The sequence below is a fragment of the Pteropus medius genome, unplaced genomic scaffold (genome assembly GCF_902729225.1).
Source record: "Pteropus medius unplaced genomic scaffold, Ma_sr-lr_union100, whole genome shotgun sequence".
In the NCBI taxonomy this organism is placed as follows: Eukaryota; Metazoa; Chordata; class Mammalia; order Chiroptera; family Pteropodidae; genus Pteropus; species Pteropus medius.
The window spans coordinates 16,833,107-17,063,816 of NW_024346062.1; the positions used below are offsets into that span (position 1 = coordinate 16,833,107).

At 33.1% G+C, this 230,710-nt stretch overlaps 1 protein-coding gene, 1 long non-coding RNA gene and 1 pseudogene across 4 annotated transcripts; 1 reads left to right on the forward strand and 2 right to left on the reverse strand.

The window, feature by feature from the left end:
- Nucleotides 1–79,216: 79,216 nt before the first annotated feature.
- LOC120612581 (uncharacterized) lies at nucleotides 79,217–187,967 on the reverse strand. Of its 2 annotated transcripts, XR_005655499.1 has the most exons (5): nucleotides 187,840–187,967; nucleotides 149,136–149,302; nucleotides 147,418–147,470; nucleotides 142,708–142,830; nucleotides 79,217–79,268 (listed from the first exon to the last, which is right to left on the reverse strand). It is a non-coding gene; the product is annotated as an uncharacterized LOC120612581 (long non-coding RNA). The 2 variants fall into 2 exon arrangements; XR_005655500.1 differs by lacking the exon at nucleotides 147,418–147,470.
- Nucleotides 183,139–183,256, reverse strand: LOC120612631 (uncharacterized; annotated as a pseudogene).
- Nucleotides 187,968–188,013: 46 nt separating the features above from the next.
- On the forward strand, nucleotides 188,014–212,570 carry FAM174A (family with sequence similarity 174 member A). 2 transcript variants are annotated; one of them, XM_039875178.1, is made up of 3 exons: nucleotides 188,020–188,610; nucleotides 201,237–201,371; nucleotides 212,027–212,570. In XM_039875178.1, the coding sequence occupies exons 1-3, from the start codon at nucleotides 188,171–188,173 to the stop codon at nucleotides 212,028–212,030; spliced, it is 579 nt and encodes a 192-aa protein (XP_039731112.1). In that variant the 5' UTR covers nucleotides 188,020–188,170; the 3' UTR covers nucleotides 212,031–212,570. The 2 variants fall into 2 exon arrangements, with proteins under 2 accessions (XP_039731113.1, XP_039731112.1); XM_039875179.1 differs by lacking the exon at nucleotides 212,027–212,570 and having other exon boundaries at nucleotides 188,014–188,610; nucleotides 201,237–201,375.
- Nucleotides 212,571–230,710: the final 18,140 nt, after the last annotated feature.

A 230,710-nucleotide genomic window follows, 5' to 3' on the forward strand; every position in this document is an offset into this window, starting at 1 on the left:
TATATATATATATATATATACCTGAAACTTACTGGATTCTGTTAACCGATGTCACCATAATAAAAATTAATAAAAAAAAGAAAAGAAAATAATAGAAGAAGCACAAAAGCTTTAGCACATTGATCTCCCCTACTAAAAGTATTACTCTTATCAATGCCTTGGACTCAGGCAATTTGATTAGCAGTTTCTCCTCTCTATAGAAAGTGCTTGGGGGAGGTGGAAAGAAAAAACAGAACACTGTTCTATGCCTTCTTTTTGCCCCTCTCCCCTCACATGGCATGTTTCTATTCATTTTATAAGTTCTGTTTATGTCTTAATTGATAAAATCAACTTCCATCGAATAATCAGCACACAGACAATTTGTATACAGGTTTATAGGTTTAAATATATATCCTCTGAGAATGTACTGTTTCTAAAGAAAAAACATTTCAGAAAAAGTCCCTTAGATACAAAATGTTAGCATTTTGCCATCTCATTTTGAGATGGATTTTTAAGACTTCATGAATTTTAAATTATTCCTCTGATTTGCAGACAAAGCAAAGTTCAGCGAGGCAGTATTCTTCATTAAGAAACATTTAACTCAGTAATGGTCTGGGCCAACTGGAGAATGAAGAAAAGCAATTTAAAAGAGCACAGGATTTGTTTTAAGAATAATCATTTGTTCACCATATAAAATGAATAATTTAGATGGCCGTTAGCCACAATTATTAAAAGTAGCAAAGGCAAATGGAAAATTATAATTTCATGAATGCTAATTGCATTTTGGTTGAGGAAGAGAAATTCATGCACTTGCTGAATTGAACTGTAATATTAAGATGAAACAACTATTTGGTTGGTTGTGAACTCATCAGAATTTTAAAATGCATATTGATCTTTTTTTCTAACTTTTAACATTTTATTATGAAAAATTATATGAATATACCACACATCCAGCTTCAACAATTAATAAGTCATAGCTGATACTGTTTCACCTAAATCCCCACCCAATTTCTCTTACCCAGATTATTTTGATATATTTATGCATCTTGTCCTTTAATTTGTAAATTTTATAATGATTTATCATTATGTTCAGTTTTCAGGTCAATTTGAGTTCTTCCCATTGTTTTCCCACATGACTGAAGCAAAGGAAGTGAGCCATATTCATCAACATATATCACCATTCTGCTTGTCTTTTATGAATACAGTTATTGTAGCTGTTATAATGGCTGATCGATGAGATAAAAGGTATTGAACATATTTTGGGTTGCTGCAAGTGCTTATAATCATTATCTCTGTATATTACTTATAAAAGGCTCATTGAATACTTGTTCAATGAGTTCAAGAATTTACATTTTATGACCAATTACTCTCATAAAATTCATGTCCACATCACATATGAACAAACATTCATAAAAGCTATAATAGTACCTATGACATATTGTCAGAATAAAATGTGACAATGTATGTAGAGCCCTTAGCACAAGTTCTGGTTCGTGATATATTATTAAATATTTTTACTTCATATTAGTGTTGTTATTATTGAAAGTGATTTTGTAATACTAACTACAAGGTATGAAAATCTACACACTTTTCTGGGGCAGACTTGCCTGCCTGATCATTTGTGGAAAGAAAACTCTAAATTTAAAGTCAAAAATTCTTAAGAGCTTGAATATATTTCTTCTGTATTCACTGGTATCAAAAGTAGCCTTTTACCAATTATACTTAAACCACAGTGATAGAATCATAGTTTTGCTTTCTCAGTGCAAGACCTCCAAATACTCTGGGTATCAACTATGTAGATATTTTAAGGGTGATTATCAATAGCTATTGATCTCTTCCCCATGAAAATTTGCCTAAAATTAATTACTGAGTCAGTATGCTCTTGCTCCCTAGAGTTCTAATCTTTGTTGAGTTAGGAGAGAAACTGCAATAAAGAAATTTATTGAGTAAACCAATCAATAAAGAAAATTATTAAGATAAAATAGAATTGAAACTTTTGTTAAATATTTCAGTAGCATAAATCATTTGCTCTCCTGCAAGACACTTGCAACCTAGTTAGGTAATGGACTCCAACATGAAACAATTTGACAGCAATGTAACAATTCCCACCTTAGTTAAAATATAACTGTTGTATTAAAGTTCATAATTAAAACTTAACTAAATCTATAGAAAATATATATAATAAATCTATACGATAATATATATAAGAAAGTAAGATTATAAATGGATCCACAATAAAAAAATGAGTGGTCTTTAACTAAAGTATGGTCAGAATTCATCCCCAAATATTGTGATTATGTAACTCCAAATTAGATTCTCAAAAATTTATCTTTTTAAAAAGCTCTAGAAGAAATTTTTATATACACTCCCTGTTGAGTGACACTATTATAGACTATGATGTGAGCTGCATATATATGTAAAATATAGAATGCAACATGTCTAGAAAAAAATGATATCTTGTAGAGGTGAGATGTCACCTTATGCCTTCGTGGTTTCCCCAACTGACCCCTCAAAATTATTAAGTGACTAATATATATCAGGCACTCAGTTGATGGTTGATTAATTTTTACTTATATATTTTGATTAATTAACCTTTTATTTGTAAAACAATGAAAGAGAAATTAGATTTTAATGAGTCCAACAAGTAGAACATCGGTAAGAAAATTGACCAAAAATCAATATTCATAGCATATTAAAGGAAAAAAATTCATTGAGCAAATGAGAGAACAAAAATGTTTAAATTTAACGATATTAAAGTTTATTGCATGAGATATAATGAGTTTAGGTGAAATCTAGAATGCGGAGACTTGAGGTAGGTCCAAAATAGACACAAAAATGTTTTCCTTCTATGTATGTATATTAAGATACCTTTCTGGAAACATTATTAAAAATTAATCTAAAAAGTGACTTTTGCTACTCAGATTGGAATAAAATGTTCATCGAACATTTAGAAACTCAAGATTTGTCTCAAACTATTATGAAAATTGCATTATTTTAGAAGTTTCCAACATAAATCAGAGTAAAAATTAATGTCTTAACCAACTATATAAAAATAGCATCTTATTAAGAGATTTTCTCCCAATATATTTTTCATATACATGTTTAATTTGTCTGCCCTTTTTATTCATAGTGTTTGCAATAAATGTCAGTATAGTACCTAACTGTGTTACCTACCACCGAAACCAAAATATACTAACCTTATCATATAACATTTTCATCTAATACCTGAAATACATAAAAAATTTGAAATTATAATGAAATTGGATAATTTACATTTTGCATCAATGTTACAATTGGTATTTCTTGCAATATCAAATTTTGCTGTGTCCTAAGAGTTCCATTTTATACTGAAATGGAAACACAACAGAAAATCAGTCTTATAGTTGTCAGAAATGTCCCAGCTACTGTATGTTCAGTTTTTGCCTAATAATCTAAGAGACAACATTTACTTCCTGATCAGGGACCTCTTTCAAATATGGAGATGGATGGCAAGCATCAATCCAATACCAGGCACATATTTGATCATATTCTGAATCATGTTTAGTTAAAATGATTTCATTCCACCCTCTCGTTGAGTTGCTTTCATGCCTTTGTGAAGTTGGGCATGGTGAGGTTAGGGCCGATTTTTTTAGAGAAATGTACAAATGTATATAACGATCTTTATTTTCTGTGTTAGTAAACAGATAATAGCCAGTGGCAATCCTGAACAAACTTAGTAATTATAGTAAAGCCTGTTTTGTTATTTCTTCTAATGAATTAGTGAAGAAAACTCAATAAATGTTCAGAGTTTATCCATGTTCTTTCAGTTATTTGTCTCTAATGCCTTAGGCAAAACCAAATCACATTTAAATAAATTTTTTAAAAAGCTATTCTGGATATTGCTATGTCCTGAAATGCTTTTCTGTTTCTAAAATGCTCCAGGTGTTCCTATCTTAAAAATTGTGTGAACCATTCTTTGACAGAAAGTTTCATTTAGAGAGAAAACAGCATAGGGTAGAGTGGCAATTTTTTTCCACCCAGGATTCAGTGAAAAGTGAAAATTCACTTAAGTAAAATTGAATCTGACATCTTCAAAGATTTTTTGAGATAGAAATACTAATAAGATATCAAAGAAATCAATTTGCTGATGATTTATGAGTGATTATTTCACATATTTAAATTAAACATTTATTAAACACCTGCTGGTAATGAAGCACTGTACTCAGTACTTTTTACCTGCCCCCAAAAGATTATATTCTAGCGAGAAAACAGAAATATGAGAGCATAGAAGAGAGACTCTTAGCATACTCTGGAAGGTTTCAGAATGATTTTTATATAAACTTTTCTCATCAATAAAACCTATGTTAAGTTTAAATGTATAATTACTTGTATGAATTTATTATTTCTGGATTGTAAGTTTCATAAGGGCAGAAAAAAAGTCTATTTTTGACAGCTTTACCTCCAGAGTCTAGGCACAGAGTTTAACAAACTGTTTGTTAACAAGTAGCAAGTTATATGAGTTCTGCCTACATTGTGATCAAAAGGTAAATTGAATTATCTGGGAAAAGTGTTCTGGGAAGGGCAAGGTTGATGTGAAAGGAGAAGAAGGTATGACATTTGTGACAAAGCTATCTTAGACTGAACGAAGGTCACAAGCCAAGGTATGAAGCAGGATAGGTGGGGGATGCTGCAGGATAGAGTTCCAAACATGGCACTCCTGGAGATGAAGCTGGAAAGTTGGAAAGGGTCTACACCAAAACGTGATGGCTATGTGTCCCTTGGTAAGGACATAAAAATCCATGTCTGAAGGACAAAGATAGCATATACTTGCACTCATAGTATCACCACTTCTCAAATAAACTATACAGCCTTTGTTATTTAGTCACTAATCGAAGCGCACTTTCACACTGAGTCAAGATGGTCTCTGAAAATATAATGAATTTGACCCAAGAACGGAAACCTTTTTCCCATGCCTATTCAGGACAAGATGAAAATTTACAAACTTTTCACTGGGGAAGTAACAGCATTAAATGTGTGATTTACCTATTTTTGTGGTAGGAGGTTGACAAGAGATAATGAAAGTAGTGTGATAATTTATGTAGCAAATCTAATAATTTACATAAAATATAAATATTCTATATGAAAGAAAAAATGCCACATTTGTCTTGTTTTGTGTTTGTCGGTTTTTTATTCATTGCCATTTTAATTTAGTCTTAATTTTCTAATTTCAGTTTATATTTCTCATTTTTACTCCCTTCTAGAAGGACTTATAGTTTAGTCCGTAAGAAATTGTTTTCACTATTTGTATATTCAGTAGGATTTACAGGCATTGGCTTACCTTCTAGAAATTGGGTTTAATATTTTAATATCTACATGTTTATATATATATGACATTCCTTCAAGTCTATTGATAGGCCATTCAAGGAAAATAAAATAAAATATTGATATATTTTCTACATTACAAAGTTGCATTGCAGTTAACACCAAAAGCAAAATCAAACCACAACTGAAAATGGGAGAAAATAATTAGAATGTTAACCACAAAGTCTTGATATCTCTAATATATAAAAAAGTCCTCACAGACATAGGAACAAAATCTAAAAAGAAACATGGGAAAAAAAGACATAAACAAGAAATTCAGATAAATGCACAAAAAAAGATGTAGAAATGGTCCTTGCACAAAAAATCTCAAACTCTTTCACCTTCAGATTGGTAAAAATAGCTTAAAACTCCTTTTGCTACATCAGTGTTAAGAGAAACTCACTCATGATTATTGTCGTACCTGTATGGTTTATTTTTTTTTACCTTTATCTCTAATCCATTTGTAATGTAGCCTTTCTGTGGTATGACATATGAATCACGCACAGTTTATTAAACAGAATTTTTTCTGCTCTAATGATTTTGATATTTTGCCCATATGACTACAAAATTTTTATATTTTTGGTCTATTTCTGGTCTTTTTATTTAAATACAATAATTTATTTTCTTTCTATGTATCACCACTTAACTTTCAATTATATGACTTTATAGTATGTTTTAATATGCAGTAGATTTAGTTCCTTCTCATAGTTTTTCTTTTTGAATATTCTCCTTTCTACTTATTCATGCTTGTTTTCTAATATGAAATGTATTATCAAATTGTCCAACTCCTTAAAAATTTTTGGTATGTTTTTCAGGATTGCATTAAATTTACAGTGTAATTTGGGAAGAACATATCTTTTCAATATTGACTTATCTATGAATATATACAAAGTTTTATTGTGACAAAAAGCAAAGAAATGGAGTGATACCTAGATCATTGATATCAAAGGGAAATTTTAAAGATTTTATATATAAAAAATCTATCTCAAGTCACTTTCAGAACTTTCTAAGCATTTGTTAACTGTTGTTGGTGTTTTGTTTTTTCCTTGTTAATAGAGTTAAAGCAATACATAAAATGCTTACTATCTAATGTTTATAAATAATGTAAAGTATTTGCCTACAAATAATGTATGGTTCAATCAATTTTCCAGCTGAAACAAATTATCCTATACTAGCATTTGATTGGTTTAGGGTTTTCTAAATTGCTAGCTTAAATTTTAATGTACTCTAGAAATAAAATAGGAGTTTAGAAATAAACAAAAAGAGGATAGATTTAAACTGTATGTTTTTCCTTATTCTTTTGTCCTTTAGTTTTCTGTGACTACCATCTGCTCAGTTTCATATTACCTTTATTTGCTTTCTCTTTTAATCTGACTCATAATTCAATTATTATCTCACCTTGATTAAAATAGAAAATTTTATTAATATTATCATTAATACTAAATGATGATTTCTTTGGTGCATATATATTTCATTTGCAAATGAACAAAGATACTTTAAGTAGTTGCTCTTTATAAAAATATATTTACAAAGAAAAATTATCAGAATGTACTGAATCCTATCTAAGACTCTGCACTAATGACTACTGGTTGAATTTAAATTGTTTTCTATGGCAGATGCAGGCCATATAGATGCTTATTTATTTTATATACACTACCTGTTTGTTGTGGGATACATTCAGGGTAACCAACCATCCAGGTTTTCCTAGGACTGTACAGTTTGAGCACTACAAGTCAAGTCCAGGAAACCTCTCGGTCTCAGGCAAAGTGGCATAGCTGTACAACATTTTATTTTAAAGAGAAAATAGAAATTGCTTAAAAAATTGTAAATACTGTATTTAAACATTATTAATCTATTCAGTATAATACAGCATTCTTACATTTGAGAAAAACAGGGTCTATGATATCTATATTAAGAATTATTTCAAAGCTCTTTTAGAACGTGCACTGGTTCAGAGAAAGAACTTATTGCATTATAATGAAGATCTACAATGCAATCATATGAATTTTATTTTTCTAAGCTACTCTTTGTAAGTCTATGCTGAATCAATACTTCTCGATTTGCTTTCAACTTTAAGGCTTTTGCAACTAATGCAACACAAGAGTGCAAACTACAGAGAAACTTCTGAAGTTTTTAAATATGGAGTTTAGTGAAAGGATATATCCTATAATCATTGCTCCAAAGAAACAAGAAACTATTATACCACCAACGAAGCAGAAAATTTCACAGTGGTTGCTGAATATGTTACTTACATCTTTCTTCAACTGTATTTTTTCGATTCTAATGAGATTATAACTATCTGAGAATTTGCCAACACACAACATTATCTTCTTGAGTCTCACTTCTGACAAAGATCACCTTTCAAAATATAGTGAATTTCAATAAAACCCTAAGACACGTCTTGGGAGAGTTTCAAGAAGACAGGAAAAAATGATGATAAGCAAAAAGCTTAAATGTAACCTTTTTCTTAAATTTAGAAGGTGGGAAATAGTACCAAGATAAATAACCTGTACTTGGAGATATCACCAGACTGAAAATTATTAAAGAAAAGAAAAATCTTAGTACCGCAACAATTGGAAATTTGTTTCTCTTGTCTTTCAGGGCAAAGCACATTACTGTAAGCCCAGATAAAAACCTAAGATTGTCAGGATAAATATAATCATTACATTCAAATTTTAATTTATCTAAAACAATCAAGTAAGCTGCAAAACCGAAGCACTCTACATACTCATCCTTCTTTAACAAATCACAGCATGTTATATTCTGTCTCTGTGGCACTGTCCATCTTATATTCCTGTTAATAACATCTTCCACATTCTTCTCCTACTATATCAATCCCATCTGCCCTTCAGTCTAGACAGTCTTCCTCCAGAGTCTACAAACCACTCAACACCTCTCTCACTCTTGTGCTAAGTGAAATGTTCTGAACTTTTAGTTTAAACCATCTTATAATTTTACTATATATTCTCTGCAATTACATATATGCATATCATCACCTTACAATAATAATAATAACAGCTAACTTTTATTGACTTTTTTTTTCACTTTTTACATTGCAGGAAACGCACCAAATATATTTATTACTTTATTTAAAACAATATATCAAGTTAGTTTTTATTTTATGTTCTATTTTGCAGATGAGGAAACCAGAGACATAGAGGGGCGAAGTTACTTGCCTCATTCAGACAACTAAAAATGATGGATTGGAAGCTGTAAATCAGAGTTTACCATGATATATATTTACATATACATATATATATATGTATATGTATATATATCATAATATGTATATATATCATATATATATATCATATGTATATATATACATATATATGTATATGTGTGTATATATATATATATTTTATTTTTTACTTTCTTACCCAAAGATAACGCTCAGTACAAGTTTCTATGGCTGATTTTTAAAGATCTACTATCAGAAAATTAGAAAGTGTAGTGTGAACAGAAAACAAGTCTATATACTTTCCAGATCTCTAAACAAAAGTTTATCTACTTTGTGGAGAAACACTACAGAAAAAGTTGTAAATCAGAGTAGGATCTCATTCACAAGGTGGCTTCAGGGACCCCAGAAAATTCCCAAATTTTATCTTTAAATTCCTTACAGAAAGAGTTTAAAAGCCTCTTAGCCTGCCCAAGAACAAACTGAATTTTAAAATAATAAATAAATATCTAGGTATGTATATGTATTGTGTACATATGTACAGAATTAGAAAATATATTTAGAAAAATGACAGGTAGAATTAGAATTTGAAAATGACAGGTAGATAAATAGATACTTATATAGATGGATAGGCAGATAGAAAGTGGAGCACCATAAAAAATGTGGCAGTGATTGTGCTGGTACATGGGGTGGGTAAATCGGTCACTGTAAAACAAACAAACAAACAAACAAACCAACGGAGAGGAGAAGAGAAATCCAAATCACAGGAGAAGAAAAATTACAGTGTGCATCAGGAAGCTCTAAAAATTAACTCTACTAAAAGTATACTTACAGTACTGGTTCCTTTTACTCTTTAACCTTGACCAAGAACACCAATTTAATTTCAGTTTTATTCAGTAAGGCAATCAGTTGAAGATAAAACTTAATGTATAATATACTTTCTTATATGAAAATAATAGCCATGGGAAGAGTATATGTTTCTTTGAAGTCTGCCTTCTCATTACCCCTGAGTGTTTCCAAGTAGCTTATATTTTGCTGTATTGACACTACAGTTATTTATTTTTCTGTCAAATTTCAGTTACTCTCACACTATTACCCTTGTAACAAAGTACACGTGATTCTAGATCTCATATATTTCATCACCATTTATTGTTTTGTATACATGCTCAACAGTTACTTATTTCTCCAATCTATTTCCTTTTGCAGTTATAGCCAGATATACAAGTATTATTCTCCTTCAGATTGGTGGTGCTGCATTTGCTTTTTGTTTTAGTATGCACACTTTCATAATATTCCTTCTTAATGGTTTTTCATATACACCACTTTGTCATTTTCATTCTCTTTGTGTGCTTGTTCCCCTGCCAGCATTCTTCCTTGTACTTTACACTCTTTTCCTCTATGGGCTAGTTTTTCTTTAAGGACATTTATTTCCTATCTGTCTAAAATCCATCTATCCTAAAGCAATTTCTAATTCCTTACAAAACTGAAATTCATTCCATTTGTGCCTCAAGCTAAGTTTTTAGTTTTATGTTCCTCCATGCCTGGGCCTAAATGAGGCACAAGCAACATAATGAACTCTGACCAAATTTCAAGGATGGCTTATGCGGCAAAGCAAGAATTGTGCTTCCAATTCACTAGATGACAGTAGACAGGAGACTGTTCACTAACAGATATAAAGCAAGTGGTGAGAGAGTCACTGGTATCAAGCACTGCTCATAAACGATGAATAGAACTCTGCTTGAGGTTGTTTCTCCTCTCTGGAAAACTATGCCAATTACAAAGCATCATAAACTAATTTAAAAATCTATTCTCAGAGATGCAAAGACTCCAAAACCACCTCTCAAAGGGAAATAGCGATGTGGTTATCACAACTTATTTTCTTTTATTTATCCTTTTTGTTTTCAATTTGATAACTTACATTTTAATCTTGCTCCGTATATCACAGAGATATATGGAGCAAGATTAGAAACACAATTACAAAGATAGTCATCAGACTTACTCTTTCTCGTATTCTTTCTGAAACATGCCCACAAATAAAAACTGTACTGGACAAGCATATAAATAGTGAATCACTACCACATTCTATCTCAGTCTCTAGAGTAAACGTTGATAACTGGACACTGTGAGGATTACCAGAAATAGTTAATCTTCTTAGAGTAAAAATTGCATAAAACACATTAAAGTAATTACAGATATAAGGTGTTAGTATTATTATAGTATGTTAAGAGCTTGTTATCACTTAGTATTGACTGTGTGAAAATTAATGCAAATTTATAAATAATATTGAAGACTATTTTAGATATTTCCTCCTGAACCCACAAGAATCTCATACTTCATGTTAACTATTATGTTATGTAGTCTGAGATAGCAAAAATTTTAAAGAATTCACTATAAATTGTAGAAAAAAATTAAAAGATGCTCAAAGCATTTGTATTTTCTAATTTCTTTTAACCCATATTCCCATAGCCTTATTTGAATTAATTTAGCTCATCAACCTAGCCTTTTGCATCACACTGCACACTGATAGGGACTAAAATATTGTAATAAAGGACCTCATATAGCACAGTGGGAGGTAATCTATTCTACATGATTTATTTAGGAAGTATGAGTGACTCCTTTGTCAGGTTTCTCTATCATTGCTCCCATTTAGAACAAGATTTTTGCTTCTAATCAGTATTTACTTCCCTCCTACTGGTGTCTTTCATGTGTGGTGCAGTGTAATACTCATGCCCTTCGGAAAGACAAGCAAGGCATTAAAGGAGAACTGTCCATGTTGTGGCCTTAGGACAGAAAGACTTCTCTGATGGCAGTCCTAATAACTATTTCCTGGCAGCAAGTTCAGTTTGGAAAAAGAGATGCTTTGTTATATAATTACAGAACCATGAAGCTATATAAAATAATCTGGCCTTTCTGAAATAACAGCAGTGATTTTTGGCCCTGTCAGAGTAGGGTCAGATTCAAAAATTGCAGTCTGAATATTTATCAGTAAAAATTATTACTAACATAAACAGGTTACAGTTTGAAAACAGGAAATTATGTATCCAACTGTTTCACAATTTTGAAATTCTACTTATTTAAACATTTCTGGTTTTGCTTTTTTGAAGTTTGGATAAAGAAACAGTAAACTATGCATTCAAAAGTCCTTTAAACCCACTAAACACACACTTTTCTGAATAGCATATAGAAAATAGAAGGCTGTTTTCTCTAATTAGCCATAAATATTGGGCTTATATGTTAATTATTGGACCAAATTATGTGAATTATGACTAATTTAAAAGATTAGAATTACATCACATTTATTATTCTGAAATTTCAAATAATTAATACAATCTTCTAAGTATTAAACCCACCAAAAATAGACTCAGTTACCCAGAGTGATGAAACCTCATTATGATGAGTTTTCAAAATGTCCACACCTTTTTAATCACCTGTGTTTACTTAGTAGTTGTTCTCTGTCTCTTGTTTTCTGTCCCAGTTTTCTAAAAATATTGTCAGTCAATGACAGGTTCATGAAAAATGATTCTGTGAATAAATAGCATCTTTTCTTGAATATGACAACATTCTTATTTTAAAAACACATGTGTTAACTATTCATTTATTATTTTTATACAAACTATTCCTGCCTTCTCATTTTATAACTGAAGATTAAATACACAAATTTAAATGTATTTTTAAAATACATTAAACCATTTTTGCTAATGTGCTATTCTTCCTTTAACTTCTTCTTGAGTACTCTTTGAGATTAAGATATAAGCAGATAATGGAGGAAATAGAATATAAAATAGTTATTATGCCTCCAAAAGCAAACAAACATATTTTTAAAGTGCACTGATATATGCATTTATTTTCCTTTCTCCACCAATATTTTATTTCTCATTTCATGATTGATAAATCCTTAAAAGGAGATTTTTTCTCAGAAAGATGCATGCAGAAATGTTCTACATATTAGAATAGGACCTTAAATCAGCTATAAAAATCTGGACATGAATCAGATCTCAGCTATCTCAACATCATGTGCTTTATTTAATCAACTGAGCCAATGACTTATGAGATTCTCTAAAGGAGAATAATGAAAGAACAAGATACAGTATTATAAAAATAAATTATTCTGTAATTTCTATGACAAGAACTGCTTGTCTCATCTTTCTTTCACAACACACAAAATCAGCTTTCTCTTTTAGAAAATATAGCTTCCTGGATTATAAGCTGAAATGTTCATATTTCTTTCTATAGTTGAGTCTAACTAAAACAATGATTTGGTAGAGAGTTACTGAGAAGTTAATTTTCAAAAGAGCTTGTCTTCATGGTTTAATTCTTCCTTAAATAATATTATTGCTGTATGAGGTGACTTGACTATAAAATTGTTTGAAATTAATTATGTAAATAATTGCTTGAAATAATTGTCTATTGACATGTCTCCTGAGAAAATCTGAAATACTCTGTTGGATTTGAAGTGTAACATTTTTCCAAAAGTTCGCTTCTTTTTTCCAATATTCTGAAATAAAACGGGGCATCATGATTTTTACTAAGTGCTACATCTAAGGAATGATATGAGATGTAAAAGACAACACGAGTTATTTAAAATCATCCTTAGGGGATTCATTTGAAAATTGCCATGCCACTGAACAATTACAAAATATCCTGAAGCATAGTTTAAAAAAATTAATATAATCAAACATGGCTGCATATAATTATAACTGCAATGCTTGTAAATAGAGAACTCCTACTATTACTCTGTAATCTCTATATGTAATGAAGAAAAAAAAATGATTAAAATGAATTTAACATGTACATTTTTGGGGGAAAAAACCCTACACCAAGGTTCATTTAGATATGGGGGCACACTTATAGTATGACAAATGTAATCAACACTTGGATCTCTTCTGGCTCAGAAGTACCCAATTTTTTCCCAGTTGGGTATGTTTTATTTGAATCCAAAGTATCTTCTACACAACATCTTCTATTAGATAAGATTCTTTATTAATAACAATGACAAAAAATGCTACAATAGATGATTGGCTAAAGAAGCTGTGCTACATATACACAATGGAATATTACTCAGCCATAAGAAGAGATGAAATATTGCCATTTGCAACAACATGAATGGACCTTGAAATAATCATACTAAGTGAAATAAGCTAGACAGAAAAGGTTGAAAATCACATGATATCACTTGCATGTGTGATATAAACCTAAAAACAACAAACGAACAGGACAAACAGAGACTCATGGACATGGACAATGGACTAGTGGTTACCAGAGGGGACAAGGAAAAATAAAAAAATAAAATGTTAGAAAATAACAATAAAAAAATAAAAATAAAATGCTAAAAAAATGGACTACAAAACATTAGCAAAAGGAAGTTATAGATATAGGGTCATTGAAGGAAAAGGTAAAGGGCCTGTCTTTTCATAAAAGTACAAAAACTAGAGAGGCAGTAAGTAATGGACAGTGTCCCAAAGAGTTGTCTTCGAGAGAATGAATCCTTACGGTCTTCAGCTTTTGTGTTACCCTGCAGTGAGTATTCGGGGTGAATGTGAAGGACTAATCAAAGTGGCAAGTTGGTCCCTAGCATTCCTTGACAAGACTGAGCATTTTAATTCCTAGCATCTCCATGGGGCAGATGTTCTCCCAAAGCAAAACTTGGGCTTACACTACCAGAAGAATGGCTCTCAAGTAGATAAAACAATAGATGCCTAGAAATCCTACCACCCCTCCAGTTATTTCCTTTCTAGATCAGCATATTAAAAAATAATATTTTAAATACAGGTTGAAAATACTGTAAGACAAGATCCACACCAAATTTTCACCTGAAATATATATATTACCTCTGTTTTAAAGATTTTTCTATCTATCTCTATGTAGGAACGCCACACACACGCTCTAGTACAAATAAATTTCTATTTAAATACAACTGCATATCTAGCTACTTCAAAAGGATGAACCATTTCATCTCAGAAAAAAATTATTTTACTCTTTAAGTCAACTCTCTATACATGGCATTCTAAAAATATTTGTTACTAAATATGTTAATAGGGCCAATTTGAATAAATACAATATCTTTATAGTGATAAGTTATATGCACTGCAAACTAAAATTTATTAAACCTCCAAATAAATAGTAAACTGTATAACCAGAATTCTACATGTATTTATGCTTAAATTACCACCTGTTGATAAATAACTAAATGGTCACAATTTTAGAGAAATACATTAGCACTATTGTGTAAAAAAATATCAAAACAGACTAAGAATCCATTCAATAATTCAAATCTTATGTAATTCTTAATGAAGAGAAATGATCAGAATTTTAGATGTGGAAGAGGACTATATTAAATAGCAGAACTGAATTTGATAGAACTCTTAATTTCTTCTAAATTAAATAAAAAGTGCAATATAACTATATGATTATACAATTTACCAAAGGATGTTACTCAGAATATTCCCATTTATACTCATTAAATGCTTTCCTAAAACATTTGCTTGTAACCTAAATGTAGGCATAATATACAGGGCTATTTCCTATCTTTAATAATAAAAATAATTACCTTATTTCTGATTATATAAATAATATACGCTCATTGTAAAGCAAAATAAAATTTTAGATTATATAGAAAAGCTTAGGGGAGACTGTAACAATTATCTAAAAAACAAGTAAAATCTCACTACCCCAAATCAATTATCAATGACATTGTATGGCCCACTCTTTCATGTATTTTTTATCTAATTACATGTGCATCTATACGCACTGCTACCAAAGCTGGATCATATAATTTAAGCTTTTTTTTTTTTTTAATTGTGGGCAGCTGTGATAGGCAGAATACCACTGCCCTCATGATCCCTGTTGCACACACCTTCTACAATTCCCTACCTGTGAGTGTGCACAGGACCAGTGAGTATGACAGGTATCACTTCTGAGAATAAGATAGTAAAGCAAAAGAGAGAGAATCTGGGTGGGCTTAGCCTAATAAACTGAACTCTTTAGAAAGAAAGTGAGCATCAGAGAGATGTCCTTCTGGCCCCAAAGAAGGATCAAACATTCACCACGTTGTGAATTGACTATGGGGACACTTGGCAAGGGAATATGAGCAACAGCGAGGACCTGAGAGAGTCCCCCAGCTGAGAGTCAGCAAAATAAACAAAACCAAATAAGTAAGTAGTAAATAAATAAATAGGGACCTTAGTCCTATAACTACAGGCCTTGAATTCTGTCAATAACCATGCCACACAGCCTTGAAAAAGGACCCTTAGCACCAGAAGGCAGCATAGCACCAGGCAAAAACCTTGATTGTAGCCTGGTGAGACTCAAAGCAGAGGACCTAGCTAACCTATACCCAAACCACTGAACTACAGAATCTGTGAGATAATACAATTATAATATTTTAAACCATTAAGTTTGTGGTGATTTGTTGTGCAGCAACAGAAAACTAATACAATAGATATTGGCATGAATTTTTTTCTTATTTTGTTGCTTACAGGTTCAATCTGCCCACAATACCCACAAACTAAGTATAAGATAATTTAAATATGTATATTTTAACTATGCATTTAGTAGAAATGTATTATTAGTTATTTTATAAAAACTGTCCATTTTATCCACAATTCTCTGCATCTGTTTTCACACACTCAACAAATACATCATTGCAACACTTCTGAGAAAATATGAGAATACTCTAATTCATTTCCTTTGGCTATAAAGTATTCCATGGTATGGCACACTATATTCTATTATTCCTTTGTTTAAATTGTTTCCAGTTTCTTTTCACTAGAAACAACCCTGTAATAAATGTCTGTTCCTGCAATATTACATATTGATAGCTTAATTTGCACAGGACAGACTCTTATGGAGTGTGATTTCTGCGTCAGAGAGCTTATACATCTTTTGATTTAATGGATAATGTCTAATGGTATTCCAAAAGATCTGTACCTGCTTGCATTTCCATCCAGAATGCATTAGAGCCCTACAGCTCTAAGTATTTTCACACTTAAATTGTAAAAATTATAAGAAGTAAAAAAGAAATCTTACTTTACAATGAATTTCCCTACTACCATTGTATGTGATTTTATGACTATTGATCATTTATATATGCTGTTCTTTGAATACTTATCTGAGTTTATTTTGTTTCAATCAAATATCTTGTGTTTATTTTTTGTTTAATTTCAAAGATTTATACATTACAAACTATTTATTTGATCTAAAATTGTAATATTTTTTCTATCAATCTATCTTTTACTTCGCTTTGTTTAATGATATACTTTCTATAAAAATATTTTTTCATAGATTAAGCTTTTTTAATTTTTACTTTAATGTAGATATAACTTCCCCTCCAGTTTCCTCTAAGTTTCCTTTAACTGAAGTCTTTTACCCATTAAAATTTATTTTTCAATATGTCCGACTTAATGGTCAAACTGTATTTTCTTCCAGATTAGTAACTTGTGTCAGCAACTTTTACTAAGTAATTCATTTATCCACTAAATTAAAATGCCACCTAGACTTGCATTTTTTTTAGTAATACTACTAAAAGAGCAGAAGAATCTCTCATCAAAACTACAGAGATTTAAAGTTTTTAACAAGTATTGTATAATTTTAAATTGTCTACAATGACTGAAAATAGTTAAACAATAAATATGAGAGACTTGCTTAAAATATCACTCATTAATAATTTATGATTACCATAATTAAAATATTACATGTTGATAGATTCTTAATGAGGTGGAGAGCATTACTGTTTAGCATATTAATTTGCCTAAATAATTCTGCCTTTGATTATTGTATTCACATGTGAACTCTTTGACAAGTCTAAGGTTAGTAACATGCAAATTAATTGTACTAATTTTCTATGAAGCAAGAATCACTAGAAAGTAAACTGGCGATGACAAAATATTTGTGGCAGAGGTGTTATAAATCATTGAGGGGTTCTTTTTCCATGAGGCAATTTAGAGATCTGTGCTCTTTTCAAATGGTGTCCTACCATACCCTGGGGGCTTGTCATTATCTGCACCAAGTTGAAAGGGTGGGGGGAAAAAATGCACAGGAGAGGTTTTTGAAATGGTATTAAATTTTCATTGCCTTTGAGAAGTCTAATTGTTACAGTAGTAACTCTACTTTAATAAAAGTGATGATTTCTTTTTGCTAGATACTATAATCTATTCTAATAGATACTTTAGAAATATCAATTCACATTGCAATCACAAAAACTAAGTCAAATGGTCATACTTCATAACTACAAAGGAAGTTAAGAAATGTTGGCTGTGTCCAAATGAGAAAATTTATTTTGCCATAATGCTTACATTGTTAATTTAGTTTGAAATTCAGTTCCAAGGTCGATTGTTAATTAATCTACAGAAGCTAAACTAGACCACCAAATTTAGGGATTGAGGCATGGACAAATGCTATCATGAATACTTTATTAGGATGTAAACAATTTAACATTAATATAGATGGGAGTGTTTGGACAAATTTATTATTTTATTTTTCACTTGCATAGTGTTTTCATCTGTTATTTTGAGTCTTGTTTTGAATTCTCCCCTGCCAAACATTTAGAACTCTTACTAACAACTTCTTTAGCTTCTTGCCTTTAAATTAAATAATTTTTGCTCCATGTAGACACACCTGCAAGTAGAGACCATATACCTGTAATATAAATTATCAAATGATGTTGTGTCATATAATGTGTTAAGATAGGTAAAAAGAACAAGACAAACAAAAACTCGTAGACTCAGACAAGAGTTTAGTGGTTACCAGAGGGAGCGGGGAGGTAGCTAGGGTAAAAGGGGTCAAATATATGGTAATGGAAGGAGACTTGACTTTGGGTGGTGAACACACAATGCAATATACAGATGATGTATTATTGAATTGTCACTTAAAATCTTTACAATTTTATTATCCAATGTCACCTCAATATATTTAATTAAAAAATAAATAAAACTAAAAAAAGATAGGTAAAAAAAGAGCTACACCAGTCAATACATTGATTTTTAAAAAAAAGGCAAAGAAAATCTAATTCTCCTAACAATAATTTATTTTACAGCTCTAAATATGAAGTACTTTTGCTTCAACCTCATCATTAAAGGTTACTGATGCATCCACATACCTAAATTCTTTAAGACTAAATAAAAATCCCAAAGACAGTTAACAGAAAAATGTTTTAATGATACTAAAAAAATGAATGAATGTTTCTATTATTATAAAAACAATGTTTAACAGAATGTGTGTTACTTTTCTGGAAATCAGAATTATATAATTTACAAAGTCTTACAAAGTATTACCCTTTAAGGTCTCCTCTCACAAATGTCATAAAAGAAAGCAAAATATAGCATTTAATTTTTAAAGAAAAAATTAAATTAGGCCATCATACTTTTCTTGGGTATGCCTAGTAGTCAATTTTGGAAATATTGTTAATATTTATTAATGATGCATGTATGAACTGAGGAGCAATATTAAGGCTTGTGGGTCTAATGAGCATAGAGGCACAGAAAGAAATTATTTCAAATGTTTCCTTTGAAGAAGTAGAAAAATCTTCCTCTTTGTTCTCCAATAAACAATTAAATGCCATGCTAGCAAGTCATCCCCTATCCAGAACATTCTCAGCAGGGAAATACAGCACTGAAAATGATTGACAAATTTCATCTTAAACTTAATAGGCCTGCCTTCAAGGCCAATTGCAAAGACACGTGAGTTCAGTGTTCCGAAACATATAGTTATCTGACATCAGTATATAAACTGGAGAAAACTTCTATCCATGCTTAACAATATGATCTTGTTAAGAACTGTACTCCTCTAGATAAACACTTGTTACCATTCTATTTTTGTCCCTTTATCTTTAAAAGCTAAAAATATATAGTATTTTTACTGTAGTTTTCTCTTTTTCTATGTTTGAAGGGACTTTGAAAATTAGCAATTATAGTAAGAGAAAACAGAAAATGTGACCTCTCTATGACAACTTTCTTAAGTGTAGCCAATATATACTTTCCATAAAACGAAATCCAATTACAATGAAAAAACATTTGCGATAAGAAAAGTTTTGCATGGCAAGGAAAACATAACTGCTAAAATTTAAAAAAAAGAAAAAATGGTAGAGGATGTGAATAGTAAAATATATTAATGAAATACAAGGTAAATTAGAGTACTACAAATAGAAGGCAGAGGAAAAAGAAATGGTATGACTTAGGAAGAAAGGGCAAGAAGAGAGGGAGCAAAAATAAAAAGATAAGTCAAATAATTCCAGAATGTCCAATATATGTGTGTGTCACCTAGCATTCTATATATTGAAAAGAGTAGAAACCTACTCTAATCAATCAAAAAGTAAACATATTATTATTCCTATTTGAGCAGAGGTTTTATTTTATTCCTGCACTTAGAACTATACCTGAGACACGGCAGATTTCAACAAATATTCTTGGAGAGATGGATGAATAAATGGATGAATAGATGGATGAATGGATAATAGATGGACAAATGGATGGATCCTTTCAAAAAGGAAATTTTACATGTTCTGATTTTACTCTTTGGAAACATACGTTTTCAGATTTTGCCTCGCTAATTTCACTAAAGAATGACAAAATTTTGTTCTCTGAATGAAATCATATTTTTGAAAATGCTACTTTATTAATAATTTTGTTTTACATCCGAAGATAAAACGTATTTCTGAGTGCTGACAGATGGTTCAGTATACTTACATGACAAAATTTATTTTAGGATAATCACAATTATAGTGTAAGTAGTTATTTATTCTGATGGTAAATATTTAATATATATCCTCCTGGAAACAAGAGAGCAACTAGAGTTGTTTAGTAGTGAGTACTTAAGAGCACTAATGTATTTTTAAATAATATTATTCAGGCATGCACATAATAGCTTAAAAAACAAAACACAAATGGAAAGAATGAAGACTCAGGAGGTCGATTTATAATGGGATGGATGTTAAGCTCTTTAACTCGAGGTCATCAGTTCAGATCTAATCTAAGTCATCAGTCAGTGACATATTTACCCTTTTTGTGGAAATAATTTATTCCCACCAATGCAGTTATATTAAAAACCAGGATGGATCGGGGCTTATATGAGAGACTCATACAGTTATGATTATTAAAATGATAAAGAATACTTATTGAGTGTCTATGAGCCCAACACTCTTCACCACAAATATATCTATGTGAAACTCTATTCTGTTCATTGACTAGAGATTTTCATGTTTATATGTTGCCAGATATTAATTTACCAGTAAACACACTTTTTAATACAAATACATAAAATATATAGGGCATTGAAAGAGTCACTCTTCTGTTTAACTATAAAATAATAATTTAAGTGATTACTCTAGTGTATTGGTAATAGAGACATAAAATAATTGGAATATACCTAAAATAGCTAGTGTAGATAATATAAGTAGTGATCAATGCTCTTTACAGTGATCAATGCTCTTCTTTGGAGTCTAAATCTTTGCCCACGGTGGTGCCCAATAGTGCTGGTAGCTGAAATTTAAGGCTTAGAACCCATGTCTTATGAATTCTAGTCTACTGCTTTTTACATCTGTGAGGCATTAGTACATCAAGAATTATGACTATAAGTGAAAAAAAATGAAAGTTGAATGGAAAATGCTCTATATGATTCCTCTATTTGGATTTTATTTAATCTAATCATTCTTAAGATTTAAAAAATTATTTCTTTTGCTTTTTTTAATTTCCTATCATTTTCATAAGGTTAAAGTTACATCCCTCCAGCAGCATGGAACCTTTACAGACATTTTGTGTGGACTATGATGTACAGTTCTAGAGTATAATCTGCTATGCCTTTATACATACAGACAGGACTCCCACTTCGATGTATATGAAACAGCATTTGACAGTAAAGATGAAATCTTAGAGGAAGAAGTATTTGTATCCAGATGAAAAACACATACATTTTCTCTTTGGAGTTAACAAACTTCAGGTAATTTATTTTTTAAATATTCAATGCCCTCTTATTTTAGTAACCTTTAAACAGGCATTAAAGAAGCTGCTATGAAAGAAGATTAAAAATCATTACAGAAGCTACAGTGTTTGGCACAGAATAGGCATAAAATACATTTTATAGTTAAATTACTTTTGGATCTTTTTTATAGGTAAATATATTTTATTTTAAAAGTGTTTGAAATACAAAATACTATGACATAAATAAAGCTTAAGTAAAATAATGAAAATTATTCCATAAAATGTAGACCCTTTCTTACATGCTTAGTGTCTGAGGATTGTATGAGTTATATCAATAACTGTTTGCACCAATTATACCTATTTTTAAATATATTGAATAGCATACAGGATCTATTAATTATGGAATTATTTTGTTATAATATTCTGTCAGATTTGAATAAATTACAAACTGTGCAAACATGAATAAGGCCCATTCTGTCTTATAATTTATAAGATTGTACTTTGCACTTTCTGTTGCTATTTTTCCCAGTATAATTATAATCTCTTATTGTCACTTATGGTTTAGCCAAGTTCTAAATAAATATTAATAAATTTGTCATATCCTTTGAAGTACAGTCCTTCATACCAGAAAACAATGTAAAATATTTTATGGTAAAAGTTATTTCTCACAAGCATCATGTAAATACTATATAGCACAGTCATGCATAGCTTAATAATAAAGGGATGTTCTGAGAAATGTGTCATTAGGCGATTTTATCCTTGTGTAAACATCATAGGGTGCACTTACACAAACCTAGATCGTATAGCCTACTGCTCATAAACTACAAACCTGTACATGATATTACTGTACTGAATGCTATACACGACTATAACACCATAGTAAGTATTTATATATCTAAACATATAAACATTAAAAAGGTATGGTAAAAATACAATATAAAAGATAACAGATAGTACATCTGTATAGGGCGCTTAACCATGAATGGAGCTCGCAGGACTGTAAGTTTTCTGGGTGAATCAGTGAGTGAGTGGTCAGTGAATATGAAGAACGAGGACATTACTGGACACTGCTGTAGGCTTTACAAACACAAATCTTCCCCTAGCTTCCTTCTGACAGGGTCAAATATAGAACACTGAAGCTGTTAATGCTATTTCATGAATAGGGACATGGCTAGAAATATCAAGGAGAAACTGGCTGTGTTAAGGCCTAGATCACTGTAATAGTTACTGTCAGGAGGGAGTGAAAAGTGGCCTAAGGATAAAGAGGAATAAGAAATCAAGATGAAGCAATAAAGAAACTTATCAAATTGTCATGGCAATATGGTTTTGGCTGTTGCATAGTGGAGGAGTGGTCAGATGAAGCAACTTTGTGTTACTGGTTACAAAAAAAAAAAGACTTTGTTATGGAAAGAGTGCAGAATTGAGGACTCAATATTTTGTCTTTGGGAATTTGTGTTTGGCTCCATGGACCCTATCGGGCACAAAGGGCTCTCTCTGAGTTGATGGAAGAAATACAACTCTAAGCTTTACATCATTACAACCTGCAAATATTTCCAAAGTAAAAGGACAGGCTGGCTCCATACTACCACAGAAAGCTTTTACTAAAGTGGCAATGGCACTTAATACTTGTTAAAGTAGCTCTTGTGGTCCTGTGTCCTTTTGCAGGATCTTAGGTCCTCAACAAAGAATTCACAGCAATGTACTCTGTACACTGACCAACAAGCTAGATCTGGAAGGATTGCAGCATCTTCTGAAAGTGCAGCGCAAGGGGACAGGTTCCTCCACACTGCAACAGCTCAGGGACTGGTTGGGATGTATTTTGTGCACTCAAAAATGAGGTGCTGTGAGTGAGAATGAATCTACTGCCAAGCTCCACATACATTGCCCAGTTAGGAAAAAAAAATCCTCCTGAACCACACATTCTGCCATTTCTTCCAGGGAATTGAGTGCCATTACAATCTTATGAGACCACTGTCACATGTGTGGTCCTTCTTTGTCTGAAACATTGTTATGCGGTGCATGACTTTATCAATAGAGCATTTATCTTGTTTGGACAATGGCAGAAAGATCTGGAAAGTGTCTGATCTATAGTCATAAGAATGTAAGTGGCAATTGCTCTTTTGAGAACTCAAAGTTGGCAGTAAGATATTGTGACTTCTGGAAAGTCACAATTATTTATAAACAAGCAAATTCTTCAGAATAAGACATGGCTAGTCTTCAAGACTAGATGACCTGCAGCATCTCAGTGAACTATTGTTATTTGTGCCACATAAGTATTAATTTCCCATACTTTCTTCACATACTCTTTCTCTCGTGTTCTTTTCTTCTACACTATTTTCTCAAATATTCTATTTCTCCAAACTTGTTTCTTTGACCTCCTCTTAATATAGTATCTACATATGTTTCCCTGGTGCTAAGCTAAACAAAATGCATACTAACGTGTATAATTATATGCCTCTAATAGATCAATCAACAATGCAAAATATATGCATAAAATATAACATACATTATTTAACACCTACATTTTAATGTCTAATGCACGTGACATACAAATGTATACATATATATGTATATATATGTATATATTATACATTCATTTCCACCAGAGGGAGGTGGTGGGAAATTTATCTTCATTCCTAATACAGAGAGCCAAGTCCCTTGGGATGGTTCACGGATCATTAAGAACTAAGTATATTTATTTTTCTACAACTTCTATTTACTTTATTTCTGTTGACCATTTACTTTTGTTCCAAATATAGTAAAAAAAAAAAAAGTAAATATATGAAAAGCAATAAAAAAGAACTTTTAAAAAATATCCTTTAAAATATTTTATATTTAAAATTATCTGCAAGTGATCTAACTAAATGTAAATTGTAGGTGAATTGATTACTTATACAATTATGACCCAACCGTTTCAATAAATTGTGCTGTAGTTCTCTGGAGAATTAGCGTTAAATGTACTATATAATATCTGTTATTTTACCAGTCTGCAAATTGTATATGGGATGTAATTTCAATCAAGTAAAATAGCCTAAGTGTAGAGAGAAAATATACCAATTTATTTGTAAGAAAAGATATCAATTTATTTTAATAAAGTCAAAATTAAAATGCACTTCATTTTACTAGCCTCTGATAGTTGCTCAACTAGTATACAAGCGTTTTAAACAAAACTACAAAGAACCTCTCCTGTGAACATGCTTAAGAATAAACAATTTAACTGTTTCTTTTACTTTGTAGTCTAGTTTTTTCCACTGTGTGCCACAAACATCATTCTACCTGAAGAATTCTTATGAATTAATAACCATCAATATTCAACCCCTAGGAAGAAATAACCTCAAATAGGATCACATTTGTTTTCATGTAATAATTAATATTTTAAAACTTAGAATATTTATGAAAGTATATCAAATATCTTATTTGGACAAACACAACACTATATATTCATTTGAGGCTTTATTTTTAACCATATTTTAGGTCCAAGCTGCAGCTGAATCTCGTGTGAAAATGAGATATATTCTATTTACAATTATAATTATTTATCTTTCATCTAAAATGTTTCCATTGAAATAATCCAAATTAAACATGTCTTCAGTGGTTCTCAACCTTGGATGCAGAGTAGAATAACCTGGAAAGCTTGTACATATCCTGATGCCCAGATCAATACCAAAGATCAATCAAATTAAATCCCAGCTCGTCAGGTGATTCCAATATACAATTAAAATTCATAAGTATTACTTAACAATGCACCTTTTTTGTTGTTTTTGAGGTTTACCTTGCATAAAATATAATGAGCAAACCACTATTCCTGCATTTCACATGTTGCAGTTCCCCACACTTCCTGACCACATATATAATGTCTTAAGGTAACAGCCATAAAAGTCACTGAGATTTTGCATATTCAGTAAGAAGAAAATATATATTTCTGATGGTTTCTTCTGTTAGTGATTATTTCCTGCACCAAAGAGTGTCTGTCCCTTCCTTAGAAGGAGACGGCTAAAATTAATGTATTAAAGTTGAACTCTGTTAGACAAAAAAAAAAAAAAAAAGCTACTAGAATGCAAATATTTCATTTTATAGAATTTTAAGAGTTTGAAACTCTCTAATGTGTTGTTTTTTTTAATTTTGAAAGAATTGTTAAAGCATTTGACATTCTTCTTGGCCAGATAAATCATTCATACACTTTTCACTTCCATGAAATTTATAATCATCCTGTTCAGAGTAGTTTAAAATAAAAAAGTTCAGTATAATTTACAGTGGGAAATTTTTATTGTTTTTTTAGTAAAGTTAAAAGTGCCAAGATTGCATTTTATCCTTCAACAAAAAAAAATATTATATTTTTCCCTTTCAGTAGGAATTTCAGTCTTGATTGGAATTGTATAAACAATAATTGTACTTTATCCAAGTTAGAAATAATTGTGCAGAAGGAAGGGACTGATGGGACATTAATAATAGGAAAACTCTTCAGACAAATTTATGTTAAAAATCAAGTCCACATTATATGAAACTATATGTGTAAAGGTAATAACATTTCTAAATACTTCCAAATGAGTGTGTGTGTGTGTGTGTGTGTGTGTTTAAATCAGTAAAGCTGATTTCTCTCCCCACATTGTTGACCAAGGAGTACTGCCTCAGAAAATGAAGAGGATCTATCAAAGGTAAATCCTTTCTACAGAGGAAAAGATAGCTGAAAGTCTATCCTTTATGACAAGGGAAATTTGAAAAGACAAAGGTAAATGTGTGAAGGGGAGATGTCAAGGGTGAGAGGCCTTGACAATTAGAAAGAATGGCAGGACTTAGCATCAGCAGCAACAGATGTCGTGCATGCTTGAAGGCTAGTAGGACCAGTTTTATCGTGGCAGTTATATCAAGAAGAATGAGGACAACAACAACAACAAAAAAGGACAAGGAGGAGGTAAGATGGTGGCAGGAGGAGGGATAGGAAGGGAGGGAGGAGGAGGAGCAGGGGGCTCTAGAAACAGCCAGATTTCAGGTGAAAAGGATATTAAATTGGCTTGCTGCCTCTACTCCATTCAAAGGCTTGATCTCTTATCCTCTTTTTTTCTCCCTGCCTTTGCCATCTTTCTCTCTCCCTCCTCCTTCCCTCTTTCATTTCATGTAGGATTTGTCTCAATATTCATATTCTAGATAACCACATCTAAAGAGCCCTCATCCCCACCTATCCCTCAAACCTCTTCCATGATTCTATTTCACTTGTAACTTTCTAACATTTATAGATTTATGTTTATTGTCTATCTTTCCTTCTACAATATAAGCTCAATAAGGTAGGAACTTTGTTTTCAACTCAGCTACATCCACAATTTCTAAAATAAAATCTGGCACAAAATAAGTGCCCCAAACATGCTTAGAATGAATAAATTGATAAGTGAAGAGATAAGGAACTAGTACAGGAATATTTAAAATCCACCTCTACTCATGCATCCAAGCTACCCAGTGCAGTAAAATCTCATGAGAAAAATTAGTTTACAAACAATAAATTAACAAGTTCTTTATAACCATAAAGCATATTACGAAAATTTGTTACTCACATGACTACGAACACATTCAGACTCTGTGTGTGTGTGTGTGTGTGTATGTGATTACATTCCAATAAACCCATAGTAAGTTGAAAATGTCATAGGTTGAAATACATTCAAGACACTTAACATACCAAACATCATAGCTTAGCTTAGCCTATCTTAAACATGCTCAGCACGTTTACATTAGCCTATAGTTGGGCAAAATCTACTCACTGTTACTGACCAGTATCACTAGAAAGTTTACATGTATGTGTGTGTATGTGTGTGTGTGTGTGTGTGTATGTTTAAATGCATATATGTATGTATACATGTATATATGTATATATATATATGATTTATTATGAGGACTTGGCTTATGCAATGATAGAGACTTATAGGTCCTACAACCTGCTGTTTGCAAGACACAGAAAGGCCTGTGGTACAGGTCTAGGATCCTGGTTATTTTGGCAGAAGCACTGTGTGCAGAAAGGAAAATCTGTATCCAGAGTAAATCTGTATTCCAGTAAGTGCTTTCCATGATAGAAATAGTCCAATGTAATCAACCTGCCACCAGGTAGCTGGCTAATTACCCAGGAGAATTGTGCCATACTGAGGACTCAGTGTTGGTCTCTGCTGCTGGCAGATTGAACACTCATGGTGAGTGGAAATCCATGTTGTTGAGCCCAGGCATCGCCTCTGTTCCTGACACCCTGGCTAGCTACTTTCTTAACAATCTCATTGGGCATTGATAGGAACAGCTGAGGAAAGAGGCTGACTGATATTCGCAGAATGGGTAATCTTGTCCACTTGATTAGTAAAATCCTCCTTTGCTGAGGTCACCCTTCGGTGAGCAGTATATAATAACACTTCTGGCCATTTCTCTTTCCAAAATGAACAATTAGACAGGCTGCTTGAAGTAACTGCTTCATGGAGGGCTTTCCTTTCACCACTGTCTTCAGAGATATCCCATAAAGGGGCTGCACTGCTGCAGCTTTCCACTTTTTGGTGGTGTCAGCATATGCAAAATCATTGTCAACCTGGCCCAAGTCTTCTCTTCCTCTGTCCACTGATTACAGGGAACTCCCCACAAGGTCATAGGTACAGGCTGGAAGACAGAATGCAATGTAGCAGGAGTGAGGATCACAGGCATTTGGGCTTCCTGTTACTTACTTCCTGTTACTTACTTGTTCCTTCGGAGTCAGCTCAGGTCCAATGACCTACATACCACTTTCATTTTATGATGATTTGATGCTGTTCCTGCCCAACTTTGTGGCTTCATGGGTCTAAAAACACTCAGTTCATGATGGGCAGATCAAGTCACATAGTAACTTGGTGGCCATAGTTACATGTTAAGTCTCTACTGAGTCCCAATAGCAGGCCAAGAAATATGTTTCTCAAAAGGGGAGTAGTTATATGCACAAGATGCCAGGAATCTGCTCCAATACTGTAAAGATCTGCAATGTGGTTGTCCTTTAGGGGCCTGTCAAAGGCTCCGATCATCACTCTTATCTGCCACTAACACTTCAAGCACCACAGATCTACTTGATTATCTAGTCAAAGCAGCAGAGCATTTTGCACAGTAGCCTGTTATAGAAGTTTCTCCTGGTCTGGGCCTGCTTAAAACTAACAGCTTTTCATGTCATTGGGTAAATGGGCCAGAGTAACACACCCAAATGAGGAATATATTCCCTCCAAAATCCAAAGAGATACGTGAGGTATTGTGCCTCCTTTTTGGTTGTAGGAGGGACCAGATACAACAACTCATTCTTCACCTTAGAAGAGATATCTTGACATGCCTCATAGCACTGGATTCCTAGAAATTACTGAAGCAGAGGCCCCTGAATTTATTTTCCACCTTCTGGCATGCAAATATCTTACCAATAAGTCTACAGTAGTTGCTACTTCTTGCTCATTAAGTCTAATTAGCATATGTCATCAATGTGATGGATCAGTGTTATATCTTGCAGAAAGGAAAATGATCAAGACCCCTGCAGTCCAAATTATGACATAAGGCTAAAGAGTTGATATATCCCTGAGGTAGGACAGTGAAAGTATATTGCTATCTGAAAGCAAACTGCTTCTAGTGTGACAGAGATGGACAAAAAAGGCATTTTCCAAATCAACAGCTGCATACCAGGTACCAGGGTATGTGTTAATTTGCTCAAGCAATGAAACCACATTTGGTATAGCAGCTGCAATTGGGAGTCACCACCTGGTAAAGTTTATGATAATCTACTGTCAGCTCCAAGATCTGCTTTCTGCACAGACCAAAGAGAAGAAATGAATGGAGATGCAGTGGAAATCACCACCCATGTATCATTAAAGTGCTTGTTGGTGGCACTAATCTCCTCAATCCTTCCAGCAATGTAGTACTGCTTTTGATTTTCTACTTTCTTATGTAGAGGCAGTTATAGTGGCTTCCATTTGGCCTTTCCCACAAGGCGTATATCAATTGTGAGGATTATACCAGCTTATAGGTATATCCATTCCAACTATACATTCTGAAAGTGAAGAAATAACCACTGGATGAGTTTGGGGACTCTCCAGGCCTATTGCGAGATGAACCTGAGCTAAAATTCCATTGATCACTTGACCTATACAAGCCCATAATGTGACCAGTGACATTTTGGATATCTTCTGGAATCAGTGTCAGTTCAGAGCTGGTGTCCAGTAGTCCCCAAAGGGTCTGATTATTTAATTTTCCCTAATGCACAGTTAATGCTGGGAAAAGGTCATAGGTCTCTGTAGAGAAGGCTAAGAAAAGGATTAATAGTACAAATTTTTGGTGTTTTACCAGGGTCCATCCTCATGGGGACCAGTCTCCCCTTCATTCAAGGGATTCTGGGTCTATAATCTTGCCCAAGTCTGGGAATTAATTGAGGGGCCAAGACTCTGATTTTATGGTCCAGGTTAGACTTTTGTTCACTTTACCTCTAATTTTTCCACTTATACAGATTAAGAATTTAGCAGATCTCCTAACTATTTCATTTCTAAGGACACCATGATCAATTAGCCACCACTGTAAGCTTGCATGAGTCGGACTACTCTGGTTGCAGCTTTGACTCTGCTATCCATTATGCTAACCACGCCTACTTTGTCTTTAGTGACAGTATCTCCTTTTGGGCCCTGCCATCCAGGAATCCAATCACTCCCATTGCATTTAGGATTCCCAATTCAGTGACAGCAGTTTCCACGGTGAAGTCTAGCCTACAAAGAGTGATCACAGAGTTTTTCAAGGATACCAGAGTTATCCTCACAAATTTATTTTTCACAGTATTGGGAAAAGATATGTTTTTTGGACCTTCTTAGTGTGGGTGAGTAGGTCTTAAATGACAAATTCATTCTAACATTAAATGCCCCTAAACTTCTGAATTCTTTCCTTTACATTAAACCAAGACAGAGTCCACATTTCCAATAAACTCATTGTTGGCCACCTATTGGCCCATGTTTCAGCCGACCAGCCAACCAAACTGATAGAGCCCTTTCTAACTCTCCAAACTGTAATATTAAATGCAGAATCTCTGCTTAGTGAGCCTATATTAATAAATTCAAACTGATATAATTTTATATTCTTCCACCATTATCTCACACCCTAGTATGAATTTCCATACATAGTCCCTGGATTATAAATTAGAAATAGTTCTTTTGCAGTGCAGTGCACCCCCTTCCTCATGAGTCACATCTGAGCACCTTTAGAGACTTGCGAAGACTTGAGCCTAGTTATACATCTAGAAATAAAAAAGAGTAGTGGGGACAGGTCCTGAGGATAATCAGTATGGTCTTTCTTGGCAACTGCCTCTGAAAAGGTCATTACAGTATTTCTTCAGAATACACAGAATTCCCACAGACCTCAAACAACAGGGATGGAAAGGCTGATATCACTGATGGTGGGGAGGCCACTTCTATTGAGGATGGGGAAGCTGTTTCCATTGGAGATATGGAGGTCCATTGGCAAATAAAATTCTTCAGAATCATAGGCTCTACATCTTTAACTTTATCAAATGCTTCCTATACATCCCCAACCCTGCTCAGGAGATCCCATTCTTTCCTAATCAATGCCCTCCCTTTAACAGGAGGCATCCTGTGAGACTGTGAGTTCAACTTGTATTGTAATTCAGCCAGCACATGATGAGATTCTGCATTTGATTTTATCAATCTGTCCTGAGGCTATAGGAGGTAAGGGTCTCCTTCAGAGAACACACAGAAGCTTTTAGGTCATTTAGAGTCTCTCACTCACTGGTAACAATCGCTCTTCCAAACGAGAGTTTGCTTACCTCTCTAAGTCTCAGTTTTCTTAACTGCCAAAAGAAGATATCATTATATGACTCACATGAGACATAATCTAGGGAAAAGACTTGGCCCGTGCCAAGGATTTGATAAACTGCAGATATTTTTCCCTACAAGTTGAGAGGATTTTCAAGACACCTAAGATCACACCAATGAGCAGTTGCCATCCCTTTGTATCAAAATACTTCCCCTAAGAAGGCTTCCCCTTTCACTGCCATAGTGGCTGGAACAGCAACATTAACCATTTCTCTGAAAAAAAAAAAAAAATTCTTCTTTGAAAAAAAGACTCTTTCAAAATATACCTGAAATAATGCAAAGGGTCAGACTGTCACACCGTATCATAAGAATCAGATATCTTTTCTGGTATCAAACTTGACTAAAAATATAAAGAGTATGAGAAAAGATGAAGCCCAGGCAACACATGTAGAAATCTGGGACTATCAAGATCCTTCCTTGGAGCATAAAGATAGGCTTGGGCCCAGATTTAGTATTTGAGGACTCTAAGTAATGCGTACAGGGCACAAATTCCACAAAGAGAGCTATTTCAGTCATGAAATATTTTAATCCTGTACTTAAACAATTATGAAATAGATACTAACACTTTTCAGTAGGCCATGTTCCATAAATCCATTAATTCCAAATGTATTTACTATGAGCAACTTAGACATATTTCACTAAAAGAACTCTAAGTATAAAGTAATAGTTCTGCTAATATTATCTGAAGTCCTGATTAATATGCTTACAATATTTGACCTCATGATTTCTCTCTGACTTGGACATCTCCAGAATAGAGGTAAGTTACATGTCAATTGCTATGCCTTTCTTAAATAAAATTAGATAAAAACAATATATAATTTTATTCATGTATATTAAAATTGCATTTACACCACTTTCCTGTTCTGATACCAGTTAGTATGTAGTGGTAGTGGTGGTATGTGTGTCTGTGTATATAGTGCAGATATGAAAGAGTTTTATTAGATTAAAACAGACAGTAAAGAACCATATAGTGTATATCCAGGAAATCTATCATACTGTGCAAAATATAACCCACATACATCATGGTCAATGTTCCAGTGGAGAAGAATCCTGTCCCCATATTGTTTTACATATTTATAGGAACAAGGTGGAGGGAAATCTATGTGAAATGTGAAAACGAAAGTTTCCTTGTCAAACAGGTGGCCTGGTTAGAATGGGTCAGCCTCTAAATACAGCTGCTGGTATCAGCCTATTCTCCTCTTGCAGTAACTCAGAGCTATTAAGCATATTCTTAACTAAATTCTCAAAATAAGAAAGGAAATGAGCCCCCAAGGCCATTCAGATCTTTCCTCTACCCACATCCCAGAATTTAAGGATTACTAAATATTATTTACATCAGTTCTGTTGACACTAGGTTGCAGGAATTTCCAAAATCAATAAGGAGCGATCAATAGATTTCGAGTCACAAAAATGAAAATGTGGGGTGCTAACTAATTATATGATTATTATTCAGATGAAGGTATAATTAGGTTTTTGTTTCCTTTTAAATAACTTCTGATTCTTGCCAATACATATTCCCTTAAGAAACCCAGATTTAGTTCAATATAATGTGTCAGAATAATTCTCAACACAACATTAAGTCAATCCAGGTTTCTTTGGCATGGTTCTGTTGTTAAAATTTATATTTAAAAGGCAAAAACATTTCAATTACTGGTGATAAAATGTAACTACTTTTTAAGGAAAATAAATCTTAAAGTTTAACATTTGGCAAAAAAAATTCTTTTTGGCTCTGCCACTGAGTCATCATCACTCTTGTAAGGCAAGTCATGTTAACACAACCTATGAGTCAAATTTCAAAATGTAAAATCAGTTTAAAATACACAGAACCTGAAAATATACTTTTATCCATTTTTATATAAGTTAAGACATTCCTAGGGAAGTTTTACTTTATTCTTCCATCTCATAATTATAATAACAATAAAAAGGAAGAGCACAATAGAGATGTGTAGGAAGAGGTCTGAGGGTAAATATCTTGTATCACAAAAAATAAGCATGGAATTATTAAACTACATGTGATAAACAATAATTTAAATAAATAAATCAAAGAAAAAATATACTAACTTTATTAGAATATGGGATTATACACCAAGCTATCACTTTTAACTTTAAATATTTTGAATGTTTAAGAACAGGGGAAAGTATTATGTGTTTAAGTTATGATCTTAAAATAGTTTTATAAAATTTAGCTAACAGTTTATTTTCACAAATCTGCATTCAAGTACATTGCAATAAAAAATCAGTAAGTAATAACAAGAAAGTGATTTATATTTTTGCCATATCTTTTTGTCAATGGAACAAACATTTGAATCACAACTACCAGGTCATTTATTGGACTTTAGAACCAAATAACTTTAGATTCTGAAATCAAGTTTCACTTCATCAATGTTTAATAGACAAAAGGAAATTTTTTTTACTGTCTTCTATAGAGAAATAATAGAGAAAAAAGAGATTAAAATGACACAATGTAAAGATCTTGGCTTTAATATAATCTATATTTTGTCTTTGACTTTATGGCTTGGAGCAGAGTTTCTGAAATATAAATATGTAAAGATTTCTTTATAAAATTTTCTTGAGTTTTCTCTGTTAATTTAGATTATTAAAATACAATAGTACTTACATATAAAAATATGTAAGTTCACAGTTCATACAAGTTTAAAAAACAAGAAAATTACCAATAGAATATGATAATTTAAAAATTAATAAAATTTAAATCAATAACATTGATTTAAGGTATTAGATAATATAGATTTGCCAAAATGTGTATGCCTCTCTTACCATGGATATGAAAAAATTAATTCTTCCAGTTTTTCCTAATTAAACTACTGAAAAACTTGGCTTTATCTTATTATGAATTCAATATGTAATTATCATCTTCCTTTTTCATTTTTTATCATTCTGAACAATTAAGATATATATCATGGTGCCAATGTGATTATAAATGCAAATAATAAATATCAGCACTGACACAACAAGGGTATATGCATTTTTAGTCACTTTCTACATAATCATAAAATTTATTAACTATTCTTAATAAAGCAAAAATGACAAAATTTAATAATTACCCATGGATTAAGTGTTTACAGAATATATTTTAATCATCACCTCAGAAAATAAGTCACTTAGCTTCTCTGAACCTCAGATTCTTCATGTGTTAAGTGGATGAAAAGTGTAGACTGGATGATTGATTAGGCTTTTATTTGTTTTTCTTTTGCCACCCATAATTCAATAAAACACATTTAACATACAACTACTGAGTTCCTAATGTCAATTGATGTGCAGGGTCTGAGATTTTACTCTACTTGAATGTTAATAAGCTGGCCTGCTCTAGTTTCCTGGATGCTTTCATAAAAGATAAAATTCCTAGGACAGAGTCAAAGGGCTTCCTTACTCATGTGCACAGAGAACTTCATGAACTTTATATCTGTGTCATTTTTTTCTTCAACCCTAAGTCCCATGGGGCTACATGAAGTAGTTCAGATAGAAACTGTGTAAGTAGTGGGTTTCACAGCTGAGGAACCCTGGGTTTAGGGAGTCAAATCCTTTGCCTAGGAGGGAGACATTATCTTTATTATCCTGGACAGTGTAAATAAATATGCCCTTGCTCTGGAAATAGACACTAGCTCTGTTTTCCAATGCTATTTACTATATAAAAATAAAAACATCTTTGAGAAGGCAATCTGGAGGAAAAAAAAAAGCACTGCACTAGGCAGTGAGCGGACAGATAAGAATACATAGTCCTTATTCTTAAGGAGCTAACTGACTAGTGACGGAGACCGATACTTAAATAATTTTACTACAATAAAATGTGTTAAAAATAGAGCACTATAAATTAAGAGATTTATCCTGATGTGGAAAGACAAGGAGGATTTTGGATAGTCAGGCACTTGGGGCTGGGGGTTAGGAATAAAGCACAAGTAATTAATAAGGAACAAGGGGGCCAAGATGACACAACAGAAAAAGTTTGACTTCAATATACCTTGGATTTTGTCATTAACTAGCTCTATGGCTTGTAGCAACCTGAAATTTAAGTTAATATGCATAGTCATCTTAAAAACACTTTTTTAAAAGTAAACTTTCCCTGTTAGTTTATTGTATTACAATGTAATTCACAAAGGAAAGCTTGACTTAGACACTTCAAGATCTCATTCCTGACTACCTCATCACCAAACATTTTCGATATCACATTGTAGTGGTCAATGTTACAGACTAAATGCTTGTGTTCCCACAAAATCTATATGTTGAAGCCCTAACCCCCCAAAGTGGTAGTATTTGGAGATGGGATTAGGTTTATATTAAGTCGTCAAAGTGGGAATCTCATGACAGGATTCGTATCCTTACAAGAGGAAGACAGAGCTCTCTCTGTCTCCATTTGAAAGCACTGAGGAAAGGCCATATGAGCACACAGCAAGAAGGTGGCTCCCTGTAAGCTAGGGGAAAGGCCCTCACAAAGAAATGACTCTGTCAGCACCTTGTTCTTGGACTTCGCAGCCTCCAGAACTGTGAGAAACGCATATGTGTTATTTAAGCCACAGATCAATCTATGGTATTTTGTTATAGTAGCCAGAACTAAGACAGTCAATCACTCTGCATAATAAGGGTACTGAAATATATTTGAATCCTAAACAGCATTCTGAATTTAAAATGGTTTATCTAATGCAGTGGTTTTCATATTTGGTTTAACATTAATTCATAAAATATATTTACTACTTTTCTTTAATTATTTTTATCTTGGTCATTTTAACTTGATTTGATTTTGAAAAATAAATTATACACTTCATTTCATATATGAGACCAGTTTGCAATGTACTGTAAGTACTTTTAAATATCTAGTGAGTTCTACCACAAGGTGAGGCACTTAATCTGTAAAATATCTTTTGATATTTGACATTAAAGATACTAGATAAGATTAAGGTACTATTCTTGATATTAATATTTAAGCTATGATACTAAGTTGGATAAAGGAGGAGAAAATATTTAAAAATTTCAATGTAAGCCTGCTATCACTGAGATTCAGAATGATACTTCAAAATAATAATTCAAGGCTTATTTTTGTCTGTAAATGCAAAATTTGAAAGTCAAGTCTAATTAGAAAATAGCATCATCATTCTTACAAATAATCCATAACCCGAGTTGTGATTCTTTCTTCCTTTCTTTACAGTTCTCTTCTGTAATAGTTTTATTTCTCTTATGACATTTTAATTCCACCTGTGGATCTTTCCTCTGAAAAGAAGTGTCAGTCCTAATCAGGTCTAAATTCTCCTTGGTAACATATTTTGTGTTAAATTTGAAGTGGACAGAAGAGGAAGAATCTCATTTCTAACAGAATAGACACCTGCCAGTCGGTTACCTAAATATAGCTATCATGTGGCTTTAAGCCATGGAGAAATCCTTCTGCATACTTTAGGTATTAAAAAAAAATTTAAGGAAAAAAGGGGAAAGGGGGAGGTATGTAAGGATAAAGGGGGTCAATATATATGGTGATGAAAGAAGATTTGACTTTGGACGGTGAACACATAATGCAATATACAGAAGATGTATTACTGTACACTTGAAACCTATATAATTTTATTAACCAATGTCACTTCAATAAATTTAATAACAAAATGATAATTTTCCAATAATTCTTTTGGCAATAGCATAATTAAATCACTTTATTTTTTATTTTTATTTACTTTTATCAAAATTATTGGGGTGACATTGGTTAATAAAATCAAATAGGTTTCAAGTGTATAATTAAATAATATGTCATAAGTATATTGCATTGTGCGTTTACCACTCAAACTTAAATTTCTTTCTATCACCAAATATTTGACCCCCTTTACTCCTATCTACCTCCCCTTCCCCTCTTTCCCTCTGATAATCATTGTGCCTGTCCATGAGTCTCTCTTTGTCATGTCTGTTTGTTGCTTTCAGTTATATATCCCACTCTCACCTTCTTCTGTCTGATTTATTTCACTTAGCATGATAATTTCAAGTTCTACCCATGTAGTCACAAATGGCAGTATTTCATCTTTTCTTAATATTCATATTTCTTAATATGAGTAATATTCCATTGTATATACTTATTTAAATGACACATTTACACTGAAAGTTTTTTTTTCTTTTTTGGGGGGATGGTAAATTTCTGGTGCTAATGCTATTCCCTGGACAAAATTTTATTTTATATATTTTGTAAAAGGTTTATGGAAATAGAGATTGCATTATGTTCTCCTCTTTCTGTTAGGGAAAAGCATCTGTGTTTTTAAAAATTTTTAATTGTTCTATCACCCTCTTTTCAACTAAACACATTCAATATATATCAGTTTGAAAGTAAAAAAGGTTTTGACTACATGAGATGCAGTATGGCAATTTACAGTTAATATGGGTTTTAACTTAGCTTCATTATATAGAAAATGACACTCTAGGCCTGATATTCAATTCAGGAACAGCTAGTAAGACAATTATTAGATCTCATTCTTGCACTATGCTGAGCAGATATATAAACTCTATGTTAACATAAGCAATCTATTATAATACTGAACATATGACTAATGATATTTTAGCAATCATCAATTTTTTTTTCTTCTTACTTGAAGAGGAAGGAATTGTTTCTTTCTTATATCAAACGCAAAGTGAAGGCAAAGGATATTTATGCATAATTAGAGGAAACGTTGTTGTCATTTATAAGAAAATTACTAGACTCTCTTTATAACTTTAATTTTTGAAATAATAATAGAGTCACAAGAAGCTATAAAGCTAGTACACACAGGCCCCATGTACCCTTTACCCTGTTTTCCCAATGGTTATATCTTCCATAATTATAACAGAATATCAAACCAGAAAATTGATATTGGCACAATGAATGTTTAAAGTTTTATGTTATTTTTAATAAATGTTAGTCATGTAACCCTCAATATAATCAAGATACAGCTCTATTCCATCAGTGCAAAGATTCCCTTCCTGCTATTCCTTTATAAGTCACTTTCAACTTCCTCCTCCTCACCATCTATAGTGGGTCGAATATCATCTCTCAAAAATTCATTTTACCCAGAACCTCAGAATGTGATGTTATTTGGATATAGGGCCTTTTCAGACAGAGTTAAGGATCTCGAGATAAAATCATCTTATATTTTGGGTGGAACCTAAATGACTGTTGTCCTTGAATTAAGAAGAGAAGAGGACACATAAAAACACAGAGAACAAGGTTATGTGAAGAGACAGACCTTGGAATATACAGCCACAAGCCAAAGAATGCCAAGGATCATTGGCAGCCACCAGAAGAAAGGAGAAGGATGGAAAAATTTATTTTTCAGAATCTCCAGTGGGAACAATGCCAACAACTTGATTTTAGACTTCAAGCCCCAAGAATTGTGAAAATAAATTTCTGTTGTTTTAAGCTACCTGGTTTGTGGCACTTTGTTACAGTAGCTTTAGGAAACTAAACAGACCATCCTTAAATTCTGCTTACTATTAATATGTTCTCTATTTCTATAATTCCAACATTATAGAATGTTATGTGAATAGAATCAAATAGCAAATGACCTTTTGAAATAGGCTTATTCACTCAGAATAATACCGTTGAGATCTATCCCTTTTGCTGCATGTATCAATGGTTAATTCCCTTTCATTACAGAGTAGTATTCCATAGTGAGCTTTAGCCGTGATTGTTTAATCATTCATCTATCTACAAACATTCTGATTGCATCTAGGTTTTGGCTATTACAAATATAATTGTTATAAACATTCATTGACAGGTTTTCATGTGCTTTAATTTTTCAGAAATAAATTTCCAAGCGTATGATTGCTGTGTCATATGGCAAGTGTATGTTTAGTATTTTTTTTTTTAAAGAAACTGCCAAATTATTTTTCAAACTGACTATAGCATTTTACTATCTGACCAGCAATGCATTAGAGATGCAGTTTCTCTGCATCCTTGCCAGCATTTAGTATTGTCACTATGTTTATTTTAGTAGATGTAATAGATATATAATGCTATCTCTTCCTGGTCTTAATTTGCATTTCCCTGATGGCTAGTGATATTGAACATCTTTTCATGTGCTTATTTTCCATTTGTATATCTTCTCCAGTAAAATGTCTCTTCGTGTCCTGTACCCATTATCGAACTGATTTTCTTTTTTTTGTTGTTCCTATTTTGGGGGTTTTCAGTTTGTTTGTTTTTCTTTAAAAGCTGTAAGACAAAGGTGGAATAAAAAGGGTTTCTCATGAGAACTACTGAGGCCAGAAAGTGGTACATTTTTCAAGTTCTGAGAAAAAAAAACCCGTCAAACGGTTATTCTATATCAAGTGACAATATACATCAGAAATAAAGGAGTCAAACAGTATGGAGGTTCCTCAAAAAAATTAAAAATAGAACACCATATTATTCAGTAATCCCACTTCTTGGTAGACAGCCAAAGGAAATGAAATCAGGATCTCATAGTAGTACTTCCATGTTCTTTGCAGCATTATTCACAATAGCCAAGATATGGAAACAATGTTGTGTCCATCAATGAAGAAATGAATAAAAAAGAATATTATTTAGCCATGAGGAAGAAGGAAATCCTGACATTTGCAAAAACATGGATGGACCTTGAGAATATTATGCTGAATGAGTGAAATAAATCAGACAATGAAATCTAAAAAACCTGAACTTATGGTAACAGAGACTAGAATGTTAGTTACCAGGGGATGGGGGTGGGGAAAAAGGAGAAGTTGGTAAGGCTCTAAATGAACCAAAAATGAAAGAAAGTGGTACCTTAAGACATTCTCAGGTAAAGAAAATCTAAGAAAAAAATTTGCCAGTAGACCTATCCTAACAGAATATGCAAAACAACAACAAAAATTCTCTAAACAGGAAAAAAAAAAAAAAAAACACAGTAAAAGTAGGCAACATGGAACAACAGAAAAGAAAGAAAAAGGAAAAGAGCAAAATATGGTTAAATAAAATAGACATTTCTCCTCTCTGAGTTGTCTAAATTACATTTGATGATTGAAGCAAAAGTTATAATACTCTCTAATATATATCTTAATATATGTTAAGAAAACTTTGAAGGCAATTAGATTGTAGATGGAGGAGGATAAAAGGACATAAGGAAGGTAACACTTATATACTTCATTTGAATTTTTAAATGTTGACTCCAGTAGGCCGTGATATGTTTTGTATATGTAATATAATGCTAAGAGCAACTAATGAAATATACATATAAGGAGAGATATACATAAAACATTATAGATCAAAATAAAAAATCAAAATGGAATTCTAAAAAAAATGTTCCACCACAGGGATGTAGAAAAACATAAGCAAAGAAAAACAAAGAACAGAGAGAACAAGCAGAAAATAAAATAAAATGGTAGATTTTAGCCCAGTCTTATTAAAAATTTCATTAAAATAAATCGGGTAAAAACACAATTTAAAAGGCAAAAATTAGCAAAATTGATTTAAAAATATGATCCAATTACATGTCTATAATAAATTCTCTTCAAATATAATGATAGAGGGAGGCTGAAAATAAAAGGATGAAAAAAGCTATACCACACAAACATTAATCCAATAAAGCAAGAGTGGGTATATTTTTTTATCAGACAAAGATTTCCAAAAAAGAAAATTACTGAGACATAATTATATAATGGTAAAAGGGTTAATCTACATATAACAATTCTTAATGCACCAAACCACAGTATTGAAAAATTTATGAAGCAAAAACTGACAGAACTCAAAGGAGAAATAAACAATTCCACAGTTATATTTGGAGACTTCAAAACCCTTCTCTCAACAATGGATAGGACAACAACTGGACAGAAAATCAGCAAGGTAATGGAATAAGTCAACAATACCACCAACCAATAGGATCTAATCATATTTATAGAACATTCAAATCAATAGCACCTGGATACATATTATTTGCAAGAACATAAGAAAAAAATAGCAAGATACATCATATACTGGGCCATAAAAAAAAAAAATTAAGAATTAAAATAATATAGTGTTCTCTGATTACTATGGAATAAAACTAGAAATCAATAACATAAGGAATAAAACTAGAAATCAATAACATAAAGATAACAGGAAAATTTTCAATCACTTGGAAACTAGCTAACATGCATCTAAATAATCCAAGAGTCAAAGTCTAAAGAAAAAAAAAATTTAAATACATGAAACTAAATGAAAATGAAAATATAACATATCAATATTTGCTAGACTCAGCTAAAGTAATTCTGAGAGAAGAATGTAGTGTGAAATGCTTACATTAGAATAAAGAAAACTCTCAAAAATTTAAGCGATTCAATAAACTACAAAAAGAACAAGTTAAAAATACAAGGCAAGCAAAAAGAAAGAAAATAATAACGTTAACAGAAAGCAATAGAATTGAAAAAATAGGCAATAAAGAAATCAATGAAACAGAAGATAACACTACAGATACACACAAAACCACAATAAGGTAAAACTACAATTACATTTGACTACTTAAACATAATGGAACAATTCCTGTGAAAGTACAAACTACCACAATGGACTTAATTTGAAACAAATAATTTGAATAACATTGTAACTATTCAGGAAATTGAAATTTTAATTCAAAAACTCTCAAAAAAAAAAAAAAATCTCCAGGCCTAGATGGTTTCACTTGCAAATTCTCTCAGACATTTAAAGAATTAACATCTATTCTACACAATCTTTTCTAAAAAGAAAAGAAAACACTTTCCTACTCATCTGACGAAACCAGTATTATTTAGTACAACCAGAAAAATACATAAAAAGAAAAATACGGACCATATCCCTCATATATCTAGATGTAAAAATTAACAAAATATTAGCAAATATAATTTAGTAATATAAAAAAAAATTATACATTGAGCCCCAGTGGTGTTTAATCCAAGTATAAAAAGCTAGTTCAAATTGGAAAATTAATTAATGGAATGCATTATATCAACAGGCTAAAGAAGAAAATTAAATGATAATATCAATTGATGCAAACAAAGCATTTGGGAAAAATCAACACCCATTCATGATAGAAACTCTCAGGAAAATAGCAGCATAGAGGGACTTCCGCAAACTTATAAAGAATATCTACAAAAAATCATAGCAAATATCACACTTACTTATGAAAGACTGAAGTGTTTCCACCAAAGCTCAGGAACAAGGTAAGGAGGGTACCCACAGTCATCACTGCCCTTCAAGGTAGTTCTGGAAATTCTATTAGCACAATAAGGCAAGAAAAGGAAACAAAAGGCATCAAATGAGAGAAGATGAAATAAACCCCTTCCTGCTTACAGATATATCTACACAGAAAATTCTGAAGAATCTATAAACAAATTCCTAAAACTAAAGTTAATTCAGCAAAGTCACAGTATACAAGATCAATATACAAAAATCTATTGAATTCTAGATCCTAGAAAGAATATTTGGAAATTCAAATCAAAAATACAATACCTTCGTGGCTGAGGCACGAGGCAAGGCTGGAGCAGACTGACACACAACGAATGTCCCAGAAAAGGGCTGCCAGAAAACGGCAGTAAGCACCAGCCAGACGCTCTCAAACCCTCCGGGAGCTCGGGCACCTGACCACGAAGCGCTTCTCTGCACCTGCACAGCAAGAGTCTTCTTGTGGCTGATCAGGAGACTCCAATAGCCCAGACCCATGAAGCCTCACCTGCTCAGCCAGGTGGACCCAGTAAGCGTGCAGCTGTGTGGATTTAGAAAGTGCTGGGCACGCCTTCCCCTGCTAGCACCTCTGCTCTCCTTCTGGGCTGAGCCAGTGGAAGGAGAACATGGCATCCACGACTTAAAAACAAACAAATAAAAAATAATACCAATTATAGTAACAAAAAATATAAAATACTTTTGTGTAAATTTAACAAAACACATATTTGCGTATTGAAAATTACAAAATACTAATGAAACAAGAGCTAAACAAATTGAGAGAAACGACATTTAAATGGATTAAAAGGAAACGTAGAAAAAGTCAAGTATCCTCAAATTGATATAGTTTTAATGCAATTCTTATATAAATTCCATCAAGTTTTCTTGTAGATATAGACAAGATCACACTAAATTCATACAAAAATGTAAGGGAACTAGAATATCAAAATAATTTTTTCAAAGAATAAATTAGAAAGATTATTCTACCTGATCTCAAGATTTATATAGCCATAATAATCAAGTCCATGGTAATGGCAGAGGGATAAAGGCAAAAAAAAAAACAACGGACCAGAAATAGTGCCACATAAGTAGAGCCAGCTAATTTTTGACAAGGGTGCAAAAGCACTTTAATGAAAAAATATAATCTTTTCAACAAATGGTGCTGGAGCCTTTAGATATCCATAAGAAAAAAAAAGTGTGCCTCAAAATGCATCATACATTAAAGTGTATAACATAAAACTTTAAAACTTTTAGAAGATAGGAGAAAATCTCCTGTATCTAGGGCTTGGTGGGTAGATCCTAGACAGTGCATTAAAGAAATGATCCATAAAAGAAAAAAATCAATAAATTGGACTTCAAGATAAGCTGCAGACTTGGAAAAAATACTTGCAAACCTTATATCTGGCAAAAGACTCATAGCTCAAATATGTAAATGAATTTTAGACTCCTGTTTAGATGTTTTTACAGTGTTCTATGTTTAAATCTTTGTTGATACTAATCAGTTATTTAGATCATGGCTAATACAAATGTACAATTTTTTGAAATTTTTAAAATAATTTTTTTGTATTTTAGTTATAGTTGGCATACGATACTATATTAGTTTCAGGTGTACAACATAGTGTACAGCCATTGGGTGTGTAGGCCAGGGCCTCCTGGGAGGGGCCCCACCACAGGCTAAGTTCAGTTGCAGCTGTGCCCTGCCCAAGGCCACCTGGCATGGGCCACCAAGCAATCCACAGATGGCTGCCACCTATGCTGGGCTTCAATGTGCCTCTAGAGGCCAAGCCAGAAACTGAGGTCGGTGCTGCTGTTGCCAGGTTTGAGGCTCCTTAACAAGAGATACAGGGCATGTTGAAGCCAAATACTGCTTGTTTATGTTTTGTGAACCTCTAAGAGATTTTAGGAAAGTTCGAATCATGAACCAACACAGGCCATTTGTATGGAAAACTCACAGGAAGCAGCGTGGGTAGGCCTGCAAGTTGAGTGGAGCAAGGTCTCAGGGAATCACCAAGGTTGTGTAGGCAGGTTGAAGGAGACTCAGATATGGTGCTCACCTGCGTCTACATGCCAGGAGGGAGAGGGCTCAACAAAGGAACAATGCCCTCTGCCAACACTTCTGTCTGGGAGAAAGCTGCCCCTCCAGGCCTAGCCCTGACACCAGACAGCTCAGTTCCAACATATGTCCCTGGCGCTTTTTAAGCCACTGTTCCAGCACTGGAGCTCAGAGTGAATGAGTTTGTCAGAGAGTAAGTTCCCTGCACAGGCCATTTAAAAGGAATTCCAGCTACCCTCTGTCTCACTCAGCAACGATTACCATTGGTTTTCAAAGCCAGAAGTTGTGGGGACTTCTCTTCTCCACACTGCAACTCTGGGCTAGGGAGCCCAGTGTGAGAAGTCCTCCGCAGGGACCTCTGCAACAAAGATATCCCTCCTGGTTCTCAGCTACCACATGCATGCATGGGACAAGCCTGTTCTGCATCTCCACTCCTCTTACAGGTCCCGAGGTGGCCTCTTCTGTGTGTCTTCAGTTATAGGACTTCTGTTGAGCTAGACTTCAGGCCACTCCCAATGATGACTGTTCTGTAGTTTAGTCGTAATTTCGATGTGGTTGTGAGGGGAGGCAAGCACAGATTTTATCTACTCCTCCGTATTGACTGGAACCTTTAAATGCACTGTTTTTATATAAGTGCAATGGGCGGTGACATTTCAGGAAGAAGGCCAGAAAATGGATATTTTTAATCTTCTGTGAGTAGCAAGGAGGCAAAAGAATCATTTATTTAACTGAAATGTTAAAAAGTATTTTATGCTCAGTAGTTTGGCCATATTCCTGAATGTCATCATGTATAAAAGATACACATTTACTATTCATTCTCTGACAAAGCCTAGACTAATAAAACCTGTGTTCTGTACCATTCATTTTCCTCACGCCACTCTCAAGTCTTTGAGACAATAACTTGCTACACATTTAATGATTTATTTTGATTAAGAGTTTCACTAGCTTCTATCATACGAAGTTTTAGTATACGCAGAAATAATCTATGGTTCTATAGACGCCAGATCTTTTGAAATTCAGGAGCAGAGTTTGGGAAGGATTGATTGTAAAGTGCAGTGCAGGAATTTTTTGAGATGACTTATATGTTAGTTATAGTGGTGGTTACATGACTGTATGAATTTGTCAACGTTTATCAAATGTTTAAAGTTGATGCTCTATCAAGTTTTGGGCTTTCATAGTAATTCTGAAGACCCTTCCACCCACCTTCAAAACCGGGAAACATGCACCAGCAGTTCTTTTCATCTTGGATAATTCATCATAGATATGGAGACATTTATATTTCTTCCCTCATCTATTGGTCATTTGATACAACACCATCCAGACTTTTTTTTACTGAGATCTCACTATTTACTCCAAAAAATTCTGAGAGCAAAAAACTCCCTCTTATTTTGCCATCAGAGCCTGGGACTCTAGACACAACCTCTGGCCTTCCAATTCTTCAAATGTGAATCAGACGTGATTCCATCACGTCTTCCAAACTGAAGAAGACAAGCTCTCCAAGAAGTCCCACAGAAACTCTCCTCAAATTACTTGAAGTTGGAGAAGACACCTCCCATACCCCCAAAACATTTACAATAGTCTTTAAAGAAATCCTTTTTCTAATATAGAACTCCTCTATTTTCTAGAGATGGGTTATAAAACTAGTTCTTAGCTATCTCTGTTGCAAGTCTTATTTATGTGGTCTAACACCCCATTTTGGAATATACGAGAATTTGTTCTCTTTTTCTTAGCATTTAGTCAAAACTAATATCATAAAATTTCCCATTTTAACATTATTATATTCTTAAAAAATAAAGTGAAAATTCAAATATTAAAAATATACACAAAAAATGTTTTTGTCTCATCCCATACCCTTAAATCTTCTTCCCCATATGTAACCACTCTTAACATTTTTTTGTGTTATATATATACAGGTACACACAAACGAGTAAAATACAAATAATGATATATGTTATGTGTCATATATTATTTTGCAACATGCTTTCTTTACTCAAGAACATATGTAGCCATTTTTAAAATGTAAGTTTGTAGAGTTTTATCTTAATATTTAGTGGCTGCATGGTATTTCCATGTGTGAATATAATCAATCCCCTATTACAGGTTATTTAATATTCTCTTGATTCTTTAATATTATAAACACTGCAGCAATGGAGAATTTTTTTATATATTTTCAAGGACATATAGGTTTATTTTATATGATAAAAACTATAATCAAAATTGCTAGGTAAAATGTTATCGTGATTATATATTTTGTTAGACATTGCCAAGTTGCTCACCAAACTTGTCAGACCAATTTACATTTACAGCAATGCGAGCGAACAGTTTTCCTACATATTTGGAACAATGTGTGACCAAACAATATGATAGAAGAAAAGTAATAGCTTACCTTTATTTTAATACAAATCATGTTCTTTTTATATTATCTATCGAGGTGTTAGTTTTTGTTTTTTTTCTCTTTGTGATTTGTTCAAACTCTTGTTATATTAAGTCTATGCTTTATACTAAAATTTCTCCTCCATTTTATATTTATATTTCTTTTGCATCATTTCATGGTATTTTTGCTTTGCAGTAATTTTTATGTCTTGTTTTTAATACTTTTTTCACAGATTCTTGGAATTGCATCTTGCTTATAAATATTATTTCCACTACAAAATACTTTTGGTTTTAATGTTTATGCATAAATATTTAATTTTATAAATCACTGTAGTGTTATCTTAAGAAGTACTAAAACTGTACCAGAAGACATTCCTGCTCCATTCATTACATATATACCTAACAAATACCTGCAAGAAAACAACTTTGGAAGAGCCTGAATTTATGGGTAAAATAAAGGTCTTTCTCTAAGTTATAGACTACTGAATCAATTCTCTTTAAATTTTAAGCAACTAGAGAAAAGTGTAATGATAATTGTACTTTTGTGCCCAGTAATATTTTGTACATTGAAAATTACGTAAACATGCATTACCTAAATTAGTCTTGATAACAAGTATATGACAAATTAAAAATCCAATATAACTATCCTTATTATTAAATTATTTTTAATTTTGAGATAATTGTAGATTCACATGTAATTGTAAGAAATAATACAGAGATATAATATGTATCCTTTACCCAGTTTCCCCCATAGTAACATCTTGCAATAATGTTTTTTGACAAAGCTACGGGGAAACAAGAATTATCATATTAGGGAAACAAGAATTATCATATTTCTCTGCTGGGGATTCAAAATAGTATAACTCTTAAGAAGAAAACTATACAATGTAAAAAATAAAAAGCTTATTTGCCCTCTGATCCAATAATCTCATTTTCAGAAAACTTTATCAAACTGCAAAAATACAAAATGGCCTATCCACAAAGATATTCTTTGCAGCAATTATTTTAAATAATTAAAGGTTGAAAACAACATATATTGACCCTTAACAGAGAAAGGATGAACAAAATAAGTTACATCAACAATAAAGTACTCTGCCGTTGTAATTTTAAAACAAAATTAGAATATCAACAGAACTCCCTAAAAAAATACATAGCCTTTAATTCTAGTTATTGTAAAGTGGTAGAAGTACTCTTACTAAGTTCTATTATGTATTTCCAAAGTTTCTTTTTATCAAAAGAACATTTTTAATAGATTTTTTAAAAATCATGTTATCTCTATTTCTATTTCTTAAGAAAATTATTAGGAGTAAAATAACTGGATGAAAACTATAGTTTTTGATGTACATATCACAATTTTCCTCAAGAAAAGTTATGCCTTTTCAGTCTCCTCAACACTTCGTGGAAATGCCAATTTTGTAGCACTTTTGTACAAACTCATGCAGTTACTGAGTGAATCTTTCCAACATAATAGAATTTAAAAAAAACTTGTTATTTTATAGTTCTCATTTGAATTTTTTGTTGTCTAATAAAATGATGTAATTTTTCAAAAATCTCTTTGAGTGAAAATTTATTTTTTGATTTCCCATCTGTGATCTTGACCTATCAATGCAAATATGCAAATTGTTCCCATTTCAATTCCTATAAATATTTTTAATATTCCAAATATTAATCTGTCAAACATGTTGCAAATTTACTCCAGTGTGTTATTTTCATTTGTCAGCTGCTCCTTTTTAAGTTATATTTTGTGATAACAAATTATACAATGTGAACATTTCAAAAAATCATAGTATAAGTAGGTAAACACAATATAGAATCCAAAACAGACAAAAAACACAAAATATGAAGCATAAAGGAATGATCAGTATAGATTGTAACTTAAATTTCGTATGATTGTTTTGTTTCTGGGTTGGATTTATAAATGGAAAATATTACCTTTCTTCAAGAATTTAAAACTACTCTGGATATATTAACCACTAGAACACGTAAGCATCAACTTGGGAATCTATGAACCAATGTCTTCATGGAGCATGCACTTGTAAGTTTTCTGTGCATAGAAATGTGATGTTTTACCTTCCAGAATCCATCCAATTTTAGCTTACATTCTCAGTTTTAAGTATCTAAAAATATTGACTAATACAGTATGTCTTTCAATTATAGACAATCTAATTTATAAAGCTTTGTCTTATTTTTGACTCCTCCAAATGTTGCCTCTTTTTGAAAAAATTCAAATATACCTTAAAAAATGGACCATCTTTAAAAGACTAGTTATTCTACATATGCTGAAATAAAAAGCAACATTTGTAGGTAATTTGAATTGCATTAATTTTTTAAATCAGATTAAACAAGATAGTTCAATGAATCTGACATATTTTTGTTAGATAGAAATTGTCTACCTGTTGACATTATAGTGTTTAAGGAAGATTTATTAATTATATTTGAATTTGAATTTCCAATCAATCACTGCTCTAGCATGTGCCAGTTATTATACAGCAGTCAAATGAAATGCCAAATTTAAAACTCCAGAGAAATTCAGCTACCAGAAGAACAGAGAACCATTGAGATATTAAAATTTATCTGCAGTATATCAGCATTAAATTAGAAATGCTGAAACAATTCCTACAAAATTTACATTAGAATCTGAAGCTGCCTTTCAATATGTATACATAGTAAAGAAATACAGACTTTTTCATATTATCTATTCATTTACAGCCTTTTAGATTTAATAAACCAAAGTGGAAACTTAGTCTTCATTTTATTATTTCTATTTCCAAGATAACATTTTAGAACTTTATATATCCTAAGCCACATTAATGTACTTAGATCTTGATTGTAATTTTGATGTCTGTCTCGCTTCGGTTTTGCACTTAACTTTCTACAGATTTAACGTTTATTCTCACCATCAAGTCAAATCCTTCCTGTGTTTTTCAAAGTTATCACTTTGGAAATTTTTAACATGTTTTGGATCCAATTTTTGTTGTTAAAATTAAAAAGTAGAATTCAATGTATTTGGTATATAAATATTGTTTTTTTCTACATTGTAATTCTAGGCACAAGCATTTCAATGGTAATTTGAAAGATGGATTAGAGAATGGAGCTGTTCGTATCTGATTCTCTTATTAGCAGGGTAGATAGCTGGCTATTGAATTTTTTTTTTCTTCCAGCTGTGCATAACAAGATATGCACCTGCTATGAGTATGATGACTGTTACATTTTAAGAGCAACTTCATTGTTAAGCAGCTTCAAAAGCAACCATCTCAGAATAAGTCTAGCCCCTTCTTGCTGCCTTTGCTGCTTTGACGCAGCCTCTCAAGCCTGGTTTATTAGCCAGAACACTCAAGTCAATAAGCAGCTCTTGGGCAACTAGAGGCAAGGCTACAACTTGCATTGTCATTTTGTTTATAACATCTTTTGACATAAAGAAACACTAAATTCTTTTTTATCAATCTCTACTGCTTATTTCCTTGCTTTTATGCTTAGAGATGATTTTCCCATTCAAAGGTAAGAATTGTTCAGCTATATTCTAATTATTTTATGATTCTTTTGTTTTAATATTAAATTCATCTAGAATACATTTTATATAAATTGAAGAGAATTTTAGCATTTTAAAAAATCAATCATTGCTGCTCCATGTACAGAATAATCTATTTTTTTCTCTAGAGGATATTAATACGAATCTTACTAAAATTTATCTTGCGTGCTATTAACATTTTGGTTAAACTTATGTCAGTATTTCTAGATCTCTTATTTTGTTGTTTAAAAATTTCAGAATATTTAAAGTATTAATGTTAAGACTCCCTTTTTATTGTGGAGTTTAATGGGGATGCTTTTAGTTTTCAAAAATAAGTCATCTTTATTATTTTATATACATGATACTTTCTATGTAATAGTTATTCTTTATTATTAATTTACTGTGAGCTTTTATTATTCTATTTTTATTTTTCTAAACTTAGGAAATAGTTTTTGAAACTTCTATAAAAAACAAGATGACATTTGTAACAGATTTCTTTACATTGGCCCATTCTAGCATTCTATTCCACCACTGTAAATTAATCTCAACATTTCTGCTGCAATGCATGTGATTATTTTTAAGGCATGTGAAGTAATAAAATAAATCAACATTTTTCTTTTACGTGTTTTCTTTTTCAGATTTGGTTCGAAGTTATTCAAGTGTCATGGAAAGACCTAAAAGTATTCTCACTTTTTTCTGTGCTCTAGCAGAGAATTTGTGACAGGGAAATGTGTTGCCTTAAAGTTAAAAAATAAAAACTCTTAGACTATCTTAGCAAAGAATCTTTGCTCAAGCTATAAAGGTTCAGTAGTCTGAATCGCAAAGGGGATATGGTATTGTAATAGATTTCTTTTTCTTGAATCACTTTGAACCATGCTTTCAGCCAGTCCAGATACACACATCTCCATCCTCTGAAAGAGGAGGAACATCAGGGCAGGGTAGTGATTAAGGACAGTCTTGGGAATCAGACACATTTAGGTCTGAATCAGGTTTGTAACTTTGATCTTACAAACCTGATTTTACCTCTCTAAGCTCCTGTTCACTGCAGTGTAGAATGAATAAAAATACCTTGCTATATAAGTTTATATTCAATTTACAATCAAACGATACCTTACATATCAAGGATTAGTGTAAGGTTTGGAGAGAAGATATTTTACTCTTTGCTATGTTTTGTAAAAATCCAAGAATACTACATTTCTACCTAGTATTTCATGTAAAAATGAGTTATCCATCAGGTAATTCTTAAAATAACTGAATTTCTACATTGTCAATAAAAAGACTTTAAATGCTTGAGCCATACACTTACAAAGTTCTCGTACATTTTTTCGTCAAAGACCGTCATTTCTAGACTGATTGAAGTTTTCTATATTACTATAAGCTGCTGTTGTTGCCAAATAATGGGTCATTAATCTTTTTTTATTTCTATCAACAAAATAATTCTTTGAATTGGGAAGCTACAATCCAGGTTCAATTTAGGATACTAAGAGATAGTTTCCATTTTGAAAAATAGCCATATAAACCCCACATTAAGGAAGTTAAAGAAAATCAGCAATGGTGCTGATATTCTGTTACTCAAATGTTTTATGCAGGTTAATGACCATCTGAATATACGAATGGAGACACAATATTTTTTTGCCTTCAATATCTAGAATTTATACAAACACAATGCATCCTCACAAATTTGGAAGAAAAGAAAAAAATGGTCAAAATTTGAATACAACTAATAGAAAAGTAACACATTGTCTATATGGAGATATGCTCAAATTCAGTAGCAACTTAAAAAATTAAAACTATGATTAAATACTATAACTTTACACCCATCATTGTTCTCAAAATTAGAAAATTGAATAACATGATGTATAGGCAAAGATGTAGGAAGATGTAGGAAGATGTAGGAATCCTCATACACTGCTGGCAGTAGTGTAAATAATTCAACAGTTGATGTGTTATTTAGCAGATTTCAGTGAAATATAGTTTTGCAATTTTACTACTAGATACAGAATCCAGGAAAATACTTGCAACATTGCAAAATAGAAGAGGAACAAGAATACCCATTCCATTATTGTTTTGATAATAGAGAGATATAAGCAACCTAACTGTAGTAGATGCTATCGAAGCCTTACCATTTTCCCTTTACAAGGCTTATGTACTTGTCCCACAGCTACCATGGGTATTGGTCACTAAAAACTTCACACCCGCCCTTTTCTCCAAAGGATCAACATTGTTGATAGAAGCTTCCAACTCAGGAGATTTCCACACCCACTTTCCCCTTCCTTTAGTTCTGTCTCAAAAGCCATGCATTAGCCTGTGAAATACTGGCTGGTGTGAGGATAAACAACACAGTCTGCCTCTGAGCAGGGCCACCCCTGAAGTGTAATTTACATTCAAGATCTCCCTTGGGATCAGGCTGAGGCTAGATGGAGTCTAAAACCACTTCCCAAACTGCTTTCCTCACTCTCTTACAAGTTTCTGCTAGTAGCATTCCCCCAATAAATTGTTTGCACAAAAATTTTCATCCTAAACTCTGCTTCTTGGAAGCTTAACATAAGACACTATGAATTTGTTAATAGAATTTTTTTCCAGCTTTATTGAAATATAATAGACAATTAGTTGCTCATATTTACATTGTACAATTCAATGAGTTCTTTTCTATTATAGTTGGCATACAATAATATATATAGTCTCAGTTGTACAACATAGTGATCGGAGATCCACATAACTCACAAAGCGATTATCCCACTAAATCCAGTACCCCTCTTCCTCCTTACATATTTATTACAACATTATTACCATCTTCCCTATGCTACACTCTACATCTCCATGTCTATTTTGCAAATATCCATTTGTACCTCTTAATCTCTTTGCCTTTTTTTGGATCCCCCAACCCCCGCCTATCTAGTAGCCCTCAAAATATTCTCTGTATCTATGAGTTCAATACTGCTTTTGTTGTTGCCTATTTTATTCTTTAGATTCCACATGTACATAAAATCACGTGATATTTGTATTTCTCTATCCGACCCATTTCATTCAGCACAATACCCTATAGGTCCATCAACACAATATCTTTACCCATCCCCTTCCTTTTAGTTTGTGTGTGTCTTTTAATCAGAAGTCTTTCATAGGCAGCATATGTAGGGGGCTTGTTTTCTTATCCATTCAGCCACTTTATCTTTTGGTTGGAACACTTAATTCTTTTCCATTTGAGGAACTTGTTGAGAGGAATGTAGTTGTTACCATTCTTTATTCCTGTTTTTGATATATGTTTTTTCTTCTTAAAGAAGTCCCTCCAACATTTCCTGTAATATTGGCTTGGCATTGATAAATTCTTTTAGCTTATTTTTGTCTGGGAAGCTCTTCATCTGTCCTTCGACTCTAAACGATAACTTTGATGAATAAAGTATTCTTGGTTGTAGATTCTGGATTTTCATCACATCGAACATTTTTTGCCAATCCCTTCTGTCTTGCATAGTTTCTTTTGAGAAATCAGCTGCAGGTCTAATGGGTGCTCCCTTGTAGGTAATTAACAGCTTTTCTCTTGCTGCTTTCAAGATTCTCTCTTTGTAGTTAACCTTTGGCATTTTAATTATGATGTGTCTTGGTGTGAGCCTCTTTGGGTTCCTCTTTCTTAGGACTCTCTGAGCTTCTTGGGCTTGTATGTCTATTTCTTTCACCAAGTGAGGGAAGTTTTCCATCATTATTTCTTCAAATAGCTCTTCAATGTCTTGTTTTCCTTTAGGTACCCCCATGACACATGCATTTTTTTTACATTTAATAGTGTCCCATAGGCTCCTTAAATTATTATGGCAGTCTTGGCTTCTTTTTTCTTGCCATTCTGATTGAGTGCTCTTGGCCTCCCCAACCTCTATATCGATGGTTCAATCCTCTTCTTTATCCACTCTGTTTATTCCATCTAATATACTCTTCATCTCAGATAATATGTTCTTAATTTCTGACTGATTCCCTTTTATAATTTCCATTTAGTTAATAGAATTCTTAACTGAAATATGAAATGTGTAATAATGAATTATTCTGCAGTGGTAAAATGAAATGAGTCTACCTATATAAAGTAACATGAATAGTTGGCAAAATCATCATTTTAAGAAAACAACACAGAAAAAAAATGTAAGCCAAATACCTTTAATGTAAAATTGGCGTAAAAAAAAATACTATTTCTAATTGATTGCTTATTTGGTGTCAGGAAGTGGATGGGGTATAAAAATTGAATTCAGTGTGGTAGATAGAGAAGGGATATAAAATAAATTAATAAAAATTGTGCATGGGCCAATGCTAAAAATTATGAACTGAAGAGCTTTCTACATGAATTTCACGATTCTGCCAAACAACAACAAAAAGATAAAAACACAGTGGTTGCTTAATGAAAATTTTTACTCCCAAAACTACAACTCATTTCTTTATCTGATTAGTGGCTGAAAATGATCTAAAACCATTGTTTAATATGATGCAAGGCTTCCCATCTTAATTCATCTTAGTTTTGGAGTTCACACATATTATAAAGACATATAATTATCCATGATTTTCTAAATTGTAATGTTTCCTTGCTATTTTTTCTACCTGCCCCCTGCTTCAGTAATCTCTGCTTTGGTAACTTTCTAGATTAATCTAAATATATGTTGTGGAAAGTTGACTTAAGTGTAACCATTTTAAAATAAAGCCAGGGCAGTCATTCCAGAGGAATTGCTTGCATGTCTTGTTCCTTGAACCTTTGGAACATTCGAAGTGGACAAAATAAACTTTGGACTGGGCCAAAGCAGCACTGTCTTACAACAATTGTTTGTAAAACTAACAGGAAAGCAGACACTCTCACCACAAGGACTGATGATTATTGATTGTCTTTCTGCAGATAGAATCAATAACCAGCCATGTATAACTAAAGAGTAACACAAAAAGAAATTCCTTTCCTCTATTCACATAATCATTCCCCTTCCTCATAAAAACCATAACCCTGTAATCAAGACACAGTTTGGATTTTTACCTGAATCTGTGTCCCCAAATTGCAATTCTTTGATCTCAAAATAAACCCTTGTTGCCTCTTACCTTGGCTTTTCAGTTTTTAGGTTAACAGTGTTAACTGATTGTGATACATTATTAGATGAGGGGCATGAAGATGGTTCGGAATGCTGCAGCTGATATTTTTACATGTGAAAACATAATTTCTCTCCATTCTTTCTCCAATACTATTCGATAACATATTGTTTCTAGACAATATTGACTATTGTGTTGCTACTCAAGAATTTCACCAATATATCTGCAGTAATATTTTCAGAATAATGTTACATTAAACTGTTTACATTTTAAAAGATTTTTTATAAAAATGTGATGCAGAGAACTTTAATAAAATGTTAATAATTTTATAAATAGGGCTTCAGAAATTCTAGATAGGAGGCCAACAATTCACTTGTAAAGATTTGAAGGTGCTTTATAACTCTTTAGATTAGATTGAAAAATTAATATTCTCCATCAAAGAATGAGTGGGAGCAGTGTAGGCTGATGAAGTCTATGAACAAGGGATGAAATAATGTGGAAGAATAATTCATCATTCTGATGTTAGATTTTGATCATGTGCATTCATACTTACCTTTTCTTAATAGGAAAACATCTTCCTTCGGAATTTATTATGCACCTTTGTACTGCAACACTCAATACTACTATAGTTTATGAGACATACTTAGGGGAAAAATGAAACCGATTTTCTTGTAGTGGAAATATGTATTAGGAATAGAATTTTCGCTACCGTAATTAGGGAAATACTCTACATCATTTTAATCACTATCATGTTCAACATAGCTGATACACCACAGGGGTTTAAATATTATATTGCATCCTAATTGTTGAACTTCTCATGTAAAGTAAATATAATCATTATAAACTGATCTCTTTAAAAAACCTAACAATGAAGAAATACACTGAGCTTTCAATAATTCTCAACAGATATAGGTTCTACCAAGTACTTTTAATGTTGATATGTTTTTTTTTCTTTTTTTAATAGAAGCTACTTTGCTTACTTTCTATAACTAACCAGTTGACTTAACCTTTCAAGAATCTCCATTATTCTTGGGTTCTGAGAAGAGAATCCCAGCACCACTAGTTCTGTGTTGGGATTATATTATACATAAAGTCAATAATTGAAGTCTGCTGTAAATGGAATAGTTTCTGAATCTGACATAGCTGACTAAAACTGTCTGTGAGTTATCATTAATAAATTCACATTAGAACTTGACAAAGAACTGTGAATTCCAATTGAAAGGCATGTTATAGTTTAGATCAGGATTTTTTTTTTTCAATTTGGGATCCATGGCAGTCTTCTAGGTGTCCTTGAACTCTTAAAATTATAGACAAAATTGTGTCTATATTGGTGCATATATCTAGGCAGATGGCCTTTAGATTTGTATCAGATTCTTTAAGAGGACCTGGACCAAAAAGAATAAGAGACACATTTATTATATAACACACACACACATATATTCTCTCTCTCTCTCCCTCTTTCTCTCTCTCTCTCTCTTCAAGTAAATAAATGTCCAGACATGTAAGTTAACTGGTCTTAAATGAATTTGTCCTTGTCGCACATTAAACAGAGCTGAGACTGGAGCTGCATTCTATTTTCTGGTCCAACTCTCATTTCCATTATATCTGTGGTCTTTTGTCTCTTGTCAATATTGTGAAAGCATAACTCTCGCATTATAATAAGTAATCTACTAATTCATTATCAAATATGCCAAACAATGATACAAAGATTTACTCGTCAGTAGCAATAAATGCATTGTATCTTTTCGCTTACTTAGGATCTGAATAAACTAAATTTCTTCCTTTCAATTCTGACTCCTAGATAAAAGAATGTCCTTCCCACATGTTTGATTGGTTGCCTGACAGACTTTGGTAGTTGAAACTAATTGAATCATTAACCTACATATACCAAAAAGTAAATCTGTTTTAATGATAGCCACATTAGAACTTGATAGATAGTTATTAGATGTCAGTCCTATGCTTCGTCCTCTTAAAGAGCTGTATTCAAGTAAAGAGCAGGCCTTTATATCAGAATAATTGTTCAATATATTTTACCTACACCAAATAAAACCTATATATGGCTAAAGCTCAAACTTTGAAGAAATCTTGTTATTCTCGTGTCTTTTAAAATTCTCAACATATTATAATTTATCACTGTGTCATGTTGTTTCATCTTTTGTTATTTAATATATCAGCCACATTGCGTCAAGCCTTTGAAATTATTAACTCATTCAAATCATCAATTTATCTTTTAGTAGTATTATATTCCAAAATAGTTTTATCATGCCAATGCATTTTTCATTATTCTTGCCTCCTTAAAACTGAGGTTATTAAGCATAAGCTAGGTGATATTTAGATGGAATGACCCTCATCTAGTTACACTATTCTTTCCAAAATTATGTAACACTAACAAAAGTCATATAAGACTCAATATAAATGAAATTATATTGTGAGGATGGAGGAATTGGACAGAGAAATATGTGTTTTGGGTCTTGCTATAAATAATCATTTTAATTTCTTATATCCTTTGTAGATTCCTTTGCAAAGTTATTTTTTAAAATTCTAATATTTTCACAAAATTATAATGCAAAGACAATATTTGCATATTATGCTGAATACAAATCATTTATTTCATAACACAGATTCTGAACAGTAAAAGGGAGACAATGTATAAACAACAGAAAGAACTCTTAGAACCTCCAGCATGGTATATAATTCATATCATGACGCAATACATTAGCAACATTTTTTAAGTTACTTTAGAGAAAATTCACAAAGAATTTTCTCAAATTACTTGCTCTTACATTTTTGAAAATTTCAAGTATACAATACTTTTTTTAACTATAGTTCTGCACACACACACACACACACACACACAAGGCAAATATGTGTGATGATGGATAGGTAAATTAGCTTCATTGGGGTACTATTTCACAATGTATATGCCAAAACACCACATTGTACACCTTAAATATATACAATGATGATTTGTCATTCATACCTCAATAAAGCTAAAAAATAAAATTGAATTAAATATTAACTCAAAAAAAGTTTTCTCAAAAGTTAGACATTTTTTAATTTTCCCAGTCTAAAAGTCATATTTATAGCAGCCATACCCATCCATGTTACAAAATTTCTTATAAGGAATAAGAATAACTGTCCTTTTAATTACCTAGGCTTAAAAAAATGGATTTGTAAAGGCAATGACTCAACTCTTTCTATATATCAATTAGGAAACAAAGGAAGATGTAGAAAAGATAAAAGAAAATCTGGATGTCTGGATCTTTAATTTGAGAACTGAAACTCTGGAAGATGATCTAGATGCAGTCTTGCTAATAGTTGCAAAGCTGCAGTGAACATTGCATAAACATGTAAAGAGCAGAAGGTTGCAATTATGTGAATAATTGTGACTATATGGTGATCATAAATAACATTTAAAAGTATTTGTCACAATCATGTGATGCAAAAGACACGGGTACTACTAACACCACCATGGTTTGCTATCTGCGTTTACCATTAAATAAAATGATAAATTTCAATTAGAAGTTAGCGAAAATAAAGACATAATTCTCATTTAAGTTTAGTAATCTGCTAATTCTATCCATAATAACCATGTTAAGAAACCCTCATATGTTTAACAGAGTATCTGAAATATTCCATGAATATATATAATAACTTATGAAAAAAATTATAATAAATATTGCAATATTTTCTAGATTCTACTTATAAATTACTGATACAAAATGTGCTTAAAAAGGATAAAGAAAATTTCTGTAACAAAAGTTGAGAAAATAATACTATAACTTTATACAGCATCAATAAATAGCATTTAACAAAAAATGATGTGCTGAACTACAAAGTAATATAAATCTTAATGGTTTCTTCTAATGGTTGGGAATAGATTATTGAGAAGGCACTTTCTTAAGTAGAAATGTTTTCATATAATTTGGTTAGTTTAAGTAAAAGAGTATAAAGAGGATCATCAAAAAAAATCTCCTTAAATTAATATTCAAGCCTTTGAATATATTCTCGATTTTGTCCCATCATATGAAAAACAGTATGTCAAAATAAATTTTTACTATTGGACATTTTACATTGAAATATCATAGAAATTGATTGAAATATCAAAAGAAAAATAACCAAACATACATAAAACACATCTCAAAATACTTTCAGAAGGAGCACATGTATTTCAGAAAAGGTTTATTTAGATAAATCCAATGGATATTTTTTACATAATAATTACTCTGCTTAAGTACAAGCTTTTTAAAAAGTCATTATCATAACTGAGAAAAAAATTAACCTTTTCTATAACTTATTCTATTACACTTTAAATTTTCAAGATGTCCTTAATAATCTAATCTGAGGTTGATAGGAAAAAATATTCCATAGTCTTCAGTGATTTCCTACTATTTCAGTATCTTTTTCTTGTCATTAAAAGAACTGTTTTTTGTTCAACTAGTCTTGGCCCTTTTTTTATTAGAAATTTACACTATTTATACAATAAACCAATTTTTATTTTATTTTTCTTTTAAATCAGTTAAAGGTTTCATGCTAAGAGAATTGGTAAAACAGATTATTGATTGAATGATACTATTAGAACCCACAATGCTAAAAGATAAAGTTCCTTGGAATTTTTTCCACTAATAATTAAAATGTCTTTTGCCCCCCATTCCCTCTTCACCCACTTAGATTTGGGTAGGATTAGTAATGAGAAAATGTTTGGTTTCTCATCCTACTCCCCACCCATCCTATTTTTTCCATAGATTTTTCATATATCTGCAGGTTTTTCTCATCATTTTCTATTCATTTGCTGTCTGTCAATTCTCTGTATCTATAATAAAGTGTATTTTTTAATTCCTCAGAGAGTCAATTATATATTTTTGAAAGAAAGCACTTAAAATAATCTGTTATTTTAATTTTTATTTGCATATTTTTAAGATAATTATATATTTACCTTGAATTAGTTCTATTATTAAATCAAAATATTCAATTAAAGCATCAATTAAATATTCATGAGGAAGAATTAGGTTACACATATCATCCTTAACTATTATTATAAATTGTCTTTGTTAATAAAGCCAATTATGATAGCACAACGAAAACTGGATAAAGAGCAATTTATTTAAATTTAATTATATGAAATATTTAATGGTCTGTTTATTATTCTGAGCAACAAGCTAAATCACATCTCATACAAAGAAATTCTTATTAAAGTCAGAGTCATCATTATTTAGCCACTGTTTCATATTAACAAAGAAAAATATTTATACTATACATAATTTTTATATTAGTATAATCATTTAAGCAACAACATAGGTTCATATAACTATCATTATATCTATTGATATTGGACATAACATAAAAGAAAGAATGGTGGGCTGGGAGTCAGAAAGCTCATTTGATTCATGACTCTAGAAGTAAATCAGTGTTTGACCTTGAACAAGATTCTGGTTTTCTGTTGACTCAGTTTCCTCGTATATAAAATAAAGGTCTACTCTACCTACCTTACAGATTGGTTGTTGTTGAATAGCAATTCATAATTTCAATAAGGATTCTTGACTGTAATATGAAGTACTTATAGCTAGAAATCTTTTTGTAGTATAAGGTGGCTAGGTAGTTCATATGCTCCTTTTCATTTGCGGAATCAATATGCTCCTGGTTTTCTCAGAATTCGGGCACAGGTATTTACACTTTAAATTAAATACTTTTTCATATTAGATACTTGCTTAGCTTCTCTCTGTTTGCCAGCTCTTATTTACTAAACATCCAGCATCATAGTAGTAAATCCAATCACATTGGGTGGCAAATAACCCATCAATCCAATCATTGGATTTTATCCTCATAACATTTAAATGTTAGCATGCACCAAGGGGTGATGACAATATTTTCTCTTTGCTCACAAAATTAAACTCAATCTGTGAACTAGATAAATGTTATTTCTAGTAGAAGGCAAATGAAGACACAAAAATGAAGTACATAGTAGACTATTTCTTCCTAGCACTTATTTTCTAGGTAAGTGTACATTTTCAAAACATTACTTGAGAGTTCTCAGAGTTAATGACATTTCCATTTATTGATTTTTCTTAACCATTAATATTCATGACATTTTTTCAAAAGACACAGGTCCATAAGGCTCTGATCATTTTTTTATTTTTCAGTTTATTTTGTCTGTTCTTCACAATGGGCGATTTCTATTGTTTATCTTCCAGTCCACTGATTCCTCCTTTTGATCTCTCCATTCTACTGTGGAGCCCATCCTCTGAGCTTTTCTTTCAATTACTATACTTTTCTGTTCTAATATTTCTATTTGACTCTTCCTTATAGCTTCTGTTTCTTTGCTGCAAGTCTTTTTTCCTAAAACTTTCTATTTTTAAAAAATATTTTTTCAAGTGTGTTTGTAATTATGTGTCAAAGCATTAATATCATAGATGCTTTAAAATCTTTGTCAGATAATTCTAACATCTCTGTCATCTCTTTTGGGCATTATTTATTGTTCTCTTTCATTCTGTTTGAGATGTCTTGATTCTTGGCTTGACGAGTGATTTTTTTGATTGAAACCAGCACATTTTTATGTTATGTTATGAGACCTGGATCTTTCTAAAGCCTTCTGTTTTAGTTGGCTTTTTCTGATGCTGCCTTGTTACTGCCAGATGGAAGTACAAGTCCTCATTCCTCACTCAGCCTCTGTTGTCATCCAGTGTAGGATCTCATTGTTATTGATGAGTGGAAGAAGATGTGATAACACAACGTTTTCTGTAGCGTTTAACTGTAGTACGGCTATTTTTGTCTAAAAATTTTCTGTCTTGCTAGCCTCCCCCTTTCCTGATCCCCTTACTAAAAAGAGCTGGCATTTGGTGGGAAGGTTGTTTGTCCCTGTTGGTATTTTCTATTTCCAGATTGCCATCTTCTTCCAGGTCAAGTCTTTCATATATGAAGCAAAAAGAAAATCCAGAAACTCTATTGTGTTGTTCCTTAGGTATTGAGACTCCTATTCAGTCCATCTTCTCTCTACCTTTAAGAGTCTTATATTTATTTTACATGTAAGATTCAGTGATTTTAGTTGCACTTAGCATGAAAAAAATATTTGAACATATTTTGATCATTACACAATTATATTCTTGAAAATACTTTGCATTAATTATAAAATATCTCCAATATTCAAATATAGAATAGAAACAAAAAATTCTAACTTCTATCAAAGCCTTCAAAGGATGAGTGTCATTAAGTTTTTAATTCATTTATTAAAATATTAAATTCATTGTCTTCCAATTAGCTTATAAGTCCTACAAACATATATGCCTGATAAACATATATGCTTTACTAAGGATATCTGGTATCAGTTTACATCTGAGTAGTAAAAAAATACGTTCAACTTAATAGCCAGTGCACCTTGAAATATGTATGTGTGCTTGCTTTATGACCTCAGAGATAAGATGTGTTTGAAACTTGATAATGCTACATCATTTTTCAAATACACATTTGATCACATGTCAAAGCTAGGAAAGAAACTGAAATGAAAGGAATTTTATTGTTTGACCAACAATTTCTGATTATGTTTAATCTTTTAATAATATGAAAGGGTAGTGCCCTCAAATCTAATTATAATAAATGCTACATTAACATTCCAGTCCTCACAACATCTAATTACAGTTGAACTTAAAAAATGAGGGCTTCATAAATATAAAACTTTAATTGTATTTTAAAATTTCAAATCTGCCTGCCTTTGGTGTGTTTTAACACACCACCAAAACCAGGTCCATGTGACCATAGATAAATCACAAGGCATGTGCTGTTCTCATGATGCCTACAATGCATTATTAATAAAGAATACTCCAGTATTAATCACAGAAATTGAGTGTTATTCTGGTACCATATACTTTTATCATAAATAAATGCATGAAGAAAAATTTCAATGTCTATATATGTTAGAGTTTTTTGTGAATTTTGAAATAGGTCTGGAAAAGTGAGTAGTTAATTTCCATGATAATGTGTTAATGGAAAGAACATTTTGGGCCCATGGAATGATAGTTAATAAATTGAAATTAGTAGTCTCCACTACCAGAAAGTTTTTCTTTGTGGTAGTATAATAAATTTTTACTTCTATTAATACAGGATTATATATGTTTTTCCTTTCCATAGAAATACATAGCAGTGACAGGTTCTGGGTATATACATTGCTTTCAGAAGAGGAGTCCCCAAATAATCTCCACAGCTAGACTCATACTGAGATATGTATTATTGCTTAAAAATTTTTCCTGTAACAGGCTGTAGTTCTTCCATAACAGGGAATCTTATAAGATAACATTAAATCATGCCTAATAGAGTGCTTTATAAAGAATAAGTTCTCAATAAATATTAGCTCAATAAAATTATTTGATGAATTACTCAATCTCCACTCCATCTTTCTATCTTTTCCTTCTTTCTCTTGTCTTGCATTCTTTTCTTTCTATCTCCCTTCCTTCTCTTCCTCCTTCTTTTCCTTCCCTCCCTCCTTCCCTCCCTTCCTTCCTTTCTTCCTTCTTTTCTATCTTTTTAGTTGTTTTTTGATTCAATATATCATGCGTTTAGAAAAAGAAAATCTCAGAAGTCTAATTAAATATAATAATCTTAGTATCAGGAAAATCGTCTTTTAAGTTGAAGAGGCATAGTTGTCTCTGGAGCATGACTTTACAACTTTTACTTGTCTAAGTTTCTATGAGTACATTTGGAGATATTTAATACTTCAGAGTCTTCCATGTTTCTCCAGGACAACAAGTTGAATGTGTTATAATCAACTTTATGCGCAAAAACCATGCAGCTTAGTGGTTACATCTTTTTATCACATACTAGATAAATAAGTATGCTCACCCCAAAGCAGCAAATGACAAACTAAATTTGCTGCTCTAGTTAGACAAAAGCCTGCAAGAAGTTTATATTCTATTTGGGTTCTATCTCTAAGAATTATCCTAAACCCAACTCTGTTAGGAATATTCTCAAAATGCTATTTCTTTTCTCATTTGCCCCCAAAATGAAGACTCAGTGTAGGAGGAAACTGACCATGGAACAAAAAAAGAAACAACAACAAAAAAAAATCCCCTTAAAATAGTTAAAATGAATAATCCTTGCAAGTTAGATGTCCAGACATTAATAATTTCTTAAAAAAACAAAAAAAACAAAAAAACAAAGAAAACATGTTCTTTGAGAATTTAATGTATTTGAATAGAGTTAAATAACTATCAAATAATGGTAACATGATAAATTAAGAATGTGATTGTGTCTTTGCTGACTGCCCTTTCTACCTTCTTGCTTATGCCTACTTTCCAAACTGTGAATTCAAGTTTGGCATGATTATGAGTATCTCAGTGTTTTTATCCTTCTCAAAACTGATCTAATATAAGCCAAGATTTGCAAACTGGTGGCTCATAGGTATGCCTTGTTAGTTCTACTCAATATTAGAAAAATAAAGAAAGTTCAAGTTCACAGGTAATGTGGATTTCGAAATTATCTCAGTAATAAAATTGACTAGAGTAGAATATAATCGACTCCCTTTTAATAAAGAATTAATTATTCATTTTGCTATGGTCATACATACCCAATCCCCTTTCCCTATGTTCTCTAACACATGGTCATTGCGCTTATTTGAATTATCATTACCTGCCAGTCTTTTAGAAACATCTGAAACTGAGAGTGCCTATATTAACTAAGGTTAGGCCATTAGTCACTTAGATTCTACTTAGAATGGAAGGCACAGAATTTTCTATATCCATGACAGCTCTTTTTAAGACAGAGTTTTCTATATCCATGACAGCTATTTTTAAGAATTGTAGTGTTGTATTGTTATGAGAAAGGCCTAACCCTAAAAGTAGCTGATCATACTTGTCACTATGTTTTATTTTTATAAAATAGAATAGTGACAATATTTAGTTTGAATGGCACTGTGAGTGTACATTGCTTTGAGAAATCAATAATGGGTAAAAAAAATTCCTTAGACATAGCATTTTCAAGAAGTGTTATGCCAATAATCAGATAATTTGCAGATGTAAATAGGATTTGTAGTAAAGTCTAAAATTCAGAACATTTTAATCTCACAACCTATAGCTTTTGGCAATTCTACCATGGATATTTTTAACAAATACTGAATATTTTGAAGACTAAGAAAATGAATGCTTGTAGAATCTTTTAATGAGTCACACGTTATCTGAATAGGCATGGCCACATATTGTGTGTGATTGATCAATTTATGCTCCTGTATCTAAATATTATAAATATATTTTTTCGTAATACTTTTCAGTAGAAGTATGATTCCACTCCTTTTTAATTCTAAAATTGCATGCTAAATGTATGTTTTAAAAAACAACATATATTTTTCCGTATTTATGTTTCCTTGGGTCTTATCAAAACTTGAATTCTAATTTTAATATCTCCAATGCTATTCCAGAAAAGTTAATTTCTGCTTTGGTCAAACTCTATAGGTTAAGTCTAATCTCACTTTTCTCTTTCTCTCATTCCCATTTATAATTCCAGGAGAGCTGCAATAGATTTAATGTGAAATCCTTCCTGGTAATTGTCTCTGTGACAAAATAGACCTCACATGTACTCATTGGTATCTGATCTGCAAATGTCCTCATAATTTTTCATCAGCCTTCCATGTTGTGATATTTGCTACACTTTCAGTATGCTACACTCTTCCTCACTACTCAAACCCACACAATGATTTCTCCTGATAAAGCTCAAGATTCTGGGTAAAGTTACTTTCACCAATTCGACACATAAAAACTGGGCAGGTAAAAAAAAATCACTATTTTTAAAAATCATAATATACATAAAACCCAAATCTAAAATGATAGCATTACCAGTTCAAAGTTCTTCAGTGGATTTCTGTTACTCTTAAAATAGAGACCAAAATCCTTTATTTGCCCTAGGAGCCCCAGCAAGATGATATGGACCCCTGCCCTGTTTCCAGCTTCATCTCCTGTCATCCCCACTATTTTTAAACATCATTCATGTTGGCCTTTAGTCAGCATCTAAAATTTATCATTTCTTCCTGTTTCTAAGCCTTTGCAAATGCTGTTTCCCCTGGCTAACATATTCTTTTCTAGACCCTCTTTACTTAGTAAATGTATCATTTAATTCTCAGCTTAAACTTTATTTTCATAGAGAAATCTTCAATGACACTAATTTTTAAGTCCTGTCTGTTCTTATAGTCTTAGATACTCTGCATTTTTCTTTCAAAGCACAAGCTGATAATTATATGAATTTGTGATTCTACAGTGTGTGTATATATATGTGTGTATATATACATATATATGTATGTTTATGTATGTATAGCCATATACAAACAAATATTCACACCCATCTATACATACACACATACGAACACATATATCTTCCTTACTAGACTAGTTCTATAAGGGCACCAATCATGTTTATTTGCCCATAGATGTAACCCCAGAACCTAGACTTAGAACAATGCCTGGCACAATGAAAAGCAGTAGTGCATACTTGTTAAGATTGTAAGCTCAAGAGCGAAGTCTGTAGGGTTCAAATCCAAGCACTGACGCAGACTTGGGTGACTTTAGTTAAGCTGACTAATTTTTCTGTGCCTCAGTTTTATTTTTTCTAAACTTGAGATGGATAGTAGTACCTGCCTTAAAAGTTGTTATGACAATTAAATACATGACAAGTGCTTAGACTGGCCCTGCTAGTCACTGCTCAGTTTCATCAGAGGCAATGTTCCATGTCCATAGGGAAGTATAAGTCTTCAGAAGATGAGCACCTTCATTCCTCTCAATTCAACTTAGCCTTATCTAAGTGCCTTGATTGCCCCCAGTGATTCTTGTAAGAAAAGAGCTGGTCCCAGAAGAAAGGAAATTAGCTGCTGGCAGCATATTATTGCAAAAATTTGAGTCCAGAATGGAATAGCCAATAGCAACCTGCTTCTCTCTCTATGTAGCTAGAACTTCCACTTATCTAGTTCTTTTCACAGTGCTTTTAGGGGATAAGAAAAGGCTTTCAATAGATAACAGCATAGGGTTTAGAGCCAGATAACTCTGCTATAATAGACTATCTGTTCACAAATATTTAATTTCCTTTGCTGAAAGAAGGTTGTACACCCCCAATCTTATGCTAGTGAGCTGAGATGTGGCCTTGGGATTTGCTTTGGTCAATGAAATATGAGAGAAAATAACGTGTGTCACTTCTGGGCAAAAGCTTCAGACACGACATTGTGTTCATCACATTCCTTCTTTCTTCTATCACTGTGACCTAAATACTCCATTTTGAAATGCTTATGTTTCTTTTCTAAAATTATCCCAGCACATGCTAATACAACTAGATTTGAATCCTTGCTTCACTGCATGATAGCTCTATGATATTAAACTGAGTCATACTTTCCATATGTGGATATGAAAATAATAAAATCTGTGATAAATATATTTTGTGGCACTCAGAATATTTTCCTACCTATCCCCTCGTTCTTTCCTATACAGAAGAGGCTAAAAAGCTAAAAACAGTATTTCTTTCTAGCAATCAAAGTTCTGGATGAAAAACTTACTCTAAAATTTGATATACTTCTCTGAGATTTGGAAAGCATAAATGTAACAGAGGCTATCTTCCAGCCGCTTTGGCTGTTTTCTGCTGGCAAGTTGAGATGTAGAAATGTCTGTGTTAAGTCTCCAGCTTTGAGGCTTTTGAAGGCAGCCGTGGCAGAATTTTAACTGCTTTGGTGGTCAGGTTCTGTTACAGGCTTGGCATCATTCCCAGAGGCCATCTGGAGTCCACATCACAACAATGTTTCAAAAAACCCGATTCCTTACATTTAACTATTTTTTACTTCAAATATCTAGAACTGTTTTGGGGTTTTGCCCAAAATCCTGGCTGATTCCATTTTCAGTTATTGTGAATATCAAACTATACAATATATGAAACATTCTTCTTCCAGTCTTCAGAACATAATTAAACATTAAAAAAATATATATCAATAAACTTTAGATGCTATTATTTTTATTGACAATCCTCTATTTAGGTGTTCAAATACAGAAAGTAATATTGTCACTGAGCTACTTCCGTGGTTCATTCATTCATTCAACAAGCCTCTGTTGGCAGTATTCTAGGTGCTGAAGATAAACGAGCAAATAATTAAAGACCAGATGGCTGCCCAAATATTTTTTGATACCTCAAGAGAAAAATAACTTCTCCAACATGAACTGCCAGTCAAAATCCTGATAATTTTACTTGTTCTAAATACAGTAACTATTCAGTATCTCCCTTTGGGGTTTCATAACTTCAATTCAGTTGCTATGCTAACACACTCTTGTAGAAAATGCCTGTGATCACTGATAAATGTAATAAACATGAATATTCCCAACTGCAACACCTATGAGGGATAGCAAAAGGAATACCTTCACAACCAAATGATTTCTCACTACACTATTAAATCACTTAAATAACCGCCTTGGCCCCATTAATTTACTCATAATGGTATTTCCCAATTAGAAAATGTGTTTACTTATTGGTGAGAAATATACTAAGGATTTAATTGGAATTAATGATAGCACCATAGTTGGTAAATTTAATGATGCCGAATGGTCATTTAGGTGACTCTGCCATTAGTTATATAGGCTGATAAAATCCTTATTTAAAAGGGGTATATTGCATCATTAATTATGGAACAGAGCTGCTCATTTCATGTGGATAGATGTGAAACATATTGAAGAAACTCAGGAAATCCATTATATCAAATGTCAATTTGAGTACATTGATAGAGTTGAAGATTTACATGTGCTATCACATATATAAAAGATATTAAAATAATAGTAGTTATTCAATATATGGCCAGAGTGATTGTCTGATCATCTTAGTGAATAAAAAATAAATACATTGAAAGATATAAATAGTAGAAAGTTATATTCATTGATTACTGGAGAACAATTTATATAATTAGTGTACGACTTCCTAGTTACCCTGAGTGTAATTTTCTTTACTATTAATGACCCCAATGGTAGGAATTTACTTTGAGCACAGTATAAATAACTAAATGTGTATGATGTACATTTCAGAACGCACTTTCCTGTGCTTCATCTCATTTAATTGTTATAAAACTTCTGAAATTATATTGATAAGAAAGATTTTTCTAAATAATTTAAATTGCTACTCAAATCAAAGATAATACATTACTGACTCTAAATATGAACCATATGAACTAACATTGTCTGATTTTGTATCCAGAGCTCTGAGTTAGTTTTTATAACAGTGCTGACACATGGTAAATACTATGAATGTTAGCTATAGTGTAGTAGTGGTTTTGGCGGTGGTGGTAATGGCAATGATAGTAGTAGTAGTGGTGGTGGTGACGGTGGTGGTAATGTTTAAGTAGTAGCAGTAATAGTAGTAAACAACAGGTAGTTGTGGTAGTAAATCTGCAATAGAATTGCAATTTAAAAAGACTACTGTTATAGTCAACAGAAATAGCTATTTACTCCTTTCCAGATATATCTTTCTTAATATATCTTTTAGCTACTAATTTCTAATCGATCCTTAGGTTCAGCATAATAAAAATTTGTTTCATAAGAGAATGGGTAAGTTACACATATTATAGTATTCGGTCAAAGGTGATATGATATTAAAGTTATATGCTAAAAGAAGGATCCAAACTTGATATATAATGATCTCTTCAGTGTCCATGAAAGCCTTCTTATGATAAATTAAAAAAAAGAAAACTAGAAATCATGATGAACATGTATGAACATAGAGAAAAGTGATGACCATGCTAAATGAATTAATTCCTTATTAAATGATCAGTAATTAGATATACAAGCAACAGCACACTAGACTGGAAGCTTGGTTTATATACAGGCAAATTTCTACCACATGGTTGCAGACGTTTTTTGAATTGCACAACAGTTTTCTTGCATATTCCTAAAAATAAGAAAGTACTCAAGTAATAGAATGTACCTTACTTCGACCAAAGGAAATTAAAATACTCTCAAAAGGTAGCTTACCTTTCCTTTGCTTCACTTGCTTGCTTCCTTCTTCTCCTTATGGATTTGAGGTTTCTGCTTGTCCTTGAAGGTGAAGTGTCACCAAACAGCTCCTGATTTTATTTTAGGTGAGTTTGAGTATGAGTAAAAGAGTTTGAGTAAAAGAACCAAATCTCTCAATCCCATTTTTAAATTCCTAAGAAAATACATAGAATTCAGTGTCTATTCCTGATAGAACAAAGTATAGCTGAGAAAAGATCACACATTATAAATATGGCAAGTGTAACTCATATCTGTTATGGACAGGCACAGATTCCAAGAGGTGAGTAATATTAGATAATTTTGAAACAAATTACTTAACTTCTCTAAATATAAATTTGTTCTTCTGTAAAACGATGATTACAATACATTGCTCAAATGGGATATTTCAAGAACATCATTTATGTGATTCGATAAATGTCAACTGTTATTGATGGTGGTGGTGTGATATTACTGGAAAGAGACCATGTGGGGCTTATCTTTGTATTCTACCATTTACCATTGTATCTTGTATATAGTTGATTCTTAATAATTTTTGACTAAACTATTCAAATTATGTGTTCTGGAAAGGAGGAATAACCAGGTAGTATCTTCTTCATATATATACATGTGATTCGGCATGTGATTCTGACTTCAACAAACTCATCGTAACATTTTAATTCCGTTAGCACATAAAGAGTATCTGTGAACCAACTAATTTCATAGTTTAATTTCAAAAGGCTCAAGATTCTGACAAAGGGCAACTTCTCTGATGTTAAGCATGTTATTCATCCTGGTTACACATTTCTACTGAGCAGGATATAAACAGTGCATCATGGAAAATTACTTTATTTTCAAAGACTGTAATAGAAATAAAATGAATTTTGAAAACTCAGATATATGCATACTTGCAGCAACAATTATGCCTACAATCATAAACATATCAAATGCCTCATTTGTCCTTGTGTTGTTTCAAAGATTACTTTTCAAATGTTCTCATAGAGCACTCTTTCAACTTTGTCAGTGTTCTAAAAATAGCAGTTATTTACATAAACAGACAGTATTCTTCACAATGTTTGCTAGTTTTTGGTTTTTGTATCACTTTTTCCTTACTTAAAAGGCAGTTAGGGGACTATACAAAAGTAGGATACCATGACTATTTTTATGTAATATATTTATATATTAGTATGCATATATACATATTGTGAATAAATTAATGAATAAAACTATACATATTCATTCATTAAGAACCTACCTATTATATGTTAGTGTTTTGTTGTTAAGAGATTCAGTTGTAAACAAGCACATAAAAATCTCTACCTTCCTGAAGTTATGTTCTTAATGAGAAGCCAGAAAATAAACATGATAAAAGGGCAAAAGACATAGTATTTTAGGTAGTGCACAGTGCTAAGGAGGAAAATATGAAGCAAAAAAGAAGGGATATATAAAGGGGATTTGTGAATTTTAAAGACGGTACCAAGGAAAGTTCACTAAGAAGTAGTAAATTTTAGTATGCACATATTATAGAGTGTCTTTTAAAAAAATGTGAGCTTTTCATAATTTCAGAAGTAATTTAGGCTGATCCTCTAAAAAAATTCAAATATCATTGACATTTGCAACACAAAACATGAACTGTCCATTAATTCAGATTATGTATGTGCATATGTTCACTAACTCCCTCCACATAAGATCATCCTGCATATACTGCTCAGTAATTCTCTTTTCCATCGAAACTGTTTATATAGATTTCCATCAATTTTATTTAACTGGCCAGGTGATTTTAATGGAAACCAAAATAAGCCTGGGAGCAGAGTTTGGAATTATGAAGCCACTTTAGTAATACTAAACAAAAAGCAGCAGCCCATATACACATCTTTAAAAATCATTTTGAGTTATTAAAAGATTAACACTTTAGTATAACCCCTTTCATTTATGAAATAACATTTTAGCTTGTCTGCTATCACAAAATTCCTAAATTTGGATGATGGATTATGAGAAGCTTGTTCATACATCTAAAGCCTGACATTTTAAATCACATGTTTTCATTTTACAGAAATGAAATAGGCTTGAAGAATTTCCATGCTATATATTTTTTTAGTAATTAAATTACAGTTGACATACAATATTATATAGTTTCAGGTGTACGATATAGTAATTAGATATTTATATAATTTATGAAATGATCACCCTGGTAAATCTAGTACCTATCTGACACCATAGTTATTACAATATTATTGATTATATTCCCTATGGTATACTTTATATCCCCATAACTATTTTGTAATTATCAATTTGTACTCCTCAATTCCATTCCCCTTTTCACCAATCCACCAGATCTCCTTCCCATCTCGTAACCCTCAAAATGTTCTCCGTATCTTTGAGTTTGTTTCTGTTTTGTTTGTGCATTTATTTTGTTCTTAGGTTCCACATGTAAGCAAAATCATATGACATTTGTCTTTCCGTATCTGACATTTCACTTAGCATAATACCCTCTGGGTCCATTCATGTTGTTGTAGATGGCAAGATTTCATTCATTTTTATGTCTGGGTAATATTTTATAGTATATATATACTGTTTCTTCTTCATCCATTCATTTATTGATGGACACATGTTGCTTTCATCTCTTGGCTACTGTAAATAATGCAGCAATGCACATATGGATACATATGTCTTTTCAAATTAGTGTTTTGGGTTTCTTTGGATAAACACCCAGAACTGAGATTACTGGGTCCTCCTTTGTCTATTATAGCCTTTGTTTTAAAGTCTATTTTGTCTAGTATAAATATTGCTACCCCAGCTCTTCTTTCTTTTTTTTACATTTTCATTTTCATGAAATATCTTTCTCTATTCCTTTACTTTCAGTCTGTGTGTGTCTTTTGATTTGAAGTGAATCTCTTTAGGAAGCATATGTAAGGGTCTTGTTTTCTTATCCATTCAGCCATCCTATTTCTTTTGATTTAAAGTAATTGTTGGTAGATATGTACTTATTGCCATTTTTAAATATTTTTAATATTTTTTCTTTTTTTCTTCTTCTTAAAGAAGTCCCTTCAACATTTCCTGTAATACTAGCTTGGTGGTGATGAATTCCTTTAGGTTTTTCTTGTCTGGAAAGCTCTTTATCTGTCTTTCAATTCTAAATGATAGCTTTGATGGATAGAGTAATCTTGGTTGTAGGCCCTTGCTTTTCATCACTCTGGCCTGCGAATTTTCTATTGAGAAATCAGCTGACATTGTTATGTGAGCTCCCTTGTAGGTAACTAACTGTTTTCCTCTTTCTGCTTTTAAGATTCTCTCTCTGTCTTTAAACTTCGACATTTTAGTTATGATGTGTCTTGGTGTGGGCCTCTTTGGGGTCATCTTGTTTGGAACTCTCTGCAGTTCCTGGGCTTGCATGTCTATTTCCTTTACCAGGTTAAGGAAGTTTTGTCATTTGTTTTTTTTTTCAAATAGGTTCTCAGTCTCTTGTTTTCTGTCTTCCTCTTCTGGTACCTCTATGATGCAAATGTTGCTGTGTTTAATGTTGTCCCAAAGGCTCCTTAAACTCTCATTTTCTTTTTGAATATTTTTTTGCTGTTTGTTGTTCTAATCAGGTGTTTTCTACCACCTTATCTTCTAAGTCACTGATTTGAACCTCTGCTTCATCTAATCTACTGTCGATTCTCTCTAATATATTATTTCAGTTATTGTATTCTTCTTTTCTAACTGGTTCCTTCTTATGATGTTTATCTCTATTTTTATGTTTCCCATCTCTTTGTTGAAGCTCTCACTGAGATCACTGAGCATCCTTATAATCAGCGTTTTGAACTCTATATCTGGTAGATTGCTTGCCTCCATTTTATTTAATCCTTTTTCTGGAGCTTTGTTCTATTCTTTCATTTGGGACATGTTTCTTTGTCTTCTCATTTTGGCTGCCTCCTTGTGTTTGTTTCTATGTATTAGGTAGAGCTGCTATGTCTACCAGTCATGGTATAGTGGCCTTACATAGTAGATGTCCTGTGGGGCCCAGTGGTGCAGGCTCTCTGGTCACCGGAATTGAGACCTCCAGGTGTGTCCCTTGTGTGGCTTGTGTGTGTCTTCCTATTGTAGTTGAGTCTTGTTTGCTGTTGGCATATCAGTAGAAGGAATTGACTCTCAGGCTGACTAGTTGTGAGGACTGGCTGTGACAACAGTGGAGAAGCTGTTGTGGAGGGGCTGACCCCTGCAAAGTGGGATTTGTTTTAGTGAGGCTCTAGTGCCTTCTGAGTTTCTCCTTTAGGTGTATCATTTATAAAAGGAGTTGGGAGGTGCTCTGGTGTGCTGTGAAGTTGGCCACTGGATGAGTTTGTTCTGAGGCCTCTTGGGAAGGGCTCTGGCACAGGCCAAGTTCAGTCATTGCCTGTGTCCTGCCAAGACCACTTGCTATGAGCTACAAAGCAATCTGCAGGTGGTTTCCATTTGTGTTGGGCTTGGAGGTATCTCAGACAGGCTAAGCTGCAAACTGAGACTGGCTGCTGCTAGTCTCACGCTCGGGGCTGCTTAGCAAGAGGCATGGGGCACACCAAAGCTGGAAGCTGTTTGGGGGTCTGTTAACCTTTGAGAGATTTGCGAAAGCCTGCAGCATGAGCCAAGACAGGGTATTTGTATGAAAAAGCCACTGAATGGGGCTTGGGTGGGCCTGCAAGTTGGGTGGAACAGAATCTGAAGGAATCACTAGGGCAAGAGATATTAGCCAAATTGATGGAGATTCAGATATGGTGCCCACCTGTATGTGCAGAATGGATGATGGGAGAGCTTAACAAAGGAATAATAGCTTCTGCCAGCACTTCGTCTGAGATAAAGCTGCCCCTCCATCTCTTGCCCTGAAGCCATGCAATTTGGTTCTTCTCAGGATGTCCCTGGCACCTTTTGAGCTGCTGATCCAGCATTGGAGCTCAGAGAAAGAGAGAGCGAGAGAGCGAGAGAGCGAGAGCGTGAGAGCAAAAGCGAGAGCGAGAGCAAAGAGAGAGAGAGAGAGTCTGTCAGCTAGTAGGGCCATGTGCGGGCCCCTTAAGAGGAATGTCTGGTACTCCAGCAGGCTTCTGTCTCACTCAGCATCAATCTCTGCTGGTTTTCACAGCCAGAAGTTATAATGACTTCTCTTCTCGTCACTGGGATTCTTCACTCCTCAGGGGGGACCTTCACAGCCGAAATATCCCTTCCAATTTTTAACCACCACACAGATACGGGATCAGCCTGTTCTGCATCTCCACTCCTTCTATCAGTCTTCACATCATTTCTATATATCCTTATTTATAGGACTTCTGTTTAGTAAGACTTTAGGCAGTCCTCAATGATGTTTGTAGCTTAGTTGAAATTTTTACATGATTGTGGGAGAAAGCAATAACAGCATTTCCTTACTCCACCATCTTGACCATAAGCCTAATGTCTTGTTTTTTTAACAAGTGGTCTCATTCATATTTTTAATATAGCCTAGATTTTAACAAGCATAGTTATTGAATGTTATATATAAAAGTTTAACTTAATTAATATTTTTGGTAGAAAGTGATCAAAATTATCTACATAAATACTTTGATTATGATTTTTATGATCAACTCTAATGATTTGTTGAAATCAAATAATTGTGTCTTCAAAAGTCATTAATGTCAATAAATCGTCATTTGTTTCACTAGGATTGTGTTTTTTGGTGACAATTCAGAAATATTAACATGTTCACATCAGAGTGAAGTAAACAAGGCATGCTGTCTCATTGTATCTAACAAATTGTTCTTCAAGATAAGTACTAAAGGACCATAAAAATTACTTCCTTTGTGTTCCTGCTGTTAAAATTATTCCATTTCTTTATTTCGAGTAATTGGCTTGGCATTTCTCTTTGACATCTCCTTATAATTAAACTCTTGAGGTACATGAATCACATACTTGGTTGAGCTCTGTCCTTCTTCAAAGAGGTATTTCCTTAATAATAGCTGAAGATGGGCTCAATGTAAATTGTGAGTCCCTTTAGGCCTATTTAAAAAATTGCAGCAGGCTTTGTAAAAATACTCTTACTTAGCAGAGCAAATAACCCATTGGAAAGTATTGGGGCTTTCAAAATTTTCCTTTGATGAGACATTAAAAAGCAACTAAAAAGAAAAATAACAGAGTTTATTTTTATTCTCTTGTTTATACTCTGTCATATTGAACCGAAATAGATTTTGAATAAAATGTTATGAATGTAAACATTTTATTCAAGATTATGACAGATCTTTATTAACTTTTTTCTAGAATAAAGTTTAATTGCACAAAATATAAATAAATATCAAAGTTAACAAAAAATCATTTAAGTTTAGAGTTGTAAGGCTGTTAAAGTGCTCATTTTTCTTCCATTTTGTCTTACTATCTTCTCCGTAAGTGACAGAACATTTTGATGGCAATAGAGCATTATTTAAATAATAAAGGGGGGGAAAAGTTTTCTAAAATAAGTAAGTGTTGTGAGGGGAAAAATTTCCTACTACTTTTATAGTGTTTATTACTTGCTTTCAAAATTTTCTGATTAAAAATAATTTGTGATTTGAAACAATGGTAAATCTCAGAATGATAATAATTATAATAAAAGCAGCTAACTTTTTAAATAAAAAGTTAACTAAAGTATTTGGTTTTATTTTAAGTAATTATCGTAATCAATATTCAGTGATATCTCCACAATTAATATTTCAAAAAGGTGTGAGTAACATTTTGGTTGGAACTTGAAGGCTAAGGGATTTATCTATAATATAGTATTATCTAATAAAGAACTGTTTTTACATGGTTATATATTTATTGGGGTGATTTTGAGAAAAACTAATGGAGACAGTGTTGGATACAGCCCCTCACCCCAGCCACTTCTCACTCTATTATTTCTTAGAGTCCCAATTCTTACTTAGCACCTTAAATACCACCATTTACCATTGGGTAGTTACTTAGATGCTGAGTGGACATAAAAGAGACAAGATAATTGCTCTCCAACCACCCTAATAAGGTATGTGAGGGTTTGGGTGACAGTAGGTAAATAAGCAAATAATTTCATTAAAATGTAATATGTGCTAAGAAGAGGAGAGCTAAGCTCAACTTGGAGACTCAGAGAAGGCCTTCTGAATGAGATATCCCTGGAAAGGATATCCCAGGTAGAAGAAAAAGCACATGCACATGTACAAGTAAGAAACGATAAGGCCTGTAATAAGAAGCAAAGTAATTATATAAACTTGATGTTACCAGGTGCAAAGGAGAGAGAAAGTCTTGAGCTGTTGACAGAAGTAGGGACCAGCTCATATAGGACTTTATACGCCAAACTAGTGACAATAAATGTATTCTAGGAAGAAAGATGTTTTAAAAGTTTTTACCTAGAGTGTGACAGTCTGATTTCTAGGTTACATGGGTGACTACACTATGGATAGCATTCGTACATTCCATGGAAGCAAGGGAGATGAGGTTTGTGAAGGAGCAGTTGGAGAACTGGAACCATCAGGGATAAAATCTGATGTGAAGAGATTTCCCTGGTAAAGTGATGAGGAAAGGGTTGGTAGTATGGAGAAAATGTTTAGGAGTGAGTGAAGTGTAGCACAGATGAAGAACTGAACTATGTGAATTCAGTGTGAGGTATCTGTGAGATCAATCAAATACATATGTCTAGTGGGAAAGAAATTTCAAACTCAGGGAGACATCCAGCCTGGTGACTTCACCTCAGAATTTATCAGTAAATACATAGTAATAAAAATTTTATTAGTGAACGGAATCAGCCAGAACAAGTGCGAACAGAGAGAAAGTTAATAGATAAGAATAAATGTTTAAGGAACAAACCCTCTTGTTTGGATTACAGGGCAACGTGGGAAGCCTAAAAAAAGGCTGAGAAGAAACACAACTACAGTACTGAAAGGTGGCTAGTTTTATCATGATTTTTTTCAGGTAAAGACTCTGAGCTTCAGAAAAATGCAACTAGCCCAAAATATTATAGCTAGAAATTATGTGAGCCAAGATTCTATCCCTAATTTTTTTAACTCTAAAAGTTCTTTCCAGTATATTGTAAAGTCACCACACTATAAGAACTATAATGTTCTTACAGGTAAAGACTATTTACTTATGAAATTAAATGAAGCCTTTACTATTTTAGTAAAGGGTATTTCTTGCGCTTATTCATAAAATTTTTTTTCAAGAGATTGTACTGAAGAAATATATGAACCACTAGTCTTACCAGAAATCTATCATAATCAAGGTATCATCCCTTACCTGCCTCTCCAATGAAGAAATGAAGAAATTTTGCTTTAGTAAGCTACACATGCAAATTTACATTAAAAGCAAATTCAAATCCAACACAAAAATTCAGTTTTGCTGACAGTGACAGAAGATGCTGTATTCTTTGCTATGTAATGCACCCAAACTTAACTATTCGAAAACAAGAAAACTTAACAAGAACTTAAAGCAGAATCTTAAAATGATCTTATCATATCCTTTTCCATTTATGGATTTACTTTAGATATCCCTTTTCTCTAATTACTTAGAGATATAAATAATCAAAGAAAACAACAGAGTCATCACTAAAGCATTATGAAATTTTAGAGAAATCTATTATTTATCTAATTACATTATAGATTCAAGAAAATTATGGAGTAACCTGCATCTACATAGAAAGTAAGTTATGTAATAAGTAATGTCATTTTAAAAGTTATTTTCTATTTGGAGCAATATAATGTAATTTTCTTAGAATTTTAAGTATTACTCTGTAGCACCTACATGTTGCCTAATTTTCATGCATATTTTAAATTTGTTTATTTTTTCCATATTTACTGAGAACATACAATGTGTCAAATATTGTGATAGTTTTTTGTAGGTAAAATGGTAAAGAAGACTCACCTCCAGTTTCACAGCTATACATCCTCTACTAAATATAAACAGCTATTATAATATTGTCACAAAGTGGGTTCTCCAGATGCAGATGGTAAGACAGATTTTTGGGGTGCAAGTATTTATTAGTGACCAACATCTGTGAAATAAAAGGGCAGGGGGATTAGGATTCGGCAGTGGAAGATGTTGAACAACAATACAGGACCATCAAAGCCACGGCCAACTCAGTAGAGAGTTTTGGCGCTATTATTGACTATCAAAGTGTCCTACGTAAAGTGACATAGCCAGGCCTTTATACTTCTGCCCCAATCAATCACCAGATGCAGGCTGAACAAGAAAGCGTATAACAGTGGGGAAAGGTGCTCTCTATAGCCAGGCAGCCCTTGAGAATCTGACACATGGAAACTGTCTGTGAAGGTAATCCTGGGTTCTGGACAGCAAGTCTTTAATTAAATGGGAGCGTGAGCTGCAAATCTTCGTATATACCACACTCTGTTATAAAAACACTCAGTGAATTACTGGCAGTGAAGGTAAGGGGGCCATTGCTGTTTTCATCTTTTGTTCCTAAAGTCACGTAGTCTTCCTATTGCAAGTGCAAAGCCAAATAAAAGTTTTCAATTTAATGCATATACTGTATACTAAAATATGACACCTCACTATTACAGCATATAGCCACCAGGCTGCCCCTCCTGTTGGGTCTTTAGTAAACCTTTTCAAAGTTATATCATGCTGGCAGCTTAGATGGTATGGAAACGACAGGCCCATTTTTGGTCTTCGCATAAAGTGGGTTACTTGATTGACATGATATTTCATGGGATCCAATGCCACTCATTAAAACACTCTGTAAGCCCACAAATAATAGTACTGCCTGAGAACTTGTGGGCAAGAAAGGCAAATCGGTACCCAGAATATGTATCTATTCTTGTGATGAACCACTAGCCCTTCCAAGACGAAAGGAGAACAAAGTAGTTAACTTAACACCAAATGGCCAGTTTGTCTTCTCAAGAAATGAATCCTACCAAGGACTTGGCATTGTTATCTGATATTGACTTCTGGTAGATCAAGCTTAGTGAAATTGGTGCTATTTGTTTTATGCAAAGTCTTTATATAATTACTACCATAGCCACTTAATGCATGTGTTCATTGTGCTGGCACTGGATAATCAGATTACAGACACAAACTGAAGTCATCCTGCTTGTCCATTTTGCCCACTTGTATGTTTAGAGATGCTTCTGTGGTGGATGCTTTCTGGTAGTCATAAACATGTGATACAAAGATCTTCTTCCTACATTGTGCCCACTCTCATATGTCCATCTGTATGCTTATACTCCAGACTTTCTTGTCTTCAGTCTCCTAAGTTGATTAACTCCCTTTCTTTGGTGCAAAATTATCTGAATAAATGGTTGGGCCTGTATAGCCATTCCTCAATTTAGTCACCAGATAAGCTGCCCCTGGGGAAGATATAATCTCAGGCAAGGGGACTTTCTGCAGCTAAGTCATAGCTTGAAGAAGCTCACAAATGAAGGCTGTGTGCTCATCACATTCCCTGAAGCCTAATGGCAAGTCCTTCTTTAAAGGAGATGTGGACAGTATATTTCTATATGTACCACAAACATGTGACAACAGCTTCCTAACAGAAAGCATGAAGCATTTGAGGAGATAAAAGGAAGAGTGCCTCAAAGATATCCCACGATCAAATTATTTGGCAGCTAACATAGATTATCTAGATGAATTAATGACAGATTTTTATTTTATAGTTTAATGAAAAATTACCTCTTTCCTTCCTCTCTACCTATTCTAGGTTCACAAGGGAGGCAATTCTAGTTATTTAGTTGTATACAGAGGCAAGGATGGTCAGAGTTCCTCACAGAAGAAGTAAAAAAAGGTGAACAGATATTTGAAAATAAAATAAAAGAACAGAAACTAGGTACATGCCTGGGGATGGAGAGAGGATATATGGGTGAGTTGTTAAGGCAGTGAGAGAAGCATTCATGCGAAGGTCTAAGAATGAATGAGTATGCTGAATGGGAGAACTAGAAATTGCTTATTATGGAATGAACAGCATATGAGAGGCAAGGAATAATGGGAGATACGGTTGGAGAAATAATTAGAGAACACATTTTAAATTTGTAAACCACGCTGTGGAATTTGGACTTCCTGGTAGGAGTGCTAGGAAATCCATGCAAGTTTTTAAGTGGAGTAGTGATATGTTCACATTTTATTTGTGTTTCATAAAGATCATTGAAACTGAAGTTTGAAAACAGATTCCAAATATTGACAACCTCATAGGATCTCCCTTCGGTAAAAAGACCCACTATATTTCTGAAAGGTAACAATTCACCATTCACATATGCAATTACCTATGCTTCCAAATTTGCTGTAATAAAAAATGACCTTGAAAAATTTTCTGATTAGGCCACCATGCAGAGGAAATCTGTTACAGCCAAGAAGGTTTTATGGAAGAATTATTCCAATTATGTTCAAAATCAGATTTGGTGGCTAAAACCAATTAAAATATTATGACATCTATGATAAATGCAGAATTTGATTCTGTCTGTAGCTTTAAGTAGAAAGGAACCAAACCAGGTCAAATTCCAAAATTCTAGACCTAATAATAGAGCATATTATACAAGTAAGCACACAAATTGACTAAAAGTAAAATTATATATCTTAATAATACTTAGGCAGGTTAAAAAAATTTAACATATAAAGTTTTAATATAATAATCTTGCTGCAAAAGATGAAAAAAAGCTCCTGTTTTTATTCCCATTATGTATATTGTTTTCCCAAAGGATAGAACTTGCATTTTGTATTAAGATAAGCTACAATACATGGATTTTTTTCACTCTGGCAGTCCTCGAGATTATTATTCCAGTACCCAAATACTCATATCAGATCAATTTAGCAAGGAATAAAAACTTTCAATATAGCTAAAAACTATTCTGTAGTTCAGGAGAGAGGGCCTAAAGTTTATAGGGGTGCATGTGAAAGAACAATGAGCAAGGAGGCAGGCAATAAAATGTGAAATTAAAAGGCAATAAGGATTAAGAATATATAAAGTAAAAGATGTGAACATGTAAATTTCAGTCAAGTGTTAGCAAAAGAAATAAACTCTGCTTGCATAATTGTTACAATTAGAGACAGTTGATTTGTATGTATTTAACCGCAAATGCTCACTTCAGTCCACCTATAAAAGAATATTGTAGATGAGAAAGCATGCAATATAGGAACACTATACAGAGGAAATGAAAAATTTACCATGCCATACGTGGCAATCCATAATGGAAAAATATGACTAGTAAATGCTCATGTATCCGAGATCATTTTGAGATATGATCTCATTTTTTATTCCACAATGAATTAGCTTTTCCCATCCAATTAGAAATTTTCCTCTTCAGTCAATATTTAATTTTCCTTCATATTTTCCAAAGCATAGGGGTTTCCTCTCTCCTATTCATTTAGAACTGAGATTCTGGGATGCTTTGCCAGCTGAATAAGCAAAATGCATACATCTGAACAGTCACTGAGCAAGAGCATAGATCACACTAAGGAATAATGAGCACATTCCTTCAACTGTTTTATCATTACTATCTTATTTATGTAGGTCAACGAAGAGAACAACTTATAGGATCATTTCTGTAATTTTCCAAACAGCTAAAAATGAGACCATTAGAAAATTCTTTCACCTTAGTTGCTAATTTTTATCTATTTGTTTAATATGACTTAGATCCCTTTGTGTCAGAAAAGCACTTTTGTAATTCCAAGGACAGTTTTCATCATATCATTGTTTCTCTGATTACTTCTTTAAAACATTCTATACCTTAAGCTAATGCTTATGATAAGTTTAAATAAGTATCAAGGCACCTTTTATACAGGTTTGGTATGATGATTCACACAGACCCACTCTCTTACTCACTCCAGTTTCCTCAGTATGGGTTCTCAACATGGGCCATTAAAGAATTCAAGAGTTAATCACAGTGACTAACCAATTCAGATTGTCCAAATAATTTTTGGAACAAGTAGAATTTATAGCTATATGTGGTCATTAACCATTTCTTGTGAATTAAAATGCTTCTATTTAGCACAATCAAGTTTTAATTTACATTTCATGAATAGCTACCAATGCCCTGCCAAGAAAAATGAAGCTTAATATATATGTATAATATGTTTATGTATATTTTTACAATTTCCTTCATGAAGCCAAGTGACTGTAATAATGTTGAGTCACAGACGTTTTTCCTTCATTCCATAAAAATGATTAAAAATCTTGAAAAACATTGTGCTGTAGAATTGTTGTGCAATGGACATGTTCTACCTTTATGCCTTCCAGTGTGATAGCCACTAGCCAGACACGGTTATTGTACCCTAAAAGTTTGGCTGAAAAGTTTAAAACTTTATATTTAAATTTAAACAATAGCCAGTTATATCTGATGACTACCATATTGGACAGAGAAGATTTATTGCAGTAAGAAAGTTACTGTACAAACATTTTCACAATATTGGCAGAAAATAATTAAGTATAATTCTGAAGCACAGTGTGAAAAGTATAATATTAGTATAATGTTATACACAAGGTAGCTAAAGGAACACAGAAAATCTCTAACTCAGATTAGAATAAATGGCAGACATCAAGGAAAGTGTTTACAAAGGAGAAAAAAGCAATTGTCATGAAGGATGAGCAAGAGTTAGAGCCAAGAAGATCCTTGGCTGCATTTGCAAAAAAGATAAATTATAATAATCATGGCCATATCTATTTTCAAAACTAGATTGTTCTGGTCACTGGTGATTCTTGCTCATGTTTCTTCCTTCCAGTGTTATACTTCTGTGTGCAATCATCAGATCTTACAGCAAAGATTAGAGTATCTACCAAAATATTAAATCAGTTCCTCATTGGATAAAAAAAATACAGGTAAATATTTTGTAGTTTGGCAATCTCCCTTTTCCATATGATATCTGAAGAAATGTTTTACTGCAAGCAATATATAATTGTCTACTTATAATGTCTGGAAGATCATTGTTTCTTTCTGCCCTAACCATGTATTTTTAAAACAGGTCTAACTATTTTAGTGGAACTCAAAGGCAATATTAGGAAGCTGGTAATACAGTCCTGCTTATGACAATGAACAAAAATTCCCTTACTTCCTTTCTCCCCTTGTTCTCACTTCCTGTTGTGCCCTAGGTGAACCTAACCTTCAACCTCTAATTTTTTAGTTCAACTTGTGACCTACATCTCACCATTCATCCAACAGTTTATTAAGCTGACTCCCTCTAACTTCAGCTCTCAGTTCAGTACTGAGTTCTTATTCACTCTGTTGCCTCTCTTGCTCCTGACTACTTGGGGTTAATGCATTTGCCCTTCTCTTTTTGTGCTGGAGAAGCAAGTCCTCTGTGCCCTCTGGCTGACACTCAGATTGATTTATCATAGTCTTAAAGTTATTCTATGGCTTCCAGGGATATCTGTTTAGTATGTGCTCAAAGATCTCATTTAGAGCACTCTTTATATTTTCTGAGCTCTAAAAAGGATTTGATTTTAAATTAGACACACACATACAAAGGACAGCATGGGATATTGTCTGTGTATTCATTTTCTGCCCTTTGAAAACAGCAGATGTGCCAATTAACGCCACAAATTCCTTGATGCTCCTCCCATCAAGTGGGTGGGCTCTGTGACGGCTTTGACTAATAGACTATATGGGAAGTTTTGCTGTGCCTGTTTCTGGCTCCAGGCCTTTAAAGACTAGCAGCTTCCACTTCATGTTTCCTGGAACATTCACTCTTGGAAATCAGCCACCATGCTGTGAGAAAGCCAAAGCTGCCTCACAGAGAGGACTAGCCTGGCTGAGTTCCCAGTTAGCAATCAGCACCAACTTGCTATTCCATGTGAGGAGCCTCCTCAACACCTAAACCTAATTCAGATGATGAAATCCTAGATCGTGATCATGTACCTGATGTTGTATTGGGATGAAACTTTTGGAGTTTTTAGAGGGAGGGTAAATGTATTTTGCATGTGGGAATGACATAAATACTTTTTGGACAGAGTCTAACTGTGACAGATTAAAGATGGTCATAAATTTTTTATATTTCTCTGATTCACAGTTGCAATCTGTATCCACTTGCCTTGAGTCTGAGGGCTCTATGACTACTTTGAATGTGGCAGAAGTGGCACGTTCAGAGACTAGGATCTTCCACTTCCTGCCTCTTAAAATATTCACTCTTAGATGCCAGGCACCACGCTGTGAGGAAGCTAACAGCAAGCCCTTAGAAAGGTCCACATGAGGAAGCACTGAGGCCACAAGTCAACAGCCCCAACTGAGCTCCTAGCTATCAGTCAGCACAAATTTATAAGATATGTAAATAGATCTTTCAACCCTATTGACACAATAGGTCATGGCTGATACAGAGCAGAGCACACTATGGAGACACCTTATATTCTTTATCCACAGTCAAGAGCAGAATAAAATTCATATAAACTACTAAATTTTGGCATTATTTGTTACATAGGAATCTATATTTGAAACCCCAGAGTATCTTCATGCAGAATGTTTCTGCTCCCCCCGTGTGGAATCCTCTTCACACAAATCTTTGCCCGGTAAGTTTATGTTCAGCATTTGGTACTCAGTTAAATACAACATCATAAGAAATGCATTCCAAGTCTTAGGAACCCTCATTGTCTCAAACCCATCACTCTATTTTTTCACTGTTTATATCTTTAATAAGTGTGTATTATCTGTATGTATCCACTCCCACCCTAATTAGAATACACGTTACATAAAGTAAGAAAATTTATTTGACTTGTTCTTTGCTATAGCAAAGATATATCTTTCACCTAAAGCAGTACCTCAATATACATGTGCTAAATATATTTTTATTAAATAAAGGAATTATTAACTCTTCTACTAATTTCCTCATCAGAGAGAATCTGATTATGTGGCAATAGAAGTGAAGAATACTAGAAGCTGGTATATTCATCCTCTGTATCTCTGAATGCTTTTCTCACTGTTTCTCAAATACTAAACAACCAAATTAAGAAACTAGATTCTAACTGAATCAAATTTCAATAACCAGTTAACCACAATATTTTTAAACCTACAAGTCAAATATTCAGATAGCTCTAATGTTGGTTTAATTCATTACAAACCAATACAATTTGAATTGGCCTGCTTAAATACGCAGTAATTAATTGGAAACATCAAAGTCCCTAATTCAACCAAAAGCAAGTGTCTGATATGTGGCCGTTGTGTTTTAAAATATTAAGTTTCTTATAATGCCCTCAAGGAGACTGACTTTCAAGATTTTGGTAGACCAGAGCAGGAGTCAGCACCCTGCTGACCCACTGAGATTGACTTTCAAGATTTGGGTGAGCCAGAGCAGGAGTCAGCACTCCATTGACCCCAATTGAATGTACAATATAGTACTCCTATACCACCCAAGCAAATGGCCAGACTTTTAATTACCACAAGTTATCCACTCAATTAAAGCAATCTGTTTTTCCTCCCAAAATATGGATGTGTGTGTGTGTGTGTGTGTGTGTGTGTTAGTTCAAAAAAACTCCCATTAAAATTTGGGTTGCAAAAATACTGAGTCAGGCCTTATAGCCTTTATTACAGAAATACAAAGACGGAGGCCTTTTTGTCATTGAAATATTAGAGTATATTTCAAAACTGTTAAATCATAAGGAAGTATGACCCTGATAATTAGATCATGAATGGCAGGATAATTCCTGTGAGTGCTTGATATGCATTTTAAATTTTCCTGAGCACTGCTTTCCAAATGCATTAATTTTCTAGTATCTGTTAAAACACTTATTAAAAACTATTTATAATCTGCTTGTTTGGGATTTCTTCTATTATCTGTGAGTTCATTTTTTTTTCCTTTGACACAAAAATACCCTATGTAAAATTTCAAGGGAACCACATTATCATCTACCAGGGCCCTTGACAGAACCAAAGCAATCACACTAGTATTCCCCCAGCTTCTACCTCTCAGACACTTTCGAATCCTGTCATCCAAATCATCATGGTACTAATACATTCCCAAGCACTGAGGACTCAGAGGAGCATGATGCTTCAATGTGTTTATAGAATACATTTCATATAGACAGGCACGAAAGGAACAGTTTGCATAATTACCTGCCAAAAAGAATCCATCTGTCAGAAGAGTGGAAACTGGTATCAGACAAGTTCACATTAAAAAACAAAATCTCAATTTCCATTCTATGCACTTCATTTCCTTGAGCCTAATTATCAGTGTGCATATAAATGGGGAGAATACTTCTTGGTTACAGTTCAAAATTCTGGTCTTGGCAAGAGACAACAATAGCTGCTCATTTCTTTGGGGGCTATCCCATACAGCTGAGAGCATCAGGGCTAAAAATGCCAGGCCAAATTCTGTTGCTGCCAATGTGAAGCTTTATTTTACTGCTTGTGGCAAATGTAGTATGTGTGAGCAACAGAAATATTGTCTCATTTCCTTAGTGTTAACTAATCTTGGCTGGGCTCCAAGAAAGAAACACAACCCAGTTTCCCTGAAAAGCATTAATTTTTGTACTTATTTTCAAATACATTTCTTAAATTTCTTCCCAGTTAACTATGACAGAAACATCTGTGTTCAGAGAGAAAAAGAAAATTGCAAAGACTCATTTAGAAGACTAAAACAAAATCCAAATATTAGAAAAAAATACAAAAAGAAAAACAAATTATTTGCTTCATTAAATATTCTTAAATTAAAAATTATTTGTACACATTCTGCAAAAACTCAACTCTCAATTTTTAATATGATTTTAATCAAACATAATTTCGAAAAAGTAAGGACTTATATAAAGAGGTTAATCTGTACTTTTTGAAATAGAAACTGAAAAATCATCATGCTAGAAAAATATTTGAAAAATACAATACTTGGAAAATATTTAAGTGCTGCAGCATAAATTCCTATTAAATTATCAAAAACATCCTAAAATTGTAAAGAGAATTTTATTACTTGTAGATTAGAAATGATCTATTCATTCATTCATTCATTCATTTACAGATGTTGAGTACCTGCTTTGTGTTAGGCACTGATCTAGGATTATGGTTGTAAAGGTAGACAAAACTGAGAAAATCTGTCTTCATGGTGCTTGTATTTAATAGAAAAGATGTTTTTAAAATATGGTACTGGAAGGAGTTTGCTTTATAGGAGACATTGCATTTTTTGAATAATGTTTATATACTTCCTAGAAAATTTTGTATGTCCTTCACGTCCACAATTAACTTCTTCATTAACAATATAAAATACCTGATTCTTCAGCAGACTCTTAAATATTTCTTTTGATTTCCAGGTCGAATCCGATGGTTGAAGTAGGTAGAAAACCCATTTTATTTTTGCCACAACACAGTTATAATAAACATCCTTACAGCTATATAAGTGAGGTTTGTCTTTCCATAAGGTACATGCACAGAAAAAATATTGAATATGCACATTTTTATTTTAAGGGATTTTGCCATAAATATTTCCAAGTACTGTAAAATTGATATTTCTACTAGCAATATATTATAATATTTTTTTTTCTGGTAACAACAAGTGTTGCTAATGAGATAAGTACATTAAATGTATCATATGTTATATTAAAATGGCAGTAAGTCATTTATTATGAATATTTGCCTGTTTCCAGAATTTGTGGCCACCCTACATTATAGATGTTAACTCAGTTACAAATATTAATTCTAATCAATATTGGTTATATTAACTTTATGGTGCATTTTATAGTGCAACCTATTTTTTAAAGGTATAGTCAAGTATGTCCGTCTTTATTTTTCCACAGCTTCTGGTTTTATGTATGGTTAAAATTCTTCCTAACCAATAGATGTTCATCTTAGCTCTTCGATTTTATTATAAAATGCTTATTTCTTACATTTACATTATGTTTCACCTAAAATTTATTTTTATGAGTAGTATTAGATAATAATTTTTATTTTTTCCTATGTAGAATGATAGTTTGATCATCACATTTGCTAAATCAGGTATTATATTCCCACAAAATTAAAATACACCAGTGTCGAATATAAGATTTCAATTATGTAGACGCTGGAATCTATTTGTCCTTCGCTTGGTTCCACTTTTTGATTTTCTATTCCATACCAATATCATTTTTTAAAAAATTCTGATGCTTTTGATATTGTTTCAGTATCTTATAAGGCTAGCCTTCTATAACTATTCTTCTTTGTTATAATTGTCTTGACTATTCTCAAGTATATATTTTTCAAAAGGAATTTAAGATCATTTTAACCAACTAAAAAAAAAATAACTCTATTGTGATTCCATCAAAAATTACATTAAATTTATAATAAAATTTAGAGAGAATTGACAATTTCATGTATTAATCTTCCTATCAAAAGCCTGGAATGTCATTCTATTATTCAGGTTTTACTTTACATTACTGAGTAAGATTGAGTAGTTTTCTATATATATAGTGTAATACTTCATAATACTTGATTTTAGTTCTACTTCATTATTCAATGTTTGCTTTTATGTCATTTTATTGTTATCATGGTTTTCCACTTCTATATTTTGGTGATTTATTCAATAGCCCACAAATTGTCCGCCCCCTGCTTTGGGGAATTCTGCTTCTTACTGATAGATTAACTTGTATTAACCTAACTTGGCCTTTTAAGAGTAAGTATAAAAGCTGTGTAAGAAATACCAAAAACAGTTCTTTGAAGGTAATAGAGTACAATTAAGAAAGCCAGAATTTTACAGGGCAGAGATCCGAGAGAGAAGACAAAAGTGCTGAAAATATCCAGATATTTTTCTGCCACTTCTCTTTCCATGTGTTTGTTTATTAATAATAGTAGGAGACTTAGTAAACAAGCATAAACAGCTCAAAACTTATGGTGGTCTTATGGGGCCCGGGGGACAAATAATTGCAATTCAAGTTTCTATAAAGTTCTCTGATGTTGGAGGAGAAAGACCCTGTAGAAAAGGGAACTGCAAAAAAATAAGCCTAACATTCTGTGTTCCTTTTCTCTTTGAAGCATATTCATTTCTTAAAGTCATGGAACAAAGGCTAAGAAACTGAGGGAACATATGTTTGTGGTCTAAACTAGGTATCAGCAGTCTACAACCCACAGGTTAAATTCAGACCAACACCTGTTAATGTAAATAAATTTTTATTGGACCCTTATTCATTTTATTGAAATACTTATTCATTTATGTTTCTCTATGGATACTTTTGTGCTTCAAAGGCAGAACTGAGTAGTAATGATATAGACCATATGACCAGAAAAGCGTAAAATATTTACTCTTTGGCTGCTCACAGAAAAAGTTTGCTGACCCCTAGTATTGACCAGACACTTTTAATTATAAAAGGGAGTTTCTTGATACTTATGCTAGGAAAAGAAGCATAAACTAGGATTGCCCTAAACAAAAGCCAATAGGAAATTGGCTAACTTTCATAAAGACTAAAATATCCCATCCCTATTTTTACAAGGAAAAGTTGGTACTACTTCTAGCTGCATTTTAGGAATAAAGTAGAAAGCCTATAAGGGAAGACAGGATCTTGCACAGACTCCACAATTTTCAAACACAATGCTGGCATTAAATAAATTGTGTCCAGGATTATCAGGAGATTGCATAGAAATAACAAGTTCAAGAGAAAAAAATCAGAGAATGAAACAAACTCAGAATTAATAGAGATATTAGAGTTTCAAACAAGCATTTTTAAATTACTGTGGTTAGTATGCTGAATAGAAGATGGGGAAAAATACAGATTTGTATCAAAAAACTAGAATCTATAAAAATAGAGAATCTTTGGAAATTCTAAATCTGAGAAATACAGTACCTTAAACTAAACATTTAATAGACGGTTTTAAAAGAATAGTGAACAAAAGACCAGTAAAGTAGAAAATGGTATAGAAATAAATATTTAGGCAGATACAGAGAATAAAAGTTTCAATGGTCTGCCATTCACATAATTGGATTTACATTCGAAGAGAGAAATAAGAACAAAGAAATATTGGCTATGAACTTTTCAAATCTGATCAAAATCAAGACATATTTTAAGTGCTTGTTTGACTTAAAATTGTGTTTAAGTTAAATTATAACTGTTGCTTTTGCTTAAAATATCTTCCTCCTAAGAGCAGTCTTAAATATTTAACTAAACTACCTCTTTTTTCTGTTCTATCTGCTAGGGCCCTTACCAACAACACTATTTTATCTTGCCTGCTTATTAAGGCTCAATTCAAATACTGGAGTGAGGTGGAAGCGACCTGGAGAGAGGTGCAAAACACTGTATTCCTGGTCTAAGAGACAATAGTCAAGTTTTCAGCTCCACATCACTCTAATATTCAGGGGCACAGAGAACTCAATGTGCCAGGATTTTGGTACCACAGTTCCTCCAGCTGGTCCTCCATGAAGCCCTCCAGGAGAAAATATGCAGCCTCTCTCCTTGTAGGGGATGAAATTTATTTATATATATAGGCCAGGTTCTCTCTGGAATCCATCTAAACTTCCTCACCCTAAAGATCCCCCCACTTGTCCCAGAGTGATATCAAGCTCAGTGGGGAAAATAACGGTACCAACTCTCTCCTCTAGGACTCCAGTTAAGCCTGAGGCCTTGTTACCAGCCTCTAAGCCTCAGTGTAACATGTGTATGACAGACAAGAGATAGAGTTATTGTGTGGCAATTAGGATAACGACAGCAAGGCAATAAGTATTTAAGTTGCCATCTTTTCCTACTTTCCTAATCTTGCCTATTTCAAAATATATTCCCTCAAATAGGCTTATTACTCCAGAAACTTTTTTTCAACAAATATAACTCTGAAGGAAATTGCATGCAACTGAAATAAAAGCCCAAAATAGACTCTTATTCTTATCTGGCAGTAAAGCAAACAGATCATTAGTGAAAACACCACTATAATAACTTTTCTTTTCATACACCGAATAGTTTTGTGCAGAACATAATTTTACTGGTAGTATCTCCTTTTATATGTACTCTATAAAATCTATTGTAGAATCTATGCCAAAATAATTATGTTTATGCATTCTAAATTCAATAGAAAGTCATAAAAATAGAATCATTTTTTCTGTTTAGCCATATATTTGTCAATAGATTTTTCCATATTTTTCAAGAGTTCACAGATAGCTATGAATTTCTGACCCAAATGACCTGGTCAGATAGGTATAACATTTAACATCATGTGGAAGACTTTACAGAGATATGTTCAATATTCTCTAAATAAAAAATTTTCTTTTCCCCTAATGATTATATCATAAATAGAAAATAAAACTTTAGGAGTCTAGAGTTCTCCAAGTGCTAAATATATTGAATTACTAAGCTACAATTTTTTTTCTTGTTTTCTGGATTTCAAACGACATTGCGCTGGCAGCAAACTGACCTGAACCAAATTAACACTGAACCATGAAGAAAAATGAAGCTGACACTTGGCCCAGGGGATATTTTAAAAGGACGATAGTTTCTGTCTCCATTTCTAAACTTATTCCATTTTCAGAAGATAAAATGGATCTTCAATTTCTCATTAGTAAAAAGGAGATTAGATTTAGGAAAATTCAAATGCTTGTGAAGAGAAATGTTAATTATAATTATCCATATTTATATAATAAATATCATAAGGAGGCCTCAAAGTACTATGATTAAAAGCTGTTATTCTTTTAATTTAGCCATACAAAATTTAAATACAAGGTGGCAGGTGATAATCTGAGACATATCCATACTTGTGGGCAGTATCATTAGTGGGAGTTTCAACACTGCTTATTCACGATTGCTCAGTCATGAGGAAATATCACAGACTTGCCACCAACCATTGAATTAATTATGACCAGTTCCAATGTTAAAAGAAGCTCTGAGAAATACTTCAAGAACTTAATTACACAAATGAAAATATGGAAGACTAAAGAGATTAAACTATTTACTTATACTCACATGGTAGAATTGAAAGAGATCCCAGGTTTCCAGATTTCTACTGATACGAATTCTTATGCCCATTTAGTGACCAGATAGTAACTAGTTAATTCAGTAGAAACATAGAAATAGCTAGGGTCTTCTCATATTTGATATATATATACATATATATATATGTATATAAGAGAATACATATGAGAATGTATATAAAATCCCACTCACTTTTAAGATAGAGAAGATAACTAATATTATCTGCAGGAGAAAGTGGAAAGCATCATTGAGAACTGTGGGGGATTTGAGAAACAAGAAATTTGCTGGGTGAAAATAATGAATTTATTCTTTGACATGTTAAGTATTAGGTGTCAACAGAACAGCATTTACTCTAGTGCACTGTGGGGAAGAAAAACAAATATATCTCAATGTGTTAAAAGCAATGGATCTGACATGTTACAAGGTCTTTTGAATGAATTAACTCATTCCCTTACACAAAATGAAAGCTAGAAATCTGTCAGTAAACCTCAAAAATAGTGATAATATTGTGATATTGAGAGATGAAATGTAAGGTAGTTCTTAGGTGAGCACAAATTCTTACTCATTAAGAAAAAGTGTATTTTAAAAAGTAGATTGAAGATCAGTTCTAAATAATCATAACAACTCTAATACCATTTGAATTCTATAAATTTCTAAATGGATTTGACTTTGTAAGGGAGCTCGATATATGCAGCAACAATACAGTAAGCAATTGTCAAAGAAGTTATAAGCTATGCGTTGGAATTTTCATAATTATTGTGAAACAGGAAACAATTTTCCTACTAAACGATAGAGTAGATATAGTTTTGAAAAGAAGTCTCTAAACAATTTATGATTTCAAAGCATTTGTCTGTCAGAAAACGTGGTGAGCTAATTTTCCCCTTTATGACCAAAGAATGTTAAAATATGGCTGACATAATAACTTCAATCTTGAGTCATATAATTTTTTGCCTTAAAATTTTGATTTCTTTTGACTTCATGTGATTTTAAATGATTTGAAATAAATAGATTTCAGGGACATTTAGAAATTGACTATTTTTTTCCAAAGTTAATTTACAAATCTGTAAGCGATTATTTTAAAACTGACTTTATATTACTACAATAGGTCCAGTGAAAGGTACAGAGACATATTAGACATTATCCTGGCTCTCATGAAGTTTACATTCTCATTGGGAAGGCAGGATTTACCAAATTAGTAGTATATATTTACTATATTTACTAAGTCACAAAAAGAGTTCTTAAGTAATAGACTAAATTGAAAAAAATAACCTAGGATCAGCATATCTAAAAATCTCATAAACCAGACAGTAATTTAAATCTAAAATGAAAGGCAATATAAAGATATTATAAATTTTTGGGTAGATAATGGAAATATTTTTTCCCTTTCCATTATCTATCAAGAGAAAATTAGTTTGGGAAAAAATTAAACTCGCAATAATATGTTAAAAGAATTAAGGAAGGGAAAAAAATAGAGGTATGGAGACTGTTAAGAAGCTGTTACTATAACCCAAAAATGAAAACAATTAGTCCCTTAATTATTTTTCTGGTTGTGAGAGCTAAGAGGAGATTTGTATGTTAACGATTTGTAGTGTATAATTTACCTAGTTTCATTCATGTGAGATGTACAGTTACAATAATATGTAGTCAAAGGTGACTTTAAAACTTTTGTCTAGCATACTAAAAGGGTGACAGTGACAAATAGATTTGGGAAAATTAAGGAGGAATATCTATGTCACTGAAAGCAATTTTAGATTTAGACTATGAGGAAATGGCTAATATTAACCATTACAGCATGAAACAATGATTACCTACTGTGAGGCATTTGAATGAATAAATTAGCAACTTTAGACACTTGTTTGCATCTTCCCAGAGAAACGAAATCCTGCTGAGCATCCATTTACCATCACAGCAAGAAAATCAAGAAGAGCAGACTGTTTAAGTCTAAAAATTTTGTGTGGCTTGCATCTCACAAGGCACACTGAATAAGAAGTAAATGTGTAGCCACAATAAATGTTACAATATAATAGTATTTTCACTCCATTTCTTCACATTTTATAAGAACTCCAGTCATGTCTATCAATTTCCACAGTTTTGCAAGTTCCTAGGTCTTTTACTTGTGCTCCAAAATCTAGTCCTCTTAAGTGTAAGTCATATGACATCTATCATTTTCTCTAGTTACTTTCAGCTTTTAAAACTCCCAAACCCTCTGAAATGAATCATTGAAATTCTTGCCAATGTCCATCTAAAGGACGGTTTTTGCTAATAGATTCCGAAGGTGTTGAGAGGACTGCTAATGCTGTCAATGACCGTGCCAAGACTGCTAGCAGGTAATGTCTGAAAATAGACACCAGTGGAGATGGCCCTAGCTCCTGCTGCATCTGAGTTGGCTGGCAACAACTGCTCCTTTCTTCCTCTCTGTGCGTCCTCTAGTTAGACTAACTTCCTTTTCTTATTTTTACTAGTATGTGAATAATAAATCCACAGAAATCAGACTGGGAAGTGATCTTAGTGTTTTTGACTTAAAATAACTCTTCTCTTGACAATTTGGGGACAGATGGTGGGGAGGAGGGTTGTAGGACTGGGAGAATGGGGTGAAGGGTTAAAGAAGTACAAATTAGTAGTTGATAGATGGAAATGGGGATAGGGAGCACGGCATAGGAAATGCAGTTAACATTAAATGTATTGGCTAGGTGGAAAACCAGAGGAGAGAAGGAGCAATTAGGGGCATCGTTTTATAAACTATATAAATGTCTAACCATTATACTGTATACTTGAAACTAATAAAAAATAAATAAAATAAAATAAAATAACTCCTTTCTCATCCAGACACACTGTCCTTGGACCACATAGGTGGGCTTTAGCATTTTCCTTAGGTTTTACAAGTTAAATTTGTGGTGAAAGTAGATTATTCAAGCATATATAAGGGAGCATAAATAAGAGAGATCAGAACTGGAGGTGTAGATTTTGGACTCAAATGCTGAGCAGTGAAAAGCAGCTGCTCTATCCGAAGGACTGCATATAAAACTGGGAGGAGGATATGTCAAAAAATAATGTCTGGAGAACAAAGTGGCAGCAGTGGATGCAATGAGGGCCCAGTTAAGCTAAGAGCCATCTGGAAAATTGCCAGAGGTAGACAACACTGTAAATTTCAAATGGTATCCAAAGGAATTCCAGAAATAAAGAAAAAAAACTTAACATCGTAGAGGAGGAAATCTATTGCCAACTTAAGAAAACTCTTCTTCCAACCACATAATTTCATCCCCAGCTGCTACTAATACCCTAAATCTCTTGTAAAACTGGATCCTGATAAAAAGAGGGTGAGTAGAGAATGGTATACATGAACTGGACAGAGTGATTGCTAGAATATCATAGAGAAAATATTTTGATGGTGAGAAAGAGCCTGTTGGAACATGGCTGGTTTTAAGACAGTATGTCCATGTAATTATGTTTTAAAAAGTGATCACTTTAGACATGACTAAAGAATTAATCATTTTAATGTATTTTCTGAGCCTAATATATATCTCAAGATCTAATTGTGAACATTTGTCAAATATCGGAATGCTCCAAAGAATTTCAGAAGATGGTTAATCTATGTTTTATAGATAACAATAAAGTCTTTGACTGCATGGATCATAAAAAGCTTTGGGTTTCTCTGAAGGAAATGAATGTGTCTCAGCACTTGATTGTACTGCTGTGTAACCTGTATTGTTACACAATATGGACAGGGAACTACTGTCAGAACAAAATATGGAGAGACAGAATGGTTAAGCATCAGTGTCAGACAAGATGCATTTTCTCTCCCTATTTATTTAATCTGTATGCAGAACATATATCATATGAAAAACTGGGCTGGATTCAGAGGAAGGAGGAGTGAAAATTGGTGGAAGAAATATTAATAACTTAAGATATGCAAATGATACCATATTAGTGGCAGAAAGTAGCAATGATTTGAAACAACTTCTGATGAAAGTGAAAGAATAAAGTGCTAAAGCAAGACTGCATTTGAACATCAAGAAGACAAAAATCATACAAAAGAGAGACACAACTTTAACATAGACAACGAAGACATTACAATTTTTAAAGGTTTTGCTTACCTTGGTTTAATTATCAATTCAAGTGGATTCTGCAGCTGACAAATCAAGAGAAAGTTGATATTCAAAAGGACAGCAAGAGAAAGTTGAGACTCAAAAGGACAGCAATGGAAAAATTAGGAATGATTAGGAATGAAGATGTCATTAGAGTGCAAGGCTAAGATCATCCACACCCTTGTAGTCCGAAGTACTATATAGGGATGCAAGAGTTGGACAGTGAAAAAGGCTGATAGAAAAAAAAATGGTTCACTTGAAATATGACATTGGAGGATAGCTCTGTGGATAACTTGGACAAGATGAACAAGTGGATCTAGAGCAAAGTAAGCCTGGAAAATTACTGGAGGCAAATATGCCTAAATTGAAGGTGTCCTAATAAATCACATCATGACAAGGCAAAGTTATTTGGAAAATATGATAATGCTGGGAAAAATAGAAAGCAGAAGGAAAAGAGAAAGACTAAATATGACACGAGTTGACTCCATAAAAGAAGCCATAAGCATGAGTCTACAGGAGCTGAGCAGTGCTGTTGAGGATAGGACTTTGTGGGTATAACTCATTCATAGGGTCACCAGGAGTCAGAGCTGACTCAACAGCATGTAACACACACAATATATATCTTGCTCATTTTTCATTGTCAATACTCTAAGGCACATTCCAGAAGAAATGATATTCCAGTTGAATTTTTGTCAATGATGAGTGTAACAAATGAGGTATGTCTGCTCTTAACTGTTCATTTTCAACAGATATCCTTTGTCATTCAGCTAGTAAGGAGAAGGAATCTTGTTCCTGCTTACAACAGCTTTCCAAAAGTTTCTGATAATTCCTAATCCCACTGTAATTGATAATTACAGTTGTCAATTAACCATAAAGTAATATCAATATGAGTAATATCAAATTGATATTTGTGAAAGGGAGAACCTTCAAGAAAACAAAGGAAAAGTTTAATACTCCATAAGCCCAAATATTTGAATTAACAGAATGAAAATCCTAATTCTGGAAAAGGAATTTCAGATTGATCAATATCAAATAAAAATTATTAGAAGAATTAAGTTCTCAAAATTCAAGTCTTCATAAAAGTGTATGTACAATATACCTAAAAATATAAACCAGTTCACTTTGCGATATTGTAAATTTTTAATATTTATGTGTAAACAGTTTAAAATGGAAATTTGCCTGTTTTTAAGGAGTTATTGCCACCCTTGTGTCAGAGAATATAATACCTAAACCCGATCTTCATTCTGTACCCATTCCTTCTTGTCTTTCCTAAGGCCAATCTTTAAGAGAAAAGAGAGGCTGATATAAATGGATACATAGGATTTCTTCTGCACGTTTCTGAGGCCTTCTTTAATTCCTCAATATCCCTAGAACTCATATCACTATAAATTAAAGATTTAAAAAAACATATTATACTTTGAAAGATGTTTTCACCCAAATGCCATATATAAAATGCCTATTGTACTTTAGGTAGACATTATATCTAGGTATTACATTTTGCTTTTATTTTTGATCATTTACATTTATTTTGTATTTATTTCTTTAAACAAGAAGGTGGACAGATTTCCATAAAAATAATGAAATGTTACCTATGTTACTTGGTGAGGAAAACTTTCCCTGAATCTAGTGAATAAACTCAGATTTATTTTCTGCCTTAAATGCTTACCATATTTTCCTTCATGAACCCATGAGATTCCTATATCCAGGTGCAGTAATTTAGCCTGCTGCTTAGCTTAGAGCTGTAGTGAAGCTAAGATTTTTACCTTTCATCGCACTTCTGGTGTCGGTTCATTTCTCATCTTCCTATATGCCCCATAGAGCTGATCTGAGTACAGAAACCCCTTTGAAGTCACTTGGAACTTTGTGCTCTGATGAGGCCTGAAGGACGTGCAAAGTAAGAAACATGGCCATGCTTGCAAAAAAGGTGAAAATTCGATCAGCTTTACTAATGTGTTTCTTATACCTCAAGGCATATCTATGTGTGTGTGTGTGTGTGTGTGTGTGTGTGTGTGTGTGGTGTGTGTGTGTGGTGTGTGTGGTCCTGCAACAAATACCAGAGCAAAGCAAATTGTAATTCTGCAAAAACATAACACTTATATGGATATGCCTACTACACTTAAGCCAAATTATTTCACATGTGGAAAAATAGATTAAGCAAATTAGTGAAAAAAAAATGTCTTCAGAGGCTCATATAGAAAGCATTTACTAGCACCATAACATCTAAACCAATATTTAATACACATATATTCCTTTTAACATAGGGCACTTTGAGACAGATTTTGAAGCAAAAACACAGTTAATGGTTGGGATACTCTGATGTCCTCAACTATATAGCCCAAATCTCAAAATTACATCAAATATAATGCCCATTTTCAATGTAAGCATTCTCCAGCGTGCCAGAAAATGAGCAGTAAATGAGTGTGCAGTTTTGGAGTTGAGGTGCAAACCCCACTTCTGCTTTGTGGACCTGCATTGCCAGTTGGCCTCTGCCCATAGTGGGAGCCAGAAAGAAAATGCAATGCTGGAGGCCATTTGCATCCTTTGAGCTTTCTGCCTACTTTCCGTCGTGCCTGTCAGCTCATCCCAGCCCGCTTTTTTACAGTTAGCACACAATTTATTCTAGTAGCTCCAGCAATTGAACTTTTCATTTCTCTCACTACTTGAAGAATCAACCCCATCACAGACCGTGAGAGACAATAGCACCTATTGGTCAGTGCCCGCTCCTGCAATGCGATTTTCAACTTTATTGAAGTCCCTTCCTCAAGCTACTAAACTGAAATAAGTTCAATTGCTTTCCTTTGATTAGCCAGCTCTAAGGATGGTAGCTGTTGCCTGCAATTGCTATCTCTATGGCCTCTTAAAACAGATTTTTACATTAAATTCTCTCATGTTAAAATGTTTAAATTAGTTGCTGTTTTCTGACTTGACTCAGAATGGAACACATATTTAGTTTAACCCACAGATATTTAGGGATTTTATAAAGGCAATCAGATATTTGGAGTCTAAAGAACCTTCTGAGTGCAAACAGACAAACCAGGCATGTAGGCATTCTAGATATTCCACTAAATGTAATCATAATTGCAATTCTGAGTAGTAATATTAACAATTAGAACCAGAATTCTTCCTAGTATTGACCTCACATACCTGGAGGCCAAGAATTACTGCTCTTTCTCCCCTCCTCCACCCTCTCCCTCATTGCTAGTCAGGTTATAATATTGGGAATTAAACTCTTAACACAGCTTTAAACAGAGGTAGTAATGTGAGAATTGCTGACATGCTACTGATCTTTCTAAAGTGCACATCTGATTATATCTCTCTTCTGTTTTAAACCATTCAATGGTTGCCTAATTATATCAAATAAAGTTCAGACTTAGATAATAGGTTTCTCTGAGAAACCCCAAAGAGTGAAGAGGTGCTTCTTGAATGAATAGTTCTAGAAACTTTACTAATTTACTGATATCATAACACTCTAACATTACAATTACTTGTATGCCTGTATGTATTACCTTTTAGATTATAAATTCTATGAAATTAGACACTATGTTGTGTTCACCATTGCCAGTGATGAGTCATTTTCTAGCCCACAGGATAACCTCAATAAATGTATACCTAATTTCTACTATATATACACACAAAGAAATGAGTGGTAGTAGTACTAGAAAGAGTTCTTATTGTACTGGGTGAGCACCTCAGTTGTTAGGATGATTCACACTGCATCTTTAAGTGAGATAATTGGGAAGGAAGGAGGTATTATTTTATCCTCAGGAAAAGCAAGTTTACTCTTACACAAGTAACAGAGAGGTCTAAAGTAAGAGAAATATGTGATTCTTGTATACATAATTTAGGGCCATTGTCCTATACGCATTTCCTTGTGGTACTCACACTCATATGTAGCAGTTTGACATGTTGGTGGACTACTTGGAAAAGTTCAATTAAAATAATTTTTAAAAATACTTTTAAAAAGACTTTTTATATCATAATAAGGGAGATATTTATTTTTTCTAGCTCACAGTGTCTTGTTTGAAAAGGTTTATGAACCATATAAAGTAGAGGATGATTTCTAATATTGTCTCTGGTATCTTGTAGGCCAAAGATTTTTAAAATATTTAAAATCAGGATAGAATCAAAGGCATCTCAAACATGTTCCTCTTGATTAAACTTGATATTGCTCATAAACTCAGTAGTTCCATAAAATGTCATTCAATACAGAGAAATATTTAGTTCAAAAATATATGGTCGACATTCCTCTATATTGATCTATCAACTTTCCCTAGATTATAGTGATTTCACTCATTTGCAAGATTTTAAAAAGCACTAATAGACTGGAGAATCCTTTGAGAATCTGATGAAAATTAACCAGCTCTCTCCTGGAAATGTGCATACACATATACGTTATTTATTATTTATCATTTTGAGTTGCTCAGAGATCATCTAAAACCATCCATGGGCTCAAAGACTTCAGAGTCATATGTGAATAGTTGAAAATTCTAAATTTTACCTCAAAACTAATGCCTATGTAGATAACCCACAGCCACTTCATTCTAGCATGACTAGAATGTAATTCTTTATCTTCTGTTCATACCTACGTATTTCAGTTAATTTCCAGTCTCAGTGAGTTATAACCACTATGCACCCAGTTTTGTAATCCAGAAACATGGGAGTTATACTTTGATGGTTTTCTTTCAGTGCCCACACCCAATCAATTAACAAGTCATGTTGATTCTATACACTTACTCTCAAATATGACTTGCTCTTTTATGCTCTTATCAATACCATGCTCATTTTCTCCTATTCGAACTCCCCATCTCTAGCATTGTCCCCTCAAATCAATTCTTCATATAGCAGTCAAATTTAGCATTCTAAAATACAAAACTGATGATGATTGCACAATTTCGAACCCATCAAAAGCTAATCATTGCGTTCAGGATGAGACTAAACACTTTAAGGTGGTTTAAAGACCTGTTATAGCCTCATTTCTTGAAAAATTTCCACAATCACTGTAAGCCCCTGCCACAGTGCCCAAATCTCAGATGTTCCCCCAGCTTGTGGGCCCTTGTTTAGAATTACTTATGTGGAGTCACTTAGAAAATGCTGTTTACATAGGAAAAACCTCTTCATTTTAAGAGAAAAGTACAGAACAACCATCAGGAGATCTGGGTTCTAATCTTAAATTTGACAACTAGGGAAAGTTACATAACTTGTCTGGGCCACATGTTCTCTGGTAGAAACGAGTGGGGTTGCTCCTTCATCTTTAGCAGTTAACAATTTCCTTTTGTAGCTCTTTCCTCAGAGATACAAATTTAGCCAAGTTAATGTATTGTCATCTAGTGGATTTATTTCAATGAGATTTACTAAAAATATTTAGTTCGTGAAAAAGAAAAGGGAAGACCATAATGACTGCTTTGCCAGGTTTGAAGATTATAATTTTATTTTTATTGATTTTCTAATAAAGATAAAATATTTATTTTAAGATTTTAATATATTTGTATATTTTGTGATCTGTGAAAATATTTAACTTTCATTTAGTTTATATTTTGTATTATTATTAGTTTTTATTATTTACATCATTTTATATATTATTAATTTTTATTTTATATCATCATTAGTTTTTATTTATACCCTGCATATTTTTAGGTGGCACCTGTAACATCTTTTAGAATTAATGCAACATGAAGGTAAATGAGAAGAAAAAAGAAACAACAAATTAAGAAAAATCTATTTTAGGAGAAAATAAGATAATCTAATTATTATAATTGGATAAAGAATTTTATCTGTAAGTTTTGTACTAGCTAACGTAAACAGGAAAATGTTTTTAGACATGTTTTTGTCATCAATGTTAAAGCTTGGATCGGTTATTTTTTCATTTGACTCCACCTGCACTCCATGTACTGTCTCAATCTGTTCTTTACTCATCTTTGGTCTGAAATAGAATTATGTGAAATATTAAACAATATGAATATTTTAAAAGGACCAATCAAACCTAGAAATGATTCACTGCCAAAATTTAAAATAGCTAGAACCTACTGAAAGAGAATATTCCTTGCGACGAAATAAGAACCTAGGAGGAAAGCAGAATTTAAATAGTGGATGTTAATTATCAAATGAGTGTCAAATGTCTAGACCAGATGTCACAGTCCAACAGAGTGATTGCTTAAAAATATAATATGCAGTCACATTGTTACATTTCCTAATCCATCCACGACCTCCCACTGTCACAGGATGTTCTTAGCATGATAAATCACACTCTTCATCATCTAACTCTCCTTGCTATCCAGTCTCATTTCTTGTTATTCCTCAGTTTAAAATTCTAAGACTCTACACTCAGAACATTTTTCAGTATCTAAAATTGCTCTCCTAGAGTGATATATATATCTATAGAGATGTAGATAGAGATATAGATATATAGATATAGCTTCCTAGATTTTCTAAATGCCCGTTACTGTCCATGGGATACTTGCCCCATATCTCACCTCTGTATCTATCATTCATTCTTCAGGTCTCAGTTTGGAATAACCTCCAAACTGGTGTTACTTGATTATCAGTACTTGAGGAATACATATTTTTCTCAATGCAGTGGACCTATCTACTAAAATAAGAATAAAGTCACCAGTAGTTAAGCTTGTGAAAAAAAGTTGCTTCCTACAGCATTGCCTTCAGCCACCAAATTTTTTTTTTTCTTTTTTAAGGTGGGACGCCCGTTCATGGAGAAATTGTTTGATAAATTTCATTATATTAGTGCTATGAAATATCAACTGCCTTTAACAAAAAATTTTTAAGGACTATGGCAGTTGACTTGGAAGTATTTCATGAGATATTGTTGGGTGAAAAAAACAAGATTCAGAGAAATTTCCATTATCAAGTATTTTTAAAGCAATGACCAAAACCAGTGCATATATATATGTGTGTGTGTGTGTGTGTGTGTGTGTGTGTGTATGTTAAATACATACATACATTCATACATACATGCATACATACATAAGGATATTTATTAAAAATATCTATGTAACTTATGTTATTAAATAAGTATATATAGTATGTATGTATGTGAAGAGGAGGAAGTGGTTATGTTTATTAAATAAGAATGGTGAAGAATGAATAGGAAGCATATTTTCTAGGTTGGCAACTTAACTTTAACAGAAGCAGATAAGTAAGAATAGAGGTTGGAAGGAGAGGAGCCAAACAATAAATAAACAAAGACAAAGATTGTCCCCAAAGAGTATGTTTAATATAATCATATTTATTCCTTGTTCATAAATACTTTTTGTGCATTCTTATATGTATAAAAACACTTTTTAAAAATAAATACACTAACGTCTGTCAGCCATATGAACCAATGCCTAAGTATGTTACCATGGAGTTAGTAACATGTTTGGCCCTGATTACCCCAAATAGGTCTAAGCAATGATCACTGACATTTGTCTTCCAAAATCCTCAGAGACAGGAAAACAATCTCAGCCCTACCTGATTTCCTTCACAGTATCCAGTAAATTCAAACATTGCTGAGGATATGAAAGTTTTGCAGAGAGCTGGATGGTGTTCATGGACTTGATGCTTAGACTGCAGAGAAAAAGAAAAGGGAGAGGAAAGAGACTTGAGGGGCCAAGTGAATGTTATCTGTGTTGAGCACTAGACCTGGTGTCTAAATAAATAAATAAATAAATAAAACAGCTTTTCAGAATTAGGGGCTCTTAAAGATCAAATAAAAGTAGCAAAAGAATATTGGCATATTACCCACTTTGAATTGTGTTTTTTTGCATCAAGCTATTTGCTTTAACCTGTGGTACTAATCCGGTACCCGTTTTCACTCTATTATTTATGTTATTAGTAACATTTAAATCCAGATATCAACTGCATATGTCTACTTTATACTAGATAAGAACATAGGTTGTGTTTGTTTGTTTTTAATATAGGATATGACTACACCTATGAGACACAGAGAAGAAAGTGATTTATGCTGGAGGTGGCAAAAAGTGTTACATATGGCTTCATAGAATAAATATTTGAGCAGAGCACGATAGGAAGTAAAAGTAGCGAAAATAGAGGGTCAATATATATATGTTTCTGCCCAGGAAGGGAGAGACCACTTATCTCCAATGTGCAGCAGAGGGCCTCATGAATAACAGCTTTTGAGAAATGTCTGTTGAATAGATAATTGAGTGAATGACTGCATACATAGATCAAGATAACATTCTAGTAATTCATAATGTAGTATTTAGCCCAGTCATACAAATTATTAGCAGGTATTGATTGTAACATAATGAATGATACATGAAAAAAAGAATAAGAAAGTGATCAGTCCTTTTTACAATCGCTCTACTAATTTCTTTTAGCCAAAACTGATGTAAGGAGGAGTGCAGCAAAAGAGACTGGAAAAGAAGTTTGGGGTCGCTTAAAGACTTCAAAAGCCATTCTAAAAATTTTTACTTCATATTTTAGAAAGGTAACACAGGTGCAATGGAACTTTTTTTAAAATAGTGGATTGCTATCAAGACTTGCTGTTTTAGAACAGCAGTTAAGAATATTTATCAGATGAAGAATACAGGTGGCAAAGAGATTGAATAAATTATTGAAATAATACAGAAGTGGGATGATAAGGATGTGAATCGAGGAATCAACAGTGTAATTAGGCCAGAAAAGACAAATGTGAGAGATAACTTGGAAGATCCTATAAAAGGTTTATAATAGAGAAGGAGTAAATTTGATTATCATCTATTTACTTTATTATTGGGTAACTTTGAAATGTTACCAAGACATCCAGATGCATGTGACTAATAAAAAAATGGAAATGCAGGCAGAGATTTTAAGCAGAGGTATGTGCTAGAGAGATAGACGTGAAGTTATAAAAAATATAGGTAATAATTTCAATTATGTAAGAGAATAAGATCACCCATGGAGAAAAAGCTTAGCACACACAAGTCTACAAACAAATAAGGTAACCTGAACTCCCTGACAGGGCTCCTTAGAAATTTTCACCTTGTACTTCATCAGGGTTCTACCATGTTGTTTTATTTATTTCAAGTCTTAGAAAAAGAACACATTAGTATCAGTGTAAAAATTAATAAAGCAAAATCTCATTTAAATTGGAATCAGGGGGCTAGAAGAGAGAACTCTCACACACTGTCAGTCAATACACACCACTGACCCCAGTAGAAAGAGTGGTACCTTGCATCTCTGACAGGAAGTGATACCACTTTACTACCTCATCAAGAGGAAGAAAAGATTCCTCCTTGCCCAATAACAGCTCATCAATGGGAGACTGCCATAAGTCAGCCAATGAAAAGTCACTATACTTGGAACTTTGAATTTCCTCCAATGGACTCTTCTTTCATTTACAACAGCCCTTCCCAAGTCATAAAAGGATTTTTCTCTGTTATTTCTTTGGACCTGAATGTGTTTTCTAATTAATCCCATTAAACTGTGTACCTTGAATTGTAATTCTTTGTTGTTCCCAAATAAACTCATTTCGAAGAAATATCTACCTATTTGTTAAGGTCAATTCTATCTCTCTATCATCTATCTATCTCTATCTATTTTTTAAATTTTATTTTATTAGTTTCAAGTATATAGTACATTGTTTAAACATTTATATAGTTTATAATACGATCCCTCTTATTGCTCTCCACCTAGCCATTGCGTCTATCTATCTTTAAGTCACTTGATATTTGGTAAAAAAAAAAAATAAAATAAAAGCTACAGTTTGTTCCTGAAATAAAAAAAATAAATTCCCTAACTGGCAACAATTATTACTCCTTTGCTCTGCTGTGTCCTTGCTGTTTTGTGACTTGATTCTAATTAACTAAATTTTAACTACAAATTTTCACAAACTACAATCCTACAGAAGTGCAGAATAAAATTAAAAGAATGAAGAATACGTTTTAATATTAAGCATATTAAGATACAGATTGCCATATAAGGTTATCTACATTTTTATAAGCTTAAGATTGGATTATAAGACATTTTAAATTTATTTTAGAGGCATTTGCAAGATATGGTGCATAAAAATTTTATAATGATTTGAATTACCTTCAGGAAAATGCCTCATTAAGAAGCTTTATAGATACGGAATGAAGAGTATAAGTCCTATGCTCCCATTATGTTTTTAGTCTCTTGTCAGTTTTTGTTTTGATCAAGTACAAGATGGACAGCGAGAAGCGAACAGTCTGCACTCTGAAGAATTAATTGCAATATAGTTGAAGAAAAAGGGAATCAGAAAAGATGCCATTACACTTGGAAAATACTTATACATGGCCTTTGGCCTAAATATAAAGAGGGATGATATGTCAACCTCTAACTTAAAAATATTCCTGCCAATTACCTCTACCTTTTCACAGTCATTTCAGGACATTGATTAAATTTAATTCTACATATTCTTACATTGTTTAGAATTTTTATTTTATTTATTTATTTATTTATTTTACTTTAGGAGTTATGTCATCTGTTAGGAGTTTAGCTGAGTTGAGAGAGAGAGAGAGAGAGAGAGACAGACAGACAGACAGAGAGAGAGAGACAGAGAGAGCGAGTGAGCGCACACAGAGCTGTCAGGTGTCAGAGTAACCAATTAAAGCAACAAGCCAAAAAAGGAAGGAGTTAGGCCTTAAATCACTACTTATTGCAATGGTATAAGCCGGAGTCTAAACTAGAGAAAATGTCACTCCCTGGTTCCATTTTCCCCATGGGATGGGGCACCAGTCTAGGGTGAGATGGAGCAGTATCAGACATGAGCCTTGTCCCACTGTTGAGGGACCTCTAACAAAAGGCTCTGGTGATTTTAAGGACTGAGAGAGGAGGGGGACGTGAGGGGAAAGACTAGGAGTGGAGAAGTACTGGGTACGGAATAAGAAGTGGGGAAAAGTATCTTCAAGTTTCTCCCCTTCGCCCCTCTAGGGAATACTCAGCCGGGGCACCTGAAGAACACCCCTGCCAAGGGGCTTCAGACAAACAGGGGGCTGTGCACACAGGCTGGTGTGGGGAGGGCAGCTTCCCGTGAACCCTGTCGGGTAGAGCCTTTTAGATGCCTATGATGAGAACTGAAAATCACACAGAGGTTTCTAATCAGGAGCCAGACTCCTCATCATCTCTGCTTCCTAGAAGAATAATAAAAAAATCATTCTTTGATTTCTTTGGTATGAAACCAAAGGGCTATAACTGGGCCATAGTTTTAATATATGTTGAACCGAGTCCAACACATTGACTATTAGGTTGCACCTTTTCTTGAACACTAAAGATTATACATTGTAAATAGTATATTAAATTTTCAGATATGACATGCAAATGCTAAGGTCTCTTTTTATATCAATCAAGGTTAATCAATAAACAATTACAGAGCAGCTACCTTATCTATTCTTTTTTTTTTTTTAAGTTTTGTGTTTCCCATTTTTTCCAAGGGAAAAGTCAACTTCAAATAGAGTCTAAAAACTCCTATTTTTATATACACTTAAGGCATGATATCAATCTGTGGACAACTTATATTATTGATTAGCAGTCTATTATTCAATTAAAGAAGCTTGAGTCAGGACAAGAGAGACTGCAAAAATGGTTGGATTGCTGACTTGTGTTGTCACATTTCCATGATTAATCTTTTTAGGCTTTCCCATGACAGTATTTACGATATGGCTTTAAGTTCTAAGTAGGAGAATTGCACAATGGCATCACAAAACTGGAGCAAATATGGCATATTTTCTGTATCTTTGTTGTTGCATTGTATTTTCTTTATTTCTGTTAAAAGATAAACAACTATATTACAAAGTTTAAATGTTTATTTGAGCAAAAATCAACTTAAATCAGGCAGTGCCAAACTGGAAGTGGTTAGGAGCACTCCACTGACAGAAGCCAAGAAAAAACTTTTGTAAAGAAGAGGCAAAAGCAAAGCAAGAAAACTATTTGATCGGCCACTGCTTAAGTGGTTGCGTTATTTGGGAAAGCCTAGTTGATTGTGACTGGTTGTCCTTAGGTCCCATTTCTTAATCTTGAAGCATTTACAGGCTTAGGTCTTGATTTGCTTACCTAGGCTAAGATATTAGAACTACCAGTCTAATGGCCTCCTTCTTAATTAACAGTCCAAATTAATATTTTTAATTTAAAATTAAATTTTACCTAATTTTTAATTAACTCCTGCTGTCAGTTTACAATCACTTGAAACATCTTCATCCATCCCTTTATTTATACCCTGTTACTAGGATTTAGATATTTCTAGTAGAATCTCTATAGCTGGATTTTATGTAATTAGCACAATCTCAAAGTCTGGATCTTTTAACAGGAAAATCGATACCTTTAACAACATCATTAATTGATAATGTTGTTTTGCATCCTTCTACACTATTGTTTTTACTACTTTACTTTTTTGTTGTCACTTTGTTTTTTGGATTGTGCCATATTCTCTTTATTCCCTTTTCCTCCCTGACCCATTAATTTGGAAGTTCCACATTTCTTTTCAGTGTCACCAGTGTTTATATTCTGATTTAATTTGAATATTTTAGAAGACAGCATTTAAAGCAAAGGTGTATATGCTAACAGTATCGATGAGTGCAATCCCAGGGACCCAAGATTAAGAAAAAAGAAATGACAACACAGAAGGAAAGAGTGGTTGGCTGAGCTGGCCTTGACAAGTGATGGAAGGGAGGATATATCTTCTTCCAAATTTTATTGTCAGAGGTTGCTCCATGAGGTGTCAAATCACCAGCAGGCCCATATGTGATGCTGTGCAGGCCTCAAGATGAGGGATAGAGGCAGGCAGCCCTGATGCAAGGCAAGCCACTGTGACCACATATAGGAGGTATCCAGAGCTACTAGTGCAGTGGTCCTTCTTCCCCTTTCTTCATAACCTCGTACTCCTACTTCATCAGTATGTAGCAGCAGCTGCAGCAAACTGGCTGTACCACCTATGCCATTGTCAGGAATGCTTTGGCAGGAAAACGAGGCAGGTGCACAGACCTGGGGTGGTACTAAAACAAATCGTTACATCTTGCCATCCTAAAACATCCTACTTCGCCAGTTTCACATTTAAATTAAATAATAACTTTGAACTCAACACAAAAATGTTTAACTTCTTCAATATCTTCTTCCATGTTAATAAAAACTTTAGAATATTTTTATTTTTTTCTCTCTATACTCCCCCACCAATCTACTATTTTAGAGAAGACTCTTCTCAATGTCCCTTTTGTTTGCTCAATATCTGTATTACAAATTCCAAGCACATAATTATCCTGATATTAATGTACAGTCCTAATATTAATCCTAACATTAATATTAATTTATAATTTAATTTCATTATTGCCCTAATATTCATTTTTGTTTTCTTCCTACTTCTACATCTCCTATTTTGTTCTGTTTCAGATTTAACTTGTTTGGAGCACTTTCTCAAAGACTTTACTCAAATTGTCTACATGAAGGTATACTCTCTGTGTTTGTGTTATTTCCTTTATCCCACCTACATCTCGGAGATTTTTTGAATAAAGAGTTCACTTTAACTTTTTGAATTTTTAAAAATTATCTTCTCTCTCATTCTTCTTTTAGAACTTCAATTATTCACACATAAGCTCTCTGGATTGGGCTTCGGAACCAGAGCTCCCAATCTCTTTCATTTATTTTTCATAGCATCAGTGGCAAACGGAGTAGGCTGCTCATGGTAGCAATTTGAATACCCTGGCCACTGGACGTCCTTCACAGCTGACCCAGGGCCTGTGGCAAATCAATATTTCAGCATATATATACCCCACCAGCTGCTCAACAATCTTACAAAGTCCAACAATTGGGAAATTCTGCTCTAAAGTTCTTTACTCGTGATTTTTAAATATCATGTTTGTTTTTTTTTTTACATTGGTGACATTTCTTCCTCAACAGTGATCATATTCTTTTTTTGTTTGTATAGTGATTTCTTTTAATTTGCAAATCATATTTTCTGATTTCGGAAGGATTTTGGAGGAGGCACTGACTATACGTTCCTCCCTTTGAATATTATTAATATTTTTCTGGAAATTCTCCTGTTTCTTTCGTCACTTCTGCCTCAGCCAATTCCACTTGTCTAGGATTTTTTGGCTTGTTCTTCATCTCTCAAGTTACTTTGATTATGATTAGTACTTTTCTTTTGATTATTCACAACTGGTGTTCCCACAGTGTTTATTCAGGTAGAACTGCTGGCTTCTCTAAAGCAGTGGCAAACCAGCGATTGGAGGGAGCCACATGCTTTTGTTCTGGTTAGTCAGGTAAGCTGTGAACTCTCTGCTGAGACACAGAGAAAAGAGCTCTCCCACCTCTCCGGCTTTTCCTTTGTAGTCAGCACACAGGCAGCTCTTTCCCAGTGGATTCGATCAATTCACTCCAGAGTGTATCCCCACTATACATCAACTAGGCCTGGAGAGCTAGGCGGGCCTCTCTTATGACCATGTTTCGCAAGATCCATGCAAATATCTGCAGCCCCTTGACAGAAGCTTAAAACACACCTATTTTACCTCAACTTTTGTCTCTGATGACAATGATCAGTTTAAGTTTTTCCAATGTGACCTTCTCTCTAGAGCACTGCCATCTTACAGTGTTTTATTTCAAGAATTCTTGTACCTAATAACCAATAGTTTCTTTCTCATACAAGGATGATGAACACTCTTACCATAAATTCAAGGTCTCAAAAGGGAGTCTACATGTAAATAAATGATTGAATTACATTGGGAAATGTATGATAGAAACCTGCATAAGAAACAGAGTAACTAATTTTTTTGTGGATAGGCTAGAGAAATCTCTATTAATAAAATGGCATCGAAACTAGGTTCTAAAAAAAACTAGGATTTTTTAAATATAATTAAATATCAATATTAACAGTGATAATATTAAATGATATATTTTAGATGATAGAAAACCATAATATGTAGATATCGTCTACATAGCAAATAATGTAGCAAATAATATCTGTCTCAGCGAAGGTGTATTTTTTTCATAATGTGCTTTAAAAAGTTACTACATTGCTATTCATTAACTAATATAGTAAATAATTCTAACATTAGTAACCAATTACTATAAAGCTGACTTATTCTCTCTAGATATATGGAAATTTTTATAGTAGTCAGGAATAATCTAAATTTCTCCCTCCACATTTCTATATACACACAATGATAATTATATAAATTATAATAATAAATATACCACTAGATATCTTCCATTCTAATATCCTGACTGATAAAAATTATGAATTGTTCCCATTTCTTAATTGATAGTTCCTTAAATATTTTAATAACTTTTAATTGTTTGGCCTTGAGTAACTACATTAACTTGGCAAATTTATTCTTATACTGAATAGATCAATGGGTAAATTACAGATTAAATTCACAGAGTATATTTAATTGGTAGTTTCTCCTCTTATCATTTGGTGCTTGATACCTTGTCCATTCTGGAAATGAGAATGTATTCCTGCAAACTTAACAGCTGATCCTATTCCCTCTTTAATACAATTGTTGTTCTGGATAAAGGGGGGAATAACCATAGTAAATATGAATGGGAAGTGACAACAGTGGCATAAGGTGACTTGATTTTGTATGTGTTTATGGACCTATAAAGTCTAGGACGTAGTTTCTTGTGATTTTCATTATTATAGACTAGACAGGGGTGAAATTATCTTTAGTGTTCTGTTTCAGAGCATGAGGCATACTTTACAAGCCATTCTTGTCAGCCTATAATGTAAACTAATCTTCTAATAAGACACTGTGTCCTTCCATATACTTCATTGAAGTGCATAGTGGTTTGAGCATTAGTAGAAAATTATGATCTTTTCCTGAGGTGACCTTTTAACCCAAACAGTCCAAGTTCATCTTTATGTTTTATTGGTATGTATAGTTCAAGGAGTAGAGAGTATTACACAAAGCATTACTGAGCCAGATTTCTATAATAAAATAACAAACAATCTTCATGGTATAGTCTTTGACTGCCTAGAGAGCTAATTTGAATGACTGGGGGTAAGGTAGCATCTACCTCCCTCAGAACACCTGTCTATACTATATAAATACAATAAATAAGATTTTATATTTCCTTTTGTTTTCTTTTTCTTAAAAGTGAGCCCTTTGTGGTTTCTTGAAAACTATGACACTACCCCTCGATGTATGTGACAAGAAAAATAACTTGTACTCATATTCTTTAATTTTGTCCTTTATGTTTTCATTATTTGCAGGAAATGTTGAATGAGTCAACACACACACACACTCACTTTCATGACATTCAAACTTAGCTATATATAGTAACAGAAAATAGGGTACCTAAATGGCATTTAGGAAACATAAAAATTAATTCCTAGATAATGGAATTAAATGTAAACAAGTTTTCCAAAGTGTTTGATGTAGTTTATTCTCTTCAATATTTTAAAATATTCTTTTAAGATTTTATGTGAACTATTACTGTTATTTAAAACCCGTTTTCTTAAGTACAGGAACGTTTTCCTGAGCCCTATCTGTTTTACTAACAGATGCCTAATTAAGAGTTCCTAAGTGATCATCAATTAATTCTTTGGGGCTAATATGTCACAATATATATTAGATGTTTTCTTGATTTGTTGAAGTTTCAATTTCTACTACCAAGAACACAGAGAGCAGCATGAGGGGAAGAAAATGGCAATAATGTGTTCTTAAATAACTATATAAAGCATTTATAAAAAATTTATAGTGACATTGATTGTTTACAGCTCTTTAACTTGAGAGAGATTTTCCCTCCTTAGGCTTTTATATCTGATTAAAAAGAATTCTCCTTCTTGCTCATTGACCTCCATCTCCATGTGGTTGGACTCCTGAATAAATTGCTGAGTGCCGAATAATGATGAACTTACTTCAAAGCAACCTAATTGGTGGAGGTTTTAGTATATCTAACTGATTATAAATAATAAATAGATTATTTTGCTAAAATAACAGGACTTTTATTCTTATAAAAATGCTGATACATACAGTTGTGAAATAGCTTTGGTTGGTTTAGATTATTCATTCTGTATACATTTGTCCATTTTAGGCAACATCAATGCCCTATTATGGCTGCTCAATGAGTCTCCCACATCATGCTACAGTTGTTTAAGAAATTCATGCAAAAGAAAAAAATACTATCTCTGCACAATCTATGCCAATGAAGCTTTGATAATCAGGCCAATCACCTAATTACAAGTTTGTATTTCTATTCCCACTGAGATGTGCCAATTAAAAGGATTCAACTTTAATTCCAAACAACGTATTATTCCTAATTACCTGATGCATGCACTGCCTGCTTTGAATTTTTAACCCGCTGTGTATATGTGTGTGAGTATCTCTCTCTCTCTCTCTATATATATATATATACATACACACACACACACACACACACACACACACACACACACACACACACACACACACATGCACACGCACACATACATACATTTAATCCATAAAGTATTGTGAATTACAAAGTATATACATAACTTCAGCTATTGACCATGGTTTTTTTAAAGAAGCTTGTTCCACATGTTCAAAACAAGCTTGTGTCATTATACAGGTAACTTGAATTATAAAAATAATAACCATGGATCATCAGTCCTGCAGGAATTACACATTCTTCCATGTTAATAAAAAAACACATAAAACTTTGTTTTGGTTCATGATTGATATCATTGCCTGAAGTAAATTAAGTCATTTGAAATACTAACAAGGTGCTTCATGTGTATATTGATTACATTCATTTCTTAGCATATTGCAAATTAACCCCATCGCTGCAGGAAATATCAGTGTGCTTTATTTGCACAGTAAAAACCGATCGTCAAGTCAAAGTCTAATGGACAACTATAAGAAATCTGTTATATTTTTAAAGTAGTGCGCAATGAAGAACTTCTAGCTTTTCCAATCTCCATTGAATTCAAGGTTTAGTGACTTTTCCCTTTGGCTTAGAGATCCAAAAATGACAATGTTGAAGAAAGGAAAATGGTCAGTGAAAGGAGAGGCCAAGTTTCAACCAAAACATTAATGTCTCTTGGAGACATAGAGTTAAAGTGTAGAAAAAAATGGACTATGAGACAGAGAAGAATTAAGCCCCTAATCAAATGATATTCAGAAGCTAGTTTAAAAGAAATAAAAGAAAAACTGCACCCCTCCTTTTTCCAGCTTTAGACTTCAAAAAAGGAATTTCAAAATTGAATATATTACTTTCGAGTGTGCTTAATATCCAAGTGTAATTAAATTTTACTTCTTTAAGACATTTGCCTTTCCTTTTGTAAACCTTCCCACATTCCACACTTTATTACATATAGTTGAATATCATCTTATTAAATGGTTGAATCCAAGTTAAAATTTAAAATAAATAGTGCTAAATAACAGAAGAAAACCAGAAATTGAGTAAATTTAAACGCAGATTATTAAATTAGAACCAAAAAAAACATGAGTAATAATTTGACAAGAAATACAACAGAGGGAATCAAATTCAGAAAAGGAAGAAGAAAAAGAAATCTTCCTCTTACCACTGCAGATTCTCCCTCTAATGAAGAGATTTTAAAGAAACTCAAATTCTTCTATGCTCTATAAAATAGTATAGCAGATAAAAACAGTAAACTTTATTTACTGATACAGAGAGCCTCAAGATAAAGTTCGTTATGCTTATTCATTTTTACTTATTATTAAAGATTTGGTTTTACGTGTCTTAGTACCAGAGTGGTACAGATAAAAGACGTGTAAAGGAAGTTCAGAGAAGTGTAACAGAAGTGATTAAGGGAATATAGGTCTTGACTTATGAAAGAAGATTAAAGAACCAAAGTCTCTATGACTGTGCAAAAGGACAACTAAAAGGTAAGATGATAAAAGCCTACAAATATTTAAAATGTATAAGAACAGGGAGGACAAGGAATTATGAGCATTTCACAAAGGAGATTACTAGAGTATAGAATGAACAAATGGATTGAGTTAAAATGAGAAAATTTGGGCTACATATCAAAAAGAAATAACTCTTCAAATGTGTAATACTCTTTAGACTCCAAAGAGAATGATGAGTTTACTGTTTACGAGGTGTTACTCTACTCACCTCTACTCTGCTGTACATATACAAATGAAAAAGAAACGTTCATAATTGGAAAAAGCAGCATAGGATTTTTCATTTAAATTTTTCATGTTGCTTTTATCCAGTTTCACAGATTGCTATATTTACTTCTTAATACATAAGAATTACAATTATGTGTTAACTAAATATTGTTTCAGCCTATGGTGCTGGACAAACAGTAGTACTAAGAAACAGAATTATAGAATTTGGGGGCTTAAAGAGAAGGCACATCTACTGCTAAAGAATCATCATCCTAACAAATGACTATCAAGCCTTTACATAAACCTTCCCATAGTCAGAAATTTTAAACTTTTTCATAATCAGATATTTTAAATACTAAACTTATTTAAATTACGTTTTTAAACCCTGAGACTACCCATGTCATCTACAGACCTCTATTACACAGGTCCTTCATTATATGGAGCTGTTTCTGTCTCACTATACTTTAGAACCATAGATTCTAATTCCACTAATTCCACCCTTAAAGTTGTACGAAAATGCATTTGAAGGCAGCTACCATAACACACTCAGACACTCAGATAAAACATTACTATATTTTTCCATTATTTTTCACATCACATTATTTTTGACACATTCTTCTATCTCATCATTGCCTGAATGTGTTTTCCTACTTGTTGAGGTCTCTCCTTAAATTTAATAGCTAGAACTAACCAAAATACTGAATTTATAGACAAAAACAAGGATGAGCACCTCTATCAGTTCATATAAATTATTTCTGTTTACGTTAGTGGGAGAATATGGTAACATGAGGGTTAGGCTGTCTGCTTCCAATGAGATAATTAGCACAAATTACAAGAAGATGGAAGAAAAGCATGAGATTTCCTTGACTTTTAAACATTGTTATATGACATGACGGTTTCGCATTTTTCTACTTTATAACACCGCTATAAATGATGCCCACCTCTCAAATGATAAAAGAGAAGTTGCATTTGGAGGTCATCTCTGTTGATTATCTCAAAAGGCAGACAACTGGTGAGGAATTTGGGGAAGGCTATAGAAATGTTTTGTGAACAAATCAGTTTTTTTCTTTAATTCCTAAGATAGTGGGAAGGAGAAGGTAGTCTCTCACTGCTTGGAAGAGTACACACAGAACAGTTTAAAGAAATTGACTGAACTGAAAGCTAATACAAATTATAAATAATATTTTATTATGTAATTTTTTTCTTGAACTTCAACAATCTTGTTGAAAATCTCTTTTATTGGCACATATCTCTGAGGGTTCCACAACTTTCATTTACTGCTCTGTTAATTAACTTAGGACAGCAAAAACTGGGCCAAAAATGCCCCATTCTGAGGTAATTAATGGCTAACTAAAATATCTACATTTTTGCTTAAATTCTGGCACTGATATTTATTCAATTTTTTCAATACAAATAGAGAGTCTTACTTCTGATAAATTTTATTTAATCAAATTTAGATTATTCTTTCTCTACAGTATTTCTGCATTCTGTCTCTAATACCAACAAAACACTACCATCTCGAAATATATTCTAACAAAATTTGGTAAACATGTTTTATAAATCCTCATTCAAATTATTCAGAAAAAGAGATGAGAAAGAGATTCATGGATAAAGTTTTACATGATTAGAATTATTCATTCTTTGGACAAATATTTATGTTTAAATATTAAAACTAGTAACATTATGTGGTAAATTAAAGAGATTTATAAACATGGAGATCCATAGTTTATATGTTTGTGTGTGTACATACATATATATACACACATATATATGTCTGTATTTATACTAAACATATACAGATCCATACTTATTGATAAGTTAATTTGTATAACCTCATAAAAAATTACAACTGTATCCTGATATAAGTATTAAATTTAGAGTTATAAAATATTCAATTTTCACATGAGAGAATTTGTTAAGTATAGAATTCAGGTCAGGTGTTTAGAATCCTTGTTTTGACTGCCATAATTAGTAGTTTAAGATGAATCATTGATTATCCTTGGCCTCAGTTTATTCACTGATAAAATGAGAAAAGTTCATTAGAACATTTCTAAATTCCCTTCCTTTTCATATGTTCTGTGAGATCTAAACTTATTTAAATTACTCATGTTTTAAGTTCCATTCTTCTAAAAAAGACTGTTTTGAAAAATATTATTACAGCATCATAAATATTTCAATGTAATTACTTCCATTTTAAAATAAGTTGTTCTCTTCAAAAGCATCACCATTTCAGAGTCGTGAAATATTTTTTAAATTGAATATGGTGAATTTTAAGTGGTGTAATTTATTATCGTTCCTTGAAACTTTAATACATTCTTTTTATATCAACAATGGTTTTTCTTTTTGTGTTTTTTTCTTCTGAAATGGACTTCGTAAGGCTCAAACTTTAAATCCTTTTGGCTTGAAAAAATGATATTTATCAAGAATTGAATCATGTTATTCTACCAATGCTATCTCAATTGCAAAAGTGTTACACCATCTTGGCATCCTCAATTAAATGAGATGTATTTGCTTTTGCTGAAATCTCTCTTCAAGTAAATGACCAAGAAAAATGCATGAAATGTGGAATGGTATATGTAATATAATCATGAATTTCCCTTTGTTTAATCAACTCTATAGGGTTTGGAGAAATGCAAACTGACACTGGCTGATTCTTATTCACTCCCACGAATACTCTTTCCTGACACAACATTTCGATGTTATTCATCACTGTGCTTTGTTTGTAGGCAGCTTAGTTTCTAGGTAACATAATGAAGTCCTTTTGGAAAAAAATAATGGTTTCAGTCTAATCAACTTGCTTATATACTCCTTGTTCTGCTCTACCTTAACGCATAAACTTTAAACAGTATTCTTAAACAATACTAAAGAAGTAGACACCACTGCAGCTACCTGTGACATTCTAAGTGACTAATCATGCCCAACTAAAAATCTTTTTGTTGATTGACATCAAAAAGACATTAGAATAAGAAGTCTCCAGCTAGTGTCCTCCCTCAGCAACAATAATTTGACAGCCATCCATGGACAAAAGTAATTTTGTGGGAGCTTTAGATCCAGGTAGGAGACTGTGGAACCCCTGTGGAGCCTAAGACCAAGGAGGGCCATTTTGAGAAGGCAGACCTATGCCCATGATAGAATCACTGACTATGATCCCAGCTGCAAATGCAGAAACAGACTTCAGTTCCTGGTTAGTCTTAGTCCTGTCACCAGCACCATTTGCCAAGGGACCCAGCAGGAATTATGCCTGTCAACCCATGCCCTAGGTAGTAGACCCTTGGTCCCAACTGTAGACCCTGAAGAGGCCCGAGGCCTAGCTCCAGTCATTCTCGGTTGCCAGTCATACCCTCCTAGGGACCTGCTAGGAGACATGCTCATCCACATGCTCAAGCAGACCCTCTGACCACAGTCTGACGGCAGATCCCAAAACAGCCCTGTAATTTGGCTCCAGCTCCTCTCGTCTACTGGCCAAGAACACTCCTGCTCAACCAGAGCTCTCCCAGAAGACACATCTGTCTTAACCCTGAGGGTAGTCCCACAAATTGTAGTCAAACTGCAGAACTTCAAGCAGCCTGTGATCTGGTATTATGAAGATGCCTCCAAAAATTAAAAATAGAAGTACCATATAATCTAGCAATTCCACTTCTGGATATATATTCAGAAGAAAATGAAATCAATCTCTCAAAAAAATATCTGCACTCCCATGTTCATTGCAGAATTATTCACAATAGCCAAGATCATAAGTGTTCACAAAGTGATAAATAAAATATTACATACGAAATATAATGAAATATTATATAATATCTAATGAAATATAGTGTATAAAGAAATGTTATTCAACCATAAGAATGAAACATTCCATTAGTGACAGCATAGTTGAACCTGGAGGACAATAAGTGAAGTAAGCCAGACACAGAAAGACACACTGTATGATCTCACTTACTTGTAGAATCTAAAAAAGTTTAAACTCACACCCAGAGAGTGGAATGGTGGGTTTGAGCCTGGGGAATGGATAAATGGAAATGGGAAGATGCTGGTCAAAATGTACAAACTTTCAGTCATAAATAAGTAAGTTCTGGGTATATAACATATAGCACAGTGATTATAGTTAGTAATATTATATCTTATACTTGAAATTAGCAAAGAAAATATACCTTGTGTTCTCACCACACATAAAAGTGGTAACTATGTAAAGTGATGGATTATAATTAAATGTTTTACAATGTTTATATAGATATTAAATCATCACCTTGTCTATCTTTAAAAGAAAAAATATCACATTGTACAACCTAAAAAAAAAAATAGCTGCTGAATATAAATAACAAATAAATAATTTGTATGTTAGTCACATAGTTTTAAGGCTGTCATTAACTGCACTTGTCTCTTACTATTTACTTATGTTTTATTTTTCCTCAGAATAACTCTAGAATGTAAAAGAAAGTTCTTTCTTTTAAAAAGATGTGTCTCTGTTTAGCTCTGCTTATCCCTCTTACTCTATGAGATTATATAACTTGATTTTGAAAGCATTTCAAATAGACATATTAATTTTGGAGAGGAAGTAAAAATAATTTTTAAAAAGTTTTAAAGAGAAGAATAAATGGAAGGTACTTGCAATATTAATATTAATAATACTGTTGCATTTTCCTTTCAAATATTTCCCTTGAAATTCCGCTGGTCTTCTAACTCATAAAATTACCATCATTATTAATTTTAGGAGTACAGAGTGCTTTACTGTCAAAATTACATCTAAATGATCTTTCATCAGCTTATACTCAATTCACACAACATAAAAATGAGCATAGTGCCTATATTTATAGATGAAAATAAATAATGTTAAGAACAGCTTTCAGTTAAAATAATTGCGTACCAGAAAAAAAAAAACTTGCTACTTATAAACAGTATATTTTTATAAGCTAAAAAGGTCAAATATTGTTCTATAAAGAACCTCAATATTAGCTCTTACTATTAAATGTTTCTTTTCTGATAGCCCTCAAATAGCAAAAACTGGCTCTAGTTCTTTGTCTCACTGAATTTATCCTTGGATAGTTGAACAGAACACATATCCTTGACATAAAACATGAAGAACTTTGTATATATTTAAGATTGTTTCAGGTTGAGACAAAATTAACTTGGAAAGATTAGCCACTGTAAATTAACAATACTTTAGATAATGAAAATGAAAGTGATTATTTCCCATTATTCTGGAAGAAATAGGTTGTAACTACATAAGTCATGTCATGCCTAAATGCTGAACACAGTGAGGATATAACAATTTTCAAATTGTTTCAATTAAATCTTCTAGTCTCAAAACAAATTAAATAGGACTTCTGTCCTCATCTGAAGTATAATATATGAAAACATGTTGAAAGAGCCTAGAAATGTGTAATGCAAGAAATCTATACATTTCCACTTACTCACAAAACATAAAGCTATTTTTTTCCTGACAGGCTTTGTATAAAAAATTAGCTATAAACAGAATGACCAAGGCTAAATTTAAACATTTTTCAATGTTAATCGAGGTGGATATTTGTCTGTGTATCAGTTTTCTGTTGCTGCATAACAAATTACCGAAAACTTAGTGGCACAAAACAACATACTTTTATTATGTCACAGTTCCTTTATCTAGACACAATTTAACTGGCTCCTCTGACAGGGTCTCATAAGTCTCATTCGAGGTGCCCACTGGCGCTTCATTTTCACCTGAAGACTTGAATTGAGATGAATCAACTTCCATGCTAAGACCGATGACCCTGGATTCTTGCTGGCTGTCATCCAGAGGCCATTCTCATCTCCTAGAGGTCATCCACAAGTTCCCTGCCATGTTGACCTTTTTCATGGGCAGTTTACAACATGGCAGTTTACTTATTCAAGGTCATCAATAGAGTGGGAGCAAGACTGCTAGCAAGACAGAATCTTAAAAAATATAATGTAATCATGGGAATCACATTTTTTTCTCCATAGTCTCTATGTAAGAAGGAAGTCACAGGTTAAGGGCATTACACAAGGCACAAATACTAGAAAGCAGAAATCATTAGGAGATAAACTTAGGGTCTGTTTGCAACTGCACTTAGCAAAATCATATATATATATTTCTATATTAAAGACAAGTAGATAAATTAGTAACTAAGAAGGAAGAGTTCATGAAATATAAAATGCTGGCTAAAGAGGGCATATAATACAATGCTGTTTTGGCCATATCATTTCTATTAAATCATGCCATTAGCTTTGATTAAATGGTCAATCATGGGTCAGTGGTTGTATTGTTAAATGTAGGAGCTAAGTTTAGTCATTTAATCTATTGATATAGAGAGTTAGAGTGATAGATTGATCAATCAATAGATGATAGAAAGGAGAGAGAGAGAGAGAGAGAGAGAGAGAGAGGCATATCCTCAGTGTTTTGCTTTGATAAACTGGTACAATAATTGCCACTAATTTTTTCATGTCACCATGTCTTTCTGTATCCTTACCCCCTTGGAAATTTCCATCCTACACTGACCTGATACTTGGCCTTGTGACTTGCTTGGACCCAATAAAATAGAGGCAAATGTATCACAAGTTGAACCTTTAATAGTAATTAAACATTGGGTTCTTGCTCTATCTCCATTCTTGTGATATATCACCATTATGAAAATAAAGCTGGACTAGCTCACTGGATGAGCGAATCATAACATACTTGCTCCCATAACCCCAGCCAATATTCAATCAATACTTAAAAGCAGAGCTGCCCACCTGACCTGTAGCTGACTGCTGATATATCCCAAGTTAAACCATCAGAAGAACTTCCCTGTTGAGCCCAACTCAAGTTGATGATGCACAGAATTAGGAACTGCAAAATGTTGTTTAAGCCTATTAAATTTTGTGGGCCTCAGTTAAGCACTAAAATACAAGCAATAAATATATCTGTCAATTATATCCAACAATTATAGACTCACACATTTATCTACACATATCATATCAATGTATGTGTGTATGTGTGAGTAAAATCCTATGTCCATAGATATTATTTGATATTGATGGTATTTTAGAAGGAAGCTAAATAAAGTGAATATTTTTTTATAAATATTCTTTATATTAATAAGCTATAATTTCCTTTTTTCTTTGTTTAGCAATACAATGGCTGTTAGGACTATGTCCAGCAAAGATCATTACTAAACAATAAAATATTTTAAAATAGTTTTTTATAAATTAAGATATTTCCTCTTTTTCTCAAAAAGGATTTGCTGTTGCTTAATTACAGTGGGCAAGTCTCAAATCAAACGAGTTCTAACAAGAATTACATTACTTCGGCCATTTTTAGGAATCAGGATATTACAGCTGCATTTACAGTGTGTAAGAAAACACAAATTTAATTAGCTATATTGTGGAAGGAGACACAGATGGAGATATTTAAAAAGATGGATACATCAAAAAAAGAAAACTTGCTGTGGTTTTGTTTTTATGAGAACAGGGGCTAAAATCTCTCTCTACTTTGCCAAAAAGAAATTGCTACTTTATCTTTTTATATTGATTAATTAAAAGCAAGATGTTTATGAGGATTTTTGAAGTATGTTCTTAAAATAGTGAGGAGGATTAAGAGTTTTTCATATCATAAAAACGTTGTTCTATGCCATTTAACTGACTTTAGAATTTAAGTAAATCTATACTGATTCAATTTATTTTCTCTTTTATTTTTACTATTTAAAAAAAAACTTGTATATCATATTTTAATCTTAATTGCTTCCCTTTGTCTATCCATCAATAAAATATCTAGATGAAAAGTGAAAATTTTAATTAACTATCTAGGTGTTTAAATAGTGAGCATATAAATGCAATAACCAGCATGTAAACACTTAAAGACATCTGTTGCCCTAGTAATTCCTGTCATCCTATTTATTTAAGAATCAATAAATAACTTAAAACATCAAGTACTTAAAATATTCCCTACTTCCCAATCAACCAAATCCCAAAGATTGTTTCTTAAGTATCCGTTGAATCTACTTTTTCCTCTCCAGTTCTCTACCACTAACTTAGATCTGGCCCTCTTCACTTTTTGCCCAGATTACTGCTTTGGCTTCTTTAGTTGTCTCCTTACCTCATTTCTTGCTGTTTTCTGATCTTTGGGCATCACTTTCTTGCAATATAAAATTACTAGTAGTTAGCTGAAAACACTATGTTGCCTCATAACTCCATGCCTAAAATATGCATAAATGCCATTTATTATTATTCACTATATGAGTACCTATCCGTCTTCAAAAACCTGGCCCAGATATTTCCTTCAATTATATTAAATGGTCCTAATGCTTTAGTAAATTCTGCTCTTTTCTGCATTTATATCCCATCCACATTTCTGTGTTTGTATATTACATAAATTTTTATTGTGATGTAGGATATAACTTTATTGATGATGATAAAAATCTTTCAAAAACCACAGGTAAGCCTCAAGGGATTTTTGGAAATAGACAAAAATAAATTAATAAATTTATCTTTTCAAAGATCTTAAGTTCACATTTCTTGCATTTTGTCAATAAAATAAATTGTCGATAAAACTATACATTTGGTATTTCCAATGAATGCATGATAGCCACAATTTTCCTCAGAATCATCTCTATCTTACTTTATGTAGTCTCATTTTTCTTGCTCTTCAACCTCAGTTATTCTAATATTACTTCTTTAGAAATTCTCCCTACTAAAGCAAAAAACAAACTTCTCTGAATTTCTCTTTTTTTGACTTTTCTTTGATCATGACCATGAATGCTAGACCTCTGCTGTTAAGCAAGTGACAGTAAAGTTCTTTACATTTATTAATTCAACAGTGTGTGCTAAGTCCCTCAACTTTATGTACCTTAAGAAGTTGCTTTTTAATCTCTTACTGCATAAATACTTAAAGGATAACATACCATTTTCTTACTTTGAGATCTATTTTATGCAAGTTCATTATCAAGATCAGACTCGCAAATAAGAATTTTAAATTTTCAATAATTTTTCAGGTCATATTTTCTTCTCTGAACCCTAATTCATTTTTACCAGTTCCAATAGCTCCTATCTTCTCTTCATTGCTGATATCTCCATAACACAAAGGATAAAACAATTGTTTTGGTACTTCATATTTCTATATTTTTTAATAAAATTTGTGTTTTGATGCCCAAAATATGTAGTATATGTAAGAAAGGTGTTCTACATTTATCTTAGTTTAACTCCATGGAATAATAAAGATTTATAATTTAATTGTTCTTAAATATGTCTTACCAATCTGAACTTAAGGTAAGAGATATAAGTCAGCAATGAACCACAGAATTTTAAAGTTGAAAGAGATTATTATGTCCAAATCCTTCTTACAGATAAAAGAATCAGGTCTAAAAAGAATTACTGATTTTCCAATGGCCAAATATCCTTGGAGAGCCAGACCGGAAACTTCTGATTTCAGATTTGATTTACTATATGACTCTCCTTATTCAAATATATATTATTTGCATTTTAATTAATGTCATATATATCATATGACATTTCCTAGTTACCTTAAATAGTGTTTTTTAGAAGTAACTTTGCTTCTAGTGAATTAAATACTAAAACCCAGACATCATGGTTCAAACCTTGGGAGATTCTTCTCTGCTTTAAAACCTGTATGTGAGCTATTTGCATAACTGGGGATAGCTCTTTGCTCTACTTTCTGTACCTGGAGAGATCTTTCTCCTCCCCACTGCCCTGTCTCAGCTGTCAGAGAGCAGTTGCGCTACATTCCATGAAGGCTCACAATGCTTTGAAGGGATTTTTCTCATCTCATACTTATTCTACAGCATGAGGTTTTCAGGACTGATAAAACAATACACTAAACATATGTGTGATCTGGAGTACAGTCCAAATCCTTGATTCACTATAATCTCATTGATATTAAGAATGTAAACTATTGATTAAACTGATTAAGCTACTTTGCTATGCCAATGTAAGAAAAGCATCTGAAATCTCTGGCATAGTATAGTATTGTCCAACAAAAATGTGTAAAGTGAGAAAAAATATAGCTCTTGATCTACAGAAATAATAGTTTTCCAATTTAGAATTTTTGGTTTGATTATATGCATTAAATTAGTACAAAAATAAGCATAGCCCCATTCTCATAGCAGGCATTATTAAATGTGCATTAAAGAAATTAACAGAATATAAAAAAATCTTGATTTTCTCTTCAGTTCTTTTTTCTTTTTTTGGTGGAAATAAACAAGAGTGAAAACTTACTGGCTGCATAAAAATTCATGATGTTATTTCACCTAACCATACTTAGATGTCATAAATAATGGCTGCATGAAGAGGTGAAAGATAGGAAAAAATATAGCCAAGTAACTTTTATAAACAAAATTGAGTTTTATGAGATTATGTACTTTTAAGTATTTCCACTAACAATCTAAATTGGTTTTCACAAAAACTCTTTGAATGTATTTTTCAAAAAGTTATTTTCATTCTTCATTCTTTGCCATTAATTGACAGCTACCATTTTGAAATATCTAAAGTATCTTTAAATATCTCAAGTAATATAAAACACAGTGGACCCCATCACTTTTTTTAGAGTTGAGTGTTACTTTTAAATAGTCTTCGTTGTCAGTTTGTTCTTGTGGCAAATGGAAAAATGCAGTATGTCAATTTTTTATTACTAAGTAATTTATTTTGAAAGTATCGTATCCCTTATACTCATCTCTTCTTGTTCTAGTGGAAGACCTTGGCAAAATAATAAAAAAAAAAATTAACTAATTTTTTTCAATAGTTTATAAATCATTCATATGTAGTTTAAGGAGGCCAATAATAATTGTGCATCTCGACTTTATCCAATTCTAGTAGTCACTATAAAAATTCCTTCATGCTCTAAATTTTCGAGGTAAAATTTAAAATAAAGGTAAAAAATTTAAATGCATTACATTATACAAATATCTATAGATGAGAGAGTGATTTCTGCCATACAAATGAAATTACAAATTAAACACTATAATAACCATAGGCTACAAAACCAAAGTTTACGATTGACATATAATAATTTTTCAAATTGATAATGTTAAGGGTTTGTGGTGTTATCTCTTTGTGAGCAAATTTACTTACATTTGAATAACTTAAGTATTTTAGCCAGTACTTTTTCTTCCTTATTTGGCTTGTCACATATGTCAAAAGATGATTGACTGGCATACCAGCAATGAATAAAATGCCACACCCAAAAGTCTGTGGCAGACTTTTTACCACATAAATGTATTATTTGACAAATGCAAATGAATAATGTGTCTTTATTTATTTATTTATTTATTTAGCCTTCATCTATTCACTCAGTATTCATGTTTTAGTTTGTGGCTTTCAAAGTCACAGAGACACATTAGTTTCACTCATTTAATTTTCAGATTCTATTCTTATTTATATTAATGTGAATAAACTGATATTATAGCTTAGTTTGAAATGAACAACCTGTCATAAGTTCTTTCAATCACCTTAAAATATTTTCCGTTAAAACATTCAGGGCAATATTTTCAGTAATCTGCTCATAATTTATATTCAGCTACATATTATGCTAAATAAAGGAAATGAAATCCCGGCAATAAATTCCAAGAAACTTATTGTATTATATTATAGAAATAGACACATAACAAACATATATGTTTACAAACTTGGGAATTATTGTCTTAAAATTCTTTTTAACCAAATAGGAAAACAGAGATATAGAGAGATGAAATATGACCAAAATCACCCTGCTAGTAAATTCTTCTCAAATTGTTTAAATTGACTCTTTTATCTCCAACCCTTAAATTCTTCTAGAAGTTTAGTTAATACTTAGCTAGATAATGTTTTAATATGCATTTGCATACAAAGAAATAAATAATTGTTAATATTTCTACTAATTTAAACTACTCTAGAAAACCTTAAACAATATTGCATTATTCATCAAACTACATAGTTGTAAATATGACACATGTAAATTTGAACAATGAAAAGAGCCTCCTTTCCTCAGTGTGTCAATTATGCATTGGTGTGTAAGCAGCTATCCAGCGCTGTTTTTACCTGTGCTCTTAATCCAGCTAAGAAATTGGCTAGAGTAGGTTCAGCTGTAACAACTGGAATGCCTGGGCCTCTCTCCAGATACCTTTCATCCTCAAGGAGACTAGATCACAGATATCTTTCGTCCTCAAGGAGATTAGATCACACTGGGCTTCCTCACATGGAATGCCTACATTACAAGAGAGTGCACAATCTCTCAATCAGCTCAGAAGTTGCACAGCATTATCTCTGTCTCATCCCATTGGTGGAAACAAGACATAAGGCCATATTAAAGGGGCAGAGAAATAAGAAGCCACTTCTCGATGGAAAGAGCTGCAATGGCACTCTGTGCTAGGGCTTTCAAACCAGGCCATAACTGGAACAACCACATTTGCTTTACAGCATGGATGCAAATATATTCACAAAACTCTGTATTTTCACAAGTTTTATAAGATATTTCTCTTAATTGCGAGATGCCTTCAAAACTTAAACTTAGCTCTTTGTATTCTTTTTAGATTTTTACTTATTTGGAACCCCTTTCTATATTTTCTTTTCTTGGCAATCTATAATGATAATTTAAATGAATTCTATAATGTAAGTTAATGTCACTACATCACACTCTAACTATCTAAAATTAGATTTATCTTAACAGAATTCCTGTCTATCAATGCTACTTCTTTTTCAGGTTCTCTTTTGATCAATAACTCAGAATAGTGGTTTTAAATATTAGCAAATGAACATAATTTTTTCTAAACAAAATCTTATACAAAATGTCAGTAAGTAGTTAGTAGAAATTTATTTTTAGATAAAATTTATAACATTTACTTATTTCAATCAATGAGAAAATTGAAGGTGGTCTGATTTTAAAAGTTGAAAACGAAGATTATTAAATTATGATTCTACTATACATTAGCCTATTATCTAATATCTGTTTGTGTGTTTTGATTGTAAAAAATAGATAAAATTCTGATTCAAACAGATAAACAGCAATAATTGCTTAATTTATAATCTCAAGATATTCTCTAACCTGAAATAAAAGCTTACAAAAGTGTAACAGAAAAATGTGTGCTTCAAAGTTGAATCAATATCAATATTAAAACTGCCAGCACTCCTTAAAATAAATCTGAAAGCAGTACCCCAGTTATAATAATGCAAAAATGTCAATAAGGTACTCTTTTCATGGCAGGGCTCATATTCATTTATTGCTGATAATGATTATTCCCTGACATAGGTGATCCTGAGCCTTGACTAGAAGTCATTCCTCTAATTTGCCTAGAGAAAATAGTCCTTTCTTAATAATCATGAGAAAATAGTCCTTTCTTCTCTGCTCAAAGGGCATTGTATAATAAATTTATTTAACTGTATAAGTCTTTCAATTTTAATCATGTGGGTATAGATGAGTCTATATGCACACGTAGTAAGTACCCTTTCCTAACCTGCAGCAATGGTAACAGATTCTTGACTGTCTGGTATAACATTTTTCAGACTTATCACATATAAAAATTAGATAAATCAAGACATTTCTTGAATATATTGGAAATGGTTGGAGCCAATTCAAACCCAACAATCTGGATTCTAAATCTATATCAACTGGCTCCTTTAACCTCATCTTCTACTGTCTCAAATACAATATATTCCTATATAACCCATTTTATAGAACAGATCAATTTCCTCCCTGTGCTGCTTCTATGTAGAATATTCTCATGTTCTCCTCTCAACCAAAGAAAGATATATTTTTGTATGTATGTATGTATGTATGTATGTATGTATGTTTATTATGTACTTATTTAATGTAAGATTTCAAAAATTTGCATCTTATACAGGAAGTTAAATTATAAAGTCAAAATTACCCTTCAAAGTTGCCTTTAAAACTTGGACTAATTTTTAGTAGCTGTTATAAAGTCATCTGCTAATTATGACACCTGTCACTTTCATTATTGATTGAAATTTCTCCTGGTTATGGGTCTCATTAACTGTTTTTTTTTTTTGCATGTATATTTTTTATTGTTTACTGGATATTATGAATATTATATTAATGATATTTAAGTATATTTTCCTTAATAAAGTGTTTCTTTTGTTCCATCTGACAGTTAATTTATTTACACATATCTTTCACCTTTCCAAGGATTAAAAAAGGCCTTCATTATTTATAATTGAGAGCAGCCTTTACTTTACTATTCTAGCCCTACTGCTAAATCGTTGCCTCTTTACTACCTATCATATTAAACAAAGTCTCTCCACACCAGCTAATTAGAATTGAAACATCCATTCTGCGCAAGCTGCAGCAGCTGTTCAACTCGAGGCTCTTTAGTAGTTGTGTATCTTTTGGTAGTCATTATGTCTTCTCTTGGAGTATCAATTTGCACATGTTCAGCATGGCATTTAGCCAACGACCCAAGGTAAACCATATATTTCCGAACTTTCTTATCTACATACATATCTTTTCTCTGGTACCCTGCTTTGAAAATTCCAGCCCCCTGAAGAACCTCCATCTCTAATCTTTGTCTCTTTAGTTTGATGAGACTACTTTTGGACTTCCTCTCTCTAAACTGTAATCAAGAACGTACATTCAGGCAAAAACCCACACACAGAATGATCATGTGGGTAATCTCATTTGTTTCCTTATTCTCAATGACTGCAGTCCTATAATACCTGTTTTTCAATGTCTGAAAACAGATCATACATTTTGTGCAGTTTTGCAGTTATTTATGGTGACAGAACAGGTCTGGTAGCAGTTATTTTGTGATGGTAGAAAGTGAAATCAAAACTGCACTCTACTCCACTCTACTACCTAGTTGTTGGTAACAAAGTAGGGCAAAGATCTCTATAAGTGATATAATGCATATCACAGTAGTGCAGAACAAGAGAGAAATTTTAAAATATTATTTTTCAAAATCTTGCCCAAATTATGCAAACTCCTTTCATAAACATTAAATTAGTATTTTACATCAAAATATGTAAAAAATGAAGTGGCAGTCTTACTCTTGAATAATATTAATATGCTCTGGTCTAATTTATAGCAATCAGAATGTTGTGCAGAAATCTGGAAAGCAAAGAGTAAAGAGTATCCAGGTTCAAGTCCTCAAGTTTATGTGTGCAAGTCTTGTAGTTAATATAGATCTGGCCAGGCAGAGGACCAAGTCAAGGAGGTCAGCAGGTAAGCCTATGTACAAATAATCTCAATTCAGATTTTACAGTGCCAGGAATGACCAATACAATATAACCATGCAGCGCTAAACTCTCTGTGTTACTCTATTCCACCTTTTGAAAGTGGATCCATGACTTTTTGCCTACAAACTGTAATCATGTTCAGTAGAAACTCAGAGTCCTGTACAGGAATATGGCAAGTGGGAAATTAGGTTTCTCTCCCTAATTGGTTTATGATTAATAGAGCATAAGTTATCATAGTAGCACATAGAAGGGTTCACTTATGTCCCCACGGAGCAAAGTAGCATTTTACTATGAAAAGCCTGGAAGGCTGACTATCAAGAAGCTTTAAAAGGTGAATTCAATAAAGTCCTATACTCTACTATCAATATTTAGAGCTATTGACAATTAAGATTTGAAATGACATTTAAACAAAGATTTACGAATGTGTAATAAACACATGAAAAGATGCACATCCACTTAGTCATTTGACAAATGCAAATTTAAGCCACAGTGAGATGTAATTTCATACCCACTAGAATGGCCATTATCAAAAAGACATACAATAATAAACAAGTGTTGGTGAGAATGTAGGAAACTGGAGCCTTCATACATTGCTAGTAGTAACATAAAATGGTGCAGCTATTTTGGAAAAATCTCTTGCCAGCTTCTTAAAACGTTAAACAAAAATTTATCATACAATCCAGCAAGTCTATTTATAGATATCTATCCAAAGAAATAAAAATATATGTCCACACAATGCATGCTAATGTTCATAGCAGAATTATTCATAATAGCTAAAATGTGGAAATAATTCAAGTGCCCATCAACTGATGAATGTCTAAATTAAATGTGATATATCTGTACATGGAATACTATTCAACAATAACAAAGGAGCAAACTACTAATACATGCTAACAGGGATGAACCTTAAAAATATTATGCTAGGCTAAAGAAGTCAGATGCAATATTACATAGTGTATTATTCCATGTATATGAATGAACCAGAAAGACAAATCTTTAGAGACAAAATGTAGGTTAGTGGCTGCCTGGGGATGAGAGTAGAAATGAGGATTATCTGAAAATGGGAGAGGGGAATCTTTTGGGGCTTATGGAAAGGTTCCAAAACTGGACCATGATGATGGCTCTACAACTCTTCACTAAAATTATTGAATTATACACTTTAAAATGGGTGCATTTATGATTTATATTATATATATATATTTCAAATGGGTACATTTTATGATTTGGAATATATACGTACATATATGTATGTATGTGTGTGTGTATATATATATATAATGTGTGTATATATATATATATGTATATATATAATATATATATATATATATATCAGTAAGGTTGTTTTAAAAGTTAATAATCTGTCAGCTAAAAAGAACCTTAATGTAACAAATTAGAACTGTACTATAGCAGTTAGTCATGTGCTTAGAGCAGAATATTTTAAGACTAACTTTTTAGTATATGGGTTTTTTTCTTGAACATTTGACATCTTGGAAAAAAGAAAAATCTGAAAAATTCCTTGTACCATGGGTGGGAAGGGAGGCCACTTTTTATTCTAGGAAGTCGGGAAAGAATCACATCTTTAAGGACTAATTATTTTAATCTCTTGCATACAGGCTTTAAAGCCATTCTGTACAATAGCAAAACTAATGACAAAAAGCATCTTGTAGAGGTAATTAATCATTACTTCTAGAATAATATAAGAATATGTTATATCTTACATATTTTAAAATTTTTTTCTCAAAATACCATATCCTGAAAGAATGAATTAAGAATGAACATGCTCTGTTAATTTCACATTAAATATTATGGGTCCTTGAAAGAAGATGAAAAAGAAGGGAAAAGGTTACATTCTGTGAGATGTCAATACCTTTTAGACACTCCAGATTTACAAGTGAATTCTTTAAATTTAAAGTTTTTCATATATGAATGACAACCGACAAATACTCTTATACTCTTTGGAGAGATTATTTTTTCTTATGATATGTCAGTGGTTCATGAACTAAAACTACTGTGGTAAGTACATAAAAGTAATAAATTTGTACCAGTCAGTAACTGATGAACATAAAAATGTTTTAGCTTTGGGTTACTGAACTTTTCCCACTAAGCAAGATAAAATAATTGAATAAACAAGAATAGTTCTACCTCTATAAAGATTTTATAAGTAAATAATAGAAAATTAAGCCTGTCTGCTTCTAATCTAACTGTCTTTTGGAGAAGAAAAAATATGCAACAGACTCCTGCATCCGATGACAGAAAAAGAACAATAACACAGAAGAAAGATGAAATTCTGGTAACAACCTGAATCTGCTGAAGTCAACACTCTGCTTGGACAACTTGATGAAAACTCCAAACTCATGGCTTCTCCTTTCAACTACAGTAGGAGACCAATATATAATGAATCAACGGTTAAAGATTCACAATCATTACATCCATTCCAACATCCATCCAAATGGAAGATACTTAGATCACAATATCTATCCCTGGGAACAAGAACTGGGGATTATTGGGATGGATGGTTGATGAACCCAAATAAATACTTTTGATAGGTTTGATGTGATGCCTTCATTCTATTAGTACATGTCAGTACATTAGGGAGCTTTGAGATACACTGATACATTTCCCTCCTACCTCTTTGTTCTCTAGCTCATTTTTTCTCAAAGTATGGTCTGGGGTGCCAAATACAGCCTGTAAAACCCTTTCAGGAGTCAATAAAGTCAAAACTATTTCATAATAGTACTAAGATATAATATGCCTTTTTTACTGGGTACAGTCAACGTACATGAGTTGATGTGTACATTGATGGTGCAAAAACAATGATGATAAAATTGCTGTCACATTAACTTGAATTAAGGTAGCAGTACTAAGTTGTACTAGTCTAGTAGTCATTGTATTCTTCATTGCCACACACTCATAATTCAAAAAGTAAAAAACTGAATTTCACATAACAGTGTTCTTGATGAAGTGGTAAATTATTAATTTAATTAAACTCAACCTTTGCATAAATACCTCTCTAATATGACAAAATGAGAGATACAGATAAAACACTTCAGCTACATTCTGAAGTGTGATGGCTGTCTCAAGTAAAAGCACGTATGCAGTTTTTTAGATGCACATTCAATTGGCTGCCTTTTTAGTGGAACACCATTTTTACTTGAAAACATAACAGACAGACATACTATAATTATTAAGATATATTTTGACAGACTTTTTAAAAAAATTAATGAAATGAACCTGTCATTTCAAGGAAAATAACATTTGTTGCGATGATAAATTTCAAGCATTCAAGAAAAAAATTAGAATTTTGGAAAATGTGGGTTTGCCATCATGAACTTAACAATTTCTCAATACTTAAATAATATTCTGGTGAGAACACCAGTGATGTTAACAAATATGACAATAAATTTGTCAATTTGGGGAGATATACGTACCTCAGTCAACCAATATTTTCCAAATTGCCAATGCCTCCTGTACAAAATTACGCATAGGTAAAGGGTACTTAAGGTGCAAGACATATCAAAGTCTTCCCATTTATTGCTATGAAACATTTTGTTGCTATAGATCCAGGTTCTATATTACATTAGGCTTTTAAGAAATCATAGGTTGACAAGTTTTGATGTAGTTCCCTCCTCGAAATAATCACAATTATTTTAAAGATTATCACAATACTCCTCCCTTATCTAAGTGCATATCTGTGTAAAACCAAAACTTCTTCATTATAGTTCAATCAAACATAATAGAATAGTTTAAATTCAGAAGCAAATATGAGAAACCAGACATTATAGAGATTTGCAAAAATTGTAAATGACATTTTCTCAAGTTTTTATTTTGGAAAAATTCAATTTTATATAAAATATTTTTCAAATAAGGTACAGTAAAGTTAAAATGAAGTAATCAATATTTTTAAATTTCTCAGTTTTAAATTTAACAGTGAATATTGATATAGACAACTCACATAAACATAGGTTTTGAAGTTCAAAATAAGAATATAAAGGGTTCCTATTTCTGAAAATTTACTCTAATTAAATTTTTACCCATTTTGTATTTTACTCTAATGTTTCGGTCATTGACTAATGTGCCCCAGCATTTCTGTCCCTGTGCTTCACCAACTCCTTTCGCAAACCCTCCCACACACTTAGGCATATGACCTGTGACATTTAATCAACAGAACAACAGGTGCTTTGATCTGTGATCTTCTCCATTAGCAGCAGTAGCAGCAGCATTTTTTAAATTTATTTTTTATTTAAGTATAGGTTGGTATACAATTTTATATTGGTTATATTAGTTCAAGGTGTACTATACAGTGTTTTTAGCTTTTTTATACCTCATAATGTGATCACCCCCCTAATTCTAGTAATCATCTGTCACTGTGTAAACTTATCACAATATTATTGACTATATTCCCCTTCCCTTTTTACCTATCCCCTTATCCTCTCCCTCTGGTCTCTGTTTCTGAATCTGTTTTTATTTTGCTTGTTTCTTTTGTTTGTTTTTAGATTCCACATATAAGTGAAACTATACAGTATATATCTTTCTCTGCCTTATTTTACTTAGCATAATACCCTCTAGATCCATCCGTGTTTTCACGAATGGCAAGATTTCATTCTTTTTCATTACTGCATAATATTCCATTATATAAAAATGTACCTCACCTTCTTTATCTATTCTTCTATCAATGTATATCTAGGTTGCATCTATACTTTCGCTATTGTAAATAGTGCTGCAATGAACATAGGGGTGTATATATCTTTTTGAATTAGTGTTCTCGTGGTTTTTTTTGGCTAAGTATCAGAAGTGGAATTGCTGAGTCATATAGATATACCATATGACCCAGCAGCAATTTTTTTAAAAAAGCTGAGAGCCTACTAGTTTTTATTCTGGTTACTTTATCTCTCATTAATTCAATCTTCGCAATTCCTTGAGGTAGAGTTGTGTATTACTTATAATGATGTTAGTTCTAAATAAATTAAAACTTAACACTAGTTTGTTTGAATTTGGGTAGCTGTTATTGTATATTTAACAAAAAATCTAGAAGGAGTTCAGGGTTAATTCAGCAGCTTCAAGATGTCATCCGGAACATTCTTTTGTTCTTTTGCTCATCCATTTGACATTCTTCTGCTCTTCCATCCTCAGTATGTTGGTTTCCTTCTTCAAACTTGTATTAATGGCTATGACATGTCTGCTGCATCTCCATGCATTACATCCTCATACAACAAGCTCCAAAATACAAGGAAAAAGGGATTCTCTTAATATGGCACTCTTTCTTACTTAGGAGGAAAATTTTTCACCACCGACCTGGCCAACTTCTCCTTTAATTCCTTTGGCCATAGTTAATTAACCTATCTCCAAATTAACTAGAGGAAAAAGAGACTGGTCTATTTAAGCCCACCCTAGTAATAGAAAGATGCATCATCCTCTGGGGCTGGGCACAGTAATATTGCACAAATTCTAGGTTCTTGTAGCTAGGAATGGCAAATAGCTGTGAGATATATTTGTGTTCTAATAGGATATATGAGGTCACTAGATCAGAGGACAAAGCATTACTCTGCACAGTGTGTCTTAGTGCCTGCTCTCCAAACTCCACTGGGCAACATGGTCGAAGCTTGAGGTTACCCTGTGCTTATAGTGGGGTTGCACTACAGAGAAGAAACTCTGAATGTATGAGACTCAGAAGTGTATAAGGCAGCTGACATATCTGTTCTTCCTTCCTTTGAAGTGTGCACATGCACAAACATGCCAGCGAGAGAGAGGCCTACAAGCTGGAATGTAAACAAATATTTTCTAGGGAAGGGAGAGTAAAGTCTCCAGTCTCCCAAAGTTGGAAGGACAGCAAATGGCTCCAGGGGAGATAAGTCTCTAAATATTTTTGGAGCAATATACGATCTCAAGATTTCAAATCATGTTTGCTATTAATCATCCTTTTAAAAAGTTTTCCAGTGAGTTTTGTTCAGAAAGCCCAGATCATGCACAAATGTGAAAAATAATCATGGAGAACTGTTCCCAACAATGCATTATTCCTGCTTAACGAACAAGATAAATAGAACTCAGTGATGGCAAGAAACTTGCCAAAAGTAAAGCCAGCTCAAACCTAGATGTTTTTGATCTCAAACCCTTATTCTTTCATGAATGCTATGCCCCCTTATGTAACATACGTCCAGGGAAGGGAAAGGATATAGACAAATGGATTCTGGAATTCCAAATTACAATTCCAAAATATTTTTCCATTAAAAATAAATTTCTACTTATTATTTGATATCTTTTGTTCTTTTTGAAATCAAATCATGATTTCTAATATTGAATATATGCGAAAATGTATTCCTGATAGTAACCAACCAAACTATAAGCGAACTCTGAAAAACATTCATTTTAAAGTTGTAACATTTTAAAGTTGTAGCCAGAAACACTGACTTCCTTAAATATGACTTGAGGGGATACTTTTGACTGTGAAGCAAATATCTCCCATTTGCACTGATTTGAAGCTTAGGGATAGGTAAATATCATTTAGAAGCTGATTTGAGCTGCAGAATAGAAAATAAACTCTTTTCCTGGTTAACAAAAAAAAGCGAGATGAGTACAAAGAGACTTTTTGTTGAAAAAATTGTCACATCATATAAAATGTCACACGTGACATTATTTTTCTGCTTTCAAATATGGCTTTTTTGATCATCTAATACAGCATCTCCTGCAGATATTGGTGATCATGAAATGAAGGACTGCATTTTTTTTTCTCAAGAGAAACCTTGGGCAATTCAAAGTAATATGATATGAAATAGAATGCCACAAACAGATATTTTTTAAACTTTCATAGCTTCTGGGATATTTTGTCTTTTGTAATTCAGTCTGCACTGACACTGTTTGTATGTCAGAGAGGGTTGTTGTTCAACTTATGTTAAATATTGTATGAAAGTAATTTCCCAAATTTACTATTCTGAAAAGTTTATCAGTAATAAAAGTTACTAACCTTTGCATTTAAGTGATAAGTATGACAAAGTACAAAATAATAAAACTACAAATTTGGAGGAAGGAAAAATAAAAAAGCAAATGAAACACCACAGAATTGTATATAAGTTTTTCACCTACTTAAAAAAAAAAAAAACAGAGGTTCTAAATAAATTGTTTTGCTAATATACATATGTATATATTTTAGCAGTCCTCTTTCAGAAGATTGTTCTAATTTTAATCCTCAGGTTTGAAGACAAATTGTGGCTGTCATTGGATGAATCTATTGATCATTTACATAGAAGAAAATCTTCTCTGTTTATTATTTTTAAATAAAATTTTCCATCCATTGTGCCACACTGGCATACAGAGTACATTTATTGTCACAAGTCTATGATGTAAAGCACAGAGTAAATTTATTCTGACTAACCTGAAAGCTTAGTTTATTTGAAGAATTTTATGGCCAGAAATCTTCTGCATAAATGCATATGGAAAGTCTAAGGAATATTGGTAATTTCTTTTCTAATTTTCTTGGGACGCTTTGCCTCAGTCGGTAAAGTAACTGATTAAAACCTAATCAGTTTACAGTATGTACACACTCTCTAGCATATTGAAATTGAAACATAGTTTGCAGAACAAAGATTTAAAAGTCTAAAGGTTTAAGTGTAGACAAAAAGAAAACTTTAGAGAATAAATAAGAAAACACGAATTTAGTTCAACTTTTTATTTGGTATCTTTAGTTTTGTTTTAGACTCTGTTTGGAACCAAATAATGATTTCTAATATTGAATATATGTGGAAATATATTCCTAATAGCAACCAACAAAACTGTAAGTGAACTTTGAAAAACATCCTTTTGTTGTTGTTGTTTTATTTTTTATTAAAGTATAGTTGGTATACAATATTGTATTATTTTCAGGTATACAAACTAATCATTTGACATCTTATGATGTGCTCACTAAGTCTAGTAACCTTCTGTCACAGTGTGAAGTTATCACACTATTATTGATTATTTTCTCCTTCACCTTTTCCACCCAACTCTCTATCCTCTTCCCTTCTAGTAACCACTGTTTGTTCTTTGTTTCTATGAGTCTGTTTTTGCTTTGTTTGTTGTTCATTTGTTTTTTTTTAATTCCACATACAAGTGAAATCATGTAGTATTTGTCTTTCTCTGTCTGAATACCTACTGTTAAATATTTTTAAATAGAATGAACAATACCTAAGATATATAATATATAAAATCATATAATATATCATATATATTACATATGGTATATCAATTATATCAGATTAAATTGCACTAGGTTTTAAATTATAAACAGTCTCTGGGAGACTGTTTTAGGAAAATTCTCAATTTTTGAGATGGTATTTTTTACCTTGATAAGTTTAGAAATTATGCTTTATTAAAACCCAGATTTTCACATTTCTTAGACAGCAAAGTAAAAACAAACAAACAAACAAAAAAACAAAAACAAAAGGAAAATTTATTCGACTGACACTTTCATTTTTCCATTATCAAAAGCTGTGTGTGCTGTATTTCAGAAGTCTTGAACTATGTATTTTACTCAGACGAAGTTCAAACATTGCCAAGCACAACCTTTAAATTTCAGTTTCTCTTAAAACTAAAGAATACGTACTAAATTTTCCATTTCTTTTTCAATCAGTCTCAATTTAAGCATCTAATAGTCCTCTTATGACCACCATCTTCTTAGAATATGGACTTTTCCCTAAACAGAAATAAAATGAGTCTCCTACAAAGCAAGATAGTTGTTTGATATGCTTGCCAACATTCTTGTGAAAGAAGTGGAAGGATATCTAAGATGTTCAGATATAAATCCAGAAATAATTCTTGACATTTCATAAAATTGAAGAGGTTGATCATGGTTCCATAAATTCACTGATTTTATTATGGTATTCTCAGCTATTCTAAAGTCTCAGTACTAAATTTAACTGTAATGGTTCCTTGTGGACTACTCAGTATAATATTCTGAGTGAAGGTATTGTGATTTTAGTGTTTTCATCCTGCTCAAACCTTCTTAAATTTCTAATTTCTTTAGCAATGTTCATTCGCAAAGTTGCTTTAAGTTAAAATCTTCAAAGCAATTTCATCTAGAGGCAATTCAACCAAACCCTTAAATGCCTGACCAGCTTCAATTTACTGGCATAAGTTTCTGCTAGGATCTCCCCTGAATTAGCTATTGTCCGACTCAGAGAACACATACCAGCATATCCTACTGTAGGTCAGGTGGGAGCTGTTCCCTGAAAAAAGATGTAGTTTGGCTGAGAAATGTGTTGGATTGTGTGGAATTGTGTTGACCACTCTGCCCCATTTTCGCCCTTCTATGTTCTTTTATCATAGAAGCTGGAAGCCTAGGAACTACATTTTCAAGAATTCCTGCCACTGTGGTCCTAGGTTAGATTGCCAATGAGAGGAACTAGTGTAATTTTGGAAGGCATAGGAAAAACAAAAGCAATTATTATTCTCACGGCTGTGGCTAGCAATACATAAACCTTCAGCATCAAGTTTTTTTCCCAGCAGCTTCCTGGTGCTCTCTAAACTAAAGAATCACCTGGTTTAGTGCAGTGGGCAGTAAAATCAGTGACAGTGGTTTCCTATCATTTGAACATTTCCTGATTTCCTAAAGGTAGTGTGGCCTCCCTAGTATTCTTTCTCAAGTTTTTAAAGCCCCTCTCTTAAGCTATTTGTTGTTTAAAATGCCTTATTTCCAGTTTCCTTACTGAACCCCAACTGATATAGAACATTTGACAGAACGGGATCCAGAATCCATCTCCTTTTTAAAGCCCTTTGGCAGTCCTGAGTGAGAAAAGAAACCAAGGATTCCAAATAGGATCTTACCAAGAGGGAAAAAAGAGAATGTGCTGGTGCTTTTGTGATCAGCTCCAGATTGCCCACATGGGGAAAGTTTACTTGGGATTGTGTAACTAGGAATGAAAAACCATCTGTTTAGGCAACTGGGTTCAATGAACATACTTCCTGATAGTAGCTGGGCATGCAAATGGCAAGCCAAAGTGGAAACTGAAAGCATGTAAGACAACACCTCTGTTTATACAGATTCGTATTAGGCTCAGCAAAAGCCATTTCTGCATTAAGGACAGATGCATCAATCTCATCTACATGCCTCAGAGAGAAAAGTCATCATCAACCACAATCCTCCCAGTCTTCCAACAGATCTACAAATAGACCTGCATCTGCAGTCTTTTATTTCTCTTTTGTTATAATAGAGGAACTCCGTGTGAACCAAAAACAAGGCCAGGACCTCCCTCTGCTTTCTCAGCAATCTCCAGCTTTTAATTATCCTGTTTCTCCCTCTGTCTTTAGCCATTTTGCCATTAACAATGATATTTAAAGACCATGCAGGTGTGTTCTAGGAACTCACAACTACAGAAGGATCTCTTTTAACCAATACTAAAGTCTACTTTATGTAGCCTATTATTGGCCAAACTTTTCAAAAAAATATTTAGTTATACTGACTCTTTTTTTTTTTTTTTTACCCCAAACACCTGTGAACTCATTTCAGTTTAGTGTCTTTAAATCTTCACTATTCTTCAAGAAATATTCTCTGGCTATGGTCATTTATTCATTAATATTTAACTTTTTTTCATTTTTTCCTTTAACAAATATTAATATAACAGTTAGGAGCTAGAGATCTATATCTATATATCTATGTCTATACAATAAGTAAAAGAAAAATTGTCCCTGCCTTGATTAATAATGTCTACATTGCAAATGCAAATAGCATCTGTTTTTTCTAATCAATTTATACTTTGTAAAACAAAAAAAAGTAATACAAACTTATTGCTACAAGTTAAAAAAAATAGGATATATAAAAGAAAATGTAATAATCTCTCCCCAACTAGTTGATGTTAACAGTTGGACATAGATTTTCCACACATTTCTCTATATTCACATAATTAGTAACATACGTATTCAATAAATTTACAACACATGAAATTGCTGATATTCTACTGTTTTTCATTTACAAGAGTATCAAATGGTTCAACCTAATATAGGTACATGTATATTTTTATTTATTTTTAAATAGTTTTGGAGTAATGTTCAAATAATATTCTAAAAATATAAATGGTTTAATGAATGAATGATATCTAGTTTCACCTTTGTTAAGGAAATATAATTAAAAACAAAATCTTCTGCTAACCCAGAAAATCCTTTCCACAAAGGCAGAAGAGAGAGAAAACAGTTTTATTACTGAATAAGCATCAACCCAGAACATGGTGAGCATTATAGGCAATTTACTAAGAGAGTGCAAAAGTAGAAAAAACATCTCGTCCTTTTATGTGGCCAAGCAGATACAATAAATTTTATATATCTTGTCAAAATAAACAATAACTATTGTTCTAAGAGGACTTGACAGCACCATTTGTCACACAAAGTTTATTCTAAATTCACCTGAAAATTGATATGACCCATTATGTTAGTTAATTGGATTTATCCTAAGGCAAATTAAATTCTTACCTTTATGACAGGTGACAGTTCTGCAAGTTGGCCAAGGTTGGGCTCTTACTAGACCACAGAAACTGGGAGATAGGAGTGCTGCCTTCCTTGATGATTACATTTCAAAGAGATGGTTCCCAGGTCCTAGAGAAAGATATTCCTGGATTGTAAAAGTGACAAGAGGCTTATTTAGCCTTTAAAAAGATTTACATACATTTCAAGGAGATAGAGAATTTACAATTACAAGTTTTCTAAGGTAAATATCTAAGAGAAAGAAGGGTAGGCCATCTCTTCCCTTATTTTCCACAAGGAGAAGTAAGCCTTTTATTTATTTAGATATTTATTTGCCCTTGCATGTTACATATCAAGAATGAAAGCATTTACATAAAATTATCTGCCTTTCTCTTTATCACAAAATATTATCTCCCAATATTTGAATATTGGGATTCTCCTAGGTAATAACTGTATAGAAAGCAGAGAAGAGACTATGGAAAGGTTGGATAAATATACAACTATATAGAATGAGAGATTTAGTCAGAAAGCAAATCCCATAATCAGGAACCCATGTAGATATTATTTTTAGACAACTGAGCCAATAAACTTATCTATACACAAGCAAATTTTGCCAATATTTATTTTAGGTAAATAATCATAATCAAATGAATAAATTCTATACACTTTTTTCTTAATAGTTTAACAGTAAGAGCATGATTGTTTCAGTGAAAAATGCATATACTAGATCTTGATGGTAATTAAAATGTTTCACACTTCCTTTTTATAGAAAGTCAATTATATATTGAAAAACCACAGCTAGTAAAACATGAAGGCAGAAATGAAATAAATCACACAGTCATCCAGACAAGGAAATAACACACAATTATCTCATCATTTCTTGCCTGAATAACTATATAATATGTTTCACTTTTGCATTCAGGCTATTATATGTATATTCTCAGTGAATATGCTTATCTCACTAAACTACACTTAATTTTGTATTCCTGATGCTTGCATATTTCCTGGAAAAATGACAAAACCGAATAAGTATTTATTGGATTAAATTTTAGAATGACTTTAGCTCAAAATTACCCAAGGATAAATCTTGTCTCTATATTTTTTTTTTTCCTTCAGAGTGATAGTGATCAGGTCAGGCTGCCTCAGGACGCTCCGCTGGCATGTGAATTATTTTCGGTTGAAGACAATTGAGGCCCAACAGACTCAGAAGAGCTTTTGACTCTCCCTTAAGGCCTAACAGAATTTAGATAGGCAGCGCACTCCAGGAAGAGAGCTAATACCACAGATGATGTTTTACATCTAAAAACTTATCTGCGCATTGTGGAAAATATTTGTTTACCAAACATTCGTTCTTCGCATCTTTCTGTGAATTGTCTTCCTCCCTGTCTTTGAATTCCCACACTTCTAATCCCTTCTTTTTATGGCATATAAGTCTAAATTGCCTGATATCTGTCTGAAAGCTTGTCATGTCTTTGTGGAGTTCCTGTACATACAAAATTAACTTTTTTCTTTTTGTTAATCTGTCTTATGTCAATTTAATTATTAGGCCAGCCAAAGAACCTAGAAGAGAAGAAGGAAAAGTTTTTCTACCCTATAAGAGGAACAATAAATTTTCAAACTAAGCCCCAGAAATTGTTACTTTAATTTACTGAATATTTTCTACAGTACGAAAAGCAGCATTAGATCTTAGTTAATCATAGTCAATGGCATCTCAATTATAACTAACAGTTACCATTTATTGAGTGCTTACTATACACTTGTTAAAAGGTTTTATGTATAATTCTCAAATTTTCAACTTTATAAGGCGTGTTTGCTAGTCTTACCCTTAGAATTGGTGAAACTGAAAGAGATTAGAGAAAGCAAGTAATTTAGCCAGGGTGATACAGTTAGAAAATGGTAGATACAAGTTTAAAACTATGTCAGTCTGAGTATACAGTTTCTACTCCAAGGTCTCTGCTTTTCCGTCAACATATAACTCTGCCTCTTTAACCAAGTAATGTGTGCCCAGCCTGTATAGCAAGCAGTGTACATAGTATCTACTAAAGGAAGTGCCAGATTCTTCCTAGTGCAAACCATTGTTAGAATTCAAGATGGCTTAATACTTTGGATTAGGAAATGAATTGCATGACTCTAGTGATAAATACTCTCAGTCAAATAGGTAAGAACGTTGTGGTTCAGTATAAAAAAATAAAAGAAGTGGGTGTCATGGATGTAGCCCATGAGGGTAACTCTGTGACAAAGAGGAAACAGAGTCCAGAACTTGTGGGAGGGCTTTCAGAAGGTATGCAAAGAGTTATTTCTCCCAAACAACTATACTGTGGTTCAGAAGAATCTCCCCAGTATCCCCAGTAAGGTCTGGAGTGATAAACAAAAACCGCAATCAAGGATTTAAAGAAAATATGAGGCTTAATTATATTTCACTGAACACTATGCAGCTGTTAATCCAGTAAACCAGATCTTCCTGCTTCTGGGAATGAACCTACTGCTTTATCCTGCTGAGCCAGTGTCTGGAACTGCGTAGCCGTGTCTGGGAGTAGTTTCTACAGAGAGCTATGGAAGGCAGGATATTCAGGGAGGGAGGGGTTATGCTGTTAGGGTGAAATGGGAAGGGGAGAATAGCCTTTGCAGGGTTCATATATTTGCTGATATTATTTGTCTGAGGAGGCTTGGTTCTCTTTACTTTATTCAACCTGGACAGAAAGGGAAGGCATGTCCACGGGCACTATTTCATGGAGATTTTAAACAACACTTCCCTTAATTATTTATGATATTTCTTGCTTTTCTTATTGCCCTGGACCTCAAGCTCCACAGGAAATTGTGATACCACTGCTCCTTCTTGTTATATTTTTTTTATTGCTTTTCTCAATTACTTAAAGTTTGTATTGTTATTTAAATATCTATTATTTGTTCATATCATTTCTCCTCAACCCAATGGCAAACACCTTGAGGGCAGGAATATGTTGTAGAGATCAACTATCTTACAATCAGGCAAAATAATGGCCAATATGATCTGGTAGAGAATTCAGATATATTGATCTTTGTTCCAACAAAAGCGCCTAGGAGACATATGGCTTTGTAGCAAAGAGTGTTCTCCTTATTCACGGATTATTTTAACAGCAGGTGAAAGAAACCCACCTTAGTTCACCTTAATTGGGAATAAATATTTTGATTCATGGACACAAATCACAAGAAAGCCAAAATGAAGCCTGCCTTACACATTTAGAACTAAATATTATTATATTTACCACAATGCTTTCTGTGCAACGACAGAGATACAGAAACCTTCAATTTTTACATTTCCAAAACACTGAAACCAGAAGGAAAAGACTCTCATCGATAATTTACAAATCCCAGGGGAAAATTCCCAAGCCCATTTAAGAACTGTGAATAAAGAGGCAAGATACTAATAGCTCCCTTCAGTGGACATAGTTAGAATGTGGGGAGAAGGTGCAGTTCCTCAAAAGAATGGAAAGGCAAGTAGGTGAATATTTGTGAGCTGAAAAGCCATTATATTTTATATCTAATGTAGAATGTTATAAAAGGGGAGAAATAGTGTATTTCAGTATGTGCCGACTACCTACTATATGCCTTATAAACTTTATATACATTATAAGCTCATCCAAATATCCATTAAGGATAATAAATATGAAGATATATGGGATAATATCGGTCATTACATTTGTCCTCTAAGTTCTAAACAGAGTGAAACATTTATAATTAAGATAAAGATATAATAATACATCTTTAAACCATTAACACTAAAGTTTAATCTCTCTGTTAATCTTAAGATACTTCTTTGCTCAAAATTAGATAATTCAAAAATTCAGTCTTTAAGAGAGTTATTATTTGCAGAGTATCACACGCAAGTATTTTACAAGCACTATATCATTTAACCCTCATAAAAATACTAGAATGTAGGTGTTCATATTTGTTAGGATATAGGCTAAGCTACTTTAGCAATATACATTGACTTTAAAAAACTAGGTTTCTTTCTTTCTTAAGGAACACTCAGACATTTCAGGTTATCCAGAATGGGTGATCCTGAGGGTTCTGCCAGACTCAAGGTAGAGCTTCCATCTCTGAGTCCAGAATGGTGCCATTTCCTAAGTCCAGCTATTGGCATTTCTCATCCATTGGAAAAAGGAAAAAGGAAGTGGAGGACAAATGGGCTTTTTAAGGCTACGATCTGAAAATTGCGTTTATCATTTGTATTTTCCTGTTAGTCATAACTGGGTTAGATGGTCACATTTAGTAAGAGGCAGACTAAAAAAATGTAGCTGGGAGTGCAGTAATCCTACTACAATATATGTGTGTATGTGGGGAGTTGATTGAAGTAGAATTACTGGGATTTACTGTGAAGTTAATGTGTCATAAACTTTAGAACTCCTCACTTACATGGGCTCCTTTAAAGGCCTTGGGAGAGAGGAAGTTAGTAAATCATTCATTTATTTATTTTATATCCTTTTTTCCTTAACATTTTCAAAAGATAGATCTGCCCCTAGACAGGTAGAGCCTGTCTATAAAAGAAATACAGGGAGAAAACTTCTGGAGGTAAATTGACAGTCTCTGCCTCAAAATAATTTACTTTACCAATGAGTCCCAGAAAAGTTAAACATCTTGCAAAAAGTCACATGGAGTTAAAGCTGAAATTACAATGTAGGTTGCTATAGCTCAAAGACATTTCACTATTATATCTCTAGTGCATGATGTACTCATTACCTTTTAGAATTGTATTTCCTCCAGGCACTATCTCAGGAGAAAAGTTGGACAATCTAGAAAAGTTGGACAATAAGAAAATACAAGGTAATTGGCTACATCTCTTCGTCCCTATCTGTTCAGATGATCTTGGGAGACAAAGTGAAAGTGAAATAGAACATGCGAAGCCCAGCTGCCAAGCTGACATGACAGCCAGTTAGTTGGGGCAATGCCACTCTCAGAGCAGCCCAAAGGTTAATGACACAGATGCAGCCGAAGATCTGATGAATAGAGGCTGTGAACTCCATATCAATAACTTACAGCAAATGCCTGGAGGTGGCAGATGAAGAGGCCCATCATCAATTAACCATGGCAGCCCATTTTTATAAAATTGTCAGAAGGGATTATTAAATTTCACATCTTAATTTGCTTGGGGGGAAAATATCAAATAACACTAAAGGTTGCATTTTAAAAACATTTAGTGTAAACTCTTGCTTCCGGCCTCATGTCAAACTGTCAAAAAGGTGCTATACAATTTGATCCATGCTTTTCATTTTTCCATTTCTGAGCTAAGGTATTTCTTCATACTTATTATATTAATCTTACAAGTTTTTTTTTTAATCAGATTAATACCTTCCAGTTTAAGAATTTCATAAATTAGGGAAATATTTACTCATTAAGAAAACAACCTCAAAGTCTGAATATGAGAGCAAGAGGAATATTTATTCAGCATATCAATTTTGAGTGTACATTCCTCAAAGTAAAATACCAAAGAAAATACAGAACATTAGGTGTAAGCTTTGCTTTTTACAAATTTCCTTATTTATAGTATATTCAGAAAAACATGCTGCACTAAGTCATAGGGACTTTAAATGGTCTCTCTCTAGATATGATTTTTTTCATTTCAAGACTTAATTCAGAGGGTTTCATCTAACTTAAACTGCATTTACTGTAGATTAGCCTGATTATTCAACCTTCTAAAGTAAATCAAATTTCTTATATTTGTAAAATTCCTATAAATGCCAGAATTATTTGGTAGCACACTGGAAAAAATTTAAAAGACCAAATATGACACTTTTTAAAGGGCAATTATAATTAAATGCAACCACTACTAAAGTACAAGTTTTCATAGTATCCAGAAAACCATTCAATTATTCCACTCACCACATTTTCACACTTAGCAATGCGATGCTGTTTCAATAATTGTTTACTATTGTAATATGACTAGCCTAATACCCTCTTAAGAAAATTATTTTCTTTAGCACTAGATTAATATTATCCTGTGCTTCTAACTTTTTATTTGTAGTCAATTGTTCCCAATTCAATATCACAATCCCCTAATGTAATGATCTCTGATGGACATCACTAAAACTGTAAACTTGATTGTAACAAAATAAAATGTTTACACAATGATTAACTAGAGGTAGTTCACTGAAAAGAGCTCACAGCATAGCAGAGAGCTGTGGGAAATTGTTGAGAGTCACTATTCTATATATTGATAAAGATGAAGAAAAAGATTATAGAATTCTAGAATTATAAGACATAGGAATTATTTAGGCAAGCATTCTAATTAAACAGGCCATGGACCAAAAACTAAATTGGATAAAAGTCTTAAAATTGGCATCTGAACCAAGATTTGGATCTAGTGTTGTGTATACTGTAGCCTACTGCCTTAACTAAAATCATACAGTCCCCAAGATGGCATGGTTATACTGACAAGAGCAGTACTTGACTATACTTACTTGAATCAAGCAAACTGTAGATCGGCCTTTTATTCTCAGATGAAAACTTCCCACTGGTCCTTTGTCTCTCCATGTCTTCCCCATAAATCAACCTAGATGGAGGGCTGAATCATGTGGTTGTGGTGCTGAGAAAGTCTGCATCTCCTTTAGGTTCCAAAATGTTCCACCTTGTAGCAAGTAAATGTGAATTAATTGGTTGACTGACTGACTGACTGACTTCTAGACTAAATAGTTGATTGTCTAAACAAATTAGGGCTTTAGGGAGGCTTCTCATGTAAATTTCCAATGTCAAACAATTGATAAACTTGATTATCTGTAGTCCCAAGTTAAGAAAAATTTCTAATTGTAACTTAAATCTCTTCAAATATTTCTTAAAACCTCATAATTTTTTTCTGTTTACATAAAAATACTAGCTAAAAAATTAAATTATGTTGTGTCTAAGAATGAAATTATATAGTAATTCAACATCAATATCTGATATTATGTGATAGACCTAATAGACATAATATTTTTATTATGATACTCACGAAAATAATATAGCATTTATAATTCAAGAGTTGGTCATAATGCCATGTCTTTCAAAAGGCAACTTTTCAATACAAATTTTAAAATTAATATTATCATCTTGGGGATCAAATATATGGTAGCTGAAGGAACCTGGACTTTGGGTGGTAAACACACAATAAAGATACAGATGTCAAATTACAATGTGCACCTTAAAATTATATAATTGTATTAACTAATGTTACCCCAATAAACTTAAAAATAAATAAAAATGAAAAAATGTAATCTTTTTCTACCTAAAACTTACAGTAGTAAGTTGATACACTTTGTTCTGGCATTCATGTTTGAGAAAAAGTTTTGTAAACTTTATAGAAAAACATTTGGACAAATTAAAAATCATTGCAGCAATACATATAGACCTCATATTCCTTTGAATTTCTACTTCTTTTCTAATTTCTACATTTTTTATATTATGGGAAGACATTACCAAAGAAAATACAATAGTAAAAGATAACATTGGTTCTGAGGGAGAAAGATAGTGAGAATCATCTCTTTTGTGAGATCAAAGAATCTCTTCTTTCAATGTCCTTGTTAATGTGAACTGAATTAAAAATGTGAACATGTAAGTATATGGATTGCTTGATTCCAGTTTCACCTTTATTAGGTAACCTGTGTCTTATAAATTCCTTTCTTAAAGAACAATTTGTATGTTCATTTTTTCCTCTCAATTTCCCACTAAACTTCCAATTATTTTAAATATTATAGCAAGCCATCAAATAAATATGAAACATTTTAAGTACTACAGTAAAGTATCATGTAAACATGAAAATTTTCAAAAATTTGTATAATGATTGGTCCTTCATATTATCTTTAGGATTTAAAGATTTATATACAAATGTGAATGCTAACACTGAAATGTCTAACCTTCGTTCTATTATTACATGACAGAGTACTGACAGTATCATATTCTAACTTAACCAAAACTGAACTAAAATAGAAAGTATCATTGTAATCGGCCATATGGCTAATTCATTCTCAACTGGTTATTTTTAAAGACTCAGACGCCATTCCTCTCTAGAGGAATAAAAATAGCATTACTAGTGGGCACATCAAAGCTACATTGCTCAGCCAGTCATTGTGTTAGCTGGCATTAAATTCCTGAACAGTATACTATTACAACACAGGTCATCTGGATGACTATGAATGGATGGTCTTTATGTGATCGAGATTAATTTGGTAGACCTGGCCTTTGAGAGAAAGCCACAAAATACAACATTGATTCTCAAGCAGCAGGGATGAGAATAGGATCTGCACACAGATCCTAAAAATATATTCTAAAAGTACCCTCAGAAAGGGTTCTGCTTCTTGAACATAACTGTGATTCAATTTCAGATGATGACTTAGTAGCTTTTTTAAAAAAATCACATGGATAATTTTTTAATGCTTTATAAAGATTTGAAGAGTGTGTGGGGAGAGGGTGGGAGGAGGCTGATAAAAATGATACCATGGAAGAACTTCAGGCTGAACTTTGAACTTTAAGTTTTGTATTCAATTCTACGGTGAATGGCACTAGCTTCTCCTACAGGTTATGGGCTTCATGGATTTGGTAGCAGTAAAAGACAGATATGAGTCTCCATTTGGCCTCACGGATTGCAGTTTGTCCTCACAGGTTCCAATTTTTCTCTGTTTTTCCCTACTACACATCCAGCTTTCTTTCCAGGCTATTGACCTAGCTGACCTTTTGAGACTTGAGGCCTTGCACAAAATACACAGCAACAAGCTTATATAGATTTCTGCACCGGCTCTCAGAACTGTGTGAGGTGAAAGTCTCTAGAATAAATCTAAATAAATCTAAAGATTTATTCTATATCACTTATAGTGATTCTACTTCTCAGATCAAATCCTGACGGATAAAGTAATAATGCAGAGACATGAAAAAATTAAAAGGATTAATGCCCAAACACTCTGAAAGGGAGTTAGTATAATCTAGAAGCATGTCTTTATATTCTTTGATTTGATTCCATATCCCTGAATGCATACTTCTAACAACTTTATTTTACTTTAGGGACTATTTTATACAATAACACTGAGTTTCTCCAAAGGTAGAAAGAAAATAGCTCCTAATAACTACTCTTTCAAATATTCACTCTCAAGCCCACTAGAGTCTTCAGTCTGAAGTGTCAGTTCTACTTTTCCCTGCGTCCTTGCTGGCTTCTTGGAGATTTTGTCCCTCAGGCTGTGATAACAGCCCTTTGAAAAATTATCATACGTTTTTCTCTTTGTGTATTATGTGAAGTCTTTTTTTAAAAAAAGAATGTTATTAAAATATAGCAAACAATATTGTATTAGTTTCATGTGTACACCATAGTTATTCAACATTTATATACCTAAAGAAGTGACCACCATGATAAGTCCAGCAACTATCTGACACCATACAATGCCATCATAATATTATTGACTTTATTCCTCATACTGTACACCACATCCCCATGACTTATTTTATATCTGGAATTCACTCCCCCATCTCCTTTTTGGTTTTTCAATTAGAGTTTTCATTCACTATTATTTTAAATTAGTTTCAGGTGTACAGCACAGTGTTTAGACATTTATATAATTTATGAAGTGATCCATCTGAGTAGTCTAGTACCCACCTGGAACTATACATAGTTATTACTATATTATTGACTAGAATCTCTAGGCTTTACTTTACATCTCCATGACTATTTTATAACTACCAATTTGTACTTCTTAATCCTTTCAGCTTTTTGACCCTACCCCTAACCCCTCTCTCATCTGGCAACCATCAGTTTGTTCATTGCATCTGAGTCTGTTTCTATTTCTTTTATTTTGTTCTTTAGATTCCACATATAAGTGAGATCATATGGTATTTGTCTTTCTCTGTCAGATTCACTTCAAGAGTGAAGTCTTTACAGTTTAGCAGTTCACTGTAAACTTGTGAAATGATGCTCACATTTTCTTTTCCTTCTGTAAGGATCAGCCTAGCAGAAGCTGAGCAGAGCAATGAGCACACCTTCTAGCAAGTATTAAATCACCCATAATGTGAAAGATAGGAGAGTATATCAATTTTCTTACTAGATGCTACCAGATTGGCATTTCCTTTTATTTCAGCAAACTTGCTCTTTGGAAACCTGGGCATTCACTTCATTTTTATTCCCTGATAGCTGTTTCTAAGTCACAGGTCCACTGTGTAAGGCCTTTCTTTTTTCTTTACAATGTCATCAAATATTCTACAAGTATTTACTGATCACTTACCACGTAGCAGGCATAGAGTTAATCCTAGGCCTAGGCTGGGATGAAATGTGTGACGAGGGAAGCCTCTTCGGTTTGTCTAAGGACATAGCATATTCTTGGGTTATAGGGGCTACCTAAAGAGGAAAGCAGCTTTTGTTGAAATTAAAAATGTGTATATATAATGGTGTTTTAAAAATTTTACCTAATCTGTTGCTGCTAGAGTTTAGTGTAATCTGAACAGAATTCTTTTCTTGGTTAATCCTCAATATTTCCATCTCAGCATAAACAATGTTTGGCTGGGAAGAAATGGTTTACAGTAGATCTCTAGGATTTGCTTATTAGATATGCTATGCCCAAGGCTTGAGCTTTCTTCATCTTCATTTTACCCACTAAATGTACATTCAAATGATTATTCTATAGATGGCATTATAGATTGGGGAGTTCTATTGAAGAAATTAAAAAAAAATCAATTCCCCTTTTTAACCTTTTTCCATTCATCACTACATCCTATCACAATACAATAAGATAATATTCAGCTACTCATTTATACCAAACAGTAACAAAAGAAGCAATATCTATTGTTAACTTTTTACAAATGCAAGTTTAAAACTAAAAGAAATCAAACAGGGACTATATAAATGACTGCAATTTTACTAAAAGACAAGCTTATGAATTCACACACACACACACACACACACACACACAAACATCAGTCGCAGCATAAATCCCAAGGCAGAAACTCATAATTATGTCTATAGCAGAAGACAGGGTAGATGCGTTCTCAGTAGTATATTCAATTTTGTTAGATTTTCAGAACAAGTGACTGAGAAACAGTACATCTACCAAAAGCAGTGACGCCTAAAATATGTTTTTAAACCTAAGGGGAGGAGAGAACTTCCCTGCATTACCGTTCAGGTTAAAATACTTTCAATTCATTTTTCAATGTTGGCACTTTTTCTCTTACTATTTTATTAAGGATACATTAGTAGCTTTTAAACTTTAATAATTATAACAAAAAACTGCAAAAGTATGTATTAAAAAAATTTCTGAAAGCATTTTAATACTGTGAACCATGTGAAAAATGTACAAAACAAATAAAAAGATTTATATGCTGCCCTAGTCACTACTATTATTTATTTGTTCATTTATATCTGTACACTCAGTGCTTTTGGAAATTATTTAGGGAAACATAAAAATACACTGTATAATAAAAGTGTATCAAAAATAACTGAAGAACTGTGGCAAACGAAAATAAGTGTAGAAATAATAGAATAAATTCAAAAGTTATACAAAAATGCTTGCCCTGAAGTACAATAGCTAACGTCAAGCCTCTAATTTGTCAATGTGCTGTCTACAACAGTAAAGCAAGAGGGAACACAGCCAGTTACTTGAGCCATAGCTTCCACAATAAGAGATAGACTAGTTTCTCAAAGAAGCACATTTATTGCTCATATGGACACCACAGGGCTACTGGAAAATCATATCATCAAACCAAATGAATGCACAGATAGTGAAAGCTTTAAACGTCTGTAGCAAAAATAATAGCAACAAGAATATTAGTCTAGCAAAATGTGCAGCCCATTTTAATCATACTTCCTTATTTTAAGAGTGTTTTTGTGTGCGTATGTATGTATTCTCCAGTAAACTACCCACAGGTATTTAATAATAAAAGATCATAGTACATATTCCAATATACATGTCAATCGCTGAATACAAAGCAGGAAATTGTTGGAAGACATACTGAAAGCAAAAATATATCTTTAGTTTTAAAATAGCTGATATGAAGTTATTCTTTCTGACATTAATTACATAATCGATTCGGTTGGCTCAAAATTTAAGAAAATGCATTCCTGTCAATTACATATAAGAGAATATGTATCTTTCTATTCTTTCTATAAAGAACTGGTTTCTAAGTCAAGCAAAAGTGGCAGCAAGTCGAAATTTTTCCTACCAAACTTGAATTTTTAAAAAAGAATTAAAATATGAGTGCTGTATAAAAACCAACAATGAGGTGTTTGCATTGATTCCAAATAGCTCTCTTCTCAGGTATTGTAAAGTGTGAAATAAATTTAGAGTACCCTGGTAATATTTTAAATTGCCTAAATCCAGTCAATCAAGAATGTCTAAAAATAGACTTTTGATTTACATGGGTCAATAAATTCCTTTTTTCATTAAACAATTTTGAGTTTTGGTCACTTTTAATCATAGTACAGATATATATATAAATTGAGTCCAAATCACTGGATAAAGAACAAAGTCAACAAAAGTTCCACATTATCTAATATTATTCTTAACAGATATTTCCACAAAAATGATATAAAGAGTTCAATAATGAAATCATCATACTGAAGCTAGCCTACTCTTCAAACAGAAAATTGATGGTAAAAGCCAAGATTACTAATTGCCAAGAACAGGGTTTACTAAACATTTTAGATGGAATATCCACTAAGTTAATAGGAGTATAAATCGTGAAATAGAAGCTTGCTTTAAAAATGAATAAATTCACTAACTCTTTCAGCCTAACTCATTCCACTCTCCTTTGTTACTTCTAATAATCTTTCAAGTCTACTCTTAAATGTCTCCTTTCCAGAAACCCTTTCCTCAACTGAAAAACTACACCGATATTCCTGTTACAATTTCTAGTTATATCTTTAACATAGTTTTTTTAAAATTAAGAATTACATTTCTATACTTTCGTATAATTATTTAATAATATTATCCCCATTCCTATAATCTGTGATTCTTATGAGTGCATTATTTTCTCTTTTTCCCTCTCCTTCTCTCCCTCCCCATCTCCCTCCTTCCATCTCTCTCTATCTCTCTCTCTCCCTCTCCCTCTTCCTCTCCCTCTCCTTCTCTCTCTCTGTTTCTACTGTATCCCCATCACCCAGTGTAGTATCTGGTACTAGCAGGCACTAGATCAATCTTTGTTAAATGAATGAATGAATGAATGAATGAATGAATAACCGGATGATAGAATGGGTGACTGGTTTAATATGCATGTACTAAAAAAGTTCTTACAAATAATCACTTCCCCTTCCCAGTTCTGGAGCCCTGCATTATCAAAATTAAAACAAAGCAGTAGTTGGACTATATCACTTTATCTTACTATAAAATGAAGCAGAAATTGACAATTTAGCTGTGCTGAGCAAATCGACTTCTACAGATCACATTATTTCTTTTGTAGACTACGTTTTTCCTGATGTTTGTTCCTAGGCAGATCCTTATATTTTAGTAGCAGGGAACGAGGTCTGAACTCACTGGGAGTAAATTAGTTGGAAGTATGTCATTTGTTGAATATAAAATAGAAAGAGGAAATTGCATGGAATTGTTTAAGATTGATGCTGGAGAGATGTGAATGAGTGTATGCTACGTGCTAGGTATATTTTTATAACACTTCATGATAAATAAATTTTAAAAATTTAAATAACTCACCTAAATAACTAATCAGTAGTCAGCATGTGGATTATAGAATACAATGAAACATTCATGTGACTCTAAAATGCAAACATGAGCTTTCCACTATAACAAATGATCTCCTCAAGAAAAATTATAATTTGAATGTCTATTTTACTATTCTAATATATATACTAATGTTTGATAGTAAAATTTTAAAATGATTAAATAAAAATTATCTTTACTAGAAACATGCATGAAATATAAAAGCATCTGAGGAGCTTGTACTTTTAAGAGAAAGGCAACAAAAATATGTATTATGCAAAGAAAAAAATGAATAAAAGTTCATAGAGCTACATAGAAATGAAAATATTTTTGTGAGTCTATTTAATAAATATCATCTAAACAATGCAGTATCCAGTGCAACTAAAACCAGAAAAATAGAGCAACAAGGACATATGCACATGAGATACTGTGAATATAAAAACTGCATTTTAAAATTGCATGCATTATATGATCCCATTCATTATGAACATAGTGATAGAGAAATACCATATTTAATCAATTCTAAAATGGTTATTTTGCTGCTTATTTTCCTGTTTGCTCTCAGATCCATTTCCCACCCATCCTTTGCTCTGCTAACCTTACGAACTCTGTTTCCTTGGCTTCTTGCCAGCTGGCTTCCTTTCAGTTTCCACTAATGGAAGGCATATGTGAGCAACTGGGGGTGGAGAAGGGAAAAGGCAAGATTCTTGCCTCTCCCTGCTGTAGAAGGCCTCCTCAGCCAGCCATCAATTCCATGGCTCTAGTTCCAACCAGTCTCTGGCTCCATGGTTCAAGCTCCCGCCGTGATTCTAGTTTCTGCCAGGCATTCTGGCTCATGTGCCGAATGCCAACCACCACTTCATCCCTTTATTCTTCTACCCTGAAATTGAGAGCAGCTTCCTTCAGGGGCTAATCTCTAGTTGTCTAACCTACATCGATTTGCCTTTTTAGCTCTCTTTTTCTAAGTAGTTCTCTATTAAATTACTTTTATTGAATTACCTGACAGTTCTGTTTCCTAACTGGACACTAACTTATGCTCACATTGTTTTGATGTCCTAACGTCTCTGAAATTGGACTGCATTTTATAATTCTTATTGATGAGATAGCAAAATTGATCCTGGCAAAGGAATGGACCCCAAATCTGGGGCGTTCGGTTGAATATCTTAAGAAACAAGAAGATCATGATAATAATATGGGAGAATACATTCTGGAACAACAAACTTTGGATTCGAAGTGAGGATCACAATGACGGGTTGAGATCTCCTTAATAATATTCTTATTTGTCAGGATGATGAGAGGGAGATAATACAAGGACATGTATGTAGTAATTAAAAAATTCCAGGCACTGTTTGAAGTACTTTACATATATTTCCTTATTTTATCTCTCCAAAAACCCAGTACTATTATTGTCTTTAACTTATTCATATAGACTAGTGAAGAAGCCAGAATCATTTGGAGAAAGAAGGACAATAAATATGCATAATTAGATAATGTAAACCTTTAGTTTTTATAGTGATTGACCCTAACCTTAGTGCCTGTCATATATCCCAGATACCATGAACTAAAGATCACTAAAATTCTGAAAACCAGAATAGAACCTTTTTTTCTTTTAAATCTCCTGGAGGCAAAGGATCATGGTTACTGAAAGGGTGAGGTTCTACTCTATCATTAATAATCATACAATAAATAAATTTTTGATATCACTTATTTTTTTTAAAAAATCATTTTATAAATGAAAATCAAGTAGATGAAAATAGCCCAAATATTAATCTATTGCTGCATAAGAAATAACCACATTTGGTGGCTTAAGACAAGAAATTTACTATGTCACACAGTTTCTGAGGGTCAGGAATTCAGAAGTAGCTTAGCCGTGTGTTTCCGAGCCATGTGGCTCAGGGTCTCTCATGAGGTTGCAATCTAGCTGTTGATTGATCTGTATCTCTGTGACTGGGGCTAGGGAATCTGTTTCCAGATTCGCTCACATAGCTATTAGTAGGAGGTTTCAGTTCCTCGCCATGTGGAGTGCTCCATAGGGTTCCCCCAGATCAAGTGATTTGGGGGAAGGAGAGGGAGGAGGAGGGAGAGACAGAAAGAAGAAAGAAAGGGAGAAAGAGAAAGAGGTGGGGAAAGAGAGTCATCATATATCATATATCATATATCAGCAAGAGGGAGAGGGAGAGAGTTGGGAGCTAAAATCTCTTACAATTTAAACTCAGAAGTAATATACCATCCCTGTATTTGATTCATCTTATAGACCACCCCTAGTACAATTTACAACACGGGTATAGATATACTGGGAGGCATTAAGGGCCATCCTTAAGGCTGGCTACCACATAGTCCTTGACCTGGAATCCAAAGATTTGGGTTAATAAAATCATTAGGGTAGTAGAGCAAGGTGAAACCCCAATCTTTCCTGACCCTCCCCCAAAGCTCCATGAGTAGAAAAGAAGACCTTTGCCCTTCCATTTTAGAAGTACTGTATATCCTCCTGACTTTGTCTCATCCTTGGGAGATATAAAGCAATAGCGTATTTGAGCAGTGAAATGATACACTGAATATCCCCTTAAAATCATGAATTCCCCTGCATTTATGTATTCTCCAGTTAAAGCAATGATTTATTATAAAAACCTATTGTTAATCAGAAGTTGAGGCAGTTTCCTTAACGGGAGCTGAATAGAGTAGCAGAGCAACTGTACCTACACCTTTGAGATGCCACATTCTCCATTCTGTCAGAGTTCTCATTTATCCTCCTGGGATCCATAAAATAGTTTGGCTCTTCAAGGATTTATGAATTCTTCTTTGATGTTTTCCTGAGAAGTTTTCTATATGCTTCAAGACAGAACATTGAATTGAGTTAACCCTAAAGCAAACCTACACACTTGGCTGAGAATTTACACACTGTTCTTTATTCGATCTGAATTAGGTTAGTAGGAGTGATGTAGTCTAGAATGACAATTAAGCATGTAACTTACTATTTGTAGAGAAAGAGTTTTATACAGATAGTACAGACCTTACATTAAGTTAGCCTCTTTAAACGCAATTTTTTTTTTATAAGACACGCATTTTTCAGTGTATTACCAGGTAAAATCAATGTATACACTTTTAGAATAGGCTCACCATCAGGGAGAATTAGAGCAAGCAAGAAGTATTTTTGTGCTAAGCTTTACTGCTCAGAGTGACCACTTACATGGAACAAATGTAGTTCAAACATCAGCAGGTCTATTCTTCAAAAGTGGGCTCTTTTTTTCACCTTATTGATTTTTCTCTGCTCATTATGGATCACTTCATCTCCTTTTGATTTGTTTCTTTTACTGACTTGGCACTTCTTGTAGGTGCTTCACTTTTCACTAATGGCAATTGCTGGCTATTGACCAAATATGACATGACTACTGAATCAAAACTTTTTACATTATAGCTCAATAATGGTAAATGCAATTTTATACACTCCAAATTAGTTCTACCAATAGCATTAAGAAATGTAGGGACCAGACAGGATAAAATCATAATAAAAATATCTAACATCACAACCACAGTTTAGATTGTTTCAAATACTATTCAGTAAGATAATTTTGTTTACCTAGAATAAAGTGAAGGAGAAGATTCTACAAAATCCCATGTACTTAATGAATATCTGTTTTCTTTTACTGGAATTTTTATGCTACTTGGTAAGAGAACTGCGAAAATAAAATTAATCCTATATGGTAACTATTTGGTCACTGACTAAACAAACCAAAGAAAACAGTGATTTTGTTTTTTTCTTAAATGCTGCATTTGCTAACTCTAACTTTCTCAAAGATAGTAATTGTTATTTAGTAATTGTCAGTATTGAATGACAGAAAACTGTGTTATATCCACTGTTTTCTAACCTATTCCTATGACCTACAGGAGTTACTGACTCTTCATTTTTTCCCAAAAGGTTGAATTTGTAATATAACATATTTTATGGAGCAAAAAATGGAAGTATGTTCTTTTGTGAAATATACATGTTTTGGAAACACGGATATTCAGATACAGGATGGATAAGGCATAGACAGGATGAGAGAAGCTAAAAAGGAATAAAAAGTATCCTAAAGTTTTTGTCATATTTGTGAGGGCCCCAGAAATGATGTATGCATCTTACAACAGGGCACACTAATAGGAACTAGAAGAAATACAAGTTGCAGTTATGTGCATTGAGACTTTATTCAAATTCTTATTTGGATACAGCCTTTTCCTTTCTCTGAGCATACTACATTATCAATTATGTGAATGAGTTAAGTCAACACTTCATTACTGACTGCCTTTCCCATTCTCCTCAGTGGTTTTACTATACCTTTACTACTCTCCTTGAATCTCTAGCTTTCCTCTTGACTGACACCCTCACCTTGGACTTCAAATATGGCCAGTCCTTTCTACCCAGAAATTGAACAAAATGATCAATGTACTTCAGCTTCCACTTCTTTATCCTCTTCTGCCATAGACCCTCAAGTGTAATTTACACCCACTTTTTTCACTCTTATGCCTCCTAGAGTCTTGAATCCTGCACTGTATTTTTCTTTCCTTTACCACTCCACTAAAAATACAGGAAATTGATTTCTGGATTGTCAAATAGACTTTTCACTTTTTACCTGCTTTGATTTCTTTATGATATCTGTCTTGGACAGTTCTTTCTCTTTTAGCTTAACTGGCAGCACTATTTTGACTTTCCTTCTTATCATACACTATTTTTTATCTTGCTAGTTTAACATTAGTTTTCATCTGTTCTCTGATCCACAGAACATCTTTGTTCCTGTTACAGTCTTTCTACAGTCTCTTCCATGATATCTACTATACAAAATTATTTCTCCTGTATTAAACTTTCCTCTTAGTGCAAGCCTCATTTTAAATCACCTACCAAACTAAACATCTATATAGCTCTCCAATAGAAATTTTAGGTATATGATGGACAAAAATAGTATTAATAATAATTATTATATTGTGATAGAAATAGCAATATATTTAATATACATTATATTTTAATCTCCGTAATAACCTCTTGAGAGGAATTACTCTATGTATTTTGTCATGAACGAAACTAAGAATCAGAATAATTAAGAAAGTGCATAATGTCCAAAAAACAGTAAAGACATGTACCATAATTTGAATTCAACTCTAGGGCCAGTAAGGGAAAGTATAATGATTTAACTGATTGCTAAATTCTACTGCTTCTAAAACAAATTTTACACACACAAAAAAACCCCTGCTTTTCCACTCTTTTAAAACTCAGTTAATGACTCAGCACCTACCAATCACTTACACAGCAAATCTAAGCGACAGCTCTGACCATTCCATCTTTAATAATAACTACATCCATTTTTTTTGAGTTTTGATAAACGGGTGCCGAAGTGTTTTTAAATAAATACCCTGCTTCCATTTTCTCTACCATGACTCTTATTCAGACTTCCTAATCTCAACTTCCACTTACTACCTGAGTAACATTCTTAAACTTAAGCTTTTTCATATTATTCCTTTGAACAAACTCTTTCAATTATTTTAATTTCACACATAAAATTCATACTCCCAGCCCTCTCATTCACATATTCATTATTATTTCTAGTTGTCTCCCTTGTCACTGAGGCCCATGACCTTTTTGGCTTTAGATTCATTCCATCATTATTCGGTGTATGAACATGCCAGTCACTTTCATACCTTCCCTTATTCTTTGCCTCATGCTCTTCTTTCCATCCTTATTTTCTTCCCTGACTAGAAATCCAGTTCATCTCTATTCATCACTGATATATTTGAATTTGAATAGGTCTGTTATATGTCTGTCTCCCCAAATAAACTGACAGGTTTTCAGGGCAAGAGCCAGGTATTCATTTTCACAAGTCTGCTCTTTTTGCCCTAGAAACTGCATTGTCTAAAGCTTCTTACACAGAAAAGTTCAGACTGAAATTGTTGTTTCACAGTTATGGTGGGATAATAAGCGAAAGTTTTAACACTCATATATGTAATTTTGAGATCCTGGGAAGTCTACAAAAGTGAGAATAATCATAATAACCAACTTTTTTATAAATTAGAGTGTGACAATGACAATCCCACCATAGTATTACATAGTAACATTTCAGAACACTTATAACATGAAGTAAATCTTTAAAAATTTCAGAAATAGTAAAAAAGATTATACACAAAGAATAGAAGAGTTGTAGATGAGCATCATATTTCTCAAAATCTATAGCTATAAACATGTTTTCTAAAAATTAAGAGTAACATTAGGAAAATACAAATTTGACACAAAAACATTCAAATCATAAATGGGAAAATGCAATAAATAAAAGTTTTATTTTAGTACAATTCATAAAAGACAAGAAAAGAATGAATAAGAAAGCCTAAAAACATGAAATGAAAAATCAACTAAGATACATAAGATAAAAAGGTTATTACAATAAGTGTAAATTAAGATTTAAAAACTCTCAGTAAATTCAGGTTTATGTAGTTTACAGCAGACAAACTAAAAATAAGCTAATAAGTAAACAGATAGGCAAAAATATAGCAGATAAAGGCAAACAAACATATTGTAATATTGCAATTTTATATTAGATGGCACAGTAGTCAAGAAAAAAGTCTTATTTTAAATTATGGGAAAAATCTAAATCTTTCATAATGGGAAAAGTTGTCATACTATGAGCATTTATAAACACATTCCTTTAATATAGCAGCAAGATATATAAAGCAAGAGTATTAGAAACAAAAATTATTTATCATCCTCTCTTCAAAAAGATTCATGTTAGAAGGCAATAACTTATTTATCTCAGAATTCAACAGGCTAAGAAGACAAAGAAATGATAAAAAAAAAATTGAATATCATTCTCAATATTCTTAGAATTTTATATTGTAGCCTAAATATTCTTTTTAAATTTACAGAGTATTTATAAAAATCAGTTGTCTTTTGCCACAAAAAAATCTCAATAAAATTTCCAAATAGTAACCATAAAATCAACAGTCCCTAATTTCAGTGCAACAAAAAATTATTTTAAAAACTAACATAAAACAGGAAATTTAAAATATCAATCCTCTATTTTTTTAAAGAAACCGAATTTTAAAAAGTAGTCTGTTTCAAATTAGTACTGATGAAATATTGTTGTATGCAGTAAAAAAATGTACACCTTAATTCCTTTAATTAGAAAGATAAAGTATAGAAGATAAATTATGCATTTTAACTCACGAAAGTAAGTAAAAAGCAATAAGATATATCAAATGAATTTAGGTGGATGCTATTAAAGTGGATTTTAAAAGAAAAACCCTCAAAGAACTTAACATGTAGTCCCACTTGTTTATTTCATTTATGTTATCTATCTTTTGATATCAAATTCATAAAGTCATTGCTAAGACCAATGTCATGAAGTTTTCTCCCTATATTTTATTTTAAGAGTTTTACAGGTTCAGGTTTTATGTTTGAGTATTTAACAAATTTTGAGTGGACTTTCGTATATCATAGAAGCTAAGGGTCCAATTTTATTCTTTTACATGTAAATATCCATGTTTCCCAACACTATTTGTTGAAAAGACTATCCTTTTCTCCTTGTGTGTTCTTGTCACCCTTCTCAATGATCAAGTGACTATATATGACTGGATTTATTTCTAGACTCTCTATTCTGTTCCACTGGCCTGTATGTCTGTCTTTAGGCCATACCATAGTCTCCTGATTACTATAGCTATGTTTTGAAATCAGGAAGTATTATACTTCCAGCTTTGTTCTTTCTTGGGATTGATTTTGCTAATCATGGTCTTTAGTGGTTCCATATAAATTGTAGAATTGCTTTTTCAAATACTGCAAAAAATGAATTTGGAATGTTGATTACATCAAAGTTACAACCATTTGCATGGCAAAAGGAACAATCAATAGAGTGAAAGAACCAAATGATTGGGAGAAGATATTTACAAATCATATATCTAATAGTGAGTTAATCTCCAAAATACATAAATAACTCCTATAACTCAATAACAGCAAATAAATAAATAAATAAATAAATAAATAAAACTAATAACCCGATTTAAAAATGACCTAAAAATTTGAATAGATATTTCTCCAAAGAAGATACACAAATGGCCAACAGGTATATGAAAAAAAATGCTCATTGTCATTAACCATCAAGGAAACGCAAATCAAAACCACAATGAGATATTACCTTACACATGTCAGAATAGCTATTAAAAAGAGAAAAGACAAATGTTGGTAAAGATGTAGAGAAATTAGAACCTTTGTACACAGTTGGTGGAAATACAAAATGGTGTAGCCACTATGAAAAATTACAAGAGGGTCTTTAAAATTTTTTTAAATGAACTACCATATGATCTAGCAACTCCTGTATATATACCTAAAGAAACCAGGATATTAAAAAGATACTAGTACTCCCATGTTCATTGCAATACTGTTCACAATAGTTACAATGTAGAAACAACCTAAATGTCCATGGACAGATAAATGGATAAACAAAATGTGGTATATACATATAATGGAATATTACTGAGTCTCTAAAAAGAAAAAAATAATACTGTTCTGGTCAGATGGCGGAGTAGATAAATGCTGTGCTTGCCTCCACTCACAACCACATTAAAATTACAACTAAACTACAGAACAACCATCTTTGAGAATCACCTGAAGTCTAGCAAAACATAAGGACATACAGAGGAAACCATCTCAAGACTTCTAGAGAGGGCAAAGGCACAGAACTGGCTGGTCCCATTGCCACATGTAGTGTTTAAAAATTGAAAAGGATAGCTCAGCTGTAAAGGTCTCCTCTGATGAGTACAGGGCTCCAGCCCCATCCCAGGCTCTTTCAACCAGGGTTCCAGTGCCAAGAGAAGTCCCCATGGTTTCTGGCTGTGAAAACCTGCAGAGATTGTGGCTGAGTGAAACAGAGGACCACTGGAGTCAAAGGCTTCCTCTTAAAGCGCCCACACATGGATCTATTTGCTGGCAGACTCACTTGCTCTGAGCTCCAGCACTGAGGCAGCAGCTTGAAAGGTGCCAGAAACATATGAGGAGGAACAGCATTGTCTAGCTTCGAGGCAAGGGCTTGAGAGGCATTTTTCTCCCAAACAGAAGTGCTGGCAGAAGCCATTGTTCCTTTGTTGAGCTCTCCCCCAAATTAGCATGCAGATGCAGGTGGGCACCATAGCTGAGACTCAGTCAGCCTGGCTAACACTGTTCACCTTACCATGGTGATTTCCTGAGATCTCACCCCACCCAACTTGTAGGCCCACCCAGGTCACTTCCAGTGGCAATTTGATACAAATGGTCTGTCCTGGCTCATGCTGCAGACTTTCCTAAAATTTCCCAAAAGTTCACAGATCCCAAACAAGCAGCACATGGACTTTGGCATGCACTGAACCTCTTGCTGAACAGCCCCCCAAGCCTGGCACTAGTGGCAGCTGGCCTTGGTTTGCATCTTAGTCCCCCAACCCCCACCCAGGCACTTCCAAGCCCACAAAGTGGCAACCATCTGCAGATCACTTTTTAGCTCATACTAAGTAGCCTCAGGCATGACACAGGCATCAGCTGAGCTTAGCCAGCACCAGAGCTCCTCTCAAGAGGCCCCAGAACCAACACATCTGGTAGGTTACTTCAGATCACACCAGAGCACCACCCAACCACCTCCACAAATGACACACACTAAAGGCAGACTCAGCAAGTATCAGAGCCCTGCTGAAGCAAATCTTTCTCTGTAAGGTCAGCCACTGCACAACAGCTCCTCCACAATAGCTAACCAGTCTATATAACAATCAGCCTGAGGGTCAATCCCTCCCATCAATATGCCAATAGCAATCAAGACTCAACTACAACAGGAGGGCACACACAACCCACACAAGGGACACACCTGGAGCACCTGGCTCAGGTGACCAGGAAGACTGTGCTCCTGGGCTACATAGGACATCTAATACATAAGGCCACTCTACTAAGACTGGGAGACACAGCAGCTTTATTTAATACATAAAAACAAACAAAGGGAGGCAGCCAAAATGAAGAGATAAAGAAATATGTCTCAAATGAAAGAATAAAGCTTCAGAAAAAGGACTAAACAAAATGGAGACAAGCAATCTACTAGATGCAGAGTTCAAAACACTGGTTATAAGATACTCAATGATTTCAACTTCAACAAAGATATGGGAAACATAAAAATGGAGATAGAAAACATAAAAAAGAACCAGCAGAAAAGAGTAATACAATAATTGAAAGAAAGAACATATTAGAGGGAAGCATCAGTAGATTCAATAAAGCAGAGAATCAAATCAGTGATTTGGAAAATGAGGTAGCAGAAAATATCCAATCAGAACAGTAAACAGAAAAAAAAGATCCAAAAAATGAGAATAATTTAAGGGGCTTCTGGAACAGCATCAAGCATACCAACATTTGCATCATAGGGTACTAGAAGGAGAAGAGAGAGAGCAAAAACCTATTTAATGAAATAATGACAGAAAATTTCCCTTAGCTGGTGAAGAAAATATACATACAAACCTAGGAAGCCCAGAGAGTCCCAAACAAGAAAAGCCCAAAGAGGCCCACGCTGAGACACATTATAATTAAAATGCCAAAGGTTAAAGACAAAGAGAGAAGCTTAAAAGCAGCAAGAGAAAAGCAGTTAGTTACCTAAGAAGGTCCCATAAGATTGTCAGTTGATTTCTCAACTGAAATTTTGCAGGCCAGAAGGGACTGGCACAAAATATTCAAAGTGATGAAAAGCAAGAACTTGCAAACAAAATTTCTCTACCTAGCAAAGCTATCATTTAGAATCGAAGGACACATAAAGAGCCTTCGAGATAAGAAAAAGCTAAATTCATCACCACCAAACCAGTGTTGCAAGACCTGTTAAAAGGACTTCTTTAAGAAGAAAAAGGAAAAAAGATAAAAAATATAGATACTAAAACAGCAATAACTATATCCATCGACAATTACTTGAAATGTAAACAGATTAAATGTTCCAATCGAAAGACATAGGGTGGCTGAATTAATAGGAAAACAAGACCCTTACATATACTGCCTACAAGAAATTCACTTCAGGTAGAAAGACACACAGATTGAAAGTAAATGAAGAAAGATATTTCATGAAAATGGAAATGAAAAAACAAAAGCTGAATAAACTTATACCAGACAAAACAGACTTTGAAACAAAGGCTATAACAGGAGACAAAAAAGGAACCAGCAATTACACCTCTGTGTATTTATACAAAGAAACCCAAAATACCAATTTGAAGACAAATGTATTGAAATGTTCATTGCAGCATTATTTACAATAGCCAAGATATGGAAGCAACATAAGTATCTATTGATAAATGAATGGATAAAGATGAAGTGGTACATATATGTAATGGAATATTGCCCAGCTAAAAAAGGAATAAAATCTTGCCATCTGTAACAACATAAATGGACCCAGAGGGTATTATGCCAAGTGAAATAAGTCAGAGAAAGACAAATGCCATATGACTTCACTTATATGTGGAACCTGAAAAACCAAATAAATGAACAAACAAAACAGAAACTCATAGATACAGAGAACATTTTGAGGGTTGCCAGATGGAAGCGGGGTTGGAGGGATGTGTGAAAAAGAGGAAGGGATAAAAAAGTACAAACTGGTAGTTAGAAAAGTCATGCGGATGTAGAGTATAGCACGGGGAATATAGTCGGTAGTATTGTAATAAATATGTATGGTGTAAGACGGGTGCTAGATTTATCTGAGTGATCACTTCGTATGTTATATAAATGTCTAATCACTATGTTGTACACCAGAAACTAATATAATATTGTATGTTAACTATAACTGAAAAGTTAAAAAAATATTTTAAAAAAGGAAATTTCTGTAATATGTGACCACATGGATGGACCTTGAGAACATTAAGTGAAATAAGTCAGAAACAGAAAGTTAAATATTGCATGATTCTACTTACATGAGTTATCTAAAATAGCTAAATGCATAAAATCAAAGATTGGAATGATGGTTACCAAGCACTGGGGGGAGTAGGAAATGGGGAATAATTAGTTCATAGGTATAAATTTTCAGTTAAATAAAATGTATAAGCTCCAGAGATCTGCTTTACAACACGGTACCTATATTTAACAAGAATGTATTGTATACTTAAAATTTGTTAATAAATCTCAGGTTAAGTGTTCTTGCCACATTAAAAAAAAAAAGTTAGCATGATTAATAAGACTACGAGCTGGAATTTTGAAATGACCAATGAAATGGACAAACTTCTAGTAAGTCCGCTAAAGAAAATAAAGGAGATATATAAAAAAAATAAACATTGTTAATTACAATAGGAATATAATGACAGATAACAATAGGATTAAAAATTATAAGGGCAAAAATTATATTATGTTAAATTTAGAGATATTTATATAAGAAATATATAATAGCATAAACTACCAGGGTTAATTGAAAACTGTATGAAACCTAAGGAAAACAAATCATATAAAGTTAATGGAAAAGCCAGTGATCTATCTTGTTCCTTATTCGATGTTATTGGAAAATAGCTCAAAAATAGAAAATCAAAGACTCATTTTATTTGTAAAGGTGCAGTGGATTTGCATTTTACAAATGAATTAAGTTCTGAACTATGTCCCTAAGGTGAAAATCTGTTTAATATTTGAAATTACTCCTGAAAACCTCTTAAAATGCTCATAACAACATATGTTGTTTTGTGTTTTGTAAAGGAAGGTCATAATATATTAATCTGTATATGCACCATGTTACAATAGATTAAATATTTGCTTTGTATTTAGGGGCCCTGTTGGTTAAAAAATACATTTAAACACCAGAATAAGAAGTTATCTTAGAAAAGTCTTCCACAATGAGAGGCAAACAGAAACTGAGTTCATCTGAATAGAGAAATTCCTATCTTCCTTTATCATGTTTATTTCAGAAAACGGATGCCCTGAATGGATGGCAGAAAAATACTGCTCATTAATAATATTCAATATTTAGTAATTTTACCCTTGAAGGAAATTTACTCATCATGATAAAACCATACCCAGAAAAAAAATGCAACTCTGTGTACTCTGGTATAAAACACCAGAACCAATTTATGTAAAGAAAAGAAAGATAAAAGAATGTCCACTAATACCACTAGAATGCCATAATGTGACATTATATTGGAGGTAATAACTGAAGCAATATATCAACTGAAATAAATAAGAAAATTTTTGAATGATGAGGCAAATTTTCACTATTTCCAAGAATATAATAGTTAAGCGGAAAAAGTAAATTGTACAAAGAAAAAAAATACTATCAGATGTTATAGAAGAGTTTAGTAAAGTGCTACGCACAATATCAATATGCTGAAATTAATATCATTTTATATACTATTTTTTGAAAATGAGATTAAAATTCATAATGGCAGCAAAAACTATGAAACATATAGGAATAAATCAAATAAGAAATGAGTGAGATCGATAAACTAAACTGTAAATCTTTCTCAAAGTACATAAAAGATAAGAGAAATATACACTGTTCTTTTAGATAAGAAGATTCCATAAAAACATAAAATGACTCAACATTTTATGCTAATAAATGCTAATCTCAATAAATGCTAACCTCAAACAAATTCTCAGAGGTTTTTGTGGGAAGGACAACAAATTTATTCCACAGTTTATTTGTATTAGTAAATGTTTTAGAATAGCCAGGAAATTTTGAAAAGGAAGAGAATAAAAGAAAACTGAAGTATTTTTTTAATGTGACATTGATGCAATACTTTATAAATAGATCAAAAGCAAATTAGTAGTCAAGAAAAAGACACCTACATATATGAGGAATTATATGGAAAAGGGAAATTTTCACTTCAACAGAGAATGAATAATAGAGGATAATTCCTAGTGAAAAATAAACTATAACTGCTTTAACAATTTAAATTTTATGTAAAACATATAATAGTAGAAAAATATTTTTATACATTCCTGACATAAGGGAATGCTTTTCTAACCATGATACAAACAAGATTCCATAAAAGAACTGATAGATTTGGCAATAAAATTTAAAAGTTCTGTATATCACCAGAACTTATAGTCATAATGAAATGACACAGAAAGAAAAATATATTCTACATATATAACATAAAAAAGAGTTAATCTTCATGATATATTAAGAGCTCCTACAAGTCATAGTAAAACAGAGTATTTTAGAAATTTAGAACCAATTTTCACATGGAGTGCAAAGATGAAAGTAAAGGAATGTTTATCACTACATTGTTTCTAGAGAAAATATTAGAAACGACCCAAATGTTCATCAGCCAGAGCATTTATGGATGTTTCAGAGTGAAAGTGTTCCACAGGGTAAGAAATGTGAAAGATCCAGTTGTTTCATATTCTTTCTATACTTTGTAATGCTAGTCTCTAATTTAAGCCATTTTGGTGGCTGCATAAGAGTTATCTAGTTATTGCTTTAGCTTACATATCTTTTGACTATTGAGTTAAGCATCTTTTCTTATGCTTATTGGTCATTTTAGATACTCTTTTTATCAAGAGCCTGTACAAGTCTTTTGCTTATTTCCCAGTTTGTCTTTTTCTTACAGACTTATAGAAGCTCTCTCTATATATTTGGATATGAGTTCCTTGATGAAGATATGAACTGAAATATTTTCTCTTGGAGTGTAACCTGCCTTTTCACTCTCTCAGTGGTGGCTTTTCATAACAGAAGTTCTTAATTTTAATGAACACCAACATCAACAGAACATCAACAGAAATGAGTGCATATCCACAGAATGACATGTACAAAAATGGTCATATTAGCTTATTCATAATAGTCAAATTTAGAAACACCCAAATGTCCATCAGCAAGAGATTGGATTAAATAAACTGTAGTATATTCATGCAGTGGAATGCTGCATCAGTTAAAAATAAATTAACATCTACATGCAAGGACACAGATCAATCTTACAGCTGTGGTTAAATATCTACTCTACCAGCATGAATAGATTAAGGATAATGATGGGTTGAGTAGACAGATAGAACAAGATGAATACCCTCTGATTCTACTTATGTAAAATTCGAAAACAGGCAAAATCAATCTATGGTGAAAGAAGCCAGAATAATGTTTACTAGTGGTTCTCAAGTGGGGATGATTTTTGACTCCCCAGGGGACATTGGGTAATGTCTAGAGACATTTTGGGTTGCCACTACGGGGTATGAGGATGCTACTGCCATATAAATTTAAAGGGCAGGATGCTGTCTATTTAGGTACTGTATTTTATTAATTTATTTCTGCATTACATTGGACAGATGTATAAGAAGTGAATAATTTAATTTAATCCATTAATGTCTACAAAGCAAGCATCAAAAATTGGGAATAGAAGGAAGGAAGAAAGGAAGGAAGGAAGGAAGGAAGGAAGGAAGGAAGGAAGGGAAGGAAGGAAGGAAGGGAGGAGGGAGGGAGGGAGGAGGAGGAGGAAGGAGGAAGGAAGGAAGGAAGGAAGGAAGGAAGGAAGGAAGGAAGGAAGGAAGGAAGGAAGGAAGGAAGGAAGGAAGGAAGGGATGAAGGAAGGAAGGAAGGAAGAGCAATTCCTAAAACAAAGCAAAACTAAAACTGATTCATAACATTCCAGGGGAACACAAGCGCTGATAGGTAAAGAGAATACAATAAGGTATGAAGGGTTCTTTTTCCCCGTTTAGTATTTCTGTGTCATTCTTCGTAATTTCTTGTTCCTCCTTCATGCTACCATGTGAATAAGGTAAGAATTTTTTTATGTTTAGTATTTCTGCCTCATTTTTCATAATTTCTTGTTCCTCCTTCAGGTACCAACATTTGCTGTTTTCTGAGGGTATTTATTATACTTATTTTAAATTACTGAACTAGCTTCTCTACTAATTCTGGTTAATCTAGGCTACAGTGTATAATCTTTCTTTCATAGCTGTGTTGTTCAGATTTCTGCTTTTTTTTTTCCTGTAAATTTTAGAAATGCATTTACTTCAGCCATTCCAGATCATTTGAAGGATGTGGAATGCCAAAGGCAGAGGGTACCTGTAATATCTCTGCATTTAAGCACCTTCTTTTGCTATCTCCTCAAAAGGTGACCCCAACATTGGTGAAATATCTTAATAGCTCTCACAGGACACAACTCTCTTCCAAGAGCTAACTAGCTTCATAAATGTAGTGGTTCCCAAATTTGATTGTACATTGTAACAACCCGGGGTGCTTTATAAAATATGCCTGAATACTAGCCCCAGAGATTCTCACTTACTTTGTTTTGAGTTATGGCTCTGGCATCAGAATTTTTTTTCAAGTTCACCAGATGATTCTAATGTGTAGCCAAGATTGAAACTACTTTTACAATCATAAGATTCAATTTACAGAGAACTAATCTTACCAATCTGTTTTAATCTCTTCCTAGTAGCAATACTTTAGTATAGTTGTCCTTCAACTATAATGTGCTTCCAGATCACAAACTGGGCTTGTAAAATCACAAACTGCCTAGCCCAAAGTTCCTTATTTAATAGTTAGACTGGCACCTGAAAGTTTCATTGCTAACAAATCCCCAAGTGATGCTGATGCTATGGTCTCACTATCTAACAGAACGACTGACCTACTGCTGATATTTACACATATGCTTAATTTGTAGAAAAAGTACATTAACACGTTGCTGGTAATTATCACTTTTTAAATAAAATTATTTAAAACAATAAGAACATTCAGTGAAAATTAATTTAAGTGAATTCAAATAGATTTTTAAAAAAGAAAATGGCTGAGAACTTTAGGGTGCTTGTTGAATTAAGTAGAAAAATCCTAGAATGCTGAATAACTTACATTGGAAGTTACTATTCTGACCTGAAAACTTGAAAATTAAAAGTAAAATTATTAACCTTTGTAATGATCATATTCTTTCTATAAATATTATCTTATTTTTTTAGTACTTAAAAAAATGATCATGAACACATCATTTCCTAACACATTCCAGTGAAAAATAATTTTAAACATGTTATAATAATCATAGCGAAGCTTAAACTATTGTTTTGTCTGCATTAAATAAACCAAATAAAATAATCACTCTGGAAAATTTTTTGCGAGTATTGTGACTGGAACAACATATACTAAGAGTTTATTAAACTATCTTAGAGATATAGGATGATAGTTTTCTGTCTTATTAGATAACATCTATACTAAACTATAGTGATTTATGAAATTGATAAGTTCAGTTCAGACAATATAGATCTGTGATGTACTTTAACATTGCCTATTATTTTTCACAGCTAAAGGCCAAAAAATTGTTAATGATAATGAAATATTTTAGATGTGACTATCCCATCACCTAATGATTTATTTTTTGTTTCTTAAGCTACATGAGGCAGAAGCTTCAAAGCTACAATGTATAAAACTTCCATTTTCCAAAAAGGAAATTCTGCATGTACATCATTGTCATATGTAAGCCTAACTTGTAGGTACATGACATGATGCTGCTAAGAATCATGCCTTTCGGAGAAGGCAGTCCAAAAATGATAATGAAAACTTCCAAGTTAATGCACCCATTTTATTGAATCTGAACTTAGTGGACTAGAAACTTGAAACAGTCTTTTTTGTTTTCCTGTTCTTTGCCTTCGACCATCCTCTATCAAGTGTCTCTTTCTCTACTTTTTCTCAGTATCCTTAAGGATATCTTTGAGTCCATAGTAGGACAGGAGTGATAGTGTCCCCTAAATAAGCCCCAAGAAGTATCTGGTCTTCATTTGTTCTCAGCTCTCCTGGAATACAGGGTACTAAAGCCTCTTTGTCTTCAGTTTTGGTTCCAATTCCCAGGAACAGGAAAGACCTACTCATCACCCTGTTACAATGGTTTTAGAAAAGCAATCATGTTAACTTCGGAGCACAAAATTCTTAATGCAATTAATTGTTGTTGTTGTTTCTTTACTAAAAATTTGTTCTTTAATTCAATTAAATAAAATATTTTTCCTGAAATACATCTCTTTGAACTTCAAAGGTAGTCGCTCTTAAATAATTGATTTTTTGCACAGTTTAAAATATTATTTAGAAATATATTAGATTTGAAGTGTTATTGAACTATATAATTTGGGTGTTTGAGTTTTGCCCACCTTTCCCCTCACTATAAAACATTATCAAGATTCTCTACATGAAAATAAAAAGGGAAAGAGAAAGAGTCTTATTTATACTAATTAAACACTTCCACCAAATCTATGCTTTTCAGTAGAGCCATCTTAATGATAGAAACTTAAATAGTACATTTGATTTTAAACAACACATATGAGGTGTGGGTGACCAAAGTACATTACTTATGACATGGATAGTATATGCTCATATTTGCAGATTTGAAGAGTTAAATTGATAAAAGTTGAGCAAAAGACATAAATTGACTAAAGACTAATTAGGGAAGATATGCTAGAGAAAGAATGTTTTATATTGGACTCTAAAAGAGGAAGAGGTCCAGGGAAAAATATAAAGACGTAGTGCTTTCTTTGGATAGTAGGCAAAGGGTAGGCTACATCAGGATTTATACAATAAATACTGAGGTGAGAGGAGGGTCTAGAAATAAAACCTCTAATTCTTTCAGATTGGCCACAAACATTTAACTCCTTAGTGTTCCCTCCCAGCTTTCAGTGACGTTACTTTTAAAATTCTTTCTTCTCCTGAACATGGTGGAGGATGGAGATGTGGGAGAATGGCAGTTCTCCAAGTACAAAAGAAAGACTAAAATAGTGAAATGAGGGTGGCTGGGGGCTCACTGATCATTCTCAAGCTTTCGAGCACCAAAGAAGACTATTCTCCCAATGTCTGCTCTTTATTTTCTCTTTGTATTAGTATAAAAAAGGATTTTTTGTCTCATTGGAGAAATAGAAAACCAGCAAAAACTACGTATATTTTTTAAACTAATACATTTGCTTTGTCCTTTAATAACTCAGTTTTTTAAATGAATATTTAAAAATTGAAAGCAGTTGATAATATATTTTTTCATCTTTTCTTATATCTTTCTGACGAAAAATTATACATAGGTGTTTCGATTTCATTAGTGTAATCTAAAATCTAAGTCTAAACTTCTTCTAATGCATCCTCTAGACATATACATTTACCTTTAACAAAAGACCACTCTCTAGTGACCTCAGATGAATGTCTAATACGTGCTTTAATTTAATATACCAAGAATCTGCAGTTTGCAGACATTCAAGATCTGTCACTCCAAAGTATAATCTGCAAGATTTTTTTCCAGAATGAGATGCAATTTCCCATACTGAAATATTTCCTCCCCCACTACCACTTTTCAATAATATAGTGTTACTGGGAAAAACTTTTCATCACTATGTTGTAGAAAGATCTTTCAACTCATTCTACTTTACAAAAAAAATATATATATATATATATATATATACATACATACATATATATATATATATTTCATCACTATGTTGTAGAAAGATCTTTCAACCCATTCTACTTTACCAAAAATATATATATATAAATATATATATTTTAGTAGTTTTATATACATATAAAATATACATATATGTTTTTATATATATAAATAAAAAAATATATTTTAGTAGTTTTCTCAGATTCAAACATTATGAAATCCTAGCTTAACTTGAAGCTGCATTTACTCTCATAGGCATTCTTGTATGAATATCATTTAAACAATTTACTTTCAATGTAAAACCCTTAAGAACTGAGAATTTTAAAAACATTGAAATCTCACTCATGTAACACTGTACCATTTTGTTAAATGCATTCTGTAAGTGCAATAATTGTGTGTAAAATGACATAAAAATACCCTGACTTGTCAATACATAATACAGAAGTGTTCCACACAATTAGGCATACTTGTTATACTTGTTTGGGGGAATTGTTTTAAAGAGTAATCTATACTAGACTATACTATATGGAATTTGGATTTAACCAAATAAAATTAAGATCATGTATTCCTGCAATAACTTATTATTATTTTTATTGCAACATAGGTGATTTTCTACTCTTAGCATATTAAGTCCATACATTGTTATTATTTACTGTTTTTCTTTACAAAGCCTGGCAGTGAAGGTAGATATGCCAATTTAAGTCCAATAAAATTCAGTAAAGTGGTTGAAGTTAGCTAGTGCAATAGTTTTGTTATTTAGTCATGTGGATGAAAGAATTAAAAAAAAAAACATTTTTATTGAAGGGTAATTATTTTAACTTAGTATTTGAAAAAAATTTAACCCAGTGTTGCACATCAGCATAGCTCCCTTCTGTATTCTTATAGCATCTCCTAATTCTTTTCTACAAATTCATTACAATTTGAATTTCACTGAATCTATGTTATTATATTAGCTCCCTTATCTGACTGCAGGTATCTAACAGTTGGGACTATATCTCATTTAAAATATCAATGTCTAACACAACAGCTCATCCTCAGAGCTAATATTAATTGGGATCAGTTTAGAAACAAGTAAATGACAGCAGATCAATGTAAGACAACAACTGAAGGGAAGATACAACAGCACGATATCAAAAAACATAATGATATGAAAGTAGCCAGAACTTAGAAAATTCAGAATGGGAAATTAAAATGCTGTTTGTTGTTAAAACAGCATTTTGTTGTTGAACAAAAGCAAACAAAACTATAGTTACTATCCATTCCTCATCTTTGTTTCTATAAAGTCACTTTTTTTTTTCAATATTTATATACGCTTTGGCTACATCTTAATCTACATGGCAGAAAACTTGGCTGAGTTTTTATATTTTAACCATTCAATAATCATTTATAGGTATGAGTCAAATCTTAGTGCCAGTTCTAATTTCATTGTAATGAGTTCTGAATGGCCCATCTTGGGTCAAGTGACCACCTAGAGTTTGCCAGATGTGGCCAGAAAGTGAGGTCAGATTACTCAGTGGCTATGGGAATGTGAGTGTGAAGCAGCTCCGAAATGGGGATACTGAAGATGTCCATAGGTTTGATAAAAAGATAAGTGAATGAATCACACTACAGCATAAAATCCATTTTAGAAGTTCTCATTAATAAGTTTTGACTGATACATTCTTGGAACAGAAAGTATTTTTCCCTTTGTGACAAGCAAAATAATAATTAAAGCAATTTGTTGTGATTGACCTCATTTTTAGATACTTGTTTTCCTCTCTTTTCTTTCTGCTGTATTTGTCTTGACTTCACATTGGTAAGGAAGCCTTTAAAGTACAGAATTGGCATTTCATCTTTTTTTCTTCTGTTATGAGAGAATATGTAGTTTCCACAGGATGTTCAATGTATGTTTTTAGAACTGCTTTATTTATTAGTATCCTCGAGTGATTCATGTTGAACAAAGATGTGTGCTAACAAAATACAGGAATCATGAAGATATAGAATACTGGAATTCCCAGTTTCTACTTCCCTTAAGTCCCTTGACATAATTTAGTGATGCTTTCTCATAGATTCAATAAGATATATTAAAATTTTAATTAATAGTTTTATACACATTCTATAATTTTTTAAAGTCCTTTCTTGAGGTTGCAGTGTGCTAGGCCAGGATACAGGCCAAATGTAAGATAAGTGTCTTCCATAACAACATAAGTAAAACAAAAACAAGTGAGTGACTAAGCAGAAAGCAGAAAGCATAAGCAAGAGAGTGATGCTGGGTAAAGATCTGAACTGTATCATTAGCTCATGGCTTGTGATTATTTCTTTGATGTGCCAAGGTATGTAGATGGATCACCTGGCTACATTTAAAGTTTTAGGCATATGATAATTTCCTCTCTCTTCCACATTTAGGGCTCATCCAGCAGATTTATATGCATTCTGGGGCATTCCTGAGGTAACGGGTTAGTTGGCATCATAATTTTATTTTATTGTATCCTTTCTACAAAATCAAAATTAGGAGATTGCAACAGTGTTTGTGGGAGAGAAATACTACTTTGATAATCTACCCAGTTTCCCCTTCTTGGTACATCAGTGATGATTGCTAGGGGTGATAATGAGCATGGAAGTCTGAATCTTATTAAGATTGCAGGAATTTTTTATATAGAAAATACATTTGTTACTAAATTTTTAAAGAAAAATTCTTAATTTTTTTAAACAGCAAATTTACATATTTCCCCTACATTCCTTGTCATCCTTTGAGATGAATATTATAAATATGCTACATAATCTTCAACTTTAAAAATGGGTTTCACTGATAAGACAGGAAGAATCATTTAATGTTGCTAATTAAACATGCCAAAAGTGGTCTTCAAATAAGTTACAAATTTAATTATGACTTAAATGATTTTAAATAGTATCATATTCATAAAATCAAGCTTTTTTGCATAACTATATTACCTCCAGAAGTTTCAATTGGAAAAAAATAACTAAACCCTTTATGGATTTAAAAACTAAACCTTTTATGGAAGTTTCAATTGGAAAAGAAAAACTAAACCCTTTATGGATTATCCGTTTGTTTGGTGAGGTATAGTACTACTGACAGGTTAGAAAATATTGTGTAGTGTAAAAGGGTCCAATTTTAAAAATCAGATTTTAGTCCTGCCTTTCAGTAGCTTTTGTCCACCAGAAAAAAAATGTCTGATCTCTCTGGACATTCCTTTTCTATTCTAAAAAATTAAGAGGATTACATTTATTTCTATAATCCATTATAGTTCTAAGATTCTACAAATATATGGATATCGATTTAGTGGGGTTTTTTTTTTCTTTCAAATAATAGAAGTTGATTAACTGGAAGAATCTGCACTATATCTTGCCATCTTATTCTTCAGAGAGTTGTGATACATGAGTAAAAGAAACATTATGAATGTTATTCAAAAATAGAAATTTTACTTTCTTAATTCATTCTGTAAATTAACCAAATCTATTGACCACCAACCATGTGCAGGCATTTCTGTTAAATACCAAGGCAGTTATAAATTCCTGTCCTCGAAGAGCTTACACAGAAGTTTCATACTGCCTACCAATGAGTTCTACAGCTAACAGATATATTTGATTTGGTCTGCAGTGCTGACTGCATAGTGTTTATTTTTATATATTTATTTATTTGCTAATTTAAAAGTGATTTTACATAAATATATGCATTTCTGGTGTATTATGAAAAAATCATCTTATGTCTTTTATTCTTGTAAAATGAAAATGGACTAAAAGAACCAATTTCTACTTTTAGATAGGACCATCATTCTCTAATTAATTATATAAGACTTTACTTATCCCTCCTGGCCTCATTTAATTTTAATCCCTTGTCTACAAACATGAAACTAGTTGGGAAAATGTGTCACTGAGAGAAGTCATACTGAGCTAAGTCTGTTGTGACAACATGTATATCTAAGAGGTGATTTTGTCAAGAGACTAGCATAAAGAACAGGATAAAGAGAAAGGTATAATACATTTGATGAACTTTATAAAAATCCAGGATACAAGATGATTTAATAATTTGGTTTATAAGATATTTTACATCATGTGGATTAATTTTTGTTTTAGTCTATTTATTGATGTATTGAGCCCAAGGAAATTCTATGCAGATGCTTTGCATATATTAACAATACTGGAGTAAATTCTGGGATAGAAGGAAGAAGTATAAAGAGGATGGTAATACTTATCTGAGTGAAAGGAGGAGAAAAACAAAAAAGAAAATGATGTAGAGAGAGAAAGAAAAGAAAAATCATGTTAGAGAGATATTAAGGGCTACTATACACGCCCAGCTAGCATTTGGTAGCTATTTAGTTTACTATCAATTTGAAAAATGCAGAAAAATAAGATAATTTTAGTTTGGAAGGTGGCATCATTCTAAATGAGTATGTAAATATTAATTATGTTTGATTGCATCTTTTTGCTTAACTTATGCTTTGCAAACTCCATTTACCATTAAAAAAAAAATCAAGAAGTTTGTAAACAGCCTTAATGTCCATCAGTGGGGAGTTGATTAAGGTAAATTAAAGTGGAAATTAATTTTTGTGGAAAACACTGTAATAATAAAGCCAGAGCTGACTTCCTTTTCAATTAGTCAGAATAGGCATAGTGCCTAAATCATCCAATATTTTTATGGACCCATGAAAATGTGATAATTTTAATTTATTTTAAAATCAGAAGAAACAAATAATTATAAATCCAGCCTGGAATATATTCATCCTTATACCAACGTAGTCATAAAATATAACTTTAATTTTTTTTTAATAGGGAAAGAGGCCAAAGGCAGCAAAAGTACCTAAGGCTAATAAAAATCATAAATCAGCCTTGAATAAAACGATATGACAAATCTCATGATATAATGATATGGAATGATCTCTAAGGTATTTTTAAAAATAAGAACAAAAAAGCAAAGTATATGTAAAAGGAAGTTTTATATATCTTTTACATGTACATGAAGATCTCTGGAAGATGCATAGCAAACTGAAAACATGATTAGGCTTTGAGAGAGGAAGTGTGTATTGGTGAGTAGGGTTGGAAGAGAGCTTTTCAGTAAATATCCTTTTGCACATTTTGAATTTTGAACCATGTGAATTCAATGTGTGTTTAAAAATTAAGTAAGTTTTCATAATATGGAGGCAATTTATCACTAGGAAGCCTTTCTATCTTTTGTATGGCATCAAATATATCCCTTCGAATTAATAAGCCATTTAAAATATGATTACTATCCAGATAGCATATACTCTTTCTGAAATTAAAACACAAGTATGGCATCTCCAGCAAATTCCAAATTTGGCCCCATTAAAGAATGGCAAGATTTATTCATAAAGACTTACATATTCAATTACTTTGGGGAATTTGGTTTTCTTTTCTGAGGTGTATGTCTTGTTTCTCAGCTTTAAAATTTAAATTTAGTATTTCACTCCCTCTCATACCTCCCACTAATATCAACCACCAAACTCAACACTGCACTGAAAAGGCTCTATAGAAGTCTGTTGCAGACATATCTGTACACATTAAAAACCCCATGGCCCTCTGATCCTAATGACTCTTCAGTGTGTCAGTAAACTTCCATCACCTGGTAAGGGCAGTTTTATACCCACCTGGTGACACTCATGCTAAAGAAAATTGTGCAGTGCACATATACAGCCAGTTATAACTGCCTCGTCTCACAAAATATTCATCTCTTCCCATTTTCCCTTTCGACTTGATACTCACTTCTTTTAGGTTCATTGCCAATACACTACCCTTCATCTTACAAACACTAAATTACCATGCAGGATGAAATGTTCATTAATATAATCCTCCTCTGTGAGGCCTAACCTTCTCTCAAGCGTTGATGGAAGTGAGTGGGAGGCAAAGGTGCTATCACCCTACTCCATACCTGGCTCTGCTTTCAAACACTGCACTCCTGTGCTCTTGTCTGTAGTTTGACCACAGTCTTGGGCTTACTTCCCAGTTATTATTTGCTGCTTTGGGTTCAGCTATGGCCAATGAGGGACATTTAGTACTCGCTTCAGCTCTATCTACTTATGCTTTTCAACCAACTGACATAAGATTTTTATTTTTAATCTTCAAGACAGAGAGACCCTAAATAAGGGCACTGGCACATTCTCTTAAGAAAGAATTCACTGGCAGAGATGAAAAAAAAATTAAATAAGTTAATACCATAAAAGTACTTTTAATAATAGTGTTCCAGCTAACCAGTAATTGTCCAACTTAGTAAATACATACGATAAATAATTAAAATTCATGTTCATAAAGAGATGTAGACAAATAATTAAAATATAAACAAAAATAGGATATAAATTATATATATTGTTCTAAATATATAAGCAAAAATTATATATATACACACAGACACATATATTAGACTATTAAAAGGAAATTCTCATGGTAGTAGAATTATTACTTCTTTATATAATATATTTCTAAGCTTTGATAATATAAATGCATCATTTATTATTAGAAAGATGCCATTTTCATGATCCACTGTTAAGAAATAACCTGACAAGGATATTTTAGTTGTAGTTATTTATTTTTTCTTAGATATACCTTTTTTCATTATTTTTTACTGTTTGCTGTAAGTCTAACAATATTTCTCATTAATATTTTAACCATGCCTATTTAGCATCAATATTGTGCCACTTCAATTTTAACTCCTAATCTTTTGCGCTTCCTACTTCATAAATCTCACTTCACACCTGACATTTCCCACCTCGCATTTCACAAATGTAATAGCCTTACAACAGTAAGATTCTGTTTATAAACATCTCACTTCTCACTTCCCACTAATATTTCAAACTTCACATTTCACATGTCGCAATTTACAAATAGGAAAGAGTATATTTCTATTTACCTCACCTCCCTTGTCCTTTACCTTTATGCCCTATTGCTATATTTTTATTTGCACATACATCATTAATGTGGCCTTGTTTATTTTAGAAGGCATTCAATTCCTTTTGAGAAAATTAGACGATAAAAAAATTAGGTTTTTGCATTTATACAATAATTTTTCATTGCAGCTTGCTATTTTCTCCTCCTTGTAAACCAAAATTTCCATCTTATGTCACTTCCATTCAGCCTGAACAACATCCTTTAGTATTTCTTGTAGTGCAGTCTGCTTGAACGAGTTGTCTCAGCTCTCATTTGCTTAAAAATCTTTATTTTTCCATATTTTTAAAAGATAATTTTACAGGATATAGAATTCAAAACTGATAGTTATATCTTTTAGCACCTTAAAAATGGTACTACATTGTATTCTAGTCTCCATTGTTTCTGATGAGAAGTATGCCTTCATGTGTATTACTGTTTTTCTGTATGTTATGTATCTTTTTTCTAAGGCTCTTTTCAAGATTTCCTATTTTAGGCTCTGATATTCATACTCACGTGACTCAGAACTTTTTTAAAAAATTTTTTAGGTGAGGCAACCCTTGTTTGACCTCGCAGATTGCAAGGACCTCGGACCTCGTCAGCTTACAGTCCCTTATTTTTTTATTTTTCACTCCTACAGCTCCTGGTCTTCCTAGGTGATCTCCCATCCAAGTACTAACTGGCCCGACCCTGCTTAGTTTCCAAGATCAGATGGGATCGGGCTTGTTCAGGGTAGCTTGGCTGTAGACAATTCTGAACTTCTAAGCATTTTAAGTCAAAGGTTTTCAGCTATCATTTTTCAAAAATATTTTATTGCCTCATTATACTCTGATTTTTATTTTGGAGCTCCAATCCTTATGTATTAAGTATGTAATACTGTCTTTTAAGTTCATGGGATTTTATTCATTTTTCTTGAAACTTTTCATATTTCTGTTCTCGAGACTACATATTTTCTCTGTTTCTGTTTCCCGAGCCTCTCAAAATTGGCAAGAAGCTTGCTAGGGCTTGTTTTTAAGCTTTGTTAAAGTATATCTAGAGTGGTCTTTCTCTGCATGTGGCCTTTATCATAAAGCAGTGATTCAGCTTGATTCTCATGTTGTTAGGTGGTGTTAAGGAGGTCTAATCAGTATGTCTAGGCCATAATTTTAAAGTCCCCAGTTCTGCTTAATGTCTAATACTTCTGTTCTGCTCTCACCTCTGTAGTAGCCACTATGCCTTGAGTGGCCATGCCTATGGCTGTACTGTCCAGTTCTCAGGCAAGGATGTGCAGTAAACCCCAATAAGAACTTTATGACTCCACAGACTACTCTTTTAATGCCTTGCCCCACAGATTCCAATCACTTCAAAAACTCAGAACTCCGATCTCTACCTCTTTAGATAAGAGAGACTTTCATATTCTGAACAAACTCCAGTTCACTACACTGCAGCTGGGAAATTTTCCGAAGGCAGAGATCCAGAAAAACTGGGACCCACCTTGTTTATTTCCTCTCAGGAACCATAGCCCACTTGCATAGTCATTTTTCTTTTAGATATTTAATCCTAACATTTATTCATGTTCCTACTTGATTATTCAGTGCCTAAAAAATAGCACTGTTCTCTTTTTATTCTTGCTCTTCACTTGTCTCTCTGACATTCCAATTCACCTTCATGTTCTAGTTTTTAGTATATATTCTCTTGGCCTCCTGGTTTTGTGATCAGGTCATATTCTCTATTCTGGATTATTTAATTGTTTTCATTTGGAATTCAGGGTATAGGCAGTCTCCTGATGTGGAAATTCCTGTCATTTGATGTATAAGAGATTCATCCCTTCTGTCAAATGTGACCATTATATTTGAGCCAATCTCCTACCTTCCCTCATCATTACTGGACAATCAATGGGATTATGACACCAAGAAATACTTATTGAGTCTTGTTCTCTATTAGACTGAACTGAAAATAAAATGTCTATCAATATAAATTTTTTCCTTTGTCCTTGCCAACATAAATACAATTTGGCTAGAAATAAAATATGCCCATCTAAATGTTAAAATTCCCAGATTCCTAAGCTAGAAGTAGCCACGTGATGTACACTTCTCCAATGAAAACAAGTGTTTTCATTTTTTTTTTTTAAGACACACATGGCTCATTTCTATTTATGCCTATTCCTCATTCCCCTCCACTAACCCACTCTACATCAGGAAGTGCTGATCTTTGACTTGAGATGAACATGATCCAGATAGTTGTCTGATCCCAGAAGACTGAGAAGTGCCTGGAGTAAAACTGAACTAAACTTGTAGCCTGGAACCGAGCTTACACAAGATCAGTTTAAATTAGTCAATCCTGGCTTGACCAAAGACATGAGAAATATACGCTTATTTGCTGTATGATACTGGGATCTTTCTTGTTATTGTTTATGCAACATTATTCTAGCAATAACTGATTGAGACAATAAGCTAGACTCAAATCATGAAAACACTTAATGAGGAGAAGATAAAATGAAGCAGGGAATAGCCCACCTCTGCTGCTAGACTGCCTGGATTCACTGCCTGGCTCTAGTTTTTACTTATGAGGATTTTTGCCAAATTAATTACCCTATGTCTGTTTACTTAAATGTAAAATAGAAATAATAATGTGAGATTTCTCTGGTGAGAATTAAACAAAGATAATTGTTTAAGTTTTGATGACATGATATCTGGTATACGATACTTAATTAATATTCAAAATTATTATTCAGTATCACTGTGGGGTTTAGAATTTACTCAGCAAGACAATGATTTTTAACTATATTTTCATGAAAAACTGCTGTGTGTCAGTTGAGGAGGTTCCTTGATAAATTAGAATAATGATAGTCTTTTTCCAGTATGTAGATTAAGTAAATTGATATAAATTCCATGTTCTAAGAATTTTTCTCCCCTACATGTTTTTTAAATCTATAGTGCTTGGTATAACCTTTTTTGCAAGCCAACTGAAAACAAGTAAATGCACAAGTATTATTATTATTAATTGACAAAATTTGGAAACCCCAATTATACTTTGTATAGACACATGTGCCCCAAACTGCCATTTTATATTGCACAAGCAAAATATTTTCTCTCGGGAAACTTGCTCCTACTTCCTGTGAAGGAATTGAAAATGTTTCATCAGACAAAAACTGACAGACATAAAAAAGGGTTTAGTGGTTACCAGACGGAAAAGTGGGGAGGTAAAAAGGGTAAAGGGGGTCAAATATATGGTGACGGAAGGAGATTTGACTTTAGAGAGTGAACACACAACGCAATATAAAGATGATGTATAATAGAATTGTACACTTGAAACCTGTAATTTTATTAACCAATGTCACTCCAATAAGTTTAATAAAAAAGAAAATATCGTTCCATGATACTTTACAAATAATATGGGATTCTGCAAAGAACACGATAATTTGCAAGTGCTTTACCTGCTTAAGATCACCATTGTTGAGGACTGAGAATCTTTAAAAGAAAAATCTGTTTGTTTGTTATTTTAAGAGATATCCGGGCTTGAAAGTTTACCCTATATAGAGTTTAATTGAAGGTAGATTGGGCTGCAAGCCAAGCAGTCTAGTGTATAGCCCTATCAGTATAAAATGATACCTTGTCAGAAGCAGGGAACAGAAAAGAGTTGACTAATAAAAAGACATTAGAGAAGTGAAGATTTGACAATATCTGGATGCAAATGGCAAGGTAAAGGAAAGAGATTCTTAAACTTAAATATAACACGAAAATCATCCTGACAGTTTAAGAAAAATGCATAAATAGTCTATGTCCCCACTCCCAAAAAATTCTGGCTATTTCTGGAACAGTGAACTAAAACCTGCATTTTTAACAAATCTCATTTCTGATTTTGATTCAGGTGGCTGAGAGTCACATTTGGAGAAATGTTAGAAAATGATATGCACTAATAATTTGGAACCATTAGTTTGACTCTGCTATTTCAGATTTACTTAGCACTCTGCATGTCCCAGTTACTGGCAAGGATTGCTACAGATGGGAAGCCAAAGAGTATAGGTTGGTGCCATGATTTTATGTCTGAGCACTCTGGAGAAGAATTATGCTAGTAGTAATCAAGATGCATAGCATAATAGTAAATGTGATATTGTAAGAAAGGAAAGATGTACTTTTTTTCTGATGTGTTGAATATTGGACTCTTCTACATATGGCTCTAAATAAGGGAGCTATGAAATCTAAAGAGTCATCTTATAACCAATAAGTGGCCAGATTGGAAGCTAAAATTAGGTTGTTACCAATGGTCTTTCTCACACTGGAACCTGGCATTAAGATGCCTAGTCCCTGCAATTCTACCAAACAGAAGCGACTGGATTACTCTGTTATTCCCCAAGTAGCTAAAGACACTATGCGCCCTACCTACAATAGTCCCTTACAAAAATTTTACTATAGATCCTGTATTGTAATTTGCAACACTTGAGAATTCAGAATGAGTCCAATTGTTTATTTTGTTATCTCCGTTTGAACCCAAGTACTATGAAAGCAAAGATCACGTCTTAATTATCTACTATCCAATACTCATAATTTAGCACAGTACTAAGCAGGTAGAAAGTCTAAACAATTTGCTGTGTGAATAAGTTTTCTTCAAAAGAACAAATATTAACTTTGGCTTCTGGTCAAGTATTTTTGTTGTTGTTGTTTGTTAGTTTCTGTTTAAACCAAAGTTCCATGTTCAGATGTCAAAGTTAAACAGGTAAGGAAGACATTATTTAAGATTATAATAACAGAGGAGAGAGGCCAGAATTCTTGAGCTCAACTACTCAGAAACAAAGAGCTGGGAGAGACTTTAAGAGTTGAAGTAGGGAGTATCATAGGCCACCTGTGTTTAGTAATTGGCCTCATTCAAAAGAAAAGTTAACTTTTACTCTTAGCTTCATGATAGGAGGTAGTTCTACAAATTGGAACAATGTGCCTGCCTGTGGTATGCTCCAACCGTTCTACAGACTGGAAGGAAAACAGGGGTGCTATCTTCTTCGTTGATTACATTTCAAAAGTATGGCTTCCAGGTCCTTAAGAAAGACCATCCTGGACTGTAAAACTGGCAAGAGCTTTTAAAAGATTTATATCTTAAAAGGGCAGATGGTGACGTTACAAATACGAATTTTCTAAAGTAAATGCTTCAAAGAAAGGAAGGTCAAGGACCCAGAACAGGAAATTTGTCTAAAATTTGCATCTGAGCTGAGAGAAGCGTCAAGCTCGTCTTAATGATCAGCTGTGTTTCTGCAGTGCTGCACAGAGGAACTCCAATTATGAGCTCCCAATCTCTCATGGTTTCCTCAAGCAAGAGATGCTGAACACATTACGCTACGCTTTTTTTGTTTACTTCTTACCTGTGGCCCACCCATTGGCTCGACCCCGCGCCTCCTGGCAGGGCGCGTGCGCAGAAGGCACTGCGCGCTGACGTCACTGAACGCGCCAGCCCCTACATGTTAGCAACCGAAAGCGTCCGTAGTAGCAGTGGCTGCTGAGATGTACGAACTTCCGGTTTTCCCGGCAGCTGCCGCCGCTGCAGCTTTTGCCTCCTCTGCCACCTGCCGCGGCCTGGTCTCAGCGCGGGATTTGGTCACTTCTTCCCCGTTATCGGTTGCGCCCATGGTCTCTCTTGGAGCCAGGGCGGCGGGACCGGCTGCTCCGGCGTGGTGAGAGGCCGGTCCGGGGACGATGAAGGCCCCGCACTGCAGCTGCTTCCTCAGCCGCGTTCTGGCCTCCGCCCTCTTGCTGCTGCTACTCCTGCCAGGATTAAGAGGGCCCTTCGCGGTACTGCTGCAGGCAGCTGAGGCCGCTCCGAATTCTGGACCCCCGGACCGTGGACCGCGGACCCTGCCCCCCCTCTCGCCTGGCCCCACCGCCGCCCAGTCCCCGGGCCGGGGTCAGATCGAAGCCGCGGGGCCGCGGGGCGCTGAAGGCGGCAATGGCAGCAGCCCCAGGGCTGGGCTTGCGGCGGAGGACCTAGCGGGGAAGGCGGGGGAAGAAGGCTCAGTGGGTGGCGTCCTCGCTGTGAGCCCCAACCCCGGCGACAAGCCCATGACCCAGCGGGCCCTGACCGTGTTGATGGTGGTGAGTGGCGCTGTGCTGGTGTACTTCGTCGTCAGGACTGTCAGGTGAGGCGAAGCCTCGATCAGCCTCCCCCGAGGGCCTGAGATGGGCCGCCTGGTGACCTTGCAAGGCAGATTTCTGTGACTTGGCTTTGCCCACTCTCCACTCCCAGTATCAGGGGTGCCTGCCTGAGATTGTGAAGATGACTGTCTTAAAAACCCATGGTACCTTTGGGAGATTTTAAACCACCAAATTGTTGCTCCCTTTCATTTCTAATTTATAAATTAATACCCCACCTCCAAATCTCTTTACCTTGCCTCAAAGGCATACTTTCCCTGAAGAGGAAGTAATCTTGTATTCGACCACAATACCTCGTAATACTTCTTTCTACTCTATATCCTGTGTACTTTGTCATTTTGCTTATCAGAATGTAAACTTCTTAAGGGCAGAACTCCTATTTAGTAGAATTTGTAAGTCCTGGAGTTCTTTTTACAATAGTGCCACTTAACTGGAAATCAGTATTTATTTGAGTGAATTAATAGTAGTGCAGAAGGATCTTATTATGGTTATTTTATAAAATATAAAAGAAAAGATCTTCCTTACCAGAGAGTTCTTAGTATTGCCCTTTAATCTGCCCCTTCAGTAATTAGATTGAACCATATGACGTTTCATACATTCCACCGTTTTTGACCTAGAAAAGTGATTAATTTTTATGGTTCACTCTGTCATATTCTCCATTAATCAGAAACATTTAACATTCATTTTGCATGGCACAAAGTATTTCAGTGCAAAATGTTATCAGTTGCAGGATAAGATGGAAAACTGATAACCTATGCAGCAAAGGAAAAAAACTTATAAATATGACCCAGTTTTAATATTGGAGCAAATTTTAATAGTCAACAAAACTATGAGTATATTGACTTTAAATTTTCACATATTTAAATTAGTATAGGGATAAATTTGATATTTCACACACACAGAAATCCTCTCTAAAATGAATTGACTTGTAAATAACTACGTCATTCAAAAGTTTACATTTTATAATATATATATTGAAGCCTATTCTTACTACAGAATGATAGATTATTGAGTTATTTAAATTTCAGATTGGGAGCAGACATGATCACTTAAATGACACTTTTCACTTCATATGTGAGGAAACTGACCCAGAAAGGTAAAATTATTTATCTGGTACCCCTTGGGGTCTAATGATAATCTATGATTGTATCATTTGCTTTGTTCAAATATTTTCCAGTTAACAAGATGTCTATGCTCTGACCTATGATCAACCTTTTGATTAAGTAAACGTGGTCATTATGTTGTAAGTACCATAACATAATAAAGTAGACGATTTCCACTTATTTTTCTACTACCCTTAATGCCTTTTCAGATAGAAAAGGAATTATATAATCCAGTTAGTGATATTTGTTATTGTTATCAGTAACCTCCATTTGATGTATTCTTTATTACTGAAGTAAAATTGGTTTATGGAGTCATGATATTAAAATATTCTAACCATGTCATAAGTTGATTTGGAAAATCTATAATAAAGCTTCTTTAAGTGAGTTAGCTGGGGACCACCTCTCTAAAGAGCTGACATATAGAGCCAAAATGTCACTATTAGGAAGAGCCAGCCAAGAGAAAAGCTACGGGAGTACTGTCTAGGTAGTTTCTTCCTTTATAAAATAGTGTAGAGGGTAGGTTTACGAGAATGCATTGGTTTATTGTTTTCCAAGCCTTTACGTTTTTTCCCTTAACTACTTATTCTCTATTATTTCATACATTTCTTTAAATGTATTTAAACTAAAAGTCTCCTTTTAAACAAATCTATCGTAAATGGAAAAGCAACATCCCTTCTTAAACAGCTGATTAAAAAAGTACGGTGTAAGCCACTGGTTCTAGACATGTGGTCCAGGAGATATTTCTTTGAGATCTCTTCGGGGGATCTGCAAGATTAAAACAATTTTCAAAATATTACATTTTCTTAAAAGTTTATAGGGTACAAGAAGTTCACTGATATAGTTTCAAATTCCACATTGCAACTAACTTTTAAGAAACTACCTCTTGTTGAGTTTTGGTGTAGTAGCAAAAAAGAGCACTAGCATCTGAAAAGGCGATTAAGTTCTCCTCCCTTTTCCAAGTTCCTATCTGTGTGAACCTGATCTTCATATCCTTCAACCAAACAACACATTGCCAATGACTGACTGCAAAGCAAATATGAAAATTTAGCTATTTTCTATTTTCTGTCTCTCTCTGTTTTTATCTAATTCTATCTGCTTAAGCCAGACATTAAAAGGATTTGAAAAATCCTTTTCACTTTTTTTTGGTTTTCTTTTTGACAGTATAGTTTTCATTAAAAAAAGTTAACTTGCAATGGATTTATTCTTTTAAATCTGATATTTAAATTTTTTCTTAAGTGTAATTAACATTAAGTATTGTTATATATAATCCACATAAATATAAGTTCTTTGGGGTCCCCACTTATTATGACTGTAAAGTAAGCCCAAATGTTTGAGAACTTCTGGTATAAGCAATATTATTTGAATTAGATACTATTGGTTCACAAAAGCCAGCAAACCCAGGCCCACTTTCTGTTAAAGGGAAAGTTAGAAAATGTGAGGTGTTAAAGTCATAAAGTCATATTACCTCCAAACTGAGACTTTATTCTTTATTCTACTCTTTCTTCTATAAAGAAAGAGTAGAAGAAAATTGAAGCAGGTTTTTTTTTTTTCATTATATGTTTGCTATTTATTGCTGTCTATATACAGTTAACCCTTGAACAATATGGGGGTTAGGGATGCTGATCCCTCTGCCCTCGCACAGTGGAAAGTCTGTGTAAAACTTTGACTCCCCATCTCTTAACTATTAATAGCCTACTGCTGAACGAAAGTCTTACTGATAACATAAACTGTCATTTAACACATTTTGTATGTTATCTGTAGCATATATTATATTCTTAAAGTAAACTAGAGAAAATGCTAAGAAAATCATAAGGAAGAGGAAATACATTTACACTATTTGTTAAAATCTGTGTATAAGTGGACCTCTGCAGTTCAAACCGTGTTGTTCAAAGGTCATCTGTTCTTATAAAGATGCAAAGTACCCTGTGTATTATGTTTCTTATACATATAAATTATGGATCTGATGATAACTTTTTTGGGATAACTTTTCATTTTGCTTTCACCTTATTTATAATCTTGTATATAAATGTTTATTGCCATTGACTTTCTGTCTTCACTTCTGTAAAGCTTGGAAGGGTACAGTCTTTTCAGTGTGATTCAATTGGATGACTCACTAACATGTGTTACCCTCCAAATTCTAAACTATGCCTAAGAAAAACTGCACTCATTAGCCAGCATCTATTACATTCATTTGGACTTAGATGTCCAAAGTTTGATTGATGCTAACAATGTCTGGGCAATGTTCAGACTCATACTTTTTGCTTCCAGTTAAAAGGATGAAAATCATTCATTTTGATGAATGCCCATTTTGGCTTTCTACTTCCAAAATATGTGTGACAGCACACCAGCATTAGTTATTTGTGTCATTTCTTTAACTCCTGTGAGGTAACATGAGCATATTTTACTTGTAAAATAGTTGAACTCCATTAAACTTCCAAGTGGTTTTGTTTTAATCTAATTCAGTTATAAAGAATATATCACTAGAAATAACTTCCACTTTGAGTCTGGAAATGTTCCAAAGAACAATTAGGTTATCTCTATAGAAACTGAAAAATATATACAAGGAACAGTAGAAACAGAGTAGGATTCCTAAGATTAATATAACATCTCTATGAGAAGAGGCTCCTTATCAATCTTATCTCTGTTATATCCCCAGTCCTAAACATTATGTATAACATATGGTAGGCACTGAATAAATAGTTGCCTAATGAATGAGTGTTCTTCATTAATTCTCTAGTTGCTGTGTAGGTAGGTGGTGAAGATTTGGATTTTTAAAGGTAATTGCTGTTTGTTGGGAATTACACAGATTTCAATTAATACTTAGATTTGCTTCCTCTGTAGGACATTCTTCTCAGTAAAATCTATAAAGCAAGAAAAAATTACTCTATAGGGTTATTATTATATTTTAGACAAAAATCTTAAGATAAAAGCCAGCTAAATTGCTGAGTTACCACATGGAGGACAACTGTCCTAGAGGATAGTCTAAGCCTCAGCTAAATTCTCATAATGGAGAAATAAGTTTTTATTGCATTAGCCATTGGGATTGAAATTGTTTATTTCCTTACCATAACCTATATTGCCCTGATTAAAATACTTAAGCTATTATATTGGTTCCAACATGTGTAAAATCATCTTTTTACCTCAAAGGTTTTGCCATTTCAACATAAGCCCTTCACAGTTGTCAGAGCTTGATAAGAGAGACTTGAAACTTATGTAATCTTACTAACCAATATCACCTTAATAAATTTAATAAAATTTTTTTTTAAAGAGTGCGTAGGGGCTTTTTACTACTTCAGCCAAAAAATGAGTTTGATTGTATGAAAAGCTGGAAGTGTGTGTTTGTATGTGTGCGTGTGTTCCAGATTTGGTGACTACTAGTAATATCTGTCATATGAAATGATAACACCAAAGGTCATGTAGCTGGAAAGTGTCCAAGCTCCTGCAAAACCCAGAATTTGAACTGCTCAGTGAGTTCCTGACTTGAATGATTGGTTATATTTTTATGCTTTCATTGGGATGAGTTTGCATTAGACAGAATAGTGAAACACATTTTTATTGATACTAAAAATAATAAGCAATTAAATAATGCTTTTCCAGATAGTTTGGTCTCTACTATTTCCCCATGCTTTCTTATTAAGTGTACACATTGTAATGGCTGCACAATAATAACCATTGCAAAACGATTCTAACTCTTGAAAAAGTAATTCTGCTATATAAAATTAACATTTATCTACTCTTTAATTACCTGTTCTTTTGTCCTCTTACTTTTGACTGATTCATTTATTCTCTATGCATATATTTTTCTACTTCATAGCTTCTGGCTTCTAGTTTTTATTTTCTTATAATTAAGGTCTACTATGACCCATTATTCCCATTACTAGGCCTCGTAGTAACTCTTTTGATCCCCATCACCCCTTCAAATTGTCTTATGTTCCTGTTTGCATATGTGTTTTCTTCCTAAAGCAGGTATTCTGATGGGTTTATCTTTGTAGACTAGGCCACAGTATAGGTCACAATCAATGTAGAGATTGACAGCCCTGATTTAGAAAAGGTACCCATCCCAGGATCGTTAGTTGTAGCTGAGAGTAGGGGTTTTGCATGGCCGAAAACATGATGGAACATCATTACCCATTCAGAAGGCTTGTAGGTGGAGCCTTATAATTTTTTTAAAGAAACCTGGGGACAGTGGATATTAGCAGTTCCCATGATATCATGCTTTGTACATTTTTCAAATGTTAGAGATTTCCATCCTTTTTAGTGGTAGGGCTCCAGTATGTAAATAAGCTAAAAGCAACACTGCACTGATTAGCAATAGTTCCACTGAAGCTTAGTGCTCTGAGGATTCTGGTTTAAAAACAGTTGTATTCATGAATTTGGGTTGCTAAATCTCTGAGGAGAGCAAAAGATGAAAAGAACTCGATAATCTAAATGGAGATGGGGCCACTAAGCTAAGCTGAAGAAAAGAAGTGTAGCATGAAACTATGAAAAGTTACTGGGTCTTTTTGTAACCAGAAAATACAGTTCAGAACAATATATCCAGTCTGATATAATGTAAGGTCATTGTATCGGGGATGAGGAGACTGTTTTGGTAGACACATTTGTGACCTTGGTTAAAATTACTTTGATTCATTAGGATAACAATGTGACTTAATGTTTAAGAAACTAGGCTTGGGCGTCAGATTGCTTATATTTGAATCCTATCTCTGCCATTTACTGTCCCAAATTTAATTTTTTCCAAGCTCTGCCTTTCTGTGTATAAAATAAAGGTAGTTATAGTATTATTGTAAGGATTATATCAGGTAGTGCCTGTAAGCTCCTTAGCTCAATGTTTGACATATGTGCACATTCAGTAACTATTTTTAGTGATTGCTTTTTGTCTCTAGAATTGGAATTGTAATATATTTGTGGATTTTAATATACTGTCTTTTCTAATATCTTTGTGATATTTGACCTCTGAAACTATAATCAGCTAAGGGTAGGTCTAAAAAGGCTAGACAGGGGTTGGGAGGGGAGAAAAGGGAGACAATAAGAGAAATGTGCTAGTGGAATTGGTCGTCAAGTCAATCAGAAGCGAGCTGGGATGAATCTTGGGGGTACTGGGTTGTAGCTAGACTTTAAAATGGGTTGGGAAATGAACCCTTGCTGAACTCTTAAACGTGAAGGTCAGAATTATCAAACCACACATCCCAAGCTTTAGGGCTTTAAAGAAAACACTAGAAAATCCATGTAAAGACAAAGAAGAGAGATAACAACGGAGCTATGTGTTAAGTATTCACTTTTATATAGGATTCTTCATAGCCAAGCTTTCTGCCATTTCTTAGGATTTACTTCACCTCAGTGTTATCTACCACAGTACCATCAGATGGGAGACAAATCTAAGCGTAAGAACTGATTTTATGTACTGAACTACAAGGAGCTGGGTGAGAAAAGGCTATCAGAGAAAACAAGATTGAAATACCCTAAACATAGATGAACATGATTTGATATTTTCTTTTTTAATTTTTGGGCATTAGCAGTGAATGTTTTACTGTAGATGAGCAGTGGCAAGACACATTGTCGGGAGAATTTTCTGTTTAGTGTTGCTATTGATCAAGCTTGTGTTAGTGACAGAGCTTGGTAACCAACAGGCCAATTGAGAGGACCCAAGAATAATGTTAAGAAGCCACGAGAATTCAAAAGCACAGGTTTGAAAACTTCACTTTGGGGTCAGTAGTTCCTGAGAGCATCATTGTTTTGCATCAGAGTGAAATAGTCATAATGATCTTGAGAGTTCAAAAATAGTTGAATTAACTCATTTTATCCTCTGTAGTAAGGCAGGGATATCACAAGTATTGGATATGGTTCCATGTAGAATGCTAAGTTTAAAAGAGAAGAGCAAGAAGTTAGTTTGGCTTTTGAAAGTATAAACTTATTTAGTGAGTAAATGAAAGATAACTACATGTTACAATATGGTAAATTTTCATACCCAAAAGATAAAAACGGAGCTCCACAGGACAGGATACAGGTTAAATATTGGTAGTTCTGGTTTGCATAGTCTGAAAATCACCTGGGCACTACTTAAAATATCTTAAATGAGAATCTTAGAGTCCTAGAGTGAGTGTATATTTAATATGTTTAGTACTAGTTTTGAGTTCTGAGTCAAAAGCTATTATCCATATTTTGATTTAAAAATTGGCTAGCTCCCCTAAGTTTTGCTGTGCTGCGTTTCTAGAGATGATGTTCTTTCAGGCTTCTCTTATCCCAGAGGTGATGATTTGCATATAAAATTATAAGTATCCTTGTTATACAGAGAAAAATGCAAGATACATTGTGAATCTATATTTCAGTTAAATAATTTGTTTAACATATTTATTAGGCATCTGCTTCATGCTAATTTCTGTGTGCTGTGGGTATTGTAGTGAACAAGAACAGATCTATTTCCTGCTCCCATGAAACTACTGTCTAGTAGGACAAGTAGTTACACAAATACGTATACAAGACATCTTTGGTAAGCACTTTAAAGGAGATGTACATGAGTGCTATGGAAGCCAATAATAGGTGAGCTAGGTTGATCAAAGAAGGCTTCCCTGAAGAAGTGATACTTGAGCTGTAAGATGAATAGGCATTAACACAATATTGTGATGCGTGGGAAGAGTTTGTGGCCAGTGACAGAGAAAGCACGGCCATTAGAAGAGAATAAGAGAAAGCTTTGTGGCTGGAATGCTGAAAGGGAAGTAGAATGTAGAGTGAAGAGCAAGGTAAGGCTGGAGAGGTAGGCGAGTCATCCTGTGTTGAACTTTGTAGGCCATATTACAGAATCATTACTTAATGCTGAGCAGTAGGAAACCATTGGAGATTTTAGAAGATGGAGAGGAAGTTAGTGGATGACCAGAGTAGATAGAAGAAAACAGATATATGGCTATTTTAATAGTCAAGGCAATTGATGATAGCAGTGGTGAGCACTACACATGAACTTCAGTGATTCTCAGGAAGTACAATCAATAGGACTTTGTGATTGTAACTTCATTTTAACTTGAGTGGCTCTGTGATGACCCTGTCTTCAAGTACGCTCACATGCTGTGGAACAAGGGGTTAGGATTTCAACATGTGAATGGGGGCGAGGGGCACAATTCAACCCATAACATACTCATCTCTTATTGGTGTCTACTCTTGATGAACTTGAAATTACAACTGATGGATTAGATTTTGGGAATGATAGATGAAGATGATAAATAATTTTTACTATATATATCCAGTTGGGTTGGATTTCATGATGAAAGTCATAGACACTAAATTGTGGCTCTCTAATTTTTTTCCCCTTATATCACAGTTGCAAAAAATAAAATTAGTTTCAGAATCATTCTTGGTTACTAATTTACTTTTTTTTCAAAAAATAGTCAAGATGAAAAATTCTGTATCAGTAGTTGTACCTTTATTTACAAAGGTTTACTCTGCTTTATCATTATGTCTGATCACATAAGGGAATGTATGTATATAAAATATATAGTAAATAATATATTCCTCAGTCTAGTTTTGAATATGCTATAGAAGAAATTAAGGAGTAATATTACTTAAAAAAAAAAACAACAACTCACATTATTCCTTAATAATACCCTACAGGCATTCAGTTAAAAGAAAACCAAAAGAATAAAATCAGTTGGGTACAGCAAGTTGCAGAAAGTTACCTTGGTTGGTTTTCTCTCTTTCATAGCATAGTAAAATGAAATGGAATTTTATCCTGTTGTGTTTATTTTATGTGGCATCATACACTTTTACATAAAATTTTATCAAGCTTACTTTAGTAGTTCAGTTTTATTTTTCTGCGGTAGCTTTTACTTGTTATTTAAACAAATAATTCTTACCAACCTGAGTGTAATGGAACATTGAGGAAGCTGCATCTCTATTAAGATAGCTACTTGAGTAATAGCTTGAATGCCTAAGAAGGTAGCTGATCAAGATCATTTACCTGAGCTTGCCATGCAATGAGTGAATATAATTCAATGTAATAAATCATATAGCTATTTCACCCTCTTAGGCTTCTATAGTTCACTCTCTGTGCATTTATAAATAAAGTTCCTATTTTTTTGTTTTTTGTTAAGAGCTAACAAAATTGGGTTTCAGATTACAATATTCATTTACAATGTCTAGTAGAAAAGTATGCATGTCTATTATTATATGCATGTAATTATCAACACATAGACAAGTTTGTGCATCATAAGCTTAATGAAAACACTCATTTGTAGGAAAAGAACCATAGCTATTAAAATTGCAGGAATTTTAAAGCTACTTTTTTACTCTTTTGTTTAACAATTACATCACTTCATACTATAAGATAAAAGTAGCCTTTTTTACTTAAAATTTTAGTTTTTTTATGCGTATTATATTTTACTCATAATGTTTGTTAGTATTTTGTTAGTAGAGGGTTCATTGAATCAGCCCAGCAATTTTAAAGCTTTGCAAGTGTTTTTTTATGTTCCCTGAGAAAAACCAGTGCATATGGATAAATACGTGTTTTCCTATATTTGATATTTTCATGGTCATGTAGCTGTCACAACCATGTAGCCATCATTGCCTATCTTTGGGTTTAGGAAAGACATTTTTAGGAAAGTTCATTTTAAGTTTAAATTCTATTTAACACTATACAGTTTTATTTGACTTATTCTTGTATACATTACTAACATTTATTAAAATACTAAATTAATTTAAATTGAATTGCATTCTCCCATTTATTTGGTGTATAACAGTACACTATCTCTATATGAAGTAAGTTCTTGTTTTTCAAGAGCTTAGATTTATGTTAGGAAGATACATAAGTATAAGTAACAAAGTACTCACTAAGTCCAGTCAAATGTTTACATTACTCAGCATAAGTAACAAAGTACTCACTAAGTCCAGTCAAATGTTTACATAGAGAAAATAGGGTTATTCCTGTAGCCACTCATTGAAAGATTGGGAATTCATTCAAGATATGATGAAGACCTTCAGAGTGGAGAAGAGTGGCAGCTGAGATAAATTCCAAAAGTCTTTAAGCTCTCTTCATAATATCCCTTTTTAAAGACTTGCCAGGATATCCTATGACCAGCAATGACCAGGTTATTTGTATATTGATTATTTGATATATAATATATAACCTGGAAGAATCTGGTTTATTTCCAAAAATAATTTGCCATGACATTAATTTCTTTGTTGACTGAAACTGAATATTTGGAAAGCCATATGGTTTTGAAAATTGAGCAACAGACTAGCAAAAGGGAAGAGGAGAAATTATAATTCTGAATATCCTTAACTTATGTTGCTAAGTGGCTGCCTTCAATCTTGTGTAGTAACTTTTTAAATCAAAAGAATCCGTGCAAATATTATTAAATTGCGTGGTTCAAAAGAACCAGTAGTAAACTAGAAGGCCCCTGTACTTTTTATTTCTATTTCCAGAGTCAATACTTTTATCATTTGTGTTCTTAGTTTTTCTGTTAATTACTTTCATAAGTATAAATCAGAGGTTGGCAAACTATGACCCATAGGGCAAATCCAGTCTGCTGACCTGTTTTTTTTTTAAGGCCTATGAGCCAATTTTTTTTTTTTAAGGGTTGTTAAAAATCAAAACAACAAATTAAGATGAATATGTGACAGTAATCATATGTGATCTACAGAGTCTGATATATTTACTATCTGGTCTTTTACAGAAAAAGTTGAGACCTCTGATCTACATGGAGAGTGTGTGTGTGTGTGTGTGCATGCGCGTGCATGTGTGCACATTACCCATACATAGAAACATGCACACATATATACATATTTGTTAATTTGACAACCTAAACATATTTTTTACTCTATAAAAAAGACTGGCTTATAATTCTTACTACCACCAATCTACATCTTATCGTTATTTCTTATATTAGTATTAATTCTTTCCTTGTAGCTTTAAATGCTATACTATTCTTTTAAGGGGAAAAAAAAAAAACACCTCTTTTCTGTTCTAGCACGTTTGGGTAGGCATATAGATAGAGCTATAGGCAGTGGAAATTATCTTGGTTTTTGTCTAGATTTAGTCATATTTTCTAAATTTTGATCACTGAGACTAAATTTTGATCCCAGAAGTTAGCACATGTTATGCTCCGTAAGACTAATATTTCTTGAGTGTATGTTTGTGTGTATGTATGTATGAATGTGTGTGTATGTATGTATGTGTAGGACAGTTAGTCTCTCAGGGGTCCCCACTGTCATATTTACAGAGGCCTATATTGCTTTTTGCAGTAGATGTTGTAGTTGTGGTATTTATCATTATACTTACTACATCCCACAAAGTGAATCAGAAATTAAGTAAACTTATCTGATATTACTTGCTGAAATATCTTTCCTTTTAACTGCTGTATATACTTGGGTGAAACATTTTCTTGGGTGTGAGGTTAAAGTTGTTGCATTAGAGGTAACTTAGGCATTGGTTGCAGGGTCACATTTGGGTCACTAGACACTCAGCAAATACTTAAGGAATGTCTTAATCAACCAGACACTGTGCTGCAAAGTAGCAGTGCAGTGGTGAACCAGTCATGGTTGCTGCCCTCATGGAATTTAATAGGAAAGATAGGCAAATAAACACTCCATCATATACATAAGCACATATATTTGCAAATTGAGATAAATAATTTGAAGGAAAAGAACAAGTTATTTGAGAAAGAAGCAGAGAGTAGAGTTCTAAATCATGAAACTCTTTCAGATGAATATACAGATAATTAATGTTTAGTATCTTAAAATATTTTCATTCCTCTAAGGCAGTAGTTCTCAAACTTTTACATACATCAAACTCACAAGGAGTGTTTGTTAAAATGTGGCTTTTGGGGCCCCAAGTTCAAACTTTCTTATTCACTATGTCTGGAGGGCAAGAGGATTTGCATTTCTAATAAGTTCTAGATGTTGGGATTCTCCTGATGTTGAGAACTACACTTCAAGAACCACTGATCTAGGATAGTAGTTTTCAATACTTTGGAATCACTTGTAGAACTCTAGCAAAATGTTGATGCTTAGTTCCTGTGCCTGGAAATTCTGATTTAAAATTGTGAAGCTATGGCCTGAGTGTGGAGCTTTTTAAAATACCCTAGATGATTCTCATGTACAGCCTGAGTTGTAAGTCTAGAATTTGAATATGTATATACATGCTATTCCTTAGTGGGGCAGAAAGTATCTAATCCTGCGTAGTGGTAAGAATTAGTGGAAGAGGTGGGGAGAAGGTGTAATAGAAGGCTTCATTGAAAATACAGAACTCGAACTAAGGCTAAAAGGAGTATGTATCAACATGATAACTTGACACAGAGAAAAGAGGATATGTCAGAAGAAATGGTGATGGCACACAAACATGTAGGAGTAGGTTTTGTGTCATAAATAACCTAGACTGCATTTCTGAAATGTAACTATTCTGATATTGAGAGTCTCCTATGTCAGAAACAGAGAGGATAATTTATTTTTAATAAATGAATATAAAGTAAGGATCATCTGTACTACATTCAAGTAATTTTTATCCATTAATATGTTCTATTTAATAGAATGAGAAGAAGAAACCGAAAGACCAGGAGATACGGAGTTTTGGACACTAACATAGAAAACATGGAATTGACACCTTTAGAACAAGATGATGAGGATGATGATAACACATTGTTTGAAGCCAATCACCCTCGAAGGTAAGTGTTGAGCAGAGTTTAATTTCATGAAACAGGAGGCATGCGTTTGACAAGTAAATTGAAAAAGTAGAATTTAATTTACCAGTTTTTACCCTAACAGATTTTATTCAGTTTTGTTTAATGCAGTTATTTGTGCTATCTAACCAATAGCTCACTTTTTTCCTGGGCTCACCCTACAGAAGGTTCTCCTTGGATAGGATGGGGGTAGAATCTTACGTATAATTCTTATTTTCTTTTAATTTTCTGCAAAACTTTCATAGTATTTAAAAAGTATAGTATTTGTAGTATTTTAAAAAACTAAATGCATCTGAGGCACCTCTTCTGTACATACACAGAATGGGAAGACAAAAAGGAAGTTGTTAACTTAGGGAGTCAAGGTTGTTTCCAAAGGGGAACTGAATTTGAAACCCATTTAATTTCAAGTGTGCTTGACTAGAGGCAAAGATTGTTGTAGGCAGAAGCAACTACCAAAGTTTAGCAGTTGTGACAGACAGTAGTTTGTTCAGTTAATACAGCAGAAATGTCTAGAATGCTGCCTGTTGTGTTTGCACATGTAGTTATACATGCGAGATTGGGAGGATTAGCTATGAAGGACACAGATGTACAGATTTTTTGGAGGAAACATGCAGAGTTTTGTAATCTGCTAAAGAGTTTGGTATTACCCTGCTGTCATTGAAGAACTATCAATGCTGTTTAGAGTGTACACAATCAGATAGTCAGATATTTGTTGTAGAATAATACCTCTTGTAGTAGTGGGGGAGGTGGCCTAGGAGAGATGAAGAGGGACAGAACTAGGGAAGGTAGGAGGGGCATAAAGAAGTGTATAGTTTCCATGAGATATAGTTACCTGTAGCTACCTTTTATTCTGTATCCTTTCTCTAATATTTATCCCTCTTTTATGCTCCACTTTTTATGAATATTACATTCTATTAAGGAGCTAGACATTAATCAGTTACATAAATGGAAAAAGAATAAGGGTAGGTGGTGTAAGAATTTATAACAGGGCCTTGGAACACTTAATCAAAAAATATTGGTTCAGAAAAGCCTGTTGGAAGTGATATGTAAATTGAAACCTGAAAAATTAGTGGAAATTAGCAGGGGCAAAGGTTGGAGAGAAAACAACAGGCATAAAGTGCCAGAAGCAAAAGAGAATATAGAGTATTAAGGAACTAAAAGAAGTTAATTCTTTAATATAGATGCTATATTACCATGTGTAGAAATAAATGAATGAATGAATGACTGGCTTTTGAATTTTGAATGCAAAAGGAAGAGTGGTAGGTAAGGCAGAACAAAGAATCAGAAGATGGATTGTGATCCCTGTTAATCAGTTAGTAATTATTCCACAGCTAAGAAAAGCCACTAGGAAAAATTTAAGATTGGGAAACAGTCAAAAGTGTCTTTGGGGATTACTCTGCAGTGGAGTGGAGAAGAGTAAGATAAGGAGTTAGGAAACCAGAAAAGTTACATGAATAAAAGTAGTACAAAGAATATCCTATAAGTTTTTATGTAGATTCTTAACATTTTACTTCATTTGTTCTCTTGTGTGCTCTTTCATAATATACAGAAGAATGCATCTCCTTCTCAGGATATCACATGATGTCCATCTGTCCTTCATTAGCAGTGGTAATTTTGATGCACCTCTTCAAGGTTTTATTGAATTTCTCCCATATGTTACTGCTTTTTTCCCCTATGCAACTAACAAAGAGACATTTTAAATGAAAATATTCTTTTCATTCAAATTTACCCCTTGGTTTAGCACTCTACTATGATAGCTGCAAAATAATGGTTTTCCAACTTCAACGTGTCCTCCGTATTTACCAATCAGCGTTGACCTTACCTTCTATAGCTTTGAAATTATTTTCTGTGATGAGATATGCAGTCCAAACTACATTACTTTATATGAAGCTGATTCAATGAGCACCATTCTCTCTCAAATCTTCTGTTGATATTAGAGATTAAACATAATTATGCCATCAGTTTATTCAACAGTTCAAATTTATCTTGTGGAAAGATGTGTATAGATCTTATTGTGATTCACTTTAATAACATGATAATCATAGTTAATGTCATTTGTTTCTCTCAGTAAAGGCAAAAATTGATACTTATATGGAGAATGTGCTATAAGGGCTTGACCCTGAAAGAGAACTTTCACCACCAAGGGCTTCCCAGAACAGCCACATTGGTGGTCGAAGAAACCAAAGGCAGGGTTGATAGTGCTAGAAAGCCTTTAGGATAAGATCAGGGGTCCTATTACTGAGCCCAGGGGGTAGCCTGGACAGAGTGGGGTAACAGCTGCAATGAGTAATTGTAATAGTCACTTGTTAGTAAATACCTGCTTTTGTGCTAGATGTACCTGCACTGTTAGACTTCTTACATGTACTATGTAGTTATCAGAACAGTATAGTAAAGTAGTTCCTATTGCTTTCATTTTAAAAATAGGAAAACTGAAGCTCAGAGAGTTTAAGTGATTTAGGCTTCCTGCCTCAATCTCATTCCACTTTTTAAATATTTATTTGATTTATACCTAGGAAGAGAATAATTCTAAATTCTGTGCCTTTTATCATCTATACCAGCACTTGCTAGTACTCATTTTCAAATGAGAACCCTAGAAATGAGCAATATAAATATTTTGACTTGCTTACCTTGCCAACTGCAATGCAGAATCATATTAGTCCACAGTATAACTGCTGGCAATTCTTGTTGGACCACCTCTTACTGATGCTGCTTTCATTGTTTAAATGCTTTCTTAAATTAGTTCTTCTTCATTTCTCAAATTCCATCCACAAAATAACAGGAAGCAGATCATTTCCAGAGAATTAAATGGATTTCCTTGCTTACATACAATTTTATGACAGTATAAAATTATCCGTTTGTAGTTAGTTCTTTCCGAGAGGGATATTTTTAATACATCAAAATTTTAATCATGATTGTAGTTGGCAGTTAAGATTTAGAGTAATGATTTTTACTGTTTATTTGTATTAGATTGAACTATATGAAACTGCCAATATATGGTTTAAATATCCTAAAGAAAATATTTTATATAAAAGGATGTCTCAGATAGGGCTGACTTCAGGCACAATATATTAGGGCTCTGGCTTCTCTCCTCCATAATCCCCTTGGTTCTGCCCTCTTCATGTGTTTCATTTTTAGTCTGATAATAGGATGATGCCAGCAGTTCCTACAATATCATCTAGAATGGTAACTTTGAGTAGAAATTAAGGACTAACTCTCTTGTTTCCATTTCTTCGAAATGAGAAAAATTTCCCCAGAAACTCTTAACAGAGTTGTTTTCTGGAAGTAACTTGCTTCCTGTTATTTGTTTTTGTATTCTATAACATTTGTCATGTGATCATTTCTAAACTAAACCCTGGGTAGAAAAATGGAAGTACCGTGATTAGCTCAGAATTATCTTTTGAGGTTGAGTAGATATTGAGGAGGTAACTACCATTACCATTGTACCTGGTAATTTAAGAGCTGAAATATAGTCAAACTGTGAAAATTTGTAGGTGTGTGGAAAAAAATAACTTGAGCAGCTTGATTAATAGAACTTCTCTCGAATTTGCTGTTGATATCCTAATTTTGTATATTAAAGTTATTTCTTTTGTTTAGTTATTGAGACATGTTGCACAAAAGCATTATAAAACAGAAACAAATATCAATTCTTTAACTATTGTATAAGATGTTTCAACCCTTCTGGTTAGGAAAACTGATAGGAATTCAAAAGCATATACCAACTAAGTATTACCTTTATTTTTCTCAAATGAAATATTGAGACTATAATTCAATATATTTTATATATTTAATATAATTCAAAAATATTAGAAACAAATACTATAACCTGGCACAAAAATGCAGTTTAAAACAGTGCTTTACATCACAAAATAATAAGTGGGAACAATACATTCTTGCTATTCTGTTTGATTTCTACCAAACAGGAAAATTAATATTATTTTATAATGATGTACACTAAAGGGCATTTTGACAATCTTGATAGCAGCTTCTAAAAGCTAGTAATTCTGTTACTGCAATGCTATTCATATAATTTTTGCCAAATATGTAATTTAAAAAATCCTAAATTTGCTTTTTATATTGTTCTGCTTCATTAAATTTAATGTCATATTGTATGTGTTCATTACATTTGTATTGTGTTACTTGGCTGCAAAATATTTTCTGGTTATTAACATCAGCATATCAAAATCAGAAAGCGGATTTGGTATAAGTATTTAATTAGAAATCCTCATTAAGAAGATTTTATTTAAACAGTTACCAATTTGAAAATAGTTCTGATTTCTCAAATACTACTTTGAATGTGGAGCATAACATATTTTCAGAATAAACACTGTTATTCAAATGTTTATTTTAGATAGAAATAGGTATTTTATGATGCCCAGTGATGTGTTACAGTACTTTATCTAGTTAAAGGATACTGTGCTTTCTTTTTCTTTGCTTCAGCAGATAACAAAGAAAAGCTTTCGTGTACTTTTTTTTTTGGTATGTTTTACTTTTTTGTGGACATTGAGCCTTAGAAAAAATTTTGCCTCGGTCCATTAATAATTAGACATCACAATGTGCTTATTGGTTAAGAACGTGTATCTTTTGTATATTAACAAATACTAGGTAACATCAAATTCTGATTGGTGATGCTATTTTCCTCATCTCAGTGAATGGTCTAGAGTTACCCCATCTAACTTGATAGCCACTAATCAAATGTGGCTCTTGAACATTTGAAATGTGACTGGTATGACTGAGGAACTTTTTAATTTTATTTACTTTTAGCAAGTTGAAATTATAATTTAAATTGCTAGATTTGGCAATGGCTATTGTGTTGGACAGCACAGACCTAGAGCAAAAATGTTTGATTGATCTGGTTTAAACTAATTCTATTAAAGAAAAACTCTTATACAATAATTGAATTACAAGTTTCTGTTCATATAGCAGTTGATTCATTTAATAAAATGCTAACTGCTTTGGTTCAGGATTTATGCTCTGTTTGGGTTGCAGACTCTCTAAGGAATATAGTGGGATAGATGGATGAGGGTGGCAGAACATAACCACCCACAAGGTTGATTTATATGAATGAAGTTAGGGCAATAAAGGAACAAGAACCTCAAGTTTATGGACAGGAAAAGTCCTAAACACAAATATTAAGGCATTAACCTTTCCTGGTGCTTTCAGGTAGTGTTCATTCTCTAAAATCCACAGACATTATATCTTCTATAAAAGGACCAGGGAGGAAAACTCCAGGGATCTAGCATTTGCAAATTTATTTAAATGATCAGAAAATAACAGTGCTCTTGACTGCACTAGAACAGTTTTTCCTTTCAAACTTGATTCGGATTTATTTTGATAGTTTTAGATTTTCCGAGTTAGCTTTTGAATTGTCCTTGAAAATAATGTCTTTTTAATATTATTTTATCATTGTGTAATGTGCAGTGACAAAGCATTCTTGAAGCTTGGAAAATACTCAAACAGATTTCCATAAAATTTATTAATACTGTGCACTTGCTTTACCTCAAAGAAAAGCATGGAGATTTGTGTGTGTGTGTGTGTGTGTGTGGTAAGAATATTTAACATGAGATCTACCTTCTTAAATTTTCAGATGCACAATACAGTATTGTTAACTATAGCCACAATGTTGTGCAACAGATCTCTAGAATTTATTCATCTTACATAACCAAAAGTTTATACCTGTTGGCTAGCAGCTCCGCATTTACCTCTCCCCTCAGCTCCTGGCAACCACCATTCTACTCTATGCTTCTATAAGTTTGACTATCGTTTACTACAAGTAATAGAGAACCCAAAATTACAAAGACTCAGAAGTTTTTCTCATGTAATTAAGTCTGCAGGAGTTGTTCCTGGCCTCAATTCAATGGCTATTTGATAACAGGGTCTACATCTATGCACTTTTCTTGAACCTTTTCTCATGCTTGTCACATCCTTGTTATCCAACTACTATAGTTTTCACCTATAACATCTATGTTCCAGTCAACAAGAGGGTAGCAGGCAAGAACTCACATCATGTCGACCTCTGTATCAGGAAATCAAAATTTCTCCAAACTGTCCCCGTCCTCCCAAGAGACGTTCATACACATACCGCCCTTCTCCGACCAATAATCATAATCATCATCATCATCATCAGAAGAAGACCAACATTTTTATTAGCAAACAAAAAGAAGAGAATAAATGTTGAGTAGATAGCTTATAATATTGCCATCCTGGCTATTAAAAGTATTTTCTAAGGTTAAATTTGGCCTGGGAAGACAGAAATGTTTAGATTTGGGTGGGGGTCACTGAATTAAGACATAAATTTTGAGGAATTATTTATTGTTTATGAGTAGCAGTTTTGCAGAGAAATAAGAGGTATCCAGGACAATAGGATTATAGGATAGAACATAGCATGCCAATAGGATGCTGCTGCTTTTGTTTTTTAGGAGTAGGAATCTATTGTTATAGCCAGAGTAGTTTTGTTTGTTTGTTTATTTTAGTAAGGTGGGAATTCTGTAAATGGTAGAAAAATAGAGCATTTGACATCTGATCTAATCTTTAGATTTCAATTACTAAACCCTCATGATTGAGAAGTATTGTGATAAAATAAAGAGAATATGATTGTGTAGACTCCAGGGCTTCTTGAGCTTCTGTCACTAATAACTGAATGACCTTTAGTCCCTTGAATCTCGATTTTTCCTCTCTACCAGGTTACCTGTCAAATAGTGTGTTTGACTGCATCTCTAAACGCTTTCCCAGCTTTTGGACTATGTAAAGTTTTCATCTTGAAGACTTCCATAAAAAGACATCCTTAATCTTCTTTTGGAAATTGTTTTATCTCCCCTTTGAGAAAAAGGACTTTAGAGCATCCATAAATAACTGACCAAGATGATACTAGAATTCAGGCTTTCCTTTCTAAGACCAAGGTTTTTTGTCCATGGAATGATTTCTAGGCTTTAGTTGTGGCCCTGTAATAAGAGAGTGAGGAATTTTGTTTTGTTTTGTTATTTTCTTTTGTGTCATCACTATCTTCGCCACTGTCAAATAATAAAAGCTCAATATATATATGTTAGTGATTAAATGAATGAATGTCTTTTTTAAAAAATGCATTTAACTGTTAAATTCAGTAGCACAGACAACTTAATATGTTGCATACACTATTTTAAATACATTGAAAGCCATCAAGGCATTAGAGGTTACCTGTGTCTGTTTTCTCGTGTGACTATACATTTGAAATAGATTTGTCATGCTAGTTCTACATATCACTGTCATAGAATGTGGTTGAGCAAGAATGTAACATTCTTAATTTTTTTTAATCTTAAATTCTAATGGTGAAGTACTTGAACTTGTCCATTTCAGTACTTATTTTCAGCCTAAACATTGTCAATTCAAGATTTAAACATCATTAATTAAAGATTCTCCACACTTCTTTCACCCCTTTCTTCACATCAGGTTGACTTAAGTTCTATGGAGATTTGCACTATTATTCATTTAATCTAAGACAATATTAATTTGAAGCTGTAAAACCAAAAGAAAAAAATACTGTCAATTTAATTATGCAATAATATTATGATATTTTTACCTAATATAGGAATCATGCACACTAACCTCTTAATACTACTACATTTTCATGACCTTTAAAAAATTCGTCAACTTCTTTTGCTGTCATATACATTTATTAGTGTGTAATAGTTTTTCAGAATAAAAATTAGCAGAGTTTTGTCTTCCTGGAATATCATTTCATTTTTAAAAGAGATGGTTGTTTCTTGGCAAAAATATGGAATTGACTCCACTGTTCCAGTGACAAACGTTTGCTTACTGATATTAAATTTTAGCCTATTGTTCTCTTTCATCTTTTTCTATATATACAATAACTTTTACTTCAGTGATGATTCATGATATTATCTTTTTGAAGGCATTATAAGTATCATTAAACCCATCCCTTACAATACCAACAATGTGTATAATTCAGTTTAAATGACAATACAAAAAGCTTTGACCAATTTTGTGCACATATAGGCAATGTCAGCTATATAAGAACTACCACCTATCTGACAGCAATTCTGAGATGTCACCAACTGGAAGATGCATCCCAAGTTTAAAGATGTTAAAATATGAAATACGTGTGTTAGAAACTATGAAATATAGTCCTTTCCATCGGAGAGAATACACTTGCAGTCCTGCTCAGTTTGAGGGCTTTCACCTCTATTTCTGCCACTTTTGCCAAAAGAGCCTCTTATTAACAGTCCACACAGATTATACTGTGTATTCCTGGTTCTATCTCCAGGATTCTCTGAATCTGCCAGTCCACCTCTTACAATTTCTATATCACCTCTCCAGGCAGCAGGAGCGCTTGGTTATTTTCCCCATGCCATGCTAATGCTCCACATTTTTCAAACTGCCAGGGGGATCTCTGAGAAACTGAGTTGGGGATAGAAATATAGGAGATTTTACTGAGGAGGTGATGCTCGAGTTATCGTTGTTAAAAAATATATATGTAAGATATTCAAATAAGCCTTATGAAATGGGGAGAAAGCTACATTTCATGCTGAGCTGAAAGTATAAGCCAAGTGATGCCCTGTCAAGAGTGTGTATGTCACGAGCCTCTTTAGAACATATCATAGAAAATCAGTCAGATTTGGGATCAAATCAAGAAGACTGTGTTAAAAAAAAACAACTTATTAAGGATTTAGATTTTACTATTTGTAAAAATGGTCATAAATCATCAACTGCTTAGGAGTGAAGGAGTAGTACCATGAAATTCATGTTCTAGAAAATTGGTTTTGGTGACCAGTTGGTGAAAGATGAATTAAAATTGGGAAGAAACTAAGGTCCAGTATTTAAAAGTTGTTTCAGCTGTTTAGTTGAGAAGCAAAGGGTAGCTAGGAATAGAAGGAAATGAAAAAGTCTGACAAGATGATAGTACTGAGCAGAATGTAGGACATAAGAAGCAGTCAGAGAGGACCTAAGTGCTCCCACTGAACACAGTGACTAGGTAGATGGTGTCATTATTTGAGTTAAGAAGATACAGAGAAAGACCATGTTTAAGGCTGGAGGATGATGGGTTTGATTCTTGATAGGTTAAAAATATTTCTTATAAGGCACATAGAGAAAGAACATTTTCTTCAGTGTTGTTTGGGCTGTAGTTTAGTCGTGCCAGGGAGAGATTAGAGAATGGTGGATCCATAGCACATTGTAGGTGTTAAACAGGATGAAAATATCTGAGGTGGAATTCTGAGAAAACTCCAACTCAAGGAATGCAACACCGTAGGTGGGGGAACAGGTTGTACAGTCTGAAAAATATAGGTAGGTTTAAGAAAATGTTGGACGTGTGTAATATAAATATATCATAATAAAGTTATGCATATTAACATGTTTTGAGGTTATGAATTTCAAAATGTATATCTGAAACTGTACATTAAGAGATTTCTTCATATACTAGGTACTTGATTACAAAACATCTTATAGTGCTGTTGCTAAACATTCCTTAGGTTCTAAAAAGTAATCCACATTCAAAAGGCTGTTTAATGATAGAGTTGGATTAGGTACCTGCCACTTTGTGTTCTTCCTCTACTAAATGAAACTGCGATTTTGATTTTACTGATTTACTTTTTCATAACCCACAAATTCATTATCAAGATGATTAATAAGAGTTTCAAGCATGCAAAGGACAAAGGTTGTGTTAAATGAGAACTAAATGTTACATTATTTTTAATAACCTTGAATATCTTTTTCAAAAGCTTAAATTTACCCTCAAATTAAAATATATTAGAAACTCATTAGCTTGTAGCAATCTAATAATCATTTAGAGATCTAGGATAGGTTACTTAATGATTTAGATAAAATGATAGGTTAGAAGAGAGTATTACTCATTCTCATATATATCTCCTATGAAGTTCTAAATGTTCATGATTATAAAGGAAGATTTATTAAGTTAGTAAAATTTGTACACCTGTGGCTGTTCTTTTAGTTTGACTAAATGCTTTTGGTTATAATGGTTATTAGTGGAAGTTTCTTGGTAGCTACGGTTTGGGTTAAGTAACAGTAAAGCCTGGTATATATTTAGAATTAAGGTCTATAAAAATGTGTATGATGACAATATAATCTCAGAAACTAGTCAATGAGGTTAAAAAGTGGGCAAACTTGCCCCATTATATATATTTATGGAAAACCTGATCTTCCATAGAGATAAATTCTGCTATTATGTTGTAAATATTAGAAGCATTTTTTGTTTCATAAAACATATTTCCAGGCCTACAGCTTCAATTAATTCTTATTTCTGAAGGTTTAGAAATAGGATCAGTTAAGAATTCTATTTACAGAAACTATGGAAATAAATAACCGTATTATATATTTAAGTCAATTAAAATCATTTATGAATATTATATGAGGATATCACTTTGGTATGACTGTGAAATAGTCTTTAATTACCCACACTAGTTACATAAAATTCCCTTTGAAAAAGTTAGAATTATAAATTAAAAGATGATATCTGATATAATTAATATAGACAAAGTAATTATGTGTTTTATCTGTGCCATTTATTATAATTCCCTTAGACTAAATACTTGCATTATCTTCTTGCCACTGCAAATCTTAAGGAATATTTTTAAATATGTTTAAATTTGTTCAGGGTGAGCATTTATAGTTTTTTTTTTTCTTTCTTGCAGATAAGAATGTGCCTTTTGATGAGAGGACTTCATCTTTCTACACTGAAAAGCAGAATTTCTATGTTTAAGGAATAAGAAGCCACTTTATCATTGGGGGGGTATTTAAGTTACATATATTATGACAACCTTTAATTTGTTGTTGGAGTAAATACTTTATCATTTGCTATATCTCTGTATATATAGAGATGCTCTTAATGGGCTTAGAGTTACTGGGAGTAAACTGTACTATAATAGAAATCTGTTTGAAAATTACTTTAAAGCAGTGTTTACTGATCATTTTTTGTTTCTTGCTTACCATGTTATTGTAAACTGTTTTATATAGTAATCAGTTAATTTTTTTTTTGCTGGTTAATTATTTTTTTGCTGGAACTGCAAATTCCAACAAGTAACTGGTGTGTAAAAATAATTTAAAAATTTCTTTACCAATATATATTTCCCATTTTTGTGGGGAAAAGAAGCCAAGTTTATTACTTTGCATTTGAGTTTTTTAAATATTAATAATTGTGTGAGTTGTGTGCAAAACAATAAATATGATTTAAAATTATTTTAAAGTGGTACAGATAGAATGTGTTTACAAAATAAACCCAAAGACTATAGAATTATATATTAACATATATATTTTAAATATCTAGAAAAATCAAAAAAGCATTATTATATTTTAGCAAATTCCTTGCTAAGATACCTACTGTGATTAGATATTTGACAAAATAGTGAATTTCAAAGTCGTTTTATTTATCAACAGTGTTGTGAAAATAAAAATAATGGCAAAAACATTCTAGTCATATTATGGTGTAGAAGAGTAAAGAATTAAAGTAAGTGCGTAGACTTTAGAATCAGACAGACCTGGATACAGAGACTTACTTTATTATCTCTTAACAAACTATTTAATCTTATTGAGCTCTATCTACATTTTCACATTCTAAAAATAGAGGCGAACTTGTAGGAAAAGCATGAGTCACAAACTCCATTGCTTACAGGGGCTAGGGAGGTCATTTAAACGTGTGTGTGTCAGTCAGGATAGGCTAGGTCAGATGGTAGTAACAGATGGTCCCCAAATCACTGTGGGTTACAACAAAGATTTATTTCTCACTCCTGCTGCCCATTGTTATGGACTGTGATTCTACTCTTCATTGTCTTTTCTCCAGGGCCAAGGCTGATGGAAAAACCTCTGCCTGGAATATTGCCTCATAGCTTAATGTCCAGACATGGTGAACTGTGTGCTAGTTCACAAGTTTCTGCCCTAAAGTGATACATTTCATTTGCATCTATATTTTATTGGTCAAAGCAAATCCTAAAGCCACTTCAGAGTTCTACAAGGCAAGAATAGGTAATCCTCTAGCAATGAGGTAAGTTGGAGTATTTAGCCACCCAAAATGCCAACTTAGTTTTACCTGTATACTAACTGCCTTACTACAATGAGTCAAGTTCTCTGATGTCAGTATATTTGTATATATTGCATTTGCAGGGAATAAAGTGAAAATACATTTCCTTTTCTAAAGGGATCAGCCTTAGCCTCTGCCCAGTTCCCCGTAATAGTTACTAAGAGGGAATACTTGCCCCGTGTTGCGAAATCTCTTAGTTTTAATTTTCAAGAGAAGCCAAGACTCCAGGTTTATTATATGAAGTTTCTTCATTTTAAAATGTTATTATGCAGTGACCTGGATGGACCTAGAGGGTATTGTGCTAAGTAAAACAAGTTAGACAGAGAAGGACAAGTACTGTATGATCTCACTTATTTGTGGAATCTAAAGAACAAAATACATGAACAAACAAAACAGAAACAGACTGACAGAGAACATACTGATGACTGCGAGATGGGATCGGGGTTGAGTGGCTGGGTGAAAAAAGGTGAAGAGATTAAGAAATACAAATTGATAGTTACAAAGTAGTTACGGGGATGTGAAGTACAGCATAGGGAATATAGTCAGTATTATTGTAATAACTACGTATAGTGCCAGGTGGGTACTAGACTAATAGAGGGAATCACTTCGTAAATTATGTGTCTAACCACTATGTTATACACTTGAAGCTAATATAAAGTAATATTGAATGTCAGCTCTAATTGAAAAAAAATTAAAATAATTACCAAAAAATGTTATTAAAACAACACTCTTTTGTGATATTTGGAAATCATATTCTATATAGTATCTTAGAAATAGTGATTATTTAATAATTTCTGTTATTTATAAACTGATGTTCATATTAAAACTGAATGGAGATAGTAATCAAATCTTCCAGAGAATAAGAATTCTAATTATTAAAATAACTTGATAATTTTCATAAATGATCTTCACGTTGGTTTTAAAGGGGATGTTGCCAAAATGTTTTAAGCAGTGGCAACTTTATTAGAAATATACAATTTCTCTAGGTGACTGCTTTAAAAAGAATATTTCTCAATTGAATATGGAAATTCTGGCATGATTGCTAAAAATGCTTTTATTTCATTACATTCATATCCTCATTCTTGAACTGCAAAGCTATTATAATTATCGTAATAAGCTACACTTTGATTAAAGTGCCAGATAGTACGCCAAATTTTAGCTTCATTAGATGTATAACAAACATGTTGATGAAATGACTAGGATTTTCACCTACAAAGCTGTATGTACATTATAAAATAGCTGGTGATATCTTAGATGTTATGAAAGTGTGTTACTATTCTCCTTTCCCATTTTGTACCTCCTTTTGGCTGTTTTATTGATAAGAGCCTTACCTAGGAATTAGAGATCAACGGACACCAGTGTAATTGCGTTCTAGCTCAGGAGAAGAGCAAATGGAGAGAAAGGACAGGTTTGAAGTAATTTATCAGTGTTCTGCACTTGAACTGGAAGCTTCTGATGAACCACTGCGTGGGGCTAGAAAATCAAGTCACTTCTTCCGGCCTAATTTCTCGTGTTTATTAGGTAGGTAACCACTGCTGTGAAAACAGATCCTTGGGCTGGATGGGTGCTCAGCCTGCACCTTGTCAGCTTCTAGCTGGTTTGGGGATTTAGTTGCCTTACCAAGGACATAATCTATTACCTTTTATCACCTATTCCCCCCGCCCTCTTTTTTTTTTGTTTTGTTTTGTTACCTTAGTTCTAATTTATTTATTTTCCCTTATTCAGTATAGTTTTACCTAATTTACCATTCTAAATGAAGCAATAAAGGAAAAATAGTTTGTGTCTTTCATATTAGGAGGTAAGCAACTTTACCTTTAGTGACTTAAAAGAATCAAGCAGAAATTATTCCCAATACAGATAATATACTTGATTTACTAAGATAGATGTTTGATATTTCATTTCACAGTATCATTCCCTACATCAGAAGTTGAACATTTTAAAGCCACAGTCTTCAGTATATTTTGTCTGCCCATGCCAGTAGCATGTTAAAAGGTAAGAGGTAAAGGTAGAAAGTAAGAAATTAGGGGAGGGATCCCCCACAAAACTTTCATATCTGGCTTGTTGAGAAACTATCAATGCTGCATGTTTCAATAAAAGATTTTATTATAGAGCCACAGTATAGGATTTATAGCCAAGTTTCTGGCTCTATTTTTTTCATCTGACTCTAAATATATATGTTTTTATTTGTATTTCTCTTCATTCTTATTATACAGGTTCCTTTAGTACTCTGTCACCAAGAATAAGGCAAAATTACTCAGGTAGTTTTTCTCAAATAGGCATTCGAAGCAAAGTAAACTAAACACCTCCGATAGTTATTTTTCTTAATCTGTCCAGGGCCCTTTTAGGGGCCCTAAATCCACACCTATTGTTATTTACCTAAAAGGGATTAGGAGTTCATTTCATCCCTTCATTCTGCTCACCCCATTGCCTGAGGAAAGTTCTTGACATTGAGTGCAGCTCAGACTTCTTTTTAATCCTTTACCTCAATAATAGGAGGAATGGTGATCTTCAAGCTTCATACGTTTTTGAATTTTTCCTACTGTATCAATTGTTACTAGTCATCCTTCTCTAAAATAGAAGGTACTGGTTTGGCGTTTTTTTGTTGTTGTTGTTTTTGATTTTTTGCAACTGGATATGTTGTGCCTCCTGCCTAGCCTTCTAAAAAAATATCTCTTTGAACCTTCTTATAACTGGACCCTCAGACCAATTTTCCAACTATATTTTACCCAGTAAGTTTCTCATAGACCAAAAGTTTCTCTTGGATAAATCAGCTGAATTTTAGGTATAGTCAGGGAGGCCTAAGAAGCCTGCAGATTTCCAGACAACAGACATGTGACCTTTGATTAGTTGCTCTTGGTTTATCATATTTGCAATACACTATGGAACTATGGATTTAACAAATCCTGAGATCTAAGATAAAATCCATAGGTATAATCTTTCACAAAAGACAGACTCAGGGTATTTCTGTTGGTAATTGTTTCTTTCTTAGAATACGGCAAGCTAGGTTCCAAAAGTAATCATCCCAATTCTTTGGCTTGTCCTTTCTAATAGACTTTAATTTCTGATATGTGAATTGTATTTCATAATATTGCATAGGTTTTTGTTTTGTTTTGATTTTGTATATTTGTTTGTTTGTTTGACTCTCTGTGGTAAAATAGACTGACAGATAGGGGTAGATTAATCAAGCTTATTTCTCACATCCATCAGAGATTTGCTGCTTATTTTTCATGAATTAGTTGCCTATCAAGGTACCTGATTTGCTAGAAACAATATTTCTAGCAAAAGCACCTTCTCTGGATATCGGTGCACAGTTTTATTTACTTATAACTTTTTTAAGACATTCTTGGTATAAAAAGCAATTATATCTGGGGACCAGAAACTCGATACTTAGCAACTCCAAAGAGACTCTTCATAGACATGATGAGAAGCAAAAGATTTCTGCAGGAAATGTGATGGTTCCTAGTCTATGGAGATTTTAAAAAATATATACATCTGCTGGTCCCACACTCAAGAATTCAATTCATGTTATATTGGCATAGGGAGCGGCCTAAGTATCTGTTAGAAAGCTCCACAAGTGATTTTTCTTGTAACCTCAGAATGAGATCCTCTGCCAGTCTGAAGATTAACCACATCATGATGAAGAACAGAGCTTCAGACACTAACAAACCTTACACTGAATTCTGGCTCCATCATTTTCATCAACTTAGTTATCTTAAATGTTTCTCTTATCGCAGTTTATTCTCCACATGTAACTTATAATTCAGATGAATCTAATATTAATGTACTAAATGCTTTAGAGTTGTTAATTCATTCAGTCCTCACACTAATTCTTTGAGGAAGAGATTATTATCCTTATTTTGCAAATGAGGATACTGAGGCTGAGAAAGATTGAAAAATTTGCCCCAAATCAAACATCTAGTAGTAGCAGAATGGCTTATTGAATATGAGTTCAGGAAATTTCTTTTTACTAATATAAATTTTAGCATGTTTCCAAAGAAAAGCTAGGGTTGTTTATAAATGTACATACAGTGAAAAGATAAAATCAGTTTGAGAAGGTGAAGAAATTGAAGTGTAGGGAAACAAAAAGTAGGAATATAAAGTCATACTATGATTTTATTGTCTCACATCTATGCTACGGAGTTCCATGCAGTTGCTCTAAATGTGCCAGAAATGTCATTCAAGAGAGAGGCAAAGTTATTCAGTTATTGCTAGTATAGAGACCGGAGGGAAGTTTCTTTTACCAGGTTCTCAAGGAGTAATATATTAGAGGTCATCTGGTATACAGTAGTGAGCATTTTTCTCAACATCTTTACAATAAACTCACAAAGGAGATCATGTACATCGTATTATGTCTTTTAATGTAGACTGCTGGCATCACACTACATATTAATTCAATAAAATTAATTTCACAGGAAAGCAAAATAATCCTGCTTATATACAACCATCTACTGATTTATATTAACTAAAGGGTGAATTTTAGTAGCATCTAAGCAGCTTTTCCTAAAATAGTGTATAAAAACAACCTATAAAAAGAATCACTCTCCTTGTCTTCTCTGATATCTTCCGTACTTATTTGTTTGCTTTTCGTATTCTCTTTCTCTTTTTGTTTATAGCTCTCTCTCTACTTTTTGGTTTCTCTTCACACTCTGATCTCTCTCTAGGCATAACTACTCATGAATTCAGTTATTAGATATAAAAAATGTGAAGTCAAAAATCGCAACAGGCAAAGTAAAATAGGCAAGGAAGACTTTATTCAAGGCTATTACAGTAGTAGAGAGAGGCCAGAACTAAATTTAAACTCAACTCCACTGCAAAAAAGAGCAGGAAGGTTTTTAAGTGCTGGGATGAGCTAGTTGGAAAGTAGTGGCAGATGTTGGAGCAAGCCATAGGCAATCTATGTTTTCTAATTGGCTCGATCCAAAGGAAAAATAAACTTACATCTTTATGATAGGAGAATTTTGCAGCTTGGTCCATCAAAATTAGGCTCCTACTCTCCCATAAAAACTGGGAGATAGGGGTACTATCTCCCTTGAAATTTATGCGTCCAACAGGTAGATTCCAGGTCCCTAAGAAAGACATTCTGGATTGCATGACTGCAAGAGGTTTCTTTTGGTTTTTTTGTTTGTTTGTTTGTTTGTTTTTAAGATTTACATCTCAAAGGGGCAGAGAGAATTTACAATTAAAAGTTTTCTAAAGTAAATGCTTTAAAAAAATAGGTAGGTAAGGGATCTTGAAGTAGGAAGAAGCTTGTCAATTTAGTCAAGCTAAGGAGAATGGAATGTTAAGGCCATTTCGGTCAGCAGATTGCTCACAAATATGTATGTCCTTAAATTTTCTATGAGATTTAAGATCTGTATATTCAAACATATTCTTCCCACCCCGATGTGGATGGCCCATAGACCCCTCAAATTAATGATCCTCCGTACACAAACTAGGTCTTATTCTGTGTTTTTCATCTTGGTGATGGGCATCAACAGTCATTCATGTATCTTCCTTAGCATCTCTGTCACCTTTAGCCAAATTAACACCATGGCCATGTGTGTGTGGGTGTGTGTGAGCACGCATGCGTTTACAATCAAAGAAGGCATTTGGCCCAGTTATATTTTTTTCCAAGTTAAAATTATTGGCCATATACTCTATGGACTAAACCATTAGCATCTCGGTTTACCATTTTTGTTGTGAAATAAACAGAAATGTTCAATGAGAAAATTCTTTGTTACTGGCTACTATCTCAGTCAGTCTCCAGATTGAATTAGTCTTCCATCCAGGCAAATATCCTAATTAGGATCTACACGTTCCATAAAAGGATGATATGATAATTCTTATCTCCATATCAGCATTTGAGTCTGTCTTTAAATATATACAATATTTATCAGATTGATTTATCTAAAGCTTACTAGGAAAATATTTTTATAAAGATTGATAATTGGCCAACAATTCCTCTATATTTTGATTTTTGTTCTTTAATTAATTCAGACTTCCAACAGGTATAAAACTAGACTTAATTGTTTTTCATTTTGTGGAATTGCTTTGGATTATCTGGCATTTTGCCTTTGCTGAAAAGAGATGTTATAAAATATATAGCTGTGAAATAGAAGGCTATATTTACCTTGTTAACAATGATAAGTTGTATACCACATCACACAGTATCTTTTTTTTTTTTTTCAAGGATCTTTGAGAAATAACTTCAATGCAGTATCGGAAATGTTTGGGTTCCCATTGAGCATTTAGTATGATTGTTACTTTTATACTCAGGCAATTTTCCAATCATTTGACTCATTCCCCTCATACTACCACCACCACAAAACTCAAAACTGAACCAGTACCCTCTGTTTAACAAAGTACTACACTTTATGGTATTATTTGTGTATTCGCTTCATCTCTGGAGTATCATTTGGTTACATAGCTATGACCAAAAACCCAAATAGGAGATTATTTTTTCGGATATCTTGAAGTCAGGAAGTTTGTGTTTGCTAGTGCTGCTTTTATACTTTAAGGAATTCAGGGACAAAGTCCCTTAAAATGTCTTGATATTTCTTTCATGGTCTTAAGATGATTGTTCCAGCTGAAGGCATCATGGCTTTGTTTCAAAAGGGAAGGAGGAAAGGACCAGAAGAAAAATAGTCCTGATAACAAGAGTTCTTGTCATCCCATATCAAACTTCCTCAAACCTTAGTAGGTTAAAACAATTCATTATCACATATGGTTGTGTATTAACTAAGCTCAATTGGCTGTCCTTACTTGGGATCACTCATGCGATTACAGTTAGATTGTGGAAGCATCTGAAGACTTAAGTGGACTGAAAGGTGACTCATCTGGCTGAGTTGATGCTGGCTGTTGGCTAGGAGCTTAGCTAAAATACCTATACCTGGCTTTGGCTTCTTGTAGCATGGCAGCTGGGTGCTGAGAAGGAGCATCCCAGGAGTATTAAAAATTAAGTGGCAAGGCTTTTTATGACCTGGTCTCAGATGTTTGAGAATATTGCTTCTGTCACATCTATTGGTCAAGAAACTAAATTAAGTGTTCTCAGATTCAGGGAAAGGAAATTAGAGCCTACCTTGTCATGTGAGAAAGCAGCATGCAAATACGGAGGCAAAGAGTCAATGGTGGCCATCTGTGGAGACACTACGTACCACAGTCTGCTCTGGCTACCAATATGCATGTCCTTTTCACATATAAAATAGTCTAATCCCTTTTCAATATCCCCCAAATTGTATTCATTATGGCTTTGGTTTAAAGTCTAGGATTCATAATTTAAATCAGGTCCAAGGGAAGAAGAGGATTCAATTTTTCACATGCAGTTTCTCGAGCGTGATTTCTCTCTAATGGAAGAATTTTTAACTAAATTTATCTGTTCAATAAATTCAACAAAGTATCTGCTCAATACCCTCAATATCACAATAGTGATACAAGAATATGAATTGGAAAAAAAAAAAAAACTCCAATTTTAACAAACTCCACTCTAACGGGAAGCACATTCATCCACAAGGAGTCTGAAGTCTAGATGAGCACATTTCACATATCACCAGTTTCTTGATTGGAGCGGAGTTCTGCTCCCTAAGAGTGAGTCTCTGTGCCACTTGGCTCTGCCTTCTAGGTTTCTGACTCTGAGCTTTAACACTTCCCTTCTTTTTGTTTACAAATGGCCTGTTGTTGCTGCTGAGTAGCTTTCTTAGCCTACTTTTGACCTTCAGGAGGTTGGAGCCCCCACGGGCTCTTTTTTTGTTTTGAGCTGCCTCTATCTCTTTTAGTTCAATCTTATTGAGGTTCACTGCATTATACAAAAGCTACCCCACAGCTTTTTTTCAAAAAAGGCTGTTGTCTACTTTAGTCTAAGAGTCTGGATGGTGTGGGAACAAGTCCTTAAGATTCTTAGGAGCTCTGTTTTCTACTTATGAAAGTCTATAAGACACTCGCAATATTCATAGAAGTCTTTTTGTCTGGTTGAGGCCTTGCCATAAATGTTTCTTAGGTGTCAGTAAAGGGTGTTCCACATGCACCATTAAACTGAACTTTACCCTCCTGGTATGTATTACTGGAAATACTCTGGATTTGAGTTTTGCCCTGAGGCCATTTCTTATTTTGAGAAATTTTTGCTGCCTGGAAAGACTGAAGGTGATAAATAGATCTATTTTTGAGCCTAATAAATCTTAACTCTTTATTTTCTAAATTCTATAAAACACTGAATATTGTCTTTTTTTAAAGCACATTCTTTCTCTATCTTATTTTATGCATCTAAAGAAAACAATTGACACTTTCAAAATTCTTCCTGGAAATCTTAGCCAGATATAACAGTTCATTAATACTATTTCCTATATTCTACATTACTGCAGCATGTTATCACTAAACTTTTTGCCACTAAAAGGTTTCACATGATCTAGTTTCAAAAGTTCCTGGATCACTTCTGCTATATCCTATCAGTCAAATCAGTCACTAAGGCCATCTCTTATTCATGAAAAGAATTAGTCCCTACCTTTTGATATGTGAAGAAACGTGCATATAAAGAAAAGGAAGGAATAATGTATGGTGGCCATCTTTGGAGATTATCTCTTACATCAGGAAAGTAAAATTTTCCAGAAATCCTGAGCACACTTCAACTTTTTTCATTAGCCAGTGTTATTTCAGAGTTTATTAAGGGAACGGTATAGAGACTAGGAAATATGTTTTTTCTTCTGAGTTCATTGCCAACCCACAAAAAATAGAAGTTTTCTTAATGAGGAAGGAGGGGTGTTTGGTAGGAAACTAACAACATTTGCTATGGTCCATACCTTGGCTATTTAACGTTCTTTATATACCATTTTTCCAAACAGTAGAATATAACACTACTTTTCCAATGAAAACATCTCAAATTCTCCTTTTGTTACTGCATCTAACTCAAAGTGTGTAATCTTGATGATTGGTAATTTCATCAGTAGGAACACTTGTAGTTTCTGGTTCTCTGGAAATGTGTTAACCAAAAGACAAATTACCTGTGTCCAAAACATGCACAATGTTCGGAAAGACAGATTAACTGTTATGAAAACTTCCATTTGGGAAAATAGAGGATTAAGAAAAATAAAGAGAAGTAATAGCGAACGCAGTTTTCATATCCTGCTATTCAGAAACAGCTAGGACTCCGTGAACTAGTAGCAGTGTAAGCTCTGGGTCAGCCAGTTTTTTACTGTCTCATTCCATTTTGGTGGTCCCTGGCTCTGCCTTCTGAGATGCTGCACAAATCTGATACTTCGGGCTCTCGTACAGACAATTGTCTGTAATTGCGTGTTGGGGAACCTGAGAATTGTTTTATAACTTTTTCAATGGAGCAAAGACAGTCACAAAATTCTCCTATCCAGACTAGGTATTTGATCACCATACAGTTCCGTCAGAATGTTCATTGTTTACTTGTGTCCAGTCAATATCTTGTAGGTGTAAATATAGCTAAAGATTTTATCTAGTCAAGGTTTTTAACCTTGAATATTCTCTTTATTTTATACTGGCCTTTACATTCTTTCTACACTCCTTCCCTGAACTTAATGGCTGTTGCTTTGGGGTAATTTTAAATAATATATTTGGGAGAAGGCCAAAACCATAATCTCATTTTTCCCTTCAGACAGGCTGCATTTGCCTGGCGGCCTACCAGTTTATCTCTTACTAAAGGTGATCTTGTTGCTGTCCTTGCTATGGTGTGAAATGTATTTTTATTTTATTTTTTTAACTTTCTAAGGCTTCAAATTAGAAGCTTTAGTAATATAAACTGGTAATATAAACGTCAGACTATGGAGAGAAAGTACTTCTCAGCAAAGTGGCATTTCCTCCTATCTGTGTTTGCAAGTTTTCTACCTCTCACCTGGATTCATCTAGCTCTTACAGATTTTCCTAAAGGTGACAGTAGAGCCAGCAGTAGCCAACATTCTGATTAATCCCCATTCTTTCCATCAGTACAGCCTCTGTCGGTGTATAGCTTGCTTCATAAAGTTCATCAGGTGATGATTTGACCAAATGTTTTTCATTGTATAAAAGTGTGACCAGTTTTTCACTGTCAGGCATTTAAGACCTAAATTTTCATTTCTGTACTTTCTCCATTAAATCAATTCAACATTTTAGTTTCTGTTATTTAGAGTAACCTATTTCTAATAACAATTACTAAATCAATCATGGTAATTATCACAAGAACAATGCATTTTCACTAATTTAAGTAGCAGCAGTTTATAAAATCTCCAGAAAAGCCAGAGAAAAAACTGCTCAAAGGGAAACATGACTGCTTCTATATTCGTCACCTAACATGACACTAGGAATAGGATAACAGAAACTACTACAGCTGCCCCAGAAAAACAGACCTCTGTGGTTATACATGCCAGAAGATCAGATATCTCTGCCAAGGCTGACTCATTGTGTTCTATTCTATTGCCAGATTTTCTGATTGGTATTGCAAATCAGTCTGGGCATTGCAGTTTTTGTTTTTGTTTTTGTTTTTGTTTTTGTTTTTGCTTTATAGCCTCTATTTTACAGAAAGACAAGCTAAAAAGGATGCAAGAATAGGCGTTGAATAGGTGGATATCTAGAATTTGCCACACCTTATTTTTTTCGATTTTCCTTCCTGTTGAGAAACAACATAGCATAGTGGCAAATACAACATAGTAGGCTCAGCACTCAGACTTCAGTGACATCCACACTACACTACTTGTGTGGCTTTGGGTATTAATGTTTTTAAAACCTCCGTATCCCTATTTTGAGAAACGGATAATACCACAACATAGCTTAGTGCGATAACTATATGGGATAGTATAAATAGTTATTAGCATACTATCTTCTTGAAGCCAGTTTTCACCAAGTAATAGTTATTACTATCATATTATCTCTACAATCTCCTACGTTAGCTTTTACCCAATTTGAAATTTATACTATATTTTGGAAAGGTACTTTAGGGTTTTGAATTTTTTTCTTTGGACTGAGACATGGCTCTAATAAATATAAATAATTCTGAGTATTAAAATATTTTAAAAGTTTTCATTAAAATTTAAAATTTGAAATCAGAAAATATCTCAGGATTTTGCAGGGAGAGCTATAAAGGCCTTCTGGAAAATGTTTATCACCTCACATTCTTTGGATTATGGATAATGTTACTGAGTCTTAATATTTAGTTGGTGATTCTACAAAATTTTGTTAAGTATCTACTATGTGTAACTGTTTCTGCACATAAAGGTGAAAAGACTTGACATGGCCTCTACCTGTATAGAGTGTATTCCAATAAGAGAGACATAATAAACCAGTACACACAATTAGGGAAAATGATTACTGATTGTGACAAGTACTCTGAAGGAAATACTTAGTTGCGTGTTAGAAAAGTATGTGCAGGGACAAGGCAAACTACTTAACGTAGAATTCAAGAAATGCTTTCCAAAGAGTAGATTTAAAATGAGACCTGGAAAAATAAAAAGAGACAGATGTGTGAAAGACCAGTAGGAAAGCATTCCAGGAAATTAGAATCTCAGAGTTCCCTAAATTGAAACTAATTTGAGCATTTATAGAAACTGAGAGAACACCAGGGTGCCTGGGGTTTAGTGAGCTAGTGGGAGAGACTAGTGCAAAGTTAGAAAGCCAACATGGGCTACATTATGCAGAGCTATAAAGGCCTGGCAAGAAATTTGGATTTTATTATAACTGAAATGCAAATGGGAAGCTATGGAAAGGTTTAAAATAGGAAAGTAGTCTAATTTGAGTTTTAAAAGATTCCTCTGGCTGTTATATAGAGAATATACTGGAGTGAGTTAAGAGAAAAATTAGAGCAGCTAGTTAGCAGGCTTTAAAATAAAAAAAGTGTATATGGGAGCAAGGTGGTAGCAGATGAAGCGATTTAAATAGATGATACCTGATTCGAATTAGACACACAACCAACCAACTGGACCTGTTGATTGGACGAGGGAGCTAAAGAAAAGAGAGAGTCAAAATGACTCTCAGTTTTCTTGTTTCAGTAATTGAGTCAGTTGTAGTATTTTGAGTTAGGGAAGATTAACAAAAGATTAGGTTTGAGATATTTATTTTCTAGAGACAGCCAAGAAATCAAAATTTTCATTTTGTTCATGTTTAAAAATGCAATGAGATGGGCAAGTAGGGGTATCAAATAGACGGTTGGGTATGGGTCAGAACACAAGAGTCGTGTGAGATATACCAAAATGCAGTGGTATCTAAATTCATGGCTCTTGTCTGGAGAGTCAAACGAATAAACAAAAACCTCTGGGTATTATCGTTAGGTAGCTAGTCAGACATGAGCAACAAAGAAAACAAAAGAATAGGGGCCCAGCCCAGAGACCACCGAAAGAACACCCTATTGGTAGTTAGAGAATTCCTCCTGCATCCCCAGAGACAAAGGACAGGAGGGTCATAGTCTTAGCTGGCCTAACCCTGCTACAGACGCCTGCACAGGTTATAATACTGTGTTTCTGCCTGGTAGTTCATGAATCTAATTATAACAGTCTGTATTCTGAATGAGCACATGCACACTAGGCAAAGAGTTATATAACAGCCAGGTGATAATCAAAATGACCTCACTTGCCAATCACCTAGGAATGCCTTTGGAACCACCCATCACAAACCTAATATAGGGTAACCATTCCCACTTCTGGGCCCTTTTTTTTTTTGCCTTCTTGTGGTTGTCATTATGGCACTCTGTTGCAGCTCTCATTGCTAGGACCATGTGCTATTAAATCTCAATTACCTGTGATTCTTCACTGTCATTTGAGGAGGAACCAGGGGAAAATGCTAACTACACTTCTGCACCACTGTTAGCCCTCTCCCTCCCCCCTGCCATTGAGGTAACACTGAACTTAGATCGGCCCCAATGGTGACATTATCCGCATAAAAACAGTATTTATCACGGGATAAAAATGAAATCACTTAGGGAGATTGTATAAATTTAGAGAAGTCATCAGATCACTGAGGAACCACTTCAATGTACAAAGTTTGTGAAAAATTCTTAATTGTGAGTATCCTTGGCTTATTATATTATAGATTGTAGGAAAAAAATGTATGTATGTATCTATTTAAGTAATATTTGATTTAAAAAAAGTCATAGAATGAGTGAGGTCCCTGGTCACCTAGAGAGAGTATGTAGATTTCGAAGGCCCAGACTGAGCTCTGAGAAACTTCAACTTTTAAAGGTTTAGTGGAAAAGGATACACAAAAGAATTACAAAAAAAAAAAAAAGAAGAAGAAGAAGCAAAAAGGAAAGAAAATTAAGAAAGAAAGAAATATTACTAAAACAGGAGAAGAACCATGAGTAGTGCTACCCCTGACTGAGAGAGGAAAATGTTTTAGAAAGGATGGAGTGTTCAACTGTATCAGATACTGTTGAAAGTTTTAGTAACATGCATAGAAGTATATACTGAATTTAGAAACATGAGATTTATTGGTGGTCTTACTAGATTAGTATCAAATGATGGATACTTAAGCCAGAAAAAGTAAGTTGAAGACTGAATTTGAGATGAAGTAGGAGCAATATAGAAAACTATTTTTTTTTTTCTGTAAACATGAGTGAAGAATTGGCCCAGAAAAGGAATTAATTCTTTAGAAAGCAGAGTGATTGGGATCTAGAATTCAAGAGGAGGGTTTGGTATTTTATAAGAGCACAAAATTTTCTTCAGATGTAACAAGAGGAAAGAAGTTAGATACAGACATTGGAAAAATGAGAGATTTAACATTTGGTTTTCATAAGGTTATGAGAGTGGAACTAAGAAAATGATAAATTTAAAAATGTAATATAAAATAGCATCAATTCAGAAAAGAAAAATTGGAATTATATGGGATTGCTCAGTGCTTAGTAGTTTAAAGTGTTTAAAGTTATTGATCATAATTTGCAAGGAGAACCAGGTATATGATTACTTGCAAGTTAGTATGTCAGATATTTCAGAATATTTTTGACCACAAAAATCCCAAATCACTTAACTAGTAAGGGAGATTTATTTTCCCAAGTAAAATTTAAAATCGTAACATTGTATTATCCCAGGGTTGGTTAAGTAAGTCAATGGTTCACAGTAACCCAAGTTCATGCAACTGTTCCTCGGCTATTCTTAAAGTGTTGGCCTTTTCTTTGACCAGCTTCCCTCATGACTGCAAAATAGCTGCCACAGTTTTAGGAGTCAAATGAGACATCTAGCCAAAGGAGATAGATCATAATCCCGCTATCTCTTTGTAAGTGTGAAGAAACTGTTTCCAGAAGCCACTTAGAAAACATTCTTTCATTGGCCAAAATTCTGCCATATTTTCATGCCTAAACCACTTTCCAGCAAGTGGAATGGGAAAACATGGTTGGCTTATTTTAATCAGAATCTACGTCTGGATTGAATCGGCCTCCCCAACATTACTGGTCATGAAGAATAGTGTGGCTGTAGGAAAATAATAGTAATAGTAGTCGTTGTTGTCGTCGTCATAGTAGTAGTATAGGCTTATGTTTGAAAGGGAAAGGGGAGTGACTATCGTACAGGCATTAAGCTATTATGTTATAGTTAGATAGAACTACATTTACATTTTGCCAAATGATGCAAAAGAGAATGGAAGACAAGGCATTTGGGTGTATTTGCAAGTGAAAATTAAAATGATTAACAATAGAATCTAAGCTACACAATGAGAGAAGCAAAACGTGATAGTCTTGATGGATTGTGAGAAGGTGAAGAGATCAGTGGGTTGGTGATCTTGAATAAATAAAAGCATTACAGAAATAATAATATTATTTAAAAAAGCTTTCCACATAGAAAATGGTTCAGGTTTGTGAGATATTTGAAATTGCGATTGTGAGGATGGTAGACTTTATGGTATTAATTCTGATTAATCTTTTAATATTTATCTTATTCTGATAGAATGTGGTTTTAAAAAATAAGACCCAAGACTTTATAGACTAGAAAAGTTAGGCTTGAAGACAGCTTTCAACTCTCAAAGAATTGAGATCACTATTAAAATGCAGTTTGTTGAAATTTTGGAGGTTTCTCAGTAATGATGAGAGACTATTAAAAAAGATATAAGGTATATAATATATAGGGTGTATGGATAATGCCCATCTTATGCAGACATAAAATACAGTATATAAAGAAATCCCTTAGACTTATTTGACCTATTCTGCTACTTGTCACCAATACATTGCTTTTAAGAAATGAATGCCATTATCCAAAATTTTTGATTAATTAAAGAGAATTAGAAATTGCGAGGGATGATATTTGATGTGACAGGTATCAGGTAGGAACCTTTAATAAAGTGTGCTCCTTAGTGGAAATCAACATTTTGTTTTCTGTTCATTTCTTTCTTTTGTCTTTTTACCCTAGCAGCACGCTTTTGGTTCTTATTATACTCCCCTGCAGAGCAAATACCTATGTATATTAGCTGCAGCAACATGAAAACCTGCCAAGGTTATTATTAAGAGTCAGACTCTACATTATAGCTGTGTTTGACCATCAAAGTTGTCTGACTAACATGCTTTGGGTTTATGTTTCCATGGTTAGCAGGCCTTGTTTTATGCAAAAATATCTGTTGGCTGAGCATCAGAGTTCATATACATAGCTGCCCCCTACTTGGAAGTTTGCTTATCTTTTCTTTTTTCTCTTCATCTAAAAAGCTTAAAAAGCTATTATTGCCTTTAAAGTGTAGGAAAGTCAGCCTCATTGGGTAGGCTTCTTGTGAGGCCTCTGGATCTCTTGTGAGTATCAGTTAAATTCTATGCCAAGATGCATTAATTATTTATGAACTTTGGGTTTCTAAAATGCTTCACTTTGAACAAAAATATCCATTTCTACTCCCACTATCTTTAGACTTAAAAAGGGAAAAAGTAAATCAATGGCACAGGAAAAATTAAAGCAAGGATAAATCTTCTAAAATCCAAGAATTTTTAAAGGGTAGTCATACAGAAATATTAAGTAGAGAACAAAATATTTATATCAAATAAAAGATAAGTTTTCTGAATTTGACCTTGTCATTTTTCATGTTTATATAATTGCTTTTACCACTTTACTTTTGGAAACTTCATTCAATTCTATTCAATTCATCAATGAGTTAATGATCACCTATTACATGAATAGCACTAGGATGATGAATTGGGAAATAAAAATGATAGTTATTTCTCCTGTCCTCAGGGAGCTTAGAATGTATATGGCACTTTAAAAGCAATTGGGTCCAGTGATCTTTTAGTTGCATAAGCCTTCTAGATTTTGTTTCAAATACATATTTTTGAGACATAGTTTATAACAGAAATTTCCATATTAAGTTTTTTTCTAAACATAGACACAAAAAGGCATCTTCAAAGATTCAAACTCATTCTTTCTCGGTACTTCTCTCCATTGCTCTGATTTACCTCATTATTCCCCTTAAAGATTTATAAGAAATGTATGTTGATAGATTTTCTCTTCGCTAATTTTTTGTATCAATTTGTTTCTTCCCTTTGTATTTATTGACCTTTTCCTATCACCACCAACTTAGTATATGTTACATATTTGTAACATATACTAATGTGCTCATCTATCAGGTCATTAATGGAACCATGAAGAAGTTAACAAGTAATTTACTGCTTTGCTTGAAAGAGCCCACATTTTCTGGCCCTTGGGGCGTAATGGAAAGTACATCTGTTTGTCAAATAGATGCCAGATGAAGCAGCAGGCTCAAGATCCCAAATTCCAGTACTAGGGTATTGTAAATAATCAAAGGTATTATTTTTTGCACCTGAAACAATAGAATAAACAGATCACAAGCTAAATGATATCTTAATTATATGTTTTAGATACAGTGACAGCTAACACTAACTCTATTTTCACTGAAAAAGTCTAGTATTACCTTTAGAATTTTGACTTCTTATCCTGTCTCCTGAAATTAAAAAATGTTGATCACAAACATTTTAGAGAATGTAAATTAGAGCCCATAAATTTAAAGTAACTTTATGTCTTATCATTGGAACATGTTGTATACACCCACACTTAGACATGCAAATATAATTTGTACATATATGAAATGTAGTATATAAACAGCTATTTTTAAATTTTTTTAAAATGAATGTATGTTCAGTTTTGTCAATAGTCTATTTTTACTGATTGCACATATTCTATTCTGTGAAATAGTATAATTTATTTAATCAAACTCTATTGTCAGACATTCATTTCCGATTTTTTATAAAGAATGCTAAAATAAAACTATATGTATGCATGTATATGCATAGATCTCACTGTTTAGCATAAATTATGGAAGTCATGATGTTAGATTACATACACAAGGATAACTGTTCTCACTTCTACATATACATAGAAATAGTTTGTGATACAATAAAACAATATCGCAAACTAAAAAAAAAAAA

Coding starts and splice junctions, on each gene's coding strand:
- FAM174A (XM_039875179.1), top strand. CDS start 188,171: ATGAAGGCCCCGCACTGCAGCTGCTTCCTCAGCCGCGTTCTGGCCTCC. Junction 188,611..201,236: donor TTCGTCGTCAGGACTGTCAG/GTGAGGCGAAGC, acceptor TCTATTTAATAG/AATGAGAAGAAGAAACCGAA.